The 281,934-nt window shown below is 47.7% G+C and overlaps 8 protein-coding genes, 2 long non-coding RNA genes and 1 pseudogene across 15 annotated transcripts; 7 read left to right on the plus strand and 4 right to left on the minus strand.

Annotated features, from left to right (window-relative positions):
* The first annotated feature begins 6,813 nt into the window (after positions 1-6,813).
* ATP6V0C (ATPase H+ transporting V0 subunit c) lies at positions 6,814-12,653 on the plus strand. Its single transcript, XM_084760964.1, has 3 exons — positions 6,814-7,075; positions 11,630-11,813; positions 11,908-12,653. Exons 1-3 carry the CDS (start codon positions 6,997-6,999, stop codon positions 12,110-12,112), a joined length of 468 nt encoding a protein of 155 aa, XP_084617090.1. The 5' UTR covers positions 6,814-6,996; the 3' UTR covers positions 12,113-12,653.
* Positions 12,654-12,730: 77 nt separating this feature from the next.
* Positions 12,731-21,154, plus strand: AMDHD2 (amidohydrolase domain containing 2). Of its 2 annotated transcripts, none has more exons than XM_084760961.1 (11): positions 12,731-12,945; positions 13,184-13,320; positions 13,400-13,539; positions 17,948-18,002; positions 18,120-18,332; positions 18,410-18,498; positions 18,575-18,719; positions 18,790-18,897; positions 19,045-19,113; positions 19,959-20,060; positions 20,201-20,875. In XM_084760961.1, exons 1-11 carry the CDS (start codon positions 12,863-12,865, stop codon positions 20,251-20,253), a joined length of 1,194 nt encoding a protein of 397 aa, XP_084617087.1. In that variant the 5' UTR covers positions 12,731-12,862; the 3' UTR covers positions 20,254-20,875. The 2 variants fall into 2 exon arrangements, with proteins under 2 accessions (XP_084617087.1, XP_084617086.1); XM_084760960.1 differs by lacking the exon at positions 20,201-20,875 and adding an exon at positions 20,882-21,154 and having other exon boundaries at positions 12,734-12,945.
* Positions 21,155-26,298: 5,144 nt separating this feature from the next.
* PDPK1 (3-phosphoinositide dependent protein kinase 1) lies at positions 26,299-107,657 on the plus strand. Of its 2 annotated transcripts, none has more exons than XM_084760959.1 (15): positions 26,299-26,542; positions 69,199-69,468; positions 73,291-73,333; positions 73,532-73,669; positions 79,485-79,629; positions 80,459-80,556; positions 82,743-82,818; positions 84,733-84,801; positions 85,225-85,321; positions 87,401-87,574; positions 91,021-91,238; positions 100,887-100,944; positions 101,636-101,788; positions 102,133-105,161; positions 105,195-107,657. In XM_084760959.1, the coding sequence occupies exons 2-14, from the start codon at positions 69,256-69,258 to the stop codon at positions 102,247-102,249; spliced, it is 1,599 nt and encodes a 532-aa protein (XP_084617085.1). In that variant the 5' UTR covers positions 26,299-26,542; positions 69,199-69,255; the 3' UTR covers positions 102,250-105,161; positions 105,195-107,657. The 2 variants fall into 2 exon arrangements, with proteins under 2 accessions (XP_084617085.1, XP_084617084.1); XM_084760958.1 differs by lacking the exon at positions 26,299-26,542 and adding an exon at positions 36,251-36,406.
* Positions 107,658-107,858: 201 nt separating this feature from the next.
* On the plus strand, positions 107,859-132,460 carry KCTD5 (potassium channel tetramerization domain containing 5). Its single transcript, XM_084760963.1, has 6 exons — positions 107,859-108,158; positions 119,388-119,496; positions 120,730-120,821; positions 122,215-122,310; positions 124,077-124,202; positions 130,695-132,460. Exons 1-6 carry the CDS (start codon positions 107,907-107,909, stop codon positions 130,722-130,724), a joined length of 705 nt encoding a protein of 234 aa, XP_084617089.1. The 5' UTR covers positions 107,859-107,906; the 3' UTR covers positions 130,725-132,460.
* A 1,862-nt stretch (positions 132,461-134,322) lies between these two features.
* Positions 134,323-142,370, minus strand: PRSS27 (serine protease 27). Its single transcript, XM_084760962.1, has 7 exons — positions 142,237-142,370; positions 141,325-141,457; positions 137,967-137,993; positions 137,227-137,389; positions 135,687-135,958; positions 135,207-135,376; positions 134,323-134,687 (listed from the first exon to the last, which is right to left on the minus strand). Exons 2-7 carry the CDS (start codon positions 141,395-141,397, stop codon positions 134,391-134,393), a joined length of 1,002 nt encoding a protein of 333 aa, XP_084617088.1. The 5' UTR covers positions 141,398-141,457; positions 142,237-142,370; the 3' UTR covers positions 134,323-134,390.
* Positions 142,371-150,401: 8,031 nt separating this feature from the next.
* LOC311587439 lies at positions 150,402-158,721 on the minus strand. The gene is made up of 2 exons (XR_014775863.1): positions 158,453-158,721; positions 150,402-151,010 (listed from the first exon to the last, which is right to left on the minus strand). It is a non-coding gene; the product is annotated as an uncharacterized lncRNA (long non-coding RNA).
* An 11,916-nt stretch (positions 158,722-170,637) lies between these two features.
* On the plus strand, positions 170,638-173,841 carry LOC311585963. Its single transcript, XR_014775406.1, has 2 exons — positions 170,638-170,766; positions 173,377-173,841. It is a non-coding gene; the product is annotated as an uncharacterized lncRNA (long non-coding RNA).
* On the minus strand, positions 172,270-172,902 carry LOC311585962 (small ribosomal subunit protein uS15-like; annotated as a pseudogene). Its single transcript has one exon. The product of its transcript is annotated as a small ribosomal subunit protein uS15-like (transcript).
* A 6,184-nt stretch (positions 173,842-180,025) lies between the features above and the next one.
* Positions 180,026-184,543, plus strand: LOC311587005 (brain-specific serine protease 4). Of its 2 annotated transcripts, none has more exons than XM_084763385.1 (6): positions 180,026-180,233; positions 180,926-180,952; positions 181,416-181,587; positions 181,724-182,001; positions 183,398-183,555; positions 184,080-184,543. In XM_084763385.1, exons 1-6 carry the CDS (start codon positions 180,113-180,115, stop codon positions 184,446-184,448), a joined length of 1,125 nt encoding a protein of 374 aa, XP_084619511.1. In that variant the 5' UTR covers positions 180,026-180,112; the 3' UTR covers positions 184,449-184,543. The 2 variants fall into 2 exon arrangements, with proteins under 2 accessions (XP_084619511.1, XP_084619512.1); XM_084763386.1 differs by lacking the exon at positions 180,026-180,233 and adding an exon at positions 180,263-180,465.
* Positions 184,544-199,389: 14,846 nt separating this feature from the next.
* Positions 199,390-203,240, plus strand: LOC311587010 (serine protease 30-like). Of its 2 annotated transcripts, XM_084763402.1 has the most exons (8): positions 199,390-199,469; positions 199,800-199,900; positions 200,987-201,013; positions 201,134-201,299; positions 201,382-201,463; positions 201,554-201,653; positions 202,014-202,174; positions 202,295-203,240. In XM_084763402.1, exons 2-8 carry the CDS (start codon positions 199,849-199,851, stop codon positions 202,541-202,543), a joined length of 837 nt encoding a protein of 278 aa, XP_084619528.1. In that variant the 5' UTR covers positions 199,390-199,469; positions 199,800-199,848; the 3' UTR covers positions 202,544-203,240. The 2 variants fall into 2 exon arrangements, with proteins under 2 accessions (XP_084619528.1, XP_084619527.1); XM_084763401.1 differs by having other exon boundaries at positions 201,382-201,653.
* Positions 203,241-236,248: 33,008 nt separating this feature from the next.
* Positions 236,249-237,909, minus strand: LOC311587013 (prostatic spermine-binding protein-like). Its single transcript, XM_084763406.1, has 3 exons — positions 237,734-237,909; positions 237,511-237,616; positions 236,249-236,816 (listed from the first exon to the last, which is right to left on the minus strand). The coding sequence occupies exons 1-3, from the start codon at positions 237,786-237,788 to the stop codon at positions 236,495-236,497; spliced, it is 483 nt and encodes a 160-aa protein (XP_084619532.1). The 5' UTR covers positions 237,789-237,909; the 3' UTR covers positions 236,249-236,494.
* Between the last annotated feature and the right edge of the window lie 44,025 nt (positions 237,910-281,934).

Here is a 281,934-nt window from a genome sequence, read left to right on the forward strand (position 1 = left end):
CTAGTTTACATTGTGAGGTGTTATCTTAAAAACAAACAACAGTAAACAGTGTGGTGGTCCCTGACTGACCCTGTGGAACATCTGGACTAGTGTGACAAACATTCTCTAGTGCTTACAAAAGTGGATTTGCAGCAAAATACAACTTTGTGATGTGAAAATAAGTGATTGACGATGTTTGGTTATTGTTAATGTGACTCCTAAATAAAATTAATAACTGATAAAGAGGCATCTTTGTATGTGTGTGTCTGAGAGTACAGGACGGGAAGTGCCTAGCACCTTTCTCGAGGATGTACTGTTTGTCTCTTGGAAAGGGGCATAGGCTAAGGGTCCATTGCCCCTCCTAAAAGTAGAGCTGACGCCTGTACCAGCCACCATAGCACCAGCTGCAGACTCTGCCACATTTGCTATGGTAACCTGCTTCCTGCCCTTTGGTCCTCAGGGTTTGCCATTTGGAGTACATGAAGAATGGAGAACAGCCAGGGTCAGGAATCCTCAGATGCCTCCAGTCATCTTGGCTCCTGTGAGACGTGACACTCAATGCCAAACTCAAATTTCTCATTCAAAAGGAACTGATTTCACTTGGACATTTGCATAAGTTAATAGTAACATCTTTGTTTGTTTGTTTTTGTTTTTGACAGGGTTTCTCTGTGTCAGCCTTGGCTGTCCTGGACTCACTTTGTAGAACTCACAGATATCTGCCTGCCTCTGCCTCCCGAGTGCTGGGATCAAAAGTGTGTGCCACCACGCCTGGCCTAACTGCTTTCCTAAAATCTTAAACCTTTTTTTTTTTTAATGCCTTGAGGTACTGAGAATTTCGTTTGAGGTCTTGCACACATCACTGAGTTGTATCTCCAGTCTTTTCTCCTCACTCTGCTGCTTGAGGCGGAGTGTGCTAAGGTATCCCGCTATCCTTCAGCTCACTCTGCAGCCCAGGCAGGCTTGAGCTTGAGTTCTTCCTTCTCACCCGCCCAAGCCGGTGAGATTACAGATTACAGGCTTGTACCATCAGTAGAACGCCTTTCTCTGAACCCTATACAAATGCCCACTGCCCCGTCTAGTCCCTCCCTGTGAAGTCTCAGGCACCGCGTTTCTCCCTGTGCCTGGAGCTCCTCTGGGATCCTGCTGGCTTCTCCATGAAATAGTGGCTGCCCACTTCTTCCCTAGGTCTCTTCCCCAGGCTGGCTACAAGGATGGATATGGCCTATGGTCTGTTCCATTGCTGCCTCTTAATTCAAGGGCTTCCCTGCTGTGTTGCAGAGGATGCTGGGAGGCCTGGCTCAGTTTGAGAAGTCCTTGTCATCTAGGCCAGGTAGGACTATTGAGCACAGGACTATTGAGCTCTGGTGTTCTGCAGGTCCTCACAGGAATCCAGGACCTCTGTTTCTGGGCTCTACCTATGCTGTTTATTACTGCTCAAGCCCCCTTCCTGGAAGACGGGGCTCTCTGCCTTTGGACTGTCTTGTCCTCCAGGGCAGGACTGCTGAACACTGCAGAATTAACTGCTGCTGCACTGCTGGTTTGGTACAGGGCTGTCCCCAAGTTTTGTCCTGTGCCCCAGCATTCCCTAAAATATTTCTTTCTTCTTATTGTCAGTGTTCAGGACCATCCTGTGTTTGGCATCAAGACATGGACAGAGAGAAAGAGACAGACAGACAGAACTGGATTGTGTCTTTTTCCTGTTTTAAAGCTTTTTTTCTTGCTGGGTGGTGGTAGCGCACGCCTTTAATCCCAGTATTCGGGAGGCAGAGGCAGGTGGCCTCGAACTCACAGCAATCCACCTGCCTCTGCCTCCCTGAGTGCTGGCATCACTACCACACCCGGCTGACCTTTTAAGACTTAATTTAGAGATAAGCTTTTTCTAGGGCCTAGGATGGAGCCCCAGGTATTCCTCGGTATACACACCTACATCTAGCAACCCCATTTTTGGCTTAGTTTTGGAGATTTGTTCAGAGACATGTTTGCTCCCACAATAGGCTCCAGGCTTATCTTTGCTTTCCAGATACTCAGTGTATTCCCCGCCACCAAGTGGGGAGACATAGGGTCTGAGGCCGATTGGGGGTGGGGGTGGGGCAATGTAAGGCTCTCCCTGAAGGTTTATCCAGCACCTGACAAGCAGCTTCCAAAGCCAGCTTCCAGGAAACTGTCCTCTGAGAGCCTTACACTGCCCCCTGGTGGCAGAGCTACCTCTCTTTTTGCCTGTTGCATCTTCAGAGTTAATCAGTCTGTGTAGCCTTGGCTGTCTTGGACTCACTTTGTAGACCAGGTTGGCCTCAAACTCACAGTGATCCACCTGTCTCGGCCTCCTGAGTGCTGGGATTAAAGGCATGGCCCACCACGCCGGGATGCAGCAAGGGTTTTTACTTTGCAGTTTGTTTTTAATTTATGTAGGTGTTTACCTGCATGTATGTATGTGTGTACCATGAGGCCAGAAGATGGCATTGGATTCCCAAGAAGTTAAAGACAGCTATGAGCTGTCACAGGGATACTGGGAATAGAACCCGGGTCCTCTGCAAGAACAGCAAGTGCTCTTAGTCACTGAGCCATCTTTCCAGCCCTGTTTTTATTTCTTTGATCCTTATTCCATAAGCTACTTATTTCTTGTTCTGAGAATTAAATCCAAGACCCCATAATCTACCATCAAGCTATACCCTGCCCCCAGTGGCTAGGTTTGTTTGTTTGTTTTCTAAAGAGCATTTCCAAAATAGTGCAATTATCTATGCTACTTTTATGTTTCCACCAGCCACGTCTGGGCCACCAGAGTAAGAGAGCAAGATGCCGTTGCTATATAGTCTTGTCTGTCCATGTCCCTGTGTTCCTCCCCACCCCTGCCCCCCACCCCCCATGCCTTCGTGGTGGATTGGAAGGAGGCAGTTGGCAAGGCACCTCCTGGGACACACAGTTCTTGATGTCCCTGAAAGGCTGCTGCCTCTCCTTCCCTCTCCTCTCCCTCCCTTCCCCCCTCGCTCTCCACTTGTTCCTATTTTTTTCTCCTTGCTTTCCTTTTCCCCCACCCTTTTTGTTTTGAGACAGTGCTGTGTAGTCCAGGCTGGCCTTGAATTTATGCTTTTTATAGCTTATCATCTGAAGTGCTGAGGTGACAGCTGCACACTACCAAACCTAGTCTTTCCTTCTTTGCAATAGCTTCCCTCTGCCAGCTGGGTGTCTGTCATCCCATCACTCTGGGAGGCAGAAGTAGGCAGATCTCTGAGTTCCAGGCCAGCCTGGTCTACAAAGCGAATCCAGGACAGCCAAGGCTACACAGAGAAACCCTGCCTCAAAAAGCCAAAAATAAATAAATAAATAAAGTAAGTAAGAAAGAAAGAGAAAAGAAAAAGAAAAACCAAGTTAAAAAAATAATAATACAAAATTTTAAAAGAAAGAAAAAAGAAATAGCTTCTCTGGAATAAGTTCATCTTTCCAGCTTGTGGTTATTTGGGATGTTATTCTTGGCGTCTTAGCTTTCTTGCCTCCTTTTGTAGGATCTTTGCAAAGTGCCATTGGCTGTCTCAGGATCTGCCTTGCATCTCTGTTCCTCTCCCCATGGGTCTCTGACATGTGTTTCCAAATCCCCTCCCTCTCGGTGTCTGGAAATTCCCGCTGACAGTGACAGGCTAGAACTCATGACCTGTGATTTCACGCCAAGGAGGAAGTGACACTGAGGGAAGAGGCAGGCATGCACCCCTGTGGTTTCTTTCCTAGCGTCCACTCAAAGTGAGGTCCTGCACAGTGCCAGGGAGATCCAGGAGGGAGGGAGGAGATGGAATGAAGAGGGATGCTGGCTGAACTGTCTGCTCAGCCCTCATGCCCAGGCCCTGGACCAGAGCTGTAGTCCATCACTTTGCTAGCTGGTGACCAGAGAAAGGCACCTGGTCTTTGTGTCCACTGAGTAGAGGTGGCTGTTATAATTAATAAAAATAAAATAAGATAAGATAATAAGATGCCAGGCAACAGATAGTATATTATATGAGGTTTATTAAGTGAGTATGGGGAGAGAAGGCGAGGGGGGAGGGGTACCCCAGAGAGAGACAGAGGCAGAGGAAGAATAAGAGGGAGAGTAGAGAAAGAGAGGAGAAAGGGGTAGAGGGGTAAAAGAGAGAGACCTCGTGGAGGGTCTGTTCTTTTCTATGGCCCTGGGCAGGGCCAACCCCCCCACCCCCCCACCCCCGTGGCAGGTAAGCTATGACATCACAAGTAGGCAGACTGAAGCAGAATCCTAACTGACAATAGCCACTAATACCTCAGCACAGGGCCTGACACATAGGTAGGTGATCAGCTGTGTCACCCAAATCGGCTGGACCTGGACACCCTACTGGGGGCGGGGTCTGGGGGAAAAAAAAGAATCAATAATAAAAGCAAGAATAGGGCTTGAGGAGGATGTGGGGGGGGAGGGAAATGGGGGTGGGGGGAAGGAGAAACACGGTGGTCGGAGGGCTTCCTGTAGGAAGATGGGTTCTGAGCAGTAAGTAAGGAATTGGTGCCGGGTCATGAGAGACAGCAAAGGGGCCTAGAGAGATGGCTCAGCGGTTAAGAGCACTGACTGCTCTTCCAGAGGTCCTGAGTTCAATTCCCAGCAACCACATGGTGGCTCACAACCATCTATAATGTGTTCTGATGCATACTGTATACATAATAAATAAATCTTAAAAAAAAAAAAAGAGAGAGACAGCAAAGGGAAGCACACAAAAAAGGGTCTAGCATGTGACTAAGCACCAAAGAATTGTGGGATATTAAGTGCTGATTAGAAAAAACGAAAACAAAACAAGCGAGGGCTCAGTGGTTAAGCGCACTTACTGCTCCTGCCGAGGATCAGGGTTTGATTCTCAGCACCTACATGGCAGCTCACAACCATCTGCAGCTCTCTCCGTCCCAGGGAACCCGACACTCTCCTGACTGCCTCAGGCACTAGGCACGGGGGAGAAAGAGCATGGAGGAGGAGGAAGCATTGGAGACAGCAGTCCAGCGAGCCAGTCAGCATAACCAGTGCCTCTCCACGGAGAGAAACAGCAGCTGGTGTGACTTTGGCAAGGGCGAGGAGCTGGAGAAGGAGGGAAGGGGTGACGTGTGGTGGAATCAACGGTGAAGATTCTTTTCAAAAATCAGAACGGAGCAAGGGGAGCAAGAGATGGGAGGAGGAGTAGCGTTCGCTCTCGGCAGCCTCCCCGCAGAAGGCAGAGAGACACGAGCTCGTCCACGGGCACGTTTGTTTAAAGAGCGGTAGACCCAGTTCAGTCAAGGTGGGAGGGAGGGCACAGGGAGTTTTGTGTTGCGAAAAGTGGGGCTAAGAATGTAGCAGGATGGGAAGGGGTTTCCGTTGCCGACATGGAGCTGAGGTACTAGCGCACCGACCACTTGGGAGAGCCCTCCGGTCTTGGAATGTGAGCTTGTGCCTCAAGGGACGTCTAGGCCAGGTAGTAGCGACTCAGGGATACTGCAAGGGAGGGGTAAAGGAAAATAGGCAGCCTGAGTCGACAGGTGGAGGGAAGGCAGGTACCTGGGGTGTGTAGGCTGCTTTAAGGGTGTCAGCAGCTGGGCAGAGGCAGCCTCAGCCACTTCATTGCTAGGGAAACCATCACTGGTCCAGAAAGTTCTACAGGTATGGGCCTTGCATGGGTGCTAGAAAGACAAGCAGGTCTGAGACTTTTAGAAATCTGGGTTAACTTTCTTTTTTAGTCCCCCCGCCCCCCCAGGCAGGGTTTCTTTGTCTAACAGCTTTGGCTGTCCCGGAACTCCCTCTGTAGTCCACGCTGGCCTCGAACTCACAGAGATCCATCTGCCTCTGCCTCCCAAGTGCTGGGATTAAAGAAATACACCACCACCGCCCGGCTGGGTTAACTTTCACAGGTGTCAATGCTGACAGGCCGTCAAGTAGGGTAGTACACGCCCGGTCTACATGACAAGTTCCAGGTTAATCAGAGCTTCACAGTGAGACCCTGTCTCAAAAATAAAATAGAGCCAGGCGTGGTGGCACACACCTGGGGATCTCTGTGAGTTTGAGGCCAGCCTTGTCCACAAGTAAGTACAAAATAGCCAAGGTTACACAAAGACACCCTGTCTCGAAGAAAACAAAAATAAAAAAAACCCCGACCCAAACCAAACCAAACAGTCATGGCTACATCTTGATGGACAGACGACCCTCAGCTGATGTCAGGATCCCTATGCAAGAGGTGAGGTATTCCATTCTTTCTCTCCCCCAGTGGAACTAAAAGGAAGACGGTGGGCCTGGATCTGCAAGAGCCTGGGTTTGGAACGTAAGATGACGAGAGAACACCCTAGGGTTCTTGCACTTTAAAGCCCGCCGGGGTGGGGCATGGCGGTCCTGGGGGCTGGTGGAGAGAGCAAAACCCCACACTAAGGGTATCCTCTGTTCTAGGGCTCTGTAGTGCTGCTAGGTCCCACAGCTTCAACCCAGCTGTCAGGGCAAAAACGGAGAACCTGAGCCCCAGGCACCGGCAGCGCCTGCGGTTCTCCAGCAGGGAACGCAGGTAAAACGAACGCGAGTACTCGAGCACCAGCGGGCGCCGCGCAGCCGCAGAGAAGGCGGGCTAGCATAGGCTCCACCCCGTATGCTAATATGGTGCGCTACGGCCCCGCCCCAGGGGCCGACGAGCCCAATACAGTAGGGTCCGAGAAGACGTCGGAGCGGAGCATTGGACCAGCGAAGACCCGGGCAAAGCCAAGCGCCGGGACCCGGGCCCAGCAGGCTGGTGGCGGGGCTCAGACACTGTCCAGGGGCTGCCGACGAGCCTGGAGCCGCGCTCCCCCACCGGCGCAAAGTGGTACAGCCCGTAGGGGCGGAGCCCGGATCATGTGACGCGACCGCGGCCGCCATTTTGCTCTGCGGAGCTGGTATTTAGAGCGCAGCGCCTGAGTGGCGGGGTCGCCTTCGCGCATCCGCCGCCTCGAGAGTCCTCGCTCCCCTGCTCGCTCGCCCGCTCGCTCTCCTGCCATCCTAGCCCCGCCGCCGCCTGCTGACCTTGCTCTCTCCCGCTTGCAGACATGGCTGACATCAAGAACAACCCCGAATACGCTTCGTTTTTCGCTGTGACAGGCGCGACGTGCGCCATGTCCTTGAGCGGTGAGCATCGCAGCAGGAGGAGCAGGGGCTGCCGAAGCGGTGCGGGAATCTAGCCCGCTGCTCACCGGGGGCTGGGCGTGACGTCACTTTGACGTCATCCCCAGCTATGTGGGTGTCGGGCCTTACGGCGCGGGTAGGGGGTCAGCCCCTGGGCGGCGGGGACAGTTGAATTTATGGAGTTCGGGGCTTTGCGGGCTTGGTCAGGGTGCGGGTCTTATGAGCCTGCCTGTGGTGCCTCGTTTGTGCGGGGGTGGGGCGGCGATGTGGCTGCCATCTTAGCCCCGGGAAGTAGGAATGAAGGTGGGGTGGGGGCGCGGGGGGGGCGCACGATTCAGTGCCGGCTCCTGCGTCTGCTCCGCATCCCGCATTCTGCGGGCAGATGTGACATCACATCTTGAAAGGCGCCAGTCCGTAGGCGTCAGCAGGCCTAGGACGGGAGTCCCCGGCCTCTTGGCCAGAGGTAGCCAGTGTCCCCGCTAAGGTCCACCAGCCCTGCTTTTATGGCGGCTAGGCTGCCGGGGGTCAGGTGGGTCTGTACCCTGGGTGAGGCAGGTGTTTCCGGTTGAGGCTTGTCTCGGTTTCCCAATAGTTCTGTCATCGGTGTGGGTTGGTTGGGAAAGCTGGGCTGAGGGGTTGGTCCTGGGAACCTGCAAGGACTCAGGTTAGCGCCTATGGAAGTGGGTTTGGTTTAATGGATGGTTGAGCAGATAGATGGTCGCTGAGGGTCTGTGCTTTGAGGTGTGGGTTAGAGAGCTAGCATTTACAGGATTAAGTCTTCAGTCTTCAGTCCTGGACCTAATGGATGGATGAGTGAATGAATGACCTTCCTCTTCTGTGGGGGGTGGGTGAGGGGCTGGAACTGGGAGATGCTTCCTTGCTCAGAAAAGGAAAAGCCTGGCAGTGTTCTTGATGGCACCTTGCTTCTGAAGTTGGGCCTTGACAGTTCTACGGTGTCAAATTTAGTGAAAATTGGCCTTCCTGGGAGAAAAGCCTTTGGGCCAGACTCAAGAATGTGGGATTGAGGGAGGTAAGTCACAGCCCCCAGGGACTGGTCTGGCCTCCTCTGGAAGGTCTGGTCTTTGGCTTAAATGACCTCGCCCTGCCCCACCCTACCTGGCAGATGGAGAGGCTGGCCCTCCGTGCAGGTACACGGAGAGTTTGAACTCCAAACAGTGTCTGTTGACTGTAAACACCCACAGGGTGCAGATTGGAGTTGGGGGAGGGTTGTCTGTCTTGGTGACCTCCCCCTGCCTGGGCCTGTCAGATGCTGTTGAGAGAGCCCTGCTGTTCCCACCCCCTTGGAGCAAGGGCTCATTTGTGGTGGGAGATGTGGTCTAGACTGCTTCCTCCCTCCCCCTAAGCCACACCTGTTCTCCCCACAGTTTTTTAGGGCTCCTTAGGGAAGGCTGGTGAGCATTTTCCCTTCTGTTCTTTTGCCCCTAGAATATGTTCATAGATTCCCCTATTTCGGCCACCTGCGATTTCTTTTTGTGGTTGTCACTTACTCATAAATTAATTCAGCAAATCTTTATTGCAGTCTTACTGTGTCCCAGATAGTGGGAGAACTCCAGTGAACAAAACTACATCTCTGACCATGTGGAACTCATGTTCTGGCTGTCACAATGGCTCCTGCAACTCCAAATTTGTCCAGAGTGCTTTTTCTTCACCTAACTTCTTGAGCCTGTCAAGACCCTGCTTGTGCCAAACCTGGCCGACAGGTGTCTCTGTGCTATCTATTGAAGGCTGGGTGTGGGTGGTCTGGGCTTTTCCTGCGCCGCCCTCCTACCAGGATTGAAATCTACATGCTATGGGGCCCGTTCCTTCACACCAGCTTCTCAAGTCCTGTGGGTTAGCCTCTTACTTGGCCAGTTGAGTCACCTTCTGACTTCACTTTTTCCTTCTAAGCGTGCTATTGTGTAGCATGTGTTTGTCCTTCCAGCCTCTGGTGCCGCTGCTGGGAGGACTTGAGGCTTAGTCTCAGTGACTGGCCCGTGCCCTCCAAACTAAGCAAGGTTTTCTTTTTTGTTTTTGTTTTCCTCAAAACAGGGTTTCTCTATGTAACCCTGACTGTTCTGAACTCTGAACTCACTTTGTAGTCTAGGCTGGCCTCAAACTCAAGAGATCCACCTGCCTCTGCCTCCTGAGTGCTGGGATTAAAGTTGTGCGCCATCAATGCCCAGCTAAGTAACCAAGTTTTTTTGCTTTTTTGTTTTTTTTTTCAGGGGTTGGGGGAAGCCAGTTTTTCAAGACAAGATTTTTCTGTGTAGCCCTGGCTGTCCTAGAACTAGCTCTGTGGACAAGGCTGGCCTTGAACTCAGAAATCCAATTGCCTCTGTCTCCTTAGTGCTGGGATCAGAGGCGTGCGCCAGCACTGCCTGGCTGACTAACCAGGTTTTAAGACCATTTTTCTTTAACTGACTGAGGTTTGTGCACATCTGTGAGGCCTCCATTCCCTACTCACATTTTAGCTTCCCTTTTTTTTCTTATGACAAATATCCTGTTGGTCTTTCTTCATCATGTGCTCCATGAAACTGCCAGTTGCTTCTTTTCTGTATTTTCTGTGACTTCCTCCCTGTATTTGCTTGATTTCCTGGAAGTGCCTCCAGGCGCTGCTCTCTGCCCCATTGAATTTGCGGTGTCAGCAGGTCTCCCTTCTGCAGCCTGCCAGGCATAGCCTTCTGAACACCTGCTACTGTCAGGCCTAAGATAATCTTTCCCCCTGTTGCCCTGGTCTCTGATGGCGTCCCTGTTTTTCATCTTCTCTCTTCTTGCCACGGATCCTTCAGCCCCATGATCTACTTACTGTACTTAAGGGAAGGACCAGACTCACTCTTGCCTTTCTCAGAATCCCACCTTTTGGGGTGTAGAGTTCCCGCTGCTCGGTGCTTGTCCTCGGTCCCACATGGCAGCCTGTATTCTCAGTGTTTAGTAGCATGTCCGCAGGAGTGAGCCCTGGAGCACTCAGTTTTTGTACTAGGTGATACAGCTGAGCATGGATTTGGCCTAAGAAATTCACTGACCAGAGGAGTTCCAGGAAATATCTCTTGAAAAGGACCCAGAGCCCAGCATGGTGGCGCACACCTTTAATCCCAGCACTCAGAAGGCAGAGGCAGGTGGATCCCTGTGAGTTCGAGGCCAGCCAAGTCTACAAAGCAAGTCCAGGACAGCCAGGGCTACACAGAGAAACTCTTTCAAAGAAAACAACAACAACAACAACCCAAAAAAGAAAGAAAAGGACCCAAAGCTTGAAGTTAGGCGGTGCCTGTGCATCTGAGGATGGTGTGGAAGAGACAAGCCGTCTCTCCTGGCCCCTGCCTCATCCAGTTAATCTCATCTAGCAGGGTCTTGTTTGGTGTCTGAATGTGCTGGCGAGAATCTTACCCAGCTGGCTGTGGTGGCGCACGCCTCGGAAGGCAGAGGCAGGTGGACCTCTGTGAGTTCAAGGCCAGCCTGGTCTACAAAGTGAGGCCAGGACAGCTGGACTACAAGAGAAATCTTGTCTTTTTTAAAAACAAAACAAAAAAGACTCTTACCCTCTGCCTGGTTTCCCTCTGCCCGGCTGCTTACATTGTCACCGCCTCACTCCCTGCTTCCATGGTCCATGATCCTTTTTCAGACCCTCCTCCCCTTGGTGCGGCCCCCTACTTCCTGCTCTCCTTCCTTGCTGGGTATGCTGCTGTGTCAGGTCACTGTCTTGTCTTCTTGCTGCTCCCTGAGCTCTGGAGAAGTTAGAGCACCCTCTGACCTTTGCCCTCCTCAGTACTGGGCACACAGTAGGCATATTTTTGTGGTCCAGTGAGGTCAATAAATTCTTTAGAGGAGTGGTTGGGGCTGTTGGGGCTCCTTTCACCTCTGGCCTGTGTTTTTGTGTATCAGGGTATACACCATTGGCCCCAGAGTGGCCATGGCCGCCGGCGTCACCTGTGTAAGTGGCTCAATAGTTCTTAGAGGGCCTAGAGAATAAGTGACAGAGAGGAGGAGGAACTGAAGACAGGAGGGGAAACAAAGTCCTGAAAGGAAGGCAGCCTCTCCTGGGGAGGCTGGAGTTGGGGACAGCATCACAGAAGACAGGTGACCCTGCTGTCCTGTCGTGGAAGGTTGGAAGGCCCTCCTGCAGGCGGGACTGACACAGGACAAGGCCTCAAGGCAGCTGAGAGGTAGCCCTCCTCCTGTGCAGGAAGTGCCTGGAACTTATGGTGTGCAGCAGAGGTGCACAGAGTCTAGAGCAAGCCGTTATCCTTGGCCCAGCTGCCTCTTCCCACGTGACTGTTTTGCCAGAGGTCACAAGCTAGGGAAGAGCAGTGTTAGAGAACAAAGTCTGGTTTCCCAGCAGAGCAGGAGCCCCTGTGACTGCAGGACTCCTGCAGGCAGACATGGCCTGGGAGGTTGGGCGATGGTTCTGCTAGTGGAAGGGAAGTGCTGGGCTCCCGAGGCTCCGGCCTGGCTGCCTGTCTTCAGTTCTTCTAGTGGGTGATGAGTTAGGGGGCAGTATGCAAAAGGCTCCCCAGGCAGCTTGCCTGATGCTCTGGGCTCACCTCATGTCTCCTTTCACAGCCATGGGAGCTGCCTATGGCACAGCCAAGAGTGGCACTGGCATCGCTGCCATGTCTGTCATGAGGCCAGAGCTGATCATGAAGTCCATCATCCCCGTGGTTATGGCTGGGATCATTGCCATCTACGGCCTGGTGGTGGCAGTGCTTATCGCCAACTCCCTGACTGATGGCATCACCCTCTACAGGTGAGTGCAGCCCTGTCCTGCCGCCGCCGGTGAAGGGCATCATTTTCCTGTGTACAGACAGATTGCTGACAGCCTGTATCTCTTCTCTCCCCAGGAGTTTTCTTCAGCTGGGTGCTGGCCTGAGTGTGGGGCTGAGTGGCCTGGCTGCTGGCTTTGCCATTGGTATCGTGGGGGATGCTGGTGTTCGGGGCACTGCCCAGCAGCCACGGCTGTTCGTGGGCATGATCCTGATCCTCATCTTCGCGGAGGTGCTCGGCCTCTACGGTCTCATCGTGGCCCTAATCCTCTCCACAAAGTAGTCCCTTTCCACCACCAGTCACAGGATAGGATGTAAAGACCACCCCTCCTCATTCCAGAACGAACAGCCTGACACACATGCACAGGCAGCTGCCCCCTCAGTAGTTGGTCTTGTAAATGCGCAGTGTCCTAGTGCCCATTGTCTGTTGCCCTCGCCTGGTCCCTGCTGCCCTGTGCTGTGGACATCTGGGCCCACTCATCTCCCATCCAGGCCCCTGACCAGTGAGGATGCCAGCTTCTGGCTACCCCACCCATCACCCTAGAGTGCTCTGTGTATAAGGATGAAATAGAGTTGTCATTTTTCTCTTCACTGGATGTTTATTTATAAAAGATTTGACCTATTCATGCGTCTGTGGAGCAGCCCTGGCTCCCAACTATATAGTAATCATTAGTAGAGTGTTGCCTTGTGGGGTTCCTGTTGCTGGGACGCCCTGGATGGAGCCGCCCTCCCCCTCAGCCCTGGACAGCCAGGGTGGCGGGGAGAGTGCTGCTGCTCGCCAGGGCTGGCTCCCAGCTGTGTCCAATAAAAGTTCTCGGATGTGACTGGATTGTGTTCTCGCGCTTCTTGTGGGCGGAGTGGGCTTGCCGGTCGGAACTGCTGCATCATGTGGCTGTGGTCACATGGTCCTGGCAGCCACGTGATAGCCCCTTCAGCTGAGTCACGTGGTGCGGCCTGGCTCTGCTTCCGAATACCGCTGCTCCGGACGCTGCCGGCTTGCGCTCTAAGCTTGCTGGGTTCGGTGCGACTCACGATGCGTGGCGGGCAGTGCGCAGCGTGGGCCCCGGTGCTCCAGTTCACCAACTGCCGCATCCTGCGCGGCGGCACGCTGCTCAGGTCTGGGCTGCATGGGGCAGGGTTGGGCTGGGTATAGAGCTGGTGATAACGCCAGTGTTGGGTGCAGGGATGGGGCTAGTGTAAGTTCTAAGCCCTGAGAGCGGCCGAGTTAGGTTCAGGGATGAGGAGGGAGGACTGTCTTGGGCGTGTGGCAGGGACAAGCTGGGGGTGGGGGGGGGAACTAGGTGTTGGCTCCAGGGCTTGGTGGTGATCCGAATGCCGACTGCTCTGTCCTCAGGGAGGATCTGTGGGTGCAAGGGGGCCGAATCCTGGATCCCGAGAAGCTGTTTTTTGAGGAGAGGCGTGTGGCTGATGAGCAGCGGGACTGCGGAGGCCGGATCCTGGCACCGGGCTTTATCGATGTTCAGATCAACGGTGCGGCCTGGCTTGGGCCAGGGAACCCAGGGGAGGAGCTCTGAGCACTGTGCTACCCGCTTGTTTTCTGTGGCCACAGGTGGATTTGGTGTTGACTTCTCCAAGGCTACGGAGGATGTGGGCTCTGGGGTCGCCCTAGTGGCCCGGAGGCTCCTGTCCCACGGTGTCACTTCCTTCTGTCCCACCCTGGTCACTTCCCCACCAGAGGTTTATCACAAGGTGAGATCAGGCTGCCCTACGCCTGAGCAGAGGGGCCCATCCCGCAGGGGCAGGCGCCTGGATCTGGTCTCCCTCCACTTGGGTCTGAGGGGGTCCTCCTCTTTCTCATTCAGTTGTGTCCTGCCGCAACTGCCAGTGCAGTTGTCCCCACATTTTCTGTCACCATTGTCATCTGCCACACCCTCCCAACGCCCTGTAGGCAGCCTCTGGGCCTCCTGAACTAAAGTTGCCTGGATTGCTGCCACAGCCATTGTCTCTAGTGAGGGCTGTTCCTCCCTAACCTGCCTTCTTGAGTGACTCACATGAAAAAGCCTTTCAGAAAGAGCTGCTCCTCCTCTTCACGGGCTACTGTCCTGCCTCCCTCACCCTTCCACCTTCCAGTTAGAGGGAGGTCTGCTCTCTTTCTTCCAAGTGAAGGCTTTCCCCGTTTTTAACACAAGCTTGCTTAGGCGTCGTTCAAGAGCAGTTGTGTGTAACCTGCAGGTTCATCCCGCAGCCCTGAATTCTTGTTAAAAACGGCGTCTTCTCTTAGGCAATGCAATTGGTGAGTTGAGGAAATGAATGTTGTTAACCATACTTGAGTGGATTCACTCTCTTCCTGTTGCCAGTTGCCTCAGCCGCTTTTTGTCCCAGGATAGAACCCATTGTAGGCTCACGGAGTGTGTGATTGCCCGTGATTTCCTTTCTGGCTGTGCAGAGACAGAATCAGAGCCGTGGGTGCTGAGTGCGGATTGGGCCCTTGCTTCGTAGGCTTCGTTCTGGCCTCTTGGCTTGCTACCCTTGGAAGACTAGAGACAGCCTTACTCACTTCTGAGGCTCAGTTTCACTAAACCTAGAGTGAGGAGAGTGGTAGGTGACTGACACATGTGAAGTGAGCATATTCCTTGAGTGTCACCCAGGGATGTCTTTCTGGAAATCTCCCCACAGCTCTCCCACCCCACTGTCAAAAGCGCAACCTATTGTCCTCCTGCAGATAAGTACTTGGTCCTCTCAGCTGATCTCTGGCAAGACCCAGGGTCATGACAGGTATCCAGATGGACCACACTCCTCTACAAATATTGCCTTCCTACCAGCTAAGCTGTTTCTCTTCCCCCCAGGCACATTCCAGCAGCTCCAGGCTCTCCTCCCAGACTCTTCCCAGAAAGCCTTGCTGGCCTGTTAGCCCTTGCCCACCGTAGGCTTTCCTCTTGCAGCAGGTTTGACTGGGGGGTGCAAGGCTGTGGCTCTCCCTCAGTAGGAGTAATGGCTAATAGTCCTAACGTTTTCTTCCTGGCAGCCCACGTTAGACCAAGTCTACCTCATAGGCTGTCAGAAAACACTTTTAGGATGAAGGTCTTGGGAGACAGGAAGTGATGGCAGAAACTGTGGGCAGCTTTGAGTATAAAAACAATACCCCATTGTATTAGAAACCAGGAGACCCAGCCAGGCAGGTGGTACAGGTCTTTAATCTCGGCACTCCGGAGGCAGAGGCAGGCGCATCTCTGTGAGTCACAAAAGTGAGTCCAGGACAGCCAAAGCTACACAGAGAAACCCTGTCTTGAAAAACAACAAGTGTAGCCTAGATTGGTTGTAGTTGAGGCAGCCTTGACCTGTTGTTGTCTCGGCCTCCCACGTACGGTCTTACTTGACTCTTTTGCTTATTTTTTTAAGCTGCTAAGTCACCTGCAGGTGGTGGCAGCTGCTGCTGCTGCTGCTGCTTCTTTGAAGAGTGATCATTTTTGTTTTGTTTTGTTTTCCGAGACAGGGTTTCTCTGTGTTAGCCTTGGCTGTCCCGGACTCGCTTTGTAGACCAGGCTGGCCTTGAACTCACATCGATCTGCCTGCCTCTGCCTCCCGAGTGCTGGGATGAAAGGCGTGCACCACCACACCCAGCCAGAGTTATCATTTTAAAATCTGTGTAGGTGTGTATGTCTGCATGTGATCGTGCAGGTACTGTGACTTGGCCTGGTCCTCTGCTGCAGAGTCGTACATGCTCCTAAGTGCCGGGCCTATTCTCTAGCTCGGCCTTTCTTCTCTTTTGTTTGTTTGCTTGTTTGTTTTTAAGTCAGGGTCTTTCTGGGTAGGCCCGGCTGTTTTGGAATTCACTATGTAGACCGGGCTGTCCTGGAACCCATAGAGGTTGGCTTGCCCCTGCCTGCTGCGTGCTGGGATTAAAGGCGTGGGCCACCACTCCTAGCTGTTCCTTTGTTCTCCTGATCCATGGTTTGGGTTAGAGGTATAGGTAAGAAAATTTGTGTTTGGGCTTGGCAAACAGCTAAGAACACTTGTTTTTGTAGAGAACTCAGTTTTGGTTCCCAACACCCATATCATGCGGCCTGTAATTACAGTTCCAGGGGATTTGCCACTCCCTTCTGGACACTACAGGTACCAGGCGTGCATGTGGCTCACAAACATACATAGAAGCACTCGTGAAACAGGCATATGTCTGTGTTGCTGAGGATTGAGCCTGGGGCCTGTAGAGGTTAGGCAAGGCACTTTCCCATGGCGATACATCTTCAAGCCCAAAGCTGCCCAGCTGCATTTCACCCTTTCTGTTTGGTTAGAGTGTCTCGCTGTGTTGTATGTGGATCTCCTACTCCTGGGCACAAGTAATCCCCTCGGTATGTGGGGAACAGAGGCACCACTACACCAGTTTCTCCAGAATGTTAAAAGAAGTGCTGTGTCTACTATCTTTTTTGTTTGTTTTGCTTTTAAAGACAGGGTCTCTCTGTAGTCTTGTCTGACCTAGAACTTTCCTTGTAGACCAGGCTGGCCTTGAACTCACAGAGATCCTACCTCTGTCTCCCAAATTGCTGGGATTGAAGGTGTGTGGCACCATGCCTGGCCCTCGTATACTGCCTTTAGACATCTCACGTTGTCGCTAAGAAGTAGGAAGCCGGGGCTGGAGAGATGGCTCAGAGGTTAAGTGGGGAGCCCCACTGAATAGTGTCGGACTTTCTAGGTCTGTTCTCTCTCTTTTTTTTTTTTTCACCTTCTTTCTTCTTGGCCCCATGTTCTAGACGTCTCCTTGGCTTCTATCCTGGAGTTCATCCCACGGGCTTCTTGCATACCTTTGAGTTTTGAAGAGCTCGTGTTGCTCCTTGACACCCCATCTGGCCTCTCATTGCCTGAGGGTATCAGTGTTGGCTTTTTCCTCTGTCTCCTCTTGGCATCTTCTCTCCACTGCCTTGGTCATCTTGTTGGTGTTCCTTCCTCTGTTCCTTGGGGAACTCAGTGTGGGTTCTGCGTAATGGCTGGCATTAGCAGGCCACTAGGAGCACCTAGCCTTTGGGAGGAGCTTCCTGGGCACCTCTAGTTGTGGTGCCACAGCCCTGTCTCTGGGCCTTGTTAAATCCCCTGGGAAGAGTCCTGTTTTGTTCGGAGGGACCTGCTCTAAGAGTCTGAATAGCATAAACGGCTCAACATTTGTAGTCCACTTCACTCACCGCTGCCGAGGCCCCTCCCTGGGCATTGCTCACGGTGCCAGGTTCTGTGAGGTCTGATCTTCCTGAGTTCTCTCCAGCTGAGATGTGTCTGAAGTCCACCTATTTGTTCCCCAAGTCTGATTTGCCCTTCTCTCATTCTTCGTCCTTAGATTTAAGTGTGGGTTTGGTTTTGTTTATTTTGAGGCAGGGTACCATGTAGCCTAGGCTGGCCTTGAACTTATGTAGCCGAGGCTGGCCTGTGCTTGGGCTTTAGGCATGCACAAGTGTACCCAGCCCAAGGATATTTAAGGCCCGTTGCTTTTCTTCTAAGTGGGTCATTTCGAGGAAGGGCATCACTGTTTTGCCTGGGGAACTTCCATAGCTGCGGGGGCTGGGAATCGCCATTCTCCCCTCTCCCCCCAAGGCCTGCTCAGGAGCTGAAGGGTCTGCAGGGAGGGTTGTGGCTATCCTGGGTCTTCTCCAAGACCTAGTAAGTGTTGCTCACTCTTTGCTAAGGCTCTGACCTTTCTGACCAGAATGGGCTGGGCTCTGGTGCTGAGCCCCGTTCCCATCCCATCCCTTCTGCTTCTTCCGCCCTGTCCCCCTCCTGCCACCCCAATCTGTGCTTCCTTGTCCTGCAGCCTAGGGTGACTGCAGTCACTCTTTCAAGGGTTTGGCCACTATAGTCTAGCTGTGTGGCAGAAGCGCTTTGAAGGCGGGAGCAGGTTAGAGCAGCCCTTCGTGCCTGCACTGGTGCATGTGTGGCCTGGGAATACTTCCGTCTCCTGGTCCTCAGGTGGCTCATTGAGTATTCCTTGTTGTCATTTCTTCCTGCACCTAACCGCTTGGGAGGGCCTTCAGCCATCTTCCAGCACCTGTGGGGGAGGACAGTAGGGCTGGGCTGGGCTGGGCTGGGCTAGGGTCTTAAACTCTGACCTAAGAATCTGACCTTGGTTGGGCCGTGGCCTCTGGGGCCAGGGCTTTAACAGCTGGTTCCCCCCCAGGTCCTTCCTCAGATCCCTGTGAAGAGTGGAGGCCCCCATGGGGCAGGGGTCCTCGGTGAGTGCTCAACTCCTTTCAGAATGCCCCGTTGGGAAGGGAGGGCAGGCTTGAGGGACTCGGGTGGGGCTGCTAGGTGGGAGTGCCTGCCAGAAGCACCCATGTCCCTTCCTCCAGGGGTGCACTTGGAGGGCCCGTTCATCAGCCGGGAGAAGCGGGGCGCACACCCTGAGGCCTACCTCCGCTCCTTTGAAGCCAATGCTTTTCATGATGTGCTGGCCACATACGGGTCCCTGGACAACGTCCGCATTGTGACACTTGCCCCCGAACTGGACCGGAGCCATGAAGTGATCCGGGCACTGACAGCCCAGGGCATCTGTGTGTCTCTAGGTGAGGGGCCACTTGTCCTGGTTGCCTGCTCAAGGTCCTTTGCTGCTGCAGAAGCTGATCTCAGGTCCCCCATGCAGGGCACTCAGTGGCCGACCTGCGGGCCGCAGAAGGAGCAGTGCAGAGTGGGGCCACCTTCATCACACACCTCTTCAATGCCATGTTGCCTGTGAGTGTCACCCCTGGGTGGGAGGGGCCTCTCTGGCCACCGCTGTCGCTCAGTTACTCGCTCCTGCCCTGCTCAGTTCCATCACCGCGACCCAGGCATAGTAGGGCTTCTGACCAGCGACCAGCTGCCCCCAGGCCACTGCATCTTCTACGGGATGATCGCCGACGGCATACACACTAACCCTGCAGCGCTGCGCATTGCCCACCGGGCCCATCCCCAGGGTGAGTTGCGGGGAAGGGTAGGGCAGGTAGGATAACAGCCGCCCAGGTCCTGAGCCCCCTTTTCCTCCAGGGCTGGTGCTGGTCACCGATGCTGTCCCTGCCCTGGGCTTGGGCAATGGCCGCCATACGCTGGGACAGCAGGAGGTGGAGGTAGATGGACTAGTAGCCTACATAGCAGGTGAGCGACTCCTGTGCGGACCCGCGTATGTGCAGTCTCTTGGCTTCTCCCTGGCATGGGGCAGAACTCGGCTATGTCCTTCCTGTCCGCCCGGCTGCCCGGCCCCAGCAACTCCCTCCCCGCAATCCTGTCCTCTCTGTTCTCAAGGTACCAAGACACTGAGTGGCAGTATAGCCCCCATGGATGTATGCATCCGGCACTTCCTGCAGGCTACAGGTCAGTGGGCTGGTGTTGCTGAGCGTCTGAGGGCGGAGACTGTATCTGTGGAAAGCTAGAAGGGAGGCGGGAAAATGAGAGCTCTGTCCTGACATCCTCCCGCTACCTGGAAACTGGGAGGTGAGGCGGTGTGACTTCTGCCAGATGGAAGTGGCCGTAGTCATTCCCACACAGAGCTCAGGCTGTAGGAGGACGGTGAGCAGCCAGTCACTGGAGCCAGGATGATGAGCCGTGTGGCGCTGTGAGGTCCTGGCAGAGCAGGGTCACACTGCTTAGAGAGGGGCCAAGGCCTGTGGGGTAGTGGGACTCTGCAGGGGCAGTATCGGTGGAGTGGAGTAAAAGTAGCTTCCTGGGGCTTGGAGCAGCTTCTGCAGGGCCCTCCCAAACATCTGGCAGCATCACAAGGCTGACTGTGGGCGGTGTCAGGGTCCTATTTGGAGAAAATAGGCTAGGGATGGCCCGGGACAATGGAGATAGTTGTATCCTGGCAAGAAGTGATATAGTAAGGTGAATGTAACAGGCCTCGGGTTAGGTTCTTCTCAGAGCTCAGGGTCCTATTTGGCAGCTGGATGGGTGGCCCAGTGGCCCAAGTGTGCCTTTTTGTGCTGGTAGGCAGGAGGGGCTACGCCATACAACTCTGTAACTCCCCATGTCCAGTCCGTTGGAAGGATAGGTCCCCTGCAGGGCTGGAGAAGAGGGGGTGAGCAGAGCTAGGGCAGGGAGGGACCTTCCTGAGCTGCTGCAGAGTCCTGGGCCGTTGCCAAGCCAAGGCCCTAAAGGCCGAAGCTCGAAGCTGCTCCTGGGAAGAAGGCTGCAGGCATTCACCACAGTGTGCTCCCGAGCAGGCTGCAGCGTGGAGTCGGCCCTGGAAGCTGCGTCCCTCCACCCTGCACAGCTGCTGGGGCTGCAGAAGACCAAGGGAAGCCTGGACTTCGGTGCTGATGCAGGTGAGTGCCTATGTGGGAGTTGAGTAAGGGCTTAAAGGGGTGGGTGTTATCTGTCCCTGCACCTCAGGGGCCATTCCCACCACCGACTGACTGATTGACTGTCTGTCTGTCTATCTATCTATCTTGGTTTTTCGAGGCAGGGTTTCTCTGTGTAGCCCTGGCTATCCTGGACTCGCCTTGTAAACCAGGCTGACCTCGAACTCTCAGAGACCCATCTGCCTCTGCCTCCCGAGTGCTGGAATTACAGGCATGTGCGGCCTTACCTTTATTTTTTGTGTGCACCACAGTTCACCTGTGGAGGTCAGAGGCCAACTTGGTATAATTGGTTCTCTCCTTCTACCCTGTGAGTCCGAGGGTTCAGACTAAGTCAGACTGGGGTGGAGGCAAGGGTCTGTACCCACTCAGCTGTCTCCTGGGTGGCCCATGCTTGGTCGGTTGGTTTTGTTTTTGAGGCCCGGTATTACTGTGTAGCCCTGGCTGGCCTGAAGTCCACTGTGCCGTGTATGTAGACCACACTAGCGTCAAATTCGTGGTAATCTTCCCGCGTCAGCCTCCTGAGTTCCAGGATCACAGGCATGTGCTACCACACTGGCTTTTGGCCTGGCTTTCTGGCATCTATGATTAGGCCATGTGAGGGTTACAGGAGTCGCCTGTCCCCAGCTGTGCCAAGTCGATGCCCTTGCTTTCGGCTCCTCTCCCAGTCCAGATCCTGGTCTTGGGCCTCAGTTTCCCCCACGAGGCTCAGTTGTAAGGGATGAGTCCACCGTTGGGGGTATGGGCGGCCCTACCCTGTCTCCTCTCACCCTCTGGTTCTGCCGCAGACTTTGTGGTGCTCGACGACAGCCTCCACGTCCAGGCCACTTACATCTCTGGGGAACTGGTGTGGCAGGCAGAGGAAGCTGGCCATGACTGAGGGTCTTGGCTGAAAAGGACACTTGGCTCTAGCTGGACACTGACAGGCCAGGCAGTCCAGGGAGCTGGTCTCCAGGGAGCAAGCCGGGAGCCCTGCCCCAGGTCTAATGCAGAGCCTCAACCGTCACTCCTGGAGGGGGACAGCGGCTTGGATAAATACAGACCGCAGGACTTGTCTTGTTTGCCTTGTGCTTTTGAGTTTTGCTTATGCTCAGCGGGGCTGCTGGTGTTTTCACTGTTAGCCCTGGGACCTTCTGAAATGGGGTTTAGCCTGCGACCAGCAAGGGCTGGAGGCTGTTGGGGTACTTCTCCGTAGGTCAGATCTGTTTTGAGGTCTGCAGACCTCAGGAAGCTGTTCGGATTGGAAAGGGGTAGAGGGGGGAGGGCAGCTGCTGGGTGAGGCTGGAGGCGGAAGTCATGGATGGCTGACTCTGAACTAGGTAGGCATAGTGGAAGCCATTGCTCCAGGCTCCCTGCTGTGACAGTCGGGAGTGTGTCCATGCTGGCCTTGGGGCCTGGAGTCACTTGGCAGTGAATGCAGGAATGGGTACCTTAAGGGCCTCCAATTAGAGCCTAGGACTCTACCTGCTGCTCCCTGACCAGTCAGACCTGCCTGGCACCTCCTTGGATAACCCGAAGTTCCATTCCCTGTGGTGTCTTCTTTGAAAGACCCTAATGACTTGGACAAGCCCTCCCTCATATCCATATTTGGTGGCTGTGGCAATACCCTGCCTGGTGCTGGTGCGCAGCTCTGGGCCTCGTGGCTCTGTTTGCCCTGTTAGCACCACTTGGGCAGGGTGTACCAGAGGACCCTAGCCTCACTTCCTCCAACTTGGGGAATGTGGTTCGTCAGGCTCCCTGGAAACTTCACTGTCCAAGCTTTGGGGATTCTTTTGACTCTAAGAATGGCTGTGATGTGGGAATATGTGCCAGAGGTTGGAGGTCGGGTCTGCGAGTGCCTCCACTGTGCATTTGACTCCTGGGTTAGGTGACTCTTGCCCTGTCATGTGATGCTTTACACCTTGGGATGGATAGGAGGCTGCAAACACATGTCCCAGGTCACTTACTGTATGTAGGTTCCATTTGAAGGAACTGTTTTCAGGCTCAAGTTGGAAAGCGAAAGTGAAAACCAGGCAAACAAAACACTCCTAGGCCTCCCACAGTTTGAGAGCAACAGCCTGGGGAGAACAGCTGTGGGCAGGGGCATATGGGCCAGCCATAGCCCACCCGTCACTTTCACACTGTCAACTGGAGAAAGCCAGCATGGTGGCAGCCTCGATGGGGAGAGGTAAGTAAGACAGCCTGGATCTGCCCCGTAGCCACGCCCTTCCACATGACTGACCAACCCTTGGAGCTTGCCAAGCACAGAGGACAGGAGAGCATGAGTCACATGGGCTGGTCCATCAGGATTCACCAGCCTGTGGAAACCTGCTGGTGGAAGGCCTCACCCCCAAACTCTTCAACAAGAAATCCAGTGATAGGCCTGCCAGGGTGTCACCTTCCTGTCTCAGATGAGGGGGACAGGCACTGAGCTCTGCAGCTGGACAGCCCTGGACACCAGGACACGGCCTGGAGCGAGGTTAAAGGTGCAATTCCGCAGTGGGAGCTTCCTGACATGCACATAAGGTCCTGGGGTCCATTTCTAGTATAAAGCTGGCCCTGGCCTGCCCAGATCCAGCCTCACCGGGTCCGTGCTGCTGCTCTGGGTGGACAGTCACTCAGATGAGTGAGGAAGCTGTGTGTTGTGGGGCTGCCCAGAAAGGATGGGAAGTGACGTAGGGAAGGCTTTGAGGAGAAGACACCGCCTCAACAGAAGCTGGAGGCAGGCAGACAAGCAGGTTTGCATGTTGGGGGTGGAGTCAGTGGCTTGGAAACTGCTGCAGGAACGTGATTGTTATTGGGGGGGGGAGGGGGCGGGGCTGGAGAGATGGCTGCTTGTCTAAAAGCACTTAATGTTCATCTAGAGGACCTGTGTTCAAGTCCCAGCACCCATGTCAGGAGGCTTGTAACCACTTGTGACTCCTCCAGCCTGTGAGGGCAACTGCACATGCCTACACAGACATGTACACATACCTGTAACTAGAAACCGTAAAAACATCTTTAAAAAGCGTAAGGTTGCTCAGCATGGTGGTGCATGCCTGTAGTTCCCTGGACAGTAGAGGCAGGAGGACCAGGAGTTCAAGGGTCACCTCAGCTCTCTATCAAGTTGGGGGCCAGCCTAGGCTGCACAGTCTCAGCAAATGGGAGGTATCTCATGTAGCCAAGGCTAGCCTCCAAATCTATGTGTAGTTGAGAAACTGATCCTCTTTCTCGCCACCTGAGGGCTGGGTTTCCAGGAGTGCACACAGCCAGTGTGTTTGGTGCTGGAGGCTGAGCCCAGCACCTCATCCATGGTAAGCAGGCACACTCAACTGAGCTACAACCCCAGACCCAGATTTACCAGTACAGCCACTTAAAGAATTTAAAAACAAAACAGAACACACCTTTCATCTCATAACTTGGGAGGCAGAGTCATGTGGAGTGCTGAGTTTGAGGCCAGCCTGCTCTATAGAGTGAGTTCCAGGACAGCCAGGGCTACACAGAGAAGCCCCGTCTCACAAACTAATTTACGTGTGTGCTCATTTATGTGCATCCAAGTGCCTGAGGCGGCCAGAAGACAATGTCGGATGCCCCGGAGCTAGAGTTACAGGGGGTGGGTGCTGAGAACTGAACTCGGGTCCTCTTGACCACTGAGCCATCCCTCTGGTTCCTTGAAGATTTAGAAGATTTATTTTTGTTTATGTATACATGTGTATAGGTATGTGTGCGCATGAGGGTGTGCCAGTGGAGGCCGGAAGTATGGGATCGCCTGGGAGCTGTCGTCAGAGCGTGATGGAGAAGCTGGGAACTGAACTCTGGTCCTTTATTAAGATCTGAGCCAGTTCTCCAACCCACTTCAACCACCATTCTTTTACAGCATTGGTGTTTTGCCTGCATTTATGTCTGTGCACTGTGTAGGTGCTGCAATATCTCTTGGGGAGCAGGAGTTACAGGTGGCTATTAGCTGCCATTGGGGTCTGGGAATTCAACCAGGGTGCTCTGGAAGAGTAGCCAGTGCTCTTAGCCATCTGCAACCCTACTATAACAACTCTTCAAAAAAAATTTTTTGACGTTTTTGAGGCAGATTTTCTCGTATAGCTCTGCCTGCCCTGGAACTCACTTTGTAGACCAGGCTGGCTTCAGACTTGCCTCCTTGAGTGCTGGGGTTGCAGGCGTGGGCACTATAGCCATCTTAAGTGTATAGTTAGCAGTAAGCACATAATCACCCCATCACCTCCGGAACTGTTACTTTCCAGACATACTCTGTCATTGGCATTAAACCTCTACTGCGACCACACTGTGCCCTGTGGATGGCTCAGAGCTCGAGGGCTATTATTCACAGGAAGGTGGGCCGATTACTTCAACCTGGGGCTTCTGGGGCACAAGTGCTGCCCCAGCTGTAGGTGACAGGGCTGCGGTATCAGGCGTGCCTGTGGTGTGGGTGTGGACTCCGGACAGCCACTCCCTGAGCTTAGCTGAGTCACATTAGTGGTAGGTTGGGAAGCAGAGCAAGTGCTCCTGAGACACCTAGCGGACGCTGCCAGTTCTACACAGTGTGCCAGGGAGGCAAACGTTTGGGTACTGCGGAGAGCGTGGGTGCCATCTGGCGGCTAGCACAGGGAAGCCGCAGCTTGCGGGGCTCAGCAGAATTCGGGTTCGAATCCTGAGCCAGACGACCCAACGGGATCCGTTTCCCTCCAGTGTCTCAGCGATATGATGTTCTCAAGGCCGGCTGATGATTCGTGAAGAGGGGTCCAGGTCTTCCGTGACAAAGGTTACCCCCAGCTCGGAGTCGGGTGTGACCGACCCGGGCAGGCACCAGCAGGCTGGAGGGGTGGCGCTGCCTAACTGGTGCGTGCAGCAGGGTGTCGCAGCGGCCACGCCCACCGCTGAGGCTTGTTTTTGCAAGGGCCAATCGCAATGCCCTTCGCTGTCCAAGGCATGGAGCTGTAGGATGCATGAAACCCTTGGACCCAGCAAAACGTACGTACGAACAAGGCAAAGTCCACACATAGGCTCGGTCAGCACGTGTGCAGCACTGAGCACGACCTGCAGCATCTTTCCTCTCCCTCCCTTCAGGGTCCATTGGCCCTTTCCTCTGGAGTGCCCAGGTGGCATTTGTAAGGAGCACAAAGGGCTCCAGGCAGCAGCCTGGGTGTTTTACTAAGCCAGATTGCATTTTACTTTTAGTGCTGTTTGGCAATTCTGTTTTGGGGGGTTTTTTGTTTTTGTTTCTTTTAGTTTTTCGACAGGATTTCTCTGTGTAGCCTTGGCTGTCCTGGACTCACTTTGTAGACCAGGCTGGCCTTGAACTCACAGCAACCCGCCTGCCTCTGCCTCCCGAGTGCTGGGATTAAAGGCGTGCGCCACCATGCCCAGCAAACTGAACACTCTTAAATGGAGTGTTTTCCAAGTGGGAACCCTTGTCTGAGGAGAGGCAGCTGACCAGGCAGGCAGGCAGGCAGGCAGGCAGGCAGACAGCTGCGTAGGGTGGCCCTGCATAAGCTTTCAGACCTCACAACTAAGGCTGCGGAATTTGGGGGAGGGGGAGGGGAGGGAGTGGTAGTCAGACAAAGTCTTACTTAGCTCAATCTAGCCTCAAGGTTGCTGTGTATTGGAGACTGGCTTTGAAGTCCGATTCTCCTGCCTCTATTTCAAAGTGTTGGTTTTAAAGACACAGGCTACCAGCCGGGTGTGGTGGTGCATACCTTTAATCCCAGCACTCAGGAGGCAGAGGCTGGCGGATCGCTGCTGAGAGTTCGAGGCCAGCCTGGTCTACAAAGTGAGTCTAGGACAGCCAAGATAACACAGAGAAACCACCCTGTCTCAAAAAACAAAAAACAAAACTAACAACAATGACACAGGCTACCACGTTAGTTGCAGCTGCATCTTGTTTCAGCCAGGAGAAACCAGAGCCTAACCGTGCATATGGGCTCCTAACTCCAAAACACCATGAGGTGATGTTTTAGGGATAATTTGTTACAGAGCAGAAAGTATTTAAGAGGAGTCAGATGTTAGCCTGTGAACCCCAGTTTCCTCACTCACACCATGAGGGTTGATTAAGAGTGAAATAGCATGAGCCATGCGTAGCTAGCGTTCTGTGCACACCAGACGACACCTCCCAGCCCCTCCCAACATGGCTCCCATCATCCTCTTGCCATTCTGTGACGTCACAATGCCACCCCAAGCCACTGCATACTCGGCTAAAAGATACTTCACACCAGACGACACCTCCCAGCCCCTCCTAACATGGCTCCCATCATCCTCTTGCCATTCTGTGACGTCACAATGCCACCCCATGCCACTGCATACTCGGCTAAAAGATACTTTGGGGACAAGAGATTCTGGGCATAGAAGGGACAAATAGTCCCTTCTCCTTCAACTTGGATACCAATGAACTGTATCAGGCCCAGTAAGACCATTTCCGGACCTGTCCATTGTCCTGAGGTGGGCAGCCAGGCTGCCTACACAGGTGCCCTGTCTTTGCAGAGGTAAGGCCAGTTACGTGGTCGGGTCTGGCTTGGGTCTTGCTGGCTGGCTGCATGAAGTTCCTGGAGACTGAGAACTGTCCTCCAGCTTTCTGCTGTTTCTGTCACCTGCTTGAATGCCTTTAAAACATTTGTGTGTGCGAGCGCGCACATGTGTGAGTGTGCCTATGCCTTTGGGTGTGTATGGGTATGTGCACATGAGTGCAGAGACCCTCACAGGCAGAGGTGTTGGATCTCCCTGGAGCTGGCGTGACAGGCAGTGTGAGCTCCGTGATGGGAGCGCTGGGAACTGAACTTCGGTCTCTACAATAGCAATGGATGCTCCTGACTGCTGAGCCATCTATCTCTCCAGCTCAGCATCTTTTAATGTTTCAGCCAGCACACCGCCTTGCCTGGCTTTTTTGTTTGCTTTTTATTTTGTTTTTTGTTTGTTTGTTTGTTTGTTTGTTTGTTTGTTTTTTGAGACAGGGTTTCTCTGTGTATCCTTGGCTGTCCTGGAACTTGCTTTGTAGACCAGGCTGGCCTTGAACTCACAGCGACCCACCTGCCTCTGCCTCCCGAGTGCTGGGACTAAGGTGTGTGCCACCATGCTTGGCCTGTTTTTTGTTTTGTTTTGTTTTGTTTTAATGGGAATTTAACTTTTTATGTGGAATTAACTTAGGTTCTCATGTTTGCAAGGAAAGCATTTTACCAATAAACCATTTCCTGGGTCCTCTTAGGTTTTTCTTTTAACTTTAATTTTACATCAATTTACTGGAAACTGAACTTATTTTCAGGAGTAGATCATTTGCCTAGTATATTCAAGTTCCTAAGTTTGATTCTCAGCATCATAGCATGCACCGAAAAACTAGATATACTAAAAACAACAAACAAACAAAATGTAGGCCTCACATGGTGGCTCAGGCCTTCAATCCTGGCACTCAGGGAAGGTCTCTATGGATGCAAGCCCAGCCTTATCTACATAATGAGTTAGTTCTAGGCTGACCGGAGCCAGTCAGTCCCTACGTTTAAAAAGTGCCGAAGTGCAGGTGTGGAGGTGACAAGAGAACCAGTAACAGTGGCTCACGTTTGTGTGTGGAATCCAGGTGACGTAAGTCAGGTCATCAGTGATTGGCAGGTGCCTTTATACCAGCTCAGCCATCTTGTTGGCCCTTCATACACTTATAGGAGAAAAAAAGCTCGACTGTATTCACCCACCCACCCCATTTAGCAGGGTTTCCCTGTGACCTAGGCTGGCCTTGACCTTTAGGTCCTCCTACCCTAGCTATCAGTGCTAAAATTAGAGGAGTGTGCCATCATCACAGCTCTCCCTTTGCCTTACTAGAGAATGAACCTCAGCCTTCAGGGCATCAGTCGAGCATCGCCCCTGAGCTGTGTGTCCCAGCAGCACACCTCACTTTCATTGGCTCTTTAAAGAAACCATTTACATGTATGCATGTGTGTGGCAAGTGTGCTGCAGCCTGTATGTGGTGACTAGAGAACAGCTTTTAGGAGTCTGTTCTCTTTTTCCATTGGTCCCAGGGATCAAGTGATCAGGCTTGGCAGCTAGTGCCTTTACCTTCAGAGCTATCTTGCTCGCCATTGTTGGATTTAATTAAAAAAAATTAAAAAAAAAAAATTTTTGGCTTTTCAAGACAGGGTTTCTCTGTGTAGCCTTGGCTGTCCTAGACTCACTTGTAGACCAGGCTGGCCTCGAACTCACAGGGATTTACCTGCCTCTGCCTCCCAAGTGCTGGGATTAAAGCGTGTGCCACCACACCCACCTCTCCTCCTCCCTGTTTTGTCTCATTTTTAGTGGTACTGAGGATTAAAATTAGAGCATCAGAGCTGGGCTAGGTGGCACATTTCTGTAATCTCAGCACTCGGGAGGCAGGGCAGAGGCAGGTGGATCGCTGTGAGCTTGAGGCCACCCTGGCCTACAAAGAGTCCAGGACAGCCAAGACTAACACAGAGAGACCCTGTCTCCAGATAAAAAAAAAAAAACAAAAACCTAAAACTAGGTAAGGAAAAAAAAATTTTTTTTTGTTTTCTTATTCTCTTCTTTCTCCTCCTCTTTCTCCTTCTACTCCTCCTCCTTTTTCCAAGATAGGGTTTTTCTGTATAGCCCTGGCTCTCCTGGAACTCAAGTTGTACACCAGGCTGGCCTTGAACTCAGGGATCTGTCTGCCTCTGCCTCCTGAGTGCTGGGACTAAAGACATGCATTGCTGCCGCCACCATCTGGCTCTATATAATATATATGTGTCTATGATTATAACACAGGTACATCATTTCCCTCTTCTCTCTCCCTGTAAACCTTCCATGAGCCTCACCCCTTTCTCTTTAAATTCATGACCTTTTCCTCTCATCTGTGCTGCCAGGACTAAGAATGCTACCCAATGGTAGATCATTTGCCTGGAAGGATGAGGCTGTGCCCATGATCCTTAGCAGCATAAAACTATAGTGCGTTGGGGTCATAGATATCCTTCCCCAGCTTTATATTTATGAGTGAGAGGTTGTAAAATGTGGCTTGTGATCTTCCTGCCTCGGCTTCCTGAGTACTGGGATTACAGAAGTCAGTCGCCACGCCCACCACCTCCATTTCATCAGTTTTGATTTGCATCAGTAGTTAAAAGTCGAAGTAGTGGGGCTGGAGAGATGGCTCAGAGGGTAAGAGCACTGGCTGTTCTTCCAGAGGTCCTGGGTTCAATTCTCAGCAACCACATGGTGGCTCACAATTACCTACAATGTGATCTGGTGCCCTCTTCTGGCCTGCAGGTGGACATGCAGATAGAGCACTGTATACATAATAATAAAAAAAAATCTTAAAAAAAAAAAAAAAAGAAAGTTCAAGTAGTGGGCCCGGAGAGGTGGCTCAGCAATTAAGAAAACTGTTTGCTCTTCTTGGGGACTAGGTTCAAATCCCCGCACCCACAGGGCAACTTAAAATCATCTTTAACTCTACTCCAAGGAGATCTGATGCTCTCTTCTGGCCTTCCTGGGCACTGCACACACACAGACAGCACTTGGACATACATGCAGGCAAAACACCCAGACACATTTTATAAAATAAAAATAAAAAGACCAAATAGTTTTTTAAAAGCTGTGATAAAATCACTAGCCTCCCTGTCTTCCCTCTCCCTCTCTGGTGTTGCCTTGGCTGTCATGGACTCACTTTGTAGACCAGGCTGGCCTCAAACTCACATTGATCCACCTGCCTCTGCTTCCGAAGTGCTGGGATTAAAGGCATGTGCCACCACACCCCGCCCTCTCCAGTTTTTTGAGACAGGGTTTCTCTGTGTAGCCATGGTTGCCCTGGAACTCACTCTGTAGACCAGGCTGGCCTGGACCTCACAGCGATCTGCCCGCCTCGTGTCTTCCTGCTCCTTATGTCCATCTTTTGAAGTAGTATCTTTATAGCTGGAGTCATCATTTGTGGCTATATATTGCTTTTCTGCTGAATACCCTGCCACAGCTCTTGCCTCATGTCAAGAGAGTCCGATGATTCAGGGTTGAGTCAGTACTTAATCATGTCTCTAAATAGCATGTGCAGCAGAGAGGCATGGAAAAGAGCTCAAACTGTGTTTGTGCAGTCTTTATAGCAGAAATTTTGGGTTTTGTTTTCTTGGACTTTTCTTTTTTCTTTTTTGTTTGTTTTTTTTGAGACAAAGTCTCTCTGTGTAGCCTTGGCTGTCCTGGACTTGCTTTGTAGACCAGGCTGGCTTCAAACTCACAGCGATCCACTTGCCTATGGCTCCCCAGTGCTGGGATTAAAGGAGTGCGCCACCACGCCTGGCTCTTTTTTGGTTTTTTGAGACAGGGTTTTTCTGTGTAGCTCTGGCTGTCCTGGACTACCTTTTAGACCAGGCTGGCCTTGAACTCACAGAGATCTGCCTGTCTCCGTCTCCCAAGTGTTAGGACTAAAGGCTATCCTGGAGTTTTGTCAGCTTCTCAGGTCAACTTTCTTTATCTTTTTTTTTTTTTTAAAGTTTTTCGAGACAGAAGTTTTCTCTATGTAGTCTTGGCTTTCCTGGGCTCTCCGTAGACTAGGCTGGCCTTGAACTCACAGAAATTCACCTGCCTCCACCTCCAGAGTGCTGGGATTAAAGGCGTGCACCACCATGGCCTGGCTAACTTTCTGTATCTTTGAGAATGGATCTTTTTAAGTATTGTTTGTTTTTTTTTTTTTAGAGTACTCTTTAAGCCTGCTTGCTTAGGGTCTGGTTACTTCCTGCCAACAGCTCTTATCTTAGCATTTCTCCATTTTAACTTTTGCCTCCTCCCTGTGCACTCCTGCAACCCCATTGACCTAAATTTCTCTCTTCCTCAAGACTTATCACCTTATAATATGCTACAAAATTTGTTTATTAGGCCAGCTTTCTTCCTGCACTCCTGTATTAGCACTGGACTATCACAGGAAAACTTTGTGTTTTTCACTACGGAACTACCAAGCACAGTGCTTGGTAGCAGGGAAGGCTCAATGACTGCGGACTGGGCACTAGGACCTGGGCCTCCTACGCGCCCTTCCTGTGTATTCTTTCTTCTTTCTTGTTTCCTCTGGCTCTCCTATCTTCCTTCTTGGTTTGTTACTTATTTATTTTTGGTGGAACACATCCTTCAGTAACTCTGAGAAAGGGAGTGTGATATCTCTCTCTGTCTCTCTGTCTCTGTCTCTCTCTGTCTCTCTCTGTCTCTCTCTCTCTCTCTCTCTCTCTCTCTCTCTCTCTCTCTCACACACACACACACACACACACACACACACTTTGTAGTTACTGTAGAGTCTGGCAAATTGTTTCATGTGTGAAATGGTAATGAAAATCCTAGCACTTGGGAGGCAGAGGCGAGCAGATCTCTGGGTTCAAGGACAGCCTGGTTTACAGAGTGAGTTTCAGGACATCCAAAGCTACACAGTGAAACCCTGTCTTGGGGGAAAAAAACCCCAAATAGCGATGAATAGTGGCCACCCATCTTACGAGGCTGTAGGGAGAACTAAGGAAGACAAACCATACAAAATGGTTAGAGTTCTCTCAAGACAAACAAGACCCAAATAAAATAGAAAGGATCAGGAGGCAGTTGACTTGAGTTGGCTAAGAGTTGGGCACCAGAATTGGTGGGTCTAGCTTTGAGATTATCCGGCTTCAGTTTCTTTGTGTGGGTAGTGGGTACCTGCTGCTCATGGGGCTGTGGAGTAGTGAAAGCGGGGGTAAAGGATGCAGAATATTGATGAAAGAGCTTTCAGAAGTGTTGCTGATGAGACTGTCAACCTCAAGCTGGTCTTTGTGTGCTCTAAGGATGAGATGTTCTTTGTGGAACAGGGTAGGCAATTTAGCAGCAATGAGCTGCACCTTGACTCACTAATTTCATATGTTACAAATGTATCTAAGAAAGCAAGTAAGGGTGTGTCTGGATTTTGGTGTAGGACAAAACTGGGAACCATTTTAATGTTTTGCATGATATTATGTTAATAGAGATTTGTCAATATGTGGATCTATAAACATCCCATTTTTAATGTTCCTCCAATTGAGTCCTCTTCACCTGAGGCAGCTGGCATCAGAAGGACCATGCAGGGCACAGGATGATACAGTGTTGGGTGCAGGATGGGTCAAACCAGCAAGGATAGCAGGAGACTTCTGGGTATTAGAAGTTTTAGAAGTTGTTTTAAACCAGCACCCCCCCCCCCAACACCTTGTGAATATGTGTGGAGGAATGTTAATTCAGAACATGGTTGTTCTGGCAAGAGATCACATCCAAAGACCTTCCACGTCCAGGTCTCTGTGATCTGGCTGGAATACAAACACGCCTTTAATTCAGTAGGCAGAGGCAAACAGATCTGAGTTCAAGGCCAGCCTGGTATAGAGCAAGTAAAGAAAAGCTTAGGTCCAGGCCTGGTGGTTCATGCCTTTAATCCCAAATGAAGGTAAAGTTAGTTTGTAGAGGGAAGCACCCATGTTTGAAAGTGATGTCTAATTGAGAGGCAGAAAAGGTGACGAATCAGAGATTTGACAGAATAGGATACACCCAACTCTCACAAGAAGTGGGAAGAAAGGGAGGCTACTTAAGAGACAGTTTTACAGAGAAATAGAGAGGAGGCAGCTTTATCAGGACAGGAATAGAGAGATGGGTTGCAGAGAGAGAAGTCAGGTAAAGATGGAGGGAGCCAGAAAATGAGAAGAAGCCAGAAGAGTAGAGCAGATTGCTGAGTTAGTTAGAGGCCAAGCAGAGCAACACACAGATTCACATGTAAAAAAAAAAACCCACACAAAATAAAAATGAACAAATCTCATAAAAATGTAAGAAACTTACATCGTGTGTGTATGATGGGGGCATGCCTGTACCATGGCACATGACTGGAGGTCACACAACTTTCAGGGGTTGGTTCTCACATATACTTACTCAGGTTGGGGTAAACTCAGGTTGTTAGATTTACAGCAAGTATTTTACCTACTGAGCCATGTTAGGTCTGTTTAGGGTCTAGGATAACTGGCTCCAAGAGGTTCTCTTGTCATAGGAACATTGATTACAGATGAGCTTAGTTGGCTTTACACTTTTGGGGCGGGGCAGGGGGGCGGGTTTTGAGACAGGGTCTCTCTGTGTTAGCCTTGGCTGTCCTGGACTCGCTTTGTAGACCAGGCTGGCTTTGAACTCACAGCGATCCACCTGCCTCTGCCTCCCGAGTGCTGGGATTAAAGGTGTGCACCACCACAGCCCGGCTGGCTTTACACTGTTAATGAGGACCCAAACTCAGGTTTTCATGCCTTTACCCACTGAGCCATCTCCCTGGATGTTTGCTGTGTTTGTTTGTTTAGGATTTTTTTTTTTTTTGAGACAAGGTTTCTCTGTGTAGCCTTGGCTGTCCTGGATTTTCTTGGTAGACCAGGCTGGCTTCAAAACTCAGAGATCTGCCTGCCTCTGCCTCACCAAGTGCTGGGACGACAGGCATGCAACACCGGGCCCAGCTTGTTTGCTGTTTTTAAGGCCTATCAATGTAAAGGAGTCTGGGAGAATGGATAGATATGGGCTGTATCCTTAGGGGTTGATAAAGATGTTCTAGAATGTGGACCCAGTTCTGGCACTGCAGACTGCAGAACTGCCTCTCCTATGCCTCACTTTCCTCATTGGAAAATCTGGTCAGGGATGCTTTAGAATAAATGAGATCCAGGGTGAAAATTCCCCACTTAAAAGCCAATATGAAGGGCTGGAGAGATGGCTCAGAGGTTAAGAACACTGGTTGTTCTTCCAAAGGTTCTGAGTTCAATTTCCAACAACCACATAGTGACTCATAACACTCTACAATGAGATTTGGTGCCCTCTTCTGGCTTGCAGGCATACATACAGGTAGAACACTATATAAGCAATAAATTCTTTTTTTTTTTTTTTTTCGAAACAGGGTTTTTCTGTGTAGCCTTGGCTGTCCTGGACTTGCTTTGTATACCAGGCTGGCCTCGAACTCACAGCGATCCGGCTGCCTCTGCCTCCCGAGTGCTGGGATTAAAGGTGTGCGCCACCATGCCCGGCTCCTTAAAAATTCTTAAAAAAAAATAAGTCAACACGAAGAGCTGGGGACAGAATCTGTAATCCCCAGGCAGAGGCAAGTGGAGCTCTGTGAGTTCAAGGCCAGCCTGGTTTACAAAGTGAGTCAGAACAGCCAAGGCTACGCAGAAAGCCCTATCTGGAAAACAACAACAACAACAACAACAACCAAAACCCAAAACAAAAGAGTCAATATGAGGTCAATATGAAGCTGTTAATGACCACTACTGCTTGGTTATGAATTCATTCTGCCTCTATGGGACTATGAATCTATCCCATGGTTGCTGGCTCCTCTATATTATCTAAAAGGATTCCAGACAAAGGCTTGTTGTATTGCTCAGGTTGGCCTTGAACTCCTAGACTCAAGCTCTACAGCTTCACGCCACCTCATCTGGCTTTGGACTGGTTTTTGAGTGGGGCAGGTAGGGATTAATCTTCTAGTAACCTACTGAGTCTGGTTAGCGCTGTCTGTGCATGTGTGTGGGACTGTCCACTTGAGCATGGACAACCTTCCAGTGGCCATTCCCTCAAAGAAAATGGCTCTCCTCCAGTGGCCATCAGCTGCCATTAGCTACTCAGATAGATGTGGGTCCTCGTGGGGCCCTCTCCTATCTGTGAGGAATTTTCCTGGCTTGCTCTTATGCAGGTAGCCATGCTGCTGTGAGCTCCTGAGTGCCATGGCATCACCTCCCCACCACATCTCTCTCAATGTTCCTTACGTCTTATTTGGAAAGGGAACATATAGATATGCTGTTTATTTAAAATTTAAACTTCTTTATTTACATTTTTTGTTTGGTTTTCGAGACAGGGTTTCTCTGTGTAGCCCTGGCCATGCTAGAACTGACCAGGCTGACCTCAAATTCAGAGATCTGTGTACCTATGCCTTCCCAGTGCTGGGATTAAAGGTGTATACCACCGCCCCAACTGGCTGTAGATACCCCATTTAAGGGCAAACACTCACATTCATTTTGAGAAAATTTTAAATTACTTAAAAAAATGACAGGTACCTGGAAATGGTGGTGAATACCTGCAATCCAAGCACTAGGGAAGCTAAGGCAGAAAGCTCATAAATTTAAAGCAAACCTGCCCTACATAGTGATGCTCAGGCTAGCCAGGGCTACACCACAAAAACAAACTTGGTAACGGCTAGGGGTATATTTAGAGTCTTTAATTTAGAGATAACCTGGTATATGTGAGGTCCTGAGTTCAATTCCCAGCACTGAAAAAAAAATGGGTAAAGTCTGGGGATACAGCTCAGTAAAGTGCCTGATATACAGACATAAAGTTCTGAGTTTGAGTTCTCAGATCTCACATAAAAGCTGGAGGTGGTGGAGCATGTCTTTAGTTTCACCCTGGGAAGGCAGAGACAGGAGGATCACCACATCTCATTGGCTGGCCAGCCAGCCTAGAGAAATCAGCAAGCACTGGGTGCGGGCTGGTTTAAGAAGATATCTGACACCCACACACAAGTGGACATACACGCATACTATATACAAAGCACAAAAAGTTAGAAAAAAAAAAAGCTAAGATTGTCAAATTTGTATGCGTTTCACCACAATTTACAAAAAAAAGGTTGTCACTAGTGACAACTAAAGCAGGGTGTGGTGCTTGTAATTTCGGCAGTTGGGAGGCTGAGACAGGATTGCCTAAAGTATGAGGCCGGCCTGGACTATATAGTGAGATCCTGTTGGGAAAGGGGGAAAAAAAAGAGCAAAAGCAAGCTCACAAAGATAGTCAAAAAGAAAAAGAGACACCCACCAAAATATAGGCAAAAACAGGTTCCTCTGGAATGACAACAGGACGGCTTGTTCTCGGCTTTAAATCACAGCCCACTTTTTCCCCCAGATCACTCGTGAGCTGTGAATCAAATTCAAGTAGTCCAGGCAGCGGGGTTCGAGCTCAGCCCTGCTGCCGCCCCAGGCGTGACCTTGGCGGGCTGGTAGACTAGCCTCAGTTTACCTGACAGGGACCGCGGATGACAGCTCGGCGCTCCCGACTCGGCCCCTCCCCGCCACCTCGGATTGGCTCGCTCGGTCTCCCTCTACAGGAGCGCCGGGCCCCAACCCGGAAATGCGGCTCCCGGGCGGGGGCGGGACCCTCACGGCCCCCGAAGAATGATAGCTACGCTAACCAATGGACGAGAGCAGCGGCGTCGGCGTCGCGGAAGTCCCACCCAGCGTCGCGCGGGGGCGGGGTGGCGCTGGGGGCGGCAGGCAGCGGGGCGGGCGCAGGATGAGGGCGGCCATTGCTGGGGCTCCGCCGCGGGGAGGAGGACGCTGAGGAGGCGCGGAGCAGCGCAACGCTGCGGGGGAGGCGCCCGCGCCGACGCGGGGCTCATGGCCAGGACCACCAGCCAGCTGGTGAGCGCGCGGCGGCCGCAGGGCGCGTCGGTCCGTTACCCGGGAGCGTGGCGGTCGCCCGGGTTCTGCTAGGCGAGGCGGGGCGGCCCGGTGCCGCGGGCCGGACGCCGCCTCACCTGCGGCTGGGTGGCAGGCAGGATTGCTGGCGCCGACCGAGGGTGCCTCTCGGCTGCGGCGGGGAGCGCGGGCCCCGGCTCCGGCTGGCGGCGGCAGCCGGGGGCGCTGACAGGGCGCGGAGGGCGGGGGAGGCCGGGAGGTGTCACCCGGCCGGGCGGGGTGGAAGTGCCTGGAAAGTTTGTTTTCGGCTCGGCGCAGCCTGGAGCTGAGCCTCTGGGCTTACCTTGAGGTCCTCCTGCCTGCGGAGGAGCAGCCTCTGGCCTTTGCCTGGATGAGGGTCCTGGGAAACAGGAGATGTGAGTTCCTGCTTGTAGCACCTGATGCTGGCGGCTCCTTTCCAGACTCTGGGTCAGCGGAGCATTTCGCTGCTCCTCTTGCCTGTGGTTGTACGCTCAGTGAGGTGGGAAGCCCTGCGAGGCCAAGCTTAGAGGCCCTGGTGAGGGCAGCCTAAGTTTTGACAGGGAGGAGGGGCTTGGGGGACGACGGGGACCACAAAACCAACCACTTGTTGAGTGAAATGTTTCTGTTTTCTCTGTGTTGTTAAAAGTATCCATAGTTTCTTGTGTTTTCTGTTAAGTTTTATAGTTTTTAGATCATGGATTCAGTATGTCTACCTTGTGTGCTGTATGAAGTGGCTGATGGGAGGGTGTCAGACGCCTAGCAAAATTTGGTTTGGAAGGTAGATCCCCTCGGGCCAGGGGTGTAGTTCAGTGGTGTTTTGCTTGCCTCGCACGTTCAGAACCCTTGGGTTCGATCCTCACTCCCACCTTCCTTCGTGTGTGTTGGGGGGCGGTTTGCAGGTCTCTTTACTCAAGTGGACCCAAGAAACTCACTTGGTTCAATATGGTCTAGGATGCGGCTGTGGTAGTGGTTTTCAGTGTTTTTGGAGGGTTATGGGCTTCCTTTGAGAAGCATGCCCAGCTGCGCTGAATTTCGTTGCTACCGGAGGCTCTGGAGCCTTCTACCGCTCCTCTGTGGACTTTCAAGCTATAACCTTTCATTGTAGAGATGGGTGATAATTAATCCAAGTTCTAAAAGGAGGAGGACCTATCCAGTTGAGAAAAATGGTGAAAGGCAAAAGGGTGTTGCAACACTGGTGTCTTTACCCCGGGGTTCTTGGGCTAGCACGCAAAAGCATGAATCGTGGAAGTCAGAGCTTTGTGGATGTCTCTGAAGTGAACTTTCACACAGTGCTGCAGCTGCCATGTATAAGGTGTGTATTTGATGGTCTGTTTGGAAGAGAGAAAGGCTTTTCTCACGAGGTCTTGGCATTTCCATGTTGGGCATTTGATGTCTACACTTTTCCTCTCATCAGGCAGCTTTTTTCAGTGTTAAAAGCACTGGAATCTAGTGAGCAGAAGAGAATTACAGAGTAAATGAAAGACTTCTCTGTGAGGAAATGAGAAGTAGGCCTTGCATCTTTGTCCTCTGGAGTCCCCCATATCAGAGAATATGCCTTGTTTCCTGTTGGAATGACAGAGATGGTTCCAGTGATGGACTTTTGTCTGAGGATAGGAAGATTTGCATGGATAAATTGTGTTTGCATTTGAACTTTAACCTGGCATGCTGACACTGTCTCCATTAACTTTCCTCAAAGCCTTTCTTTTTCACTTGTAAAGTCAACAGTGTGACCTGAGGCTGTGGAAATAGGCCTAGTTCAGTCTCTCTTTAAGGTGGCCAGAGGTTTTAAGTATTGGAACTCTTACTTCAAGGCAGGGATTTAGATGTGTACCTCATTCTTACTGTGTTGTGAGGTAGATAGTGTTCCATTTAACAGGTGAGGAAACTAAAGTAAGAGAAGTCAAAGGTTAAGTACATGACTCATAAATAACAGAGGTTTTAAAACACACACACACACACACACACACACACAGTTTCTTTGTAGCCTTGGCTGTCTTGGACTCAATTTGTAGACCAGGCTAGTCTCGAACTCTCTAACAATCTGTCTGCCTCTGCCTCCTGAGTGTTGGGATTATAGGGGTATGACACCACAGCTTATCTCAGATTGAGTTTGGCATAGAACTCAGTGTCACTCTATCATGTGAGGCTCTCCCAAGAGAAGATCTGTCGGCAGCTTAGCCAAACACCTGGTGTGAGGAAATCCTCAGTACCACTGCCTAGGGTGTCTTGGAGCTTGAGCCTCCAAAGTACATTATTTGTGTTGAAGGGGGAGGGATGTTACATTTCTTTGGATAAATGACCACATTCTTTGATGCCTGGGGCCCATTTCAGTTGTGTCCTGTGAGAAAATACCTGCTTGGAAGAAGCTGTGTGTGTTTTACCCTCATTGAGGGCTGGTGCTCTGCCGGGATGAGGCTTGGAGGCCCCCTCCTTTTGAAAAAGATAAGGCTTGGTCAGAGGGAGAAATGGGGAATTGAGAACCACTTCAGGTGCTTTAGATTTTCCATGGGTACTGCCTCTGTCAGGGAAAGTTAGAAAGCATGCAAAAAAAGTGGCCTCAGATTATCTGGAATTTATTTTAAAGATAATGATCTCATTATATAGCCTCTGGTTGGCCTGGAGCTTGCTATGTAGACCAGGCTGGCCTTGAACTTCAATCGACATAGCTGCCTGTTTCCCTAGGGCTAGGATTAATGGTGTGTGCCACAACCAGCCCATGACACATTTCCTTTTCTCTTTTTCCTTTGTTTTATTTATTCTCTCTTGCTCTCTCCTTTTTTTTTTCTTGATTTTTCAAGACAAGCTTTCTTTGTGTAGCCTTGGGTGTCCTAGAACTCACTCTGTAGACCAGGCTGGCCTGGAACTCAGAGATCTGCCTGCCTCTGCCTCCCAAGTGCTGGGATAAAAAGTATGCACCACCATCTCCCAGCTTTTTATTTATTTATTTTATTTTTATGTGCATTGGCATTTTGCCTGTATTGCATTTATGTCTGTGCTAATGTGTCACATCCCCTGGAACTGATAGATACAGACAGTTGTGAGCTACCATTTTGGTGCTGGTAACTGAACTCAGGTCCTCTGAAAGAACAACCAGTGCTCTTAACCACTGAGTCATCTCTCTAGCCATCCTCCCCGTCTCAGAGTTTCTCTATGTAGCTTTGGCTGCCCTGAACTCATCTTTATTTATATACTTTTTAAATAATTAGTTAATTTATTTATTTTTGTTTTTCAACACAGGGTTTCTTTATTTTTATTTTTTAAAGATTTAGTGTTTTTTTTTTTTTTTAACCCAGGCAATGTTGGCGCATGCCTTTAATCCCAGTACTTGGGAGACAGAGGCAGGTGGATCTCTGAATTCCAGGACAGCCTGGTCTACAGAGTGAGTGCCAGGATAGCCAGAGCTACATAGAGAAACCCTGTCTCAAAAAAATAAAATGAAACAAAATTATTTTTATTTTTTGTGTATGGGTGCAGGTGTGTCTGTTGTATACTGTGTGTAGTGCCCTTGGAGGCCAGAAGAGGGCATCATAGTCTCTGGAACTATAGTTATGGATGATTGTTAGCCACCATGTGCATGCTGGGAACCTGACCTCTTCCTCTGGAGAGTAAAAAGTGCTCGTTAACTGCAGAGCCATCTCTTCATCCCACTGTGTTGTATTTCTTAAGTTAGCTTGTATGTGCTCTGCCTGTCATAGAGTAGGATGCGTTTCCATTTCCAGTCATGACGCATCAGGCAAAGCAAGGAAGGTACTCAAGAGAGATGGAAGTGAGGCTTGGTTTATGCTTCTTTTAAAAAAAGGATGTTTATTATTTACTTGTCCGTGTGTATGTATCTGTGAGTAAATCCCATGTGTTCATAGGTGCCTCAAAGGCCAGGAGAGGGTCTCAGATCTCTTGGAGCAGTTATAAAGCCACCTGATAGGTAGGTGCCAGGAACCAAATTTAAGTCCCAAGACAAAGCAGGAAGTGCTTTTTTTGTTTTGTTTTTAAAGAAAAATGTATTTATTTATTTTATGTGCATTGATGTTTTGCCTGGTGTGAGGGTGTCAGATCTTGGAGCTACAGACAATTGTGAGCTGCCATGTGGGTCCTGGGAATTGAACCTGGGCTTGAATACTTTTAAAAAAAGTTTCTGACATGGATTTTATAAGGATAGTGTCTTAGCTAGCAGCTGTCTTCAGAGATACAGGCTGAAGGCGGGTCTTGGCCTCTAGGCTGCTTTCAGTACAGTTTTGGGGAAGAGGAACAGGTGGCTCCTGGGGACATGTGTCTCCCTTTTCAGCCTGTGCCCTCATTTTCTGAGCCACTTGAGCTGGAGTTGAGGTGTTCCTCGGCAGCTGATTAACCCTGGTAGGAGTCAGAGGTGGGCATGTAAGTGATATAGGTGCTGTAGAGATGTGGCGGGCTGAGGGAATGTGTTTGGAGAGTAGCCCTTCATATGTGCTCGCTCTGCCCAAGTAGTGTCTTCTGTGGAGTACACAGGGAATCGCGTGTGGGTTTTCAGTTCTATGAGGAGAGCAAGTCACTGCAGAGGAACACTGGCACAGAAATGACTCTCTTAGCAGGTGCAAGTGTGCAGCAGGCCTGTCTGTGGGACGACAGGTGCCAATGGGGTGTGCGGTGCAGTTGTTTTGAAGGCAGGTTCAGAGGGCAGTACAGAGAAGGGAGGAAGTATTGTGTGGAAACTGTAAGTTTGGGACATATATCGGTCAAATCTTCTCAGCCATGCATTCTTCTGTGACCGGATCATACTGCTCACTTGTTTGGTGTGGTGCCAGGCCTTTGAAAACGTACTTGAGAGTTGTGAACAGGTTGGATGTTCAGTCTCTAGCTGTCAGATCAAAGGCAGTGAGCATTTCTTAGAGCTGTAGGGATGTGTTCTCCCTGGGATGAGAAAGGGCTGTTTGGCATAGTGATGGCTGTTGGGTTCTGCTTGGGTACCTGACCTCTGGTTGCATTTATATAGAGAAGGTCTGTTGTTAATCCAGAACATTTTCTTGTTGTTAAAGTTGATTTTTTTCACTCTAAGAAATTGCAAGTTGTGGGGGAAGAGGGAGGGAGGATGGGACCGGGAGGAGACGAGGGAGGTGGCTACAGTTGGGATATGTAAAGTGAATACATTTTCTTACTTTTGTGTGTGTGTGTGTGAATACATTTTCAAAAATAAAATTAAATAATAAAGAAATTGCAAGTTGTTAAAAATGTGTTAAGAAAGATACTTAAAGAGCTGGAAAGATGGCTCTGCAGTTAAAAACACTGGGGCTTTTTAGAGGATGTGGGTTAGATTTCTAGTACCCATATGGCAGCTCACAATTATCTGCGGGTCCAAAGCCCTGTTCTGGCTTCCTTGGGCACCAGGTACACAAAGTTAGACAGACTAACATTCAGGGAAAATATCCATACACATAAAATTTTTATTTTTTTTTAGATTTTTATTTATTGTGTTTGCAATATTCTGCCCGCATTACACCTGGAGGCCAGAAGAGGGTATCAGATCACATTACAGATGGTTGTGAGACACCATATGGTTGCTGGCAATTGAACTCAGGACCTTTGGAAGAGCAGTCAGTGCTCTTAATCTCTGAGCCATCTTTCCAGCCCATAAAATCACTTTTTAATCTCTTTTTTAAAAAATATTTTATTTAATTTTAATTTATGTGCGTTGGTGTGTGGGTGTCAAATTTTTTGGAGTTACAGACACTTGTGAGCTGCCATGTGGGTGCTGGGAATTGAACCCGGGTCCTTTAGAAGAGCAGGCAGTGCTCTTAACCACTGAGCCATCTCTCCAGCCCCACTTTTTAATCTTAAGAAAGAAAAAGGAAAATACTCAAGTTAGGTTGGAAGGCTTGAGTCAGACAATGCACTGAGCTCATAAGTTTGAGGAATGCCTGGATAGCATGATGAGAGAGCCTGACTTTTATTATGTATACAGTGCTCTGCCTGCATGTACACTGCAGGCCAAAAGAGGGCATCAGATCTCATTACAGATGGTGGTGAGCCACCATGTGGTTGTTGGGAATTGAACTCCTCAGGATCTTTGGAAGAGCAGTCAGTGCTCTTAACCACTGAGCCATCTCTCCAGCCCGAGAGCCTGACTTTTAAGAAACTAAAAGAGACCTGGGCATGGTGGCACATGCCTGTAATCCCAGCACTTGGGAGGCAGAGGCAGGCGGATCGCTGTGAGTTCGAGGTCAGCCTGGTCTACAAATTGAGTCCAGGACAGCCAAGGCTACACAGAGACACCCTGTCTTGAAATACAAACAATAGAAGAAACAGGGCTGGAATTCAATTCCCAGCTATCACATGGTGGCTCATGATCATCTATAATGAGATCTGGTGCCCTCTTTTTTTTTTTTTTTTAAATTAATTTTTTTTGGTTTTTTGAGACAGGGTTTCTCTGTGTAGCCTTGACTGTCCTGGACTCACTTTGTAGACCAGGCTGGCCTCGAAGTGATCCGCCTGCCTCTGCCTCCCGAGTGCTGGGATTAAGGGCGTGCGCCACCATGCCCAGCCTGGTGCCCTCTTCTGGTGTGCAGGTGTACATGCAGGCAAAACACTGTATACACCATAAATAAATAAATCTTGAGGAGGAGGAGGAGGAGGAAGAGGAAGAGGAAGCAGAAGAAAGAAGAAGGAAGAAGAAAAAAAGAAGAAACAAAAAGAAACCGGGTGGTGGCGGCGCACACCTTTAATCCCAGCACTAGGGAGGCAGAGGCAGGAGGATCTCTGAGTTCAAGGCCAGCCTGGTCTATAAGGTGAGTTCTAGGACTGCCAAAGCTATACAGAGAAACCCTGTCTCCAAACACAAAACACAACACAAAACAACAAAAGAAAACAAAAAGAGCTACTTAGTTCATTATAAAGGATTTGGTTTTAAAATATTATTGGGGTGGGGGGGCTGGAGAGATGGCTCAGCGGTTAAGAGTGTTATCTGCTCTTCCAGAGGTCCTGAGTTCAATTCCCAGCAGCCACATGGTGGCTCACAACTACCTATAATGTGATCTCATGCCCTCTTCTGGCATGCAGGGGTACATGCAAACAGAGCACTCATATACATAAAATAAATAAAATATTAAAAAATATTTATCTATTAAGAAAAGGTCTCATTGTACAGTCCTGGCTGTCCTGGAACTCACTATGCAAATCAGGCCGGCCTATAACTCACAGATCCACCTCTTTTTACTTCCTAGGTGCTGAGATTTAAAGGTGTACAACACCACACAAGCCTTTCCCTATCCCTTTCCCCCTTTTCTTTTAAAGATAGGATCTCATAACACAGGCTGGCCTCAACTTAGCATGTAGCTGAAGACAGCCTTGAACTTCTGGTCCTCCTGCCTCCATTTCTAAGTACTGGGGTTATAGCTTTGTGCAGATTTATTTAGGATTGTGATTTTATGTTGCTGGATTATTACAGAGGCCACAGAAGCTAGAACAATAAGTGCTAAAGGTTCAATGTTCACTGCTGAATATGAATACATGATTTCTGCCTGCAGTTTTGTCAAGGGGTCAGATCAAGGTAGGCAAATGTTTTTTGGATGGTCTGGTGATTTCTCTCATTTCACAGACAGATCAGCATTCTTTGTGCCAGTATGTGTCTCAGTCATTTTCATCCTGAAGGGAGTTGGTAAGGTCTGTTTAGATGCTAAAGATGTTCCTTTTGAGGTATGTGTCGTGTGTGCCTTGGGGAACTACAGCTGGTCTTCCCACTTCAGGGGCCTCAGATCTCAGCAGGCTTTGGTCGAAATGCACTCCATCAGAGACATAGCTTTTACAGTGAGATTGTGGCTAAAGCCCCATTCTTCAGTTGTTTTTCTCTTTTGAAACTTGTTTATTGCAGCAGGAAGGAGTTGTAGCTGTAAGTGGCAGCTGTATGTTGGATGCTGTCAGAGAAGGCTGGTAAGATTTTCAGAGAAGATTCCCTGAGAGTCTCACCAAGTGCTTAGACTTGCAATGGAAATGTGAGAAGGAGCTTGAGCTAATTTTTCAGTTTTCCTTAGTGTTTTTGGGAGACCTAAACTGGGCATGGAGGACAGGGCCTACAATGCCATTTTATCTTCTCGATCTTGCTATGGAACCTTAGTCCTAGCAGTGGTACTTGGATTGGAGGGAGACTGCAGTTCATTCAGGGTTGGTGTCCTGTGCATGTTCCCATGCAGATGGCTTCCTGATCCCTTCTTTGTGTTCTTGCTGCCCTTCCCTTCTGGCTTCTCCCTTTCCTGGTTAAAGAGCACTTCAAGGATTTGCTGGTGCTTGTGTCCCTTGCTCTTCCATCCTGGTTTGTCACTGTCTCGCCCAAGCAAATGTCCAGGTCTCTTGTCTTTTTCCATGCTCTTCCTCTTTCCTGAAGAAATTCCCCTCTGTGGAAGGCCCCTCACATTTCCCATGGTTATACAGCCTTGTTGTATAGTCTGCTGGTGGCAGCTGCCCTTCCCCCAAACCTTGGTTCTACATTTCAAGTCTGCTTTTCTAAGGTAATCTCTGTAGCTTTGGCTTTCAGAGTCTACATCTACGTGACCCCTGTTGCTCTGGTCTGTAGACCAGGTTGGCCACAAACACACAGTGATCAGTCAGCCTGTGCTTCCCAAGTGCTTGGATTAAAGGCATGCGCCACCACTGCCCAGTTTCCAATCTCTTTCAAGATAGGATCTTGCTATGTATTTTAGTCTAGCTAGAACTCCAGATTCTCCTGTCTTAGCTTTCCCAGTGCTGGGATTTTGGTATGTGCTGCCACACCTTGTTTATTGTCTATCTCTATCTCAGTTTCTCTGTTGTGTGTTGGTATGCCAGAATTCAACTCCTAGTATCATTTCTCTATAGAGGCACCCACCCTTGAATTTTGAGAGTCTCTTACTGGAACCCAGGGCTCATGAACTAGGCTAGACTGGCTGACAGCAAGCCCATGGATCTACATGTCTGAGATAATAAGGGACTCATCACCACACCCAACTTTTTATGTGAATTTTAGGGATAGAATTTAGGTCCTTTGCATGACAAACACTTTACTGATTTATTCATCTTCAGAGTCTTTTTTTATCTCCCTTTTGCTCCCCCTCCCTTTTCTTCCTCTCTCTTCCCCTCTCCTTACCCCCCCCCCCTTTTTTGCATGTCTCTCTCTCTCTCTCTCCGTCTGTCTTTATGTACCTAAGTCTGGAACTGGAGTTTTGACATGGTCTTCCTCTACCTTACTTTGTGTGGTGTATGCTTGAGTGTGCATGAGTGTGTGTGTAGGCCAGAGCTCAACTTAGTGTGTCTTCCTCTATTGCTCTTCATCTAGTTTTTTGAGGCAGTGTCTCACACTGAACAGAGAGCTAGACCAATGCTGAGATTAAAGGCAAGTACTGCCATGCCTGGCTTTTCACTTGGTTGCCAGGGATCTGAACTTAGGTCTTTATGCTGTCATAGCAAACTGAGCTGCCTCTCCAATTCTACCTTATTATTGAGACTGAGTCTTTTTACTGAAGCTGGAGCTCACCAGTTCAACAAGACTAACTGATATTCTGTCACAAACACCCCACATTTAAAAAAAAAATTATTTATTTATTATTATGTATTCAGTGCTTTATCTGCATGTGCACCTGCCTGCCAGAAGAGGGCATCAGATCCCAGTATACATGGTTGTGAGCCACCATGTGGTTGCTAGGAATTGAACTCAAGACCTTTGGAAGAGCAGACAGTGCTCTTAACCTCTGAGCCATCTTTCTAGACCCCCACACCCCACATTTTACATAGGTGCTGTGGATCTGAACTCAGTACTTTACCAACTGAAGCAATATGCTCAACACCTCACCTCCCTGTTCTTTTTAAAGCATGGTCTTGCTATGTGGCCCAGACTGGGCCTGGAATTTACCATCTGCCTGTTTCAGCCTCCCTACTGTACAGGAATCCCCTAGAATGTCCCTCCTCTGTTTCCAGAGTCTACCTTGGTCACATTGTACTCTGTCCTCGTGCCTCCTTACACTTTTTGGCTGTGACAGTTTCTCATTTATTTTTGATGATGTTAGTTGCTTTTTTGTTGTTATTTGTTTTGTCTTTTGAGACAAGGTCTCTCTGCAGTTTTGGCTGTCCTGGAACTTGTACTATAGACCAGGCTGGCCTTGAACTCAAAAAGATTTGTCTGCCTTTACCTCCTGAGTGCTGGGACTAAAGGTGTGCGGCACCATCACCTGGCTGACCTTAGCAGTTTTGAAGAACATTGATCTGGTATGATCTGATGCCAACTGTTGGTATATGTGCCCTGATTAGACTGGGGTATGGGTCTTAGGGAGGAGACTAGGGGATAAAGTATCATTTTCATCATAATTACACAAGGGGGGCATGCTGTCAAAGTGATGTGTTGTTGCTTGAAGGTAGTGGTGTCTTTAATCCCAGCACTTGGAAGGCAGGGTAGGCACATCTCTGTGAGTTCAATGCCAGCCTGCTCTACAGCCTATCTCAAGAAACAAAACAAGGTGTTTTATTGCTGTCGATGTTGACCATAATCACTTGGCTAAGAATCATTCTTTTTTGTTTGTTTTGTTTTCTTGGTTTTTCGAGACAGGGTTTTTCTGTGTGTAGCCTTGACTATCCTGGACTCACTTTGTAGACCAGGCTGGCCTTGAACTCACAGCGATCCGCCTGCCTCTGCCTCCCAAGTGCTGAGATTAAAGGTGTGTGCCACCACTGCCTGGCCCCTTTTTGTTTGTTTGTTTTTAAAGATGTATTTGTTATATTTATAGTGCTCTGCTTGCAGGTCCACCTGCATGCCAGAAGAGGGCATTAGATCACATTACAAATGGTTGTGAGCCACCATGTGGTTGCTGGGAATTGAACTCAGGACCTCTGGAAGAACAAACAGTGCTCTTAACCATTGAACCATCTCTTTAGCCCAAGAGTCGGTCTTTATCAGCTTTCTCCACTGTGAAGTTCGCCCCGCCCCATGTACAGAACACAGCTAGAGAATATGATGTTGTTACTGTCTTGGTTTGTTATTTTTTTATACTCTGAAAATATTTGCTAATCACAAATAGCTTAGTTTCAGCACAAAGCTGTGGATATGGTGGTGTATGCCTCTAATCCCAGCATTCAGGAGGCTGAGGCAGGAGAACTGCTTTGCCTTCTAGGATTGCCAGACAGCAACAGCAGCAACAACAAAAATCAACTTCAAAGTAGTTCTGGAGCATAGGTTCTTTATAAGTTCAGAGTATTTAAAATGTTTTGTGTACTTTGTGTCTGTTTACATGTGCATGTGTGTGGAGGCTTAAAATTGATGTTTTCCTCAATCATTTATTGAAGAGGCGTCCCTTGCTGAACCTGGAACTTGCTTAATTCCACTTCCCCTATGTAGGCAGCTTGCCCTAGAGGTCCCATCTCTGCCTCCTGAGTGCTGGCAGTACACGTTTTCTACCATACCTGCTCCGCTTTTTTGGGGGGAAGGGGCGCAGCTTTTTATTTTATTTTTGTTTTTTTCGAGACAGGGTTTCTCAAAAAACCCTTGCCTTGCCTGTCCTGGACTCACTTTGTAGACTAGGCTGGCCTCGAACTCATGGAGACTGCCTCTGCCTCCCAAGTGCTGGGATTAAAGGCGTGCACTACCACTGCCCGGTGGGGGCGGGGTGTAGCGGTTTTTAGACAGAGCTTCTCTGTGTGGCCTTGACTGTCCTGGACTCATTTTGTAGACCAGGCTGACTTCGAACTCAGTGACCTGCCTGCCTCTGCCTTCAGAGTGCTGGGATTAAAGGCGTGCACCACCATGCTTGGCCCTGCTCAGCTTTTTTATGTACAGAGTGATACTTTGCACATGTCTACACAGAGGCTTTGGTTTTTGACTCCTTATTTGGGGGAGGAGGTTGGTACTACTGGGTCAGCTGCATCTGAGCAGAGCTTTGGCTACAGTGATATGAGGGTGCATATCCTCATGGACAGTGCTTGACAGCCCAGCTCTGAGACTGAAAGGGATGTATCTTCTGCCTAAAACATCAGTGCAAATTTTGTCCCCATATAGTTATCATGCTGGGCTGCGTTCATACCAGTCTTTGTAGTTTTCTTTCTCAAAATAAGAATCTCCTGGAGCCGAGGAGGGTGGCACACGCCTTTGATCCCAGCACTTGGGAGGCGGAGGCAGGTGGATCGCTGTGAGTTTGAGGCCAACCTGGTCTACAAAGTGAGTCTAGGACAGCCAAGGCTATACAGAAAAACCCTGTCTCGAAAAACTTTTTAAAAAATTTTTTTAGGTGAGCTGAATTAGCTGAGCACCAGCATTGTGAAGCTGCTGCTTTAGTAGGTGAGGTGTGGCTGGATCACTGTCCTCACGGAACTGCACCCTCAGTTCTCTAAAGAGCCTTAGAGATGCCAGCCCAATCTCCCCACTCCCATAGAAAGGCAATTTCCCGTAAGATCCTTAGAATTGGTTTACTCCATGTCCTGAAGCTACCTTCCTTAGTAATATAGTAGTATAGGAAATTGGCTCTAATTTCCAGAATGGGTTCTGTGGCAGCAAGAGGAGTAAGTGCTCTGGAGTGCATGTATTCACCTATAGAACCACAGCTACATTCTCAGGGCACTTGGGCTGTTGGTGGTCCTGGTGGTGGTTGTGTCCTAGCACTTGTTTCAGAGCAGCTCACTTTAGTTCAGGGTTTTCTGCTGTGTGCCGGGTCGTGTGTGTGGAGAGTGGATGCTGAGAGCCGCGTCATCCTAGGTAGAAGGCAGGCTGCGTCAGCTGTCAGAGCTAGCAAGCATCGACACTGGCTGTTGTGCAGTGCATCACATGGACTTTTCCTTTGGATACTGTTGGGAGCAGAACCACTTTGGGAGAATTGCCGGTTCAGCCTTCCTTAGGAAGGCTTGCACTGCAGAGCCACAGCAGCCAGATTCTAGGAAAGTTGGAGTCTTAGAAGCATGATAGCTGCTCCTGCCTGACCTGACTGCTGTTTTTTGACTTCCTCCATTGAATGTGGGCACTTGGCCATCTTACGTCTCCTCCGAGTGAACTTATTCTGGATCCAGATAGAGAAAATGTATTGCTTCTTCTTTATACTGTTGCCCAAATCCACAGAATTTACTGCATGTTTTTCTATTATCAGCTAATTTTTTTTCTTGGTACAGTTTAACATTTTCTTTTATGGATATTCCATTGGTCCAAATTACAGTTTTCTGCTGATTGTATGTATTAAAATGTCTATCTAAATATAGATTTTATTTATGGATTCCTTTTATTCTTAGTTCAGAAAGAAAGAAAGCCAGCCTGCTTGCCTCATGGTCTAAGTGGTGCTGTTTTTTGTTTTAAGGCTTAGCTTATTCTATGCAGATGCTATTGGCAGTGAGTACTATGTCTGGATCAGAGGGGCAGGGGAGGCGTCTGGTGGATAGTTTAGAGAAGTGGTCATGAACAAAATGGACTCCATGTTCCTGGCCTGAAAAAAACTCTTGGGTGAGAAACATTTCTGTTTAGGAGGTAGCTTTCTTGGTGTTTGTTTCCCATGAGGCTAGCTAACCACTGACTGTCCCATGGCCTGAAGGAAAAGGTCAATAGTCTGGCATTTCAGGTGGTTTATGACTGGCAAGAATGTGCTCAGGCAGAAAGGTTCAGCCTTCTTGGAGGTGCCCTAGAGGGTCTGCTGGAAAGACCTAGTCCTCAAGGTGGTCCCAGTGGGTAGACAGGGACAGTCCAAGGAAGAGAGGAGAAGTCAGTCTTTGCCTGAATAGGAACATGGCCAAGAGTGGAGGAAGTTTCTAGGTGTAAGGACTGTTGTGTGTAGGCTGGGAAGACCAGGCAGACCTTGTTACTTAGCTTGTTCGTAGGGAGACTGGGTTTATTTGCAGACTCAGATCTTTTGCAAAGTAAGCCCCAAGAAGTTGGTAATGTTAAGGAATTCATGCTGAGCACCATGGCACATACCTTTGATTCCAGCATTCAGGGGACAGAGAGCCAGCCTGGTCTACAAAGTGAGTCCAGGACAGCCAAGGCTACACAGAGAAACCGTGTCTCGAAAAACCAAAAGGAAACAAAACAACAACAGCAAACAAAAATTAAAAGAAAGAAAGAAAGAAAATTTATATTGGGGCTGGAGGAATGGTTCAGCAGTTAAAAGCACTGGGTGCTTTTCCAGAAGACCCAGGTTTAATTTTCAGCACAGACATACATGCAGGCCAAACACCCATACATATAACATAAAAATAAAACGACGGGCTGGAGAGATGGCTCAGTGGTTAAGAGTACTACTGTCTGCTCTTTCAGAGGTCCTGAGTTCAATTCCCAGCAACCACATGGTGGCTCACAACCATCTATAATGAGATCTGATGCCCTCTTCTGCCCTGCAGGTATATCTGCATGATAGAGCACTCATATACATAAAATAAATAAATACATTTTTTTAAAAAACCGAAAAATTTACACTCAGCCTGGTATAGTGCTGCATGCCTTTAATCCCAGTGCTCTGGAGATAAAGAGGATCATGAGTTGGAGGCTAGCCTGGGTTGCATACATAGAGAGACCCTACAAAAAAGGAAAACTGTTAAACCTTTTTTCCTCTTTCAAATATATTATTTTCCTTGAGTAGTTCTATATTCAAATTAGTTATTGAATAATGACCCAAAGTATTTTCAAGTTCTGTAAGTTTGTGCAAAGCTATCAAGATAGTTATCACACAAACTCATTATAATTTTATATTTATTTATTTTGTGCATTTGTGTTTGATTCTTGGAACATGCAGAGGTGGAAGGAGAAAGCAGACTCCACAAAGTTGTCCTATGATCTCCACAGGTGTTCTGTGGTATATCCCTCCACCCACTGCCAACACCACCTAAAAAAATATAAGAATAAGTAGGGCTGGGCATTGAGGTGCATGCCTTTAATCCCAGTAGGAAAGCAGAGGCAGATAAATTGCTGTAGGTTCAAGGACAGCCTGGTCTATACACATCCATTTCCAGGGCAGTCAGGGCTACAAGGAGACCGTGTCTCAAAACTAAATGAGTAAGCTTTATTTCAAAATACTTGAAGTTACAATAAACACCCCACTCAGCTTACCTAATATGAGCACCTTTCAAAACCACAGCGTTAAGCATTGGCCAGCACTTGTGAGGGAACGTCAGACATTTCAGATCTGTGTGCTTCTCCCTGTCCTGCCTGCCTGTTGCAGATTACCATGTTGATGTGTGTGCTTCTCCCTGTCCTGCCTGCCTGTTGCAGATTACCATGTTGCATTTAGCTGTCATGCCCCTCCCACCTCTCTAACCCTGTGGTTTTCCTTATTTTCACGGCCTTCTATTCTTTTGGGGTAGAATACTGGTCAGCTATTTTATAGAATGACCCACAATTTGGATTTGTCTGATGTTTCTCTTTTTAAAGTGTTTGTTTCTTTTGAGACAGGGTTTCTCTGTGTAGCCTTGTCAGACCTAGACTTTCTTTGTAGACCAGGCTGGCCTCAAACTCACAGTGATCCACCTGCCTCTGCCTCCTGAGTGCTGGGATTAAAGGAATCCACCACCACGTCCAGCTCCCGGCTCGTTCTTTCTTTCTTTCTTTTTATTTATTTTTGGTTTTTCAACACAGGGGTTCTCTGTGTAACAGCTCTGGCTGTCCTGGAACTCGCTCTGTAGACCAGCCTGGCCTCGAACTCACAGAGATCTGCCTGCCTCTGCCTCCTAAGTGCTGGGATTAAAGGCATGAGCCACTACCATCCAGCTGGCTGTCCTTTTTTAAAAGGTTATTTGTGTATATGAGTACTTTGTCTGCATGTATGACTGCATTCCAAAGGAGGGCATCAGATCTGCTATAGATGGCCATAAGCCACGATGTGGTTGTTGGGAACTGAACTCAGGCCCTCCAGAAGAGCAGAGCACCCAGTGGTGTTAAACACTGAGCTATCTCTTCAGCCCCGTGTGTGATGTTTTCTTGTCAGTGGTTATAAGGAACCTTATGAACTTTGATCTCCACATGCAGCCAGCGGTTTATCCACAGAATTGAGATGCCTCCTGCATCCTGTTGTGGTTCCTGATGTCTGTGCGACTGATGTTAGATGAAGTTCGTTGTACTTTACTAAAATTAACCCTGTGGTCCATGATGCTCTCAGTATGTGTCATTTATTATAGATTTTTATTTTGGAAGGGACATTCTTGCTTATCCAGTCAAATCCTTGTAGATGACACAGACACTGGGGATTTGGAGAGTTCCTGACTGGTGAAGGTTGGCGCTGACTTGGAACACAGACTCTCCACACAGTCACTATCTACAGGTCTAGACACCCTAGGAACTATGTAGGAACAGTGACATCCGAATAGTGGAGTCCTCCTTCATAGGGCTGGTTTCTCTTTACAATATTTAAAGTCAGGCATGGTGGCACACACCTTTAGTCTCCACTCTGGAAGCAGAGCAAGGCCTTGAGTTTGTACCCAGCCTGGTCTATGTAGTGAGTTCTAGGACAGCCAGGGCTAAGGAAGAGAGACCCTGCCTGAAAAGATCAAACCCCCCCCCCAATTATTTGTTTCACTTCATGTGGATGTGGGTCTGTGTATGCCGCAGAACATGTGTAGAGGGCAGATCTTTTACAAGATGTGTCCCAGGAATTGAAGTCAGTTGAAAGGAAAAGTTAAAGTGCCTTTACCTGCTGACTCCATCTTACTAGCCTGAGACTTCTTCTGAGACAGGGTTTCTCTGTGTAGCTCTGGCTGTTCTGAACTTTGTAGATCAGGCTGGCCCCAAACCCACAGCCATCCGCCTGCCTCTGCCTCTTGAGTGCGTGTGCCACCATGCCTGGCACTTCTGCATATTCCAACTCTTGCTACGTTCTCAGCTGGTAGTTTGCATTGCATCATGGCTTTTGTGATTTTTTTTGTGGTTAGATTTTATTTATTTATTTATTTATTTATTTATTTATTTATTTTTGTTTTTCGAGACAGGGTCTCTCTATGTAGCCTTGACTGTCCTGGACTCACTTTGTAGACCAGGCTGGCCTCGAACTCACAGGGATCCGCCTGCCTCTGCCTCCCAAGTGCTGGGATTAAAGGCGTGTGCTTAGTTTTAAAACCTCCTCAAATTTGTTTTCAGGTAAAACTGTAGTACCATTTATTGTATGACCTTTGCCTTGAGTCACATACAAATCTGAGGGCTGTTTGAGGTTTTTAATTAAAATTTTTTTTCCTAAAAGACAGCTTTGCTAAGTAGAACAGGTTAACTGAGGCTTACTATTGTAGTCCAAGCTGGCTGTGACCTTAAGACCCCCCTTTCTCAGTTCCTGAATGCATGTACCACTATGTCCAACTTAAATGTTTGTTTTCAGACTTGATCTTTCTATTGTGTCCATGTTAGCCTTAAACTCACAGTTCTGCCGCCTCAACCTTCCAGTAGCTGGAATCACAGACACAGTCACCATGTCCACCTTTTTGTAGCTTTTTAAAGATTGAACCAAGGAGGCCGGGCGTGGTGGCGCATGCCTTTAATCCCAGCACTCTCCCGAGGCAGAGGCAGGTGGATCACTGAGTTTGAGGCCAGCCTGATCTACAAAGCGAGTCCAGGACAGCCAAGGCTAACACAGAGAGACCCTGTCTCTCAAAAAAAAGATTGAGCCAAGGGTGGAATTTCTTCAGGTTCAGACCTTGGGAGACAGGAATGTCAGAAAAGTCAGGGCTTCGGTTTGTTTGCCTCAGTCTGCAGCCGTGGCTCTCAAACTTCCTGATGCTGTGACCCTTTAACAATACAATTATTTCCATTGCTACTTCATAACTAATTTTGCTGCTGTTATGAATTGTAAATATCTGATATGCTGGATATCTAATATGTGACCCCTGTGAAAGGGTCATTTAACCCACAGATTGAAAATCATTCACTGGTCTACAGCATCCTTGCCACATGGCATCAGTAGATGATGGTATGAAGATAGAAATTAGAAGTCAGGGTAATGGTGCAGTCAGGAAAGTGCCACTCCAGCATGAGGACTTGAGTTCTAATCCCTGGCACCCATGTAAAAGCCAGGTGAGCATGTGTGACCCCAGTGCTGGGAAGTTGGAGAAGGCTAATCCCTGTAGCTCAGTGATCAGCCAGCCTAGCCTATTGGTGAGCTCCAGGTTTAGCGAGAGACTGTCTCAAAAAATGCTGTTGAGAAGTGATTGAGGAACACACCTAATGACAACTTTTGGCTTCCATGTATACCCACATGCACACACATGTGCACACCCAACCACACAAAATAAAGGTAGGGCGGATAAGAAGATAGACCAGCACTGCATGTAATGGGGAGGTACTTGGAGGAAAGGGTGACACTGCTTTCTGAGACCTCTACCAACAATGGCTGATAGGCAGAGAGCCAGAGGATCTCTGGCCTGTTGAAACCTGTGGTTAGGTGCTCAAGAATTAGCTGCAAGAATGTGGAATCCAAGGCTGGCGTTTTCTTCCTGTTTCTGGTGACACCAATTCTAATTGGTAGACGTGTGAGTCATGCTTGTACAGAAAGATCTGTCCATCTGTACATGTTGATTTGTACGTGTTGAGAATGTTTTAAAATTCTCCTTTGGACTTAGCCATGCACAGTGGCACAGAGCCTCTGTATTTTGCTTGGTCATTATTGATTTTATTAAGAAGCTCTTTATTCAGAATGTGTAGCTAGGGAGCTCAGCAGGAAGATGGCTAGGGACAAAAACTGAGCTCTTGGGGATTCCTGCCCATCGCTTTACTCACTTGGTGGGCAATATTCTGGGGACTGGTTTTCTCCTATTTCAAGCAGGGAATAGCTTCTAAATAAAAACAAAAGTTTGCCCTAATCCAGCATTTTCCTTTTAGGGTCTCTCAACTGTTATAGTTGTATTACTATGATTGTATATTCATGCATGGGAAATACTTGGTGAACAGAGTATCTTCAGAACTCTGGAACTTTCTGGCAGGTCCCTCTTTAGCTCCCAAGAAATCTTGCACCTTGCCTGGAGAGATGCTGTTGACATGGGTGATGGGTAAGCCATGTCTTGCCAGGATAGAGTTGAAGGGCAGTGGGAGGGGAGAACACAGTGAGCCAGTGTGAGTGACTAGAAGCAGTCTTAACTGCAGCAATGACATGGCCTTGGCTGTCCTGGACTTGCTTTGTAGACCAGGCTGGCCTTAAACTCACAGCGATCCACCTGCCTCTGCCTCTGGAGTGCTAGGATTAAAGGTGTGCGACACCACACCTGGCCAATGTTGTTCCTGTAAGGAGCTGGATGCTGGTTACAAGGTACCAGGGGCAGAGCTCTAGTCTGGAAGGGAAGAACTCAGCCTGTAGGCCCCAACACTTCATTCTGCTTCTCAGACTAGATTGTGAAGCTAAAAGAATGTTTGTTGAATGAATTTAATTCCTAAGGAAAGATTCATGTTCAGGTGATGGATAACAGGATTTCAGATTAGAAACACAAGTAACTTTAAATATGTTAAATTAATTAATTTTAGCAAAGCAGAAGCAAGAACTTATAACTATTATTGTTTTCTTTACTTTCCTTTTGGTTTTTCGAGACAGGGTTTCTCTGTGTAGCCTTGGCTGTCCTGGACTCACTTTGTAGATCAGGCTAGCACTGAACTCACAGTGATCCACCTGCCTCTGCCTCCTGAGTGCTGGGATTAAAGGCGTGCACCACCACGCCTGGCTACCTATTATTATTATTTTCTAGCTAAGACTAGGTTGCACTTAGTAAAGCTTCTAAATAGTTTTTTTGGTTATTGTTGTTGTTTGGTTGTTTGGTAGGATTTTGCTTTTTTGAGACAGGGTTTCTCTATGTAGCCTTAGCTGTCCTGGAGTCACTTTGTAGACCATGCTGGCCTCGAACTCACAGTGATCTGCCTCCCTCCCCCGAGTGCTGGGATTACAGGTGTGAGCCTTTGTGCCAGGCTAAGAGCAAATGCTCTTAAAGATTGATTAATTTATTATTTATACAGTTTTCTGCCCACATATTTGCCTGCATACCAGAAGAGGGCAGCAGATCTCATTATAGATGGTGATGAGCCACCGTGTCGTTGCTAGGAATTGAACTCAGGTCCTTTGGAAGAACAGACAGTTCTCTTAACCTCTGAGCCATCTCTTCAGCTCCAACACTTTCTCCCCCCTCTGAGACAGGATTTCTTTGTGTAGCCTTGGTTGTCCTGGACTCTCTTTGTAGATCAGGCTGGCCTCAAACTCACAGAGATCCCCTTGCTTCTTGAGTGCTGGGATTAAATGCCTGTGCCACCACTTTAGCTGTATCATTCAATTTCTGATACAATTCCCATCGTTACTGATTTCTTCCTGTCCTGTGCACACATCTCATTTGGAAGATACTAGTTCATTTATCTGTTTAGCAAATATCCCTTAGTGTTTACTCATTCTAAAAGAAATTAATGAACAAATGACTGAATGAGTGAATCTGGAAGTCCAAAAGGCTTTAGGGACCTTATGTAGTGTCACTGATAAGGTTCTTCAGAAGCTCATGCCTGCTCCCAATTAAGACTTCCTGCTGAGGTCTGTCCTGATTGCTCTCCTGCTGCTCCTGGACACTTTTGTTCTTTGCCGCTGTCAAGGTTAAGAGTTAACAGTATTCCTTCCCTCAGAAGTCATCACTGTTAACTCATTGGTGGATTCCTATTGTGTACCAGATGTTGTTTTGTTTTATTATTCCTAAAAGTTATACATACATTAAAAATAAAATTCTTATAGTGGCTGCATAAATCATCCACCCTCTCTTTTTCTCTTGAGAAAGGGCCTTATTATGTAGCCCTTGGCTTGACTGGAACTCCCTACTTAGACCAGGCTGGTCTTGAATTCAGAGATCTACCTACCTCTACCTCCTGAGTGCTTGGGATTAAAGGCACGATGGGCCTGATTCTGGTTTTGTCTGTTTTTTGTTTTTTTGTTTTTTTTAAATACCTGAGAACCATCTTGGTCAGGAATATCGCTGTTTAGCTGGCTTCCGTCTTTGGATAGACCAAGCTGTCCCATCACAAGTTGTAGCTCCCCTTGAAAGCTAGGCCAGTTGTATTATCTTTATTATATATACAGTGTTTTGCCTGCATGCATATCTATGCGTCAGAAGAGGGCACCAGATCTCATTATAGATGGTTGTGAGGCACCATGTGGTTGCTGGGATTTGAACTCGGGCTCAACCTCTCAGCCATCTGTCCAGTCTGACCCTCTGTATTCTCATCTCTTTGAGAATTAATATCTTGCCAGGTGTGGTGGTGCATGCCTTTAATCCCAGTGCTTGGGAGGCAAGGGCAGGTGGATCTCTGTGAGTTCCAAGCCAGCCTGGTCTACAAAGTGAGTTCCAGGGATAGCCAGGGGTACACAGAGAAACCCGGTTTCAAAAAACAAAACAAAACAAAAAACCCAAACCAAACAAAAAAGAATATTTCATTAATTTGTTTTTTTTTTTATTTTTTCATGAGAATATCTGTTTGATTTATTTGTTACATTTTGTGTGTGTGTGTGTGTGTGTGTGTGTGTGTGTGTGTGTGTGTGTGTGTGTACATACAAACATGTGCTATGGCATATGGTGTATTTACCACTTTAGTTGGTGGCATGGACCTGGGAGAGCAGGGCCTGAAAATGAGGTAGACTGAAGTCTCATGCAATAGCCAACTTGACAATTTATTAAACTTTAAGAAGAGTCACCTGAGTAAAGTGCACAATCACAAGGATAGGCTGCACGTGGCAAAGTCATGTTTTTCCATAGGGGCATGTGAATAACAACAGCTGGGGTAAACTCTTGCTCCTGTTTGGAGGAGAGCAGAAACTTCCAAGAACAATTCCAGGTTTTTGAAGAAACTGAGGTCATAAGACTTGTTTTCTCTCAGAATTCCCTTCACACACTTCCATTCTTGGACTTTGTTTCGAGAATGGTTGAAGTCAGAGGACAGCTTGTAGGAGTTTGTTCTCTCTCTTCACTCTGCATTCTGGACGCATCAAATTGAGGTCGTCAGGTTTGATCTGCAAGTGCTTTTACCCACTGAGCTATCTACTTCCAAGAGTGAGACTGTTGAACTCAATACTCAGAAAAACCAACCAGCCAAACAAACAAACACCAAAGACAAATTGGAAGTCCTCAGGAAATTTCAAGTTTACAAATAAACTGTATTTTATCCGTTCACTAGAGCCAAGGCCCAGTAAGTAGGAGTCTGTAGGTGTGGAAGTGCCACACTGACTTGGCAGAAGTGTGGCTGTGGATCATCTGAGGTGGTCACTGGTATCAAGGTGCCAGTGAGACGGGCTGAAGCTTCTATTTTGGGTTGGTTTTTTTGTTTTGTTGGGGGTGGGGATAGGGGCTTGGCAGTGTGGTGGCAGGGTAACTCTCTGTAGACCAGGTAGGCCTAGACCTCAGAGATCAGCCTGCCTCTGCCTCCCTTTGTGCTGGGATTAATAGCGTGCACAACCATGTCTGACTCTCAGGCTTCCATTCCCCCCCCCCTTATTTTTTTTTTGGTTTTTGAAGACAGAGTTTCTCTGTGTAACAGAACTCTGTCCTAGACTCACTTTGTAGACCAGGCTGGCCTTGAACTCACAGAGATCCTCCTGCCTCTGCCTCCGAGTGCTGGGATAAAAGGTATGTGCCACCACGCCCACCCTGCATAAGCTTCCATTCTTAAATCACAAGAGTGAGTGACTAGGATTTAGGGTATAGATGAGTGTAGAAAAGGGTAGTGGTCAGTCTGTGACTGGGGGAGAGAATGTGTTTTTTTTGTTTTGTTTTGTTTTTGTTTCTCAGTGTAGCTCTGGTTATCCTGGAACTCATTCTGTAGACCAGGTGGGCCTCAAACTCTGCGGAGTGCTAGAATTAAAGGTATGCATGACTGACATGCCCTGCCACTGCTGAGAATGTTGTTCTGGAAATAACAAGGTGTCTATAGTATATGCATAGAGCTTTTAATGTTCTTTGTGTATACATGTTTGCCTGCATGCATATATGTGCACCATGTGTATGTCTGTTGGGTTCTCTAGAACTGGGGTTACAGAGCCACAATATCAATGCTGGTAATAAAACTGGGGTGCTCTGGAAGAGCAGCCAGTCATCATAACTGTTGAGCCGTCTGTCCAGCCCCAAGGCAGAGGTGGTTTTGTTTGTTTTGTTTGCTTTTGATGAGATCTTGCCTATAGCCTTGGCTGTTCTGGAGCGCTCTATATAGACCAGGCTGGTCCATCTGCCTCTGCCACTGGAATGCTGAGATTAGTCGGAGGTTTTGTTGTTGTTTTTCTTTGAGATGAAGCTTTACCTAGGCTGAACTTACTATGTAGCCCAGGCTGACTTGCTCAAACTGCTGGTGATCCTATTAAATGCTGGTGTCATAGGTGTGTGTCACTATACCCAGCCTCAGTGAACTAAATGAATGAGTTGCTCTGACTTCCAGAGAGAAGAGGCATAGTAGACTGACTTTTTGTTGTTTTAAATTTCTCCACAAATTAAAATTCCAGAATCTGTTGAGTAACCAGAAACATTTGCTTACCATAATTTTGGGTTACCATGTGGGCGGTAAAGTGAAGAGGTTATATCTCAAGAGGATGACTCACCCCTAGAACAGAATCATCTGGGTTCTCTGGCTGTGGGGCCTCTTCAAGGCTGCAGGTTAGAAGAGACAGCAGAGCTCTCCTTGGCATGTGGCCCTCTGGGCAGTGTACATCTTGCAGTGTGTGGTGATAGTCTGAGAGAGCTGTGTTGGAGGAGGTTTTTGTGTACTGTGTATTCAAATGTTGATTTCTGCACCTAGAGATCTGGATGCAGTCTGGACATCGTCTTGGTATGTTATAAACATTGTTTTCCATCATCTTCTGATTGGTTAAATAAAGAGATGAACCGCCAGTAGCTGGGCAGAAGAGGCTAAGATGGGACTTCTGAGAGGGGTCCTAGGCGGCAGAAGTTGCCATGAGGCCATGGATGGAGGAAAGAACTGCCAAGGAGAGACTAAGATGATAGGTAACAGGCTACATGACTGGGAAATAGGCCAGCTAGTTTTGTCACGTTAGAATTGCTGAGTATCTGTCCAGCTTTAGTGCCTGAAGCTATTAATGAATTTAAAAGGTCTTGGGGTCATTATTTAGAGCCAAGGCGGGCATAGAAGGCCCTTATTTTTATACCTGTCTGGTACCCAGGGGCTCTGTCTGGAGTGCCTATGTAGTAGCCATGCCTAGACGGCTGAGTTGAGAGCTTCCTCTGCCTCTAGACCTTTACACTGGGAGGTCCTCTGTTGGAAGACAGACATCTTTTGAGCCTTTATATTCCTTGAATGTTTGGTCAGATGTCACCATCCTAGTAAGAGCTCTTGCTACTTAAAATACACACACACACACACACACACACACACACACACACACACGTTTTATGTCTATGAGTTTTTTCCTGCATGTATGTATGTACACCACATGTGTGTCTGATGCAAATGAAGGGCAGAGGAAGGCATCAGATCTGCTGGAGCTGAAGTTACAGATGGTTATAAACCAAATCCCAGGTCCTCTGCAAGAGCAACAAGTACTCTTTAACTGCTGAATCATTTCTCCATGCCGTAGTAAGAGCTTCTTGGTTGTTTAGTAGTGTACAATTCCCAGCCAAACAGCTCTATCCTTCTGTGTAGCTTCTTAGGGGCCTAGGGTGTGTGTGTATGTGTGTGTGTGTGTGTGTGTGTGTGTGTGTGTGTGTGTGTGTGTGTGTGTGTGTGTGTGTGTGTGTTTTGTTCTAGCAAAGTGCTGCAGCAATGCAGAACCAGATAGCAGGCATATAGCAGATGGAGTTGTTCAGGGGCTTTGGCTCTTTGGTGGCTGAAACTATGTTAGAGTGCTAGACCAGGCTCTGCCGTCTTACACAGTGTTTGTGCTGGGAAGCTGGGGTGTTGAGACCATTATCTACTGAATGTCCATTGTCAGTATTGCTTTGATGTTGATTTGTTTCTTTCTGATATGTGGAGACTGCTTGTTAGATTTCAAACCTTAGAGGAAAGTAAAACTTTACAATATGTGAGATGTGTTTTGTTGGTACATGTTACAATTTGAACATGACCTTTGCAGTACTGTCTAAGTGGCTTTACCCTCGTTGGTCCCTTTTATAACTTTGTCCCAACACTTGTCAAAACATGGTTTGGCCCGGCTCTTCCTGAACTCTCTATATCTTGTTTAGCCACCCCACTACTATAACCGGGTGGTTCTATGTCTGCTAGCATGGCCCCAATGCCTTAATTTATGTTTTTTTTTTAAAGATTTATTTATTTATTATGTATACAGCATTCTGCCTGCAGGCTAGAAGAGAGCACCAGATTTCATGATAGATGGTTGTGAGCCACCATGTGGTTGCTGGGAATTGAACTCATGACCTTTAGAGGAGCAGTCAGTGCTCTTAACCTCTGAGCCATCTCTCCAGCCCCTAATTTCTGTTCTTAGAGAAACTGATGAACAAAACATGAATATGTGTTTGTGAAGTCATAGAAGAGCTTGGGGGAATGTGGCATATTTGGAGAAGTCACTTCTTGTCCTGTGCTGTTTTCAGTGGGGTATGCTAGTGACCCTGGCTCTTAAGTTTCCTGGGGCTGTGGAGTTGATGATGTGCTGTGAGCTGTGCAAATAATGCAGTGCCTCCTAAGAGAGGTGACCTAGGGTGTAGGCTCTAAGGTTGGAAGTAGATGGTGGTGTGTTCTAAAGGTGCTACTCTGTGGTGTGCTTCTATGCAGAGTGCCAGGCCGTTCTAGGGCCACCTATTGTAATTCTGCATCTCATTAATAGACCCTGCCTCTGACTTTCCGGAGCCTCCTATTTCATGCCTGTGAAACTGAAGCCAGGTTGACTTTAGGGCATTTTGTATCTGTCCATGATGTGCTTATGGTTCAGACAGGTGTCAGTAGCAGAGGCATCTAATTTGTGTTGATTTATGTTGAAGTGCTAAATGTACCTTCAAAGAAAAGCGCCCCCCCCTTCCAAGAGAGGGTCTTTCTGTGTAGCCTTGGCTGTCCTGGACTCGCTTTGTAGACCAGGCTGGCCTTGAACTCACAGTGATCCACCTGCCTCTGCCACCCAAGTGCTGAGATTAAAGGCGTGCACCACCACACCTGGCGAAAAGCTTATTTTTACTTTTGAGTATTTTCTATCTTTTTTTTTTTTTTGGTGGTGATGGTGGTAGTGGTGGTGGAGGCATCATTTTACTATTTATCCCTGGCTGACTTGGAAATTGCTATGTAGACCAGGTTGGCCATGAACTCACACAGAGCTTTGCCTTGTTTACTTCTGTCTCCCAAGTAGCTTTAAACTTAAATACATATTAATTAGGGGCCTGAGAGATGGCTCAGTGGTTAAGAGGCTCACTGGCTGCTTTTCCAGAGGACTCAGATTTGGTTCTTAGAACCCATGTACCGTCCACAACAGTTTGTAACTCTACTTCCAGGGGATCTGATACCCTCTTGATCTCCACAGGCACTGAATGCTTGTGGTACACAGGCATATCTACAAACAAAACACCCATACACATAAAAATAAATTTTTAACTTAAAATTTTTTCTATTTTATGTATATAGGTATTTTCCCTGTATATGTTTGTGCACCTCATTGTGTGCCTGATAGCAGTGGAGGCCAGAAGAGGCTGTCAGGTCCCTTGGAACTCCAGGTATAGACTGTTGTAAACTATCAGTGAGTACTGCAGATTGAACCAAGGTCCTGGATGAGCAGCTCATTGTAAGAGCTATCAGGCACAGAACCACATCTAAAGTTCAGTCCTTCAAGAGGGACACAGATGGTACTAACAGCACAAGTTCCATCTGAGAAACCCTGGCAAATATTCTCTCTCAGGGGCTCGCAACTAGGGTAAAAGGATTTTGTTTTATTACCTGGCAAGGACTAGATTAGGGGTTCTCATATGTGGGAGGAAGTTTTACTGGTGCCCAGAGGACAGAGGCAGTGACCCCATTAAACATCCTAGAAAGAAGAAGATAACCCTACATCAAAGAGAACAGCAATTCCTGTTAATTCTTGAGTGGCTTGTGGCTCCTCTGGAGCTTGGAATTGTGTAGCCATCTCTCAGCAGGGTTAGAGATGCTGGAGGCAGAGAAGAAATGCATGGGCATACTAACTTAGGCCGAGATGGTACAGCAGTGGTGGAAACACACTCGGCAGAGATGATACAAGTTCAAATGTCTATACAGGAGCTATCTTCCTGCCAAGTAGCGGGCCTGCCATCTCCTTCTCAGCTGTGACTCTTCCAGCAGTGGATTTAGCAAGAGATCCAGGCTGGTGCCTGAGGAAGTGCCACCTAGGCACCATTCCTCACTTTCTGGTCCAGCTTCTTTTGGACTCCTGGCACAATTTTGGCTGCTTGAAAACGCTGTTTCCAAATGACATTTTATTTGGCATTTCACTTCTGTAAGATTATACCCAATATACCTTTGATTTAAGATTTTATTTATTACTAATGGAGTGGCACAAAACCGTGTAGAAAGAAACACCTAAGAACTTGTATCTAGCTGCTGTGAAAAACACGCTATTTTTCTATGGTACAGCAAGCCACTCCAGAATACAGATGAGACAAGTCAGAAACCTGAATGAAAGAAGTCTGGCCGAGCCCAGTTACAGTCCATATACTTCCCAGAACCTGCCACAGAGAAGAGTTTCAACCCAAGTTTTTGCTAGTTGTGAACACATTACACTTAATGCTGATATTTTCTTTTAAGTTGCTTGGCAGTAGGCCAGGTGTTGGTGGTGCACACCCTTCATTCCAGCACTCGGGTGTTTTGAGGCCTGCTTGGTCTACAAGGCAAGTTTGAGGATAGCCAAGACTATAAGAGAAACTCTGTCTCAAAAAACAAAAAACAAACAAACAAACAAAAAGAACGACAACAAAAAAAGATGCCTGCCAGTATCACTCAAGCCTAAGATAAAATTCCATTGAAATGTTGAAAGTGGGGCTGGCAATAAGGCTTCGCAGTTAAGACCAGCCATTTCCCCCCCCCCCCCCCCCACTGCAAAATACAGCATCTGGTTTCTGCCAGTTGCCGGTGGACTAGACACAAGCAGTTTTCTTGGGAAAGTAGCTTTACTGGCACATCAGAGCTGGCCATGTGGTTTTGGGGTGAGGGGTCCATATCAAGGATACATCAGATGCTATATTCTGCAGTGAAAAATGGCTGCTTAGGAATGTCCTATCTATGGCTTTCTTGATCTGTTTTTTGCTTCACTCTTGACACCGCCCCCCATAAACACTATTAGTTATAAGAAATACACACTTCCTGTTCTTCAGCTCTCAGCTCTCATCCCTCCTAACCTCTCACATACTTGCTTTGGTGACCTGGCTGTTTTCTGTGGCACTTGCTGTCTCATGTGTGGATAGCTGTTACAAAGGAAGTTGCCAGGGTTTGTACCTAGTGATGCTCTGCCTTTTTCTGAGTCCATTCTGCCTGATATTTTTAGAGTCTGCTGGAATAGGTTGAGCTCAGTCAAGTGAGCCCTGTGCTTTCTAATGAGCACCACTCTGGCCAGCAGCTGCCATAGGGACCAAGAGCCATTGGCCACACTGCTCTAGGTAGATGCTTGGATAAGGGTCAGAAGAACCCTTATCTTGGGACACAGTGCTCTTCTCTGAGCTTCTGTTCTGGAGGCTTTTATTGTAACCATGGAAACCACTCAGATAGATAGTAAGGAAGGTTCTGTAGACACATGCCTAAAACCACAGGCCCACATATCTGTTTCCAGTGGTTTGTCTTCCAGTGGACTCTCCAAGAGCCAGAACCGTAAAATTAGCAGTCAGGAAGTATGAGCTGAAGATAGTTTTTCTAAGTTTTTATTGTTTGTGTCCCTCAAAGGATGTTTAATATCTATCCCCAAATAACCAGTTTGATGGGGGACTATCAAGCCTAGTTCTTCTGTGACTTCTTGCCTTATTTCCAGGAAAATAGCTGCAGCCTGTGGTACTGTCTGTGCAACCATTGTGGCCAGCTCTTTGAAACTCTTCCTTCTTGAATGTCACTCAAGACTTGGTGGAACTTGGGTCCTCACTGCTATGAAGAAATACTAGTATGTGTGGGGGCCTGGGCTTGGTCTCAAGCTCCATTGGCTCCTTTCCTGGATTAGTTGGGTCAAGAAGTATGTTGGTGCATAGTTAGGTTTTTCAGATCTGAGTCTGCTTGTCACAATTTCTTTTTGATTTTTCGAGACAGGGTTTCTCTGTGAGGCCTTGGCTGTCCTGGACTCACATTGTAGACCAGGCTGGGCTCGAACTCACAGGGATCCACCTGCCTTTGCCTCCTGAGTGCTAGGATTAAAGGCGTGTGCCACCACGCCCAGCCACAATCTGTTTCTTAAGAATTTATATCTTGGTTCAAGTGTGGTGGCACACATCTTTAATCCCAGCATTTAGGAAGCAGAAGCAGGTGGATCTCAGAGTTTGAAGCCAGATTGGTCTATACAGAGAGTGTCAGGACAGCCAGGGCTACACAGATGGTGTGTCTGAGGGGGAGGGGAAGGGGGGGTGAAGAGAAGGTGGAAGAGAGGAGAGGAGAGAAGAGAGAAGGGAAGGGGAGAGGAGGGAGGGAAGGAAGGGAGGAGAGACAGGGAGAGGGGGAGGAAGGAGGGGGGAAGAGGTGGGGGAGAGACAGGAAGAGGGGGAGAGAGGTGGGCAAAGGGGGGAGAGAGAGGAAGGAGAGAATGAATTATGTCTTGCTTGTGTGGTGGTTCATATCTGTAATCCTCAGTAGGATCAGGAGTTCAAGGCCATCCTGGGCTACATAAAATCCTATCTCAAAACAAGACCAAATGTAGTGGTGGCGCACGCCTTTAATCCCAGTCCTCGAGAGGCAGAGGCAGGAGGATCTCTGTGAGTTCCAGGCCAGCCTGGTCTACAAAGTGAGTCCAGGACAGCCAAGGCTACACAGAGAAACCTTCTTTCGAAAAAACCCAACCAACCAACCAAACCAAACCAAACCAAACCAAACCACCAAAAGTTTTTATTAGAGATTTCCCATAACACGCTGACCTTTTGAGAAAAAAATCTCATTATGTAGACCAGGCTGATCTCAAACTCACAGAAATGTGCCTGTCTCTGCGTCCTGGGTGCTGGGATTAAAGGTGCGTATTGCCATACCTGGCTAACTGTTGTTTCTTGAACATAGGAATTTCACTACAGAAGAACCACTTGCCACCTTTTTCACCAACAAAGCTTGGAACCATTAGTCTCAAGTTATATTTATTTAACTTGGTTTTTGTTGTTCTATTAAAATGTGACAAATAATATTCTGTAATCTAATGTCCTGTTTTGTGTCACCTTCATCATTACTCCTATAGACTTATTTTTATTCAACCAGTTTTGCCTTCTCTTATACATATATTTCACTTACTTACACACACACACGCAATATTCGGGATCCACATGCTAGACAAGCATTCTACTGTCGAATGGCTCTCCCAGTCTTTACTTCATTTAATTAGAAGTTATTTCATATGTGTTTTTTAAAAAATCCCAGAAGGGTAAAGATGGTTATAACCTGAACCAGCTCCTCTAGTTGTATAGCCACGCGTCTATACCTTTTATGTCCATTCCTAAGGGCTGCATTGTGTTCCACCAAGTGTGCGTACCCTGGCTTACCTATCGCCTTTCTCTTGAGCATCTAACCAATTCCTAGCTTTTGCTGTAATATCTAAAGCTACATTAGACTTTTAAGTTTTTTGCCTAGTGGTGGTGGGCATGGGACCAAGGCCTTGTTTATTCTAGGCAAGTGCTTTACCATGAAGCCATACTCCTGGCCCCTATATTTTTCTTTTGTAATAGTTTAAAATATTGTCAGTTGATTTCTTGGGTTGAATTTCTAAGACAGAAAGAGTAATCATATCCAAAATTTTAAAAACTTTGTTTTGATTTTTTGTGTGCACGTGTAGTGTATGTGTAGGGTTCGTGTGTGAGGGTGTGCTTGTGTCATCTACGGGTGTAGCTGAGGTGGTCAGAGGACAGCCTCAAGGATCAGTATTCATTTTCCACCTTGTTTGCTACTGTGCTACATATTCAAGGCTAGCTGCTCTAAAGGTTTCTGCAGAACTCTCCTGTCACTACCTCCCATCCTTCCATAGAAGTGCTGAGGTCACAGACACAATGATATATATACATTTGGTTTTTACGTGGGCTCCAAGAATCTGAACTCAGATAATCAGGCTTGAACAGCACAAGCTTTTACCCACAGAGCCATGCCCCTTGTTTAATGGTTTGTGTATGGGAAAGATTTGGTCAGCATTGTGTACCTTTTTATTCAGCTTACTAAATTTTATATTTGCTGAAGATCTCACTGAGACGATGAACACTGTTCAGCTTATTATTTCCAAGCAGTCTGCTTTTTGAATGGGTCACATTTTGGTCAGTGGCAATCCTGATGTACTGTTTACAGAAAAAGTGAGTGGTTTCAGAGATGTGGTGCTTTCAGGACCCGGCTTCATTGATTTGTGTTCTTCTAAATGTTCTTTTGGGCATGCTGGGAACTGAATCTATGCCTGCATGCATCTTAGGCAAGGTGAAGTTTGCTGAGTTCTTGAGTGAGGACTGTTAGAGACTAGCGCTTAAGTAACGTGGGTATACTGAGTTCATTTTGTTTTTAATAAATTAACTTATTTTGGCTTTTCAAATTTTTTGTTTTGTTTTGTTTGAGAAAGGGTTTCTCTGTGTGCTCTGGCTGTTCTGAAACTTGCTCTGTAGACCAGGTTGGCCCAGAACTCAGAGATCTACCTGCCTCTGCCTCTCCAGTTCTGGGATTAAAGATGTATGCCACCAACACCCAGCCTGAGTTCATTTTATGATGGTGTGTGTGTGTGTGTGTGTGTGTGTGTGTGTGTTGAGGTGTGCTCAGACAGTGTCCAGTCTACCCTTTTTTCCTAGCTTTTAGTTAGTTAGTTAATTTATTAAATAACAGGGTCTTATGGCTTGCGTCTTGATGAGTAGATGTAAGCTGGCTGGCCAGTTAGCACCCAGGAATTGCTTATCTCGGCTTTTCCTATGCTGAGATTATAAAGGTTTCTTTTTGTGGGGAGAGTTGGGTACTAGTTACTGAACCCAGAGCATCTGCTTTACTTACTACTGAGCTGTAGCCCCAGCCCACATTTGTTTGTCTTAAGTCTGCAGATTGAATTAAGTCCTATGCTTGCTTACAAATTAGTTTACTGACTGAGCTATATCTCCCCAGTCTTCTATAGTCAGGACAGTGTCATCACTATGAGAACATGCCAAGAGCAGAGCTGAAAAGCAGGTTTTTATGGATGTGGGTACAAGCTGCTGGCTTATCTGTGAACACTTATTCCTTTCTCAGTGCCCCTTTCTCACCCCCTACCCCCTCCTCCTTTTTTGGCACAGAGTCTTGCTGTGTAGCCCAGGCTGGCCCGTAAGCCATGATTCTTCTGTATGCTAGGGTTACAGGTGTGCACCTGGCTTATGCTTCCAGTTTTAACTGTGTGTTTCCTCTCATCTTTCCTATTTCTATCTCATTGACAATTGTTCTATAATCATTTTGCTCACAGCTGCCAAATTGCTTTCCAAAAGCATTTTAACAGTAACACCAGTTTTGGGTGCCAGTCACAATTGTATGAGTATTCTTGCTTTATTATAAGTCTTGCCAGCACTGGGTGTCTCTGTATAAAATAAACATACTCTAGAATTACAAATGTACAATGTTACGTCTGCTTTCTGTATGGCTTTGGCAAGTGCGTGGAGTAGTGCTAAGGGAGATGTAAGAACATACGCGAAGGACTGTGGCTCCAGTGGACAGTGGTCAGATGTGCTGTCCTACCTTGAGCAGTATCATAGTAAAGTGCTTGTACTTGGTTCATCTGCTCAGGGCAGTTAAGCCACTTGACTCTTACCTCTTTCCTCTGTGTCTGCAGTATGACGCTGTTCCCATTCAGTCCAGTGTGGTGCTATGTTCCTGCCCGTCCCCATCAATGGTGAGGTCCCAGACTGAGTCCAGCTCGGCCCCTGGCATTCCTAGTGGTGTTAGCAGGCAGGGAGCCACCATGGACGGCACTACAGCCGAAGCCCGACCAAGCACCAACCCCTTGCAGCAGCATCCTGCCCAGCTGCCACCACAACCTCGCAAGAAACGGCCTGAAGATTTCAAGTTTGGGAAAATTCTTGGCGAGGGCTCTTTTTCTACAGTGAGTATGTGCATTTGCTGCTGTTGCTTATTGAATACAGGATTCTCTTGGGATCACTGTCTACTGAGAACACCTGACGAGGCATTGTTCTTCCCAGGAGGCAGTTCCATGCCCACATGGGTTGTTTCCTGCTGTGAATGAGGGAGTGGACCTCCCAGCAGACCACCTGAATGGTGGTTAAACTGGACTTTTGTTTCTTTTGGCCCATACCTTTACTCCCTTACTCAGGAGGCTGAGACAGAGGAGTTTGAACCTGGAAGTTTCAAGGCCTACTTGGGAACATACTGAATGCCTGTCTCAAAAAACAAACAAATAAACAAAAGCATCTGTTGATTTATGTTGCTTTAAAACCACAGTTAACCCAAGGGCAGATATACTTTGTGTCTTCTTGTCTTAGTGGACAGGCCACAGGAAGCTTTTAGTTCCTTACACTGAAAGTTAGTGTCTGAGTTAGTATCTCATTGGAGACTTTTGGTAACATTCGGTGACCTTTTTTCTTTCTGTTTTTTGTTTGTTTGTTTGCTTGCTTTAGCACCTAACAATGACACCAAGTATTTGCTGGAGAGTTGGCCTTCAGATTTTTTTGTTCTAGCTCCCAGGCCAAGTGGGTATTGCTACAGAGTGGTCCAGGGGTCACTTTCAATTCCAGATAGCCTCCAATAAAACATTTCTGTGCTCCATCTTCAATCTGAAATAGGCATTCCAAGGTAGTTGCAGAGTTCCTAAACAACCAGCCTTCCTTACACTTGACTTTGAGGAATCCATATGAGGAATTTGCTTTTTCTTGTCTTTATTTTTTTGAGACAAGGTCTCATTACCTAGCCCTAAGTAGCTCAGAGTTTACTATATAGCTCAGGCTGGCCTTGAACTCACAGAGCTCTATCTCCTCAGTACACCCACTAAAGATGAGTGCCACTATGACTGGCTGAAAAAATTTTCTTACTCTTTATATTTATGAAAGATTCTAAAAAACAAAGAATATGAAATAAAGCTTACTTACATTCCTAACATCTCATCTTAAATTAACGTTGGTAAGTTTTAGGTCTTACTTAACAGCTCTGCTGAAGTAACTTTGTTTATAGAAGGATTGTGGCCTTATGAAGGGCCTCCAACCATGAAGATCACTCCCCGTGCCTCTAGTACTCACCACGCCTTGCAGGAAGAGGAAACTGCTTGAGATCCGTGGGTGTTGCACTCAGCTGCAGCTGATAGTCTAGTGAAGTTCTTCTTTTTCTTGGTTTACTCCTTTATGTTTATCTTCACAGGGATGTGAGTTAGGCACCATCCTTCCTGGGTGGCACAGTCATCCTTCGTCTTTACTGCTATTCGCATGCCATGGGCTACCTGGGAAAGCACTGCAAGCTGGAGGCTCCTTCTTGCTCTTTGGAGTCTGTAGCCCTGGATCTCAAATTAGGCGTTACCCTGATTTGTCTCTATTCCTGAAATAGTGAACACTTACATTAGGTTTCTAGGGGAGGAGTAAAGGACACAGTTACCAGATTGAGCAGGATATTCTCTTGGCAGAGCCTGAAACTAGTGCTGGAGAGCAGACAGACTCCCAAGTACACTTTAGCATTCAAGACAGTAATGACATCACCCCTGTGACATGGAGCAACATGTCCCATGCAATTCTCTAGAAGACTCTGTTCTGTGGGAAACTTGCTTATGAAATGCTAAGTTTAGAAATCTGATCATAAGCTGGACATGATGGCACATGCCTTTAATCCTAGCACTCCAGAGGCTAAAAGAGGTGGATCTCTGAGTTCAAGGCCAGTCTAGTCTACATAGTGAGCTCCAGGTCAAGCTTACATAATGAGGCCTTGTCTTTAATTAAAAAAAAAAAATATATATATATATATATGTGTGTGTGTGTGTGTGTGTGTGTGTGTGTGTGTGTGTGTATATATATATATATATATATATATATATATATATATATATAAAATGCAATATATCAATCTACATCCCCCCTCAGGAGGGATTCCAGTAAACTGTAGTACTTTCCAACTACTTTCTTTTTTATACACGGGAAGATGTGCATGCATGCATGCTCATGAAGCAATGTAAATATAATCTTCATCCCAGGAAGAATTCATTACTCCAGCCTGCTCCCTTCACCTTCATGGCTGAGAGTCCTGTATATACAGCTTGTTCCTTAGGAAATTTCTTTGAGTTTTTTCTGCTTAAATACAGTCAGTCGTACATTGTTCCTGTGGCTGTGGGTATCTTAGAGTGCTTTTCCAGGATTGTTTCTAGGGAGTCCTGTCAGGATGTGACTAACAACCAGAAGCTATGTGCCCATGACCTGTGTGTGGCCTTCTAAAGTTTTTTCACCAGGCCCAGTGATTTCTTGGGGACCTGCTTTTTGGTTCTCACTCCATCGTTGGAGGTGTCTAAAAAACCACATCCATTTACATTTATTGGTTGTGTAGGGCAAAGGTTTTGTTTTGTTTGTTTGTTTGTTTGTTTGTTTTTTGAGACAAAGCTGCCCCCTACAGGCTCTGGATAAACCTTAGGCCAGTCAGCTCTTTTCAGTCTGGTCTGGTGCCTCAGGTGTGTCCAGGGTTTGCTAGTTGTCTGTCCCTGAAGTGGATGAAGTCTGAGCACAGGCAGAGCTGGGCTGTATATGGAGAACATTCTGTAATAATGGTTTGTTCTGTGCTGTTTTAGTTCCTGGTACACAGTAGAGCCATAACTGTGTTCATGCTAGCAAATGAAATACACGATAGCAATTATTTGAGAAGCCTAAGTCAAGGGCAGCTCGTTCTTTCTTTCTTTCTTTCTTTCTTTCTTTCTTTCTTTCTTTCTTTCTTTCTTTCTTTCTTATCAGGATCTATATTGGAAAGGCCTTTTCTTTTTTCTTTATTTTTTGTTTTTTTTTTGTTCTCTTTCCCCCGACTCCCAAGATAAGGTTTCTCTGTGTATCCCTGGCTCTTCTAGAACTTGCTCTGTAGACCAGGCTAGCCTCAAACTCAGCAATCCGCCTGCATTATTATTATTATTATTATTATTATTATTATTATTATTATTATTATTATTATTATTATTATTATTTTGAGGCAAGGTTTCTCTGTGTAGCCTTGGCTATCCTAGACTCGCTTTGTAGACCAGGCTGGCCTCGAACTCACAGCGATCTGCCTGCCTCTGCCTTCTGAGTGCTGGGATTAAAGGCGTGCACCACCAAGCCTGGCATAAAGTTATTTTTCTGAGGAAAATTTCTGTACTTGTGGTATTTGGACATGTCAGTCAACAAAATTCCTTTTTGTTTGGGATGGGAATGGGGCTTAGACAGGGTCTCACTGTGTAACCCAGGGTTTCCAGAGCTTGGAATTTTCCTGCCTCTGGCTCCCAAGTGTTAAGATTATAGGTCTGAAGTTGGGTACTGTGGCACGTGCCTGTAATCCCAGCACAAGCCAGTCTTTGAGTCTGGTCTACAAAGTTAGTCTAGGATGGCCAGGGCTACACAGAAAAACCCTATCTCAAAAAACTAAAAAACAAAACAAAGATAGAAAGATGATAGGTGTACACTGCTATGCCTATTGGTTCTTAACTTTATACATTGACTATGGTACTCTCCGGTAGCTAGCTGATTATAAACTTTTGAAAACAATGGCTTAATTACTATTTACCATTTAATGATTGCTATCATGTTGCTATTAACTATTGGAACTATACGCAGTGGCTTTCCTGTATGTTTGTTAGTACAGAATCTAGTGCAACTGTAAGTGTAACTTCAGATTGTGTGTGAGCAGCTATGCAGGGTTGACAGTGACTTACCAGACTGATCTCATTATTACACTGTGTTTTTTCCACCAAAACCAGGTTGTTCTGGCCCGAGAACTGGCTACTTCCAGAGAATATGCTAGTAAGTATTAACTCCAGTGAGCTATGTGGCTGGGCTCAGGGGCAATGCCAGAGTCTGTGACAAGGTTAGTCTTTTAGAGCATGAAAGCTTGAGTGGGTGGATTTGGGAAAACTACAATTTAGGCCAGTTACCTTAATAAATTGAGTATTTCTTTTATATTTTCTAATGTTAGTAAACCCACTTCTCTTTCACTTTAAGTTAAAATTCTGGAGAAACGTCATATTATAAAAGAGAACAAAGTCCCGTATGTAACTAGAGAGAGAGATGTGATGTCACGCCTGGATCACCCCTTCTTTGTGAAACTTTACTTTACATTTCAGGACGACGAAAAGCTGTGTATCCTTTGCATGGTCAATGCTTGTCTGAAAACCACGTTGTATTTTAAGATCAGGGACAAATTGTTCCTAGAAAAGAAAGGGCACCTCATATATCCCTGTGGGCACTGATATCCTTGGAGGCAGTAGACAGTAACAGACAGTACCAGCACATGGCTGAGGGTCACCAATGTGCTGTGCCCTCTCTAAAGGGGAAATCGGCCTACAGTGTTGAGGTGTTTATTGATAAATGTTGTATTTAATGGATTGTTGTTGTTTTAGCTGCATTGATGCAGAAATGTTCCCTCGTTCCTGTAGCAAATGCTCTGGAGTTCTGTTAGGTATTATTGACTCCTGCTTTTGAAAATGGGGGCCTGAGAGAAAAAATGATCTTGCATCTCCTCAGGCTTCTGGAATTAGCATCAGATTCTCCATACCCTCTTTCACCCCGAGTTTCTAAGTTTGGTCAGAAGGACAACTTGATTAGGCATTTGAGAAGCTGGAGTGATCCAAAGGAGCCCAGAGTACTATCTTCCTGAAGCTTTCTGTCCGCTGGGCTTGCTCAGCCCCTACCTCCACATACTCAGGGCTGTTCAGACTGCCTCTCCAGCAGATTCGCCTTGCGTGTATGTTCATTGGTGTTTGTCCACATTCCTCTTTTTTTTTCCACATTCCTCTTCTTTCTCCTACTATTTATTTACTTATTTATTTATTTATTTATAATGTTTCTCTATATAGCCCTCCCTGTCCTGGAACTCACTATGTATACTATATTGGCCTTGAGTTTACCAGGATCCCTCTGTCTCCCAAGTGCTGGGGCTAAAGGTGTGTGCTACCACACCTGTTGTCTGCTTTCACTTTTAATAACAACTCTGCCTTCTGCTAGATGTATCTGTTGTGTCCCCACCCCCCATTTTAAAGTGCTTTTTCATGGGGAGATAGGCAAAATGCTGATAAGGGAAGGCTCTGCCTTCTTCGGAGGGATCAATTATACTTTGGGAAAACTTATGCACTGACTATTAAAAACTATGCCACAGACATCCAGGTAGCAGGATGAGTTGGAGGGACAGATGAGGTTGTGTGAGTCTTTGAGCCCTGTAGATGCATGAGGACAGAAGCATGTGGGGCCCACAGTGGGCCAAGTTTCTGAGCTCTGAGGTCCTCATACCAATTCTGTTTTTTTCTCCTAGTGTGGAAGGGGTTAGCTCTGACTCTGGTGGCTGTGGTCCAGACTGGAGGAAAGCAGAGTTAGGTATCTGTTAGTGTTTGCCTTCAGAGCCTGGTCTACACTGTCATCTGTCACTGAGCCCGCAGAGACTGGGCAGTGACTAGATGGGAGTAGGCTGTCATTCAGTGCATGTGCTGGTGCTTGTTTGCTTTCTGGGCCAGTGGGTGGCTGTTAGCAAAGCCTCTGAGGAGGCAATATGTAGATAAGACTTGTCAGCCAGTTGAAGGGCTACCTTGAAGAAGCTTCTGGGAGCATGGAGATTCAGAGGCTATAGATCACATAGGTTCTGATGAGGGAGGGAGCTGTCCCATTTCCAATCCTGGCCATCTAGTATGTGGACTGTGCCTGGTGAGAGGATTAGCCCATGAGCGAGTGATTTGATGTTGGACAGGCAGTTTCTGGGGGGCAAAGTTCATGACAGAGGTGAGGTAGTAGAGACAAACCAAAGGGGCTCTTTCTGGAGGGCTTGTTCAGATAGCACTGGTGGAAGGACAATAGGTTCCAGGAGAACAGGTGTGTTGATGGTGATGGTCTTCAGAGCAAGTAGAGCTTCCTGGTCCCAGTGTCATCCCTAGTCCACCTCTGCTGTCATTGCTCACGTAGTAGCTACCAGTGGCCTCTTTATATTTCTTTCATTACATGTCTCTCTGAACCTGTAATGACTTGTTTCGTGTCTCCTGTGCTTGAAAGTACTCTTTTTGATGTCATGAAAGGAGGTCCCGACCTACGCCTGAACTTTTCTGCCAGTCCTCAGACCAATGTTTTCTTTTTCGTTTTCTTTCTTAATTAAAAAAAAAAGATTTTATTTATTTATTTTATGTATATGAGTGCTCTATCTGCATACACACTTACACGTCAGAAGAGGGCGTTAGATCACATTATAGATGGTTGTGAGCTACTATGTGGTTGCTGGGAATTGGACTCAGGACCTCTCGAAGAGCAGACAGTGCTCTTAACGGCTGAGCCATCTCTCTATTCCCAGACCAGTGTTTTTTTATTGGCCTGTTACTAGTCAGCTTTGTGGCACTGCTACAAAATGCCTGGAGCAGCTAGCTCTTGGAAGGGAAGAGACTTGTTTAGTTCACAGTTTGTAGGCTGAGTGTCCAGGTGGCATGCATGATGAATGGTGTTATCCCTGAAGTATATATTGGAGAGTGGATCATGTGTGAAAGAAGGATCACATTTCAAGCCAGGAAGTAGAGTGGGTCGGTGTGGTTGGGTTTACTTCTTTCATGGCAATCTTCCTTGAAGAATTTCCAATGACTGGTGAGTCTTAGGAGCCCAGTGACCCACAGGCATGCCTGTGAACCTGCTTCATAAAGATCCCATCGCCTGCTTCATAAAGATCCCATCGCCTCACTTTCCTACCACCTGGAGGCCAAGCCTCCTAGTCACTAGCACCTTTGAGACACCTGGATCATATCAAGACAGAATCACACATGCTTGGCTTCATCTTCTGTCAGGGTCACAGTGGTAGGATCAGAGCTCAGAAGCCAGACCAGAGTGTTCTTGCTATATAATTGCCAAATGGGACTGGTCATGTCACTTCAGGTGGACAGAGCATGGCCTTTTTGGTCTCCAAGACCCAAAAATTGTAATGGCTCCCTGACTTGTGGTGAGAATGAGATCTGGTGGTTTCTGCCCCACTAGTCATCCTCATTATACATTGCATTGAGAAAGGAAACTGGAACTCTTCGCATGAAGAAATGCCCAGTCACAGTTTCAAGTGGAGGAGAGGGACTAGTCCTTTAGTATTCATCTTTCTAATTTTAGTATATGTGCTACCGAAGTGAGCACTTGTATTCATCTTTCACTACCCTCAAGAGACTCAGGGTGAACCCACACCCACTTAGGATGGGGGAGATGAGACAGAGCTGGGGACACCTCTGCCATAGGCTGAAAACGTAGAACTGGATCACACAGGGACTCCTGAGGGTTCCTCATCAGATATACTAGGGGGACCTGGGAGGCTTGGTCAAGCGTAGGTTTTCTCTATCTTGGTTTAGTCCTGGCTTGATCAGAGTTTAAACAGTGGGGACCTTTCTCCTCACACACAGATGAAGACCAAGAAATCTCAGACACAGTAATTTTCAACCTGTTAGCTTAGAACTCCCACCAGACCAACAGGTATCTGCTTGTCCTTGTGATGCCTCATTTGCAGCATAGAGCTGGACTATTGCCTCTGACCATAGGACTGGGTTCTGGTCCTGTCAATTGTTTGCTTTGTGAACTTGAGCCAATTGTTTAATCTCCCAACCAGGTTCTTCCTCTGCAAATTGCACACATTAGGCTCCTAGGCTCCCTGGCTCTGTTAAGGCACTTGGCTTGTGTTTGCCCTCCCAGGAACTCACCCAGTCTGTGACAGCTTTTGCTGCCCTGGAGCACTGACTGGCCAAGGAGGTGGAAGATGTTCTTAGGATGCACATTACAAAGGTTTACAAGAACATCTTGGAATGGGGAAGGACCACCAGCCTGAGGAAGAACGCAGGCACCTGCTATGCTTAAGAGCTATAACCTGCCTCTGCTTCCCTCCAGAGCTGAGACCCATAGGCGTTACTCTCACAGGAATCAGGAACCAGTGAAGGGTCAGATAAAAGGCAAAACCAGGAAGCTGGAAAGAGTGAGAAGTTACTCCCTGTTCCCAAGGCTGTAGCCTTATGCCTGGGCTCCTAACGGGTGAGGCCCTGCTGCCAGCCTCCCTCAGCTCCACTGCTGTGATAAAACACCATGATGATGTCATTTCTCTATCTTGATGAACAACTTGAGGGAGGAAAGGGTTTCTTCCAGCTTAGAGTTCCACATCAGTGTCCATCACTGGGGGATGTCTGGATAGTAAATCAGGGAAGGGACCCTGAGACAGGAGCTGTTGTAGACGCTATGGAGGGATGCTGCTTACTGACTTCCTCACAAGGCTTACTTAGCCTGGATACCCCAGGATCACCTTCCCAAGCATGGTACCACCCACAGTGGACTGGCCTTCCCCCACCAATAACTAACTAAGAAAATGCACTATAGACTTTCCTACAGGCAAATCTTAGGAAGATTCTTTCTCTTTTTACTCTTTTTTTCTTTTGTTTTTTTGAGACAGGTTTCTCTGTGTAGCTTTGGCTGTTCTGGACGTGCTTTTTGTAGACTTAGCTGGCCTTGAACTCATATAAGTCTGACTCATCTCTCACCATCTATGCCTCTCAACTCAGACAAAGTCTGACAGAGGACTGAAACTTCTTTTTTCTTGTTTTTTTTTTTTTTTGAGACAGGGTTTCCTTAATTATAGCAATCCTCCTGTCTCTGCCTCCCGAGTGCTGGGATTAAAGGTGTGTGCCACCACGCCTGGCTAGAGAACTGAAACATTTACTGTGGAGAATGGAGAGAGACTTAGCCAGGCCCAGCTGCATCATCGCTCAAAGCAGAGGCTGATACCATGTCTTGGCTAGTTTTATGTCAACTTGACAGAAGCCAGAGTTATCTGGGAAGAGAGACTTCTCAGTTGAGAAACTACCTTTCACCCGGGTGTGGTGGCGCATGCCTTTAATCCTGGGAGGCAGAGGCAGGTGATCTCTGTGAGTTCGAGGCCAGCCTGGTCTACAAAGTGAGTCCAGGACAGCCAAGACTACACAGAGAAACCCTGTCTCAAAAAACAAAAACAAAATCAACCAAGCAAAAAACCCAAAAAACAAAACAAAACAAAAACAAAACCCCAAAAACAGAGAGAGAGAGAGAGAGAGAGAGAAGAGGAGAGGAGAGGAGAGGAGAGGAGAGGAGAGGAAAGGAGAGGAAAGGAAGGAAAGGGGTGGGTGGGTGGGGTGCGGTAGGGAGAGAAGAAAAGCACAAACAGAACATATATTGCAACACCTGGTACTAAGGAGTGGCTATTTCTTGTCTCCCCAGCAGGTATTTTTAAAATAGTTCAAATTTGGAAAATTAAAGTTCTTTTTTAAAACTTTTTATTATTATGTATGTATACAGTGTTCTGCCTGCAGGCCAGAGGAGGGCACCTGATCTCATTGTAGATGGTTGTGACCCACCATGTGGGGAATTGAACTCAGGACCTTTGGAAGAGCACCCAGTGCTCTTATCCTCTGAGCTATCTCTCCAGCCTGAATTGGAAAATTAAAATTGTTATAGAGCATGTCATTTTTATGCCCAGAAGGACTGTTAGCACAGCCCATGGAATACAGCAAGTTCAAGTTACAGTTACTCAGCGTTCTGTTAGGACTCATGTTTTCAGAACTGTCTTCTCCTGCACTTTAAGGCTGTCCGCATATTGGGTGCCTTGGCCACAGTCTATTGACTGAATAGGCATCTGAAGGCTTCCTGTCATAGACCACAGTGGCCTCTGGGGACATTTGTCTAGAAGGACACCTGGGCTGAGAGGTATTGTGCATGTTTTTTCAGGGACTGTGTGATTATCTTAGAGATTCTGTGCTGGCACCTGGTCTTGGAGCTGGGGCCTGGATCTGACCCCCCCTCCCCCCCCAAAAAAGTGACCATCTTGGAGCACAGGTATCTTCATTTTGCATTTGATGAAAAAGAAGTTCTTATTGAGCTTTTAAGGTTAATTTTTAGAAAAATGTATTTTTTATTTCTTCCTTAACCACAAAATATTCAGATTTTGGCCTTAGTTATGCCAAAAACGGAGAGCTACTTAAATACATCCGCAAAATCGGTTCATTCGATGAGACCTGTACCCGGTTTTACACGGCTGAGATTGTGTCTGCTTTAGAGTACTTGCATGGCAAGGGCATCATTCACAGGTAATGGGCACTGCCCCAGCTGGGTGTACAGCACTGCCCCTGTAATGACTAGTGCAGTGGCTCTGAGGCGCACACATAATTCACATCAGCTCTCAGGGTCAGCATTAACTGGCTTTATACAAGTTATGATGTAGGTGTTTTCAGGTGAGAAAACTGAAAACAAGCTGAAAACCTCATGTCTAAGTCATCAGTTCAACTTGGGTGAGGTGTCTTCCTGTGATACCAACAGCTTAGATATCTGGTGCTTTTTATTTTGCCAGTTGCAACTTTTCATCTATTTAATAATTCTAGTAATATTTTTTGCTTTTTCATTTTGATAAAGGCAAACTAGAATTCCTTTATGAACTAAAAAATAATTTCAATAAAATGTTACTAAAAATGGTAGATAAGTAGTGAGGATGGCCATTGAAAGCAGAGCTGTTAAGTTTGTAATGGGCCGGGTGTGTTGGCGCAGGCCTTTAATCCCAGCACTTGGGAGGCAGACGCAGGCAGATTGCTGTGAGTTTGAGGCCAGCCTGGTCTACAAAGCGACTCCAGGACAGTCAGGATGACACAGAGAGACCCTGTCTCGAAAAAACAAAACATCAACAAAAAGGAAGTTTGTAACAACTCATTTGCTAAAGATAAAGCGATACATAGAGTTATAAAGTGATTTGGGATGCTATATCTTGTGCTGTTGATAATTCTTTGATATGAACTTTGGCCTTGTTGTCTTGGTTTTAGTCTGTAAAGGTAAAATTCATCACTTTATTTTGTTCCCAGCAAAATGTGCAACATGTGATAGTGCTGCTCTTTAAGCATTTCCTCTCAAGGTGAAACTCTTTTACAGAGACCTGAAGCCAGAGAACATCCTGTTAAATGAAGACATGCACATCCAGATCACAGACTTTGGAACAGCAAAAGTGCTGTCCCCCGACAGCAAACAAGGTGTGTGTGCTTAGCTTTCAGCCGAGCTCTGTTCTGGGCTCACAGCTAAGAGCCACGTTGAACAACATGTTCCATTCACTAATTCAGAGATGTTTTGGCTCCCCAAGTGTGTGAACTCTAGGAGTAGGGGAAGGACCAGGTCATTTGTGAACTAGGGGTAGAGTTGGTGGCACCTATATATGCTGCAAGTTGTGTCTTGTGGAGCACATCCCTAAATTTCATTGCCTTCCTCCCTGCCTATCTTCCTGTTTCTCCATCTGATGTGTTCAGCTGCCTGTGATGGCCCAGGCTCTAGGAAAATTAAATGAGCAGGGGCTGATTGTGCCTGCTTATAATTATCAGCTTTCCAAGTTCTGTTCAGAGTTAGCTTAAAGCATTGGGGTCACAGTGTGATGTCTTTTCTATCAGGGGAGTTGCTGCTGAGAGTCCATTTGGTCCAGAAAAGTGGGATGGCTTGTTGCCCCTCTGTCACCAACATCCTCTGTGGATAGAAACTGCTCACTCTGGATATGGACACACAGACACGCAGACACACAGACACACAGACACACACACACAGACACACACACACACACACACGAACAATTAGACTGTGCCACAGCATTGAGTGGAGACAATAACCTATTGATGATGCTGTCTTGAGGGAAAGAAAGTTGGTAGGTTAATTAATGACTTTGCAAAAGATCCTTAATTTTGAGATGCATGTGATTCTTCAGAGCTACCTGGCCTTTCTGCCTATACTTGGGGTCTCAATGAGAGAGAGAAAGGCCATTAAGGAAAGCACTATGGGATAAGGTTTTCCATAGCCTTGGAACACAGTTGTGTTAGCAGAAAGGAAGAGTTGATAAGCACTGTGCAGTATGTGCTTTTATGGTGATTGCTGCTTTTTTGGTAAAGAGCATGCAAGGGCACAGTGCAATAGACTTCTGGCTGTCTCCACAAATAGTAAGCCAGAGAGGATAACAGCTGGGCCTAAAACTGAGAGTTCAGGCAACGAAACAGGCTCTGTTTACATGGTGCTGTAGGGGATGGCCTGCTGGCTTCTGTTCATGGGACCTTGCATGTCCTTCTCCATGGTGTCCTCACGCTTGTTCTTTTTCAGACATTATCTGTTCTTTACTTTTGTACAGTCCTCCTGCGCCAGTAACATATCTACACCACCTTTGGGGATAGCAAGCCTCGCCTTTAAGGAAAGAGGCTTCCTCAGGTGATGTGGTATTGTACCCTTGTTGCCCCTTCTGTCACTGCTGGAATGCCCCAATATCTGACTCTGATTGACTCATTCCTAGTAAGTAGTAGCCATCTTTCTGTCCATCAATGCTAATTTTATAGGCTTGGTGTAACCTTGAGCATTATCCATTATAAAGTTGAACCAAATAGCTACCCCATCTCTTAATTCCTTCTTGTAGGGAGAGTCTGTCTTTTTCCCCATCGTGCTTGTGCTGACTCCTGCCTGAAACCTGGAGCCAGGATGTAGCTGTGATCCTGAATGAGCTGTGCAGTTGGGCTGTGCTTTGGATGTTTCTTTCATTATATAGATTTTCTTAAGAATCTGATAACTCTGCACAGGACTAATACTATGTTTTTTTTTAATATAATGTTTTATAGCTACTCTAAAAAGTATAACAATGTAGCCCTGCTCTATCTGCCACATGTAAGCTGAGTTCTTATGTTCCTCCGGGGCCTGGAGTGAATGAGAAGTGGAGCCCTGATGTGGGTTCAGATCATCTGGTACCTACCATGGAATGTAGAGGGTCCCTGGGCTGGAAGCCCAAGTCTCATTGCCTTAGTACCCTGAATACCCGAGCTATTGGTGACTAAAAAGAGGATGGTCTCTGGTCTGCAGCTCTTTACTTGTACCTGCTATGTGTTCAATGTATATTTAGTTGCCACAGGTCTAGCAATGAGCACCATAGACAGGATCTATGCTCTAGTGACAAGATGATGGATGAATGTGGTGAGTACCTCTTGCAGCTGGGTGTTAGGTAGGAGGTGCCAGGTGGCTAGGGTCCAGTAGGTATCCTTAGGTAGGGTCCTTTGATGGCTTTGTTTATTCTAGGTGACCAGCTGCGCTGACTATAGTTAAATGTGGACACCCTGAAGAATACATAGAGGGACAGTGTGATTGGGGGCCAAGGGTTAGATTTTCAAGTATGACTTTTTTTTTTTCTCTCCCAACTTCCTAGCCAGGGCCAACTCATTTGTAGGAACAGCACAGTATGTTTCTCCGGAGCTGCTCACAGAGAAGTCGGCGTGTAAGAGGTAACTCATATTTAATACAATTGTTCTTCTCTTCTCTTTGATATCTATTAGGCTCAGTCATGAGGAATTACTCTCTGAAACGGAGGCTTTATTTAGTAGTTCTTAAAGTATGAGCCTGGTACAGAAACACATCCCTTATGATCCCACATCTCGGAGGATGAGTTAGAAGGATCATGAATACGAATCCAACCAGGGATACATGGTGAAACCTTGCCTCTAAACAAACAAAAATGGTTGAGCATGATGGTGCGTGGTGTTTCCCCAGTACTCTGAGCCAGAGGCAGGTTTATCTCTGAGTTCAAAGACAGTTAAGTCTATATAGCAAGTTCCAGACCAGCCAGGACTTCATAGTGAGACCTAAAGAATTTAGTCTTCTGCTTTTTTTTTAAAACACATTTTCTGTTTCTTTGATGTGTATTCTATTTACTTTTATAATTTTATAATTCTTGCTGGTTGTTGCTTTTTGGGTAGACAGCTGGTCCTCTTCATTTAAGAAAGGCTTCCAGGCCTGGAGAGATGGCTTAGAGGTTAAGAGCACTGGCTGTTCTTCTGAATGTCCTGAGTTCAATTCCCAGCAACCACATGATGGCTCACAACCATCTACAATGAGATCTGGTGCCCTCTTCTGGCCTGCTGGCTCACAGGCGGGCAGAATAGTACATAAGTAATAAATACATTTTAAAAAAAGATAAAAGAATGCTGTGTGCCATGTGCTTATTATAGTGTCATAGGTTCCTTAGAGGTGGATAGGAGCCCTGGAGAGACAGAAGAAATTTCTAGCCCAGAGCATATAGTCCTGGGGTAGGCCTGGCAGTGGTCACAGCATTGAAATTGTTTGAGAGATGCAACTGGATCTTGGTGGTGGCCTCAGACATGAATATTAGAAGCACACAGTATATAGAGTGATGTAGAGATGGGCACTGGAACAGGTTTGGTCTTGTTTTTATGTGTGTGGGTGTTTTGCATACTTGTATGTGTACCATGTCCGTGGATGATACCCATGGAGACTAGAAGAGGACGTCAGATACTTGGAACTGGAGTTATGGATGGTTACAACCATCCATAGGTTCTGGGAATGGAACCTAGTCTTCTGGAAGAGCAATTAGTGCTCTTCACCACTGAGTAATCTCTCTCCAGCCTCCAAGGGGTAGGGATCCATCTGTCCGTCTGCCTGTCTGTCCGTCCGTCCGTCTGTCCGTCCATCCATCCATCCATCCACTTATTTGTTTAGATATCAGAGGTTAAAGAGTAAAGAAGGGCCATTCTGGAGGCCGCAGTGGCCTGGGGCCATGCAAGTCAAAAGCACTATCTTGTCTAAATGTTTTTAAAAGAGGGCCAAGATTTTCTTGACAGAGCCCAAAAAGGGAAAGACATAGGTCAGAACATGTGTTGTGTATATCCTGGGAGGGTCCTTTTGAGCCCTACATGCATCCAGCTTTTAGATCTCTCCCAAGGTGAGCACAAGTCATGCCCAGAGAGCATTTGAGGTAATCATAGCAGTATCACCCTACCGTGACAAAGCTGTCTCTCTAAACCCCACTCCCTCAGACCAAGTTGTCAACACTGGTTAGCTTCTTCTTCAACTTCCACCTTCCCTGATCTGCAGCAGCCTGGTGTGGCAAGGCGTTAGCAGTGAACTATGCTCTCCTTTCAGAATGAGAAAAGGGCATGTATGAAAGTTGTTAACACACAATAGAAGTAGCATCTGCAGGGGAGCTCAACCACTTGGTAGTTATTCCTGCCAAGTGTGGTGCCATTTTACTCAGGTCAGACTTCCCACATACCTGGTCTTAAGGAGTAGCAGTACTTTGTAGGCTGAAGCTGGGTGGTATGGACAGACATTGTAAAGTGAACCTTATTTGTCATTTAAATTATACCAATACCATTTTTCTTTGTGTTTTCCCTTCCTTAAAGTTCAGACCTTTGGGCTCTTGGATGTATAATCTATCAGCTTGTGGCAGGACTCCCACCGTTCAGAGCCGGGTAAGAGAGATCCTGTACATCTCAAACTTCGGAGTCTTTCACAGCACACCCTACTGCCCACAACCACTTGTGCCCAGTTAGGGAAGAACTTCCACCACAGCTTAAGAATGTGTGGTGGCCGGGCATGGTGGCACCACACGCCTTTAATCCCAGCACTCGGGAGGCAGAGGCAGGTGGATCACTCTGAGTTTGAGGCCAGCCTGGTCTACAAAGTGAGTCCAGGACAGCCAAGGCTACACAGAGAAATCTTGTCTTGAACTCCCCACCCCCCACCAAAAGAAAAAAAAATGTGTGTGGTGCTTGGGGACTTTAGTTAGTAAGATCTGGCCTGGGAGGCGAGGACAACTTTAGCTTGTTCTATAAAAGTACTAAGATTTGAAAAGCCCTTGCCCAAAAACAACAGCTTTTTTTTTTAATCCACAGAAATGAATATCTTATATTTCAGAAGATCATTAAGCTGGAATATGATTTCCCAGAAAAATTCTTCCCTAAAGCAAGGGATCTTGTGGAAAAACTCTTGGTAAGTATTTTAATTTTTTTGTAGTGAAGAACTATCATAGCTACCTCCTCTGACTTCTCTCACACTCATGGGCATCCTTTACAAAGATGTATTTAAGGTAGGCAGTGCTTATAGATAGTCAATTTTTTTAAAAATCTCATCTCCTTATAATCCCTTTCACTTTCCCAGGGTCTACTTCTTGACATTAATAAGACAGTAAATTACTGTTTTATTTTGCATATGTTTATTCACATCAAATCACATTTTAAGTGATTGCCATTGAGTGATTGGGTATATCCCAGTGGCAGATGGCTGTTAATCTCACTTCAGTGACATCTGCCAATGTCAATTTTAGAGTGTAAGCTACATGAAGACTTTAAAAATCTACCTAGGTAACACGGCAGAGAGAAACAGACTTATCTGGAAAGATATGCCATTTTATGTTCAAAAACTGGAATCTCAGCCCTGTTGCTTTGGACCCTGACCTTCCTTCCTAACTCTTTGGGAGTTAGTCCTGTAATCGGGTAGGCCTGCGGTTGGCTCTTCCCAGCCACCCTTCTGGACTCTTTTTCTTCATTTCACTCAGTAGAGAGTTGGCTTAATTCAGCTCTGCAGGCCTAGGAGTGACTGTGCCACAGCCTTTGAGAGGTATGATAGACTGTGTACCCAGTGAAAACGCCATGTTCATTTTCTTTGTTCTTAGAAACATCAGTTAATTTTTTTTCCTTATGTTACAATTTTTACATTTATTTATTTCTGAGACAGAGTCTTGTGGTGTAGTACAAGTTGTCTTAAAATTAATTTTTTTTCCTTTTCTTTCTTTCTTTCTTTTTTCCCTTTTTCAGGACAGGGTTTCTCTGTGTAGTCTGGACTCGCTTTGTAGGCTATCCTTGAATTCACACTGAACCATCCACCTCTGCCTCCCAAGTGCTGGGATTAAAGGTGTGCGCCACCATGCCTGTTGACTATCCTAAAATTCTTGACAGCCCCCTTGCCTTAGCCTGAGTGCTGGGATCACATACCATGCCTGGCTTTTTCATTATATTTTTTTTGTTGCTGTTGTTTGTTTGTTGGGACATAGGTTTTCTCTGTGTAGCCTTGACTGTCCTGGACTCACTTTTTAGACCAGGCTGCTCTTGAACTCACAGAGATTTGTTTTCAGTAGTATTTCTTGCGCTGGAGGGATGGCTCAGAGAGTAAGAGCACCGACTGCTCTTCCAAAGGTCCTGAGTTCAATTGCCAGCAACTACCTGGTGGCTCACAAACATCTATAATGACATCTAGGTATTTTCTTCTGGTGTGCAGGGTACATACAAAATATATATACATATAAAATATATGTAATAAATCTTTAAAACACATAATAAATCTTTAAAAAGTAGTATGTCTCTCTTTCTTAAAATAATATTTTTTCTTTAAGAATTTCAAATGTAAGCCAGGCATGGTGGCACATGCCTTTAATTTCAGCACTTGGAAGCAGAGGCAGGTGGATTACTGTGAGTTCAAGTCCAGCCTGGTTTACAAAGCGAGTCCAGGACAACCAAGAGTATACAGAGAGACTCTGTCTCGGAAAAACAAAGCAAAACAAAAAACAAACAAACAAAGAAAGAATTTCAAATGTATTTTTAACACATGCACTTCCCAACTCCTTTCATTATTACCCTCCTTAACCCTTTCCAGCCTTGGAATTTCTTCCTTACCCCGCTCCACCTCCCACCCCTGCTTTTCCCTATCTAGTCCAGTTTGTGTGACCCAGCTGGTTTTGGGAGAAAGTGGGGCCTACTCTGATGTGTGCTCAGCGTACCAGGGCTCACGTCTTGTAACATTTTTAGCTGGGGGTTTTAAAAGATTCTTGTTGTTGCCCTCTGTATTTTGAGGTTGAGATTTGTTTTTACCTGTAGGAAGAAAAGGGCAGAGCTTTGGGATAAGGCAAGAGTCCTAGTCAATCTTGGCTTTTTCTGTCATGACATGGGCAGCCCTGGGGGTGGATCACTGTCCCTATTCTTTCCAGGAGGTCTCAGGACTTGAAAACACTTCCACAAAATAAACAAATAATTACATTTCAACCCTGACAGTGACATGTCTTGGCTATCATTTAAGGTTTTAGATGCCACAAAGCGTTTAGGCTGTGAAGAGATGGAAGGGTACGGGCCTCTCAAAGCTCATCCGTTCTTTGAATCCATCACGTGGGAGAATCTGCACCAGCAGACACCTCCGAAGCTCACAGCTTACTTGCCAGCCATGTCAGAGGATGATGAAGACTGCTATGGCAACGTAAGCCGGCACCAGGGGGAGTAGCCCAGGCAGAGAGAAAGTTTGCCTGCTATGCTGTATGAATATGTTCACTGGGAACCTTCGTCTGTGTGATTACTGGGTAAAATGGGGGAGTGAACATTGTGGACTTGGTTGTGGTTGAATGCTTTGCTGTAGTAAGTAAATGTCCAACACTCCTTGTGTGGGCTGGTTCCTGTTCTTATTTCCTCAGCTGATGAGCTTTTACCTGTTTGGGGCGTGGGAGGGAAGCAGGATACGGACTGGACCTTTGGATGAGAGACCAGTGCGCTGCTGTAATCCCACATCTCCTGACACTGGGGCTCCTGCAAGTTCATCAGTAGCTTTTAGCTCAGAGCCTTTCTGCTTTTTTTTTTTTTAATTGCTCTGGAATGCTTATTTTTCCTAGAGAACCCAGAATGCTACTGATTTGAGTTTCCAGGGATGTAGTGTGGGAGGGCAGACTCCAGTCCCTGTAGCTTGATGCTCAGTATTAGGTGCCGGGGTGTGTGGGCAGTTGCTGTCACTGGCTTCAAGGCAACTTATCTCTCAAGAATTGACAACAGGCACAAGACTTTATATATAGGTTGTTTTTAAAAGTTTCTTTTTCTTTTTTTTTTTTTTTTTTTTTTTTTGGTTTATCGAGACAGGGTCTCTCTGTGTAGCCTTGGCTGTCCTGGAGTCACTTTGTAGACCAGGCTGGCCTTGAACTCACAGCAATCCGCCTGCCTCTGCCTCCCAAGTGCTGGGATTAAAGGCGTGCGCCACCACTGCCCGGCATGTTTTTAAAAGTTTCTAACTTAAAAAAATGGGAAATACCAGCAAAAGAAAAAGATGAAAGAACCCATAATGTGCCTCCACAATTTCAGTCTTAGCCAGACTCTTCTTCCATTGTGACCTCCATATTTAATTTTTTAAATATATTGTCATGGATTCAAGTCAACTCTTCTCATTCAATTTCTGTCGTCTTGGCTTGTTCTAACCAGATGCCATGCATGGAGTTCTGTTCAATTAACTGAGCAGTTCTGACATTTACCTGAAACCCTTCCAAAGCAGCCAGGGTTGGTGTGTGTGGGGTAATCTCAGCACATAGAAGGCTCAGGCAAGAAGATTAAAAGTTGGGGCTGGGGATGGAGAGATGGTTCAGTGGTTAAGAGAACTTTCTCTCTTTCCAAAGGATATGGGTTCGATTCCCGGCACCTGTATGTTTGCTCACAACTATCCATAATTTCAGTCCTATAGGATCAAACACCTATTCTGACCTCTCAGAGCACTAGGCACACACATGGTACATCAACCTACCTACCTACCTACTTACCAGTTATTCTGGCTTCTGGGATCATTAGGCACACACATGGTGCATGCATCTCTCTCTCTCTCTCTCTCTCTCTCTCTCCCCCTCCCTCCCTCCCTCCCTCCCTCCCCTCCCTCCCTGTGTCTGTCTGTCTATCTGTCTATCTATCTATATCTATCATCAATCCATCTATCTAGTTATCTAGATCTCTCTCTTTTTCTACACTCACACACCCACATGCAAAAGTTGCACATACATAAAGTAGTAAGTACAAAGTTCATGGTCAGTTTAGCTACAAAAGTAGACACTGTCTCAGAACAAAACAAGCAAAAAACCCAAACAAAGAGGATCTTCTAAAGCTAAATTAAAGCCATTGCTGTTTTTGCCTCTTTGAGATCAAGGAATCCTCTATGTCTTTTACTTGCTATTTGGCATATTCCCATTTTCATCTAAAATATTCTTTGTCCTCAGACATGTAAGGACTAAACTCAAAGCATCTATGCTGACATTGGCTAGTTTCTGCATAGTATGGTCACTGCAGAGAACCTCGCCTTGTGCCAGGAGTTCTGCCCTTGCCCCAAAAGCCTTTTAAATGCCTATGAGTGGTGTCTTTTTGGGTCATGTTAGGGGGTGCTGATGGAAGCCTTGGTGTCCTACTAGGACAGTCATCCCTGTGTAAGTTTACCAGGAATGTCAGGCAGTCTTTCAGCCTGTGGCCTCTGTGCCTTCTTCCCGTTCCTCCCAAGGGCAGCTCTTCCTAAGGACTGAATCAGCTCCATTATCTTCCATCGCAGCAGCCAGGAGTGTTTCTTCTTGTATGTTTGTACGTGTATATTATACGCATCAAAGCATCTCTGCAGGCATGCTCTGCACTGCTGAGGACATGGCTTTCTTATTGATAGCTTTGACTTTATCTGTATAACCTGGCTCTGAGTCACAGCTACTTGGTTTTGTTGGGTGGCTGCTCAGCTCTTCCAGTGTGGTTTAAGGGCTTTGTAAGTATCTAGGCAGAGCACTTCCTGTACCAAAGTTCACCTTTAGGCAGTCAGCTAGGCCTGGGGAGTGCTGGGACAGAGGAAGTCTGTTCTGAAGGTACTCTTTTTTTCATGGTTGGAGCAGCTCAGTGATGTGGAGAGGCAGCTTTGTGCTGATTTTAAATTCAGTGTTGGCCAGAGGATTGTGACTCAGAAACTGAAGCCACCTACTGGCTCTGAAAGTTCTTGTGGGGACCACCCTCCTCCAGTAGAAGTATGGCAGTCATCTCTGTAAATTGATACAGACATCATTCATCTCACAGGGGACCCTTCATGAAGGAAGTGGAGACAGTGTTAGGGTGTGAATCTGGAGTCAGCAAGATGGAGATGTGACTCCTGTGGGGCTGTGCAAGCATAAGCTCTGCAGAGGGCCACTGGGCAACAGCAAGGAGGTGGACATAGGACTTAGAGAATCTGCAGAGGGTAAGGGTAGGGGTTGATCTCTGGAGTAGTAGCCAGGGCTCTCTTTCTGGAGACTCAGGGTATAGAAGGATGAGCTTGGGAGTGTGAGGCCCAGGCCAGCATAGCTGGCTGCCCGGGGTGGCCATACCTACCTTCACCTGTGCTCAAAGATCTTTGGCCCTCTCATTGCCTACGAGTTGCTAGAATGTGGGCTGCTCATGTGGCAAGTTAAGAATAGTTCTGCTTTCTGTGTCGACACTGGCTTGTATTTTAAAAAGAATTATTTTTAAAAAATGTTGTAAGCTAAATCGAACTATGCAGTGAGTCTAAAACCTGAAACCCCAGGACTAAAAGAAACATGTACCTGATCACTGAGCTCCATGCCAGGGGCTAGATGCTCTGTTTCTGCCTTGCGGTGCGGGTCCCAGGTTCCTTCCTTCTCCCTGGAGATGAAGGATGTGGTGTAGCCCCTCTCTGTCCTCTGCTTCTATCAGAAGAGGAACTTGTAGCAGAAGGCCCAGCCTTGTCTTGGTTTAGTGGTCTAATGGCCGTCGGAAGAGAATCTGTCTGTATACACCAAAAGGGACAGGTAGTCCACCTGCCTTTGAAATGCATGTAAGCTTACCAGGTTGTGAGTGGCTGTTGGGGCCAGGCAGTGCGGGAGGGGTCTTTGTCCTTAAAGGCAAATTAAGGTACTTCTCTCTTCTCCTTCCCTGCAGTACGACAATCTCCTGAGCCAATTTGGCTGCATGCAGGTGTCATCCTCCTCCTCTTCCCACTCCCTGTCTGCGGTGGATGCCAGCCTGCCCCAGAGGTCGGGCAGCAACATAGAGCAGTACATCCATGATTTGGACACTAACTCTTTTGAACTAGACTTACAGTTTTCAGAAGATGAAAAAAGGTTGTTACTGGAAAAGCAAGCCGGTGGAAACCCTTGGTAAGAACTATAGGCACCAGCAGCCCTGTCTAGAAATGTGGGGGGCAGTGGGGCACAGGCATGGGCTGGGCTGGTTGTCCTTGCCTCTCCTCTCCAGTACTCTTCCAAGAAACAAGTTCCTAGTGAAGGAGAGATAAACCTGTTTTTTAGCATCCCAAGTGTGGGATTGGAACGGTCTTGTGAGAGAACAGGTGATGTTAAATTCACTAGAGCAACCACCTGTGTGGGAGCTTGATTGTTGCCAGCTAAAAAGATCCCATGAACAGACTCTGGGAGGAGATATATAAATGAGCCCAGAACTGGAGGTGGGGCTTTTGGAGACTTGGGATAGTTTTGGCTGTTCATTGCTGTACTTCGAGACTCTCCTAGAGAGAACCGCTTGAGGGAAGGCTTCGGGGCTCCAGCTCCTGCTGAGGTTTCGGGTTCTGGTTACTCCAGGTTCTAACAAAACAAACAAACAAACAAACCTACTGATTACGCCAAAAACAATGGTTCCTCGAAACTAATATCCTTATGGTTTTGTTACTGTGTTCGTTAATCCTCTTTTACTATTGTTTTGGTTAGTTGGGTTATAAGTGACGTACACTCATTTAATAAGTTGTTAATAAAATATATTAGATTAAAAAAAATTGAGCCTACATCCCTGAGACCTCAGGGCTGGGGCTTGAATTAGATTGTATTCTTTGACATTTTTCCTACATGTACTTAACATCTTTATAAATGAGTTGAAGACTCATATATATAAAAAACTATATTTTGCCAACATTTTCTTTAGCTTACTTCATCACTCTATTGATGGATTTTGTTTTACAGCTTTAAGTTTTGTAATGTCAATTAGCCAATTTATGTGCATTGGTGTGAGGGTGTCAGATCATGGAGTTAGAGACAGTTGTGAGCTGCCATGTGGGTGCTGGGAATTAAACCCAGTCCTTTGGCAGAGCAGGCAGTCCTCTTAACCACGGAGCCATCTCTCTAGCCCCCCTGTTTTAATGTTGTTTCCCACCCAAGTCTACTGAAAGGGCTTTAGTATTTTTACCTGGCCCCTCCTTTTTTTCTTTTGTCTTTTTGTTGTTCTATTTTTTTGAGACAAAGTCTTACCTTAGCCTGGGACTTGCACTGGCTTCAAACTGATACAGATGCTCCTGACTCTGCCTCCCAAGTGCTAGGATTAAAGGTGATGCCTGACTTTATTTTCTTGTAGTATTTTTATCCTTTTACCTTTAAAATTTTTTAAATTTATTCTTTGACAATTTTATACATGTATAAAATACCTTGAACATATTTATCTCCATTACATTTAGACTTCTTTTGGGGGGGTAGTGAGGTCCCTTAAGAATATGTAATTAGGTACAATGGGAGGAGGAAAATTAAGGTCTTGTTAAGGAATGAGGGAGAATGCACAAGACTCAGGGGACTTGTGAGGAGGAGGAGGACCTTTAGTAGCTTTTCTTTTTTCTTTTTTTTTTTAAAGGTGTGCACCACCACCGCATGGTGAAACCTAAGCTCTTGTAAAATTCTTTTTATTTATTTATTTATTTATTATCTATACAGTGTTCCAACTGCCTGTGTTTCTGGACACCAGAAGAGGGCACCCGATCTCATTATAGGTGGTTGTGAGCCATCATGTGGTTGCTGGGGATTGAACTCAGGACCCCTGGAAGAGCAGCCAGTGCTCTTAACCTCTGAGCCATCTCTCCAGCCCTTTAGTAGCTTTTCTAATGCCGTGCAGATGGCTAAGACTAGATTGGCTTAACCACCAAAACTTATTTCTCTAGAAAAATTAAAATAGATACTGGTTCCTAGAAATAATCTACAATTCCAGGGAGTTTAAATTTGTCCCTTAACTCCCTCTTTCCTAAGGTATTCTTAGGGATAGGGGAAGACGATTTTTGTTGTACTTTTTTTTTTTTAAAGATTTATTTATTTGGCCAGGCATGGTGGCACACGCCTTTAATTCCAGCACTCAGGCAGAGGCAGGCGGATTGATGTGTTTGAGGCCAGCCTGGCCTACAAAGCCAATCCAGGACAGTCAAGGCTACACAGAGAAACCCTGTCTCGAAAAAACAAAACAACAACAACAACAACAAAAAACCCCAAACAAAAAAAGATTTATTTATTTATTTATTATGTATACAATGTTCTGCCTGTCTGTCCGCCAGAAGAGGGCACCAGATATCCCTCCACACCCCCCTCTCGTTTTTTGTTGTTGTTGTTTGTTTGTTTGTTTGTTTTTTTGAGACAGGGTCTTTCTGTGTAGCCTTGGCTGTCCTGGACTCACTTTGTAGACCAGGCTGGCCCAGAGCTCACAGTGATCGCCTGCCTCTGCCTCCCAAGTGCTGGGATTAAAGGCGTGCGCCACCACCACCCGGTGGTCATTTGTTTTATTCCTCTCTTTCTTTCTTTCTTTCTTTCTTTCTTTCTTTCTTTCTTTCTTTCTTTCTTTTGTTTTTGTTTTTGTTTTTGTTTTCCAAGACAGGGTTTTTCTGTGTAGCCTTGGGTGTCCTGGACTCACTTTATAGACCGGGCTGACCTCGAACTCACAGAGCTCTGCCTGCCTCTGCTTCCCGAGTGCTGGAATTAAAGGTATGCTCCACCATGCCCCGCTTTCATTTGTTTGTTTGTTTGTTTTGATGGTAGCTATCTGACTGGGATGAGATAGGATCGCAAATGGTTTTAATATATATATTCCTAGTGGCTAAGGATGATGAATAAAAACATATATTAGCCATTTATGTTTCTCCTTTTGAAAACTGTCCAGTTTCTTAACTCATTTATTGGTTAGCAGTTTGAGTATACTAAGTGTTTGATTTTATAGTTCTTTATATATTCTAGATATCAATACCCTGTGTGAAGTGTGGCTGGTAAAGAGTGTCTCTTTATGTAACTAAGGATTTTTGATCACAATAATTTGAGCAGTCCTAGGTACAGTTCCAAACAGGAGCTTTATAAAGGCATCCTTGACTTGTGTAAGCTGTTGGTTCTGGTTTCTGTAGTCTCATGCAGAAGTCCTTTTTCTCAGAGCCTGGACGGAAGCACAGTCTCCAGGTGTGTAGGTGTGTGTGTGTGTGTGTGTGTGTGTGTGTGTGTGTGTGTGTGTATGTGTGTGTGTGTGTGTGTGTGTGTGTGTTTTCAGCTCTTTGCCTCTGCCTGAGGCTATGAGTGCTAGATAGAACAGGAAGCCTCTAGTTTCTTGCCTGCTTATTTTTAGGTTTGGGATTCACTATTTTCCCTCAATATCTCAGCTCTTGAGCTGGGTGGTGATAGTCCCAGAACTCAGGAGGCAGAGGCAGGCTGATGTCCTGAGTTTGAGGCCAGCCTAATCTACAGAGTGAGTTCTAGGACAGCCAGGGTTACACAGAGGAACCCTGTTTTGAAACAAACAAACAAACAAACAAACAGAAAGATTTCAGTTTTGTGTGGAAAGTGGTGTCTCTGCAAAGAACTTTAGGGATTTCCTATCTTTCTTGTGATGAAATTAATATGCTAATGCTAAGATATTTACCTTTTATCACTGTTATTTGCTGCTAGTACACAGTGGAATTTTTCAGTGACCACATACTGCAGGGTGGACATTATCTTGACAGTACATAGAATGTATGCACGTTATTTTCTTTGAATTTCTGTAGCAGCATTATGCCTTAAAGGTATATATTTTTGAGATTAGTATATCCTAATATTTTTACAATACTCTTAACTGGCAATCTTCAGTTACACTTGCTGTTATGACTTTGTAATTTTAATCATCTAGTAAGTCATTACTTTAAAATCTTGACTATTCATGTTCCTATATAGAAATACAAGTAAACTTTATTGGCCTGTTTTGCAGTAGTATTAAAATACACCAGGCGATAATGGTGCAGGCCTTTAATCCCAGCATTTGCGGAGACAGAGGCAGGTGGATCTCTTGAGTTTGAGGCCAGCTTGGTCTATAGAGTGAGTTTCAGGACAACTAGGGCTACACAGAGAAACCCTGTCTCAAAAAACCAATAAACAAACAAACAAATAAATAAAAATGCTATTAAATTTCTATAAGTTTTATCTAAAAGAGTTACTTTTGATATTAATACTTTTCTAAAGGAAAAGAACATTTATAATACAAATATGAGCATGGGTCTTTGACTTAAAAGAATTTTGTTTTCTTCTTCAAGATAGGGTTTTTCTTTGTAGCCTTGGCTGTCTTGAACTTGCTTTGTAGACCAGGCTGGCCTCAATAAAAGATTTTTCCCCCCTCAGTTATAGCAGTACCATTTAAGTATGCTGTGCAAGCTTGAGGCCCTGAGTTCAATCCCCAACAGCCACATAGAGGATTATGTGTAGTAGTACGTACGTGCACTCTCAGTGCTGGGGAAGCAGAAGCAGTGTGACCCCCATGGCTTGCTGGCCAGTCAGTCTACCAAATTGGTATTCCAGGGTTAGTGGAGAGAGCCTGGGAAATGGCTCAGGGAGGATGAGACATCATTGTTCTGCAGAACTCAGGCTCAATTCCCAGTACCACATGACGGCTCACACCACCAATAACTCTAGTTCTAGGGCATTCAGTACCTTTTTCTGGCCTTCTCAGGCACCAGGCACATGATGTACATATATACATGTAGGCTCATATCCATAAAATAAATACATCTAAAAAAGATAAGGTGGTATCTTAGTCATTGTTCTCTTACTGTGAAGAGCTTCTATGATTAAGGCAACTTTTAAAAAAGAAAGCATTTAATTAAGGGTACAGTCCATTATCATGGTGGGGAGCATGGCCCAGGTGCAGGCCAGTGTTAGAGCAATAGCTAGGAGCTTAAGAGAGAGGAGAGGAAGGGAAAGAGAGGGGGGCTAGGGAGGGAGGGAGGAGAGAGGGAGAGAGAGAGAGAGAGGAAGGGAAAGAGAGGGGCTAGGGAGGGAGGGAAGAGGGAGGGAGAGAGAGAGAGGAGAAAGGCTGGGGCTGGCATGGGCTTTTGAAACCTCAAAGCCCACCTCTAGTGACACACTTCCTCCAAGGCAAGGGTATAGTCCTCATAATCCTTTTAATCCTTTCAAATAGTTCCACTCTCTGGTGATTAAACATTCAAATATATGAGTCTATGGGGGCTATTCTCATTCAAACTACCACAGATACAGAACTCATACACATAAAATCTTAAAAAAAAGAAAAAAAAAAGAAATGGAGATCAGTGGAGGGAGATACTTGACATTGACCTCTGGCCTCTTCATGTACATATGTGTGCACATACACAGAAGATTTGAGTTTTCAGAAGACATGGTTTGTAGGAACTACAGAGCTGTGTCGTTCTTTCTGGTTCATGCTGTCTACCCTCACAAAGGAACAAATTGGTAAGGAGGTTGTGGCATAGCCATAGCCTCTAAAGATAGCAGAAGAACACCATAAAACCAGCATGGTAATTCACTGGACTAGAATTAGCCTACCTGGTCCAGCATAGGATCACTGTAGAGAGTGTGCTCCCTATGACATGCAAAGGAGGCACCTCACAGTGAAGAGAACAGTTCTGAAAATCACTGTAAGAAAATACATTGGGGCCGGGCGTGGTGGCGCACGCCTTTAATCCCAGCACTTGGGAGGCAGAGGCTGGCGGGTCGCTGTGAGTTCGAGGCCAGCCTGGTCTACAAAGTGAGTCCAGGACAGCCAAGGCTACACAGAGAGACCCTGTCTCAAAAAACCAAAAAAAAAAAAAAAAAAAAAAAAAATACATTGGGGTCAAAGGTCTAGGAGATAGGAAGATTCACAAGACTGACACTATTATAATGCCTAGGTCAACTATTTGAACAAATTATCAGTTTAAAAAAACAGGAAGGAGGCACTTGGGATATGGTTCAGTATAGAGTAGATCAGTTGTAGATTGTGTGTGTGTGTGTGTGTGTGTGTGTGTGTGTGTGTGTGTGTGTGTGTGTATGCATGCATGTGCACACCACAGAGCATGTGTGAAAGTCAAGCCTAGTGGCAAGGGCCTTAACCACTGAATCATCTTGCTGGTTCAAGTTTATTTGTTTGTTTTAGTTTAGTTTGTTTTATGACATAGGGTGTCTCTGTGTAGCCTTGCTTGTCTTGGAACTCACTCTATAGACCAGACTGGCCTTGAACTCAGAAATCAACCGTGCCTCTGCACCATCAGTGCTGGGATTAATGTGCATTATTAAAGTTGTGCGCCATCACTGCCTCTCAGGTTTATTGTTTTTAATTAAATAAATAATTGAAGCTGAGAATGGTGATATATGTATGTAATCCCAGTACATAGATAGCAGAGGCAAGAGGGTTGAGACCAGCCAAGTCTATGAAGGTTCTAGGTAAATCAAAACAATAAAACAAAGGTGAATAAGCACTTGAAAGCATGTGTTGACGTTCCCCTGCCTATTGGTAGTTATAGTCTAGAGAGTAGTACTGCTGATGGGGCTTCCTTGAGTGTTGAAGTCAGTGAGGTCATGAGGCCCGGGCTGGAGGGAGGCGCCAACAGTGGTTCACAGCCATCCACAATTCTAATTCCAGGGGATCCGATGCCTCTTCTGTCATTCCTTGGCACTAAGCACACACACCATGTGCATATATACAAAAAGATAAATTAGAAAAAAGTAAAGTGATAACAGTTTAGGTTCTTGACATTTGAAACAGCTTAGTGCCTGCTGGTCAGCATCACAGGTTTCCTTCCCCAAGTACAACTAGCTCTGTAGAGATGTCTGGGATGTCAGGAGCCACTCCAGGTTCTACAGATGTCCTGTGTTCTCCAGGACACCGGACTGAAAATGGTGAGGCTGTGCTTGCCAGGCGCAGGTCCTTGGAGATTGTCTTCACAGGGTCTGGGTGGGTAACAGAGGAGAGGACCAGGCTTTGGAGTTTTGTGTTGCCATAATTGTGAGCTGGCTGTGGGTGAGACATGAATTCCTTAGCTTCTGTCTTCATTTTGCATCAATGACAGAGTTTGCCTGTATCAGGAGAACCACATTGCTGTTTAGGAAAGTTGAAAGCTGCTCATGACCTGAATAGTTATCTGTGGTTCTTGTTCAAGTGTAGTTCTTGCTATGAATCGTCAAATAATAGTCAGTGTGCCAGGAAGAAAGGTGCTTAAGGTGCTCCTGGGGCTTCTCCAGGAGGGGAAACTGACTGGAAAAAAAAATCAACATGGCTAGAGAGGTGGCTCAGCTGTTAAGAGGACCAGGATTTGATTACCCTTATCCACAAGACAGCTCACAACTATCTGTAGCTCTAGTTGCAGGGGATCCGTCATCCTCTTCTGGCTTCCACCCGGTGCTGCATGCACATGATACACAGACATAGATGCAGGCAAAATAGTCATACACAGAAAAAGTCCAGATGAGTCTTTGAAATAATCTTTTCAAATAAGATAAGTAGAGCTGAGGCTATGGCTTGGTGATAGAAAGAAGAAGAAAGAAAAAAGGAAAAAAGAAAGAAAAGAAGAGAGGAAGGAAGGAAAGAAAGAAAGAGAAGAAGCAAGCAGGCAGGCAGATAAATAATGTTGCAAGCTGGCTGGTTAGGAACTGGATTGTGGTGTTGCTACAGCTAGTGGAGCTTCCTTGGCCTGAATCCTGGGCTCCAGGAAGTGCCCCGTCCTGCACACACTCCCACCTTAAGACTTACAGGACATGGGCACTGAATGCATTCTTTGCAGAGCAAGCAAGTGGCAGGTCTGGTGCTCGTCTGTGGGGGCATGTTTGCTTCGCTGGCTGCTAACATCCTGTGCTGTTTGCTCTCCTCCAGTAGTTTAACTAGTAAGTGTTTCCTTTGTTTACTTGTAAGTCTTTGCTTATGTTAGGATATTACAGGGCCTGTTTGTTAGGTGGGAGTTCTGCAGGCCCTGCAGTGTCATGTTCACATCCTTGTACTTTGTACCTCCTGTTACCAGTAGGCCTTCCTCACTAATGTTCTTTCCAGAACCAGCTCTCCCTCACCTCCGCCCCCATGTTTCAAGTTGTGTGTGTGGCTAGTAAATACCTCCCAGAGAGTTTGTATTTCATTCTCCTTCATGGGTCACTGTTCCTGTCTTTGTTCAAAATCTTAGTTGTTCTCAAAGTCTACACAGTACTATCTATAGTGCATGTGACTTGAGATCAAGAGACCAAGGAGCTTCCTTGGCCTGTATCCTGTGTCTTTGAATGCTGCCTTGGAAAGGCACTCTAGTTGGTTCTGTGTGGGTCAGGTAGAGGGTCCTAGAAGGTTGTTCTTGTAAGTGCTCTGGCTCTTCAGGGTGTCTACTGCTTGACTTAAAATGGCCTATTTTCAGATAGAGAATGTGATGTTTCTGTAGTAGAACCACAGATCAGGAACTTCAGTGGCACCAGACAGAACATAGAGCTGAGCTGTAGTTCAGGGGTGCATTCTTGCCAGGCCACACAAGGCCATGGCTTCTGTCCTAGTAGCTCAAAGAAGTACAATGAGCAAGTACTTTTAGTGGTAGCTTTAACCCAATAAAGCAATCTTAGATGTTAGGGCACCTCTGACTCTTGAGGAGACAAAAGTGAAGTACACATGCTGCTCATGGGTAGGAAATCAAACCAAATTGTTTTTTAAAATGTTAACATTATTTATTGCTTGTGCATGTGGAAGTCAGAGGACAACTTGGAGGAGTTAGTTTTCTCCTTCCATGTGTGCATGCCACAGTCCGTGTAAAAGTCATAAGAAAACTTATGGAAATTTGGTTTTTCCTTCTACCATGTGGTTCCCAGGGATTGACATTGGAGATCAGGTCCCTTTACCAGCAGCATCTCACATATTGGACAAGACATTATCATGGGAAGTGAAACTCCAGGGTCTCAGTGCCTGGTGCATGTTAAACACACCCAATGTCACCAAGCAATACCCCTCAGCTCAGAAAAGATATTCTGAAGCGTGCATTTGCACTCGCTCTCTCTCTCTCTCTGATCACAGTTTTCCCTCTCTCTTCTGCTCCAAGTCTTTACTGCCTCAACCCATCCATTCCTTCTCCGTTTCTTTTCAGAAAAGCAGAGGCAGGCCTCCCATAGACATCAGCCAGCCCTGGCATATCAGGTGCAGGAAGACTAGGCACATCGGAAGCTGTCTTTTAAGGATCTGTGAGTCTATGAACTCTGGATTCTAGGCACTCTTAGGTGCCTTGGCTTGAGAAGAGCGTTACAGATTCTAATATTAATTTAAGGTGGCATCCAAACCTCTGAGATTTTTCACCTTGTAGATTTTGTTTTGGCTTTTTGTTTTCTGAGACAGTGTCCCAGGCTGGCCTAGAACTTGATTTATGTGCAGGAATGACCTTAAACTCCTGATTTTCCTACCTCTGCCTCCCAAGTGCTGGTATTAAAGTTGTTGCCACCACACCCAGCCCCACTGCAGCTTTTTTGACACTATGATGATGCTAATTGTGTTGCTGTTATCTTGTTTCTGTAGATGACCTGCCAGTCTTCCTCTTCTATGCAGTCATCTTCCACTGGAAGATGACCTCAGGAATGTAGACTCTGGCCCATATGTACAGATAAAGTCCACACACATTACATCACTACATCTGGGGTTTCTCCTGGACCTGGAGCAAGGCTGTGTCTGTTGGGTGGGTGGGATGGTGGACAGGACTTGACGGATAGAAGTTCTGTAGAGGCCTTGTGGAGTTTGTTCAGAGGGCAGTGTTTGGAGAACTGCAGTCTCATTTTTCTTTCTTCCTTTTTTAGGCACCAGTTTGTAGAAAATAATCTAATATTAAAAATGGGCCCAGTGGATAAGCGAAAGGTGAGTCAGATCACTGACCCTCTTCATCCTATGACTTCCCACTGCCTCTGTCTAGCTCAGCTCAGCTCTTCATCCTGGGATCCTGCTATGATTTGTTGGATGTGGCATTTTTTCATCTTGGCATGATCTTTGGAGATCATCTCTGGATCTTATAACTGGGAACAATCCAAGCGACTGGAAAGCCAGCTGTATGCTCTGACCACAGGGCATTCTTTCTCATGGTTGCACAAGGCTCAGCTCACTATGCTAAGGTTTCTTTCACATTGAAGAGAATATATCATTTCTCAGAGCCTTTCATTAGAAGATTTGAAAATACAGGAGTTGCTGTTCATTACGTTTCATGGACAACAGATAGTATAGAATATATCAGACTCTGTTAACAGGGGCGTCCTGAACACCCTTCCTGCCTGTGTATCCTCTGGAAGTGAGAATCTCCATGAAGGTGGGCTGAGGCCTGACCTGCCAAGACCAGGACTCAGTGCCTTAGAGGAGCTGAGAGGCCAGGGACTATAGGATATAATCCATGGGCATATTGTGAGCAGAGACTGGTGTTTATGTTTTTCCTGATGTAAGATGTGGGGCCTAGGTTGAGGAGAAGTGTGTCAGGTGAATGGATAGGTGGCCCTGAGCTACTTACAAGTTATCTCATCTGTGTCTTTATCAGTTTGTTTCTTTTATTTATTTGTATCAGGGTTTATTTGCAAGACGACGACAATTATTACTCACAGAAGGGCCACATTTATATTATGTTGATCCTGTCAACAAAGTCTTGAAAGGTGAAATTCCATGGTCACAAGAACTCCGACCAGAGGCCAAGAATTTTAAAACTTTTTTTGTCCACACGGTAAGTCTATCCCTATCAAGCCTCTGATTGTAGTGTTGTCATGGGCTTCTGCATCTCTGTTGGAAGTGTCCCTTGCCTTGGCCAAAGAAGCATCTAGGGTCAGGTCAGCTTCCTGTGTCTCAGAGACCTGTATGAACAATTTGGGCCTGAATTGAGCCAGGAAATACTCTGCTTGGTGTATGCTTTCAGTGGGTCCCCTGCCCACATACTTAGTTTCTGCACTTGCAGAATGAAAAAGCCCACTGTGCCCACAGGCTTTGAAAAAGAGCTGGCAGCATCGTCAGCAAGATAGGCTGGGTGGGCATGGGACTCCCTGAAGGACATCAGATGCTCTGTCTTTGCAGCCTAACAGAACATATTACCTGATGGATCCAAGCGGGAATGCTCACAAGTGGTGCAGAAAGATCCAGGAGGTTTGGAGGCAGCGGTACCAGAGCCATCCAGATGCTGCTGTGCAGTGACATGGCCTGCGGCCGGGCTGCCTATCGCTGCCAGGACACCTGCCCCAGCGCGGCTCGGCCGCCACCCAGGACGCTTCCAGACCACCTGCCAGCCATCTCAAGGAGAACATAGATGGCAGAAACCTTGCAGCTTTTTTATTTAAAAGAAAAGAAGAAAAAAAGAGCCCAACCACACAAAGAACAAAAGAAATAACCAACAAACAGGAATTCAGGGTCGCTTTGCTTGTTCTCTGTGCTCTGTGGTGGCTTCCATGTGCTGCTGTGGCCATGGAGACCCAGCTCCTTGCACGGTAGCCCAGCTTCTGCCCAGACCAGTGGCCAGATTTGGCATCACCAGCCCCTCCTAGCATCCACAGGAACCGCATGCCTGCTTCTGCCCTTCCCCACCTGGTAAACACAGCTCCTGCTGTGACTGAGGGACCGGGTGTATCTGGCTCTTTCTGCCTACCCTATTTGTTGCAGAATCCATCACTGGGAGCCTCTTCACTCCTCTGTTAGAGTAGTCACCAGCTTAGTGTGGGTATAGGGCCCCTGGCTTGTGTGTGTGTCCTCCCTTCCTTGAGTCCCTTGTCTGGCCCTAGAGATGTGGTCAGGTGTGAGTCTGGTGGCAGATTTCTGTGGTTCCTGCCTTACAGTGGGCAGGCTGCGTGGTGAGAAGTGGTGAGAAGTATGCAGGCCGCTGTAGGTACAGGGCTCTCACTGGGCTCCGGCGTCCCACTTCTAGCAGTTTATCCAGTGAGATGGACACCCGGCCAAGCAAGTGTCTTGGAGGAGTGCTGTCACACCAGCACCTAGCTAACACCAAGTACATATTACCACATACACAGTCCTGGCTTGTACCTGGGCAAGGCTAGAGCTACCATAGGGCATCCAGCCTGGGCCACAGCTTCCATGTGGAAATGTGGGGCAGCAGGCCTTCCTGGGAGTGTCTGCACAGGTTTAAATGTTCTGGCTACATGCCCCATGAGACAGGGGCTGAAAAAGTCACAGGATGTGTGCCAGTCTCCCTCCCAGCCTGACATACACCTGTTGATGCTATGGATAACTCAGCTAGCTTGGTTTTTACAACTGTTAAAAATCTAAGAGCCTCATGTTGCATGGTCACCTGCTATCACAAGGTGTCTGGAAAGAAGGTCACCGCTGTCTTGGCTCACAGGGATAGCCCACTTAACCTGAGCCTGCATGTGCTGGCATCCATGTCAGTATTGGGATACTTCTCTGATGCTAAGTGGCAGCACTTTCCTCTGTAATACAGATGGCCCGGGATATTTTGACACTTCTTGCAGAATGCTTCCAAGGAAGGGACTTGGCTGTACCTCTCTGTGACTAGGATGTCCCTGAAGGGTGGTAGCCCTTGGTATCTAGTGGAGAAAAGTAGATACCTTCACAGCCTGCTCACACCAACACCTCTGACTCCCATGTCCCAAAGGCAACAACAATTTTGTCATTTCTGTTGACTTTCACAAGGTGCCCCCAATGCCCACACAGAGATCACCCCAGTTCTGTCCACAGTGACTGCCTGTGGGTCTGGCCACCCAAACTGAGAGGGGAAAGATTCTATTCTCAAACATTTAACAATAAGAGTGGTTCTCTTAAGCTGGGGTGTAGATGAAAAGCCTGCCATCATGCCATGGCAGGGGTGCTGGATGGGAACAGAGGTTTTCTTTAGACTCAGGAACAGGACCTCAACCTGCCTGTAGGATCCAGGGAATAGGTATGGCCTGGCATGCTGTCAGCCTGTGAGTGAAAGTGGGCACTCTTTCTCCTGGTTTGTAAGAGCCTGTATTAGCTCAGTACATTTGGCTGTTTCTTCCTTGAGTCCTGTTCTTGTTCACGCCTTGTGGCTATTTAGCCCTCAGAAGTGTCCTTTATCCTGTGTCTGCACATGTAAAGAGTGGCTTCCTGCCTCTCACATCATGCAAACACAGGGAAGGCATTTCTGAGGGCACTTAACTACAGGGGACCACTTGGGACTGAGGCTTGGCTTGAATTAGACCATCTGGCTGGCTGTGTGGAAGAGTCCTCTCTTGTGTCCTTCCCTGGAGAGCAATGCTACCTCCTGGGCTTTACCATCCTAACCTCCAAAATCAGGGTTCAGCTGAACTGGTAGTGTGTGGCCACCATGACTGCCCCATGCTACACCAGCTAAACTCTTCCCAGGTCACCTTTGTCCTTATTGTCCTCTTTTTCTTAAAATTTTTTTTCTTTGAAGAACCATGTACGTTCTTTTCTTGCCCTGACTTAGATCACTTTCAGTTTTTCCAGTCATCCTTAGAGCCGTCACCCAGTGTGCAGGTGCCTTACATTGTAGGACAGGATGTGGGTGTTAGTTTGTGCAGCGTGTGTGTGTGTGTGTGTGTGTGTGTGTGTGTGTGTGTGTGTAAAACGGTATATGCAGGATATTTCTAAGGAAAGAAATGCTCTGTTAGTAGTTGCAGAAGTCCTGTCTTTGCCCTAAGAATGGCAAGGATAGGTAGCAAGTTAAATGCTGCTTCTGGCTTCTCCTTCCTAGGTACAATGGACTGAGCCCAGTGAGCTGAGCCCAGTGAGCCCTGCCTTTTCTTGGTGTCACAGATGAAGCTTAGCTGGAAAGGGTCATTTGCACTTGTTCTGCACTCCAGCGGGGCAGTGGGCATCCCCGTGTAGAGCTGAGTCTCTCCACTCCAGGGAATGTCATCATGGCTCAGCTGTCATTCTGAGCTATTACCTGGTAGATGCAGCAAAACCACTTTGAGAAGGATGGCCTGTGTTAGGCTGGAATTAGTAGAAGCTTCCTTCTTGGGCCACCCTCGTGTTTGTGATCCAAGCTTGAAATAACCTTGCAGATAGTTGTGTGGCACAGACTCCCAGTGCCAGCAAGAGGGGCGTAGGTAATTGTGTGCTTTCTTTAAAGTAATGTCTGTTTTCTGAAAGTTAAAGAAAAAAGAAAGGCCCGTCATTCAGAGACCACTGTGAGCATTTTGGTATAGATCCTGTTCTTCCCACCTTTCTTCTTCTTCTTGTTCCAGTGCTGGGAACTGAGTTGGGGGACTCAGGAGTGCTACACAAGTGCTCTACCACTGAGCTGCATCCTTAGTCCTTGTTTGCTTTTTAAACCAAACTGGGAACACATGCAACATTCGTCATTTTGCATCCAGCCTTTTCACTTGACTTAAGCATTTCTCCATGCCATGAGTAGTTCTTCAAAAGCACGTTTTTAATAATTACAGAGTCAAATGGTTGTAAATTTATAAGTTATCCAATTGTTTCCCTGTTGTAAAACATTCAGGTGGTTTTTAAGTTTCCTTTGTGTGTATGTGTGTGGGTGTGTGTTTGTTTGCTATTTAAATAATGCTGTGGTGAATATACTTATAAATCTTTGATTTTTATTCTGAATTTTCCCCCTCCCTCATGTACCTGCAAGTGGTATTTTGGGGGTCAAAGAATTTGTTCATTTTACAGCTATTCCTCCTCCTCAGTCTGACATTTAGATGCTCTGAGTTCCAGTTACAAACCCTCCTTCCTCTTGTCCTACAGATTTTGAACACATCAGTTGTTGCTAAGCAGTGTGTTCCCAATAAACTTTTAACTATGACTGCTCTTTTTTTTTTTTAATGCTAAAATGTCATTATTGCAGATTCTTTTGTGACAGAGTTTTTCCAAAAGCCAGTTTCTTTATTTTCATTGCAAGAATCTGGTCATGCATGTTACTTCTCTTCCATCCTTGCTGCTATGGCTTCCAAGTGCTTGGTGATGTTTTCAGAATCTTGTATTTTGTGTCCACAATGGTACTGAATCTGCTTCTACACAGCTAGCAGAGATAAAGTGTTGAGCTGACCTTGCCACATGCCTAATGGGTAATTCATAATTAAGTTTATAAACTCAAAGTGCATTTGGGCCATTTGGGGATCAGTAGCAAAGCAAAGTAATAAAGCTCTTCTTGGAAAAGAAACCACGTAGATGATTGGGTTTTACCAAAAGTACAGTTGTATTCTTGCTCCACCCCTCCTCAGGTCTTGAGTGGTTCAGGACAGCACAGTAGCCAGGCTTTTTCATTGCTGAGGTTGGGTTTTCCAGCTGATGCTTATGTAAACGTCCTCCCTGTGTGCTGCAGTACTGCAGGTAACTATGATATTTGAGTTGGGTTGTATCTTTATCTTTGTTGGGTGGGGCCTGTTGATTCAATTTTGAAACATGTAGCAGAGATTTTTCTGGGCACCATACTCAGTGTTACTTGACTCTACCAGAACCTAGGGCTCAAGATGTGCAGAAATCAGCTCCCTGCCCTCCTCTGATGCCTCAAGGCTCCCCACTGCTCCGTAGATCCAGGGTGTTCATAGCTGAGACTTGGGGGGCTGCAGCAATTCTTGCGTATGGTGAAGATGCTGCCATGCACTTTTTCCATTTGTTTTAATGCAGAAGCCAACATTAGCTGACAGTGACGCCAATGGGTGTAGCACCTCTTAAGTAGAATGTATGACATGGGCCCTGACAAGATTAGACAGGGCTGGGACCACTCTCGGAGCCTCTGAAGATAACTGGCTTCTGGCTTAATATTTCAGGGTTATAAAATCAGGATTGTCTGTGGAAAAGTGGCCTAGGAAGGAAGCTGTTTCTGTCAACGCACTTTTGCAGTGGTGAGCAAATGAATTAGCCAATGTGAATACCTGAAAATTCCCTGTAACTCCATTTCTTCCAAACAAAGAATCCAAACTGTACAGAAGTTTTTAAAAGTCCTTTCCCTCCCCATGTAGTACACCCTAGTTTAATCATCTGGGTTAAATGACTACACGTGGGTTGTTGTGCAGGTGAAAGCCTCCATTAAGACCATAGTGTGATTGGACATTGACAAATTAAACTGTTACAAGTATTTAGAGCTGCTGCGGCTGTTCCATAGCCACGTACAGTAGGATGAATCAATAGTCTATTGCTGTCGTTCAGGTTGGTGGCAGTCAGTTAGAACATGTGTAATATTCTCTACCTGGTCTGTAGCTGTAACTGTGATGTACAGGCAAAGCAAAAATTAAAAATACTTATGAAAACAGATAATGCAATGATACTAGGATATACACTTTTGTATTTTTATTCTTATATAAGGTTATTTGCTGGCTTTTGTCGGCCTCTAGTTCAGTCTGTGTTATTTAAATTCTAATATATGAATTATTTGGATTGAATTCATGTTTGGGGCCACGTTGTTGTATGTATTGATGTACAGCCTTGAATGTGAATAATTATTGTAAACTATATTTTACAACTTTTTTCCTGGCTTTATTATATAAATTTTCTATTTGGTCATGGTTTAATCATATAATTTAATGAAACAATTTTTTCCTTTTTTTTCCAAATATCAGTGCTTTAGATGTAATTACAGGATGATGGATTTCCCTTGTATGCTCGGTAGTCTTGTAATAAAAAGCATGTAGAGTGTACACGTTCGCGGTTCTGGATCCTTTTTGGGCGGGGGCGGAGCCAGAGGCGGCGAACCCTGTGAGAACCCGAGGCTTGCTTTGGCCGGAAGCGGCTATCTCCGGCCTGCTTCTCGAGCCGGAACTTCCGCTTTGCACATGAGGACTGGGCGGGCACTTTACTAGGGAGGACCTATGGGCGGGACAACTCAGGGGACTGTATTAAAGGACGGACACTTCCGGCGAAGGGGCGCTGTGGCGGTGCTTGGGATCATGGCGGAGAATCACTGCGAGCTGCTGCCGCCGGCTCCGAGCGGCCTCGGGGCGGGGCTGGGGGGCGGCCTGTGCCGTCGCTGCAGCGCTGGGCTCGGCGCCCTGGCACACCGCCCGAGCGGTGTGTCCAAGTGGGTCCGGCTCAATGTCGGCGGCACCTACTTCCTCACCACCCGGCAGACGCTGTGCCGGGACCCGAAGTCTTTCCTGTACCGCTTGTGCCAGGCGGACCCCGACCTAGATTCGGACAAGGTGAGGGCCTCACGGGTCAGCGGGGGGCTGGCTGGCCCGGTCGCCGTCCGTGGCACGCACCTCTCCACACCGAGGGCGCTCAGCGGAGCGGGCACTGCGAGGCCAGCGTCCTGGGCCGGAGGGAGGATGGCACCCTCGTACCCATCTGCCTCGGCCTCTGATTAACAGTGTCGCTCGCTCGCTTTCCACGCTCTTCGGTCGAGGGGAAGGACCCGGGCTTTGCTATGGCCCTACTTTCTTTCTTCTCTCCAGATTCTTTTGCCCAGGGTCTGCGAACACTACCGCCCCAGCTATTTGCTGGCCTTGGAACCTGAGAACCCATTGCGTTCATGTGGTCTTTTCACATTCCAGACGTTTAAGTTACCGTAGGCCGTGGGGGTTGAGACAGTGGCAACCTTATTTCCAGTGACTTGCAGAGTTTGTACTCCATCCTTCTCATCCGTAACATGAACAAGGCCCCGCAGCTCTTAGAAGATACCTCCTGAGTAAAAATGTTCAAAAGTCTCATTTTACTTCTAATATATGAATTATTTGTATTGAATTCTGTTCTGGGCCAGGTGTGGAAAAATCTTAGGGTTGTCAAAGAGAGACCAGGTAGAGAATCCTTTCTGATGTGCTTTTCAAGCTTAGTTTCCCCACTGCCTTTGCAGAAGTGTAGGGATTTCCAGGTTAGTTTGTAGTTTGTTTACCTTTCATTTAATTAAATGATTGTTACACCAGTGGTAATAGAGTGTGTGGTATATAGTGCATAGCTGATAACTCGGGTATTGTGCGGGATTGAAACTTAGGGGAAAAAAATAGTTCTCGCCCATTTTCCCCCTAGGCAGTTTAGCAGCCTTATACTAACTTTGTGAGTTTTCTAGTTGAGCTTATATGATGGCACTTGACTTTGTGCCTTGCCACACTGGAAGTTGCTGCTCAGGAGGTTTCCCAGGAAGATTGGGAGCTCAGTTCACTTCAAAAGGCCTGACAGAGCACCTTCTCAGTGTGGCCTGCCATTTTGATCAGGAAATAATTCTTGAGTTACTGCAAAATAATCAAGAAATTAGGGTTTGAGACACTAGTGTGTTAGTCCTTCACAACTCTCCGCCCAGCTGTTCCCGTTCTGAGTTGACCAAAGCTCTTTACTCTGAGAGAATTGACCTTCCAGAAAATAACAAAAGTCTCCAGGATGGAAATAGGCTTTTGTCAGCTGTGTTTTCTTTTTATAGTGAGGTGTGTGTTTTATTGCTGGCTTTTCAAACAGCGTTTATAAACATTCTTTCTACTCAAGCATCCCTGTCTTGTGTATTAAATCAGATTTTTAAATCAGCCTTGGCCATTGGCTTCTGGTATCTTTTGCCTGTTTAGCTCTGGAACAATGGATTTAGAACTGTGATTTAAGCATAGTTAAAGTCAAATACATTTCTTCATTTTACTGTCTCAAGATTACTTTATAAATTATCCTCTATTGGGTTGGTGAGATGGCACTTGCTGCTGCCAGCCAAGCCTAACAGCTTGAGTCTCTGGGACCCACATGGTGGAAGGAAGAAAACTTGACTCTTGAAAGTTGTAGTCTGAGCTGGGCAGTGGTGGTGCACACCTTTAGTCCCAGCACTTGGGAGGCAGGGACAGGCAGAGCTCTTGGGTTTGAGGTAGGCCTGGTCTACAGAGCAAGTTCCAGGACACCCAAGAACTACACAGAGAAACCTTGTCTCAAAAAAACAAAGTAAACTGGGCGTGGTAGCACAGTCCTTTAATCCCAGCACTGTGGGAGGCAGAGGCACGTAGATTTCTGTGAGTTCAAGGCCAGCCTAGTCTACAAAGTGAATCCAGGACAGCTAAGGCTACACAGAGAAACCCTGTCTTCAAAACCAAACCAAACCAAAAGAGAGTGGGCTGGAGAGATGTCTCAGTGGTTGGAAGCATTGGCTGCTCTTCCAGAAACCTGGGTTCAATTCCCAGCACCAACGTGGCAGCTCACAACTGTCTGTAACTTCAGTTTCAAAGAATCTAACCCCATGCAGACATATATGCATGCAGAATACCAATGACATAAAATAAGTCATTAAACTTATTATTTTTTTTAGCTGGGAGTGGTGGCACAAGCCTTTAATCTCAGCGCTCAGGAGGCTCACTGAGTTTGAAGCCAGCCCAGTATACAAAGTCTAGGACAGTCAAGGCTACCCTGTCTTGAAAAACAAAAGAAAAAAGAAAAAGTTGTACTTTGACTTCCAGGTGCACATTATGGGATTGTATGCCCACACACATACATAAATAAATGAATGTGTGTATATGTATATGTGCATGTTGCCTTTACTGCAATGGAAGATTATCAGAATGTTTTAGTTGATTTTTTTAAAAAAATTTTATTTTTTAGGAACTAGAGAGTTGACCCAGTGGTTAAGAACACTCGTTGCTTTTACAGAGGACCTGCATTGGGTTCCCAGAACCCCTCATAGTAGCTCAGGGCCATCTGTAACTGCAGTTCTAGGGAGTCTTAACGCCCTCTTTTGACCCTTTGGGCATCAGGCATGTCTGTGGTGCACATACCTATGTGCATACAAAACACTCAAATATAATGTAAAATAAGCCTAGAGTGTGTTAAAATGACATCCAATTTGATCATAGAATCACAGTTCAGAACATAAAAATAACACAGCAGCACCAGGCATGAGGGAAAGCACCTGTGATCCCAGCATTTGGGTAGGGCAAGGCAGAAGGATGGGGAGTTTTAGGCTAGCCTAGGCTACATGGAACCTAGCTCCAGAAAAGTATAGTAGATGCCAGTCTTGGTCTCATGGTTGAAGTGGATAGTGTTTGTTTTAGTCACATACGGGTTGCTGGAAAGAGTAATTCTAAGTCACATTAGTTGTGTTACAAGAGTCTTCAAATAAAATTTACAAACGTTCTGTGTTTGTAATGCCACTGCCCCCACAACCATGTTCTGATGAAAGAGTGTCCCAAGCGATTCCACCTTAATAATTAAATCCTAAGGAGGAGGTGAGGAGGGAAGGGCTGTTAACATTGGGAGGCCATTAATTACATGATGGAAGATAAACAGGATGTTGATTCACGTGGAAAGATGTCAAAACTCTGACCTCATAGCTAAGATCAAGGAAGGGATACCTGGCAGATACTCCCACAAGTTGAACTTTAACAGGGACCTGGTGGAAGGTTCCCTTTCTGGCACTTGGTGGTTATTAAGTGATTAGCCTTGCAGAATGTGATGCTAAGAATGGGACCAGAGTGAGGAGACTTAAAGGAAGAAGTTCCTAAGAAACCTTTAGAACTTTCTGGGTTTCACAGTGATAGGAGAGCACTAAAGGCAGGCCGGTGCCAGGCCCTGAGTTACTATGGGGAAGTACATTTCTGGAAGACACTTTGCAAAGATGTGAACAGACAGATTGCTAGGCATAGTAGAGAATGCAGATATATTCCGGGCTTATGTGACTGACCTTTCAGCCTCGTAGCCAATCCTCTGTCCCCCATGTCCCCAGAGCCCAGTGTGGGACTTCCTACATACCATGCTTTGTATCCCTAGATCTCTGACTTCCTGTTTCAGGGGCCAGCTCTGAGCCCACTGCTGTGTTCTTTTTCTAGACAGCCTGAGTGAATTCTCACCCTTGGGACATCCTCCAATGGGACTATGGCTGTGTTGTGCATTTGAGCATCTGCCGTTGCGTGTCATTCTCTCTCCAGTGTTGTCCTTGGGGGCAGGCCAGGTGTGATACTTTTAAGCTTCCCGTGGAAAGCGCTTTGGGAAGGCTTGATGTTTGATCCATTTGGGTTGTCTTGCTGCATCCAATCGTGTGTTGAAAACAGAGTTGCTCTTTGTAGTTCCACTGGCCCGTGTTTAGTATGGTGATGCTTCGGGAGGGAAAGGGAAACAGCAAATACTGTGTGATAGCCTGTGGAAGCTATCCTGAACTAGGTAGAGTGCTGTGTCTCTGACCGAGCCAGATCGAGAGAAAATGCCAGTTGCATATGAACTCCTGTCCTTGGAGTAGGGCCACTGTCCCCGCTTTAGAGCTTGTAGACATAATTACAAGGGTCTTTGGGTACAGTGTTTACTACACCCAGGTCCCTACAGTCCTCTCTATCTGCCTTGGGTACAGTTGGTGTGGTGATTTTTAAGGGTTAGAAAGATATTAAAGGAATATTACAGGGCTGAGGGGTGGGTGTAGGTGGTAGACCACCTTTGAATTAGTGCCTTGGGAAGGGAAATGGGGATTACTTAGAGTATAGATGGCAGGTTTTGTTCTGTGTAACTAAGTCACAGAAACCAACCAGCAGAACCCCATAGGCATCCTGTGCACTGGACAGAGCTGCACTGGCACAGGCTGTGAGGGGGTGCCTAAGCACAGGTGTGTTTTACTTCTGTGGCATGTTAAGGATGTGGCTGAGTTTATTCCTTGCCCTAGTGCCGCATCTTGTACCCTCGCCCCTTTTGCAATGAGTGCTTGTCCTCGCTGTGTCTGGTCACTTCTGTCAGTGTTCTCATTTGGAAGCCCCTTGGTCCTGAGCAGGCCAAGGAGTTGCATCTTTCTGAGGAGAACTTGCCTCAGGCTATCCGCTGAGGTGGCAGGGAGGTGGCTGGCAGGTGCAAAGGTGTTCTTTCTGTCTGCTACTAGTGTAGTTCAGTTGTGCTTGTCCAGCACAGCAGTCAGGGGATCAGAAAACTCTGGCCACCTGCCAGCTTTCCTACATCACATGTTCTTGGAGCCTGGAGCTTTTCGTTCCCCTGCAGATGGGGTAGGGGTGCTTTGGCTCTGGAAGTTCACAATTGAAGAAAACAATAGGACCAAGGTACTTACCAACCAGCCCTGCTCAGAGAGTACATGCCTCCTGGTCCCAGGGGCAGAGGCTTCAGGGTGGGAGGGGCCTGCTGTTTCCCAGGCATCAATGCAGGCTTACAGTGGTTCCTTTCCAGAGCCCTGTCTGCACTTTGCTTATTCTGTGATTTTGTCCTCTGCATACTCTGGGCTACTGGCCAATGGGAGGGTCTATACAGCTGAATGCCAGTAGGCTGCCCCTGTATAGATGCAAGCTAACTCTCATTAGGCCTTATTTAGGGGCAGCTTGCGCTCAGCTTGCTGTGGGAAGGAGCAGAGCTGCCTGGTATGGCACTGTCTTTTGAGATGCTTGATGCCTTCAAGCTTAGGAAATAGAGCTCTGGAGCTTTGGTGCAGCACCCAATGCCCATGGGGATGGCCTTAGTTAGGGGAGATGTGCCCCCAGCCCTTGTTCTGGTGGGTTCTTGCTTGGCAGTTGAGCTCTACACTTTTTGGCCTAGTTTTGCAAATCAGACCTGGTGGTCAGCTCCTCACCGTGGGCCAGGGAGGTTTTTCCAAGCAGATGAGGAAAGGTTAAGTGCCACTGAATGCTGGGCAGTCTTTACTGAGGGGGAGGAAGAGGAGAAGCAGAAGCAAGAGACCTACTCTTTGAGCCTGGCAAAAAGGAAAGGAAGATTTCAGTGCTTAGTTTACCCATGTGCCATGTGTGAGGAGGGGAGAGGCCATCTCAACGTTGATGGGATGGCAGCCTTGGAGGTAGCTGAGGGGACTTCACAGGTGAGGTGTGGACCTCTGGTTTGGCCATCCCGCCCAAATGCCCTGGATTGCTGACCTATTAGCTAGAGTGGAGGGGCTAGTGCTGGGGCTTGAAGACTGTGGAGCCAGGAAAGGTGTCCCCTTAGGCCTTCTAATGATCACATTTCCTTTTCTCTTCTCTACTGTCTGGCTGATGGCGGCAGTAGCCTGTTAAATACGCATACTCCTTGCCAGAAAGGAGCAGTGTGGGGTCTTCTGTGTACCTAGGGAGGAAACCACCCAAGAAACCTGCAGAGTGGATGAGCGCTGGTGATGGAGATGTTCATGACAGCTTTATTTGCACAGGTGCTGGGCTCAGGTACAGTGTAGAGTCTCTTCCCATGAGGGCTCCTGTCTAGTAAGTCTGCAGGACACGACAGCAGACCTCAGCTTCCCAACCTGCCCCGAGTAAATTCCAAGCATTCTGGCTCCATGAGATCTCCCATCTCACCAGCTTTACCAGTGTCCTCAAGTCTAGTTTCCAACTAGGGGCAGGAGTAATTTGCTGTGCCGTCTGGGGCAGGGATACATTCCTCCAGTCATGACTCTGAGCTCTGAGCTCCCAGAGGGAGGGGGCCAAAGTCACACCAAAGGTCACCAAGGGTCAGAGCCCTAATGCATCCCTTGCTTCCCCAGTCTCACTCAGGTCTGGCCTCTGTGGTCCTCTTGTTCCAGGGTGGTTTTGGTAGTCAGGTGAGCTCAGGGCAGCGTGGGTTCCACAAGAAAAGGGAAGTGAGTGCCGAGCTCTCCTTAGCTTCCAGTGCACTAGGAGTAAAAGCTGAGGCATGGGGAGAGGGGCACTGGGTGCAGGCGGTGGCCTGGGAAGCAAGACTCTGGAGTTCTGGCCTCACGCTACAAATCTGAACGTCTCTTACAAGCCTCCTGGGTCTCTGAGCCTCAGTTTCCTCATTTGCAATTGGTGATGTCTAAGACTTTTTGTGAATCAAAGATGTGGCAAATATTTATAAAGCAGAGCAAGAGAGTAGAAATAAAGGTTTGTATGTAGATGTGTCGCTTGAAATGGATAATTTCAGAGTAAAATCTAGGTGTGTATAATTAGGTTGATTGTGCATGCTGTTAGCACACACAGTTCAATGCATTTGTCTTTAGTGGGACAGTTGATGGATATTCTTCCAGATTTAGTTCACAACACCCTACTCTTAATTTTAATTCTCTGCTAGTGGCTGTGCCTTGTCCCTTCCGTTGGGATGGGTACAGATGCACCTGAGCCTTGAGAGCGATTCAGGGAACTACTGCAGACTTTCTGTGACACTCTCCACCTGCATCTTCAACTTAGAGTTTTACCTGAGGCACAGTGACATCAACTCTATTCTGCATGCTGTTTCCAGACTCATGGATTGTGTTAGGGTCATGGCCTGGAGGATGGTAGTAGCACGGGGCTGTGTTCCGATTGGATGACTAATGACTAGCCTCTCACTACTAGGCCTTTCCCCACCCTGAGACACAGGCTTGAGGCAGGTTTGTTTCTGGAGCTCGTCTCCAGATCCTTTAGAAATTGGTTTGTGGAGTTAAGCCCTCTGGGAGCACATTTGATGTGCACCTAGCCTGGCCATTGCCCATCTGCTACTCTGGGGAAGGTGTTCATAGGTAGCTACTCTGGCTAGGCCAGGGGAACCACCTCGGAGGCCTGGAAACTGCCCTGCCCGGCTCAGTGGCCAGTAGCTCAGGCTTGGTGTTCAGCCTCCGTGTTGTGCCCGCTCAGCACCAACCTGGGCATCAGCAACCCATCTCACATATGTGGACTGGTTGCATATGTGTGTGTTGGGGGGGGGGGGAGTTGGTTCTCGCGCAGTGCTCAGCTAAGCCCGGTGATCCCTTTTTTATGCCGGGGGGGGGGGGGGGGGATGTACATATTTCTAGCCAGTACTGCACAAGTAGGTCAGACACAGATCCACTGAGAAATGGGGAAGTGGGGTTGGTAGAGGTGAATGACTGTGGAGAAAGCAGCCTTAATTCTGGTGCTTTTATGGAAAAACAAGACCTTCCCACCATGCTAACACAGCAGAGGCTTTCCCCTAAATCATGATAGGACCGAAGAGAAAACAAAGACCCAGTGGTGTGTCTTGGCTGCTTCCTGGCTACTCTTTGAATCTGCTGGGTTTTAGAAGTGGTTTCCTTCCACATCTTGTGTGTTCTTGGCATAGGTGACAGTGGCGGCCCTGCCTCGAGTGGCCGAGTTGCTGTAGTTAACATCTAGGTCGTCCCCCTTGGACATGGAGGAGCACACTTTAATTCCAGCACCCAGCAGGCAGAGACAGGTGGGTCTCAGGGAATTCAAGGCCAGCTAAGGCTACCTAGTGAGACGATACCTGTCTGAAAAAAAGAAATAAGAAAGAGAGAAAGAATGAATCTTACTGATTCTCTGTGAGTGGACGGAAGGCTTGGGTTTGGGCCTGTGCTGTCTGTTTCTGTGTTAGGATGGAGACCCTGAACTGCGTTACCGACACTGGTACGTGGAGTGCTGGAGGGCCGCCTGTCAGTCTCTCCGCACAGCCTTGTGAACATGAATACCACCTGGAACGCCCCCACAGGGGACCCCAAGCAGCACTGCCATGTGTATCATGGTGGACATCTGTGGGATATAGGCAGCTGCCAGGTTTCTTGTCCGGCTTGAGTGTCTCTCTGGCCGCTTCAGTGGCGGCTGTGGTGTGGAACTGAAGCTGAGTGAGGCCCTCTCCTCCCCAGGCTGCTTTTGATGATGGTGTTTCATCACAGCACTAGAAACCCAGCCAAGACATAGGTGTTCATGCCTTTATACATAGCCCCGTGAGGGCCACTGCCTTGCTTGGTGCTGCGGCTCTGCTTTCCAGCCTGTGACCATGACTCCTTGTGGGCTTCTGTGGAAGACTTCTTGCCTGTTGCCTTCCCTGGCTGGCCAGGAGGCCTGGGGCCTCACAATCACATGGGGCTGTGTTTGCGCTCAGGTTCCTGTTACTCATCCTGCCCTCTAGCTTAGCTCCGCAAAAATTTTAAATTACTTTGGTCTTATTTTTCTGGAAGTCTCCACATCTAAAGTGCTTCTTTACTGGATGCAAATGGAGGTTCCCACACCCACAAAGTATCTGGTTTGCCCTTCCTTTGTGCCTGGGTTTTAGGCAAACAGGGCACTAGGCTCCAAGCACAGGATATTGCCTAGGAGAGTCTGAAGGTTTAAGACGTTTCCTTGGGTTGCTGTTCCCATGTGGCCAGTTCTGAAGCTTATACCTAAGTCGATCGTTCATGGTGGTAAGCCCTCAGCCCTAAGACAGGGAGAGATGCTGGGCAGATGCAGCCTTCTGCTGTTAGACACCACGGCTAGGTTCTCACTCCAAGCACTCCCAGAAGCCGCTGCCATCCTAACTGATCATTTGCCTGAAAGGTGTTCAGGTGTGTCCTTTTCTAGGCCAGAGGGGCTTTGGGCTAGAGCGGGGTTCTTTCAAAGCATTTGTCAGAAAGCTGCCTCCTGTAGGGCATGTTCAATGAGAGCCAGCCGCACCCAGCACATGACCTGGCCAGGCTTTGCAAACCCCTTCATGGTTTTCAGGCCAAGTGCCAGTGCCAGCTTATGCGGTGCTAATGGCTCCTCTGATCTGCCACAGTGTCCCATGCCATCATCCTTCAGGGCTTGGGAGGCCTAGGTCACTTTCATGTAGTCTTGTGCCGCTTGTTCTGGAAATCTCCGGGAGGCAGCTGAGTGAGGGCACTCAATGGACAACTTCCTCCTGCTTCTCCCTTTACTGACTTCCCCTTAGTACTCTGAAGGCCTTTTGGCTTCTTGTTGTCAGGAGAGACAAGACTCCCCTTGTTGCCATGGCCAGCACAAGAGAGGCCCCAAGAGTATCCTGGGTAGGGATGAGCCCATCCCCCTCTGAGCTTTTTTTTTCTTGACCTACCAGTGGTCTGTCAAGAGGGCATTGAGCCGTGAATATTTCTGAGCATGGTGATGTGGAAATGTCACACTGCAGGGGGCTCTTCCACGTGAACACAGGAGTGCTCTTATGGTAGTGCCGTTCCCTTTTCCAGCCTGGTTGTGGCCGTCTGTAAATGTGGGAACAACTGCCGCTGGCCTTTGAAAGCTGCCCTCCTTAATTTGGCTTTGCTTCAGTGACTGGGGTCATGAAGACCGAGAGAGCCTGGAAGGCAGGGCCTCAGGTGGCTGGAAGGAATAAAGGCCGCCTGGCAGAATGGAGAGCCCTGGGGTGTGGGACCTGGTGTCCTTGGAGGAGGGGGATGAGGATGAGGTTGGGCGGGTCAGGGAGTAAGGACAGTCACATTGGGTGGAACAGAGCCTACACAGGAAGAGAAGAGAGCTTAGGGTAAGCACCTGGCTTCTACCATCCCTGCCTCCCAGGCCTCAGTGATTGACACCAGCCACAGCTCAGGTTTCTCCCTTTGAGCTGAGAAAAACCAGTTTTTATCATTCTGTGCCTGTGGAATTAGGAAAGAACCATTGAAACCACTAGTTTGTATTGCTTCATACACAGAAATGGATGTGTGTGAAGACAGAGCCTCTGAAGGCTCCTTGCTTTGTGGCTGAGGCCTCTTATGAGCTCCGCAACCTATGGACAGCTACATCCAAGGGGTTCCGGGACACTTCCCGCCCCCACATAATCCCTATACTGTCCTTTGGGCCTAGGCTAGCCAGTGAGTAGAGCATTTTTCCATGGTCTGCGCCTACAGGAGCCCCATGGGAAGTGTTCTGCTCAGGGAAGCCACTGTGCTGTATTGACTATAGAGTCGTTTTCTCTCCCTGGTACTTGGTATGGCCTTGCTGATGGGAAAACTGGGGTGGTGGCTTTGGCTGAGCAGAGATCTTGGAACCCACCATGTGCCTTGGGCTGCTGTCTCTGGCTATGTGTAGAGGCAGATGTCAGGCTGCACCAGGGAGGAAGCCTCACCCTTTATCGGCTTATGTGGCTCCATGCCAGAAGGTCTACATCCCTGTTGGATTTGGCAGCCCCCAAATAACATGCAGCCAGTCCATGGCTGGTCACACTGACAGAAACTCACTAGCCCACACCCTGGGCGGGGATGTGTTCTTGTAGCTTCTGTGCATCACCCTCTCTGGTCCCCAGTACTACACCTCCTCTGCCCCTAGCCAGGCCTGTGGCTCTCATACTGGACATGAGTTTCCAGCAGGTCTGCATGGCATGTGATGTCACATGGGGCTGAGTGTGCCCCATGCTGTAGGAGGCTGTCCTCCATGGAGACAGCTATGGTGAGCATGTGAGGGTATCTGTCAGTCCTCGAGCAGAGCTACTGCCCTGTCAGAGCGAGCAGGCAAGTACGTAGGTTGTCCTCCAGGTGGCTCAGATTCCACAAACCGCTGACCACGGTGTACAGGTTTCCTTAGAGATCTTAGTCACTGGCAAAGCCCAAGGACTGTGGTTCAGCCGGAGGGTAACCCTGTGTGGTCACTTTAACATGCCACTGACACAGGCTTCACTTCTCGCTGTAGGAGGCCTCCACAGTAGGCTTCAGGGCTCAGCAGCAGAGGTGCCTTCTCCAGTGTACTGCTGCTTGGACTCCCAGTCTTAGATTTGTGCATGTGCAGTTGTGGAACCGACAGAGCAAGTGCTGTTGAGTGTGCTCTGGTCTTACTCTGACTGCAGAACCTCTGGCCTCCACATAAGAACTGACAGCATTCTGTTCTCTGTAGGATGAAACGGGTGCCTATTTAATCGACAGAGATCCCACTTACTTTGGACCTGTACTGAACTACTTGAGACATGGAAAGCTGGTTATTAACAAAGACCTCGCAGAGGAAGGTAAGTTATCCATTTCAACAGGCACATGAACTCTGCAGTGGTACCTGGTAGAAGCTGGTTGGTTTCTTGAAGGTGCCTCAGGGCAGAGCCTCTGTGAGGACTGCATTGTTGAAGGACCTAAGATGTGCGTCGAGTGTCCAAAAGCCATGTTGTAGGCAGTGTTGGGTGTCTTGTGGTACAGCGTAGGTGGCCCTTCGAAGGTCTGGGCTGCTTCAGTTTCTGCAGTGTGGGGCTGTGTCGCGGATACTCTTACAGCAAGTCCTGGGGAGTGGTGTGCGGAGCCCGCTCTCCTTCCAGATCAACTCAGGGATCCTGGACATTTTGCGGTCTCCTCACTGGCCACCATTGTGTCCTGCTGGTCACAGAGCACAGGATGCACAGCACCAGGCTAGCTTGTCTTGACTCAGAAAATCTTGGGCCATTTTAAAAAGGCCTTAGTAGGTTCTGGCACCTTCCCTGAATCAGTGGGTCTGGGTAGAATTATGGCAGCTCTCTTCGTAGCTCCTACCATGGCTCTTCCTCCTTCAGTGTCTCGTTAAGTGTCTGATCACCGCGTTACGTGTGGACTGTCACATGGAGAGCTAGTTCTGCTCTGGGGCCGTGAGAGCCGTGTTTATTGCCTGGCAGCCTTTCATACTTCATTCCCCAAGTTTCCCTGTTGCCATGCTGTGTGTTACCCTGAGCTGTCCCGGTCTAGCTGTGGCTTCCCTTTAGGAGTGGGAAAGCTAAAGAAAGGAAGAAGGCCTGTACAGACGAGGAAGCCCAAAAGCAGGCCTCTTGCAGATCTAGTTTAGCTTTCTGGGAAGTTGGAGTCCTGAGTGTGGGACGTTTGCTAGCAGGCTGTAGGGAAGGCCGCTTCAGTAAGTGTGGTGTGTGTGACTGGGACACGTGCAGCAGTCCAAGGCGTCCACACTTTTCTGGCATCTTCAGGTTCCCAACAGGAAGAGCCAGGCTGTGGAGAAGCAAACAAACCAAACATCAGTTGTCTGTGGGCTGAGAGCGGGTACTCTGCCTCCACATGTACCTGTAGTGACTGACAGTGCTGTACATATGCCTAGTAAATTGACCTTCCTTTTCAGTCCTGTGCTGGGTGCTGAGACCCGGAAGAGCTCTGTGTGGCTGTTGGGAGAGGCTGCACACAGGACTTCGGGCTAGGGATGGGGTGCGGGGAGGAAACGTGTGCTTGCTTTGGCCTGATCTAGTAGAAATCACAGTTATTTACCTCTATTTCAGGAGTGTTGGAGGAAGCGGAATTTTACAATATCACCTCACTAATAAAACTTGTAAAGGACAAAATTAGAGAACGAGACAGCAAAACATCACAGGTGAGACGGGTGACTAATCTGCCGGCAGTTCCTGGGCCTTGGTGTGTGAGCAGATTTGGCTTCCCTGTTTGTGGCCTTGGACCAGAGCTGTCCTGTCCCAATCCTGGTGCCCCAGGCCTTGCTCTCTTTTTCCTCATCAGTCATGAAGGAGCCATGCACCTTAGCTTGGCCTATTGCCACGGAGCCACTGCAGTCAGTGGAGACGGGAGTGAAAGTTGTGTGGTGAGTGCATGGAGGAGAAGGAAGAGATGCTAGAGAGCAGAGCCCCTCTAATGGAGACTATCAAGATCTGGCCTGCAAACGCAAAGGCCTGTGGTCAGCATGGCAGAGAGGAGAGCAGTGGTGACCTGGGAGGGAGGTGGTCCTGATACTAGGGAGAGGAGTTGGGCTTCCTGGGTCCTCTGCTGCTCCTTAGGTGTGTGTGTTGTGAGTGCTGTGTGAGGTCGGCAGTGGCCCCACCTCTGAGGAAGGTCTCCTCTTAGTGTTGGTCTCATCAGCAAGCTAGCTCTGCCCTTGAGAATGGTTGTGCCCACATCAGCTCAGGAAGTGAGTGCTGGCAACACCCAGGCTTGGCCCACTTAAAACCCTCTCACTGCCTCTGCCCTGTGGTCAGCCTTACTGCCGTGCTGCTCAGGGACTCTCCAGTGCACACCATTAGCCTGTGCCTCTGACTCACTGATGGCTGGAGTGGAACCTAATGCACGCCTGACCAAGCCTCTGCCCTACACTGAGTCCACTCAGTGCCCGGGAGGGGTCTAGGGCGGAGGCTCCTCTTCCTCATGGTGTTAGAAAGGTCCTGAAGGTTCCCAGTCCTGCTCCAGACCCTGTGGCCTGGACGACTTGAGTCTCTGTCTACATTGTGGAGGTAAAAGAGATCCTCCCGGCAGGGCCAGGCCTCACAGAAACGTCGCAGATGTTGCCATTTGATGCATTTGGGTGACAGCAAAGACAGTGTTGTAGCTGTTACCATTTGCCACTAGCATGTAATGCCCCCTAAGCAACAGCGTCATGGGACACTTGCTTGTCCTGTACATAGAGGCTCTAGAAGGACACACTTGTCTCTTGACTGTCCCCCATCCCACATCCAAGACCAAAGTCTCCCTGAGCTGCCCAGGGAGGGTAAGCAGAAGGCTGTACAGTCCTGCGTGGAGCATACAAATGCTTCAGTGCGCTCCTGTCCAGCCACAGGTGCAAGGAGGAGGACTCAGGTCAGGACTCATTTCGAAGTCGTTTTGAAAGTGAGCAGGGAAGCCGTAACAGCAGCTGTTGGGGCTGCAAGTTGGTTGTATTGATGCGTTCAGGGTTGCTATGGTCACTGACCTCTGATGGTCTGAGCTTAGGGTTGCTTGAGTGCATGGTGGGGCCTGACCTCTTGGGGCATTTGTCCTTGTAGATGCCAGTGAAGCACGTGTACCGTGTGCTGCAGTGCCAGGAGGAGGAGCTCACACAGATGGTGTCCACCATGTCAGACGGCTGGAAGTTTGAGCAGGTGATGAGTGGGGGCACATGGGAGTCTTCAGACCCCGGGGACCATTACCTAGTCCCATCCTCTCAGACACTTACCTAGTCCCATCCTCTCAGACACTTTGTGGTGGTTTCCCAGTGGGAGCCCTCCATCGAGGCTGCTCCCGCCATGTCCAGCACTTCCTCCTGTGTGGAGCTGAGCGGTAATGCTTCCTGGTTAACACACACCAGCTACCTTGTCTCTGGCCTCCCGGGGGGCCCAGCAGGTCTTACAGGCTGAGTATGTGTGTGTCTTGTGCCCAGACCCTGTCAGAGTCACTCAGAGGCTTGGGCAGGAGCCTGCCCCTCATGTCCCTGGCACGTAGCCCAAGAAAGACTGTACACTGCGAAGTGGCTGTCACCCTTTCTGGATCTGTGAACTGGGTCGCCTCATTTGGAGCCAAGCGCCTTTTGCTCTGCTGTCTTGTGATTTCTGTCTGGAAGAGAGTCTCCTCCCATAACAACCTTCAAGAGGTCGTCCTTAGCTGTCCTAGATGATGTTGGACCAGCACAGGCACTCCTCTTTCCCCTGGATTCTGACCTTTGTGCAGTCACCCTGGGGGACCTCTATGCTATCAGCTCTTTCTGGTGAAACCCAAAGAGCCTGAGTCATGCTGGCTCATCAGGTACACTATGCTTCCCCACTAGTATTGAATTGACAAGCTTTCAGAGAACTAGGGTGAAATGCAGCCCCTTTGTGGTGGCCAGTCCAACCTAGGGTCACTCAGGGGTCAGTGATTAGGTCAGATGGAGCTGCTTTGTGACGATACACAGTCTCTGGGAAATAAACCCAGAGCCTCTGGGTTCATGTGTTCCCATCAATGGGACCTTCCACAACTATCTACCTGATCCAGGCCAGCACCCCTGTAGTTAGTCTTACATGTTGGGGTCCACCCCTTCCAACCACTTTGTCCTTCATTGCTGAGAGGAGTAGCTTGCCCCTGTGGTAGCTTTCTCTCCTGTCCTCTGTTTCTGACGTGTCGACACATGAGCAGGGAGCACAGTGGCTAGTGTTCTTTGACCCATTTATTGCTTACTCACTGTGCTGTAGATATCTTTGCTCTGGCCATGGTGGTTTCCCTTGAGTTACTTTGTGTTTAAAAGAACAAAAGTGTTTGATGTCTCGAACCCAGGGCTGGAGTAATGAGCATAGCATACTTGGTGATCTGGAGGCTTGTGAGGCATGTTAGAGCAGGAGAGAGTATACAGAAATGCAAGGCATCGCCTTCAGTGCCTGTCAGAGTCAAGCCAGGCTCCCATTTAGTGCTTCGGACTTTTAGTGCCATTGGCTTCCGTTCCTAACACAGCCCTGGGCTTCTCTGCCCTGAGTGGGGACTAGAGTTAGTCTGAGAGGTCCTTCTTACTCCAGAGACAAGGCCGGCCTGCAGTAGTGGTGCTTGGACATGTGCTACATCCGCAGCTGTCACTCACCTGCCTTAACCTGTGTGCTACCCCACTCCTCCCTGCCCAGGGTGGCCAATCATCATCCCCTAGGGCCCAGCCGGGAGCACCAAGAGAAGCTCAGCGCCTGCAGAGAGAGCCTGTTGCAGCATGTTGTGCAATTATGTGGGGTACAGGTGTGGGCTCCTACAGTGCACTGGGGGTTTGCTTCCCGATAGTTCTATGGAAAATCCTGGCCAAAGCTAGCTCTCATTTCCCTGAGCTTCCACAGTTTGTGCCATGGTCTTACTCCTGGGGGGCCAGGTACACCTGAGCCACTGCACGTTGTCACAGACTCTGTCTCCCTTCCAGCTGGTCAGCATTGGCTCCTCTTACAACTATGGAAATGAAGACCAGGCTGAGTTCCTCTGTGTGGTTTCCAAGGAGCTGCACAACACCCCATATGGCACAACCAGTGAGCCAAGCGAGAAAGCCAAGGTGAGTGCCAGGAGGGTGGTCCTGGTTGGTCCTTGAGGCAGACACTGGGAGCTAGCCTTTTCTCTTATTTTTGCCTCACTGGTTTTTTCCTGTACCCTTTAAACTCACAGTTGTTGAGTATCTTGGTGGCTGCAGGTCCTCACATGAGGCCACCTGTTATGTCAGAACTGGAGGTGCTTTTTGTAGCAAATATTTCCACAATCACAAGACAGAGTTGCTCCTAGAAGTGTCTTAAGCTTCAGGTCCGATCAGGACAGCCACTGTGGCTGCTTTCTCTGGGGACGTCGTGGGACACAGTTAGAGGACAGCTCCCCTGAGCTCGGGTTTTTAGCACAGCAGCTGCCTCAGCTGCACACTGTGGGTCTTTCTCATTTGGCTTAGTGTATAAAAGGGATTGTCCTTCAGTCCTGCCCTACAGGGCACTGGGCTTTTCTGTCTCCTGTAGAGAGACGTGTTAGCCAAGGGTGCGAGTGCAGCCAGCCTCGTTTACTTTTAGATTACTCTCAAGTGACCAGCTTTGGTTACCTTTCCCCGGAATGCCTTATGGCTGGGACGTGGACAGACAGATGCACATGTCCTTACAGTGAACATTGTTGGCCTGGTCTGGATGATTCCTGGGCCTTGGGGCCATTTGGTGGTGGCTTGCAGAGCCTTGCCATCAGCTCTGGGGGAAGTCAGGGATCTAAGGGCCTTGCTTAGGTGGAATTCAAGGTCACATGACCACAGCATTGCCCAGGCATTGACAGAGAGCCTTATGAGATTGAGAGAGGATAGGCCACATAGGCTCTAGTCAGGGACTTGATGGCAGCCCCACAGTCAGTGGCTCTAGGTGACTCCTGTCTTTCTAGGGCTTTCCATTTAGCCTTTCCTGGTCTTTAGGGTGAGGACTTAAGAACTGAGGGGCAAAGTTCCCCAGAGGATCTGCAGGAAGCTGTACCAGCTGGATCTTTCTCATCGGTGCTTCCACATTACTCTCCATTGTGATGTGACAGGGGTCTGTGCCACTGACTGATGTGTTACACCTTCAGAACTCCCTGGGCTCCTGGGGCTCCTGTCCTTAGCCTCTGTGTGATCATAAGAGGTGAGGTGGGGTGGCCATGCCCTCCACCACTGCTTCCCCAAGCACAGGATGACAGGACAGGAGTCATGCAAGGGTTCAGATCCAGCAACAGGTTGGGGAAAGCCAGAGGCCTCAGCCCCCGGCCCGGGGCAAGCTTCCATTTGGGTCTTAGATCTAGCAGGCATTCCCTAAACTAATCACAGAAGGACATCTAGACTCTTTCATACATTTATTTTGTTATTTTTTTGGATTTTTCGAGACAGGGTTTCTCTGTGTAGCCTTGGCTGTCCTGGACTCACTTTGTAGACCAGGCTGGCCTCGAACTCACAGCAATCTGCCTGCCTCTGCCTCCGGAGTGCTGGGATTAAAGGCATTGTGGCACATGCCTGGCTTCTTTTCTTTTTTTAAGCCTAACAATATAACTCTATGGGCTAAATAGACTAGTTTATGTAAACAAGGCAGTATGCCCGGCTCAGATCTTTATTTTTATAAGCTTTTTTTCTTCCTACACTTATAGCTTTCATAATGAAGCTCATCAGAGTTATCTTTCTCTGTCAAAACTCATCCTCCACCCTGGCTTTACAGCTGCCAAAAAGACTGACTCTGCTGGGAGGAGGAGGCTTTGGGTGTGGCTCCAAGTCTCTGATATTGGAAACATGTTTCTCACTTCAAAAATACCTGACTTTGGGTGAGAGGTGGCTCAGATGCTAAAGGCACTGCCTGCTCTTCCAAAGGTACTGAGTTCAGTTTCCAGCAACTACATGGTGGCTTACAACCATCTGTGACGAGATCTGGTGCCCTTTTCTGGCCTGTAGGCAAACATGTGAGCAGAATACTGTATAAATAATAAATTAATAAATCTAAAAGTAACCCAAAAAACAAGAGACCACACGCCAAAAATCCCTGACTTTGAGCCAGGTATGGTGGCACACACCTTTAATCCTAGCACTCGGGAGGCAGAGGCTAGCGGATCTCTTGTGAAAGTTTGAGGCCACTCTGATCTACAAAGTGTGTCTATGACAGCCCAGGCCACACAGAGAGACCCTGTCTCAAAAAACAAACAAAAAACCTGACTCTGAAGTAGAGCAGTCAGTACAGCTTCTGCATACACTTGACAGCAGTAGCTTTCAGGGTCCCGAAAGCTATGGGCAGCCACAGGAGCCAGGTCTAGAGGAAGGGAGCTTGGAGACACCATCCAGACCTTCTTTAGCTACTCGGACCTGTGATCTAGCCCTGACTCAGAGTACAGTGAGTGTGGGTAAGCTTAGGACTTCCTGTTACCTCAGAGAAATACAGCTGCTAGAGGAAATTCCTGAGGCCAAGAGCAAGAGACCCTCTCTGTAATCAGGTACAGTCCTTCCCTGTGTGACACAGAGTATCTCACCTGTGAGGGAACTCCTCTGGATCCTTGGGTCCAGAGTGATTCTGAGACTCCCTCCTACAGGCATAATTTATTGATGGGCTGATCAACTTCTCCCCACATGGCTGATGTTCAGTCTCAGCACCCTTGACCAAGGTCTGCTCTCTTACCATGCAGTGGGCCTTTGATGGAGCCAGGTCCATGGTCCTCTAAGTCATGTCCCAGGAGCCAGGGCTACAACAAAAGTCCCCTTAGGCAGGCTTGGCCTGCCTGGGAGCTGTGAAGGCAGGTGCGCCTGCGGCAGGTGGAGGACTACACAGTCCAGCCAAACCTAGGCTTCCCCCAGGCTTTCCACCCGCAGGCCTGCGCTACTCAGGCTGGGCTGACAGATGTCTTCTTCCTTACTTGCTGCTGTTCACACCAGAGTGATGAAGAGGAGACCAGGCACCAAGGCAGTGACTCAGATTAAGTGTAAATGTCACGGTGAGCTCTGCAGCCCATTAGGTAGACCCAACACTATAGTCTCCCTGCCCCATGACCCCTGGTTGCTTTTGCCTCCACCCTTCCTCTGTGCTTCTGCACATCCTGTAGTTGACAGAAACTTTGATAGTTGTGCTTAGGTACCTGCACTAGAGCTCCCTGTAGGAGGGGTTGGGGGCGGGGCTATTGCTTGACTGCTGGGTGCTGCTCTGTCATAGTATCCATCCTCCGACACCAAGGCCAAGATTGGGGCTTTCGGTCATGTGAGGCTGTGGGGTGAACACAGGAGTGTTCCTGTGGCTGAGTAGTGAATGCTCACTCAGACCCACCTGCAGCCTCTAGATGGCCTTCTTGTCAGTCACAAGATCATAGCCTCACTTAAGTTGCTGAGTCTTGATACAACAGACATCCAAACCCCATGGAGTCTGTTCTCTCATCTCAGGTACTCAGGTTTGCACCCATCTCCACTAGGACTGGACAGGCCCTCAGCCGTCACATCCTCCTCCATCCAGGCCCTCTCAGCCTCCTCCTGCCATCTACATCTTAAAGGTCAGGCCTATGGTTGACCCTGAGCGCCTTGTCACCTCAACAGGGCTTACCTGTTGGTTCCTGTGCAGGGAACATTGCCACTGTGTAGAGAGCAGAGCTAGCCTTAGCAACATGGCCTTGACAATGAGCTGCAGGCTGGGAACCCCTCACTGCTGCCCTGAGTGCTCAGTGCACAGGGAGGGTGAGGAGGCAGGCACAGGGCCAGCCAAAACAAAGAATGTCCTTTTCCATTTGGAATTTGGAATTGTGCCTTTTTTTTTTTTTTTTTTTTTTTTTTTTTTTTGAGACACTATGTGTAGTCTGGCTTGCCCCGAACTTACTATGGAGACCAGGCTGGCCTCGGACTTAGAGATCCGCCTGCCTCTGCCTCTTGAGTGCTGAGCTTAAAGGCGTGCGCCACTACTGCCCAGCTTGGAGTTGTACTTTGAAATCATTGTGTAAGTATATATGAACAGCTGCAACTTTTGTGTCTTGATACTCAATCGATTGATAATCTAAGTAAACCCTTTAAGAGAGTTGACCATGAAGCCATCATGGTCACGTGCACCTGTAATCCTGATACTTAGGAGGCTGCAGCAAGAGATTCTGAGTTCCAGACTGGCCTAAGCTATGTAGTGAAATTCTTTCTTAAAACAAAACAAAGCAGGGCCAGTGGAGTGGCTCAGTGGATAAAGTTACTTACCTTGCAAGCCTAGTGACCTAACTGTGACTCCCAGAACCCATGTAAGGCTAGAACTAACTTCTGAAAGTTGTTATCTGACCTACACACATATACAGTAATACTAATAATAAGATAAATGTTTAGACTTTTTTTTAAGAGTAAGAAGACAGGTGTGGTGACACACATTTAATCCTAGTATTTAGAGGCAGAGGCAAGTAGATCTATGTGAGTTTCAGGCCAGCCAGGTCTACACAGTGAGACCCTGTCTATAAATAAATGCATTTAGAAGGTAAAAGGAAAGGCTAGGAAGATGGCTCAGAGCTTAAGAGCCTTAGCTGTTCTTCCAAAGGCCCTGAGTTCAGTTCCCAACAACCACGTGGGGGCTCATAACCATTTATAATGAGATCTGGTGTCCTCTTCTGATGTGCTGGCACACTTGTGGGCAAAACACTGTATAAATAATAAATAAAAGGTAGCCGGGCGTGGTGACGCATGCCTTTAATCCTAGCACTCGGGAGGCAGAGACAGGCGGATTGATGTGAATTTGAGGCCAGCCTGGTCTACAAGGGGGAGTCCAGGATAGCCAAGGCTACACAGAGAAACCCTGTCTTCAAAAACAAACAAACAAACAAACATAAATAAAAGGTAAAAGGAAACATGAAATTTAAGAGATAGGGTCTGGCTTTACTGCCCAGGCTAGTTGGTCCCAAATTCCCAGGGCCAGCAATCCTCCTGTGGTAGCCTCCTCAGTAGCTGGCTCTAACTATGTGTCATCGTACCTGGCTGAAAGGATGATAATTTGATGTAAGCCATACTCTTCCCTTTTTCATTTTTTGGTGTCTGAAATCAGGTATATGGTTTATGTTTCAGCACCTCAGTTGTAACATCCCTTTGGAGAGGGGTTTGCAGCCACCTGGGTAACAGACTCTCAGCTGTGCCTGCCTTAGGTATGACTTGTGACAGGCACTCAACCTAAGGCATGATGGGAATGACAGATGCTCAAGAAAGTCATACCTGCCATCAGGTTGGCTGAAGAATAAGGTCACCAGGAGATGCCCAAACTTTGGAGGCTTTGAAATTACCCTGGAGGGAGCGGAGGCGTCTTTCCAAGCCCCAGGTGTTTAGGGACTGACTTTGGTGGCTCTAGCTCTAGGGCTGTGGGCTTGTGGGAATGAAATAGTGGTTGCTCACAAGGCAAACCTGGAGCAGGCCCCAGCTCCCAAAGTTCACAGGATGGAACCACATGCCCTGGCCTCCCTGTGGAGACAGAAGGGCAGGAGCATTTGTAAGGTAACCTTGCCCTATCCAGGGCAGACAGCACTGTCTCGCCCCAGCATGTGGGATGGTAGGCTTACTGTTATAGGTCCTGATGGAGCTCAGCCTCCTCAGGATTTCCCACTCTCACTCCCATTACCACTTCTGCCAGCGTGCATCCTCACCTGTGCTGCCTCTGCTCTCCTCAGGGCTGGTGGTGGCTGAGATCTTGGCTCCTCAGTAAGAGGGTTGCACCTAGAGTCACTTAGCGATGTCCTGGAGAATTCAGAAATTGCTCATCATGTGGAGCTTGCCACTGTCAGACTAGGGACCAGCACTATCTCATAGACCTGTGAAGCTCCTTGAGGCCCTCGAGTGGCGGTTCCACGCTCCACAGCCTAGTTGGGCTGACTATTGGTAGGCATGATGTTTGGGGTGCTGGTGGCTTTGTAGGAGCAGCTTGAGAACTAGGTCTTCTCTTGAGCCCTTCCACATAGCCCCCAAGAGCCAGCTCTCCCCACTGCCCCAGACTTAGGTAAGCTTGCCCACAGTTGTGACTCTCACTACCGAATTGCTACCTGTGAGGTTTCCTCAGCTGTGAGGCATTCTGCTTGGAGTCATATCCTATTCCAGCCCTAGAGGCTCGTTTTACGGGTTTTGGTTCAGCAGCAGGTGCCTAGCCCCAGCATGTTCTGAAGGCCTCCGGAGACTTCACCCCAACTTGATATATACAGCTGGCCGTGGCATGCTAGTGAAGGGGGCCAGGACCATGCCCTGTTTTCTAGCCAGTGGGACCAGGGGTGGGGAGGCAACGGATGCTGCAGGCTAGCGGACAGAATGTGGAGGGTCTCCACAGCATGGCCTTTTTGAGGTTTTCTGAGGTCAGCAGAGGGCTGAGATCAGTGAAAGGGTGCAGGCCTTCCAATGGATGGGGTGTGGGGTTGATCTATTGCATGTGAAGGGGACCTGGTGCCTCATGTCGGCTACCCACTGTCACTGTACAGGTCCCCCTCTTAGCTAGCTGAGGTCCTGGCCTACAGTTGCAGGTTCCGCAAGACTGGCCTCTGCTTTCTGAAAAGGACACTTGGTCAAAGCCTACATCCTCACAATACATTTTATACTTTTCAGATTTTGCAAGAACGAGGCTCAAGGATGTGAAGAGTACTGACAGCTGAAGAGATGATTTCCTTTTCCCCAAGATGAAGTGAACCGCCATGTGCAGAAAACATGGCTGTGAGAAGAAACCTGCTTTTGATCATTTCTCTAGAGATCTGGGTGTGGATCCTTTTTTGCCTCAGATGTGGGTGGCGAGAGACAGCCCAGCTGTCAAGCCAGTCGTCCCCACAGGGAGGCAGCTAGGGCTGGCTTGGCAGTCTCTGTGGCCTCGCTCTGTTCTTTCTGAGTGCTATGTGGGACTGAGGCAGGATGCTGCTGACCAGGCCGTGCATTCCTGAAGATGATTTGAAGGACAGGGTCCTTGGTGCTACACACAGTCTGCGACAAGCAGCCTGGGCCTTGCCAGGAGGGAGGGGCAGCAGTTGCAACTCCTGTCCAATGCACTGTGGCTTAGGGCGTGAGTGCCTGCTCAAAACTGGTTGAGCACCAGGCCCTCATCCTTGGGTCAAGGAGGCCGCTCTGCCTCCAGGCATGATTGGTTGATTTCTCTCGACCTCGGCTGAGGCTCCTGACTAAGGCAGCCTCCACATTATCACTACTTCTGGGCACCTCCCCTGGACTACACCCCTTCAGAGCCAGGCTCTTGTTCTGGCCTGTCAGCTTGGCCCAGGACCATCAAGGCTTCTCAATTTGTATTTTCCAGGCAGGAGGACTTTGTATCCCTTTTTTAAAAGTGTGGATAGACCACCCGGTGTTTATACTCTTTAGAAATGCCTAAAAGTGTTGCTACATTTTGGATTGATCTGTTAAATCATTTAAGGGAGATAGAGGTTTTGCCTCCTATGTCCCACCTGTGGGCTCATGGGGGAGCTGGCGCCTACCAGTGCCTTTGTTGTGCCTGGGATGGAGGCTGGGGCGGGAGGCCTGTCCACCTGGCTTCTGGAGCTGACACTCCAGGTCATGTTGAACATTCAGGATGTTTACAGCGCAAACATGTCTCCTTCTCACTGGCTCTCATTTCCTTGTATAACTATGCAGTTCTTCTCTTGTATTTCTGGAGTGTTTGGGACTTTGCACAAGCTGCATGGGCTCTGTTCATCTGACACGGCATTGGAGCTGCTAAGGTTCCTGCAGGGGCTGCGCCTGCTGGCTTCAAACAGACCTTTCTCAGCTGGGTGGGGGATGTAGCAGGCCACAAACTTGGCCTAAGCAAGCAAGCTCTGTGCTTCTTGACCTCTGGCTTCCCAAGGGAGCTGTGCAAACTGACCGCCATGGCTGCCCATGTCCAGGTCAGAGCCTCGAACACTGTTTCAAATGCTTCCGGAAACTTCTTGCCTAGGCCCTCTTCCTTCTCCTCTGCCAGTAACTGATTAGTCCAGTTCTCCAACATCGAGGACTGACCTCCTCCTTTCCTGAGGTCTGTTGTTTGTTGTTAACTGTTTGGCTTGTATGATTCATAAAAACCTTTCTATGGGATTGATTGCGCCTTGGCTGCCCTGCCCTCCCCAGCACACTCTGGGGCAGTGCTCTGCTGTCGGCCGTGGGGAATACTCTGGGGAGTTGCTGGACACTTAGCATTGTTTGATTTATGACTTTGACAATAGATAGGCTTGTGGGGTTTTTTGTTTTTTAATTTAATGATATTAAAACTTAATTCACTAAAATTCTAAGGGGATATTTATACTTTTATACTTTTTTAGGTATCCGTATTTTATCAGCTTACCGTTTAATGCCTAAGTTTCCCCTGAAAATAGTAAATAAAATTGTGTATTTATGAATACGTTCAGCAACTGTTAATGTCTTGAAGTATGTGGAGAAGTGCTGTCCGTCCCGAAGTGCATGCTGGTAGGTAGGAGGCGTCCATGCTGGAGAGCAGGGTCTTCCAGGTCCCCTGAGGACTTCCCACCGTCAGCGGGGATGTCTCTGCTGCCCACACCCTGAGCCTTGTCCTGTGTCCTATTGTGCAGCCAACCCAGCCAGGTGAGCGGCCCACTGGCCCAAGGGTTCCAACGTGGGCTACCCTGTGGCCCAAGCTGAGATATGGACACAGCTCCTGTTCAGTGCTCGAGTATGTGGGTCATGAGGTACTCTGAATAGCCTGTGAACAGGGGTCGGGTAAGGGTCTGGATTCTGCTCTGAGAGGTCTCCTGATGCTGACCTACCTCACAGCCTACAACATGGCATCTGAGCAGAAGACTAGCCAGGAGGCAGGCAATCAGTTCTCAGCCTTAGACAGCCTGCCAGCTATGGTGGTATCTAGAGAGGGGCTAGTGCCTGCCTCAGGCAGTTCTCCTGATTCTGGGAAGCCAGCAAGGACAGGAGAAACCGTGTATATGGCGTTCCTGAGTGGGTCCACAGCTGCTGGACTCTGCAGAGTACGTACCTGGACTTCTGCCAAGGTGCTGCTTGGGACAGGACCACACCTCTGGTTGGCTACTGCCCTTGAGCCCAAAGGAACAGAGGGCCAGAGCCCAGATAGCAGCTTTCCACATTGTGAGTGGGCACAGTGCCAGCCAGCACCTTTGGACAGAGCCATGCATCCTACGGCAAGTCGCAATGGCAGTCTCCAAGCCTGTGAGCCTCAGGCCAGCACTTAGCAATGGAGATGGCTCAGAGCTTGCCCTTGGGGTGTCTTTAGAGTCAAAACAACCTGCCCTGTGCCTTTGTCTGGGCTCCAGTGTACCAGGCCTCCTCTCTAGAGTAGAAGAGTACCCAGCCTCTCTTAGACCAGACACTCAGTCTGGTCTGTAGACGGCACTCAACAAACAGCCTCTCCGCAGAGGCCGCTGATCGGCCTGAGGGGATTCCCCGTGCTTATTCGCTGGTATATAGCAAGTGCTAAGTGATCCATTCTAGCTTTTAGTTTGTTTTTTAGTTTGTTTGTTTGTTTGTTTTCTCTGTGACAGGGTCTCACTGTGTAGCCTTGGCTGGCCTGGAACTCAAAATGTTAACTAGGCTAGCCTTGCACTCCGAGATGTGCCTGCCTCTGTCTCCTGAATGCTAGGAGTAAAGGCATCGTCACACCCACAACAGTTACCCATTCAGGAAATAACAGTGCCTGCTCCGCTTGAGGCCTCTGTGAGCACTTGGGTGGATGTGTATATGAACCCGCACGTCTCACTGGGTGTGAAGGGAGCAGGGTTTGTGTGTGCCTACTCCCTTCCACACCCCACCCCTGTGTTACCAGAGTGGGAAATTTGAGGTTAAGGAATGGCCTTGGATCAAGGGAAGAACAAAAATTCAGGTTGGCCAGTGTTATGAGAATGCCCAGGGCCTAAGTTGCCCTCGGAGTTGCATGATGGTGCTTGAGGAGTTGGGTGGGATTGGGGAGCGTGCCTCCACCCACCTGCATGGTTCCTACTGAAGACCCAACGCTTTGTGACCTGCCTCCCACCCGTATCTGTCACTGGCCATGGTTCAGGAATGGGACAACCATTGGTCTTCGGAGTGGTGAGGCAGTCATGGGCTGGCAACAGGGCAACTGGGTCAGGAACATCCTAGCCTGGGTGTGCCCGCAAGGGTGCCAGTTCACAGCTTCTAGGGCTTCTAGAGCCCTGCAGACCACCCCACCCCACCCCCAACCCCCGCCATGGGTCATGATGCTTTTTCCTGACAGAACATAAGTCAAGGTAACCAGCAGTTAAGGTGCAAGGACAGCTATTTACAAATGTACAGTGGGTGGGGTTCCAACCTGTGAGCTGGGCAGGCTCAGGTGACAGTGAGCAGTGCGGCCAGGACCAGTATGACTGCATGGGCAGCCAGGCAGGGGGCGGAGTTCCCCACCAGGCGCTGCCAACCGCGGGGGTCTCTTTGCTGCTGCTGGCTGCTGGCCCTCCCCTGGAACTGCAGTTCTGGGATGATTTGGTGGATCCATTTGTAATGGGAAGTGATGCGGATGTAGACACCAGGGCGGTTCCGGCGGGCACAGCCCTCTCCCCAGCTGATCACTCCAGCCTGCACCCATGACTGGCCCACAAGGCACACCAGCGGGCCTCCAGAGTCACCCTGTGGGGAAGGAAGCAGAGACCCATCAGAACCTACGCGGGGCTCACAAAGGCCCTGTGTACACATGTACTCATGACAAAGCTCCTTCCCAGGGTCCTCCCCACTGGTCTTCTCATGGACAAGCCTGCACACTGCCGTGATGCCCTGGGCTGCCTATCAGTGGCATACCCAGTGTGGTGTTTGATAAGGATGCAGTAGTTGAGTCCCCATCTCAGATCCAAGACTTGTTCATCTCATGGCGGGTAATGGAACCACAGTGCACCCTCAACCTGGGCTAAGCTCCCTCTAGCCCGTGTTCTCAACCTTCCTAATGCTGTGACCCTTTAATACAGTTCCCTCATGTGGTGATTCCCCCACCACCATAAAATTATTTGTATTCTTATTTCATAACTAATTTTGCTACTATTAATGAATCTTAAATATCTGATCTGCAACCACCTTCAAAGAGTCAACCCCCAAAGGGGTCACAACCCCCAGGTTGAGAACCACTGCTCTAATGCCTTCTTTAGAACATCCTACCTTACAGGCATCCTTCTTGCCCTCTGCAAAGCCTGCACAGAGCATGTCATCCTTGATGGTTTTGAGCTGGATGTCAGACTCAGCATCTTTGCTGTACAGCAAGTTGCACTTGGGCGTGTCGATGATAGGCACAGCCAGTTTCTGCAGGATCCGTGGATTGGGTAGTCGGTCTGTGGAGGGAAAGGCAGCCTGCAGCTCAGTGGACAGTCTTAACCAAGATCCTGAGGCTCTGGGTTCTCAAGGACCACAACTCACTCCGTCCCTCCCTGAGCTTCCTCATAAATCCACGGGACTGTGTCTTCCCTCATCAGCACCAGGCCTGCATGTCTCCCTCTCCCATCTCCTGTATGCACAACTGTTCCTCCTACAGCACCTGCTCCATAACACCGGCCCCATTCATGTATGCCAGTATCAACAAGAAAGCTGTCCTGGCTCCTCTTAAGCCGTATTTCCCTCCCTCCCCTACCTCAGTCCCCTCACCTTGTTCACTGGGGCTGCCCCAGCCAGTGACCCAGCAGTTCATGCCTGACGCAAAGATGATGGAGGGGTCAGGCACACACACAGGAAGGATGTACTTGGTGAAGGTCACAGGCACCTGCAGCTCTACGAGAGCCACGTCGGCACTGGAGGCCATGCCTCGGTACTCGGGATTGCTTTTCACCCTCTTCACAGGGACATACAGGGCGTGTGGTCCTGGCTGCTGCAGCTGCAGTGCCCCCAGCAGGACTTGGTATATGGATATGTCTGAAGTGCTGGTGGAAAGAGCAGAGCGGGCGTGAGTCGCATCCTCCGTGAGGAAAGAGACCCACGGGGAGGAGGAGGAGGAGGAGGAGGAGGAGGAGGTTCTGGTCCACTGCGGTGTCTGACACCTCTCTTTGCACTACCTTTAATTCCCATCTTTTCCTGCCTATCAGGTGACCATGGGTAACTGACCTAACAAGCTCTCTGTGACTCCGTTTCTTCATTTGTAAGATGAGGACATTAAGAGTCCTGTCTGCAAAGCCTGCTGTAATGCGCGCACGCGCACGCGCGCGCACACGCACACACACACCTATGGGGTACAGTGAGGCCAAGGCCTGCTGCTGAGCCCCAGGTAAAGCCACTCCTGAGCTTTTTGAAATTGCAGGGGCAAGATGGCTCAGCAGGTAAAGGTGCTTTCTGTGCAAGTCTAAATACCTGCCTTTTATCAACAAAACCTGTGGTGAAAGGAGAAAACCTAATCCCAAAAGTTACCGTCTGACCTCCACGTGTACACCAAAACACATGTGCTCTTCCCCCAAAACACACAATAGTAAATAAAGGGAAAAGCAATTGCAGATCCATGAGGAAAGAGGTACAGTGGGAACCCTGAAAATCTGGGGGTTGCAGAGACCACTCTTAGGTGGTCTCAGATGCGGGGAGGAAGAGGGACATTCTGTTCCAAATCTTGGGCTTATATGAAACCCAAGATCCAGAGAGAGAGAGAGAGAGTTCTAAATTTGAAGTAGGGAAGTGTGGGGGGTGGGGGGAAGATGGGGGGCCAGGGGTTGTCCTGCAGCATTGGTAAGGGCAGGGCCCCAGGTGTCACTAGCAGAACAGCTGGTGGAGCAAGAGCTGGGGCAGCAGTTGCAGCTTCCAGGCCTAGGGTTGGACTTAAAGGAAAGTTTTAATTATTTATGTGTATGAATGCTTTGCCTGCACATGCGTCAATGCACCACCTGTGCCCCCTGGAGCCCACTGAAGCCAGGAGCTGCTGATATCCTGGGATGAGGTGTAAATAGTTGTGAGCCACCGTGTGGGTATGGAGACTTGAGCCTTGGTACTCTGCAAGAACAGCCAGTACTCTTTAACTACTGGGCTATCTCCCTGGCTCCCTAAAGGAAAATTGTGGAAGACAGTGGGTGTTACTGGCCAAGGCTTGGGGGTGGGAGTGGGGGGGTGGGGTTGTTGGCCTGGTGCCAGTGCTGGCTGTGGTGCTGAAAGTTGTGTACAGACTCTGCCTTATCCCAGCCACTGGTGAGAAACTGGTAGGGCCACTTACTTGGAGAAGCAGTGTGCAGCGGTGAGGACCCACGTTGGTGCGATGAGACTGCCCCCACAGAAGTGGACCCCGTTGCGCTGGATGCTGACCTGCCAGGGCCACTCGCCTTCTAAGGCGTCCTCCCCGCCCACCATCCGGTTGAACATCCTTGGGCGCCCACAGGCTGGAGGAACATGAAATCACTCTTTGAGGGAGGGATCTGGCTCCGTGCCTCTGACTCCATTCCCAACCACACACACCAGTTCTCACGTTGTCAATTTTCTAGCCTTTCTGGCCTCTGAGCCAGAGGCTTTTGACACAGGCTAACGCTTTCGAGTTCTGCCTTCTATGAACCTCAGTCCTCTCATTTATGACAAGGTGACAAGACCCAACTCAGGGTCAGGAAGGTTGACATAACATGGAAATTTTGCATACTAGGGCTGGACATGGGTCCCAGAAGGACAGCTGTATGTCATGTCTTCCACGGGCTTGGTGGGCCGGAGGGACAGTCATGGCCCAGCAGGGAAGGTGTCACTGGCACTTGTCCCTGATGCCTGTTATGTCCTATTTTGCTGATCACACAAGAATCTTTTCTTCCATTGCCTTCTGAACTCTAGTTCTGCTCAGCCACCTCTGGCTGGCTTTTCTGCTGCCCTGTGCATCTCTCCTCTTCTTGTCCCTCCCTCTGCTGCCTTGTGGGGGGCGTGCGCATGGGTGAATGGGTGTACAGCCACGCCCACAGCTCAGCTGATCCCACTTACCTCTCAGAGCCTTGGCCCCTTCGGTCCCTGCAGATGAGAAAAGGGAGTCATGAGCCAACTTAACCAAGCCAAGGTCTGTCCCTTCCTGGTCCTGCCTCATCAGAGAGTCCCTGTGCACCGAGGACAGGGAGAGACAACCAGAAAAGCTAGTGCCATAGCCATGGGGGTTGTTTTCCCTGCTTGGGGAACGTTGGCACTCATGCCAACACAGGGAATCTTCTTCCACCCTGCACCCCTGTTCTTGTCTTGAGGTGTGGAGGTGGCGGGAATACATGTGCCTTAAGTCCTAGAAACGTGGAGTCTATCTCCTCCTCCCACAAATGGTTCCGCTCTGGATGACAGAGGAAACCCTGGAGGCCACTTCCACACAAGGCCCATCAGGGCCTCCTCTCAGTCTTTCAGAATGATCAAGTCTCCTCTAATTTCTCCCAAAGTCCAACTGAGCTTAAGACACCCGGGGCCACTCTGTGCTCTCAAGGGAGTGAATTGGCTTAGTAACTACAGAAGGTCAGCTTCCCAAGACTCTGCATTCTGAGGACTGGGCCCTCTTGCCAACTGTATCTATCACTGCTGGACCACCATCAAAGGGAGGGGACAAGTAGAGAGGAGGCTAAGGCAGCCCTGATGACACCTGGAATGGGGTCCGTTTCCTAGGGTTCGTTACCCCACACCTACTGACTGCTCATCCTTTTACCCAAGCTCCATAAGCTTATTCTGTCCTCAAATTCACGCCCAGGTGTGTACACACACACACACACACACACACACACACACACACACACACACACTTCTTTAGCTGTGCTCTCTTAGTTACTGTTCTCTTGGGTAGGTCTGTCCAAACTGGGTGGGTTTTCAGCATTATCAAGTCTCTCTCTCCACTGGTGGTCACATTTTCTCTAAGCCCCAAAACTTGAGGAGCCCAGAGGGAGGGCTAAGAAGAAAACCATTCTGGGATGCCAAGAGCCCTTAAGGATGTTACAGGACTCTCCTCTTCCCTGTGGATATCCCAGTTGTGCAATTCTCAGTGGGGGTGACAAAATACAGACTGCAGGCTTGAGGATGGGGTAGGCTGCAGCTGTGGACAGGGTGTGGCAGTTACCTTGGTACAAGCTAGACTCACCTGGGAACAAAGAGGCTCAATAAAGGATTGTCTATATTGGTTTGGCCTGTGGGTATACCAGTGGGGGATTGTCTTAAGTTAACTGATGTGAAAAGATGCAGCCCACTGTGAGTGTCACTATTCCCTAGGCATGGGGGGTGGGGGGGTGTTGGTTCTGAACTGAGCTAAACACAACCAAGCGAACATGCAGGCATTCATTTCCCCCTACGCTTGACTCTGGACGTGAGCAGCTGTTTCAGGTTCCTGTTGCCCTGAAATGATGGGTTGTCACCTGGAATAGTGAGCTAAAATAGACCCTTTCTCCCCTAAGTTACTTACTGTCATAATATCCTATCACAGTGCCAGAAGTGTAACCAGAACATAGAGGAACAGGAAGTAGCTAGTGCTGAGGACAGCACCAGATGTTTCTCAAAGCCGGATGCCAAGCAGACAGGGACAAGTGTTTTCATCATGGGAGCCAGGAGCTCCTGGCTTCTGTACTTGTGTTCACTGACCTTTACAATGCAATGCGTAGGACACGGAGAGCCATAGCTGCTGTCGTAGCACTCTCCCCTCAAGGGTCTGAGGCAGGAGGATTGCCTGGGCTTTAAGGCTACCCAGTGAGTACCTGGCCGGTCGAAGCACTGTTGTAAGACTGTCTCAAAATAAATCAAGCGTCTCAGCAGTTGAGAGCACTTAGTATTCTTGCAGAGGACTTGGATTCAGTTCCTAGCACCCATGTGGTTACCCACACTTGTCTGTAACCCCAGTTCCAGCAAATTTGATCGCCTTTTCTGGCCTCAATGGCTCCTTCATGCTCATGGCGCACATGGCACAATGCAGATAAAGCGTTCATGCACGTGAAAAAATAAAGGCTGGGAAGACGGCTTGTTGGTTAAGAGCATTTCTTGCTTTTACAGAGGATCCCAGTTCAGTTTCCAGCACCCAGAGGATGCAACGGTCCCTTCTGGTCTACACATATGCATGCACGAGCTTCACACACACACACACACACACACACACACACACACACACACACAGGCAGGGCATTTGTTCTCACCCAGAGTACTTAGGCCTAGGAGGTCTGTGAAGGCAGAGCCTGACTCTAGGGACCTGGGCACAGAAACTGTGTGGAGGGACAGACTGGGTGTGAGGAACCCTGCTCTTTAGGGCAAACACTTCCCGTCAGTGGGAGATGGCAAGCCGGGGTGTCAAACTATGCCCATCTTGGACCCCAGGCCCCTGATGCTGGTGGGAGTGGCTGAGGTCTAAGAAACTAGACGAGACCAGCTGCAGGACTACTGGGTTGCTGGCCACTCTGGGCTGAAGTGAGCATGTCACCCAGGGGTCCAGCCTCAGGTTACAGCAGTTTGTGAGCCAAAGGCAGGCTGCTGTTTCTACTTCGGCAGTGACCTCGATTGATCCACCCACGGGAGACATCACAATGTCACACCCAATGGAAATAGGTTTTCAATGCTATTATTCTCGCTGCTAGAGGCCGTGGGCAAAAACATTCCATAACCCTGGGGAGGCAGAGGCATCCCCACAGAGATGCCCGCATGTCGTCCGACCCCCAGAACCCCAGTTGAGACATGGTCTAGGGTAACTTGGCCTATCCCAGAGAGGTGAGCTGAGGCCAGGGAAGTGTGGCCGCTGCTGAGCTGGCCCAGCTGGCCCAGGAATGTGGGAGAGTTTCCCTGGTAGAGAGGAGCCCAGCCCACAGAGAAGGACCTAGCAGGCGGAGCTCCGGCTAGAACCTGCTGACCCCTGCTCAGGATGGGCAGCGACCGCTTCTCCCCCTGTAGACAGGAGCCGGGACCCTCTGCAGCCTGCAGCTTTTGTCCCCAGCTCTCTGTTGAGCCTCAGCCAGACTCTGAAGGCTCCTAGCCTCAGATGGCATCTACAGTTCACATAAGCCCAGGGATTTGAAAGCCTGCGGGCCTGGGTTCAAATCCTATAGGCGTGGAGGCTCTCTCATCTGCCAAGCTAGGAGCATGGCACACCGTGAGAGCCTCAGGAAGATGGGGCCATAGGCACTGTCAGAGCTTCCCACGGCCCCTCAACCAGGTCCCCCAGGTGGAATATTTGGAACCTGAACACACTCTCTGGGAATCCCTTCACTGAGAAGAAGAGGTTCCTTTCAGACTCAGGCAGACCCAGGTATTGGGGGGGGGGAGGGTTAGGTGGAGCTCAGAGCAGAACAGAGGGGCCCCTACAGAGAGATGGCAGAGAGACTGCCTGCCCTTGACTGCAACTCACCAGATGTCAGCAGTAGTGGCGGCAGTAGCAGCAGCAGCAGCAGCAGCAGGCCAGGGATGCGGAGCTGCCTCATGGTCTCTGGCTTGGTGGTTAGTTGAGCTCTGGTGAGCGGTGGCAGGCACTCTCCCTAGTGCTACGGAGGTACAGGCTCCATGAAGTGAGGTTTTATGCTGGAGGTGAGTGTCAGCTTGGCTATGCCACCCAACCTGTCAGCCCTGCCTACCCGGATCCTTTTCAGAAGGAAGGAGGTGCCCCGAACACCAACTCCATGACCCGGCCCTGAACCCCAGAAGCCAGACCCCTTTCTCTATATGCTTCGGGATTCTGGCAGCAAGGTGTTCCTCCTGATAGGAGCTGACCACAGAGGCCCGACTGTTGGCTGCCTTCCTCAACTGACCACAAGCCTCATCTAAGCTGGCAGAGTCTACTTCATCCAAGATGCCTTCCATTTTCATTCATTCACTCATTTGCTCACTCACTCATTCATTCATTTGTTCATGTAATGCTTATCGAACACTTTGTTTTGTTTTGTTTGTTGTTTATTTGTTTGTTTGTTTGTTTGTTTTTGAGTCAAGGTTTCTCTGTGTAACAGCTCTAGCTGTCTTAGAACTTGCTCTGTAGACCAGGCTGTCCTCGAACTCACAGAGATCCACCTACTTCTGCCTCCCAAGTGCTGGGATTAAAGGTGTGCGCCACCACCGGTCAGCTTTTTATCTGACATCAGTGACCTAAGCTTGGTTTATAGCTTGACTACGAGTAGGCATTGATGAACCAAGGCCAGGGTGCTTGTGCAACCGAGAAAGGGGGACCCTGGCTGTCCTCCCTTCCTGAAACACACACACACACACACACACACACACACACACACACACACACACACACACACACACACACACACACACAGACACACACCTGTGGATTGGCTCAAGGAATAGGGACCATGCTGCCCGTTTGGGGCTGCGCTTTCTGGGCGTGGCAAGAGCTGTTCTGGGAAGGCATCCTGGTGACCCGCAAGGTGGCCCTGGGTGCGCCCGCTGGGCTCCCGGACGTGAGGCCGCAGCGGAAGTGTCCCTGGGAGGAAGTTATTTGGGGCACGAGACTGACATCAGACAGCTGGACTCGAGGTTCGGGAGGCCACTCCCTCCGGGCCGAGGAGTCTGGGTGCAGGACCAGATCCTGGATGTCTCACCAGATCCCGCGCCAGGGCAGGGAGCTGCGCTGGACAGAGGGCTGAGCCCTGCCTCAGTTTCCCTGCTGGTGCAGAGGGTGCAGCGTTGCACCCTGTTGGTGTAAGCCAGGGGTGGTCCAACGCCCAACAGGGTAGCGCATGTTCACTCAGAGTGTCGTGGCCTCGGTCTCCCGGGTTTGCTGTGCAGTGGGGCCCTCTGGTGGCCGTCACCACTCGGTGTGGTCCCTTGTCCCCTGTGTCTGTCCCTGCACCACAAGTGTCTCTGCTCTTCTGGAACCCCTGTCGCCTGGAGGCGGTGGCATCCACATCCAAGACTTTCCCAGTGGCTGCCACCTTCTCTGCTGCTCTTACACAGCCAGACCCTCGCATTCCCAGGGTTGGGTGCTCAGGCCGGCGGCTCCTCTCATGAAAGAAGATCAAGCAGTGGGAAGAAAGAGGGTTCCGCACTCAAACACTCGTTCGTTCTTTCATTCATTCTTTGTTTTTTTGGGAGTGGTGGTGGTGGTATGCTTGTTTTGTTTTTCTTTTTTCTTTTTGTTGTTGGTTTATTTTGGTGTTTCGGTTTGGTTTGGTTTGGTTTTTTGAGACAGGGTTTCTCTTGTAGTCCTGGACTCACTTTGTAGACCAGGCTCATTCTTTTTTTTTTTTTTTTCTTTCCCATTTGCTTTGTTTTGTTTTTGTGACAGGCTGGGGTGGAACGCATTGTGTAGCTACCCAGGCTGGCCTCAAACTCATAGAGATCCACCCGCCTCTGCTTCCCGAGAGCTACGATTAAAGACACGGGTCACTATTTATTTGTCCGTTCTTTCCAGCGTGCTGATGAGGCACTTTAGGTGCATGATAGTTTTAGGAAGAGGGTGCAAAGGTGAATAAAACCCCGCTCCTCCCCTCACCCCCACCTCCCCACTCTCTTTCCCCCCTCCCCTCCCCCCTCCCCCCACAGCAGGGCCATAGCAGGAAGACACTGAAGTGTGAGGGGAAAGCCTAATTATTCACTGTGTGAAGTGTCTCAAAGCAACAGGATGATCACACTTTCGCCTGACATCCAGTGATCAATTCGCCCTACCTTTGAGATGGTATCCGACCCTTTGAAGCTAAGGGCCTCCTCTTGGAGCCCTTCCTAGTTTTCTTTGCTCTTGTAAAAGCAATTTACTCTACGTACAACTCTGCCTTGAAGTCAGGTGAGCCACCGAAGTGAGTGTGTGGGTCCAGAGGAAGCTGGGCTCTTGAGAAGCCATGTGGGTCCCTCCCATTATCAGTGAGGGAGACCCAGGCAGCGCCTGGAGTACAGAGCAGGTGAGGTGGGCGACAGCAAAAAGCTATGTGCCTGCTGTACACTGACCACCACACAGAGGAAGCCAAGGAGCCCAGTCAAACAGCTCCTAACAAAAAGGTCTCTCTGGAACATTTTGTCTTTAAAAAAATGTCATTATGTTTATTAACTTAGTGTGTGTTCATGAAGGGTGTGTGTGTGTGTGTGTGTGTGTGTGTGTGTGTGTTGGTACCAGAAGACAACTTGCAGTAATCAAGTCCTTCCACCATGTGGATTCTGGGTGGAACTCGGGTCCACAGGCTTGGCAGGAAGCAGAGCTATCTCACTGGTCCTCTAGAGCATTTTCAAGGTTAGAAGTCAGAGTAGCTACCACAAAAGAAAAGAGCTATAGGCTACAAGTAAAAAACGCAAACACTGGGGGCCGGGAGAGATGGCTCAGTGGTTAAGAGCATTAGCTGCTCTTCCAGAGGACCCAGGTTCAATTCCCAGCATCCACACGGCAGCTGACAACTGTCTGCAGCTCCGGTTCCAAGAGCTCCAACACCCTCACATGGACACACATGCAGGCAAAACACCAATGCACAGACAATAAAAATAATTAAATCTTTAAAAAAAAAACCCACATTGATTACAAATAGAAAGGCAAGCAATAGGAAAAATCAATGCAGGAAATACAGCTGGATAATGACAACATTGTTACTCAAAGTGCTCAAAGAAATTAGTCAGAAGACAAACAAAACATGACAAGACCCACAAAACCCACTGAATGAATCCTGAAGGTGAAACAGGTGAAGGACCAAGACAAAGTGACGAAGAGGAAACTAATTTGGCTACCACACGTGCTGGGAAATGCTCGCCTTAGTAATCAAATGAATGCAAATCAAAGCCGCAGCAAAGAGACCTCAGTTGTCACTTGCAGGTTAGCAAAGCCTGGAGGAATGCTGTCAGGTAAGGCCACAGGGAAGTGGGTCAGAGGGTGAGCGTGGATGGCTCTGACCTTGGGGAATTGTGGTTTATTGCGAGAAAGGGTCATGTTATGTAGCCCAGGCTAGCATTGAACTCACTCTGTGTCCCAGGCTGTGAAAATATATTTTGACTAAAGATGTTACATTTGCAAAACGAAACCCGCCTGTAATTTTAGAATTTGAGCAGCCAGGCGGCTGAGGCAGAAGAGTCAGAGAATCCAAGGTTAGCCTGAGCTAACCAGAGACTTTCCCCATCTCAAACAAAACTAAAATTGTTTTTTTTTTCTTTTTAAACAAATTTGTTTTGTTTTAATTACAACCTTTGAATTAGATTTTTTAAAATGACATTTTCATAAAGAGTGCATACATATGGAAAATGTATGTGACGCAAGAAAAAAATGGAAGTCAGAGGCTCGGAGCATGGCTGGTTGGTAGTTCTTAGAAGATCAGCGTGTAGAAAGTCCTGGCATAAAGCAGGTGTGATGCTGCAAGCCTGCAACCCTAGCCCTGGGGTGTAGAAGCAGGAGGGTTAGATTTTCAAGATCACAGGGAGCTCAAGGCTAGCCTGGTCTATGTGGTGAATTTCAGGACAGCCAGGACTATGTAGGTGAGAAAGACCCTGTCTCAAAAGCTAAAAAGTTAAGGCAGGGAGGGGAGAGAAAGAACAAAAAAGGAAAGCAAGGTTTACAGAAAGGTACAATTATAAAAAGATTAGATTTATTTTATGAGTGTCTGGCCTCTGTGTCTCTGTGTATGTCTGCCACATGTGTGCAAGCGCTCTGGCCAGAAAAGGGAGCTGGATTCCCCAAAGAGCTGCAGGCAGTTACCTTAGGTGGGGGAGCTGGGAACCACACTTGGTCCTCTGGACAAGCAGGGTTTTTTTCTCTTAATTTTTTTTCTTTCTTCCTTTGTTTGTTAGTTTGTTTTCTGAGACAGATACCTCTTGGAATGCTGGAGGCTATCGTTTATGGGAGTAACAAGCCACATGTTTTCAATTCCCTAAGCAAGTTTGTTTGATCCAACCACACCAGATGTGCTTGTTCACACCAGGGCAAGGGACACGTAGGCAGGAAAATGTGGGCAGAAAATACTTCAGAAGGTATGCTTGCCTAGCATTGGACCTTATGGGAAGTGTGGTGAATTGTGGGCTTTGCCTTTTTTAAGCCCCTGAAAAATAAGACTGGGGCCATTTTCCTAAGAACCTAGGTCTGGACCTGGCCAGTATTTAATTAAAGCTTGCTTCACATTTGTAAAGACTAATTGGAGCAGTGATCTTATTCTCCTCCAGTGGGGTTAAGACTTTCTTTCTTCCTCCCTGTCACTGTAGGGGCCCAAGAATCGCTGAAGGAAGACCCCAGACTCAAATAGCATGCAGAAGCAAAGAGTGTTTACTCTGCAGGTGCAGCAGCCAGGAGGCCAAAGGTACAAAAAGAGGCAGTAAACAAAATGGCTGGATTACATAGGGAAGGGCAGCCCAACCCCTGGGCTGGAGCGTTCACACCCTGTACCAGGTAAGGGACTGAGGGATGCTGGGAGAACCTAGAAGCCAGGTCCCCTTGGATATGTTAACTAGGCACCTCAGCTGTTTGTCCTGGGTTTGAAACTTAACAGCCTCTCCATCCTCCCTTTCCTCCCTCTCCCACTTCCTCCTCTTCCTCCTCCTCCTCCTCTGTCTTTGTTGTTGTTTTTCCCTGACAGGGTTTCTCTGTGTAGCCTTGGCTGTCCTAGACTCGCTTTGCAGACCAGGCTGGCCTCGAACTCACAGAGATCCCCATGCCTCCCGAATACAGGGATTAAAGGCGTGCGCCACCACTGCCTGGCTAACAGTGTCTTAATATGTAGACCTAACTTGGTACACATTATGTAGCCCAGAATGGTCTCAAACTTGTGGCAACCCTCCCTGCCTCAGTTTTCTGAGTACTGGGATTACAATGGGTCATCACCATACCTAATAAAAAGAAATTCAGGGGCTGGAGAAGTGGCTCAGTGGTTAAGAGTGCTGCCTGCTCTTCCAGAGGTCCTGAGTTCAATTCCCAGCAACCACATAGTGGCTCACAACCATCTGTAATGCGATCTGATGCCCTTTTCTGCAGATAAAGTATTCATATACAATAAATAAATTAATTAAAAAAAATTAGTTTGCTAACAGTGGCAGCAATAGCACCTCAAAAGAAAGGCTACACTGTTTCTGGCCATCCATGCCTGGCCCGGTTGTGAAATCACGAGATTCCCTTTCAAGAGCTCGTGACAGGAATCCACCCTAGACTGGTGGTTATGGTGGGCAGTCCTGGTGCGGGGTCCCGGGGCTTCGTAACTGAAGAAGAGCTGCAAGACAGAGTGATGCTGACCATCTACCTCTACCCCAAGGTCTCTGGTGTGGCTGCAAGCACAGCACTCTGAGATGACTCTCTGAGTTAGGTACCTGCTGCTGGCTGACCTCAGTACGTGGAAGAGGGAGGCTATAAAAAGCATACTTTAAAAACCAGAGGAGCAGAGGGGTTCCCACATGACGGCCAAGCAAGTGCTGGACACTGGAGGGCAGGTGGTCAGGGTTGGGACACTGACTTAGGGGTTCCTGGCCTGCAAGGCCCCGGCATTGTCTTTTTAACCTGACGAGACTGCCGGGGGATGTGCTGTAGCGCGAGGCTTCAGCTGAGGAAGACCTGAGGCGCAAGGCAAGGGATCCAAACCAGGGCAGAAGTCAACGGGGCTCCAAAGGCGACAGCAGCAAAGCCCTGGGGGAGCTCAAAGAGGAATGTAGTGCAGCACAGTGAAAAGGGAAGGAAAATGGAATTAATTACTCGATTAAAATTAATTAATACTGGTTTTTAATACGGAATTTATTCTCTTTTTGGTCTTTCAAGACAGGGTTTCTCTGTGTAGTCTTGGCTGTCCTGACTAACCCTGTAGACCAGGCTGGCCTCGAACTCACAACAATCTGCCTGCCTCTGCCCCCCGAGTGCTGGGATTGAGGGCGTGGACCACCATGCCAAGCTAAAGAGTTTATTCTTGAACCTGCTCTTTTAGAAATAAATGTGCCCAGAGACCTGTTAGAGTTATGATAAGCCTTAAAACACTAGGGCTGGGCAGATACAACCCTCTAAGCTTTCTTGTCCATTTCCCATCCACAGTCTCCATAAATACGCACACACGTTCTGCTTAGGCTGCTTCCACTCCGTCTGGCCAGTCCTCAGAGCGAGCTGCTCTCGGCCACATGCTTCTGGTTCACGCCAACCCAGTGAGCTGCTTCTTCCTTCCTCCCTTCCTCTTGGCACCTCATGCTCCGCCTGAGACCCCAGAAACCCAGAAACCTTAGCTCCGCCCCCCTCTCTCCTGCCCAGCCCAGCCTGTGGGTTTGGCAACTTTATTAGCCAATCAGGAATAATTTGGGAGGCAAGGTTCACACGACGTCTTTTTTGGCTATGTGAGAATCTGCCTGAGGGACAGTAAGGGTCTTGGGGGACAAGCAGTTAACATTTGACAACATAGTAGCTCCGGATCAACCCAGCAAGGGGTGGAATTCCCTAGGTGCTCAGGGTTCCCAGGCTCAGGGTGCCTGGAATATGTTCTTCCTTCTCTTTGCTTCCATTCTCTCTTCTATGTGTTGGGTGGGCACATGTTCGTGTGTGTGTGTGTGTGTGTGTGTGTGTGTGTGTGTGTGTGTGTTCAGGTGCATACATGCCTATGGAGGTCAAATGGTTGATACTGGATGTCTTCTTTGATCTCTCTCTCTCTCTCTCTCTCTGTCTCTCTGTCTCTCTCTCTCTCTCTCTCTCTTTCTCTCTGTCTCTCTGTCTCTCTCTTTCTCTGTCTCTGTCTCTTGTGAAACAAGCTCTCACTATGTAGCTCTGGCTAGCCTGGAATTCTCTGAGTAGACCAGGCTGGCCTGGAACTCACAGAGATCCCCATGCCTCTGCCTCCCAAGCACTGGGATTAAAGGTGTGAGCCACTACCCTCAGCTCTTTGCCTTAGGGTTTGAGGCAGAGTCTCTCACTGACCTTGGAGTTTGTTGAGGGGGCTGGGATGGCTGGCCAATGGGCTTCCAGAGGTCCCCGTCTCTGCCCCAACCCATCACTGAGATTATACACGCGTGCCATGGTGCGCCCGGGTTTGACACGAGACCCCGGTGCTGGGGATTTACATTCACACACTCGCATCGTGTTTGGAGAGTAGGCGCTTTGCTGACTGAGCCATCTCCTCAGCCCCATTACAAATGCTCACTGTTCTGCAGAGGCAGTCTCACCCAAGCCCTCCTCAGGTCTCCTCCACAGGAACTGCTCAGGTTCCAGGCCTAGCGAGGGTGCAGCCTGGAGGTGGGGGTGAGCAGCTCTGCCCTCAGGTCCCCCATGACGTCACATGGTGGAGATGCTTCTGGTTCCCATCCCACTCCCTGCACTCCTACCCCAGAGATGCCAGTCCTCTTTGGGTGGCATCTCCCTTCCCTCCCCTCTGAAGTCATACCAAACCAAATCCTTATACACGGCTCCCACTCCAGACTGCTTTCCTGTTCGGACCCTGACAGACAGATCTCCCAGAGATGTCCTTTGCTGATCTAATTTTACATTGGAGAAGGGTTTCTTACCTGTCAGGGCAGGCTTCCCTTATACAGTGTAGACTGGCTTCAAACTCTGGCTCCTTCTGCCCTGGTCTCTCTAATGTGTACTCTACCATTGCCTGTCTGTCTGTCTGTCTGTCTGTCTGTCTATCATGTGTGTCAAGGTAGAGCCAGAGACCTCCAGCCCTGGCGGAGACTCAGGTTGCTTTCCTGGCCACAGCACCGATGAAGGTGGGAGAAACAGGCCACGGAGCTTCCGCATGCTGGTCTACTAAGGACCCAGCCCTGCAGCTTGGCCGTTCTTGCTCAGGCTTTTCCGGTGTCACCTCCCCTCAGCTTCCTCAGGGAGTTTCCAAGCCAGGGTTCCACAGACTCAGATCTTGACCTTCACAGCTGGGGCTGCAGCCTCCTCTTCCCCCCTCTTCCTTCTGCTCCCCTCTCATTGCCTTCATTATTCCTATTCTGTGATGCTGGGGTAGAGCCCAGGGCCTTGGACATGGCTGCCAAGCACTCTACCACTGAGGCACACCTGGCCTCCTCTACTTATTTATTATTTATTTCTTTTCACCCCTACTGCAGTTTCCCCTCCCTCCTCTCAGAAGGAGGGCCACTCAGCTCACTCCTCTGCCAGTTAGATTCTCAGCTTTTGCCCCATTAGTTTTATGTCAACGTGACACAAGCTAGAGCCATTTGAGAAGAGGAATTCTAAAAAAAAAAAAAAAAAAAAAAAAGTCTCCATAAGATTTGTCTATAGGCAGTTGGGTGCTGGTGGCGCATGCCTTTAATCCCAGCACTCGGGAGGTAGAGGCAGGTAGATCATTGTGAGTTTGAGGCCAGCCTGGTCTACAAAGTTAGTCCAGGATAGCCAATGCTACACAGAGACACCCTGTCTCAAAAAAACAAAACCAGCCGGGTATGGTGGCGCACGCCTTTAATCCCAGCACTAGGGAGGCAGAGGCAGGCAGATCCCTGTGAGTTCGAGGCCAGCCTGGTCTACAAAGTGAGTCCAGGACAGCCAAGGCTACACAGAGAGACCCTGTCTCGAAAAACCAAAACCAACCAAACAAACAAAAAAACCAAAACCAAAAAAAAAAATTTGTCTATTGGTAAGTCTGTATTGCATTTTCTTAATTACTGATGGATGTTGGAGGGTCCAGCCCATGTGGGTGGGGCCATTCCTGGGCAGGTGGTCCTGAGTGCTGTAGAAGGCAAGTTGAGTGAGCAAGAGGTGGGGTAAGCCAGTGGGCAGCGCTCCTCCTTGGCCTCTGCATCAGTTCCTGCCTCCAGGTTTCAGCCCCTTGAATTCTGTCCAGAGCCCAGTGGACTATTCTGTGGGAGCCTTGGAAGAAAAGAGTATTGAGGGCACAGTGCGCCATGGGAGTGCCGTCCCCACCACTCCTCTGCCATGAGGTGGCCCTGGTCCCGCCTCTCAGCAGCTGCAGCACTTGGGAGAGTACCATGGCCGGGCAGCACAGTGGAGCTGGCTCTGGAGGTGTGGGTGCAGGTGAGCTGGTCCGGAGGGCATGAGAGCAGGAGAGCTGACCCTGCCTCCTGCTGGTAGTGGCACTGGGTGTGCTAGCCAGAGCAGTGCTGAAGAGCTAGCTGGTGGGCTGACCAGATCAGCTACCATCCAGGCCGAGATCCAGGGCTTTGAATTGGCCCACACCAAAACCTCATCATCTGTGAACTGTTGGCACCAACATTCTGTAGTGATGCAAATAAGATGGGGTGGCAGGTTATAAGTCAGACAAAATAAGCAAAGAGGTCAAAAGTTCATATACCTCAGCTCAAAAATCAGAACTATATGCAATTGTTATGATGCTGTTAGATTTTCCTGAATCTCTTAATATCATTACTGATTTTTTTATATGCAGAAATGGTTTCTTTGGATTTAGAGACTGCTGAATTTATTCTGGATAACTCAGAATTAGCTTTATTATTTATGCAATTGCAACAGGCCATCAGAAGTAGAAACTACCCATTATATTTTTACTCATATTTGGTCTCATACAGGTTTTCCAGGCCGACTGGCACAAAGAAATGAGGAAACTGACCAAGTATTAATAGGAAATGTGTTAGAAGCCTTTAATTTTCTTTTCTTTTCTTTAAGATTTATTTATTAGGCTGGCCAGTGGAGGGGCACACCTTTAATCCCAGCACTCGGAGGCAGAGGTAGACAGACCACTGTGAGTTTGAGGCCAGCCTGGTCTACAAATCGAGTCCAGGGCAGCCAAGCCTAACACAGAGAGACCCTGTCTTGAAAAACCAAAAACCAAAACCAAACCAAAACAAAAGATTCATTTATTATGTATACAATGTATACCTACATATGTACACCAGAAGAGGGCATCATATCTCATTATAGATGGTTGTGAGCCACCATGTGGTTGCTGGGAATTGAACTCAGGACCTTTGGAAGAACAGACAGTGCTCTTAACCTCTGAGCCATCTCTCCAGCCAAAGCCTTTAATTTTCACTGGGCAACAAGGGGGGAAAAAGAAAAAGAAAAAGAAAAAAGTCCTGCATGTTCACTATCCAACCAAACTCCATTACCTGTTGATAGGAACCCTAGGGGTACGAAAAGAAATGACGTCTGGCAGATGGATGTTTCTCATTTTTCAGAATTTGGAAAGCAAAGGTGTATATACACCATACCATTGATACATATTCACAGTTTCAATGGGCAACCCCTTTGAGTTCTGAAAAGGTGATTGTATAGTTACTCACTTATTAGAAACAATGGTAATTATGGGAATACCTACACAAATTAAGACTAATAATGATCCCTCATGTATAGCCAATAAGATGAAGCAATTCTTTGCATATTACAATATAAAGAATATTACTGGTATACCACACAATCCCACAGGACAAGGAGTTGTAAAAAGAGCCAGTCGTACCTTAAAAGAGATGCCTACTAGGCCGGGTGTGGTGGCGCACTCCTTTAATCCCAGCACTCGGGAGGCAGAGGCAAGCGGATCGCTGTGAGTTCAAGGCCAGCCTGGTCTACAAAGTGAGTCCAGGATGGCCAAGGCTACACAGAGAAACCCTGTCTCAAAAAACCAAAAAAAAAAAAAAAAAAAAAAAAAAGAGAGATGCCTACTAAACAAAAAGGAAGAGTTTAAAACAAACAAACAAACAAACAAAAAACCCAGGGATAGACTAAATAATACTGTTAACTCTAAATTTTCTTAATGTTGGTGAAAAAGGAACAACAGCAGCTGAGAGATGCTGGGTTATCAAAAAACAAACAACAAAACAAAAACAAAAAAAACAAAAAACCAAAACTGAGGCACTAGGCCAACCATAAAAGGATGTGTTGACAATTAATGGAAACCTGCAATAGTTTTCAGATGGAGACATGGTTAAGCTTATGCTACCTACAGGGAATGAAAAAAAAATATGGTCATCAACAAAACTTATAATGATTAGATCTGACCAGGGAGGGAGAACCTTTTATCAGCTGAGACACGGATGGCTTCACAAAGCAAATATCCCAGGTGATTCACTCTCACAGATGGTCTCAGTTACTGACTTCTCCAAAATATGCATGCAAATCAACTTCAGAAGGGCTGGCCCAAATGGTCTATCACACAGAGACTGGACCACAGACCACAAGAGACTGGACAACCCAGAGACTGGGAAGGTAACACAAACTGGACAACAGACAACACAGAGCCTAGACAGAAAAGGACACAGCTAGCTTTCTTGAGATTTGGCCAGTATCCCAATTTTCATAGGGTACCTAAAAGATATCTTTGCCTCCAAAGAAGTAATTTTAAGAACGTGACTTCCCCCATTCCCAAAATGTGAGTGGATATTTTTGGTCATTTAATGTGTTATGGTTGTTTGGTATTGTCTAGGGTGGTTGATTGTTATTGGTTATGGTCAGGGAATAAACAAAATAAAGTTTAAATCAGGGATCTCTCTCCTCTATCTTTCTTTTTCTCTTTTCTCTCTTACCTAATGATGGGTACAAGGAGGGAAAAATAATAATAATAATAATAATAATAATAATAATAATAATAATAATAATAATAATAATAAATGAATAAAAAGTCAAATATTTCATAAAAAGTAGAGTCTACTAGTCTTAAATATTTTACTTTGGTGTGGATTAATGTATATTGACAGAAATTTAAGGTCATTTTGTTTAATTATTGTATATTGATAGAAATGTAAAGTTATTTTCTTTAACTATTATATATTGATAGAAATGTAAGGTTGTTTTGTTTGACTGTTGTTTGATATATTGTATATAAGCAGCTTATTTAAAATATGATGTAAAGTTCTAGGTTTATGGTTCTCATAATTATATATATTATGTGTAGATTGTTAATGTTAGAGAAAAAGACAATTTTTTAAAAACAGAAAGGGGGATATGAAGTGGATGTTTCTGGTTTTTTGTTTTTTGTTTTTTTTGAAGACTCAGTTGTGTCATGTGATGTTTTTCTGTGGGTTGTCTTGTGAGAGGGCATGTGACATTGTCTTGTGTGAAAGGGCACGTGATGTCGTCTTGAGTGAGAGGGCACGTGATGTCATCTTATGTGAGAGGGCACGTGATGTCGTCTTGTGTGAGAGGGCACGTGATGTCATCTTATGTGAGAGGGCACCTGATGTCGTCGTCTTGTGTGAGAGGGCACGTGATGTCATCTTATGTGAGAGGGCATGTGATGTTGTCTTGAGTGAGAGGGCGGGTGGGTTAAAAGTGAGTTTAAAGTGTTTAAGAACCCCAAATAAAGTAGGTTTTGAAAATTTTAAACCTACAGTGTAAGACTGATTAGGAGAGTCTATTCCAGGCAGGTCCACCTGCACCTAAGGTAGAGGCGACCCCAGTAACAAAAGCACTGAGTTTTTATACTGTTTCAAAGTCAGATTTGTAACAATCCTATTGGCTACTTACCATGACCATTAGTTCTATTGGATGGTTCTAAAACCATGTCTCAGCACAGAGGTAACTGTCTTGGGGGTGGGGGCGAGTGGGGTAAGTTCTTGTGTGTGCAAGCTAAAGCCGTCAGCTCTGCAGGGTGGAATTCCTCAGGGCCTGTCCTCTTTCTGACCCTGCTTCAAAACAGAGTTAGACTGGATCTCTCAACAGGACTCTCAAATGCCTCTATAAGATTTATCTGTTGCCTGTGCCCCCTCGAGGCGTTGGAGGTGTGGCTGCTGGGCCACGTGTACCACAGTAGGTGGCAGAGAGGAGAGAGGCCAAGTCTATGCTCAGTGTTCTGACCTGTGAACATCTGAAAAAAGCGAGCCTGAGTTGGCCACCAGTCAGGTGCCTCGCGTGTCTGGATCGGCTCCCAGGGCAGGGAGCTAGCCGGAGATGAGACGAAGCCCACTTGGGGGCCCAGCAGTCGGGAGTCTAGAAGAACCCCACCTGGGACCACAGGCTCTGGGCAGGAATGAGCCTGAGACAGATGACCCCTGCATGGGGACACAAGAGTGACCTGGGTGAAAAGTGAGCACAAGAGGACCACCAGTCCAGCATCATGGTGTCTGGACAGGGAGCTGGCCTGAGATGACCACCAGTCTGGTGCCATGCAGGCCCCAGATGACCTCTGCCTGGGGCCCTAGCACTCCAGAGACTACTCTTGAGGTGACCCCAGTGTAGGCTCAATTTTCTTTTTTTTTTTAATTCTTTTTTTTTTTATTAATTCATTCATGTTACATCTCAATTGTTAGCCCATCACCTTGTATCCTCCCATTTCTCCCTCCCTCCTTCCCTCCCTCCTTCCTTCCCTCCCTTCCTCTCACTTACCCCCTACTCCTCTCCCCTATGACTGCGACTGAGGGGGACCTCTTCCTCCTGTATATGCTCATAGGGTATCAAGTCTCTTCTTGGTAGCCTGCTGTCCTTCCTCTGAGTGCCACCAGGCCTCCCCATCAAGAGGGCGTGGTCAAATATGGGGCACCAGAGTTTGTGAAAGTCAGACCCCACTCTCCACTCAACTGTGGGGAACGTCCTGTCCATTGGTTAGACCTGTTTACTGCATGTATTGTTCTTGGATGGTGCCATAGTTTGAGCAGGACCCCTGGGTCCAAATCTGCCCGTCATAATGTTCTTCTTGTAGGTTTCTAGGACCCTCCGGATCCTTTGATTTCCCCATTCTCCCATGCTTCTCTCACCAAGAGGCTCAATTTTTTGTTTTGTTTTGTTTTTGTTTTTCGAGACAGGGTCTCTCTGTGTAGCCCTGGGCGTCCTGGACTTGCTTTGTAGACCAGGCTGGCCTCGAACTCACAGGGATCCGCCTGCCTCTGCCTCTGCCTCCCGAGTGCTGGGATTACAGACATGTGACACCATGCCCGGCTAAGGCTCAATTTTCTTAATAATTTATTCTTTATTATGAACTCACTAACAGAGCATACCTCACTTACAACCCAACTAACCCAAACAATAGGAAAAAAGGAGATTAAAGAACACAATAATGGAACCTTAAGGATATTAGTTCCGAGGAACGATCTCCTGGCGCAGTCAGCAGGACCTCAGCAAAGCAGCAATCCCACCAAAGTTGCTCCTGGAACTAGGAGCAACTGGAACCGGGAGCCTCAGTTGGAGCCCAAAGCCTTGAAGCTTTCCCTGGAGCAGTTCTCTCTAGGAGCGTCTCTCAAAGTGTTGATGAACAGCCAAAACAATCCCAAGTCCTCTCTCTCAGTCTCCTGCTTTGGGCGTGTGTGTGTGTGTGTGTGTGTGTGTGTGTGTGTGTGTGTATCCTCTCAGAGTCTCTAATAGGATGTTTTCAGCTGGCAACATCCAAGCTCCCCCACGAAGTGGTTGGACTTCTAAGGGGGTATAAACATCCTGCTCTCTCACTAGTCTGCTTCCCATCCCACACTTGGGATCAACACAAAAACATGCTTCTCTCTCCTACACCCCAAGCACCACTAAGAGGAGCAAGTAAGTAGTGGAGAGAGATGGGAGAGAAAGAGAAACAGAAGGATGTGTGCACAGTGAGGAGAGGCAGAACTGGAGACTGGCTGAGGAACAGCCAGATGTGAGTAGCCGGTGATGCCACCTGGGACCGTAGCCGGGCCCTGGCCTGTGCAGCCGCCGGGATCCTTGTCTGGGTCTGTGGCCCTGCAAGATCACGGAGTTTGTTACCACCGAAGGCCAGACAAATGTCCATGGTCTAGGCTGTTGCTAGGGGACATGTCAACATGAGGGCTGTGCAGGACTGGCCCCACCCTTGCCTGGGTATCATGGGAGAGTTAGTGGCCCTGGAAACTTGTGAGGAGGAAAGCCCACGCTTAGCCAGCTGCAGTGCTCTGAGTGCCCCCACCCCCATCGTCCAGGAAGTACTGTAGAGCTGGCCTTGGTTGCAGGGGTTGTGGGTGAGGGTAAGAGGGCCGGCCCTGCCCCGGGAAGAGGGAAAGCCACCCGCCTCCCCCAGCTCCTCGCCGCCACCTACACCACTTGTAACCAGCGTTTGCTACTTTGTGGGCTCTTCTTTCTTCCACTCTTCTCCGCCCCTTTTCTTCCACTCTTTCAACTCCCTAATGTTGACACTTGCTTAAAACTCTAATTTATTTGGGGTACTAAAGCCTCTACCTCCCTTCCACCAACCCCATGACCCTGGGTATAAGAAAGAAGGTTAGTGGGGAGATTATTTTTTTCTCTGTTGAGGGGCGGTTGGCGAGGGCGGAGGGTGAGTATGAGGGGAGGGGGATGTGAGTGGTATTAGGGTGCGTGATGTGAAATTCACAAAGAACCAATGAAAAGTTTTGTTTATTGCTTTTAAAAAAAGATTTGCCTGAGTCTATAGTGCATTCTCTTAATTACCAATTGGGGTGGGAGGACCAGCCTCCTGGGGGTGGTGCCCTTCCTAAGCAGGTGGCCTGGGATGTGTTACAGTAAAAATGTATCGGTTCAGCCTAAGATGCTAAATAAAGACACAGAGTCTGAAGTGTACTTTAAAGCTGCTAGCACAACCTGGGCAGAATGTCCCACAACGCTGGGAAGAATCTAAACTAATACAAATCAACTCCTAAACTATGATAAACAAACTACTCTAAGCTGATATATAATACACATACCCCAGGGATTTGCACTAACACGTTTCTCCAGCCATTTCTCCCCTTCCTCTTCTTCCCCAGGCAACCACTCTCTCTCCTCAACGACCAAACTTGCTCTTCCTCCCCCCCAGCAAGCCCCGCCTTCCACTTCCTGTCCTTCCGCCCAGCTGATTGGCTAAACAGTGCTTTATTGACAGTTGATACATCCACTCAGCATGCCTCCACAGAGAAAGCTGGCTGAATGAGGCAAGGGGGGAGGAGCAAGCCGGCAATCAGAGCCTCTCCTTGGCCTCTGCATCAGCTCCTGCCTCCAGGTTTCCGGCCTTCTTGAGTTCCTGCCCTGATTTTCTTAGAAGATGCACCGCGATGTAGAGCTACTGTTGAGGCCTAGTCTTTGACATAGTTGCCACCCTTTCTGTACTCAGCTTACAAGGTGAAATTAAGTTCAAAAAGTTTAAACTTTTCAACTCTTGCTTCCTAGAAGTAGTTACTCATAGCTGACACTAACACCACTGCCTGCCAGAGCGTCAAGTTCACCTACACTAGATGACTCAATGGTCTACACACTTTGCTACCTTCTGGCTGCACTCTGGCTGCCCTTCTGTTACCTACACGCTTTGGATGTACTCTGAAAGACCCTAACCATCGCCTCACCTACCTCACTTAGGACCAATCAGCTTAAAGGTTAGCTGGTAATACTTTGTCTTTAGACAAAAATGTAATACTGTTTTGTATGGTTGGCCAAAGCGCATAACTGGCCGCCCCCGCCTCCCCCACCTCCCAGTCTTCTGCTCCTGGTTTTCCTATAAAAGACTGCCCTAAGAACAGGTCCTGATTGATCAGCTTGGGAAAGGCGGTTCAGATAATCTATCAGTCTCTCACCGCGATTGGTGCTCGAGTGGTTTGTGTGGTAATTCCTGTATTATAACACTATAAGCTGATTTAAGACCCTCCCTCCCTCCCTTGGTTGATTTTGCTCATGACGGTTTATTGCAGCAAAAGACTCAGACAGCCTTCTTAGACTTTGCTGGGCGTCCGCCTCGCTAGAAAGCCTCTGTGGTTTGCAAGCCAATGCTGGTGTCCTCCCGTGGGCTCTCCTGGAGCTCCTCCGTGTCTGTCTGCCCATAGCTTACAAGCTGGACGCTCTGTGAGGCCATTGTGTTCCCGCTTTCCGCTCTTGCTGCGCAGAAAGCCTTGGTGACAGACCTGGCACGTCCTTCGCTGGCGTTTCCCATGTAAGACCGTGGGAAGCGTTTGTTGGACCGAGTCAGCACTTTTCCGTTTGCCAAACCGAGTCCTTGTATATGCTGCTCTGAAATGAGCAGATTTAAAAATAGAAGAAAACCAGATGCTTCGGTAAGTTTGAGTTTCAGATCTGAAACGGAGTCCACCTGTGCTGTGTTTACACTTACTGAGTTCCTTGTTTATGTAACCCCACGCCTACCCAGGCTTTCGGGGTTACTATGTGCTAGCTCAGCGAGCCCGTCCTGACCCTCACGGTTGAAAGCTGGACTTAGATAAAGAACTTTCTGCAGAATCCTTCTTACCTGCAATTCCCAGTAAAGCTGAAGGTCCGATATTTTTCCATTTCACCAGTCAGTTCCTCCCCGCCCCCCTGAGGGTACAGCGCACGGACTCTCCAAACACCCACAGACAAGCTGGTGGTATCTTAGTAGGAAAGGCATGCAGGAGAGGGAACAAGAGAGGAAAGGCAGAGGGAGGTACACGCGGGGCCTTTTCCTTCCTCGCTACCCCTGATCTGCACACGATGTTCAGCGCAGCCACTGAAAACCGCTGTCTCTCATTGACCAGCGCGTGGTAGGCGGTGCAGGTCTCAGTGTTCACGGCTCACAGAAAGTCCGCGCTGCCTCACTGCAAATGCAGTGTCCCTGGATTCTCGGATGTCGGAGGAAGAAGACCAGGCCTTCAGCCCAAGCCTGCAGCACAGGACAAGTACAGCCTGATCCTGCTACCCACTTATGGTCCTCTCCCCTGGAGAAGTGTCTTGGCACAGATCTTGATGGGACTGGTCTCCTCACCACCTCGTACCCCAAGCACACTCCCTGCCTTTGCTCTCCCTTCTCAAGTTTCCAGACATGTCAAAACATTCCTCTCTTGCCGTCTGCTTGAAAGCATCAATGTCCTCCCAAACTCACTCCCTGTTTTGTTGTTCTTGATGGTTTTTCTTTCTTCTTTTTTCTTTTTCTTTTTTTGAGATAGGGTCTCTCTGTGTAGCCTTGGCTGTCCTGGACTCACTTTGTAGACCAGGCTGGCCTCGAACTCATAGCGATCCGCCTGCCTCTGCCTCCCAAGTGCTGGGATTAAGGCGTGCGCCACCACTGCCCAGCTGTTGATGGTTTTTCAAGACAGGATTTCTCTGTATAGTCTTGGCTGTCCTAGAACTTGCTCTGTTGAGCAAGGCTGGCCTTGAATTTACAGAGATCCACCTGTCTCTGCCTCATGGATGCTGGGACTAAAGGCATGTGCTTGGCTCCTCTTTTTTTTTTTAAGACAATGTCTCACTCTGTACCTCAGGTTGGCCTAGAACACAGATTGCCTCAAACTCACAGCAGTAATCCTGCCTCAGCTTCCCAAGGGATTAGGGGCATGAAGCCCCCATGCCTGGCTTCAAATTTAATGTAAACTTTGAGATAATTATTTATGTGTATAAGTATTTTGCCCTGTATATATGTCTACACACCACTTGCATGCCTGGTGCACAAGGAGGCTGGAAGTGGGCATCAGATCGCCTGGCACGTCTCTCTGGCACCCAAATTCAATATTTAATAAACACACACACAAATATATTTGCAGTAGTGAGGACGGATTCTAGGACTTTCTGAAAATGTTTAGGCAAGTGTTCTACTTGTGAGCTAAATGTCCAGCCTTCCAAATGTGTAGGTGTGTATGTGCTGGGAATTAAACCCAGAGCTTTAGGCATACTAGGCTAATGCACTCAAAATGTTTTTAATATCCATTTTGCAAAAATTCACGAGAATTTAACCATCAGCTCTATAGGCTCCACTATGCATAAGAATTCAGCTGTCGAGCCGAGTGTGATGGCGCACGCCTTTAATCCCAGCACTAGGGAGACAGAGGCAGGTGGATCGCTGTGAGTTCTAGGCCAGCCTGGTCTACAAAGCGGGTCCAGGACAGCCAAGGCTACACAGAGAAACCCTGTCTCGAAAAACCAAACCAAACCAAACCAAAACAAACCAAAACAAAACAACAAAAAAAACCCCCCAAAAACCAAACCAAACAAAAACAAAAACCAGCTGTTGGAGCAGCGAGGCCGGAGGCGCTGCACCTGGCCGCTAGGTGGCAACAGACACAGATTCTCAGCTGGAAACCCGAGACCCGGTAGCCAGCTGGGTCTTGGCTCCTGTTTGGCATCTCGATTCTTTTTTGGGGTCATGCACAGGCTGGGAAGGGGTCTGGGGACGTCCAAAGGCTGTCGGGCTTTTTCCGCAGTCCGATCACCAGGCTCCTTCTGAGCATTTCGCTAAGCACCCCTGGCATTGGAGTAAACCCCAACAGTTACTCCTTAACTATTACCCACTCGGCTGCCTCTATTGCTGGAAGCCGGCCTACCAACCTTCCTGGCATCCGGTGAGTGGTGACCACACTTCAACCTGTCTGGGCATCCGCACAAGTCCAGACGCTAATTGGCTGGAGTTAATTAGCCACTGGTCTCTCTAGTTTATATTTTTGCCCAGCTGGATTACTTAGGAGGCCCTGGGAGGAGCACTTCCCCTGAGTCACCCTGACAGAAAGACAGCACCTGGTCCGCACAGGACAGGGCTGCTCAGCGGTGGAGTGGTCCGTGGCTTAGAGGAGGAAGCCTGAGCCCTCCCAGAGCACCCATTGGCTTGGGCAGAGCATGTAGCTTGCTGGGCCAAAGTTTCATCAGGGCCCTGTCAGATAATGTAGCTTCCAGAAAGCACTACTGACAGCCAGCTGGTACAACAGTAGAGTTTGTTGTGCACTGGGCTAAGGAAAAGCTCTATCTTGTTTGTTTGTTTGTTTGTTTGTTTGTTTTTGTCTTTTCAAGACAGAGTTTCTCTGTATAACAGCCCTGGCTATCCTGGAACTCGATGTGTAGACCAGGCTGGCCTCGAACTCACAGTGATCGCCTCTGCCTCACGAGTGCTGGGGTTAAAGGCGTGCGCCACCACCGCTCTGTCTTGTTATGTAGTCCAGTGTGGCGGTTTGAATGAGTATGGGTCCCATAGACGTATATATTTGCATACTTGGTCTCCAGTTGGTGGAACTGTTTTGGGAGACGGATTGGGAGGTGTGACCTTGCTGGAGGAGGTATGTCACTGGGGGGTAGCTTTGAGGTTTCAAAAGCCAATGCCATTCCTGGCTAGCTCTCTCAGCCCAAGGTCTGTATCTTAAGGTGTGAGCTCTCAGCTCCTGCTCCAGTGCCATGCCTGCTGCCATGCTCCCTGCCATGACAGTCATGGACTCTCACCTTCTGAAACCGTAAGCCCCAAATAAATAATTCTTTTTGTAAGTTGCTTTGGCCATGGGGGTCTTATCACAGCAATAGAAAAGTGACTAAGGCAGCCAGTTTAACCGTGAACTCCCAGTTCTCCTTGATCTCCCTAGTGCAGAGATAGGGGCGTGTGCCACCATACTCAGCCATTTTATTTATTTATTGCAGTTATGGGGAGTAATGTGGAGTGGACTCTGGCTGGACCACGGGCATCCTGCTGCAGTTATCCCTGTTTGATGTGGGCTCATATTGCAGGCGGAGGAGGAATAAGGGCACGAATGGAGGCTGCTAAGGCTTTGGCACATCTTTTTGATGATGAGAACAAAGAAGGGCGGATGTAAGGGTCTGAGACTTGAAAACTTGTTTCTGTGTGGAAGTCATGAATATGTTGTAGTTAATGCCGTCCAAACACAGTGTGTCCGCTTGTGAACTGCAACTCCAGGCCTACAGCTGCTAGTTCACCGTTCCCTATATGACCCTACTTGGTGGGTACTTCCAAACTCGGACGCTGCAAGCTTGTCAAGATCTTAAAATGGCCCCGCGACATTTGAGTCCTGACCTTCCTACTAGGAAGCCATGTGAGCTGGTTCTTCTCCTGGGCTCATGCCCTCATGTGTATGGTGGGGAAGGCGGACAGAGTGGTGAAATGGGGAGCCATGTTAAGCGCAGCTGCCACAGTTGTTTTGAACAGAGTTCCAGAAGATTCTGGGGGACACTTCAATCCTGCAAACTGTGGATCTGGGACAGCAAGCCTTGTGAGAGACCATGGGTCCACAGGAGGCAACTTTGGAGAGACTTGGGGTTCTCGAGACTCAGAGGAAGCAGGGGAAATTAGAAAAACTAACCTCCAGGGCAGCCCTGGATGTCTGGACTCCTTTGAGTCACTTCTTATTCTCAATATTTAGCGAGTAGTTCTTTACAAGCCAGGAACTATCAGAAGAGGTCTGCAGGAGACCCTGGAAGTCTGAGCAGCCATCAACTTCTTATTTATTTATCTACTTATTACTTGGTTAGTTTGAGACTAGGTCTCACTCTGTAACCCTGGGTGGGACAGAACTCACAGAACTGTGTATCCACCTGTCTCTGCCTCCCAAGTGCTGAGGTTTGAGACTGGCAGCACAATGCCCCAGCTGCACCCACCCTGTTGGCAGATCTGAGCAAAGCCTAGTGTGGAAACTAAAGCAACGGAGCCCTGAGGAGTATTTGGGAGGCTCAGGGAAGGGAAATGGCTTTAAAAAAATGTTTTAAAGACTTTTTATTTCATTTTTTTGTGTGCAAGTATTTTGCCTGCCTGTGCATATGCAAACCACATGTGTGCCCAGTGCCCACAGAATCAGAAGAAGGCATCCCCCGGAAATGGGGAACACATCAGCTGGATGATTGTGAACCGCCCTGTCGGGGCTGGGAACTGAACCTGTGTCTTCTCCTCTTAACTGCCGAGCCACCTCCCTCAGGCCCTGGAAGTGGCTATTGACCAGTTCACACTTGGCATCCAGTTTGGTCCTTTCAGATGCCTGGACATTGCTGTGCTTAGGAGACACGGGGCTGCAGGAGTGGAGCAAACTCAGGTTGCTGGGACGGCCTGTGCCGTGCAGGCATGAGCGAGGGAGGACTGCTCAGAGGAGACCTGTGTGGGCAGTCCCGGGCCCCGGTACCCGAGGGCTGGGATCTGTCCATAGGACATCAGCCCCAGAGACTCCTGCGTGTTTGAGTCCCTTTTGGCGTTCCAGACCCTTTATTTTGGAGTTGAGGAAATTCTGCCCTTTCTGTTTACTCCATCCTCAAACCAATGCTTGCCTTGTGACCCCCACTGGCCACTAGCCACCGAAGAATGCCTTCTTGTCTCAAGGACAAGAAAGACAGACTTTTCAAACCTCACCAGGATATTTCTATTTCTTCCCCCAAGACAGGGTTTCTCTCTGTAACACCCCTGGCTGTCCTGGACTCACCTTGTAGACCAGGCATGTCTCAACTCAAAGAGACAAAGAGGTCTGCCTGCCTCTGTCTCCTGAGTGCTGGCATTAAAGGCATGCCCTATTTATTATCACTATTACTATGATGATGATGATGATGATGGTTTTTTGAGACAGGGTCTCTCTGTGTAGCCTTGGCTGTCCTGTACTCACTTTGTAGACCAGGCTGGTCTCGAACTCACAGAGATCTACCTGCATCTGTCTCCCAAAGTGCTGGGATTAAAGGCATGCGCCACCATGCCCGGCTTATTTTATTTTTTTGTGGTAAAGAAAAGGAAGAGGTATAGTGACACACACCTGTAATTCTAGAACTTGTGAGGTAGAGACAGAAAGGTCCTGAATTTATTGCCAGCCTGGGACACATAATGATGTCTTGTCAAAAAAGGGTAAGTGTGTGTGTGTGTGTGTGTGTGTGTGTGTGTGTGTGTGTGTGTGAGAGAGAGAGAGAGAGAGAGAGAGAGAGAGAGAGAGAGAGAGAGGAATTGCTATTCTTTTTCAAGCATGATCTGATAAAATACATTATTGACAGCTGTAAATAAATTTATAACCTCTGACCTAGCTATTTCCCTTCTAGGAACCTAACTTGAGGAAGTAATTAGAGATGCTTTCAAATATTTTGAACAGGTTTTATTGAGACATTATGTGTAACAGTTAAAAGGAATGAGTGTCCAGTCTGAGAAGACAAAAGCTTAAGTAAACGCTGTTGCATTTTACAATGGAAAATTATATAGACATTAATAACCACTTTGTGAATGGCTTCCTGGCATGAGAGAGTGACAGGCTCTATTACAATTTAAAATCCAATTAGTGCAGTGATATGAGTTCAATAATATTAAAAGAAAAATACATAGTCTATAGCTTGTTTAACTAAGTAAAAATTTTGACATTTTCTTTTAATTGATCGGTAATTTAAATGTTTTAGATTTATTTTTTTTATGTGCATCAGTGTTTTGTCTGTCTTAGTTACTGTTCTATTGCTGTGAAGAGACACCATAACCAATGAAACTCAGAAAAGAAAGCATTTAATTGGGAGCTAGCTTACATCTTCAGGGCGTGAGTCTGTGACCATCATGGCAGGGAACATGGCAGCAGATGAGCAGGCACGTGCTGGGGCAGGAGCTGAGACACACGTCTGGTTCACAGGCAGCAGCAACAGCAGCAGCAGCAGCAGCAGCAGCAGCAGCAGCGAGACAGCAAGACAGAGACAGAGACAGAGAGACAGAGAGAGACAGAGACAGAGACGGGAGAGAGAGACTGGGCTTGGCAAGGACTTGATTAAGGATGCTTGCTGCTCTTCCAGAAGACTCAAGTTCAGTCTTCAGCTTCAATATTCTTCAGACCTCCTTGGGTACCCACACAGACATTGGATATGTGCACATAGACACACACACATACACATAAATAAGAAAAGAAAAGAAAAAAGCCGGGCTTGGTAGCACACACCTTTAATCCCAGCACTTGGGAAGCAGAGGCAGGTGGATCTCTGAGTTCGAGGCCAGCCTGGTCTACAGAGGGAGTTCTGGGATGCTGGGGACCAGCTCCAGCAGAGAGGTCAGGGCTTGAGAAGGGTGGATGTAGCAGGCGACTTAAAGAGATTGCACTGGACAGCAGTTTGAATCTTTTTCTGAGCCTCTGAGAATGTATCATCTGTTGCTGCACTGGGAGGTAGGTTACAGATGAGACTGACTTCCCAGGGCCACAGGGCTTATTTTTATATCTTACAACAGTGACTACATCGATCTATACTTGTGTTTCAAAGAACGTCTAGTATGTGACCAGTCACCCAACATGAATCAGAACATCACGATCATGAAGTTCAGTGATCACACATCCTGGGCCAAGTAGACAAAGTTGGGTAGGAGAGAAATTCAGAATCCAAAAAAAGGCTGATTCCTAACTAACAATTAGCAAAATAAAAAATTGTTAACAAGCTACACTATAATCTATTTTCAAGCCTTTCTTGCAAAATGCAATAAGGCTTCTAATGATTAACGTATAATTTCTAATATAAGAAATCATATTCTTTCCCCTTGATTCTTAACTCTAAAATTTGCATTTTATTCCTTTCTATAGACACATGAATGTTTTAATTTTATAATAAGCAAAACATGTCCCAGGCTTACTCTCACAGTCTTGGCCTCCGTCCTAATCTCCGGGGACATAGGGCATCCTGCTCAGCAGTTTCATCATTATTGGTATCTTTTAACTTTCAATAAATAAGCCTTGGATTACTTCTTTTAACAAGAGTTTCCATCTCATTTCCCTCTCCCAGACCGTCTCAGACCACCAACGTTTTGAGGGCAAAAGGAGACAAGTCAGTGTATCCAAAAGCCATTATATGAATGATTGGATCAACTAATAAAGCTAGGAGAAGCTGGGGCTGAAGCCACTCAGCCAGGAGCCGGAACTTTGTCACGTAGTCTCCTTAGCTAAACAATGGCAACCGTTCAGACCAAGAACTGAAATTTTGTCCTGCAGTTCCAAGCAATGAGAGTGGAAGCCTTGTCACACAGCCTCTTTAGCTAAGCAGCGAGTGGTGCCACCGCCAGGACAGCCAAGGCTACACAGAGAAACCTGTGTATCTAAGTAAATAAATAAATAAATAAAAGTAGACTAAATCTTAAAAATGGTTGCTATCTTACAGAGCAATCAAAGACAGTATTTGGAATAATTAGAATCTCTCTCTCTCTCCCTCCCTCCCTCCCTCCCTCCCTCCCTCTCTCTCTCTCTCTCTCTCTCTCTCTCTCTGTGTGTGCATGTGTGTGTGTGTGTGTGTGTGTGTTTGCGCGCGCATCACAGTGCACACGTGGAGGTCAGAGGACAACTTGGCGGAGTTTGTTCTTCCTCCCTGCGTTTATGTGTTCTAGGGATCAAAGTCAGATAGCAAGGCTTGTGTGGCAAGCACCTATGCCTGCTAAGCCATCTTGCTGGTCCCTGAAATAATTTTTATTGTCAAGTGGAGGGGACAAATAGCTGAGCAGAAGACAAAGCACACACAACCGCACACATCAGATTACTCCAAAGGGTCTACCAGATGATGCCCAGCATTCCTGTGCCCATTTCAAAATGTTTCAAGGTCAGTGCTTGTACTCACGTCACTGAGATCATAATTAGAGTAAGTTTGTCATATTATATTATATATGTTATATCGTGTCATATGATATTGAATATATTACTGTGGGCCTGTTATTTTCCACCTATAATTCCAGCACTCAGGAGGCTGAGGCAGGATGATTGCCACAAGCTCCAGGCTAGCTTGGGGTTCACAGAAAGTAAGATATAGGCAAGCCTTTACTACTGTATAAGACCCTTTCTCAACAACAAATAATACTTTTAAGAATACCTTAATAAGCTGGGCATGGTGGCATACGCCTTTAATCCTAGCACTTGGGAGGCAGAGGCAGGCAGATGTGAGCTCGAGGCCAGGCTGGACTACAAAGCGAGTCCAGGACAGCCAAGGTTACACAGAGAAACCCTGTCTTGAAAAACCAAAAAAAAAAAAAAAAAGACCCCCTTCCGAAAGCAACTGTTAGAGGAGGCTTTTACTGGAAAATTAGACTTAATGTTTGTCTAAGTTTGTTATTTGAGACAGAGTCTTGAGTAGCTTGGGTCTTGCTATACATCTGGATGACCTTGAAATTTTGCTATTATTACATTGTCTGTGTGTGTGTATGTCTGTGTGTTTGTGTGTTCATGCATGTGCATAAACACTAACCCTGGCAGACCACAGCAAATATGTAGAAGCCAGAGGACAAGTCACAGGAGTTGGTTTTCTCCTGCCATGTGAGTCCTGGGGTAGAACCCAGGTCGGCAGGCTTGACAGCTGTCACCATTCTTCCCCCGCTGTACCACTGCACTGGCTCTGATGCAATCTGTTCCTTTTTATTTATCCTTCTTTCATTCAATACATCCTCTCCTCCTAGTCACCTCTCCCCTCCCTTCCCCTCCCCCCAGATCCACTGCGCCCCATTTCTCTTAAAATAAATAATAAAGGCAGGCTTCACAGGGTTAGACCTAAACATGACACCATAAAATGCAACAAGACTAGGCACAAACCCTTATACCAAGGCTGGACGACGTAACCCAGTAGGAGGAAAAGGATCCCAAGAGCAGGCAAAAGAGTCAGAGACGCGCTCCCCCCCCCCCAACTTCCACTGTTAGGAGTCCCACAAAACCCCCAAGCTAAACAATCACAGCGTGTGGTGTATACACACATGCAGGCTTAGTGACTGCGGCTTCAGTCTCTGTGAGCCCCCTGCTTAGCTGATTCTGTGGGCCATGTTCTCTCCTGGGGTCCTCCACCCCTCTGGCTCCTAAAACTCTTCCCAGGTCTGCCTACTGTTTGGTTGTGGGTCTCTGCTTCTATTCTGTCTCTTGAAACTAAACATCAGAACAGCTGGGGTGTGAGGCTGCTGCTCTGTCCGGGTTCACCTGGGTGGGGTGGGGTGGGGTGCAGTGGTGGTGGGGGAGCTGTGCCCATGGAGAAAAGTGACTGGAGTCACTGGCATCTTCTGGGCCTTCATAGAGTTCGCGCAATGTGGAAGACAGGTGCAGCTGGGGAGGAAGAAATGAATCAAGGACGGTTCTCCAACCCAAGTCTTGAGCAACTTGGGGACTCATGGGGCCAGTTCCTGAGCATCTAGAGTCCCGTCCAAAGTCCAGGGCCCAGCACCCAGGTCGTGGCTTGAAGAGACATGTATGAAGGCAGGACGTTGGGGTCAGTGACCCACCAGCATACAGAGTGACCACTTGCGGCCGCGCCTGCTGTCTTCACACACCTGCAGCTCCCACCCTCCCCCTCCCTGTCAGCCTCCTGGCTGCAGAAACAGCCACACTGACTGGCCCCACGTTGCTCATTAGCAGCAATTAGCAGAACCACTCATCTCCCTGGAGGGAAGAGGGGGAGGAGGAACAGGTTGGGAAGTGGCTCCCACCCTGCGTGGGCGGCCCAAGCTGGTTTCTCCATGTTTCCTCCGTGGCAGGCATGACGTGGCTGCCCAGGTCACGCCTGGGGTGGGGGACAGCTAGGCCACGGCTTAGAGGCACTCCCCACCCCCACCCCTGTGCCAGAGACCCGAAGTTCTCAGCTATGTATACAGCTTTCCTTGCAACTGAAGTGGGACCACGGCCTTGAGGCTTCCTTCAAGGCAGGCTAAAACCTCCCCTGTGAATCTCAGGCACTGGCTGGGCGATAGCCCGGGTCATGACCTCTATCTCGGAACTCACATGTTCTATCTCTTGTCCTGTGAGTCAGGCTGAGTCAGCAGAAGTGTGAGGAACAGTTCGGCACGGCCAAGGGCACCCCTGTGTGTTCTGTATCCAGTTCTCTGGGCCGTTTCCCCAGCAGGACTCTGCGCCTGGCCCCCTCCGGACCTTCCGGCCCTGTCCAGGGAATTATCTGTTTTGTGGTACTTGCTGATATGCCTTAACAAGATGCTAATGTGATGTCAACCACTTGAAGTTTGCAAATCCGTTTAGAAACTTAGCGGTCAGTTGCTGCCAACAAGTAGAGCTGATGTTAGCCAACCCACCACCAGCTACTGAGGCATAGGCCTTGACTGGCCTGATTCCATATAGCCCAGAGTGCCTCAGACCCCCTTCCTGCCCTGGTCTCTTGTGTGTCTGAACCCTCGCGTTCTGTCTATTTTTAAATTTAATCTGGTTGCGGAACTGAGCACTGCTCCGGTGCTCTCCACACAGCGGGCAAGTTATCTGCCTCTGTGCTCGACCCTCGGGCTGATGTGTTCCTTGAATTAACCTGTAATTCGAGGGACAAACAAAATAAAAAGGGAACTCCAAGTTCTCCTGCGATCATGTGACTCATCCACAAAGAAGTGGTGGCAAAAAGTTCACTCTCTCAAGTTAGAGGGAGCAAGCTGGGATCAAGGAGCAGGGCGGGGGGAGGTCCTGGAGTCCAGAGTGGACATCCCATAATATTCCTGTGAGAGGTTACTTTCTCCTCCAGAGCCCCTTCCCAGACTGTTGGGTATTGTCCATGAGAACCACAGAGTCATTGTGGAAAAGGTGATTTACGTCTCAGAACCCCGGCAGCCAAGCTTCCCTTTTATAAAGCTTTTATTTGAACATCCTAGCTTTTTTTTTTTCTCATGATAGTGTTTGGCTCAGGATAGGCTGGGGCTCCTTACCGTCCGCCTCAGCCTCCCAAGAGTGGGGACAGCAGGCGTATCATGGCGCTAGACTTCAGCCAGCGCCTCAGACACACAAAGACGCCTGCACACCAGAAGGAGAGAACTCTGAGGGACGCTGCCTAGGAAAAACAGAGAAAGTAAGGCTCAAAGGGGATAAGCGCAGCTGAGAAAAAACCAAAATGCCTGAAGGTCTTGGTGGACCGCAGGAAGACACTCTCAGCCTGATGCTCTGGGGGTCACATGGTTAGCCAGAGTCAGATAGCTAGAGCTAGTGTTTAGAAGGTGTGGGCTGGTAGACGTTGGAGTTCAGGCTGAGCGGGGGCAGAGGTGCTGACCCTCCACCTGTAGGAAATGCTAAGAAGGTTATGTTAGAGGCCAGTGGACGCTTTATTCTCAGAGGTCAGGAGGGGTAAGGTCCCAGAGCACACAGTCCAGCACTGGACAGTAGGCGATGGAAGAAAGGATTCCACGGGTGGGTACTGTGCACCCCCATCCTGGCACACCCCCACCCCTCAGGAGAGCTGTGGCGCAGCTCATCCCCCGTAGGAACAGGAATGCTCCGTGTGTGGTGGTTTAGTGAGACGTCTCCAGCATTTGAATAGTTGGTGCTTGTTTGAAGACGATTAGGGGGTGTGGCTCTGCTGGAGGAAGTGCGTCACTGGGGGGCGGGCTTTAGGTTTCAAAAGAAGCCGCCTACAGTTTCAAGTGAGCTCTCTCTGCTCTCTGTTCGTGCATTGAGATGTGTGTGGGTTATCGGCGCTGCTGCTCCTACCGCCTTTTGCCTGCTGCCTCCACTCTGCCATCATGGACCCTAACCCTCTTGAAGTGTAAGCGCTAAACAAACTCTTGTATAAGTTGTCATGATGTCTCATTATAGCAGCAGTAAAGTAACTAATACAGTTGGATTCTCGTGGAAGGGGAGGAGGGACGGAGCTTTGGGGGGGTCTAGAGGAGCCTGAGCGAAGGTAAAGAAACTGTGTGGCCAAGGGCATTGGAACTGTGTGGGGAACCACAACCCAAGGCTGAGGCTGAGAAGCCCAAGTGCCATGCAGGTGCCAAGGGAACAGGTAACGGGAACAGCCCAGAATGTGATCAAGTAGGATGCAGGGGTTCTCATGGGAGGATGGTGAAAGGCCACCGGAGAGCAGTGTCACCTCAGTGGTAACCCAGTACCTCCAGGGTCCACCAGACCAGGCCCCTCAAAACCAGTCATGCCCCAGTTGATCGGTGAACACCCAGCGTGTGCGTTACTTGGCTAATCATAGTGACAAAAATATCTGACAAAAATAACTTAAGGAAGCTGGGCAGTGGTGGCGCACGCTTTTAATCCCAGCACTAGGGAGGCAGAGGCAGGCAGATCGCTGTGAGTTCAAGGCCAGTCTGGTCTACAAAGTGAGTCCAGGCAAGGCTACACAGAGAAACCCTGTCTTGAAAACCCAAGGGGAAAATAAAAGGTAACTTAAGGAGGGCTGGAGAGATGGCTCAGAGGTTAAGAGCACTCACTGACTGCTCTTCCATAGGTCCTGAGTTCAGTTCCCAGCAACCCCACGGTGGCTCACAGCCATCTATCATGAGATCTGGTGCCCTCTTCAGGTCTGCAGGTATAAATGCAGGCAGGGCACTGTATACATAATAATAAATAAATCTTAAAAAAGAAAAAGTAACTTGAGGAAGGCTCACAGTGTGAGGGGATACGGTTTAGAGCCCAGAGCGGCTCCCAGCCGTGGCTATGTGAGGAGGCTGGTTGCATCAAGTTGCCAGTCAGGAGGCAGAGAGAAGAGAATGAAGGCGCCCGTCAGGCTTTCTCCTGTTTCCTTTCTTATTCAGTCTGGGCCCCAGGTCATGGACAGCACTGCCCACATTCAGCCTGCCTCCAGTTAAGCCTCTCTGGAAATACCCTTGGTGGACCACTAGGCGTGCCTCCTAGGTAATTCCAAGTCTGATCAAGTTGACAATGGCGATTGACGATCACAAATCACAAGCCCACTCTCTTCCTCAATTTGAGGCCCTTTAGCCAGGCCTTTGGCTACTTTTCAGGTTCTTTTTCCTACCTCCCCACACCCTCCCATCTCTTCCAATCCCCAAACACTAGGTAGGAGAGAAAGGAGGATAAAGAGAAAAAGAGTACAGATCTCTGTAGACTACTTCCTGCTGATTAGGGGGTGTTGAGATCTTCAGGGCAAGTCCAGTCTTCGTTGTCAGGATATCTCCAACCAGCAAACAGCAACACCATCAGTCAGCAACCAGCAAAAGCAGTAGCAGCAGCATCAGGGGCAGTAGCAGCGCCTGAGGCCCTCTGGGGCACTAGTATTCTATACCCTCTGGAGGAGCCCCCAGAGTTCCAAATGTAAACTATCTTCAGCTGGCAAAACCACGCCCCTGCTAGAGCACGGGCAAACCGTAGTCAGCTGCTGTGGGCAATCTGAAGCAGCCCTGTATTCCACACTTAGGATTGAAACAAAAACATATTCCAAACATACCTGGGTTTATTTATTTATTTATTCAAAGTGATTTTATTGCTGCGTACACAAGAAAATTTATGCCAGTAGAGCAGAGGCTGTGGACGACTCGTATTTCCAATTGGGTGGGAGCACCTGCTTAGATGAATCCTGCTCTCTATCAGAGTCAGGTGGAATTTAGCATCCGTATCCTTTCTGTTTCTCTCAAGGTGCTCACGGACAGCAACTGCTTTCTTAGTCAAGTGGTAGAGGTCCTCCAGGAGATCAGGGGCAAGGCCTTTGGACTTAAGGATTCTCAGGATTTTATTACCAGTCACAAAACGGACCTGTGCCACACCACGTGAGTCCCTCAGGGCCACACCTGTCTGGGAGGGGGTCAGGCCTTTCTTGGCTAGCTTCTAAATCTTTCCTTCACGTCATAAGACGTCAACTTCAGTCATGTGGAGATGCTACGGTGGTAGGGTAAAGGGAAAGGCCCTTCCCGGGAGTGTGCATGTGACCCATGATGGCAGAGGTCGGGCAGCAAAGCAAGAACGAGGGAGGAAACCCATAACTGGGTTTTGTTTTTTTAAAAAAAAGAAACTCAAAATTCTCACTACAACACCCAAACCTATAATTTTTATCTGTAACACTTTTACCCCTTTTCTCTCAAAGGCTCACATTTAGTTCAGTTCCCAGAATTTTTTTTTTTTTTTTGAGACAGGGTTTCTCTGTGTAGCCCTGGCTGTCCTGGAACTCACTCTCTAAACCAGGCTGGCCTCGAACTCAGAGATTCACCTGCCTCTGCCTCCCGAGTGCTGGGATGAGAGGCTTGTGTCATCATGCCTGGGTGAGTCCCCAAAATCTTAATAGTCCTAATATTGTTGAAAAGCTGAGATCTCTTCAGAGGCTTGCAGCAATCTCTGTGAGCCCCTTGTAAATAAACATATGTAAGTTATGTATTTCCAACATAAAATGGCAGAGTGTTTTCTCCCTCAGTGCTGCTGCAAGGTGGCTGCCCTCCAGCCTCTGGTGAAACCCAGGATCATCAAAAAGAGGTCCAAGAAGTTCACCTGGCAGACGGACGCGCCAGATTTAAGCACAACAGGAAGTGTCAGCAGCCGGGCATGGAGAAGACTCAAGGGCAAGATTCTGATGCCCTAAATCAGTTATGGGAGCAACGAGAAGACCAGGCACACAGTACCCATTGGCTCCAGGAAGTTCCCGGTCCACACCAGGAGCTGGAAGTGCTGCTGGGGTAGCAGATCTCTTACCGTGCTGAGTCACTCACGATGCTTCCTCCAAGGACAGCAAAGCCCTCACAGAAAAGAGCAGCAGAGCCAGCCATCAGAGTCACTAAGCCAACGTCAGGCTGCGCGGTGAAGAAAATGAACAGATAGGTTCACATGCATGTATTATTTGTGCTTCTGTCTATCTGCAAAAAAACGAATGGCATAGAGCAAATAGTTCCATTCCATAAGGGAAGGATGTGGGCATAGCAGGGTCGGCGGAGGGGGGCGGCGGAGGGGGGCGGCGGAGGGGGGCGGCGGAGGGGGGCGGCGGAGGGGGGCGGCGGAGGGGGGCGGCGGAGGGGGGCGGCGGAGGGGGGCGGCGGAGGGGGGCGGCGGAGGGGGGCGGCGGAGGGGGGCGGCGGAGGGGGGCGGCGGAGGGGGGCGGCGGAGGGGAATGGACTGAAATAATATCAAGATTTTTGAGGGAAAACCCTGCAGTGCCATGGCTGGCATCTAGGGCTTGTGGTAGCGTTATCTGGGTTCCAATAGGCTTGAATGGTCCACCGCTGAAATCCTACAGCCTGCAGTACTTAGAGCCTCTCAGGCCAGCTCTGTTCTGTGCCTGAAGTTTCCCTTAGTGGGTATCCTAGCCTTGATATAGTCAACAACCTGGCGCAGTGGTTCGCAACCTTCCTAAAGCTCCGACCCTTTTATACAGTTCCTCATGTTGTGGTGATGCCCCCAGCCATAAATTATATTTGTTGCTACTTCATAACTGTAATTTTGCTACTGCTATGACTCATAATGCAGATATCTGATATGCAGAATGTCTGATATGTGACCCCTGTGAAAGGGTCATTGGTCCCCAAGGGAGTCGCAACCCACAGGGTGAGAACCAGTGTCCTAGGGCTCTCCTACAATTTCGGGTTCATTTTCATAGCTTTACCCAGTAGCTTCCTTGCAGGGGAGCCAACTTTGCCACACATTACCTGGTGTCAGTGATTTTCCTGGCACCCTGATGTGGGCATTAAGCAGATGCCACTGCAAAGTTCTGCTCCCAGCTCAGGAATGTGGTCTGGTCTCCGGGAGCCTTGTCAGCTGAACTTGCCCATACAGTTTTCTAGCAGGGAACCCAGCAGTGGAGTTCTCAATCCAGGCCCCTTCCTTTCACATGACTTTTTATTTTTATAAGTGGCAGCCTGTGCTGTGACAGGGTCTTGTCTCTAGGGCAGAGGTCAGTGTTCTAATGGTATTAATGTCTCTACAATCGCAGCTGTTTCCTGCATTCATCTTTTCTGCATCTTTATTTTTTTTTAAAGATTCATTCATTATGATGTATACAGTGCTCTGCCTGCATGTACACCTGCCGGCCAGAAGAGGGCATCAGATCACATTATAGATGGTTGTGAGCCACCATGTGGTTGTTGGGGATTGAACTCAGGACCTCTGGAAGAGCAGTCCGTGTGCTCTTAACCACTGAGCCATCTCTCCAGTCCTTTCTGCATCTCACACTCCTGTCCTTATCAAACTGCACAGTTTTCTCGTATTTAGAACTGTCTCGTGGAAGAACTGATTAAAAGCAGTGAGCAGTAACCACGCTGCAGCTTGGGTGCTATGCTGTCTTGACAGCCTACTAACCACCTTAGTCCATTGCTTTTGAACTTAAGTCATGGGCAGGAAGCAGGCACTCTCTGCCAGAAGATAACCAAATGGCCAGTGGGCCACTTCTGAATAGAGTCCTACTCTCCTCTGAAATCTAAAGAGCCCTGCTTTTACTATTCACGTTTCTTCTTGGCTGTCTGGTCATCCAGGCTCCCACCAGAATGACCCATCAAACTGATCACCACATTCTAAGGCTTACCAAAGTCTTCCACAGTCCCTCTCACAAACCAGTCTAAAGGCCTGCAGGTTCATCACCGCAACGACCCCCTCTCACCGGTACCAATTTTCTACGTTAGTTACTTTTCTCATTTTGTGACAAAATACCCGTGCTGTAGAACGCTACTTTCTGCGGAATGATGCCACCACTACATCGGCACAGCTGTGACTATTTGCAAGAGACTCTGAAGTCAGCATGATGGTTTCTGATGGTCCCTTATAGGGAGGGGGTGGACAGAGTCATGAGCTGCTCCCTCCTGCACTGCTGCCATGTGAGTGCAATTCTTCCCTAGTGGTATGTGGCCTTGGGTGCTAGAGTATGCACACTGGGAAGGTTGGCTAAGGGAGAGGGAGGGCAGCAACAAGGTAGTCATCATCCATGCAGGGGTGAGGTCTTCCAGTGGTGTGGGGCCATCTGTGCTTCTGTAAAGTAACCCCTCATCCGTGAGCTGTAAACCCAGTAAACTTACTGGTTCCACAAACATGGGCTGTAGTGGACTTGTGCTTCGGTTTGTCACTGGAACCCTGTAAAGAGGGGACAGACATCTGTTAACATCTCCCCAGAAAAAAGAGTCCTTGCAACAACCCAACAGATTGGCTTAAGGGAGAGGTTTGTCTGGGCCTATAGTTTGAGAAAAAAGCCCCGTCCATTATAGCTGGGAAGGCATGGAGCAGGAGCAGGAGGCAGCTGCTTGTAATGTTTCATAATTGGGAAGCAGAAAGGGGGAGAGAGAGAGATGAATGCTGAGGCGCAGCTGACTTCCTTTCCCGCCTTTAATTCAGTCTGTGTTGTCTGTCTGTCAGGGTAGATCACTTGGGAGCTGGGCCTCTGAGCATGCTTTGGGGGCAATTTTCCTGATTACACTAATGGGTGTGGGAAGCCTCATCTTAATCCTGCTCCTTGGTCAGGAGATCCTGGACCATATACCATGGAGAGAGCTAGCTCAACAGTAGCTTGAGTCCTGTCCCTTGGCTTCCAGACTGTGGATGTCACGTGACCTCCTCCCTCTCCTGCCGCCTTGATGGACTGTACCTCCAATTGTCAGAGCTTTATCACATCAGTGAGGAGGTAACAGGACACTCCAGGACTGCAGCCCATGGGATGATGCCTTCCACATGTAGGGCGACCAGCTTCCCTTCTCAGGGAACAGTTCCCTCTCTGGAAACATCTCACAGACTTACCCAGAGGTGTGTCTCCCAGGTGATTCCAAGTCCAGCCATTGAAGACTAACGGTCCCAGCCTGCAAGGCCTGCAGCCCTTCCCAACCCTGCAGCCTCGTCTCCTGAGGCTGTGAGGCTGCTGACTGATTCTTTCCAGAGGTGGATGGACTGAGGCCCGGGTTGGTGGTACAGCGAAGCTGAAATCAACTGGGAAGTGCTTAACATCTACTAGAACAAATGACTTTCCTTCTGTGTGTGTGGGTTTTTTTTTTTTTTTGGTCAGGGTCTCACGTAGCCCAGGATGGGTCTTGAACTTCACTGTGTAGCCAAGGGTCACCCTGAGCCTCTGATCCTCCACCCATGCTGGATGCTGGGAGCTGACCAGGGTTTTATGCATGCTAAACATCCTGCTAACTGAGCTGCATCTCTGCCACCCTGGGCCCCCCCCCCTCCCCCTCCCCTCACCTCCATTTTGGAGACAGGCTCCCACATTGTTGCCCAGGCTTGTCTAGAACTCACCATGGTAGCCTAGGCTGGACTCAATTATGCAGAGATGTTCCCGGCTTTAGCCTCCCCCGCGCTGGGATTAACAGGCATGAGACACCACCCCTGGGAGATTCACTTACTTTTCAGTTCCATTTCAGCCATCAGAGCAGGTATTGCTTTGGTTTATCACTAAGGTCAGCACCTCTTACCGCCCCCCCCAATGCTCCCAGGCACCCCCTTCAGCGTCCCCCCACTTCCCACCCCCGTGCTGGGTAATTCCTGCTGACTGACTTATTTGATGACCCCAGGACTTTGTACAAGGTCGAGCGGGACTAGGCAGTGCCCTGTAGCCTTTAGTTGCATAAAGAATGGATAACCTTGTTCACTTCCCCTGACTCCGGGCCCCACGTCGGTCGGAACCACTCCCGCCCACCCGCGGGTGAGTCACTGTTTTTGCTTTGAGCACTGCCAGCTCCAGCTGTTCCTAGCATATAAATGCTCCCGCAGCCCTATCAGTCATCAACACCTCAGTGTGAATTGGCTGGTAACCCTGAGCAGGCTGGCAGGGACCGGCGGTGTGGGTGGCAGGGCTGGGCACCTCATCCATCTCTTGCCCAGCTGGGATGTGGGGCGTGAGTCTGGCACATGGTAGGCATGCCGTAAATATTGTGCTGAGTGTTGAATCATGCCAGGGCCTCCATCCCTTTCTCTGGCTCTTCCTATTCTAGGGATTGGGAGGGAGGGGGTCTCTCTCAGAGCTTGTGTCACGACTCCATCCAGCTTTGTGGGGTTCCTCCCACAGAGCTCTCACGTTGGGGCTTCTTCCTGGTCACCCATCTCAAAAGAAGGCAACATCCTGGGGACATGCCTGCCACTTAGGTCCTCAGGACAATGAGTCAGGAAACTGGGGAGGGAATGTACAGGCAGGAGGCTGCGGCTATTGGCCTGGAATCTCGTATCTTCCACAATCACTTATTTATCTGATAAACGTCTCCCGAGACCCAGTGTGCAGTAGGCAACAGGCTCCGGCCGAGAGGCCTCTCCCCTCAGGGAGTCTCAGCACACTTCAAGGTCCCCGCTACTGCCCACCTCCGAGGTGCCTCACTGTTACTACTCATCCGTCAGCCTCCCGCTCCTGGGAAATGCGAGTTTCCTGTGTGGAGGGTGTCCCAGTGACCCTAGCACAGGGCTTGCCAAATAGCAGGGGCCCAAGAAATGTTTGTGCTATGAGTTGGGGTGGCCAAGGCCCTCCATGTCACAAGGGAGTGGATCAGGGAAGTCTGGGAGCAGCTGGAGGTGCAGATGTGGCCCCCCAGGGGAACACGTGAGGAGACGTGTGTTCCCCCACATTTGCTCTATAGCCTTAGAAGAAGCTGGCCTCATCTTGGCTGCTCCTGTAGTGACACCCACAATCACAGGAGGGAGAAGAATGCGCCACTGGGGTTCCCGAGGCCACACATTTTGCATGTTTGATGTGGGGTGGGGCAGGGGCTCTCTGTCTCATCTTGCCTGCAGGGTAACCGTGACCCGCCTCCTGCTTCCTTCCCCACACAGTGGCCCACAGAGCACATCCCGGTGTGTCTGCAGCCCGTGATACCTGGACAAGGTTATGCAGAGAAGGGGGGTGGAGTCCATGTGCTAACTGGGCAGCACAGGGCCCTGCAGGGCCAGCTCTGGACAGCATGGAGACAAAGGACAGAGAGAACTCCCAAGGGAGCAGTGGCTGGCCCAGAGGTAGAGGAGATCAACTTCTCTTTCTTTCCCTCGGAGCAGAATTACTGTCCCTGTGCTGTTGCCACACTAATTCTTGGGAGGCTAAGTACATGTTTGGTTTTGTTCTTCAGAGCAAAGACTGTGACCAGGAGGGTCAAGCACTGGGGGCCCTGAGCTCCCAAGTTGACCCAGTGGCCACTCTGCTAACTTCTCTGAGGGGACTTGGGGACAGCACGAAGTGAGGTACCGAGCCTCAGACTGCAGTATTGTTTTTGTTCAGCCTTGTTTCCTCCCAGGCTGAGTCTGATACCAGAAACTCACCCTGGGCAACCAGACATGTTTTTGGGAGGATGTTACTGGTCCCTGCTTGAGGTGAGGGTGTCATGCGTGTGGGACACTGAGCCAAGAACAATCCACACTAAGGCACAGCACCCCAGCATCCCAAGGCCCAGCTCCTTGGCCCTTTGTGGGGGTCCCAGGAGTGTAACCATGAGGCTAGCTCGTCTCATGAGGGGCGGGGGAGGGGCAGAGTCATGGCTCTGGCTCTGTGGTTGGCCTGCTCCCTGGAGTTCAGGTGAGAAGTGAATCACCTGAGGTTCACCTGCAGTGACAACTGGGAGGAAGTACCAAGGGCAGCTTGGCCAAATGGCCAAGAGGCCATCATGCCCGTCCCCCTTGGGGCCTGAGTCATAGCTTTCGGGGAAGTGGGCTAACGGGATTCCAGGGCCCCAAGTGTCTGGGTTGAGTCATGGAAGGGACCAGGGTGCCGGACATGGGCCGTTAAGGAACAAGGTCCCCTTGGCAACCCGAGAAAAAGGCCACAGGGGCTCCCCACACTCTCTACCCCAAAAGCAGCCACTCCAGGCTGAGCTCCTTTCCACCCTCAAGGCTCTGCAAGCTACCAGGGTCTTCCTCTGCTTTGCCTAGATAGTCAGAGGTAAAGCCTGGACAATCATCAAGTCCCTGCCTGCCCCTCTGCAGGGTACACCCTGGGCACATCTGAACCTGAGTCGTTCTCCACCCCCACCCCCCACATCCAGTCTCTTGGTGGCGCCCCTAGCCCCAGTCACTGGTGGCTTCCTCCTGGCAGCCCCACCTCCTCTCTGACCCACAGTCTGGGTGGCCCAGTCTCCGCCACCTGGGGGACTGGTCCAACAGCATTCCTCCTCACAGGATAAAACCTGGGGCGACCTGTAGGGAACCCTACACACTACAGCCACCTGCTCTGCCAGTCAAAAACCAGCACAGCCCGTAGGTCCTTTGGGATGGCCAGCAGCCCTGCTGACTCTCCACCCCTGACGGCGGTGGTGATGTCCAGACCTCCCCTAGCACTGGGTGGGGACCGATTCAGGATCTTAATCTTTCTGGTGCTGCTGACTTCCACAGGTGAGCCCCAAGGGCCTGCTGCTCCTCCCTGCCTCCTCTCTTCCTCCTCCTTCCTACCCACAGTCACTTCTCCTTGCCAGCTCAGCTCAGCACCTTACCTTGAGTTTCTTCTTTCCTCTTTCATGTGCCTCTGTCTCTGTCCCTAAAGCTTTGAGGCCTGAATGTGGGTGTATGCTCTGGTCTCAGAACTCACTCAGGAGCTTGTCTGTCATCCTTGTGGGCCATCATGCCTGTCAGTATTGTATTGCTTCCCTTTTGTGTGTGTGTGTGTGTGTGTGTGTGTGTGTGTGTGTGTGTCCCCGTCTCTTGGTTATTCCTCCATCTGGGCTTTCCTCCTTCTGTTCTGGAATAGGAGGACAACTGCCTGGGCTTTCATGGGAGCTTGGGGGGGGGGCGTGGGCGGGCAGAAAACCCGTGTGTGTGTGTGTGTGTGTGTGTGTGTGTGTATGTGTGTGTGTGCGTGTGTGTGTGTGTGTGTGTGTCCCAAACTCTCTTTCTACTCTTAGGATGATGGGACAAAAACTGCCGGCCCGGGAGGCAGGGGGGTCTAAAGAGGTTTGTCCCAAGAAAGGCTTGGAGGTGCCTGTGGTGTGTGTTGATGTGTGTGTGGAGGGGTAACTGTGCCAGGAAAAGATGGGGGGTTGTTCTCCAGGCACGACCGGGCCTGACCCTCTTTACTCTCTTGCCCTCAGCTGCCTTCAGTGTTGCCAACACCCCTGGTGAGTGTGTGCAGGTTGGGGGGCGGGGCATGGGTGGTCTCTATGTCTTACTCTGTGGCGTTGGCGGGAAGGGGGGACAGCAGTCTGAGGGAAGCATGAAGTTGAGGAGGAAATACAGGGAAGGAGAGTTTGGGTCGGGCATAGAACCGATGATGGATCTAGAGGAGAAAAGTCTGGAAGGACAGATGGGAGGGAGGCTGAAAGAACCAAGAAATGGAGGTTAGAGGAAGCGGGAGGGAAGGACAGCTAAAGGACTGGAGAAAGGGGGAAGGGCAGCCCTCCTCCCATAGCTAAAGGGAACAGAGGAAGGGCAAGGACTCACCAGCAGAAAACCCTATGCTGGGCACACGCTGGTCTGGGACACAGGCTTGAGGCATAGGAGAGCTTGGAGGTGGGTTGACAGGCAAAGTCAGAAGACAGCTGTGTCTACTGAGATGACAGAAAACTCCATCCCTTCTGCCAGTGTCCCCAGACTGTGGGAAGCCTCAGCAGCTGAACCGGGTCGTGGGTGGTGAGGACAGCATGGATGCCCAGTGGCCTTGGATTGTTAGCATCCTCAAGAATGGTACCCACCACTGTGCAGGCTCCTTGCTCACCAACCGTTGGGTGGTCACAGCTGCACACTGCTTCAGGAGGTATGTGAAATCAGGCTTGCTCCTGACTCCTCAGGAGCCATGATTTCTGCCTTGGGCTCTGGGCTGTCTAGGGCTCCATTGTGTACCCCCCTGCACCCCCCCCCCCGACATCTCCCTCTTTTCTTTTTCCTTCCAGCAATGTGGACACACCATCTCTCTTCTCAATATTGTTAGGGGCCTGGCAGCTGGGGAACCCAGGCCCTAGGTCCCAGAAAGTAGGTGTTGCTTCGGTGCTGCCCCACCCCAGGTATTCTGTGAAGGAGGGAACCCATGCAGACATTGCCCTGGTGCGGCTGGAACACTCCGTTCGGTTCTCTGAGCGGATCCTACCCATCTGCCTTCCTGACTCCACTGTCCGGCTCCTTCCCAACACCGACTGCTGGATTGCAGGCTGGGGAAGCATTCGTGATGGAGGTGTGGGTCGCTTCTAACTCCAGAGAGGTCGGGGACAAGAGGGTGGGTGCCACTCAGATCCAGATAGCAGGGGTAGTAGGAGAGGAGAGAGGCCATATGGACATCAGAGAGACAAGAAAAGATGGCTTGGGGACAAGAGAAGTGAAGTCACAGGAAACCAACTGCTGTTTTTTTTAAGGTCACCTTTAGTTGAAAGGAGTCTTTGGCTGTCTTTTAAAGCAACAGTAGAGATTTGTAACAGGAATGAGGAAGAAGAGGAAGAGGAGGGAAGGAAGGAAGGAAGGAAGGAAGGAAGGAAGGAAGGAAGGAAAAGCCAGGGGCAGTGGCACATGCCTTTAGTCCCAGCACTTGGGAGGCAGAGGCAGGCGGGTCTCTTGTGAGTTAGAAGCCAGCCTGGTCTACAAAGTGAGTCCAGGACAGTCAGGATTACATAGAAAGACCCCAGTGAGAGGGAAAGGAGAGAGAGAGAGAGGGAGGAGAGAGAGAGAGAGAGAGAGAGAGAGAGAGAGAGAGAGAGAGAGAGAGAAGTATTTGCAAAGCTACTGACACAAGAGTGGGTAGAAGTGGAGGGAGGGGCAGCAAGACAGAAATGTGGCCCCAGCACGAGTGGGAATAGTCACTCCGGGTACCAGAGTCTCTGAACTGCAAGCAAAATTCCCAGGAGGAAATGCAGTCTATGGCTATAAAGGACAATTCTCAAACCAAGTCCAGAGGTTTGGAAAATACCATCTCCAATCACAAACCAGATGAAATATAGAGGTAGCCAAGAAGCATCGGGCAGGCAGATGGTAGCTGGACAGATAGAGCTGGGAGAAGCCGGGACAAACAGAAACCATCTTCGGTTTTTGTTTTTTTGTTTTGTTTTGTTTTTTGTTTTTGAGACAGGGTTTCTCTGTGTAGCCTTGGCTGTCCTGGACCTGCTTTGTAGACCAGGCTGGCCTCGAACTCAGTGATCCACCTGCCTCTGCCTCCCGAGTGCTGGGATTAAAGTTGTGTGCCACCACGCCCGGCCTAGAAACCATCTTTGGAAGATAGCAGCAGAGACCTAGAAGACCGAGTTTGAAGGAGAAACTGGGTATAGACCATAGGGAAGAAAGACAAGAGACCTAACCTGGGTCCAGAAGAGTTGCAGCCTTTTCTTGGGGTCCACAGACTAACCCGCGGAGGCGGGTGGGGGCTGGGGGGGGAGATCAGGGAGCTTCTTGAAGACAGAGAATCTAGGGCCTCACATCCGTGTTTGAATTCACTGGGTCAAGAGGTGGAGGAGACCCTGGGATTGGGATTTCCTGAAAACACCCTGGGAAAAGCAGACACCTTTGAGAAACGCCGCTGCGTGCACAGAGGGGACCAGGTGAGCAGAGGGGACACAGGCCTGACGCTCTCCTTCTGTTCCCAGTGCCCCTGCCCCACCCTCAGACCCTTCAGAAGTTGAAGGTGCCCATCATCGACTCGGAAGTCTGCAAACGTTTGTACTGGCGGGGCGCGGGGCAGGAAGCCATCGCTGAGGACATGCTGTGTGCCGGTTACCTGGAAGGGGAGCGGGATGCTTGCTTGGTGAGTGCCCACCCTTTGTCCGCCCCAGCTGGGAGACCCGAACGCTCCATCACCTCCCTCAGAATCTCCCGAGGGTCATCCTCTCCCACCTCCATCTGGGCCCCCTTTAGCCTGGCTGAGTCGCTCATTTTCTTGTTTACGCACGGGTTGTGCACAGAGCATCTCAGCAGTAATTGGTATTCTGAGGGGGATCCGGTGCTTTAGAACCCTGAAGGGCCACCAATCCCATGACTGGATGAGAATGGTAGGATGGGGGGGGGGGGCACTTAACCCCGAGGTGGCCAGCGTATGGCCTGGCTGCAGTGCTCACATTACCAATTGGCATAAGGAGTTTCTAAACCTGCAAAACAGAAGCGGTCTCATCTCCTGTTCCTTGTGGTTGTGGGGAGGAATGCCACCAGAAGGAGTTCGGCTTGGAAGGTCTGCTCTTCTAGGGCCTCCTCAGACTGGTTGGCTCCAAGGACACTTGGCCTCTGTACATTGCCTGCCGGTGTGGGTTCCTAGACCTCCCTTCTTCTCTGCAGGGCGACTCTGGGGGTCCCCTAATGTGTCAGGTGGACGACGCCTGGTTACTGACTGGCATTATCAGCTGGGGAGAGGGCTGCGCTGAACGCAACCGGCCCGGCGTGTACACCAGCCTCATCGCTCACCGCTCCTGGGTGCAGAGGATCGTGCAAGGGGTGCAGCTGCGCGGGCACTTGGTGGACCGTGGGAACACTGGGAGCTCTCCTAAGCTGGCAGCCTCCGGAGCTCTCTCGGCTGTAAATACGTTTTCTACCGCCGGGAGGCGCCCACGGCCTGCACAGGAGAGCAAGGACGTCTTGGCCCCGCCCACAGTGAGGCCCCGCCCCTCAACTGAGAAAACACACACTCCTCTCCCTCTCTCTCAATGATTTTTTTAGTTGTTTGTAAATAACTTGTAAATACATATTTGTAAAACCATGCCCACATATTTATTCAAGTTTCAATAAATTATTGATTCTCAGTTCTTGTTCGCCCTCGCGCCCATGTATGGGGACACTGAGACAAGAATCCAGTTGGGACAAAAATGCTGGGATACTATTGGTGTGAAGTTGCACATGGGCCTGACTACAGCTCTAGCTCGGCCCGCTGGATGGGGCTATCCTTGATCTTGCTAGCTTTTTCTCTGAGGCAGCAGGTAGGAAGGAGGAAGGAGACGGTGATGGCCCGAGGAAATGGCTGTGCTATACTGAAGAGGGCCAAGTTGGGGTCCCCGCCAAAGCAGGGCTGGCTACGAGAGGCCTATGGTCTTTGAGAACAGGGATCAGCTCCTCTCGAGGCCAGATCCGGGTGTCTCTCCACTGCAGGACTCAGAGTCAGTCGCTCTTGAAGCAAATTGTTCAGGGCAGCCCTCTGCCAGTCTTTGTCTCCTTGATTGGGTGAGCAGCTACACCCTGCTGGCCACTGATTCAGAAGATGACTCTCCACTGAGTCCATAAATTCCTCTCCGCCGTGGTGGTGCAAACCACGGAGGCACCAGGCTTGAATCACCTCTCCTGTCCCCTTGGAGGAGGGAAGAGTATGGGTTTCCGGGCAGTAGGAAGGTCTGTGGCTTCCACGAAGTCTGCACTAAAGTCTGATGTTCCTCAGTCCGCGCATCCCAGGCCCTGGAGTCCTCCACCTAGTGGTGCTCCCTGCCTAGGCTAGGCCTGTGGACTTCTCATAGCTCCTGTGTGAGGAGTGGTGCTCCCTGCCTAGGCTAGGCCTGAGGACTTCTCATAGCTCCTGCGTGAGGAGGGGCTGGACCACTCAAGCTCGGTGAGTGTGCACTTCATAGTGGTTGATACCTGGAGGTTCACCTAAAAAAAAAAAAAGCCAGGTCCAACAGGCGGTGAAGGGACTCTTTGCTAAACAGTGTTTCCTATCAGGGATGACAGAGGCGGCTCGTGAGTGATGTCCAGGTTTGTGTGTGCTGTATGCTTTGAGGAGAGTCCAATCCCCAGACAGCTGATCCCATTGTTCCATCCCACGTACATTAGAGGTGGAACCTGGGGCCTTTCACACGTGAGGCAAATCCCCCCCCCCTCCACCACCAACGAGCCGCACCTGCTCTGTGTTGTTTTGATTTCTTTTCTTTTATTGTTAGAAAGCCATAAATATTGTTTAAAAACAAACAGCGCACCCCGGCAGGCACCTGCTTGTAAGGGATGCAGCCTGGGAGCACTTGGTGACTCAGGTGTCCCGAGGCCTAGCGCATGCCTGGCTGAGTCCCCATAGCCTCTCCCCCCTGGGACCTAATGCCTTGTTTGCTGTTGTCCCCGTCCCCCAGCTTAAACCCCGCCCCCCTCCCCCACTCCTTCCCTTAGTCCCCTCTCCCTCTGTGGCTGTGTCCTGCTCAGTCTGTCCTCAGGTCTGACTCCCCGTCCCCCCCCCCCCGTCCCCCCCCCCCCCACCTTGGTTCTGGGCCTCTTCTGTTTCTATCTTTCTTACCTTTACTCTGGCCCCATTTTCCCCAGGCCCGTGTGTCCACCCTTCCCTCCAACATCACCCTTACTGAAGTGCCTTCAATAGCTACCTGAGGTCCCCAGCAAATGCCTAGGGTGGGTAGTATGCTGGGCGTGTTCGTCAGTGGGAAGTCAGTCTTCAACTATTTGCAAAGCATGTTATCAGAGTCATGAGGACCATAGCCTGGGCTGGAGGCGGCGGCGGTGGCGGGTCAAGTAAACAAACAAGAGAAAGGGATTTTTCTCCCCCAATGTGGCCACACTGAGAATAATTCCAGGACTAGAATGACAAATAATGAGATCTGGTACCCCTAAAAACATCTTTGGGGCACTGACATAAATTTTAGATTTAAATAGAGGTATGATATCTTGGTCAAAATGTGGTCCTGCCAGTGGTTGAGGGGACATTGACACAACTCTATACTGGCCTCTTCCGCAGCCTGAGGAGGAGTTCCTCTATTCTTTCTTAAAATGAAATGCAATGGTTTTCTATCTCTATCAGTCACTTTCCTCCACCGGCTCACCTCACTGAGTTGCCTTAATCTCTTAGGGCCCTTGATGCCAACCCAGGCTTCATGGTTTCAATGCTGAAAATAATTCCAGGACTACACAGTATTAGTGAAACAGAGCTGGAGATTTCATTAAATATATTTATTTGATGTGTATAGTGTTTGCGTGTATGCTTGTGTGCCACATGCATGCGGTGCCCACAGAGGCCAGAAGAGGGCCTTGAAGCCTCTGGAACTGGAGGTAGACACGACAGACAGATGGCTCTTAACCAGTGAGCCATTTCTCCAGCCCCAGTGGTTTTATTAAAGGCATTTTAATATAGACCTTAAATATATGTGTTGAGAGAGAGAGAGAGAGAAAGAGAGTTCCTCAGAAGAGAGTAAGGCACACACTTGAAAGTAAGAGTGTAGAATAATTCCACTCTTCTTGGAGAAGAGTCACAGGAAAACATCACACACTCAAGAGTGTGCGCAGGCTCCAGAGTGAACAGTGGCAACTGGCTGTCTTACTGTTGGCCACATATTCAGTTTTGGGGGGGGGTTCAACTTATATCTCAAAAAGTTGCTAAGACTCCCTCCCCATCCCCCCATCTCCATGCACACATGTGCTCTTAATCTCTTTAGGTATTTGAGATGATGGGGGTTCTGGCAACGCCTCAGGTGGAATTATAATCTAATAAAGGAAGGAAAACAATAAGCCCTGGGGTGCTAGGACTTGGCCTTCGAGAACTGCAGGTTTACAAGGTGGGGGGGGGAGGGGCCAGAGAAGGACTCAAGCAGCGAGTTCCTGCGTTCTTATGTTCCAGCTGACAAAAGGCCTCAGCTTGGCTCCAGGGTGTGGGGCTCCCCTTCCTTCTCAGCCCAGAATTTCTGTGCCTTCTGTCCCGCCCACCATCGGCCTAACTCTAGTCTTCCAAGCAAGATGGCTTGACCATCTGTCAGAACTGTGAATCCTCTTTTCCAGAGACAAGCCCTTTCCTGGCTGGCGCCAGGCCCTTTGTGTCTCCCAGCATGAGAGCTCTGGTGAAATCCTCATTTTGAGGTCCGTTGCTTCAGTTGCTGTGGCTCCAGCTCCCAGGTGCATGCTCAGCTCAGAGGGCTAGGCCGTGTCTCCAGGCCTCACTGTGTGCACGCTCAAGAAAGGCGTTCCCGTTGGCCGGGCCTGGTGGCGCACGCCTTTAATCCCAGCACTCAGGAGGCAGAGGCAGGCGGATCGCTGTGAGTTCAAGGCCAACCTGGTCTACAAAGTGAGTCCAAGACAGCCAAGGCTACACAGAGAAACCCTGTCTCAAAAAAAAAAAAAAAAAAAAAAAAAAAAAAAAAAAGAAAGAAAGAAAGGTGTTCCCTGCACATGTCCTGCTTTGTATAAGAGGCCATAAAACTTGCTGGGGCCTGCAGATGGAGACCTTGGACTGCTGGACAGTCTCGGAGGATTGACCCCCTGACTGGCAAATGTGCCTTTCCTGGGCACCGTCAGCCTTCTACAGCTCTTACAGAGCTCTGACACTGTCTCCAGAGTTAGGTGGGGACCTAATGACTTGTGACAAAAGTCATCACAGCAAGAATACTGCCTGCAGCGTCCCTGAGGTGCTCCCCTCCTCTGCTCCTGGGTGCTCCCTCCCACTCTGTTCCTGGGTGCTCCTCCCCCACCCTGCTCCTGGGTGCTTCTCCCACTCTGCTCCTGGGTGCTCCCCTCTCACTCTGTTCCTGGGTGCTCCCTCCCACTCTGTTCCTGGGTGCTCCCTCCCACTCTGCTCCTGGGTGCCAGGCTTTTGTCTCAGCTCAGGAGGGTGAAGAAGAAGCCAGCCATCTTGAAGTTCACTATCTTGATTGTTTAGCCACAACCCCTTTCCCTACCTGTCTGACAGCGGGGGAGTCTGCCTGTCGCCTAGTCTCTCCTCACTCCCCAGAGAAGAAGGGTTTTATTTTCTTTTCTCCTCCTCCTCCTCCTCCTCCTCCTCCTCCTTCTTCTCTTGCGATCTGCCTGCCTCTGCCTCCTGAGTACTAGGCTTAAAGGCGTGCGCCACCACGCCCAGGTAGAACAAGGGTTTTAAAACACGCACTTAGCCACAGGTCTTGTCCACTGGTTGGCCAGCACCTCTCCCTTGCTTCTTCCACCTCAGACACTACAATTTCCCAAATTTCTCTCGTGGTCACTAAGTCACATGTTCTATGGGACTGCCGACCAATGAGATGAGTGGTATCAGTAAGACTTTGTTTTTCTCTGATACAAGGGCCACACTGAGCTGGGGAACGAACCTTCCTATCAGCTTACCTTCAGCCAAGGATGCAGATGCAATGGCTACACGTCCTCAGTCATCTTAGGACCAGGAGGCCACAGGTTGGCATCTGGGACAGTTCATCTCAGTTGTGAGTTTTGATGAGCTCTTGAGTCTCTTGGGAGATGGCTCTCTGCGCATGTCTGGGGCACTGTCTTGGGTTAACTGAGGTGGGAGGTCCTGTTTGTTTCGGGTGGCACTAATCCTTGGGCTGCGCTACTGGGCACTATAAATGGAGCAAATGAGCCGAGCACTTAACATTTGTCGCCTTCTGCTTCTGTACTGCGTGAGCGTGAGCGGCTGCTTCAAGCGCTTGCCGTTGTGACCCCCTCCACCAAGATGGACTAGAACCTCAAACCAGCAGGGAAAATAAGCCGCTTCTACCTTCAATTTCTTAGGTCAGGTAGTTTGCCACAAAGAGGAATGTGACTAACAACCCAATGGCAGTGAGCAAAGACTCCAAAGCCGAGGTTGAGATGATGCAGTTGGATGCCACCTGCACCCTAGGGTGTTCCCTCCTATCTGGCTTCATTTTCTTTCTTTCTTCCTTCCTTCCTTTCTTTCTTTCAGGTTTTTTTTTTTTTTTGAGATAAGGTTTCTCTGTGTAGCCCTGGCTGTCCTAGAACTCTCTTTGTAGACCAGCAGGCTGGCCTCAAAATCAGAGATATGCCTGCCTCTGCCTCCCAAGTGCTGGGATTAAAGACATGGGCCTGGCTTCCTATTCTTAAGCTACCCCCCTCCCCGTGGTTGGTGTATAAGTTGATGGCATGGACACTACTCCATGGTATGGTTAAGAGGAAGAAGAGAGAGAACAGCTAGAAGCATCTGGAAGAGTCCATAGCGGAGAGAAACAGCAGTAGACGGAACATGAGCAGACTGGGCCTGGCCAGCAGAGAAGCAGGAGCAGAGCAGAGAGAGAAAGGATCCCAGGGGAAGGAGCATGAACGGGCAGAGTGAGAGTGAGAGAGAAGACAGAGTGAGCGCAGCCAAAATAGCCGGGTTGTAAGGAGACCAGGCAGCTGGGGAGAGGGAAGCTGGGGGAGCTGAGGGTGGGGGGAGCTGAGGGTGGTGGGGAGCTGAGGGTGGTGGGAAGCTGAGGGTGTGGGGGAGCTGAGGGTGTGGGGGGGGAGCTGAGGGTGTGGGGGAGCTGAGGGTGTGGGGGAGCTGAGGGTGTGGGGGAGCTGAGGGTGTGGGGGAGCTGAGGGTGGGGGGGGAGCTGAGGGTGGGGGGGAGCTGAGGGTGGGGGGAGCTGAGGGTGGGGGGAGCTGAGGGTGTGGGGGAGCTGAGGGTGGGGGGAGCTGAGGGTGGGGGGGGAGCTGAGGGTGGGAGGGAGCTGAGACGGGCTGGGATGCTAGCCTGGACTCTGAAATATGTAACAGGCACATGGGACACTGAGGGAGCCTGGAGGCCAGCATGAACTTCAGTGTGTTAATAGGTAGTAATTTGTCCCTTCCGCCAGTGATAAGGGAAATTGGCTTTTTCTTTTTTTGGTAGAGGGGAGCTCACTTCACAAGTTCCAGAATCCCCAGAATTTGGGGAAATGGAATTTCCTTTGAGCCTGAGAGTGGGTGGAATTATCCTTTATTTAAAGCAAAGTGTGTGCCTAATGACACACCTGCTTCAAACATTCTATTTCATAGCAGTTTTGAACTTGCAGGAAGATTTTTAAGAGAAAGCTGCATAACGGCTGGTCTACTTGTTATGGTAGAGGGTACAGTTAGATGTCATCTGCATACTCAAACCACAATAAATTGCCCAGATGATGAAGGATTTGGGCTCTAACCTGCTCACAAGAATTTTGGACTCGCAAACCATCCACCACTTGTTTCCAGGTGGCCTTGGGTTTCATCTCATACTAATTCAAGAGCATATCTTTGCTTTCTCCCTCCTCCCGCAGGCATCTCAGTGCACGGAGCACCATGGGGAAGAGCCTGGCTGCTGTCCTTGGGGAACGCTGTGTCTTCAAGCTCCTTGAACTGGCTGGGCTGTGTGGGCCCCACATGGAGCTAGAAGAACAGCCTGTCCTTCTCAAGTCACTCTTTGAACCTTATGTCCATGGTCCATCCATCCAGGGGACCAAGGACCAGGTCCTGTGAGCATCTGAAAATAGCCTCAGATAGCACAAGACAGACAACAGTCCCCAGGACACCATGGCCTCTGCCCATGTGGAGGGCTGTACTGGCCTTCAAAGGACAGACTTCGCTGCAACTTGTCAAGACCTCTTCTTTCTAGTCTCTAGTGACAGCCCGCTCAGCCCTCGGGCTTCTGTCCTGCTTCATTGAGTTACAGTCACTCCTTGGGTGGAACCTTCTGGTTTCCCAGGGTCATATACTGTCCATAGACGGGTGACTTTGAAGAGAAAGCTCTCCCCGTGTGTCCATCAGCCACTCGACCCCTGTATGCAGAGGATAAATAAAACTCAACCCCAACACAATCAGACCTAAGCCATACCATCCCCCCGCACCCCCCCCACAAGCCTGTCCACTCCAGCATGTTTCTCATCTTAGCAAAAGAAAGAGTCCATCCTTGCAGCTGTTCTGTTGCTGGGCATCGGATGTGTAATGACAGGGACTTACGCTGCTAATGGGCGGCTGATCTTCACTGCCAGCTTGGCCAGATTTTGAGTCACCTAGGAGGCTGGTAAGCACACCCCTGGATGAGAGAATCTTCCAGAGAGGAGTGACTAAGTGAGGAAGATGCCCCAAGCATGGGAAGAACCAAACGAAGCAAAACAAACAAACTCCATTTTATGCTGGGCATCCATCTTAGTATCCACTATCTGTTTGACTGACCTTCAGTTCCTGGAAGACAAGTTCCCAGGACCCCCTGACTCAGTAACCCCGACCCAGAAACGTACAGCTGTGACCACCTTTGGGCTTCTGTAACCTGCTTGTGCAGACATTTAAGGACTATTTGGAGGTCACCTTGGCTACCTAATTAGGTAGAGTAGACCAGCTCTTGCCTTGCTAGTGCAGACACTCAAGGTCTCATGGTTTTGCCTTTAAAAATCCTCCCCTTGAGCTGCTCCCACCCCTAGAGGGAGAGCTGGCCCTGCCCCTCCCCAGTCATCCCAGGGCTCTCCTCCTTCTGGCATGCATGAAGGCGAGAAAGACTCATCTTCTCCTGAGGGAGGGGGCGGGCATGGCCACTACGGACTTGACCATGCTCCAGTGCTGTGTACACGGACAGCACAAAATGAATTTGCTTTTTCCTTTTCATGAGGGAGGGGGACAAACATGGGAAGAATGGGAAGTGAGCTTGATCAGGGTTACGTGGTGTGAGATTCCCCAATAATTAAAAAAAAAAAAAAATCCTTCTCTCGTCCCACTTCATGTAGCAATTTCAAGTTTGGGTCAGAGATTCTTCTCCCACTATCATCTAATTAATAAATCTTCTTTTTAAAAAGAAATATTTATTTATTTATTATGTATACAGTGTTTTTTGCCTGCTTGAATACCTGCACACCACAAAAGGGCACCACCAGATCACATTATAGATGGTTGTGAGCCAGCATGTAGTGGCGGGGAATTGAACTCTGGACCTTTGGAAGAACAGCCAGGGCTCTTAACCTCTGAGCCATCTCTCCAGCCCGTAATAAACCTTTTAATTACAACTAGATTGAGTTTATGGTCTTTTCCCAGGGGCCAGGAACTCCATAACACCACGATGCTATGCCCACATATAAGGTCAAGTGACCATGGTTCAAATGCTCAGAGATCAAGAACCAAAATCAAGCCTTCCTCTTTTAACTTGTCAACAGGTATTTTGTCACAGCGACACAAAAGTCACACACAGTGAGAGCCAGGAGTCCCTTGGGCTTTTCCTGTAATGTTTTACCTGAATGAAGCAACCCTACTCTGAGATTTAGCCCCAAGAAAAGAAAACAGATTCACACAAAAAGTCATAGGCAAATATTCATGGCAACTTTATTTATAGCCAACAAAAAATTCAGAACAGTCCAAATGTCTTTTAACTGTTGAGGGGACAATCAAAAATGGGAAAAAAAAAAAAAAAAGGAACAAGCAACATTAAGTGAAATAGTGTTACTCTCCTACTCAAACCCTGTGGTGATGACTTCCCCTTTAGCCCAGAGACAATGACATCCTCTAGGGCTTCTTCCTGCCTCCCTGGATCACCTCACAGCAGCCAGTGGCTTCCTGGAACACCCACAGGCAAGCCATTACCTCTGACCTTTGCCCCTGCAACTTCTTCCTCCCTCCTGTCCTGTGGTCTACTTCACCACTTCCTGTTGCTCTCTGACCACAAGTCTATTTATAGCAGTGTGGCTCCCTGGCCCACCACCTCACCTCTCCCCTGCTCTCTCTTTCTCTCAGAACATTTTTTTAATTACTGTTTAACGTGTTCTAGATTCCTTGTTTTGTTTGTTTGATGGTGGTAGTGGTGGTGGTGTGGTGATTTTTGTTTGTTTTGTTTTAAGATAGCCTTGGATGGCCTGGGACTTGGTCTTGTGGACCAGGCTGGCCTGGAACTCTCAGAGAGAACTGCCTGCTTCTGCTTTTCGGAGTGCTGGGATTAAAGATGTGTGCCACCATGCCTGCTCTGTTTACATTTTTTTTTTAAATTCACAATCATTTGTTTATTTTTGTGTGATGGGGTATTGCTGCATGAGCCGTGGCAGACAGGAAGTCAGAGGACAACCCCAGCAGTATGTTCTGTGAGTCCTGATGTGGCTCATCTTTCTAGCTTGGCAGCAAGCATCCTTTCCTGCCCAGGTATCACCAGCCCTGATCATCTTTCTTAGGAAACTCACTAGTTTATGGGGGTTCAAGTTGGTATCAGCAAAAATGCTCTTGTACGGTGGTCATAAATGCTAGTAATGGATTGTCAGCTGACGGCGCGGGCTGCTATGGAGTGCCTGAGCGTCCGGCACACCACGTGGACCGCTCTCCTTTTCTTCTCATTTCTCACTTGGTCATTAGCAGAAATCTATTCTCTATGGGGACCTCTTTACCGTGTCCCAGGGATTAGCCAAGTGTCCTAGGGGGATGACCAGGTCCAGAGACCCGGTGAGAACCAGGAAACCCATGTGCATCCGCCACCTCTCTTGTCACCGTGACAAGGTATCTGACAGGAAACCCTTTAAGGGAGGAGGGAGGCTTTAATTTGGTTCAGTTTTTAAGTTTCATGGTGGCAGAGGCATGTGGCTGAGACCCCTCATGGAAGCTGAGAGAGCTTGGCTGGAAGGAGCCAAGGATAGTGAACCCCCAGTGACCCACCCCGCTGACCCACCCCCGCTGACCCACCCCCACTGACCCACCCCCACAGACCCACCCCCGCTGACCCACCCCCGCTGACCCACCCCCGCTGACCCACCCCCACAGACCCACCCCCGCTGACCCACCCCCGCTGACCCACCCCCGCTGACCCACCCCCGCAGACCCACCCCCGCTGACCCACCCCCACAGACCCACCCCCGCTGACCCACCCCCACAGACCCACGCCCGCTGACCCACCCCCGCTGACCCACCCCCGCAGACCCACCCCCGCTGACCCACCCCCACAGACCCACCCCCGCAGACCCACCCCCGCAGACCCACCCCCACAGACCCACCCCCGCAGACCCACGCCCGCTGACCCACCCCCGCAGACCCACCCCCGCTGACCCACCCCCGCTGACCCACCCCCCGCAGACCCACGTCCTCAACTAAACCCTACTTCTAGGGATTCTACCTTGGGGTGCTGAGCCAGCTCATCAGCCAAAGGCATCTACTGACAAGCCAGGCAGTCTGAGTCAGATCCCAGGACCCAGTGCAAGGACAGACTGAACTGACACAGGATGTTCTCTGTCCTCCCCTTGTACACTGTGGCATAAGTGTGCTCAGGGAACACACCACACACACACACGTGCACACACACACACACACACACACACACACACACACAGAGCTAGTGAAACACGAGCCTCTGAGTCCATTTATATTTATGTTCAGTGCGCAAAGCTTTTCTTTCTTTAGTTCAGCTCCATTATTTTGGTCAACATCTGCTCCCTATATGTTGGCAACGAAAAAAAAAAAACCACAAACAACAATCCACCCTGTAAAAGCTCCCCTCCCATCAGAAACACAACTCAGATGTTAGTTACTAAGGGAAAAATTAACCCAAAACCCATTAGCTTTACTTGTCATTCATCAACCAAAAAAAAAAAAAAAAAAAAAAAGACAACCCCCCCCCCACAAAAACCCTCTTCCCATTCCCAGCCAAGCGTGGAGGTGTATGCTTGTGACCCCTGAACTCAGGATGTGGGAGGCGGAAGGTCCAGAAGTTCAAGGCCAGCCTTAGCTACATAGCAAGTTTGAGGTTATCTTGGGTTACATGAGTCCTTGTCTCTAACCTTATTTTTAAAAAGTGACTGATTTTGAAAGACACACAGCTGGGAAGCACGTTACTAACGTCCCACTAGCTTTGCTGTGGAGACCCTCCTGTGACAGATGGGTTACAGTAATCCTTGCCCTGGTTCCTTCTCATTGACCTGAAGCCTTTTCCTGAGAGCACTGACTGACTTCACTTTGGTTTTCTGAAGGCTGACGGGCGACACCTTGGCCTCCACATCGTATCTTTTCCCTTCCTAGCCTAAGCCTTTGGGTCCGGATGTGGACATGTGGATCACTGGGGGAGTATTTTGTCCAGGGCTGTGACACACCGTGCGTGTACTTGGCCTGCTGCATGTTGGAGCTAGCGAGGTTCTTCTGCCCCGCCCTTGTGCGCAATCTTTCAGCAAACCACAGGGCCAGGATGTTTGTACAGGACAATGGCCCAGTAGCAAGGGGAACTCAGCAACTTCTAGAATGAGCTGACCATTCATCCACTTGACCAGTGTCTCACACAAGAAGGGAAACATCTTTTGACATTGTGCCTTGGCTAGCAGAAAAATCACAAGAAGCTACTATCTGTCCTCAAATCAGTAAAAACAATAAAAGCTTGCCCCTCGGTTTGTTCAAAGCAGCCCCCGCAGCTCCCGCTAACCTGGATGTTGATAGCTTTTGACCGGATGTTCTTCTCCTGGTCAACTCATGCATGGCTAGATCTGCCCACTGCCTCTCTCTGTAGCCCTGGCTGCCCTGGACTCACTTTGTAGACCAGGCTGGCTCTGAACTCACAGAGATCCGCCTGCCTCTGCCTCCCAAGTGCTGGGATTACAGGAGTGCCCCACCATGCCTGGCTTGGGAGTGGCTTTTTTTGTTTGTTTGTTTGTTATTGTTGTTTTGTGTTTTTAAAAAATTGATTGGTTTAAACTCATGCCAGAGCCCGCTCTGGACAATATCGAAAAGATCCTAGACCAGGGAGTGAGGCTGAGAAATAAAAGGAGAGAAATAAGAAACTGAGGCAAGAAATAGTCGGAAGCACAGGATAGACTCAGGAGGGCCTGCAGTCAACAGCTCATGACACCTCAGCTTTATTCACCAGTTCAATTTGTACACATCTCAGGCATGGGAAAGCAAAGCAGAAGCTCGCTCTCAGGAGATAATTCGGACAGTCTCACAGGAAAAGCAGAGTAATCTCAAGCGACTCTCGGCCTTGGGACCACAGTGTGCTTTTTCTGACAGTCTGAAGACCTTGAGTGAGCGCTTGGCAGGACATCTTGCTTAATCACGGTCTCAGCAGTCTGTGTGACTCTTATGGTGGAGCAGAGAGCAGGAGAGCAAGGCCTATGGACAGAGAGCCTTTGCGAACGGCTCCCGACAAACTCAGAAACCGTTGGAGTAAAAACAACATACCTTAGAGTCTGAAGAAAAGCAACCTAGGAGCCTGGTCTGTGTGTGTGTGGGGTGGGGCGAGGGTGGGGTGGGGGTGGGGCAGCTGTGATTGAGTGCTCCTGGGGAGACAGGGAAGGTGTGAGGTCACATGGGCTGTCCACTGCTAGGAAGGAACTGGGGCTGTCCCTTCCCTAGGGACAAAGGTCTCCACTTGCAAACTTAGTGGGAGCTGGCTTTGTCCCTATCTCACTCTAGTTGCGAAACGAACACCTGGCCGCTTCTTGCGCCTTAACTCACATCTCCCTTTAACTACGTGACTCAGAGATTGGGTATTTCCACTCCGATGATTTTGTTTGGTTTAAGTCACACTTTATTTGCTATTTAGGCGGGCCTCGAATTCTCTGTGTAGCAAGTGACACTGAACTTCTGATCCTCCTGCTCTTTCCTCCCAGATGCTGGGATTCCAGGCTTGCCCCACCACGGCCAGTTTGTGTGGTGCAGGACTAGAACCCAGGCCCCCACGTCCGCCTGGCACTCTACCAAGTGAGCTACATCCCCAGTCTTTTCCTTGCTCTGGATTTTTTGAGAGCTTGGTTTTCATCTTTATCTATAAAATGGATGAATGAAATGAAAAAGGTCCATAGCCTTTTTTTTTTTTAAAGGAGAAGGCAAATGTGTGCACAGGTAAAACAGAGTTTCTCAGTAAACCTAGGGCTAGGCTGGCAGAAAGCCATAAATTTTCTTTTACCTGCATTCCCCAGATGCCAACTTTGCAGGCATGTGTGGCCATGCTTGGTGAGGGCGCGCGCGCGTGTTTGTGTGTGTGTGTGTGTGTGTGTGTGTGTGAGAGAGAGAGAGAGAGAGAGAGAGAGAGAGAGAGAGTTTATATATATATATATGTGTGTGTGTGTGTGTGTGTGTGTGTGTGTGTGTGTAAATTTGTTGTGGGGTATATAGGCACATGTTATAAGCACATGTTATACATGTGTGCCACCATGGCACTCATGCTGAGATCAGAGGTCAATCTTTGTGGGCGGGTTCTTGCTTTCCTGGTCTGAGATGGTCTCTTCCCATCGGGTGAGCTAGGTGTTTATGCTTCTGAAGAGTCCCCTGTCTCCACCTCCTCTGGCCTAGTCAGGGTGCCCTGCGATGGTAGACATTTGCATGAGACCCAGCTAAGGGCGTCATGCTTGCACAGCAGATGCAATAGTTCACCGAGAGCAGCACAGCACATGCTCTAATTTACTGAGAGAGGATTGTTTCGGCCACGTCCTTCTATCAGGACACTGTCTGCACTGGCCAATTGCAACGGAACCAATTCCAGAAAGCCCCAAATTTAGTGTGTGTGTGTGTGTGTGTGTGTGTGTGTGTGTGTGTGTCTGTGGCCTTCAGAGACCCTGCAGAGAGATGGTCCACGGAGGCCAGAAAGAAGTCATTTTGATTCAGTATAGCTCAGTAGCTACTGTTGGTTCAGACTTTAAGAGTCTGAGCCCAGTGTATACAGAAATCTCCTTGAAGAACAAAGTGAGCTAAATACAGATCGGTCATGTCTACTGTGAGGGCCAAAGTCATGTTTTAGGTTTAAATTACTGTGCGTAAGAGATTTATATAACAGCCAGCTGATGGTGGTGCGTGTTTTTAATCCCAGCATGCAAGAGGCAGAGGTAGGTCCTCAGAGAGGAGAGAGAGAGAGAGAGAGAGAGAGAGAGAGAGAGAGAGAGAGGGAGAGAGAGAGAGAGAGTTGTAGAACACCCAGGGCTACACAGAAAAATCCTGTTTTGTTTTGTTTTGTTTTTTTTGAAGAGGGGCTGATGCAGTTAAGAGCACTGGCTGCTCTTGCAGAGGATCCAGGTTCAATTCCCAGCACCCACATGGCAGCTCACAACGGTCTGGAACTCAAGTTTCAGTGAGTCTGACTCCCTCACACAGACATTCATGTAGGCTAAACACCAAATGCATATTTAAAAATAAATAAATAAAATTGAGAGAGAGAGACAGAGACAAAGAGAGACAGAGATGTATGTAACAAGAATGCTCTGCCCTATAAGGTCCACTTGGCCCAAGGACAGATAACTCCTGGGAATGTTGGGGGATGTTCATGTAAGATAACAAGCCACGTGACTTCAAGTCTATAAGCAAGGTTGATTGCCTCAGTTGCACAGGATGTTCTTGGTCTCACCTAGGCAGGAAATATGTAGGCAGGAAGCACGTCAGGCTGTATGCTTGCTCCTGACTGAACAAAAGCAGGAAGCATGTAGCCTTGTGGGTTTTGATTTTATAAGCACCTGACTAGCGTAATTTGGCACCATTGTCTGGGAATTCTGGGTATGGACGTGGCCATGTCCATTGTCCTGGCTGGTATTTAATAAATTATTGGCTCAAATAAATTTAATAAAAATTTAATTTAACTTAATAAAAAAAATTGGCTCAAAAATCGTGGTAGTGGTCTTATTCTAGGCCAATGAGATTAATACTACATCGAAAGTCTTTGTAAGCTCCGGCATGGTGGCATACATCTTTAATCCCAGTGCTTAGAAGGCAGAGGCAGGCAGATTTCTGTGAGTTTGAGCCCAGTCTGGTCTACATGGTGAGTTCCAGAACAGCCAGAGCCATATAGTGAGACCCTGTCTCAAAACAACAGCAACATCAGCAACAACAACCCCCGCCCCCAAATCACCCAACCAAAACAAAAAACCATCTCTTTGTAAAATCCATAAAGAGAGGTTCTATAAATTGCAAAAAAACAAATTTGCAATAAGGGTCTGGGGAGGATCCAGTGCCAGAAAAGCCTCTACCCACCCAGAAGAGCGAAGGTCACCGGGCTGGAGAGCATGTCCACTCCCAGCCTTCTTAAATAGGGTTGACCAAGAGCGGGCCATGAGTCACAGTAGTGAGACTGGAATCAGGCGTTCGGTGGTCCTGACTCATCTCTGAGTTTGGTGTGAGGTCAGAGAGGGCTGGGATCTTCTGGTTGCCATAGTCAGAGCCCTGGGTCTCCTAGACAAAGTGGGTAAAGCAATGGGGGTCCCCACCTTCCTGAAGGATGTGAGGGCGGGGGAAGGAACTTCCCTGTGTTAACCTCACAAGTGGAGTGGCAGAAGGCTATCACCTCCAGCTCCTGATGGGCTGAGAGAGCACCGTGGCCTGGCTGGCACTGAGCTACATGCCCGGAACCGCAGGGCAGGAGCCTGGGGGTTGGGGTTGGGGGCAGGTCCTGTCAGGTTATTGGGTTCCAGTTTGATTGCCTCTAAACACTGAAATGCAACCCTCCCCTAGCGCAATTCAAGGACTCTGACCCGGCTGTGCTGCGGGCCGGAGAGGATCCATGGAGCCCTGGGCAAGGTGCGTCTTTCTCCTCTTCCTGCAGTTACTTCCAGGTAAGGGGGGGTTCATTCGCCAGTCACCCTCAATTCCTCCCCCCCCCATGATGGCCTCAGCTTCTCTGTGACCCTCAGCCACTCTCCCTAGATAACCAGGAGAGGGCTGGGGCGCGAAGCCAAACACCATGTGTGCGTTGATCCTCTGAGGAGGAGTGGAAGAGAAGGTTGGCGGCTCTTCCTGAGTTGGGCATGTCCCTGAGTCAGGTCCCAGGCAGTAAGAACTGTGGATGGAGTGGGGACACCAGGCCCCTTCTCTTGTTTTCCTTTTTTAAAAAGTCTAGGAGAATTTCGTGTGTATACAATTGATTAAGGGTTAGGTTTAGGGTTAGGGTTAGGGTTAGGGTTGTCTTAGGGTTAGGGTTAGGTTTAGGGTTAGGGTTAGGGTTAAAGTTAGGGTTAGGGTTAGGGTTGTCTTAGGGTTAGGGTTAAGGTTAAGGTTAGGGTTAGGGATTTTGATGACATCCATCTTTTATTCTCTCTCTTCAACTCCCCTGGGCCTTCCCTAATATGTAACTCTTCCAACTTCATCGTCTCTTCCCCCTCTCCTCCCCTCCTCTTCCTCCTCCTTCTTCCTTTTCTTCTCTTCTTCCTCCTCCTCCTTCAGTTGTAACTCACTATGCCCAGCTACTGTTATCCACATGCACATGGGGGTGGGGTCATCCAGTGGGGCATGGGCAACCTACCAGTGGCCACCCCCGCCAAAAGTTACTCTCCATCACTTACCAGCCATCAGCTCCCAATAGGTCCTCAGCTAGGGGTGGTCCCTGGGAGTCACTCTCCATGCACAGTGGAATCTTGAGCACCTGATCTTATGCAGGCAACTACAGCTGCCTCGAGTAGCAGCTTAAGTTCAGTAGCTGTGCCATGTCCAGAAGACAGCACCTCACAGTGTCCCTCCGCATCCCAAGGCTTGTTTTCTTTCTGCCTCCTTTTCTGTGTTGTGCTGGAGCTTGGGAGGGTGTGGCGAAGATTTGGAGGTCCCATTTAGGGCTGAGCACTCAGTTGCTTATTCTTAGTATTTTGGGCTGTTATGCGTGCCTGCATTAATTAGAGCCCACTGAGAAACCTCTTCTTGTTTTCTAGGGGGACGTGGGGATGTGTTGCCATCAGGTAATGACCAGCCCAGAGTTTCCCAGGGAAAAGCCCAGGAAGGGGGCTGGAAGGAGTTGTCGCAGGTGGAGGGACCCGGGACCCAGGAGGGCCTGGCCTTCTGAGAAGGTCCCTCTGCAGTGTGCGGCCACTCCAGAGATGCTGGGAAGATTGTGGGTGGCCAAGATGCTCCGGAAGGACAGTGGCCTTGGCAGGTCAGCCTGTGGACAGCTGAAGAGGGCCACATATGCGGGGGCTCCCTCATCCACCAGAGGTGGGTGCTCACGGCTGCCCACTGCTTCCGCAGGTAAGTGGAGAGTGGCTGCCATTCTCCTTGCCCTGCCGCTCTTCGGCAGATGCCTCCACAGCCTGGGCCTGTCCCTTCCTAGGTCTCTGAACCCTGGCTTCTACCATGTGAAGGTTGGAGGATTGACACTCTCCCTTCTGGAGCCCCACTCAAGTTTGGTGGCGGTGAGGAGCATCTTTGTCCACCCCACCTACCTCTGGGAGGACACGTCTAGTGGAGACATTGCCCTGATCCAGCTGCGCACTTCTCTGCAGCCCTCTCAGTTCACTCCCGTCTGCCTCCCAGAAGCCCATGCTCCTCTCACCCCTGGAACTGTGTGCTGGGTAACAGGCTGGGGGTCCACCCAGGAAAGAGGTAAGGGGTGTGTTCACAGCCAGTCCCTGTGCTGTCTAGGGGGTGGGCTGCCAAACTGTGGGCTTTGCATTGGCCAAGGAGCCCGCTGCTGGTGGATTTGGGGAACCCTCCCTGGTGTCCAGGATTCTGCCTATTGCAGAAGTGGGTAAGCTGAGTTACAGCAACCATGGGATTATGGAAGCTTCTGGCACAGCTCACAGGGGGCAGGCTGGATGTGAACCCTGCTCTCTGATGCTGTTTTCTGGTTTGGGGACATGGGATGGAATAGAACAGAGAAATGGCAGGAGGTCTAGGCTGTCTGCACTGTGCAAGGGTTCCAGTGGGTCAGCAGTACTGAGGCCAAGCTTCTCTCTGGTCCAGTCCTGGCCAGTGTCCTCCAGGAGTTGGCTGTGCCCCTGTTGGACTCAGAGGAGTGCGAGAAGATGTACCACATCCCTGAGATCAGCCAGTCCAGGAGGCGAATCATCCAGGCAGACATGCTCTGTGCAGGCTTTGTAGAGGGCCAGAAAGACTCCTGTCAGGTGACAGCAGCCCTCTGGGTCTCCCTGGCATCCCTACCTGTATTCCACACCCCAATATCCCTTAGCAGAGGGTGTTTTAGAAAAGTTTTTCTTGACCGGGCTCTCTTGCTTCTCCCTCAGGGTGACTCAGGGGGACCATTGGTCTGTGCCATCAATGGTTCCTGGACCCAGGTCGGGATCACCAGCTGGGGTTTTGGCTGTGCTCGGCCATACAAGCCTGGTGTCTACACTCGGGTGCCTGCCTATGTAGACTGGATTCAGAAAACCCTGGCAGTGAACAGCTCTGATGCCTGCCATTCCAGAGGCTCTGGGGCACACCAAATGCTGCTCCTAGCGCTGTTGGCCTTTGCCTTGCCATGGGTTCTGTGAACCCCAAACTCTAGAGTCTCGAATCCTCTTCTCGTGGGATTGGAGACGCGGAGGCTTAAAGTAGATGCTGAGAAAATGAACCTCAAATGGTGGGTTTGAGGGTGACAGCCTGGGAGCTGTTGGAGGCTGCAGTGACTTGAAGAGTTTGAGGCCACATCTGGAACACGGGGACACGACCTACCAAACACAGGCAGCCACCCAGGTGTCACCTACTATAGGCCTGGTCCTGTTTCAGCTCTACTTGTGTCAACTCTTTTTAGTTGCACAGCAGTGCTGCTGTGGGGGAAGTAGGGACGCTCAGAGAGGGTGTGTGAGCTTCCTAAGGTCACACAGCTAGCCAGCTGGAACAGAGTCTCCATCAGTCAGGTGTGGTTCAGACCCTGTGCTTTCACCTAGAAGGCAGTCTCACTATGTACCCCAAGCTGGCTTCAGCGTCATGCTCCACTACACTTGGGTCTTATTCTTTGTGCATAACGTATCTTTGTTCTGGGAGAAAAAAATCCTTTGACCTGGATCTGGAAAGGTGGCCTAGCAGTTAAAAGACCCTTCCAGAGGACACAGTTTGATTTCCAGCACCCACATCGTGCAGCTTGTAAGTGCAGGAGGCCCTGACCTCTGGGGACATACACATGATACTCAAACACACACAACTGAAAATAAAATTAACAATTAAAAAAAAAAGGATCTGTTTATTTTATGTGAATGGGTGTTTTGTCTGCATGTGCAGTGCTAGTTTCAAGGTCTAGTTTCAAGATCTCTTGAAACCAGGGTTATATTAGAGTTACAGCCTGCTGTGAGCTGCCATGTAGGTGCTGGGACTTGAACCTGGGTCTCTGGAAGAGCAGCCAGTGCTCTTAACCACTGAGCCATCTCTCCAGTGCCCCAAATATGATACATTTTTCCCCCATTTTTTGAGACAAAGTTTCTCTGTGTAGCCTTGGCTGTCCTAGACTCCCTTTGTTGACCAGGCTGGCCTCGAACTCACAGCAATGCACCTGCCTCTTCCTCCCTAGTGCTGGGATTAAAGGCATGTGCATCATGCCTGGCTAAGATACATATCTTTAAGAAATCCATTGATATGACAGAGGAACTTTACCCCTGTTGAGTCTGGTCATGAGACTACCTTTCACATTTTTCTAGCGATCTACTTGCATTGTATTTTCCAAAAGTATCTGGACCATGTGTAGCGTGCATCATACTGGTAAGCTGTCATGTGCTGTTTGAGCCTTCTGAGAAGCTGGCTCTTAGAATGGGGCTGTCCCCCAACCCACTTCAGTCCTAAGCACGTTGGTCTCGAAGTGTCCTTCAAGATCCCTTGTCTAGGAATGGGCTTGCTCTGTGACAGGGCGGATAACACAGCAGGCAGTCCCAGAGTGAAAACCTCGTGCCCTGAGAGCAGTTAGAAGTTGGAGCAATTCCAACAGGGCTTAGCTTCTCCTGCTTAGCCCGTGCTATAAAAGAGCCTGCCGGGGGGAGAGGTGGGAGGAAGTTCGGCCAACGGAAGGAAAGCTCATTTAGGAATCCGGCTGATGCCTTAACCTTCGCAGTTCCCATGCGATGCTATGAAGACCTAGTTCATGACGTCATCTCTATCTGTTCCTATCTGTTCTTTCACTTGGAGGCCTCGCCCTAGGGCACACTCTGCTCTGCCAGGACTCACTCTGCCCTGAACCCCGGCCCCCAATAGCGCTCCCCGAGTCAAGACGTGGGATGTGCTGAGTACCCAATGCGATGATGCTTTGCTTTCTATCATTTGCTACTCATTCTTTTACTTTTGTTTGCTATATATTTAATAATCTCACCCACTTAAAACTAAAAACATGGCTGCCACAGATCATTCTCCAAATTATAGTGCACTACAGAGATTTAAAAATAGTCCTTCATGGGCTGGAGAGCGGTTTAAAGGACTGGCTGCTCTTCCAGAGGCCCAGGGTTCCCTTCCCAGCACCCACAGGGCAGCTCTCAGGGATCTGTAATTACAGTTTCAGAGGATCTGACGCCCCCTTCTGGCTTCCATGAGCACTACATGTACGTATATACATGCAGGCAAAACACCAGTATTCATAAAAATAAAAATAAATAGAGTCTTTAAAAAATAAAAAAGAAGAAAAGAGTTCTTCATCCCAGGAGGCGTTTGAAGTCTAGCCCTGGGCACATTGCCTGTTTTTCTGCTGAGTCTTCACATTTAGAGTCCGTTAGAATCCCTGTTGTGGACTCTTCTGTGTGGTTATTAGCAAAACTCCTCTGTTGAACACTTTTGGTGCCAGACTCAGTACATAGTTGTCATGGCCACTAAGTGTCCAATAAGAGTCTTTATTCTGCCAGCTCTGGGCAGAGGGACATCTACCACACACTTCTAACTCACTGGGGACTGTAGGTGCTGTGGATACAGCTGTGGGTGGTGAGCGCCCCCTGCCTGGGCTTTAGCAGAAGCACAAAAGGGCACCAGACAGAACAGGTAATATAGAGACCTTTGCAAAACATACTCAACCCTTGGAAGTTTAAGAAACCCCCACTATCTGTGTGAGATGAGCTGGTTGGGCTGCAAAGGCCATGGAGGGGATGACTGCCTTCTTGTGAGAAGGTCTGCTCTTCTAGTGGGCCAGGGTTCGATTCCAAGCACCCATGGAGCAGCTCACAATGGTCTGTAATTAGTTTCATAGGCCCCACATGGTCAACCCTCTCTTTCCTGAAACATTGCCTACTCTAGAGTGGCTGTCTGGACCACTCCACAGAGAGAACTGTCAGGCCAGTCCATGCTCACAGTCACATGCGAGGCTGGAGAATGGCTTAGTGGGTAAAGTGTGGGCTGCACAAGCATCGGACCCCGGCTTGAACCCCAGCACCCATGTGAAGGTGCTAGGTATAGCAGCAGGCATGGGCACTCTGAGTGTAGGGGAGGAGGAGATGAGGGCCCCTGGAGCTTCCTGACCAGCGGAGCCTAAGAGGGGAACTCCAGGGCTTGGAGAGATGGCTCAGTGGTTAAGAGCACTGACTGCTCTTCCAGAGGTCCTGAGTTCAATTCCCAGTAAACCACACGGGGACTCACAACCATCTATAATGTGATCTGGTGTGCAGGTGTACATGTACGCAGAACACTGCATATGTAAATAAATAAATCAATATTAAAAATTAAAAAAATCATAAAATAAGCTTGCTAGGACCTGGAGTCTAACACTCACAGTTGATTTCACTCAAGGTTGATTTCCAGCCTACACGCACGCACACACACACACACACACACACACACACACAGCTATTGATGGCTACCTCTCTTGCACCCTCCTCTGCCCTCTCAGAACTCAAGTTTGGTAAAGGATTTAGCCTTTCAGAGTCCACCTTGCCTCCTATTTTCTCTTGATGTCAAGGGTCAAGTATTTTGTTAATTAATTCTCTGTCTCCTTGCAACTAAAGCCAGAATCCAGAAACAACAGTGGAGTCGAACCGAAGAAAAAGCCCTAGTTTTGCCTTCCAGATTATGGTTCACAGTTTATTTTCTTATGTCGCTCATCCTGGTCCTGGCTTGCTGTGTAGCTGATGTGACACTGAACACCAGAGTGCCCCACTTTCACCTTTGGGGTGCTGGGATTACAGGGATCAGCCACTAAGCCTGGTTTCCACATGCGTTCCTGCTGAACCATGACAACTGGTAAACCTCCCTGACACCAGTCAACCCCTGGGAAGTCTCCACAGAGGAGCCCTCCATAGACAGGAGCCCTTAGCTCTTCTTCAGGTGATCACAAAGCCAGGTTCCAAAACCCCTTCTACCCAGGCTAAGTGCGTGTCTCTCCTTGCATGTGCATGTGCCCATGTGTGTCTCCATGTGTATGAGGTCTATAGACCAACCTTCATTTCCAGTGCCATATTCCACCCCACCCTCCAAGGGCTACCCCATCCACATTCTCTCCTGCCTACCTCATCCCCACCCATGGCCAACAACAGGTTACAGGAGGGAGGCAAAAGCGACCCAGAGCATCCCAGTTTCTGCAGCCTGGTACTGACTTTGTGCAAACACTGGGCCCCTTTGTCTTCTCTTAGTCTGGCTTCCTACCCTAATGATATCACCAGAGGATTTTAATGGGCATTTCTGCTTACAGAGAGCCCCTCACCTGGCTCTCAGCTTATGGTAGCAGGCAGGGAGGTGCTGGAGTTGGGGTGGGGGTCAAGGATATAATAGCTGGGGGAAGCTGGGAGCCCAGGGAGTAAGTTGGGCTTGTGTGGCGTTGTGGCTACCAAGTAACTGTACTCACCTGTCTACACAGGGACACATAGCAGGCACCCCCTGCTGGCTCACTGTCTATATAATCTTTGTGGTCTCTTTGGGATGCTGATCCAGTGACAGGTTTATTCAAGGGCAGGTTACAACAGAACTGTCCAGTTCCGTGTTGTGCAAGAGGAGGCAGCTCATGGCCAGCACAGACAACACACAGACGCTCCCTCCAGGGTCAAGCCAGAACAAGGATAAGGAAGTCGTTACAATTTCCTCAAATGTTCAGGAAAGCAAGAGCTGCTTTCTGTCCAAAGGCCAAATCTGGGAACGACTGGCTGAAATGAGGAACTGAGCCAGGGGACAAGTGTAAGGCAGCAGGGCCTTCCCCAGCCGTAGCCCAGGGCTGAGCTTGCATGGGCTCCTCCTGAAGTTGGAGTGAGTGGGTGAGAAGTGATTCTCAGGGACAGGTGGCTGAGCCTGTGGCACCACATGTGCTGGCTCCAGGTTTCCAAAGCAAGACAACTCCATGAAGTGGATGCTGAGGTCACTGTACACGGAGTGCGGGAGGCTTCAGGATCCATTCCCCTCCTGATGGTGGGCTGGGCTGGTACCTGCACAGGAGGTGACAGGGGGACAGGATTTGGGTTTCTATGTCATACCTCTTGACAAAAATGACTTCCACTCTGTTGGCCTTGGCTTCCTCACCTGTAGAAATGGGATCAACCTCCCCACAGGGTGTTTAAGATCACTAAATGAGCAACAGCAGTGAAAACATGCACATCAGCAGTGTTTGGAAACTGACACGCAGTGAATGCTGGTCTGTTCTTGCATCCTTCCTTTCTTCCATCCACCCATCATCCAGCCGTCTGTCCATCTGTTCACTCATGTCCACCCTCCCACCTGTTTGTACGTCCATCGATGGATGCATCTGTCCATCCGTGCATGTCGCCCACTCACCTATCAACCTGTAAGTCTGCAGTCATCTGTCCATTTATTCCTCCTCCCATTCATTTGTTTGTCCATCCATCTGTCCATCCACCTACCCATCCATCTACCCACGTCACTTACTCACCCACCCATCCATCACCTCATTAAAAACAAACAAACAAACAAACAAACAAACACTGAACCAGCTCATAGGATCCTGACGTGCACTGATCCCCAGACCCTCCAGCAGGAGTCAGCCGCCCTCAGCTGCACCGGGAAAGCATTTCTGTCACCACAGATGTCCTCACCATTGTCTCAGCCTCCTTCCTCCTCACACCTCTTAGTGCTCCTGGCTCGTCTGTGGGTTCTCTAATGCAAATAGAGATAAAATCACAAAAAGGCCAACAGTAGCACAGGACGGAGGCGTCACTGAGCAGGAGACAGGTCATGGGACACAGTCTGGGACTGTCCTCCAGGAAGCGTCTGCTGTGTGTCAGGTGGCTTGAGCCAGTGGTTGTGACTGTGCAATGAATGGCAGCAGGACAATGCACGGCAGGGTGGCCTGCTCCTGCTCACAGTCTGTTTGTCTGTCTGTGCTCAGTCTGTGTGTCTGTCTGTGCTCCTGCTCACAGTCTGTGTGTCTGTCCCTGCTCAGTCTGTGTGTCTGTCTGTGCTCCTGCTCACAGTCTGTGTGTCTGTCCCTGCTCAGTCTGTGTGTCTGTCTGTGCTCCTGCTCACAGTCTGTGTGTCTGTCCCTGCTCAGTCTGTGTGTCTGTCTGTGCTCCTGCTCAGTCTGTGTGTCTGTCCCTGCTCAGTCTGTGTGTCTGTCTGTGCTCCTGCTCACAGTCTGTGTGTCTGTCCCTGCTCAGTCTGTGTGTCTGTCTGTGCTCCTGCTCAGTCTGTGTGTCTGTCTGTGCTCAGTTTGTGTGTCTGTTTGTGCTCCTGCTCACAGTCTGTGTGTCTGTCCCTGCTCAGTCTGTCTGTCTGTCTGTGCTCCTGCTCACAATCTGTGTGTCTGTCCCTGCTCAGTCTGTCTGTCTGTCTGTGCTCCTGCTCACAGTCTGTGTGTCTGTCCCTGCTCAGTCTGTGTGTCTGTCTGTGCTCCTGCTCAGTCTGTGTGTCTGTCCCTGCTCAGTCTGTGTGTCTGTCTGTGCTCCTGCTCACAGTCTGTGTGTCTGTCCCTGCTCAGTCTGTGTGTCTGTCTGTGCTCCTGCTCACAGTTTGTGTGTCTGTCTGTGCTCAGTTTGTGTGTCTGTCTGTGCTCCTGCTCACAGTCTGTGTGTCTGTCTGTGCTCAGTTTATGTGTCTGTCTGTGCTCCTGCTCACAGTCTGTGTGTCTGTCTGTGCTCCTGCTCACTGTCTATTTGTCTGTCTTTGCTCATTCTGTCTGTGTGTGCTCCTGCTCACTGTCTGTCTGTCCCTGCTTAGTCTGTGTGTCTTTCTATGCTCTTTCACAGATTATCTGTGTTCCTGCTCACTGCCTGTCTGCACTGTGCTTAATGTAATTAGTGTTGGCACCTCGATGTCCTATCAGGAAGGTCAGGTGACAGTCTTAGCTATGCGTTCTGAGCACAAGGCTGCAGGAAAGCCCCTTTGCAGGCTTTCAGGGAAGCAGGTGACATAAATCCCGCCAGCATATGATGCAGAGCCTGCTTCCTTATTAATGATGGGAAACATGTTTGCGGAGTCTGGCCCTCCTGTCCCCGTCCCAGCCACAAGTGACACAGGTCTTGGCTTCTCTTGCGTCTTTCAAGTTCCACCAGTATCAGAGCTGAGACCTGTAACCCCAGCACTCAGGAGATCGAGGCAGGATGATTGTTTTATGTACAAGGCCTGACTGAAAACAAAATGGGTTTCAGGGAGATAGCTCAGTCAATAAAGTTCTTGCCTTGCATACACAAGGACCTGAGGTCCATCCCCAACATCCATGTTTTAAAAGGACAAAACATTATGTGAGTTCAAGGCCAGCTTGATCTACAAAGCAGGTCCAGGACAGCCAGGGCTATGCAGAGAAACCCTGTCTCAACAAAACAAAACAAAACAAAACAAAACAAAACAAAACAAAACAATACAAAACCAAACCCCCAACACAACAAACAGACAGACAGCCAGCCAGCCAGCCATGGCCTGCACTTGAAATCCTAACTCAGGGAAGGCAGAAGCAGGAGGATCCTAGCAAGCCTAGCGGAACTGGCAAGTTCCAGACCAATGAGAAACAGATTCGAAGAGCAAGAGAAACAGTTCTACAAGCCTTTATGGACACCGCATAAACACGCACTAACACACACACACACACACACACAAACACACACACACACACACACACACACACACACACACCTGTGATTATTTGGCTAATAGTACTAATTCATTAATTAATTTTGAGACAGTTCCCCACTCAGTTGTAGACCACTCAGGCTTTAAACTTATGGCAATCCTCCTGTTGCAGCCTCCTGTTGCAATCCTGTAATACTGGGATCACAGGTATGAACTAGTAGTTCCTGTTGAATTTGTGGCTATCTATCTGTCTGTGTGTCTATTTTTGATGAGATTGGGTCTTGTCTGTCTCACACAGGCCTTGAACTTGCCATTAGCAAAGCATGATCTTGTACTTCTGGACCCCCTGCCTCTACCTTCCAATCGCTGTGACTACAGGTGTTTATAACCACAGCTCCAGGGGCACAGTCAGTCAGTGCACAGAACTTAGACACTGTTTATAACCAGATCTGATTCGTGTAGGGTTAGAATTGGGACCCAAGGCTTCTTGCACGGGAGGCAAACCTTCCACCGACTGCACCACATCCGCAGCCTTGACTGTCATAGAAGCTGATGCCCCAATTTCAATCCCTGTTCGCTCATTGCCAGAATGTATTTTTCTATTTTTAAACATTTTCCTTTTGTTATGTATTTGTATATATATGTTATATATTTGTGTGTATATTATATATTTGTGTGTATAAATATGTTATTTATTTATTTCTCACTATATAGCCCTGACTGTTCTTGAACGCACTATGTAGACCAGGTTGGCCTCAAATTCATAAAAATCCACCTGCCTCTGCCTCCTGAGCACTGGGATCAAAGGTGTGTTCACCATGTCTGATTCTGATATGCATATTTCTATGTGTGCACATGTGTGTGCATGTGTATAGAGGCAGGTGATTTTGGGTGTCTTTCCCAGTCACTGTCCACATCATTTTGTGTGAGAGAGTCTCTCACTGAATCCAGAACTCTCTGATTTGGCTATTGGCTAACCCTCAAGCTCCAGGAATCTGTCTCTGCCTCCCAGCTCTTCAACTACAGGTATACCCTGCCATGCCTGGCTTTGTTTTTTGTTTTTTTGTTTTTAAACATAGGCACGTGTTTTATGGCATTAAGCTCAAGGAATAGTTTTAATTTTCATTTGAAAAAGTGAAGCTCTTGAGTAAGGCAGGCTATCACTGCACCGGCCCATCCCTGCCATCCCTGTAAGAGCGCTGGGTAGAGGAAAGCAGAGCCTGGGAGGGAGAGGTCCTCCTTTTGTTCCCTCCTTTTTTCAGTATTCAAAATTCCTTATTCCTTATGTGTGTGTGCATGGGTGTGTTTGCTCACAAGTGCCCCACTGTGCATGGATGGAAGTCAGAGGAAGAGTTTTGGGAGCGGATTCTTTTCTTCTGACACTTGGGTCTGCAGATCTTTCCAGGCATCAGGCTTGGGGGAAAACGCTTTTTACCAGCTGAGCCATCTTGGTGGCCTGGGGCCCCTCATTTGTTCATGTTGCACGAGGCTCTCAGACTTCTCCTCATGTCACACTCCAAGACAGGGCTTTACTATTAAACAAACAAAACCATCAAACATCTGGGCAGAGGCTGGGAAAGCTCCAGGAAGGAAGCTCCTCCAGTGGACAACACGCACCAGGAAGTGGCTCCCATCGTTGTCGTCAGTGGTCCAGGCTGTGTTTCCATCTGAGAGGCCCCACAGGTACTCGGTCCACGCTGGTAACATACACTGTGCTTAGAGTTCTGGAACTGTTAGGGGTGGGAGGAAGTGGGTCACTGTCGTAGTTCATTTCCGTTTCTATGACAACACACCCCAATGAAAAGACCTTAAGGGAGAAAGGGCTTTTTGACTTCTCTCCTCAATTAATGTTTAAAGAAAATACCCGATAGGCATGCTCAGAGGACCATCTCCCAGGTGACTTTAGATTGTGTCATGTTGACAATTAAAATGAACCCTCATGTCACTGAGGGTGCCTCTCCCGGCTCCCTTTCTCCATGTGCTCTGGCTGCCGTGATGCTCCTCTCACACCTGTGGGACTATGCAACCAGGCACCAGGTGTTCCTGAACTGTGAGCCAAAGAAACGCTCTCCTTGAAGATATTCTCTCACGTGATTTTTTTTCTTTGTTTGTGACAGGGTTTTCTGTGTAGCCCTTGCTGTTCTGGAACTCACTCTGTAGACCAGGCTCACTTCTAACTCACAGAGATCCATCTGCTTCTGCCTCCCAAGTCTACCATCACCTGGGCCCTCTCATGATTTTTAAAGATTTATTTAAAATATTTTTAAAAATTAAATTATGTGTATGTGCATGTGGTGGGGGAGCACTGTGCAGCTGCCTGCAGAAGCTAGAAGAGGATGTTGGATTTATTTATGTCAATTAATATGTGGGAGTGTGCCTGAGCCACACCCATGACTGCAGGTCAGAGTGAGCGGTGGCTCTCTCTTCCCCTGTAGGTTGCAGGGATTGAACTTGGGTCATTCAGGCTTGCTAGCAGATGCCTTTACCTGCTGAGCCACCTTGCTGGCCCCTCTATCAGATGTTTCAGCCACAACTGTTTGAAACTGACTGGAAAGTCCATTTGAAAGAGATAAACACCATCAACTGTTAGCAAGGAGGGCGAGTGGGAAACTGCAGAGGTACTGCCACTGTGAGAGCTGGTTGGCAGCTTCTCTCCTCCGTTTGTTTTGGGGCTAGGGTGGGGTTTGAGACATGCTGTACCCACACTGACCCATGCAGTTGAGGTTGACCTATAACCTCTACCTCCAAAGTGCTGGGATTATAGGTATGCGTCATCACGCCCAGCTGGCAGTTTGTTCTAAACGTTTTCATGTACATTAGGAGGCATCAATTCCACTTCCAGAAGAATAAAAAACTTCTTCCCAACTTAACAACACCAACATATAGCCCAAATGTTTATCACTTCGTAAGTGAATTAAAAATTAAAAATTAAAAAGACAAAGACTTCCCATGACAATTCATCTCTATCAACAACTTGAGGATTCTGACATCACCAGAGATGGTCTTCATCATGTTAATTGATACAAGAAGTCCTTCCCACTGTGGGCGGCACCATTCTCTGGGCAGGGGGTTTCCAGACTATAACGTAGAGACAGTCACTGAGAAGCAGCTTATATTCATAGCTGTCTGCTTCCTTGTGATGGGTGGGATGTGACCAGCTGCTTCAAACACCAGTGGCCTAGCCTTCCCCATAACAGAGGGCACCTTGATCTGTAAGCTAAAATAAACCATTTCTTTCTTAGGTTGTTTCTTTTAGAGTATTTTGTCACAGCAGCTGGAGAGGTAGGTAGGACCCAGCTGAACTACAAACCCAGAAGAATCACATTATCCCGTCATAGAAAACAGGTTGGTGGCTGCCTGGAACTCAGGATGAGGCACACTGAAAGTCAGGGGAAACATTGGAGCAGAGGATGTGGGGGTGTGAAGGTTTGCTAAAGGTTGTCCAGCTGCAGTGGTCTCATAGGGGTGTGTGTGTGTGTGTGTGTGTGTGTGTGTGTGTGTGTGTGTGAGAGAGAGAGAGAGAGAGAGAGAGAGAGAGAGAGAGAGAGAGAGAGAGAGAGGCATATGATCTGATTCTGTATTCCAGGCTAGTCTTGAGCTAGGATTCTCCCTCTTTGGCCCACTGCATGCTGGGATTACAGGTGTGCTGACCACACCTGGCTCACACTTGCTTTTTATTTCGGGTAAGTTATAACCTCCATAAAGTTGATTAACCCTGAACAGCAAATCACAACTGAATAATGAAGTCTAAAGAAGACAGGACGATTAAGCCACAGAAAGCTAGACAAAGCCAGGAAGCAAGCAGAAACAGCACTGTGCCAGAAGGCAGAAGGCATCTTCGTGAAAAGGTCGGGTAGATAAGACAGCAAACACACGTAAAACAAAATTACCTCGTTAAAGAACTGTGAGGAAGTTGTTGAGGGTGGCTTCTGTGCTCCGCATGGGCTGTGAGGAGTCCCACAGTCTGTTGAAGGCAACGGCATGCCATTGAACACTGGAATACGGCTTAAACCATCTGGACATGGTGCCCCACACCTATAATCCCAGGACTTGGAACCTGAGGCAGAAGGATTGCCATGAGTTTCAGGCCAGCCTGGGCTACAAAGTGATGTTGCTTCAAAAAGAGCTGTGACCTGTTGCTCTTGTAGAGAACTGGGTTCAATTCCCAGCATCCACATGGTGCTTCCAACCCTCTGTCACTCCAGCTCCAGGGCTTCTGATGCCCTTTCTGACCTCTGAGGTCACCAGGCATGCATATATATATATATATATGTATATATATGCAAAACACTTATACATATAAGATAAAAATAATTAAATACAAAAGAAAATAGGTTAAGTAGTCAAGTTTCTTTTTTTTTTTAAAATAATGAATTCACTGGTATGTTTACTATAATAAAAGCATATTTACTGAACTATCACAAATTATAAGTGGATCTCAATGACCCCAGAGAGACTGTGGGCCAGGGTCATAAGTTTTGGAGCCCTAGGCAACAGACTGTGCTCTGACAACCCACTAGATCCCCTAGGAATCTAGTGAGCAGGGTAGGAGAGGAGTTGGGCAGGTTGAAGAGCCCCAGGTATGCTTCTCAGAGACATATTTTAGCTAGCCTCAGTCCTGCCATGGCTCTGTGGCTGCCTCCGTCCTAGCCTAGTCCTCTAGTCCTTGCATTCTAGTCCTTGGCTTACTGAAGATCAAAGCAGAAAGTTCTTTTTTTTTTTTTTTTTTTCAAAGCTTTATTTTATATACTTTCAGACATGCCTGTGTTTCTTTTTTCTTTTTTTTTAATTAATTTATTCATATTACATCTTGATTGTTAGCCCTTCCCCTGTTTCCTCCCATTCCTCCCTCCCTCCCACTTCCCCCCTTCTCCCCTCCCCTATGTCTGTGATTGAGGGGGACTTCTTCCCCCTATGTATGCTCTAAGATTATTGAGTCTCTTCTTGGTAACTTGCTATCCTTCTTCTGAGTGCCACCAGGCCTCCCCATCCAGGGGACATGGTCAGAAAAAAGGCACCAGAGTTCACGTGAGAATCAGATCTCACTCTCCACTCAACAGTGGAGAATATCGTGTTCGTCGGCTAGGTCTTGGTAGGGGTTCGAAGTTTACTGCCTATTTCTCCTTGGCTGGTGCCTTAGTTTGAGGAGGACCCCAGGACCCAGATCTGCCTGTCATAAAGTTCTTCTTGTAGGTTTCCAGGACCCTGTGGGTCCTGTTATTTCCCCATTCTTCCATGCTACTCTCGCCTAAAGTCTCAATAGGATGTCCTCTCCTCTGACCCACTTTCTTGGTAAGTAAGATTTTTCATGGGACGTATCCCTTGGACTAGTGTTTTGATATAAGTGAGTATATACCGTTTGTCTCTTTTTGCTTCTGGGTGAACTCACTCATTATGATAATTTCTAGGTCAATCCATTTGTCCACAACAAATGGTGCTGGTCTAACTGGATGTCTACATGTAGAAAAATGCAATTAGACCCTTATTTGTCACCATGCACAAAACTCAAGTCCAAGTGGATTAAAGACCTCAACTTAAAACCAGAGACATTAACTCAGTTAGAGGAAAAAGTGGGGAAGAGCCTGGGACACATAGGCGCAGGAAACAACTTCCTGAACAGTACACCCACAGCCCAGGCCTTAATGTCAACAATTAATAAATGGGACCTTATGAGGCTGAGAAGCTTCTGTAAGGCAGCAGACACTGTCAAGAGAACAAAGCGACAGCCTACTGACTGGGAAAAGATCTTCACCAACCCTTCATCTGACAAAGGTTTAATATCCAAAATATATAAAGAACTCAAGAAATTAAACACCACAAAACCAAACAACCCAATTGCAAAATGGGGCTTAGAACTAAACAGAGAATTCTCAACAGAGGAATATCAAATGGCTGAGAAACACTTAAAGAAATGCTCATCCTCGTTAGGCATCAGAGAAATGCAAATCAAAACGACACTGAGATTCCATCTTACACCCATCAGAATGGCTAAGATCAAAAACTCAAATGACACCACATGTTGGCGAGGATGTGGAGAGAGAGGAACACTCCTTCACTGCTGGTGGGAATGCAAACTAGTACAACCACTCTGGAAAGCTATCTGGCGTTTTCTCAGAAAAATGGGAATAGGGCTTCCTCAAGACCCAGCTATCCCACTCCTTGGAATATACCCAGAAAATGCTCGAACACACAACAGGGACATATGCTCAACCATGTTCATAGCTGCTTTATACACAATAGCCAGAACATGGAAACAGCCTAAGTGTCCCTCAGTAGAAGAATGGACTAAGAAACTATGGTACATTTACACTATGGAGTATTACTCAGCTATCAAAGCAGAAAGTTCTTAAGAGCAGAGATTGGGCCTGAGCCCGGCTTTGCCTAGCTTGTAGCTGCACCTGAATTTCTCCACTAGAGGGCAGTAACACCCTAGAGCATCTTGGCCCCAACTTGCTCTGGGTGATTGCTCCCAGGACAAAGGCCCAATGCTCTGGGAAATCTCCAATTCCCTGCACAAGGCTATGTTCAGATTTTCTCCTCCGCATGGATCCTGCCAGGGTCAGAGGTCTGCATATGCCCCCCCCCCCTTGCAGGAGCTGGTCTTTTCTTAAAGGGGGCCGCAATCGTTCTTAGCTCACCTGCGGTTTTCGGAGAATTCCAGGGTGCACATCAGCAGCCCTCCCTGCAGAGCAGTCCTTGGAAACATAACAGAGCCCTTTGATGGGGGCAGTGGCCCAGCCAGCCAGGTGTCCATGGAGGACCTGAGCCCTTTGTCTTCAACTCTGTGATGGTCAGATAATGCTGTCTTCCCCCTTGACCCACCCAAGTCTGCTTTCTGTAGCCCCAACCTCTCGTTCCTAGGAAGCTGCCCTGGCCAATCAGAGAGAACAGGATGCAGGTGCTGTACCCTGGAGGCTAGTGAGGCCTCCTCACCTGTGCTCCTGGGCTCCTTGTCCACTGCCCCCTAAGGCTTTTCCATGGAGCAACTCCCCACCCCATGCATCATAGTACTCCATGAAGACTCTCAAGGCTGACCGAGCTGGGCCATCATGACCACTACCAGTGTCTAAACCATTTGACATCTCAGTGTTATCTGTAAACAGTTACCATGGCAATGCCAGTCTCAGAGTTTCCTGGAGGACTGACAATAGCCCAATAGAGGAAAGAGAGGGTTGTAGGGGTCCTTCATGCATAGTCTCCAAAGGCGACCATCTCTCTGCTTTTGGTGAGATCATCACAGACAGGGCATGTGCCTATGACACTGCACATCTCATGTGTTTGGGACAAACATGAGACCCTTGGCTTTGGATCCTTGCTTTCCCTGGGTTTGTGGAAATCACCAAGTGTGACCACATCTCTACTTCTTCGGCTCTCAGGTCTTCCTATGCCCTAGCCTGGGGTCTCTATGGAAGAGCATGGCACGGAATACAGGGCTCATTTATTCAGGGACTGTGGGAGGGACTGTGAAAGAGAAATGCAGTGTCCCTAATGTCCTGGATACATCCTCACACTCTTCCCAAGGTGAAAGCAAAGTTGCATAAGACATAAATGTGGCTGGTGGCACCAAGACATAAAGGGACAAGCCAAGGGGCTCAGACCACACAGCACAGGTAAGGAAAGAGCAGACACCCAGCCTGGTGCAGGAGGAGAGGCCAGAGGGGAAAAAGGAGGAAGGCTTGAGCCAGCTGAGCCTGAAGGATGGAGGATGGAGGGAGGAATTTGTAGTAGGGGTTTCTCCAGGCGCACCCTTGGACTTTGGAGAGCCCAGTAAAATATAACAACATGAGGTGTCTTGCTCAGAGCTTAGTCAGAAAGCTAGCACACTGACTTGGGGGTCATCGCAGTGTTAGGGTGTGGGTTCCTGGATGTTCCCTTGTCTCCATCTAGGGCCTCTGACATCCCATGTCTCTTCCTCAGAGCCTCTTTGAAGTCTATCTCCTCCCTCTGGCTCCTGAATCCTCAGGACCTATGCTGCTGCTGCTGCTGACCTTCCTTGGCTGTTCTTGCTGATGTCATCTGCAGGGCCCAGAGGGAACTCCCACCCTCAGGTACAACCCTCATCTCCCATGTCCTGACCTAGGCAAAAGGACCTCTGGTGGCTGAGAACTGTCTCTGAGCACTCTCCTAATGCCTTCCCTTCAGAGATGCAGGAAAATCAGAGGTGAAGGAGAGGTGGAAGTCCAGGACATCCATGTCTTTCTGGGTTACGAGGATGTCATCAGGGGTGAGCAGGGCTGTGGTCCCTGGGCTTCTCTGCAGCATGCGCGGGTGGTGCCCACCTCCTGTGGCTCATCACTGATCTCACACTCCCAAATTTACCCAGTGTTCTCTAGGCCTTTGCTGTTCCAGCCTGACCTGAGCTAACCCACTCAGGACTTGCATGCCCAGGCTTGGGAAAGAGTGAAGCCTGGCTGCAGGGAGGCAGGTGGGGAGGGACTTCTGGTTCAGAAAGGCTCACAAAGGCTTGGAGGTCACTCTTCCAGATAGTTCTAGTGGCCTTAGGGCCTCTTGGTAGTGATTGAAACTGCTGACTCGAGCTGAGAGATCTGCAGACCCCGTGCACGCAGTCTCCATCTCTAGCGTCCTCTGTCACTCTGCACCTTCACTCCACACAGGACAGGACAGCCAGTTCCTCAGGACGGGCCAGATCTGCACTGTCCTCACCAGTGCCTGCGTCCTGGCTCTGTCTTTCTCCTACAGCACCCTAAGGCTCTTGAGTGTGAAGAGAATGCGATCTTGCCTTAGTCTGAGCCCAAGGTGAAAACCGTCTTGGCATGCCACCCCACTGAGACTCTGTCTCTACAGACGGATAAACATATGAGATAGACTTAGAGGAGGTAGTATCAGCCCGAGACAAAAGATGGAGGCCAGCGGCTCAGGCCAGGCTATTGTACTGGAAAACTGCAGAGAGACACACACGGGAGATTCCCGTCCCAGGGTGCAGGAGGTCGGAGAATTGGCGACGGTGGCACGGCAGTCTCAGGGAATACCTCTGTGTTAGGCTCTGGAAGGTGCAGATCCTTCTGCAGGATAGATGATCTGATAGACTCCCGAGAATTATGCCAGAGGATTTGCACCATGAAACTGACACCCAGAAGGTTTCATTTTTGTTCTCCTTAATCTCCTGTCCCTCCTATTTAGGGTACTCGGGTTGTAAGGGAGGGACACGCCTTTAATAAATCCCTAATAAAGTAGAATTGTTAAGGAATCTGAGCCAACACTTGGGTGACTATAGGCAAGTTTGGCAAACACAAGCACAGTCCTCCTAGATTAACCAAACTGCAGATAAACAATGAACACTCTTTAAAGGCGTCTCAGCCTGTTCAATATTTAATGTGTCCATATCCTTTAAAAACTGAATATTACGGTACCAAGGAGATAATTCACTGGGTAAAAGATGCTTGCTGTGTAAGTGTGAGGCCCTAAGTGTGGATTCCCAGCACCTACATAAGAGATGGGTGCAGAGGTATGCTCTGAACCCCAGCACTGTGGGAGCAGAGACAGGTAGGTCATATGATTTTGAGGGTTAAGTTCTAGGCCAAGAAGAAGGCTCCAGGATCAGTTGTAAGAGTCCAGGTGGCCTGAATTTAGCCATCATAACAGTAACATTGTTAGCTAAGCAATGTAAGATTCCACGTGGCTTGGACTTAGCCATCATATTAATAGTGTTGTTAGCTGAGCAAAGCAAGTTAAGAATTGCAGGCCGATCACAAGGGCTAACAGTAAAGCACCAGTAAACTGAGTAGGACAAGTTAAAAATTCTCCACTAGCCTCCACAAGCCTGCCCTTGGAATTTACTGCCCCTATCTTACCCTACTTAGAATTTACTACCTCAGACCCCCATTCACCTAAAAGGTCATCTATTGTTAGCCTATCACTCGTTAACTAACCATTGTAGCTAAGTTCTGCTTCTATATATGGTATATTAATGCCCGACTCTTGCAGAAATGGGTCTTCCATCTCCTTGGAGCTTGGTGGACCCCAGTGCATCAGCTTAATACAATTCCTTTGCTTTTGCATCCACTCTGGACTCTGAGTCTCAGTTGGGCTTCCAGGAATAGACTCTGATGATCTGAGTCTAGCAAAGTGAGCCTACCTCAAAAAATAAGGCGGGGAGCAGGTGTGATGGCCTTGTGAGTGATAGCATTTGCTGCAGGAACCTGGGGGACTCTGTTGGGATACCCAGCACCCAGGTTAAAAAAAATCCTGACTGGCTGTGAGTAACTGTAACCTCAGTATGGGGCAAGGCAGGCAGATGCCAGAACACCTGCCTGGCCAGCCCTGACCAAGAACTGAAAGCTCAGTGAGAGACACATCTCTAGGCAATGAGGTGGTCAGAGATAAAAAGGAGTCACTCAGTGTCCTGCTCTGACCACTGCATGCTTACATACATGCTTAGGTAACATACACAGAGACATATACACACACACATGCACAAGTGTAGGCACACACACACTTCAGTGATGTGACGGCAACAGAGATGCATTTTACTTTGTCTGTGCCTACAACCTTTGGTTTTGTGAGACAGGGCCTTACTAGGTCACTCAGGCTGGCCGTAAGCTTGGAATTGTTCTGTCTCATCCTCTCAGTTGCTGGAGCACAGGCAGGTAGTACCACACTCAGCCATAGTTACACTTTAAATATAAAATGCTTGGAGACTGGCTTGTAATCCCTGTAGTCCCGTAGTCTCAGGAGGCCAGGGCAAGAGGATCACAGAACACTACCAATTGGGCTGCAAAGTCACTTTCCAGGTCAACCTGGACAACATAGTGGAACTCTGTCTCAACATAAAAAGTAAAAAGAGATCAGACCCTGGCTTGGTGGCTCATGCCCATCATGGCAGCATGAAGGAGGCTGACTTAGGATGCATCTTAGTGAACAAGATCAAAACACCTGGGTTAAGAGTAATCTAGGAGGGCTGGAGAGATGGCTCAGAGGTTAAGAACACTGGCTGTTCTTCTAAAGGTCCTGAGTTCAATTCCCAGCAACCACACGGTGACTCACAACCATCTATAATGAGATCTGGAACCCTCTCCTGGCCTGTTGTATCACATGCATGTTGAATGCTGTAGAAGTAATAAATAAACAGATCTTAAAAAAAATAGGAGTCTGGGAGAAGGGATTTCTTCTTGGTGCGTGGTAGAGCAGATGCCAGGGCTCTCTGATTCCACCTGACACCGCCAGGCTGAGTGGATCTGTCTTGCTGGTCCCAGAGATTGGCTTGTCTGTTTAGGTCAAAGTCTGTGTCTGGTCTACCAGCCTTAGCAGAGGGTTCTCAGTGTGGCCACGGCCTTATTTTGGGCACATAAGGCATGAGGCTCCTGTCAGATCCTGCAAAGGATTCAAGGTCAGGATGGTGCCATGGCAGAGTTGGCCATCCTGGCTCAACTGCCAAGCCTGGGGCCAGACATTCTGGGGACCCATGGGGGAGGAGGCATGCGTCCTAGAGATGGAGGAGACAGGGCCAGTCTGTGCGTCCCAAGGCCACATCAGGGATAAGGCACTAGGTATCTCATTGTCTTTGGCTATAAAACGGGTACTGGACCAATGCCAGCCTCAGAGCTGCCTGGAAAACTAAGGTGTATTGAGAATTCTAGCAGCTCAGTTGATGGGGGCTGCTATGAGCAGTGATTGGACCGGGCAAGGACAAAGCACGTGCTTTACCTGAAGACTCTGAAGAGGTCTGAGGTGACAAGAAATGAAAGGAAGGGAGTGGGGACTGCGCCAGCATGTTCTTCAGGTCGGGAACTGGCTCATTATTCTGTGTAAAGCCGTGGCCAGCTGCATTTTCTCGCCTCTCACAGGTGCTCATGACACTGCACACTTCATTTGCTCGAGACAAACACATTTCATGGCTTTTGGCATCTGCTTTGCCTGGATTTATGGAAATCATCAAGTGTGACCACATTTTCCTTTTGAGCTCGGAAAACTTCCTGCATCCTGGTGGGATTCAACAGGCTATTCCCTGCATTTGCAGAGGACAGCATAGACTGTTGGGTTCATTTGTTCAAAGGCCGTGGAGAGGAACGCAAATAGGGTCCCAGGATGTCCTGGATACATCCCTGCATTCTTGCAGGAAACTCTGCCAACAGTGGGAACACAGAGTCCCCACAGTGGCTATGGCTGAGTGACATCATAGTATAAAGAGACAAGCCAAGGTGCTCAGGCCACACAGCACAGGTAAGGAAGGAGCAGACACCCAGCCTGGTACAGGAGGAGAGGCCAGTGGGGGCCAGGGGCTGGGGAGGAAGAAAGTCTTGAGCCGGCTGGAGACCGAACCATGGAGGATGGATGGAGGGGATTGGAAATGGGGTTTCTCTAGGAGTATATTTAAACTTTGGGGAGCCCAGTATAACATGACAACATGGGGTGTCATGCTCAGAGCTTAGTCAGAAGGCTAGCACACTGACATTTGTGGGTCACAGTGTGGGCATGTGTGTTAAACCATCCCAGGGCTCTTCTGAAGCCTTTTGAGCCTGGGGAGAAAGAGAGTTCCTGGATGTTCCCTTGTCTCATCTGGCCATGGGGATCCCTTACACCTGATGTCTTTCCCTCAGAGCCTTGTTGAAGCCTTGACATCTCCCCGTGGCTCCCTCTAAGCTCCAGACTTGTGCCCCAAACCCTCAGGAGCCATGGTGCTGTTGATGACATTGGCTGTCCTTGCCAGTTCCATCTGCAGAGCCCAGGATGAGCACCAGAGCCTCCTTTGTGGCCTCCACCTCTCTCTTGTGTCCTGTCTTTGGCATAAGTGAGGGAGTGGTCTTGAACACTCTCCTTCTCCCTCCCTTTCCCAGATATCCTGGACTTTTATCCTGCCCACTATTTCTATGTTGTGAGGATCAGGGAGAACTCAAAGGCATCCGGGTCTTTTTAGGATGTCTAGACTATATCATAGGGCGAGTAGAACTCTCTTTTCTCAGCTTCCTTGCTCATGCCCAAGTGATATCCAAGTCCTCGACTTATGGACTGGAGCCCTTAGAGGATTCTCTGGCTTCAACCTCCAATATTACCCAGCATCCTCTTGGCCTCTCTTACTCCAGCTTGATCTAAGCTAGTCTACTCAGGGTTAGATTGCCCAGGCTTGGGTAAGACTGGACAGTCCTCAGGGAGGCAGGTGGAGAGGGACATTTGACTTTCTAGTTCAGGAAGCATCACTGAGGCTTGAAGGTCCTCCTCCAGATAGATCTGGAAGGCTTAGTGCCCCTTCATAGTGACAGAAACTGCTCACAGGGTCTGAGACATGTCCCTGTCTTCACAGGATATGAAATGTGCAGTTCACTCTGCCACTCTGGACCTTTGCTCTGCCTCAGAACGGCCTGCAATTTTTTCGGGACAGGTAGCTAGTGACTGTCCACACCAGTATCTGCCTCTTGAAACCTGTTGCTCTCCTAGGGTACCACAGAGACCTTGTGTTGACGTTGCCAGGCTTGGCAAAGGCAGGCACAGCCCCCAAGGTTAAACAGAATTTCAGATGAACAATGAAAATTATTTTAGTGTGTGTCCTGTGCAATACTGAGGTTTTATTTGTTCCTAAACTTTTGATGTTGGGTAACTGGGGAGGAGGCCTGGAGGATAGTGTGTCAGCTGAGTAAGCATGAGGTCCTTAGTTTGGGCCCCAGCACGCATGTGAAATCTCAGAGCAGCAGCACAGGTCTCTGTTCCTACAGCTGTAGGAGCAACCACAGGGGGATTCTGCCAGGCCTGAAGCCAGAGTCTTACTCAAAGGGCCAGTTCCAGGTTCACTTGGAGACTCTGAGAAAACGAGATGGAGTGCCTGGGAAAATGGCAGGGGAAGTAAGAAAGAGCATTAGCTGTGCAAACATGAAGACCTGAGTTCAGAGTCCCTGATGCCATATAAAAGGAAAAATAGCCTGGGAGAATAGGAGCATCTGTTAGTTAAGACTGGAGGCAGCGACAGGTAGAACCCAGGAGCTCCTTGGGCCAGATGGTCTAGCTGCAACCCTGAGCTTCCATTCAGTGAGAGACTCTGTCTCCAGGAAGTAAGACAGACAGTCAGTGCCCAGCTCTACCCTCTACATAACCCACACACAGACAGATTGTTTGCAGTTTCAGAATATTATGAATAAAGCTGCTATGAACATACTTGAGCAAGTGTCCTTGTGGTAAGATGGAGCACCCTTTAGGTATCACATAATTATCTTAAATAATGTCCTTTATAAGTGAGTACATACCATGTTTGCCTTTCTGGGTCTGGGTTACCTCACTCAAGATGATTTTTTACTAGTTCCATCCATTTGTCTGTAAATTTTATTATGACACTTTTAAAAAAGAGTTGAGTAGTACTCCTTTGTAGATGTATCACATTTTCTATAACCATTGGTCTGTTAAGGGACATCTAGGTTGTTTCCAGTTTCAGAATATTATGAATAAATCTGCTACCAATGTACTTGGGCAAGTGTCCTTTGTGGTAAGATGGAGCACCCTTTAGGTATATATATGCTCCGGAGTGGTAGAGCTAAGTTGTGAGGCAGATCAATTTCCAATTTTCTGAGGAACTGCCTTATTGATTTTGATAATGATGGCAAAGTCGCACTTCTACCATCAACGGAGGAGTGTTCCCCTTGTTCCACATCCTCACCAGCATGAGCCCTCACTTGTGTTTTTGATCTTAGCCATTCTGATGGGTGTAATAGAGACTCTCAAAGTAGTTTTGAGTTGTGTTTCCCTGATGGCTAAGGATGATGAACATTTCTTTATGTGTTCCTCAAGCTTTTGAGATTCCTCTGTTTGAGAACCCTGCGGAAGAGGGAGAGGGAGAACAGTAGGAGCCAGAGGGGTCAAGGTCAAGAACATGGCCCACCCAATCACTGAGCAGTGTCACAGGGGCTCACAGAGACCAGTGACAATCAGAGAGCCTGCATGGATCTGCGCTAGGTCCTCTACACATACGTTACGGTTGTGTAAGCTTGGTGTTCCTGTGGGTCTCCTAACAGTGGGAGGAGGTGTGTCCGTGACCCTGTTGCCTATTCTTGAGATCCTTTTTCTCCTCCTTGTGCAGCCTTGATACGAGGGTTTGTACCTAGTCTTATTGCAACTTGCTATGCCCAGCTTGTCTGATAACCCTGGGAGGCCTGCTCCTTTCTTGAAGGGAAACAGGGAGGAGTGGATCTGGGGTAGAGGGTAGATGGTGGGGGAATGAAGGGAGAAGCTGCTGTCAGGACGTCATGTATGAGAGAAGAATAAAAAATAAAAACCAAAAGCCCATCGTCCTGTGCCAAGTCCCTTTTTGCAGCACGGTATATTTAAAACTGCTCTCTTCTCACTAGTCTCTTGAACTCCTTATACAGAGTAAGGATCTTATTTCCCACAATCTTGAAATTTTGTGTCCAGGAAGGCTCTGGAGACTCTGGAGAGGGGGAGACGCAAGGCCTGCTGGTTCTTTGGGTGGCCAATCTGTACAGATTCACGGAGAACTCCTTGAGGGAATGGGGAAATTTTACCAGTGGCAACCATGAAACCTTGTTGGAACCAAAGTATGAGAAATTTGGTAAGGGAACTAAGTGAGCCTTGGTGGTTGGAGGTTACCAGAGGTCACTAGAAACTCCCAGTGTTCGGGCATGCATGCTGAGTGACCCCAGGGAAGGCAGTGTCTATCTGTGGTTCATCTCTGTCAAAAGAGGGCAGCTGGGGACCAAATACATGAGTCTATGGGTTTACAGGTAACTCCAGGTTGGGGGCCAGACAAGCTCCAGGAAGGACTGTGTGTGAGAGAGGATATTTTATGGAGACAACAGCAAAAAGAGAGGAGAGAGGTCAATGTCAATGTGTCACTTAATATTTGTGCTGTGGCTGTGTCTCTTCTGCGTTACTGAATCTAAGATGTGCATGGAAATGTTTGGACATGTTCAAGGCTGTTATTCAACAAAGGAGGACAAGCTGCATCTGCAAAGGAGAGCGCAGCCAGGGTCTTTTTTATTTGCTTCCTAGGGAAGCCTGCAGTGAGTTAAGTCACCCCAGCAGGAGCCTGTGAGTTCCAGGAGGACGGACCTGGTTTTCTCCTTTTCCTGGGTAAACTCTGGACTTAATGGAACTGTCTCAGGGTTTAACTGATGTGTTAAACTTCAGTCTTCTGTGTTAGTGATAAAAACAGCTACCTCTTCAGAGGAGACAAAGTACAGGAAAGGGAAACAAACCCTGTTGGGGGTTGGTCTGGTGCTCTGTACTCTAATGCTGGTTACTGTCCCTCAAGATCTGGTTCCTGCCCTCATGTGCACCAAATGATGTTGTGTAGACATTGCTTACCAGTTGTCTCTAAATGGTTAATAATGTTGCTGACAACCTATAGCTGGGCAGAAGAGAAGCAAGCAGAGCTTAGTTTCCAGGGCTTGGGCTCTCAGAGGGACCATGCAGCCAGGAGGAAGGAAAAGGAAGACCATGAAGCCAGCGAGAAGGAAGTTGCCACAGGGCCGTATGGACCATGACCTCATGGCTGTGAGAGCTGTCCTAATGGTACAGGAGCAGTTTATAAAGGTCTACCCAGAGTGACAAAAGCAGACTTAACATGTTTCTCCAACTACTTATGTATCATGGATTCAGTCCATAGGGAGACGGACTAGCAAGTTACTGGCCATCTTACAGAGCACCATTGTAGAATATTGCAGCTTTTTGTATGGCTTGGTTTATGCAAATAGCTAAAGCCTAACGTGAGCAAAGACAAAGAAGCACTATCAATATTACTGTGAGCCTGAATAGATCTTAGGAATTAATTTTTTGTTATAATTTATTCATATTACATTCTGATTGTTATTCCATGGCTCCTATTTTCCCATTCCTACCTTCTGTCCCTCTTCTGCCTGTTCCTCTCCCCTAGACCTCTTATGGGGTGGCCCTTCTTACCTCAATTGTCTGTCCACAGTCTATCAGGTCTCATCAGGATAGCCTGCATCTCCCTCTTCTTTGTGCCTACTAGGCCATCCTGCTAATGGGCAGGGACCATTCATGGGCACCAGAGTGCATGTCAGAGGCTCAGCAGCAGTCCTCTCTCCCCCCAGCGTGGAGCATCAGCAGTCCATCAGTTGCAACTGAATACGGGGCCTTGGTCCTCTGCATGCATTGCCTTTGGTTGGTGCATCAGTTTGTGCAGACCTCCTCATGTCTAGATCTGCTAGGCTTTGATGGTCTCCCTGTGGACTTCCTGCTCCCTCCTGGACCTTCCATCCCCCCACTCTTCCCTACCCACAACTCTCACTGCTCCAAGCACAGTCCAGCTTTGAGTCCCAGTAACTGTCTCAATGCCCCACAGGGGGGGAGTCTCTCAGAGGACATTTATTTTGGGCTAATATCCACTTATACATGAGTAAATGCTGTGTGTATCTTTCTGGGTCTGGGCTATCTCAATTAGGATGATTGCTTCTTATTCATCAAATATATGTTATTTATCAAACATATGTATCTTATCTAAATTTTCTAGCTGCTTGGTGTTGAGCAATTAGCAGACATAAGTACCTAGACATACATCGTAAGTCAGCTTTTGTTACTCTGAGAAGACCTTTAACAACCTTACATTTTAATCATCATACACAGTATATTTGAAACCAGAGTTGAATCAGATATAGAGTATGTTGTAGCAAACATAACCTTAAACTTTTATCATCATTCAAAATTCCATCCCAACCCAAAATAAATGAGACTTGTAGTTGCTTCCTTAGTCTGAAAAGAGATGCAATGACAAATGGAGGGCTCATAAGATCTAAGAGGTTCTGCAGCTGTTGTTCTAAGCCATGCGGTGGTGGCTGAAGTCACGTGTCGTGTGCTCTTTAACATTAGTAAAGATGGCTGCCAGCCATGTGGCTGCTATATCCTGGTGAGGTATCATCTAAGATGGAGGAGTGTGCCACGCAGCTCCTATGTAAAACCATGTTGTCCTTTATTATTTCCTATTATTTTTTGCAAATAAATGAGAGTTGAATTCAAGTTATATACACAACTACACATACATATATCCAAAACAAGAGTTGAATCATACACACACACACACACACACACACACACACATATATATAAACATTTTGTTATAACTTTAAAGCCAATTTTTGTTGCAGACCATAGATTTAAAACCATATTGTTGTAGAATATTGCGTTACATTGTGACCCCCCAAGGTTATTTACTGGAAAAACCTATACTTAGCTGTGATGTAACTCAGCCTTAGCACACACCAGCAGCTTTCTGCTTGAATATTGTTAACAAGGTTAAATAAAGCCAACCATAGGCAGAACAACCAACCAGCTGAGAAAGTGAGCAGAGGATTATTAGGAAAATTCCATGAGAGTAAGAGGGAGTCAGGAGGATGAGCAGAGAGGCACACAGGAAGTAGAAGGTTGGGACATGCGGTTTGAAGGAGGTTGTTTGAGGTAGCAGGGTGTTAGAGAGAGGCATTCCTTCCGGGACATGAGCTGAAGGGGGGGGGGGGTCAGGTGGTGCTTTCTCTGCCTCTCTGAGCTAGCCGACTTTCACCCTAGCATCTGGCCCCTGACTCTTTACTGGAAAAAAAATGAAATAATTGAGGTTTTCTTAAAAAAAAAAAAACAAACAACTATACCCAAATGAACTTGCAAATCTTGAGATAGAGTTTACAACATAGTCTTAAGGGATTTTTTTTATTCTTAGAAAAGTACAGAAAACGTTGAGATAAAAGATTTTTTTTTTATGCGAGGGAAGGAAAACTTTAGAGATAAGTGACTTTGGGGTCGTTCGTGTGGAGGCAGAAGTTGTCATAATATGTGAGAAGTGGGAGACCAAGTGTGCCAGTTATTTGTCTATTGAAATGTTGTGAGGCCAAGCTGGAGTAATAAAACCCTAGTGCATGGAGGGAGAGAGAAGAGAGTCGTAAAGCTGAACATCACGGGATGCTCTCATAGGGCCCAGGAGGGGGCTGCAAGCAGAAGCTGAGAGACAGCAGGCTGGGGTGAGGAACAGCCAGGAGAGTGCAGGGGACAAGGGAGCAAATCAGAGTCCTTAGAAGAGACCCAGAAGGATGTAGCAGGCCAGAGCTGAGAGAGAAAGTTGTCCACGTGGTGGGTCCCCCAAGGGCTTAACATGTTCCAGGAGCCAGAGAGACACTTTCGGCATAGGACAGGGAGACGAAGGCTTAAAGACAAGGCAGGAACCAGGAACTCCACCTGAGAGAGGGCTCCATCATTATAGAGGCAGGAGGATGTGGAGGAGCCTCGGGGTTAGCAGGTAGCTCCTAGGAGGAGGCAGGACATTTGCGAAGTATAGACCCAGGAAGGCACAAAATTGCCGGGAATTGAACTCAGGATCTCTGGAAGAGTAGCAGGTGCTCTTAACCACTGAGCCATCTCTCCAGCCCATTTTTTGGATTTTTTGATACAGGTTTTTTTTTCTGTGTAGCCGTGGCTGTCCTGGACTCAGTCTTAGACCAGACTGTCCTTGACCTCATGGAGATCCAATTCCCTCTGCCTCCTGTGCGCTGGGACAAAAGATGTGTGCCACCATGCCGGCAAGCAGCCCAATCTTTTTTTTTCTTTCTTCTTTTTTTTAAACATATTTTTATTGAAAAATAAAATAATTCATATTACATCTCATTTTCTATCCAATCCCATGCATCCTCCGATTGCTCCCTCCCTCTCAATTTCACCCCAATCCCCCTTCCCTTTGACTGTGACTGAGGGGGACCTCCTCCCCATGATATGGTGTTAGAGTATCAAGTTTCTTTTTGGTAGTCTGCTATCCTTCCTCCGAGTGCCATTGGGCCTCTCCAACAAAGGGACATGGCCAAATATGGGGCACCAGAGATCTTGTGAAAGTCAGTCCCCAGTCTCCACTTAACTGTGAAGAATGTTCTGTCCCTTGGCTAGATTTTGGGTAGGGGTTTGATGATGACTGCATGTATTGTCCTTGGTTGGTGCCTTAGATCAAGCAGAACCCCTGGGCTCAGATCCACCCATCATAATGTTCCTCTTGTAGATTTCTAGGACCCTCTGGATCCACCTACTTCCCTATACCCTATATTTCTCTCACCTAGAGTCCCAATAGGATGTCCTCACTTCTACCCCACTTTCCTGGTAAGTGAAGACTTTCATGGAACATGCCCCTTGGGCTAGTGTCCAGTTATAAGTGCGTATATACCATTTGAGTCTCTCTGCTTCTGGGTTAGCTCACTCATTATGATCATTTCTAGTTCAATCCATTTGTTCACAAATTTCGGGAATTCCTTGTTTTTAATAACTGAGTAGTATTCCATAGTGTAAATGTACCACAGATTCTTTATCCATTCTTCTACTGAGAGACACTTAGGCTGTTTCCATGTTCTGGCTATTATTAATAAGGCTGTTATGAACATGGTTGAACAAATTTTCTTGTTGTGTGCTGGAGCATCTTCTGGGTATATTCCAAGGAGTGGAATAGCTGGGTCTTGAGGAAGCCCTATTCCCAGTTTTCTGAGATAGCACCAGATAGATTTCCAAAGTGGCTGTACTAGTTTGCATTCTCACCAGCAATGAAGGAGTGTTCATTTCTCTCCACATCCTCGCCAGCATGTGTTGTCACTTGAATGTTTGATTTTAGCCATTCTGATGGGTGTAAGATGGAATCTCAGAGTTGTTTTGATTTGCATTTCTCTGATGACTAGAGATGTTGAGCATTTCTTTAAGTGTTTCTCAGCCATTTGATATTCCTCTGTTGAGAATTCTCTGTTTAATTCTGAGCCCCATTTCTCAATTGGGTTATTTGGTTTGGTGGTGTTTAATTTCTTGAGTTTTTTTTATAAAGTTTGGATATTAGACCTTTTTCAGATGCAGGGTTGGTGAAGATCATTTCCCAGTCTGTAGGCTGTTGCTTTGTTCTTTTGACAGTGTCTCCTGCCTTACAGAAGCTTCTCAGCCTCATGAGGTCCCATTTATTAATTGTTGACCTTAAGGCCTGGAAGCAGCCCAATCTTAAGAGGGACATCTCTCAACTTCCAAGCTGCTTGAATTGAATGATGAGGCCATTTCTCTTACCCAGTGTGAACAGAGGCAATACAGAGAGAAGCAAACAGTAAGAGGATGTGACAAAGGAAAGTGTCACCCTAGTATCTAGTTTGCCTTTCCAGCTGATTGAGAGTCAAGAAACCTTTAACATAACTGATAAAGCCAAAGTGGCTTATGGAGATAATAATGTGTGCTTTCCACACATCTCAAACAAGGATGCTTAAGCAACAAATGAACTGTGATCATCTAGGGCCAGAACGCTGGTAACATTGGGTGCGGCCATATCGACACTGTGGTAGTGTAAGCATAACCGCACAAACCACTCAGACTCCAGTCTTAGTCAGACAGGGATAGTTTATTGAGTGAACGCACACCCCACGGCGAGGCTGACTGCAATCAGGGCCACAGAAAAGACTCGGGAGCCTAACTGTGATGCCAGCCTGTTTCTAAGGCAGGCCTTTTATAAGAAAAACCATAACCAGGTAACAGCCAGGTAACCAGGTGAGAAGCGAGGGGGAGGGCAGCATTACATCATTAGCTAAACAGAAGAAGAATCTAGTTTGCTTGAGTACATGGTATTAAGATAGCTAGACCATGCATTTTAAGCTGATTGACTAGGATATAGGCCTGGGTAATTCCCAGCACCCCACTGTTCCGGGAGAAGGGAACATAGTAGGGTATTGTGGTTTTGTTTAAGTAGAACACATATCGTTAATTCCAGCAGAATGCTCAGCAAGTATTGAATTGTAAGTAAAAAGCTCTTCAGGCTGCCAGGCAGGTAGAGCCTGAGAACCTGAACTTAATTTCACCTTAATAATCAAAATGAAGACTGAAAAACAAAATGACCTCTGTTATGCTAAAGACGAGCAGGCGTTAACAGAGGGGCCACAGTTTTGAGCATGTCATAACAAACGCTCCTCTCTTCTAAGTGCTCTACAGCCCACTGATTATGTCACCTCACAGTTTCACTTACATAAGGAAGTTCTTAAGAAAAGTAAAGTAGCTTTTACACTTTTACCTTTAAATTTCAAATATTAAGCTATCCTCAATCTTTACACTTTGTTGTAAAGTATAGCCTTTGAAATGTACATGTAATCAGGCTGCTGGGAGCAGTGCTGGGCTGAGTTTCCCTTCTGGCACTGTCAGGATCAGACCTCCTGAGACAGCCTCATCCCACTGAGAGACAACTGAAAACTATAACCACAAGGCAGCTAATGAGTGACGTCTTCAGAGAAAGTTATTCAGGGGAAAGTGATCTGGAATGAAATGGAAGCATGCCGCTCATCATGGCAAATGCCTACAATCTTGGGGGCTTAGTAGACTGAAGCAGGAAGATTTGGAGTCTGAGACCTGAGATCCTGCCTTAAGAACAACACTTTAGCTGAGTGTAGTGGTGCACACCTTAAATCCCAGCACTTGGGAGGCAGAGAGGGTGGATCTCTGTGACCTCAAGGTCATCCTGATCTACACAGCCAGATCCAGACCAGCCAGAGCTACATAGCAAGACCCTTTGCTCATGTCTGCTGCTGTGGTGAACACAGTCTCCCATGGAGACATGGAGGGAAGAGGTTTCCTTCTCATCTTAAGGTTACTCTCCATCACCAAGAGAAGCCAAGACAGAAGCTCTTAAAACAGAGATGAAACTAGAACATACCTTGGCCCGCAATGGGCTACAGAGTTGTAATGACCCTCACCATATTGCGTCTGAGAATTTTAGAAGTGTTTGGAACTTTTGACCTGTAAAAGTCATTGAGTGCTCAGGGTTGAATAGGGCTGTTGGTGGGGGCCTTGGAAGATAAGAATACTGAGAGAAATACAGACAACGGAGGCCTGGCTTATAAGTTTCAGAGAGAAGTTTGAGAGCTCCTTAAACACTCTCCTGAGGACAATGTATCTCAATTTGGAATCTGTGGAAGCAAAACCTTTGCTTCACTCTGACAGTGAGTTCAGACTTCCTGAAGACAGGCCAAGCGAGGCCACTGGTGAAGGTGCAACCTGATGTACAGTGCAAACCCTGGATACTGAAGATGACAGGGTCATGGGACATCTGCTGAACACAGCAACAGGTGTGGAGTGGAGCTGGCCTGGGCAAACAGACAAGCTGTGTCTTCTGTGGATGGCAGAGCAGAAGAAGCAGGAAGGCACAGGCTCTTTGGAGCCCAGCAGACCATGAGTGAGTTCCAGATGTTGGACACCAAGCTACAGAATTTGGATTTACATTACTGGATTTTGAATTTTCTCTTAGTATGACTGTTCCTATGAAGTGGTTCTTCTGTTTTGAAATAAAAAGTATATAGATTTTTAGTTTTATTTTTAGACTTATTTAATATGTATGTATATATGAGTGCTTCACCAGCATGTATGTATGTACACCACGTGCATTCCTGGTGCTGGAAAAACACAGAGGCTGTGTCAGTTGCCTTAGACCTGGAGTTACAGATGGTTAGGAACCATCATGTGAGTTCTGGGAACCAAATCTGTGTCCTCTGCAAGAGCAGCAAGTGTTCTTCACTCCTGAAGCATTTATCCATCAATACTTAAATTGTTTTTTTTTTTATTTCCCAGGAGACAATTGTTAAGAGTCTTTGAGCTTTTAAAGAGACATTAAAGTTGTAAAATATTGAAATGTTTTAAGACTGTGGGACTGAAAAACTGGTTTGTGCTAATCTATATTGTGATAATAGCATGGAATCCAGTGAATGAGAAATGAAAGGTTATGGCTTAAAGTGATGTGTTCTGTTTCAAGTGGACTAGGGATGGAATGTCCCTGTTAGTTAGCTTTAACTGTCAACCTCACATGGTCCAGAGTCCTGTGAAGGAGCCTCAGTTGAGAAGTTGTCTAGAGCAGATTGGTCTATAGGCACATCTGTGAAGCATTGTCTTGATAATAGATTGATATGGGAGGGCCCAGCACACTGTGGGTGGAACTGCTCCTCAGGAAGGTAGTCCTGGATGTTATTTTTAAAATCTATCTATATGTCAGATGTGGTGGCCAATTGCCTTAAATCCCAGCAACCTGGAGACAGAGGCAAGTGGACCTCTGGGTTGCAGTCATCCTGGTATACACAGCAAGTCCCAGGACAGCCAGAGCTCACAGAAGATTCTCAATCTGTGGACCAGGCTGGCCTCAAACTCAGAGACCAACCTGCCTCTGCTTGTCAAGTGCTGGGACTTAATATGCCCACCACATCCTCCAGGAGACAATTCCTATCTTGAAACAATTAAAAAAAAAAGCTAGCTAGGAGTAAAGCAGAGAGCAAGCCATAAGTAGAGTTCTTCCTTGGTTCCTTCCCTGGACCCTCAGGTTGAGCTTTTAATCTGAAAATGGAAGGTGATCTGATGGCTAACCTTGGCTGTCATTGACTACATATGGAATCAACTAAGGCCCTAGCAGCAGGGCAACTCTGTGAGAGGTTCTTGATTATATAACTTGATGTGGGAGACCCAGCCTGAATCTGGGCCACACCCTTCTGGTAGCAGCCCACACAATAGGACCAGGAGAAAAGAAGCTTTTGCTTTTTGCCTGTTTGCCTTCACTCTTGCTGGTAAGTTCATCTGTCCTGCAGCTGAGGAATGACTTCACTGGTAGTAGAACTTATTTCTTTGGGATTCCAACATAGACTGAAGACCAGCAGCCTCTATGAACCCTCTGTGACTCCTGCCACAGATTGAGACTGGGAGGCTTTCAGTTTTTAAAATAAAAGATGTATTTATTTGTTATGTACACTGTGTTCTGCCTGCATATATGCTTACACAACAGAAGAGGGCACCAGATCTCATTATAGATGGGTGTGAGCCACCATGTGGTTGCAGGGAATTCAACTCAGGACATTTGGAAGAGCACCCAGTGCACTTAACCTCTCAGCTATTTCTTCATCCTGAGGTTTTCAATTTTATGGACTGAACAACTCCCAGATTATCGACCTTATTATCAGGAGATAGCCATTATTGTAGGACTACTCAGACCACAACCTGTAACCATCCTAACACACACACACACACACACACACACACACACACACACACACACACACACGAGAGAGAGAGAGAGAGAGAGAGAGAGAGAGAGAGAGAGAGAGAGAGAGAGAGAGAAGAGAGGCTCACACTGTTTCTTTAAAATATCCTGAAAATATAATGAAATAAACAATTTTTATCCCAAGTACCTTCTGGTTACATCACAGCAACAGGAAAGCAAACTAGACCAGCTAAGGCTATTTGAGACTCTATCTCATGAATGGATAGATAGATAGATAGATAGATAGATAGACAGACAGACAGATAAGTGCCAGCTAAGAATGTGGCTAGTGGTGGAATCCTTATCTATCATGCATGAGGCCCTAGGTTTAATCTGCAATTGGATGAGTATGAAGAGAATGTAACCTTTAGTCGGGCTAGAGGTGAAAGCAATCTTGGAATGCTTGGCCCCATTGAGACTTTGTCCCTACAAACTGATAAACATCTTAGTATAGATTCAGAGGAAGGAAGTATTAGCCCAAAACAAAAGACAGGGGCCTACAATTCCCCACCAGGGTATGGTATTGCAAAAATGACCATTGATTTGGAGGAAGAATCAGGGGAGAGAGAGAAGAGGAAGATTGAAGAACCAGAGAGGGAGATCAGAGGTCCCTACCCATGGTGCCTGGAGTTTCAAGATTGGTGACAGTGATCTCTGTGGATACCTCCAAGTTTGGTCCAGGGATAGTGAGTCCTGCTCCTTTTGTCAGATGGATGATCTGCTAGACTCCTGAGAAATACTCCAGGGGAAATGCCCCACGGAACTGATACACAGAACGTTATATTCTTGTTCCCCTTAATCTCCTTTGCCTCCTAATTAGGGTAGTCGGGTTGTAAGTAGGTACATGCCTTTAATGAATCCCTAGTAAAGTGGAATCGTTAAGAAATCAGAGCCAAGGGATGGGAGAGGCACTCCAGACAGCCCCTCTTAGTAAGGTTAGATAGTGACCAGGACAGGAGAAGGGAGAGGATGAGGACACTGGACATCAGAAGGATCTGGAGAGGAACAGGAGGCAGTGACACCTGCTCAAATATAGCTAAACGGGACCACTGCAGAGCCAGTCCCTGCCAGCTTGGTCAGCACACACTGAGCTCTCCTTCCAGGCCCATGCTACTTTAAGACAGGAAGTGGCTGGATGCTGCCCTCATGTTGGGCACCTCGGTCCTGATGACTTGACCAGGTTCCTTCTGTGTAAACCCTGACTCACAGCACAGGTGTGGGTCCAAAAGTGGGCAGGTAAAGGAGGTTCTTGGGGTGTCCCCAGCCCATTCCATTTGGTGACAAGGACCACACAGGCTCACATAGACGCACATAGTTTATTGGACACAGAGATACAGGCTATTTGGGTTTTGCCTCCCCGAGCCCAGGGTCACCTGGGATATTGGTCCCTCCAGGTGGGTGCTCCTGTCTGAGAGGAGATGCTGCAGTGTGGGGATGCAGGGCTGAGCTCTGAGCGTGGTACTCTTCTTACTAATTTTCTTCCTTGGCAACATTGTCATCATCATTTCTGCCTTTATTTTTCTCACTGTCTTTGCTTTCTTCTGACACATCATCCTCCTCTTTGTAAAAATTAAGAGCTCTCCATGGTCTCTGGGAGATTTTTCCATATGAAGCCCATCCCTTTGATGCAAAAGCCTGGCGAGTTTATACCATGGACAGTTGCTAGATACTGGTTTTTACCTCCCGTATCGCTAAAGGTGGGACTGCTCTTTCTAAGACCATATGAAACACTATGATCCTTGTCAGTGATGAAGGTCAGGGTAGTCAGGCAGACACCTGTGCCGCCATCCACCTGTATCACATGCTCTCCATCTTCCAGAAGAAACTCTTGACTGTTTGGTGTCCAGGTTCCATAGACATCACTCCACGTGGTGCCGAACAGCAGCTGGATGCTTGGGAGACATCAAGTCAGTACAACCTCAGGAATGCTGGTTATTTCTCACATCTGCACCGTGCCCCAGTGTCCTGGTAACAGTTCAGTCTCCAGAAGTGCCCTGCCTGTAGCACTTTCTGCCCTGTCCTTCCTCTTTCTGCCTCTTCCAGACCCTTCCCTCCTCATAGGACCTCAGAGAAGCTGGCGCAGGTCAGGCGTCTCTACCTGGTCAGCTAGCCCCTCAGTTCTCCCTGTCCCACAAATTTAGGGTACAAACCTGTGCTGATGCTCTCAGATTTCACATGGGTGCTGGGGTCCAAACTGAGGGCCTCACACTTGCACAGCTGACACTCTACCCTCCAGGCTTCCTTCCCAGTCACCCAACATAGAATTTTTAGGGGCTAAGATAACATCCATATTGCACAGGACACATACTAAAGCAATATTCATTGTTCATCTGTAATTCTGTTAACCTTGGGAACTGTGCCTGTGTTTACCAAGCTGGTGTATATGGCGCTCTAGGAGAGCAACAGATTCCAAGAGGCAGACGCTAGTGAGGACAGTGAAGACCTGCCTGTCTCCAGGGAATAGCTGGCCTTTCTGGGGCAGAGCAAAGGTCCTGAGCTTTCTAGGCCTGAGGAGGCCAGCTCAGGTTAGGGCTCTAGATAAGCTACAGGGAGTGGGCACAATGGGGAGTGGTGTAGGGAACTCACCCCTTGATGTCATATATTATTGACAAGTAGACCCGGATGCCCTTGAGTTCTCCCTGGTCCTCACCGTGAATGTAAAAATAGATGCCAGTAGGGTTGCCATGTATTTCTGGGAAAGGAGGGAAGTAGGAGAGTGATCAGGACCACTCCCTCGCTCTGGGGCCCTTATGCCAAGGACAGGACACTGGAGGGAAGTGGAGGCCACAAAGGAGGCTCAGGTACTCACCCTGGGCTCTGCAGGTGGAAACGGCTAGGACAGCCAATGTCATCAACAGCAGCATGGCTCCTGAGGGTTTGGGGCACAAGTCTGCAGTTTAGAGGGAGCCACAGGGAGATGTCAAGGCTTCGAGAAGGCTCTGAGGAAAGGACATTAGGTGTTAGGGATCCCCATGGCCCAGATGAGACAAGGGAACATCCGGGAACTCTCTTTCTCCACAGGCTCAAAAGGCTTTAGAAGAGCCCTGGCATGGTTTCACCCACACTCCCACTGTGCGATTCCTAATGTCACCGTGCTAAGCCTTCTGAGTAAGCTCTGACCAAGACACCCCTACATTCTCATATTACACGGGGCTCCTCAAAGCCTAAAGGTGCTCCTGGAGAAAGCCCATATTCCAATGCCCTCCATCCATCCTCCGTGTTCAGTCTCTATCAGGGTCAAACCCAGATTTGGACATTATACAAAAAAAAAAAAACAACTTTTATCCTGCAGAGATTACCAGCATGCAAGGGTTACCATCTTCACAAAATGGCAACACTGAAGTGAGCACACTGGTTCAATTTATAGATAGAGTGTCTTGTGATGACTATTAAACTGATTGGTTAGAAGTCAGTAAGAGTCTACGGAGGAATTCACGTTGGTTACTTGTTTGGCAACTCTTCCTAGTTACTGGGGATTATGTTGAGTCATTGACATTTGGCTTCTACTCAGGAGATGACCTTTAATTTGATTGGTTAGGGTGGCATTTAAACTGATCAGTTAGAAGTGAGGCAGAGTCTACGACGGGATTCAGGGTTGGCTACTTGTTTGAGGACTCTTCCTAGTGACTTGGGATTTTGTTGTCATTGAGGTTTGGCTTCTACACAGAAGGTGACCTTTAATTTGATTGGTTAGGGCCATCTGTGTTCTCTCCTTGAGACAGCAAGACCATAAAGGAAGATAAACATAGTTTCTGGTCATCTCACCCATAGCTGATTGACTGCTCTTAAGCTGTGGCTACTCCAGGAAGTGGTTTCCTGAATTTTGAGAAACAAACTCAGGTACAGTGGAGAATTGAAGCTTACCATGGATTCAGGTTGGAGAATGAAAATTTGTGCTCCTCACCAGGAGCTGGCATGTCTCTCAGCACAAAGAGTTTTTTTTTATTATTTTTTTTTATTAATCATTTAATGCCGTATTCAGCAGCTTTCTGAGGAGATTAAGGACCATAATCTATTAAGTATATATAAACTAAACAAGCTTTGCTTGTTTTCTAGTCGCTTGGTTTAGGCTTAACTGTGAAAACATATACAGGAGGCTAAGTAAAGCTACCCCTGTAATTAATTACATCAGTACTTAGCATGATTATGAGTGTAGTTCTGATCACATTAAAGAACTGGTCATTTATAAGGTGACTATTAGCTTACATGTCTTGTTTTGTGTGTGTGTGTGTAGTGTTGTTGTTTTGTATTGTTTTTTCAGAGAGGGTTTCTTTGTTGCAAAGAGCCCTGACTGCCCTGTCTTCTCTTTGCAGAGGAGGCTTGACTAGAACTCAAGAGATTATAGCCTGACTCTGCCTCCTGAGTGTTGGGATTAAAGGTGTGCACTACCACGCTTGGCTTTAAAAATTATCAATAAGTTAGTAGCTTTTATAAAATTAGGATTTTATATTTTGGTATTTATTTTATAGGAGCCCAAGCTTAAGAGATTTTGAGCTTTTAAAGGAGACATTGATCCTGTTAAATATTGAAAAATTTGAAAGTTGGCTGTACTTTAAAACCTGGGTTGTGCTAATCTATATTGTGGTAGTAACATGAAATCAAGTGAATGAGAAATAGATGGTTATGGCTTAAAGTGACGTGTTTGTGTATCAAGTGGACTGGGGATGGAATGTCCCTGTTAGTTAGCTTCAGCTGTCAACTTCACACAGTGCAGAGTCTTGTGAGTGAGCCTCAATTGAGAAGTAGTCTAGAGCAGATTGGTCTATAGGCACATCTGTGAAGCATTGTCTTGATAATAGATTGATGTGGGAGGGCCTAGCCCACTGTGGGTGGAACTACTCCTCAGGCAGGTAGTCCATGACTTTATTTTTTAAATCTATTTATATGTCGGGTGTGGTGGCACTTGCCTCAAATCCCAGCAACCTGGAGACAGAGGCAAGTGGACCTCTGGCTTGCAGTCATCCTGGTGTACACAGCAAGTCCCAGGACAGCCAGAGCTCACAGAATATTCTCCATCTGTAGACCAGGTTGGCCTCAAACTCTGAGATCCACTTGCCTCTGCCTGCCAAGTGCTGTGATTAAATATGTGCACCACATCCTCCAGGAAACAATTACTGTCTTGAAACAATAAAAAAGCTAGCTAGGAGTAAAGCAGAGAGCAATCCATAAGCAGAGTTCCTCCTTGGTTCCTGCCTTGGTCCCTCAGGTATGAGCTTTTAATCTGGAAATGGAAGGTGATCTGATGGCTAAGCTTGGTTGTCATTAACTACATATGGATTCAACTAAGACCCTAGCAGCAGGGCACCTCTGTGAGAGGTTCTTGATTATATAACTTGAGGTGGGAGACCCAGCCTGAATCTGGGCCACACCCTTCCGGTAGCAGCCCACACAATAGGACTTAGAAGAAGGAAGCTTTTGCTTCCTGCCTGTTCGTCTTCACTCTTGCCACACAGAATTGCATAATTCCAAAAGATTGGTGACATTTGATGACAGCTATACTAGAACCAGGTTCCCAATTACATGGCTGGCATGGTAGAAAGATGAGGCCTCAGTTATGCAGCAACAAAATGGGACTAGAGGCATTGATATTGTTAAGGACCAGTTACTAGGTGAAGATCCATATTCCACATTAATAGGACAGATTAGGCTTGATGGTGCTGGGTCAACAGCTTTGAATGTTTGGCACAAAGCTGACCAAGAGTTTGACAAACTGAATCCTTTACAAAAGTAACCCAAGGTTTGAATGAATCTTTTACTAAGTTTTTACAGAGACCAACTAATGTTCTAAATAGAGCTATAGCAGATACAAATGCTAGAGAAATTCTACTTCCGTTTCTGGCTTTGGAAAATGCTAACGCTGAATGCAAAGGGGATACTAGACCCTTGAGGGCACAATCTGCATCTCTTCATCAATGGATTAAAATTCCTGAAGACATAGAAATAAGTGCTCATGATTCAGTTGTAGTTGGACAAACACCTACAGGAGACATCAAAACACAAAATGCTCACTGCTGTGTCTATGAGAATTCATGTCATTCCCTAAAGGATGGCGAACAAACTGTTTCTAAAGAGAAATTCTTCTACAATGATAATAATTCAGGGAAAAGATTTCCTATGAAATGCAGAAGATGTGGAAGGAATAGTCATGTGGCTTATGAGTATAGGTCATCCGACGATATCCAAGGCAATTCCTTAATTTCAGAAAACTGACAAAGGCCCCGGGAAAAAGCATGAACCATTAATTTCTTGTTCATCAAAAAAGGACTATTCTAAAGGACAAGAAAACAATTCAAAGTCTGATAAGACAAACAGGGCTACTGAAGACTTAGAAAACCTATTCAATAAAGATGCTCCAAATATTTTGACAAACTACTCTAAATGATTAGAGGCTGAAGTAAAATTACAGTTAGATGACATTGAGATCGAGGAGTTACTGGAGACTAGGGCCGATGTTACGAAAGTTTCCCAAGATTCCTGCCATCCAGTGTGGCCACTTCAAAAGGAATCTACACAGTTCCTAGGGAATGGAACATCGAGTCAAATAAATCAAAGTATCAGACAGCTTAAGTATACAGGACCAGAAAGTCAAATAGGAAAATTAAGACCATTTGTGGCTGATACAGCCATAAAGTTATGGGGAAGAGATCTGTTACAACAATGGAATACCCATTAACATCCCTCCAGTTTCAGAGACAAGGCAGAAACAGGTGATACTCCTGATAAAAAATTAATATTATGAAAAGGGGTTATCAAAGACAGTTACAATCTGTCCACACTGTCCGTAAACAAGATACAGCAGGAGTCGACTCTTTTACTTTATGTTTGGGAACCATGGCTGAAAAAACACCTACAGCCCTGCAACTAAAGTGGTTGACTGACTGACATTTTTGGATTGACAATGGTCTGTGACTAAAGAAAAATTACAGGCACTAGAACAGCTAGTTTAAAAACAGCTGGATGCTCAACATATAGAGGAATCTGACAGCCCTTGGAATTTCCTGTATTTGTCATCAAAAGAAATCTGGCAAATGGAAGATGTTAACAGTTCTTAGAGCAATTAATATAATTATTCATCCAAAGGGAATTTTACAGTCTGGAATCCCATTGCCTTCCATGTTACCAAAGGAATGGCCTAATGTAGTGACTGATCTAAAGGATTGATTTTTCACAATTCTTTTACATGAACATGATAGAGAGAAGTTTGCCTTCTTGGTACCTACTTTTAATACTGCCCAATACAGAGATAACACAGGAAAGTTTTATCACAAAGAATATTAAACAGTTTTGCCTTGTTTTGGTATTTTGTGCAACATCCGTTGGTGATAATTTATATGAAATTTCCTCAATCTATAACTTACCATTATAGCGATGATATCTTATTGGCTGATTCAGATAGGAGTAGATTAGAAAAGATTTCTGATGAAATAAATAGAACTTCACCTTGTTGGGTATTACAGAGTGCTCCCTCCCAAAAGAAATACAAAGAGGAGATTCTGTTAATTATCTAGGATAAAAAATAGGCCTACACTCAGTCATAGTCTTAGGGGAGGGGAGTAAGGGGAAAATGGGAGGGAAGGAGGAAAGGATCGGATAACAATTGAGATGTAATATGAATAAATTAATAAAAATATTTAAAAAATAGGCCTACAGAAAACTAGACCACTAAAAGTACAAATCAGAAGAAACCAATTAAGGACTCAATGATTTTCAGAAATTGCTAGGAGATATTAGCTGGCTGCAGCCTACAAATGGTTGGACTACCCAAGAGCCAGGTAATTTATTCAAACCTTACAAAGTGATAAGGACTTAAATAACCCAGGAAAGCTATCAGCTGAAGCTGAAATTGAATTTGCTCTGTTAGAAAGGAAATTACAAGATTCATAAACAGAGCACCTTGGTCCAAAGAAGGCCTGTGCTTTGGTTATCTTGCCTTCTACTCACTCTGCCCCAGGAATTCTTGTGCAGAGGGAAGATTGTATCTTAGAATGGATTTTTTTTTACCACACAAATAAAGCAAAAAATTAAAATCCTACATAGAAAGGGTTTCTGAATTGAAGAGGAAAAATGAGACTTCAGTGTTGCAGTTATTTTTACCAATTTGGCCTAATAATGTTTATTATTTGGCCTATAGTTATTAATATGACAGTATTTTCTAACCTGCTAGCAATCAATTAAGATACAGACACCTGATATATTTTAAAAGTCTTAATTAACTTTAGGTAGGGCAGATATCAATCCCCTAAACTACTTCCCATATCGGGGCAGGTATCCCATATCTGTTTCTGCTACCATGCCATCTGCTTCTGAATAATTTCTATCAAGCTACCTCCCATCCATAATCCCAAACACTTGCTAATTTATCATCATCTGGGCCAAGTCTCCATCCAAGCCGGCCATGTGTTTCTCCCCCACCTACCCCATCAGGCAGCCTCCTTCTTCTCTCCTCACCTCTGGTCTGGTATCCTCCCAGGATTCTCTCTGTTTCACCTAGCCCTGGAACCTGAGCCACGCCTATCCATTCATCTGCCCTGCCAAGGTGTGATGGCCTTTTATTGGTCAAACGGGTTAGTCTCATAGGCAAGGTACAGGTAGGTAGCAGAGACAGCAAGAAGTAATTAGCATCAAATACACCAGACCAACCTCCACCACTTCATCAATTAGCTGGAATAGATCCATCTATCTTAGTTTGTGGTACCTTTTACTAATGCTGAGATTGCCTCATTATGGGCAGACAATGACCATTGGCAGAGAACTTTTTTCAAAGAAATTAACAACAGATACCCCACAGCAAGCAACTTCATAAAAAGATCTAGTTGGATTCTTCTTCATATAGTTAAGAGGATTCCAATTTCTGATGCACCTACATTTTACACTGAAGCCAACAAATGAAAAAGGTCAGGTTGTAAATCAGAAAATATAAGTAAGGTTGTTGAGAGTCCTCATGATTCAGTTCAAAAAATCAGAATTATATGCAATTCTGATCATGTTATCAGATTTTCAAGAATCTCTTAATGTAATAATTAGCTGCTGAAAGAGTTGTTTTGCTTATAGAAACTGGTGATCTAATTCAGGATGAATTCCAATTTAACTTCACCATTGATTCAATTATAACAAGTTTGCAGAGATAGAAAACACCCATTATATATAACACATAGAAGATCTCATACAGGTCTACCAGGCCCTCTAGCACAAGATAATGATGAAATTGATCAGATATTGATAGGTGCAAACATGGTTTTGTTTTGATCCTGGAGGGTCCAGGAAGCAGTATCAATATTGAATCAAGGTACCAATATCAAATCAGTGATCACTGTGTGTCTGGGACACAAGGGAAAGTTACTTGGACCCCTGTGGAGTCCAGCTTGTCCCAAGGACAGCTAGCTTATGTTTAAAGAGAATAAAAAGTCCAACTTGACTCAAGGTCTCAGTCTGTGCCCAGGGTCCAGCTTGACTCAAGGACAATCAGCTGTGTCTAAAAATATTCCACTACCCTTGAAAGGTACTAACCCCTCACTGCTAGCCTGATAAATTCTGCTTTTCCAAAAAGGTATAAAAAGGCACTTGCTCCTGCTTTTTGAGGTCTGCAGCTTGAAAGAGCTAGACCTTGATGCATGGGCTCAATAAAATTCCTGTGTGTATTGCATCGACATCAGACTCCATTTCTTTCTGGGGACTCTGGGTGTAGACTAGAGATCTCTTTGAAGGTCTAAGTATTACAATTCCAAATGTAGGATATGGAACAGATTTGTCTGATGTTGTGGTGTGTGGTATTTTTCTTCTGGAAACAGTTGTGAGAGATCAGGTGATGTTTTCTACTAAAATGGGAACTGACGTATGCAGGGGCATGGTCTTTGCCAACTGATAAACATCCTAGTCCTGACTCTAAGAGGATATACATGCACCCCAAAGCAAGAGGCTTGTTTTGTGTGTGTGTGTGTGTGTGTGTTTTGGTTCTTTGGTTTTGCCATTGCCTCTTATTGTTTGGTTATTCATTGCTCCACTTTGGGATGCTCCTAGAGAGAACAGCTCTACAGAATGCATCAAGGTTCCCGCTGCTGCTCTGGCTTTCACCTGTTGCTCCAGGTTCCAGGTGCTGAGGTTGCAGACAATTTGTTGAGTTGTTGGTTTGCTATATGGGGTCTGCAAAATCCTAACTATAAAGATTTGAAATGCTCCAAGGATTTAAAACGGTCTATGTGTGCTGGTCTCATTCACCTCTTTTCTTACCTATCTAGATTAGGTGGGTTAGAAGGGAGGTTTAAACATTAAATAACCCTAAAGAAAGTACTACTCAGCTATTAAAAACAAGGAATTCCCGAAATTTGTGGACAAATGGATTGAACTAGAAGTGGTCATAATGAGTGAGTTAATCCAGAAGCAGAAAGAGTCAAATGGTATATACTTACTTATATCTGGACACTAGGCCAAGGGATATGTCTCATGAAAGTCTTCACTTACCAGGAAAGTGAGACAGAGGGGAGGACATCCTATTGGGACTCTAGGTGAGAGAAGCATGGGAGAACGGGGAAATAGAAGGATCCAGAGGGTCTTAGAAACCTACAAGAAGAACATTATGATGGGCAGATCTGGGCCCAGGGGTTCTTCTCAAACTATGGCACCAGCCAAGGACAATACATGCAGTAAGCTTCGAACCCCTACCCAGATCTAGCCAACGGACAGCACATTCTCCACAATTGAGTGGAGAATGGGGTCTGACTTTCACACGACCCCATATTTGTGCCCCATATTTGACCACGTCCCCTGGATGGGGAGGCCTGGTGGCACTCAGAGGAAGGATAGCAGGCTACCAAGACGAGACTTGATACCCTATGAGCATGTATAGGGAGAGAAGGTCCCCTCAGTCACAGTCTGAGGAGGGGAGTAAGGGGAAAATGGGAGGGAGGGAGGAATGGGAGGATACAAGGAATGGGATAACCATTGAGATGTAATATGAATAAATTAATAAAACATATAAAAAAAGAAAGTAGGTTTAAAAAGTTAAAGCCTATGGTAGCTTTAGAGTTTAAAAACAAAACAAAACAAACAAAACATGTAAAGAACAAAGGTTTAAAGAAGGAATTTTCTATCACCTGGCAACAGGTCAAGGAAATTGTGGGGGGAAATCCAACTATCCTTTTTCTAACAAACTCCATTACCTGCAGATGAGGGGGACAAAATTTTATAAGACATGCTGACTTGATGACAGGCTTCAGTTTTCCACTTTTCTGACTTGGCCTCAGTTTCTATTTCTCAGAATTCAGGAAAACAATCTGTGAAAAAGCCATAGCTCACAAGCAGCCAATCAACTCACAGGTCAGGTTGACCAAAGACTATGTTTATTTACTTTAGGGCCTTGCTGTCCCCAGGAGAAAACACAGATGGACCTAACCAATCAATTTAAAGGTCAAATCTGAGTAGTAGCCAAACCTCAATGACTCACCAAAATCTCCAGTAACTAGGAAGAGTCCCCAAACAAGTAGCCAATCCTGAATCCCCTTGTAGACTCTGACTCACTTCTAAACAATCAGTTTAAGAGCCATCACAAGACCCTCGGACTGTTGATTAATTGAGTCTGCATGCTTACTTCGGGATCGCCGTTTTGAAAATGGTAACAATCCTTGTACACTAAAATCTCCGCAGAATAACCTCTCTTTGATTTTGCATGCTGTCTGAGTCTGGGATCTTTCTTCAGCAGCTCACAGAGACCTTAACACAGGAAGTAACCATAAAGGTAGTCAAAGAAATGAAATTTGGCAAATGGGTGTATTTCATTTTAGAGTTTGGTAAACTGTAACATGTGCACCATACTATAGACACATATTTAGGATTTCAATGGGCAGCAGGCTTAAGTTCTGAAAAAGGCTGATTCTGTTATTAAGTATTTATTAGAAGTTATGCCAATTATGAGTGTACCTATACAAATGAAGACTGGCAGTGTTCCATCATAAGCGCTAATAAAATGAAACAGTTTTTACATATTATAACATAAAACATGTTACAGTTATACCACATAATCCTACAGGACAAGTGGTCATTGAAAGATCCAATCATACTTTAAAAGAAATGTTTATCAAACAGAGAGGGGTATCAAAGACCCCCAGAGACAGATTACATAAGGCCTCACTGACTTTGAATTTCTTGAATGCTAATGAACAAAAACAACGTCTGCTGAGAAACACTGGATTATAGAAAAAGCGACTGTGTTAGATCAGCCTGGCTATTTATAGGACATCCTAACCTCAGAATGGAGCTCAAGAAATGTGCTAAGCTGGGGTAGAGGCTTTGTGTATGTTCTTGCAGGAAAAGGGAACTGATGGGTTCCATCAAAACCGATAAAAATCAGATATGACAGAGGAAAAACCCCTGAAGATCTTGTTCACACACACACACAAAAAGAGAGAAATCAAGAAGACCAAACAACTCTTCCCAATGGAGAATGGTAAGTTGACAGCAGTAGGAGCTCAAGCTCTCCCGCTACAAGATGCTTGTCAGCTCTTTCTGGACAGGGCCCACCCACACAACTTAGTAATGAGTAACCTCCAAGAAATGATGGGCGAGGCTTCACTTGCTGGAGCCTAAAATGGAACAATGGACCAAAGACTTAGAATTTTCTCGTCTCTTTGCTTGATTTTTGCTTGAAAGCTTTTTATTGTTGCCAACAGTGGGAAATAAATAGAACACTTTTGTTGTTTGAAATTGCTAAAACATGACATTTTTGGAGATTATGACTGGAATTGAGATGAAATATTTCAACAGGATGGTGGTGGCATATGTCCTTAATCCCAACACAATGGACACAGAGACTGGCTGATCTCTGTAAATTCTAGACCAGCTTAGTCTACACAGTAAGTCAGGGTGTGACCCCCTGTTGATAAGATAAACTACTTACAAAGACAATCTAGGATTCAAAGTGACAAAATTTTCCTAAAAATTACTATGTAAGTTCCTTTTTCTTAATACTGGGTGATATGTCCTTACTGATCTCAAGGATGGATGCCCATCAATCTTAGGCTTATGTAAGGAGAAATTATGTCACACTGCTCTAAAAAGGCCAGCCAATCTCCCTGAAAGTGGGGCTTCAACAGGAGAACTGTGCCAAAGGGCAACTTTATTTAAGAGATCTATTCTGTTGGTCAATGCAAGGACACAAAATGGGTGTGGAGACAACCATGCAAGCCGCATGTCTCTCACATCAAAAAGCCTTTGTATGCTGACTGAGTTGAGGTGTCCCTGCACTGACAGCTGGCTTATCCCTCTGAACACAAGACATTTTCATGGAGGAAAGATGGCAGTCATGTCTGATGCAAAGAGACACAGGGGACTGACAGGTAACAAAGTACATGCCAGTCTCGTTAGATCCCAGAAACTCAAAGGCTACAATTCATATGTTTTAAAGACAAGAGCATCCATCCCATATGGAGGGAAAAGGTGAGACAAAAATTGCTGCAACAAATGTAAAAACGTAGGTACAAGATTCCTAGGCTATGCTTAAACTCTAAAATAAATGGGAGTTTGAATAAAGATTTTATTTTTAAAAAATGTAATGCCTTTTCAGTTGCTCAGGGCAACTGGCCTTTCTCTAAAATGGGAAGCTTTCTCTCCAGAGATGGGTAGCAGCCTGGCCTACACAGCCAGTGCCATAGATCCTAGAGAAGGAAACTTAGATTTATACAATTTGTTTTGATTTCAATTAGATAATGATGTATCTTCTTTGGTAATGGTAATATTATACATCCTCTTTGAGAAGGGTCAAAATAAAACAGACCCATATGAAAAGGTTGCTCTGTTCTCACAAAGAGCAGAAAACCATCTTTAACTGATCTGTACATCCTGCACCACTCATATACTTATAATTTAAGGACTGTGCAATGCTTGTGAGAAAGTATATATTTACAGAACAAAATTACCTGACACTGGTGACACTGGATCAGAGCTGACAGAGTTCATCTCCAGCATGCTGAGTGCTGACACAGCTGTTCCAGCATCCTGCATGTTCCAGCCTCACTCATCAAAGCCTGGTCCCAGGGGAGCACTGAAGAAAGCTGGGTAGAAGGACAGGAAAGGGAAGGCGGGACTTCCTAGTGGAAAGGGAGGTGTGTTCAGGGACTCTAAGAGGATGGCAGGACACATGGCTGGAGAAACAGACTGATGGAGTTGGAGCTGCCCTGAGAGTCATCAGATTGGCAAGTGGTTGGCTTTTTAAATTTATTTTTTATTTTTAAATTTTATTTTATTAATTTATTCATATTACATCTCAATTGTTATCCCCTCCCTTGTATCCTCCTATTCCTCCCTCCCTCTTGCTTCCCCCCTACTCCCATCCCCTACGTCTGTGACTGAGGGGGACCTCCTCCCCCTATATATGCTCTTAGGGTATTGAGTCTCTTCTTGGTAACCTGCTATCCTTCCTCTGAGTGCCACCAGACCTCCCCATCCAGGGGACATGGTCAGAAATGGGGCACTAGAGTTCTTGTGAAAGTCAGTCCCCACTCTCCACTCAACTGTGGAGAATTTCCTGCCCATTGGCTAGATCTGGGTAGGGGTTTGAAGTTTACTGCCTATATTTTCCTTGGCTGGTGCCATAGTTTGAGCAGTACCCCAGAACCCAGATCTGCCCATCATAATGTTCTTCTTGTAGGTTTCCAGGACCCTCTGGATCCTTCTATTTGCCCATTCTCCCACGCTTCTCTCACCTAAAGTCTCAATAGAATGTCCTCCCCTCTGACCCACTGTCTTGGTAAGTAAAGTTTTTCATGGGATGTGTCCCTTCGAATAGTGTCTCTATATAAGTGAGTATATATCATTTGTCTCTTTTTGCTTCTGGGTGAACTCACTCATTATAATAACTTCTAGTTCAATCCATTTGTCCACAAATTTTGGGAATTCCTTGTTTTTAAAACATTTCTATTTCAGTATCTGATTTCCACTCAGAGTGCTTACAATGTAAAGTTGATCTTGCTAGGCATGGCCAACAAAACTATCCTAATCTTGTTCAACCAACTGTTTAAGTGCATTTCCTATAGCTCCCAGTTTTGATACTCATAAATACTATTCCCACAGTCATCTTTGACCACTCTTGACTAGTATGAAGACTTAAGTAGCTGTTTGTGCTGTGTCTCTAGTGTGGTTTCTGCCTATCTATAAATGCCTCAAAAGATAACTACACCATTGCAAAATTCCAACCTCACAAAATCTCAACTGTAACAAACAGCAAAAAGTGGTTGGCTTTTGAGTGGGGTTTAAAGGTGCTAGGATTAGAGTAGCTCATATTCTGCCCAGCATAGTGCTTACAGCTTACAAATAAACCATTCTCTCTTGTCTGTCACTGGGGAACTAGCTGGTTAAAGTACTACTGCCTTAACATTTTACTTTGTCTTTTAATAAAGAAAGAATATTTTTTCATTCAACACAAGAACCTTATGTTTACTTCCAATAGTAAGTAGAGCCAAGCAGTAATGGAGAAACATCCCTCCCTCCCTCCCTCCCTCTCTCCCTTCCTTCCTTCCTTCCTTCTTCTCCCTCTCCCTCCCTATGTCTGTCCCTCTCTCTGTCTCTCTCTCCCCCATCTCTTTGTCTCATGTTAAAAAACATTGAAATTTGAAACTGACAGATACACATGCAAGGAACACTCACATGCCCATAAAAATAAAAATTAAAAATTGTTTAACTGTACAAGGTGACAAATATGGGTCCAGTTGCATTTTTTTACACATAGACATCCAGTTAGACCAGCACCATTTGTTGAAGATGCTATCCCTTTTCCATCGAATGGATTTGGCTTCTTTGTGGAAAATCAAGTGACCATATGTGTGTGGATTCATATCTGGGTCTTCGATTAGATTCCACTGATCAACCAGCCTGTTGCTGTGCCAGTACCATGCTGTTTTAATTACTATTGCTTTATAGTACAGTTTGAGATCAGATATGGAGACTCCTCTGGAGCACCTTTTATTGTACAAGATTGTTTTAGCTATTCTGGGTTTTTTGTTTTTCCATATGAAGTTCAGAATTGAACTTTCAATGTCTTTAAAAAATTGTGTAGGTATTTTGATAGGGATTGCATTGAATCTGTAGATTGCTTTTGGTAGGATGGCCATTTTTATTATGTTAATTCTCCCGATCCATGAGCAAGGAAGATCATTCCATCTTCTCATGTCATCTTCAATCTCTTTCTTTAGAGTTTTGAAATTTTTTTTCAAACAAGTCTTTCACTTGCTTCGTTAGAGTAACTCCTAAGTACTTTATATTGCTTGTGGCTAATGTGAAGGGTGTAGTTTTCCTAATTTCTTCCTCTGCAAGCTTGTCATTTGTGTATAGGAAGGCTACAGACTTTTTTGAGTTAATTTTGTATCCAGCCAATTTGCTACCAACCCTACATCTGACAAAGGTCTAATATCCAAAATATATAAAGAACTCAAGAAATTAAACACCACCAAACCAAATAACCCAATTGAGAAATGGGGCTTGGAACTAAACAGAGAATTCTCAACAGAGGAATATCAAATGGCTGAGAAACACTTAAAGAAATGCTCAACCTCCTTAATCATCAGGGAAATGCAAATCAAAACAACTCTGAGATTCCATCTTACACCCATCAGAATGGCTAAGATCAAAAATTCAAGCGACACCACATGCTGGTGAGGATGTGGGGAGAGAGGAACACTCCTTCATTGCTGGTGGGAATGCAAACTAGTACAACCACTTTGGAAATCTATCTCAGAAAACTGGGAATAGGGCTTCCTCAAGACCCAGCTATTCCACTCCTTGGAATATACCCAGAAGATGCTCCAGCACACAACAAGAAAATTTGCTCAACATTGTTCATAGCAGCCTTATTCATAATAGCCAGAACATGGAAACAGCCTAAGTGTCCCTCAATAGAAGAATGGATAAAGAAACTGTGGTACATATACACTATGGAATACTATTCAGCTATTAAAAACAAGGAATTCCTGAAATTTGTGGATAAATGGATTGAGCTAGAAATGATCATAATGAGTGAGTTAACCCAGAAGCAGAAAGACTCAAATGGTATATACTCAATCTGCATATTAGCCCAAGGGGCATGTCCCATGAAAGCCTTCACTTACCAGGAAACCGAGACAGAGGGGAGGACATTCTAGTGGGACTCTAGATGAGAGAATCATGGGAGAATGGCAAAGTAGAAGGACCCAGAGGGTCCTAGAAGCCTACAAGTAGAACATTATGATAGGCAGATTTGGGCCCAGGGGTCCCGCTCAAACTAAGGCACCAGCCAAGGACAATACAAGTGGTAAACCTTAAACCCCTACCCAGATCTAGACAATGGACAGAACAGTAGAGTGGAGAGTGGGATATTACTTTCTCACATACTCTGGTGCCTCACCTTTGACCATGTCCCCTGGAGGGGGAGACCTGGTGGCACTCAGAGGAAGGACAGCAGGTTACCAAGAAGAGACTTGATACCCTATGAACATATACAGGGGGAGGTAATCCCCCTCAGGAACAGTCATAGGGGAGGGGAATAAGGGGAAAATGGGAGGGAGGGAAGAATGAGAGGATACAAGGGATGGGATAACCATTGAGATGTAACAAGAATAAATTAATAAAGTAAAAAAATTGTTTAACTGCCAAAAATAAAAACATTTTTGAAATAATATTTAAGGCATGGCCTCACTATGTTTTTTATCCAAGTTATGAACTCTTAATCTACCTTCCTCAGTCTCCCAAGTACCTTGGATTACAGGCCTGTGCCATGTAGCCCAGTTTATTTAACTCTAAATGCTTATTCGAGGTTTCAGTACTCTGCAGTCTGGACAAAACTCAGGGAATACACTTAACAGGGATGGAGAAAAACATTCTCGCATTGGCATTACCCTGTTCTGCAAGCTTCCCTTGATAGTAGCATCATAGTACACATCTCACAAAGGTTGCCACATCTGTCACAAGCTGCATGGGCATCTTGAAGCATACATTTATTGACTCAAAATATATGGTTGCCATTATCTTGCCATGAGAGATAATATAACCAAAATGGAAGGATCTATGAGTCTAAAATTCTGCAGTGGGTACTTGCTGCTGTGCAGGGAGAAGGGAAGCCATGAAAATTGGCTGAAGACTCTCCTGCCCATTGAAGTCCACTGAGCTCCTGACTAGCTCTGTTTTTGATCATTGTTAGAGCCTAGTGAGATGAAACTTATTTTCTATGCTAAGCAGGCTTGGCATTCTTCCTTGAAGACCACCAATGGCCATGTGAGACTCTGGATAATGAATAAGTAGATAGATAGATGGATAGATAGATAGACTGACAGACAGAAGATAAATGGATGATAGGTATATAAATAGATGATAGACAGATTGAAAATAGATGACAGAGAAATAAATAGATTGAAAGATAGACACACAGACAGACAGACAGACATACAGACAGATACCTGCCAGCTAAGAATGGGGCTCAGTGCTGGAGTACTTGTCTAGCATGCATTATGCCCTAGGTTTAATCCACAATTGGATGGGAGAGGCCTTCAAGGCAGCCCCACTTTGTAAGAGAAGATGGTGACCAGGACAGGAGAAGGGAGAAGATGAGGATGCTGCATAATACAAGGATCTGGAGAGGAACAGGAGGCAGTGACACCTGCTCAAATATAGCTAAACGGGACCACTGCAGAGCCAGTCCCTGCCAGCTTGGTCAGCACACACTGAGCTCTCCTTCCAGGCCCATGATGCTTTGAGACAGGAAGTGGCTAGATGCTGTCCTCATCCTAGGGACCTCCGTCCTGATGACATGACCAGGTTCCTTCTGTGCAAACCTTAACTCACAGCACAAGTGTGGGCCCCAAATTGTGCAAGTGAAGGAGGTCCTTGGGGGAATCTCAAGCTCTTTCCATTTGGTGAGAAGGACCACACAGGCTCACATAGATGCACATAGTTTATTGGATACAGAGATACAGGCTATTTGGGCTTTGCCTCCCCAAGCCCAGGGTCACCTGGGATATTGATCCCTGCAGGTGGGTATTCTCGGCTTAGAGGAGATGCTACAGTGTGGGGATGCACCACTGAGCCCTGACCATGCTCCTCCTCTTACTCATTTTCTTACTTGGCATCATCATCATCATCGTCATCATCGTCATCGTCGTCGTCGTCGTCATCGTCATCATCATCATCGTCATCATCGTCATCATCATCTTTGTCTTTATCTTTATCAGTGTCTCTGCCTCCTTCTGACTCCTCTTCCTTCTCTTTGGGATTGTCAGAGCTCTCCATGGGCTTTGGGACAGGTCCCCATTTGAAGCCCATCCCTTTGATGCAGAGGCCTGGTGAGTGCACACCATTAACAGTCACTAGGGACTTGTTTGAACCTCCAGTGTCAGTAAAGGTAAGGCCCTTTCTAATACCAAAGGAAGCCACACGCCCCTTGTCAGTAGTGAAGTTCAGGGAAGTCAGGCAGAGCCTTACGCTGCCATTCACCTGTATCACATGCTCTCCATTCTCCAGAAGAAACTCTTTGTTCTTTAGTGACCGGGTTCCATAGACATCACTCGACGTGTTGCCAAATATCAGCTGGATGCTGGAGGGAAATCAAGTCAGTACAACCTCAGGAATGGCAGTTATTTCTCACATCTGCACAGTGCACAAGTGTCCTGGTCACAGTTCAGTCTCCAGAAGTGCCCTGCCCAGAGTCCTTCCTCTTTCTGCCTCTTCCAGACTCTTCCCTCCTCATAGGACCTCAGAGAGGCTGGCGCAGGTCAGGCGTCTGCACCTGGTCAGCTAGATCTGTCAGTGCCATCCATTCCTGAGCCTGAATCTTTTGCAGGGTCTACCCAACTCATAGCTTCCCCTCTGGAGCCTCCTCCCCTATCAGCCCCAAACCAGGCAGCAGCCACACTGCTAAGGTCTGGAGACCTCATGGGCTGAGACCAGAGACACAAGGTCTACTCTCACTGTATTCTCAGTTGGGAACACAAGAGCCCTGGAAGCTGTTCTCCTGAGGAAAGAAGCGAGATGACCAGTCCAAGTCTTCTAGACCATTCCTATAGCCAACTTCTTTCTTTGCTTGCTAGGTAAAATGTGTAGTACCAAATCAGACCCCATAGAAAATGCAGGAAGGATGTCCAATATAATTAGAATCTCAGATCCTCGTGAGTAATTTTCAGTACAAGTATATGTCCCATGTTACATGTTTTATTGGCTTGTTTTTGACAGTGATTCATTCTTTATTGTGTGCACATGTGTGCATTTATATATTTGTGCATGTCTATTCATGTGCCAAGGCCTTAGTGGAGGTGTGAGGAGAAGCATTAGATTTCCTTCTCTCTTTCCACTAGTGGGTCCATGGATCAAATGCGGGTGGTCAGTTTGGCTAGCAAGCCACTTTCCTGCCAGAGCCATCTTGACCGACCTTACAGCTTTAGTGGTGCTGAAAGTGAACCTATGTTCCTGCATGTTCTAGACAAGTCACTAGGCTACATCATCACCATCACCCCCACCGTCATCGTCGTCGTCATCATCATCATCATCATCATCATCATCATCATCATCATCATTATCATTCTCTCTCTCTCTCTCTGTCCTTTTGTCTTTCTTTTTAATTTGTTTGAGACAGGGTCTCACTCTGTAGCCAGGATTTCTTTGAACTCTTGATGGTGGGCATCCTCCTGCCTCAGTATCCTGGGTTCTAATATATTGGCATAGGCCACCATGCTGGGCTCGACCCCCTCTTTGCTTTCTATTCTGAGACAGGGCTTTGCTAAGTTGTCCAGGTTGACCTTGAAGTGACTCAGTAGCACAAACTGGCCTTAAATTTGCTATTCTCTGGCATCGTCCATGTGGGTGGCAGAGATCACAGGATGGGGACACCGGACAATGCTCCAATATGGAAAGTTTAGCTATGCTCTCTCCAGGAGTTCTTAGGATGAGGTGGGAAGATTCCAAGCATGAGGCCAGCCTACAGTGCATAATGAGATCCTGTAGGACAAAGCTGAAGGCTGAAGGTTATAGACAAAACACAGTGGGATGCCTTCTCTTAAACCCTGAGCACCCTAAAATGGAAAAACCAGCATATCTATGCTGTAAATATTGAATTGTGTGTGTAGGTGATGTGTGCATGTGTGCTTGCCATTGTGTGTGTTTTCCTCAATCACACACCAACTGACTATATAGATATGATGTGTGTGTGTGTGTGTGTGTGTGTGTGTGTGTGTGTGTGTGTGTGTGCTAGCTATACATGTTTCTATCCACCGGTCTGTGCATGAGTATGTAAAGGCTGGAGCTGGGTGCTGACTGTCCTTCTCTAAGGCTGTATGTCGTACTGACTTATAGAAGATAAATGTTGCAGCTAGTCTAGGTGGCAAAGGCGCTCCTGGGTTCTCCCTATCCCAAAGCCTTAAGACCACAGACCTGTGCTGATGTTCTCAGATTTCACATGGGTGCTGGGGTCCAAACTGAGGGCCTCACACTTGCACAGCTGACACTCTATCCTCCAGGCTTTCTCCTTAGTCACTCAACATTGAATTTTAAGGACTCAGACAACCTCAGTATTGCACAGGACACACACTAAAACCATATTGATTGTTCATCTGAAGTTCAGTTAACCTTGGGACTGTGCCTGCATTTACCAAGCTTGGCAACAGCAACACAAGGTCTCTGTGGCACTCTAGGAGAGCAAAAATTCTGAAGAGACAGACACTGGTGAGGACAGTCAAGATCTGCCTGTCTAGAGGGATAGGCTGGCCTTTCTGGGGCAGAGTAAAAGTCTAGAGTGGAAGAGTGAAGTTCACGTTTCATGTCCTGTGAGCAGTTTCTGTTATTTCCAAGAGGCACTAAGGCCTCTAGATCTACCTGGAAGAGCGGCTGTCAAGCCCCAGTGATGCTTTGTGAAGTAGAAATTCAGATGTCCCTCTCCCCGCTGCCTCCCAGTCTTGCCCTAGCCCAGGCATTCCAGGCCTGAGGAGGCTAGCTCAGGTGAGGGCTCTAGATAAGCCACAGAGAATGGGCCCAATGAGGAGAGGTGCAGGGGAGCCTGGGAGTCAGTGTCCTACTCACCCATTGATGTTGTTTACTGGTGACAAGTGGACTCGGATGCCCTTGAGTTCTCCCTGATCCTCACCATGAACGTAGAAATAGGTGCCGATGTGTTTGCCCTGTATTTCTGGGAAAGGGAGGCAGTAGGAGAGTTTTTGGGACCACTCCCTCGCTCTGAGGCCCTTATGCCAAGACAGGACATGGGTGGGAGGTGGAGGCCACAGAGGAGGCTCAGGTACTCACCCTGGGCTCTGCAGGTGGAACTGGCAAGGACAGCCAATGTCATCAACAGCAGCATGGCTCCTGAGGGTTTGGGGCACAAGTCTGGAGCTTAGAGGGAGCCACAGGGAGATGTCAAGGCTTCACCAAGGCTCTGAGGAAAGGACATCAGGTGTAAGGGATCCCCATGCCAGACGAGACAAGGAAATATCCCAGAACTCTCTTTCTCCACAGGCTCAAAAGGCTTCAGAGGAGCCCTGGGATGCTTTAACACACAAACCCACACTGTGACACCCCTATGTCACTGCGCTAGCCTTCTGACTAAGCTGTGAGCATGATGCCTCATGTTGTCACATTACACTGGGCTCCCTAAAGTCTGAAGGTGCTCCTGGAGAAACCCTATATTCCAAACCCCTCCATCCATCCTCCGTGGTCAGACTGTAGCTGGCTCTAGCCTTTCTCCCTTTCCCCTTCTGGCCTCTCCTCCTGCACCAGGCTAGGTCTGTGCTCCATGCTCCATCCTTACCTGTGCTGTGTGGCCTGAGCCCCTTCCATTGTTTTTTTATACCCTGGTGCCACTCAGCCCTTGCTGCGGTGGGCGTGATTTCTGGAAAATTCCTCGTCAGCTGGCCTTCAGAACCTGAAAGTGTGCCCAACCTTGGAAGCAATGTGTGTATTTTCTTAGAGACCATTCAAAACTATGTACTCCACCTGTTTCCCTACTGTGTACTCATCTTGTTTGAGCTTATCTTGCCTGTAAGAGAACAATGGATCCAGCCTTACTATTCCTTGGACTTCCATGTTATCAGGTTTTACAAGCTGTACTGAACAAGTAGTTTTCATCTTGAACTTTGTTCCCTCTTCCTCCCTCAGGACCCTTTCATCCCCTGACCCAGAATGATGTACATGTGTTTGCCTGTAGCGCTGACTTCGTCTGCAGAGAGTAGCAGATTGAAGACAGCCTTGTAGATGACAGTGCCTATCACAGATGTTGGAAGCAACATCCAGATCCAGGTTGGTAACATCCGCTAGCTGAGCTTTTTGTTTGATTGCTTGTTTATTTGTTTGTGTGTCTTTTTCCAATGCTCTACTGGGTCAGTAGGGAACAGTAAAGAAATTTCTTCCCTTATGAAAATAAAAGTCTGGTAAAATATTCTTAAGACAGAAATTGTACATTTTTTCACCCCCTTGATCAATAAGCAGTGGAGGTGACCTTCTGTTGATCAGGAAGTGGCCAGATGAGATCTGGTTTGCTCTCATTTTAAATGACTGTGTTAGAAATAAGTTCAGAGTTTCAAAGGGCTCCAAAGCATGGCAAAACCTTCCTTCCGGTACAAAGCAGGTGCCACAGACAACAGCAGATCAAGCAGGAAGTTCAATAGGTTGTTATTTTACTGCTGTCTTTTATTAGCTGGGGGGAAAGACCTCGCCGTTTCATTCATTTGTTTTTTGATTGGTTAGTTTTAAAAGAATCCGGTGCATAGAAATGAAGGAAAGCAGGAAGGGTTGGGCTGCTCAAGTTCTGGGAATGTAGCAGCCTTCCTAGGTTTTGCATAAAGGCTGGAGAGGTGCAGAAAGGTGAACAGCAAGTGTTACTCTCAAAGAGGTCCAGGGTTCAGTTCCCAGGCCCATGTGATGACTCAACCATCTGTAACTCCTGTTCCCTTATCTCCAGTGCCTGCTTCTGATCTCTGTGGGGATCAGTCACAGGCGTGGTACACATACTTTTTTTTCTTGCCATTTCCATGTTGACCATCCAGATACAATGAGTATTGTATGAAAGAGATTGCTTCTCATGTGCAATAATCCTGGCTGTCCTGGAACTCTCTGCAGACCAGCCTGGCCTTGAACCCACAGAGATCCAGCAGCCTCTGCCTCCGCATCCTGAGTGCTGAGATTAAAGGCATGCACCACCACTCCCAGCTAAGATTTCTATGCCTTTAAATGAAAAGTGTTATTATACAGCATTTATATAAAGTTTAGGCATATAGCTATATACATCTTAACTTTGTTTATTTATCCTGTGAGGGAGCACATGTGCCACTGTACATGTGTGCACATCAGAGAACAATTGACAGAAGTCAGTTCTCCAGCATCTCCTCCTCCACGTGAGTCCCAGGGACTGAACGCAGGGCATCAGGCTTAGCAGCAGTCACCTTTACTTGCTAAGCCACCCTGTTGGCCCTACACACATTTTAAACCTATTTATAGTTTATTATTATTTTTTTAGATGTGTGCATTCATTTTCAGTCACATCTATCCTGGGTGTTAAATGTACTTGGATCACTTTGAATTTATAATTATTTATAAATGGTCCTTTAAAAGACTTCAACATAAACAGATACTTAAATGAACCTCTTCTGAGGACCCTCACAAAAACTTCAGAAAACAGAAGCAATTGTCCCTTTTTTAAAGATTTATTTTATTTTTAATTATGTAGAAATATGTGGAGGGAGCAGGTGTCCTCAGAGTCCTAAATGGCATGTTATATCCTTGAAGCTGTAGCCACAGCTGTGTGAGCTTCCAGACGCAGGTGCTGAGAACTAAATCCGGTTCCTCTGGAAGAGCAGGAAGCTCCCTGAACCACTGTGTGGCTTCTCCAGCTCTATAAGCAGTTATCTTAACAAAACATACGATCTTGATAATTTGGCGATGTCGTGCATGCCACATTAGATCTTAAAATAGCCAATCACATAGCAATACTTACCACTGCGGCTCCTTAAATGAGAAAGTCCTTCACTGACCTGGGTATTTGCTTCTGTTTAGGGAGGTTTAGGAGCTGTAGCCTTGATGGGAGAAGTTGATCACCTGTGTGGGCTCTCAGAGTTTAAAAATCAAAACATTTCTAGTTTATCCTTTCTGCTGTGAGTTTGCAACTGAATGTGTCAGCTCTGAGCTCGCTGCTGCAGGGGCCAGACTTGCCGCCAGCTACCACACTGTCCCCACCTTTTGACTCCCCACCCAAATAAACCCTTTCTTCTCTAAGTTGCCTTGATCATGGTGCTTTATCATAGGACTTGGACAGCCACAAAAATGCTTTATCTATGAATAGACACCACCATCATCACAATTAAGCCCCTAGCTATCCACTGTGGGGCAGAGGGAGCATAAGCCTTGCCTGCTGGCACTAATGGTACAGCCACTTAGTTTTCTGCCTCCATCAGCCAATTACCATATATGAAAACACAAAAGACTCACTAACAGTAAGATTAGATTGCACGCTCACACCATAAGAAGACAGTTCAGCGCCTGAGGATGTTGCTCAGCCTGCAGAGCACATGCCTAGCATGTACAAGGCACTTGGTTGGGTCCCCATCACCACACAAACTGGACATGATCACTCAACCTGTAATCCTAGCACTTGAGAGATGGAAATAGTTCATTTTGGGCTGGATAGCAAGTCTGAGGCCATCCTACACTACACGTTCATGTGTCAATTAAAAAACAAAGACTATTCAATGACAAATGCTCTAGGGGTGCATGAACATGTGCCTACGGGAGGACCCGAGAGAGGTCTCCGGCCAAACCATTAGAGCTTGTTGAATCAGCTAGGCTAGCTGGCTAATAAGTGAGGAGACTCAAGGCAGCCCAAGCATGGCAAACATGGCTCTGGGAGGCCTTGCCCTTCCCCTCCACTCCCTCTGCCTTGCTAAAAACCATTAGATTACATCCCTAAAGCCAGCCACCAAGGCCCTTATTTGGCCACTTCCTCCTACTTCTCAGTCTGACTACCGAGGTCCAGCTATCAAAGTATTGAAGTCTAGCAATAAAAATCCCCTTTGACCTGGCTAATTAATATTCTCAATTTAAATTAAGCACCTCACAGGGTGTAGTGGTGCATGCCTATAATCCCAGCAGGGGGAGGCAGAGCCAAGGCTACCACAGAGAGCCCCGGTCTCGAAAAACCAAAAAAATAAATGAATAAATTAAATTAAATTAAATACCTCATCCTAATACATGGTTTCCTACTTTCCCTTGATAAACTGCCATTTGCCTATGGGCGACATCTGTCCCATCTTTATCCAGCGTCAGTCCTTTGTTCTCTTTTGTCCAGGACAAATACCCGTCCCTACTTTCCCTTGTTCCCTTCTTCTTCTCCTTCATCTCCTGTCTGCCTTGTCTCTTATTTCCTGCCCTCTGTCCCTCTGGGACAAATAAAATCTCCTTTGTCTTAGAGGTTCTGCACAGATACAGATCCGGTCAAAGGATGCCATAACTTGGATATCAGTCTTAGGACGACCCCATCCCTGACTCTCCTTTAGCCTGGTTCTCACACATTCGGATCTCCAGGCACCTGCCTTCTCCATCCAGCAGAGGCTCACAGGAGAGTCCCCTAACCCCCTGCCCTCCTGCACTTCTGACCAGCACCCTCCTTTCCCCTCCCTGTGCTTGGCAGGCTTTCTCTTCACTTTTGGTAGCTGCACTGCCAGGATCCAGTGTCTGCTCTTGAAGGCTTGGAAACCCTGTCAGGAAGTCTCAGATTTCTTGACCACACTGGGGGCCTTCTCTTGGTGACAGAGTCTGGGTGGTGACCCCCCCCTGTCCCAGTGACATCTGTTCTTAGTCTCTGGAGAGAGATGGGGACCCCTGCTCTCCACCTTGCCTCACTGTCCTCCACTACTGATGGAAACGCTTCCTCCCTCTGAACACTCACGTCAATGCGATGCTTTAGCACCAACAATAACTTTGGTGCCTGAAAGTGTCTCTGCTTTCTCTTCTGTCTGTTCCAAGCCATCTGTGTGACTCTTACACCCTCTGAACCTTTCGACATGCCTTGCAGCCTCTGTGCCATGTCATGCCTATTTAACCCTGGGCAAGCTGCAGGAATACTGACAGCCAGGTACTCTGTGCTCACACCCCCACAAAGCCCAAGTAAGTCTCTACACTGTAACTGATAGCAAAACTTTTAAATTATAGTTCTACTCACATTTACTAATCTGATGACATTGATGGCTACTGTAACTTTAACAACAGCAAACACTCAACTGCCTGATCAGGCCATTTCATGGGACAGGCTTGCTTTGCTGACAGCCTTCATGCTAAGAAAGATCTGGAGTTTCTAAAGGTTATGAGAACCAGACAAGTAAGTTATGTAGGTCAAGAAAAAATAAGTAATACAGGTTCAAGAAAGTAATTTGAAATATATATATAGATCTGAAGTTATGACAATTCAAGAAAATGTGTTAAGGTCTGAAGATATAAAAGGTTAAATAAGTTGTAAGAGTTTGGGAAAGTCATTTAAGGTATATGACAAGTTGTCTCAGATTTCTTTCCTCTCCCCTCCCCCTCCCCTCCTCCCCCCCTTCTACTCCCCTCCCCCTCCCCTCCCCTGCAGGCAGGACACACACTCAGCCCTCCAGTCCTCTCCATTAACCAGCCCCTTTCAGGATTCCTCTCCTCATTTCCTCATGTCCTTGTCCCTTACCAGGAAAGGACATTCTCTCCAGAACTGACTTAAACTTTGCAGAGAGAAAGCAAGAGAGAAAAGAGTCGCCATAAGGCAAGATGGACGATGAGCCCTGAGGACAGACTGACGGAGCAGAAGCCGCTCCACAGCCATCAGATTGATAAGTGATTGGCTTATGTGGGTTTTATGAGTAATAGGATTAGAGTAGCTCAGAATCTGCCCAGCATAGTGCCTACAGCTTAATAATAAATCACAGCCTCTGTGTCAATCATTGGGGAATTAGCTGGTTAAAAAAACCCTGTTGCTTTATTGATTAATGGTCTACAAGTGGGTCTCTTTCTCTTTGTGGGGGAGGGCGGTTTCAAGACTAGTTTTCTCTGTGTAGTCCTGGCTGTCCTGGAACTCACTCTGTAGACCAGATTAGCCACAACTCAGAGATCAACTTGCCTCTGCCTCCAAAATTTGGAATTAAAGGTGTGCTTTTAAATTAAATTAAAGCCACTGCTTGACTTGTGGGTTTCTCTTATGTGAGTTCCTTGGGTTCATCACTATTTCCCCAGCAGAAGGCAAAACACTCAGCTTCACCCTACAACAGTCAATTCTTCACTCACCTCCTTCCTCTGCCACCAGAGAGATTACAGGAAAAGCTGGACATAGCCAAGAATGCTCCAGAAATTTTCCAGCATGGTGCTGACTGTGCATGATATGGCCCCATGTATCTTTTCTTTCTCTCCATCCACCAACACCCTAATGTTATTTGAAGAGGACTGAGAAGATGGAAAGTGGTGCTCATAAAGCCCGTAAGCCCCAGGCTGACTGTGGCAGACAAGAAAGGCTCTCTTGTGCTGGAGTGAGGGTGGACTGGTTAGTAATCAGGGTGACTCTGCTTCTGGGAGATGTGTGTGGCTTTGCATGCAATGGCTGTGGTAGCCAGATGTCTGCACACCCATCCTGTGGGAACAGGCACTGAGAAGTGTTTACTAAGAAGCCTTGCCTCTTCACTTCTGCCCACAAAATGACTGAAAGCAAGATGAAAGTCTGGCATCTCTGTTTGATGTCTGCCACCTTTGCTTCTGCACAGGAACCACTCAGTGAGTTTCTATCTAGAAGCCTGTGGCACCTAGTTTCCCCCGTGGATGCAGGCACAAAAATAATGGGCCTTCCTAAGTTTTGACAGTGTCCAATTCACTGCAGAGCACCTCAAGTCATTGTCATAAATTTGTAATCTCCTTGCCTTCCAGTGAGATCAAAATATCACAGGATAGATCGCTTTTGGATAAGTGCAATGGTCCATGAGGGTGAGCATGTACCCTGTAGCATAATTTCCCCCTGAGAACCATCTTGTTCCTTCAAGCAATAAGAAATTCTTCCCAGCACCTTGCAAGACACAGTGGAGTTAATGACAGGCAAGACTATGGCTAGACCAGGATGGCTTGCTTATGCGTGCCTCAATTCTTTTTTGTGTGTGTGTGTGTGTGTGTGTGTGTGATTTGTCTATGTGTTCTATGCATATGTGTGTGTGATTTGTCTATGTGTTCTATGCATATGTGTGTGTGATTTGTGTGTGTTCTATGCATATGTGTGTGTGTGATTTGTGTATGTGTTCTATGCATATGTGTGTGTGTGATTTGTGTATGTGTTCTATGCATATGTGAGTGTGTGTGTGATTTGTGTATGTGTTCTATGCATATGTGTGTGTGATTTGTCTATGTGTTCTATGCATATGTGTGTGTGTGTGTGTGATTTGTGTATGTGTTCTATGCATATGTGTGTGTGATTTGTGTATGTGTTCTATGCATATGTGAGTGTGTGTGTGTGTGTGTGATTTGTCTATGTGTTCTATGCATATGTGAGTGTGTGTATGTGTGTGTGTGATTTGTGTATGTGTTCTATGCATATGTGTGTGTGTGATTTGTGTATGTGTTCTATGCATATGTGTGTGTGATTTGTGTATGTGTTCTATGCATATGTGAGTGTGTGTGTGTGTGTGTGATTTGTGTATGTGTTCTATGCATATGTGAGTGTGTGTATGTGTGTGTGTGTGATTTGTCTATGTGTTCTATGCATATGTGTGTGTGTGATTTGTCTATGTGTTCTATGCATATGTGCGTGTGTGTATGTGTGTGTGTGATTTGTGTATGTGTTCTATGCATATGTGTGTGTGTGTATGTGTGTGTGATTTGTGTATGTGTTCTATGCATATGTGTGTGTGTGTGTATGTGTTCTATGCATGTGTGTGTTCTATGCATATGTGTGTGTGTGTGTGTGTGTGATTTGTGTGTGTGTTCTATGCATATGTGTGTGTGTGATTTGTGTATGTGTTCTATGCATATGTGTGTGTGTGATTTGTGTATGTGTTCTATGCATATGTGTGTGTGTGTGTATGTGTGTGTGTGATTTGTGTGTGTGTTCTATGCATATGTGTGTGTGTGTGTGTCTATGGAGGGCAGACAAAGTGTCCTCCTCTATCACTCTCCTTCTTAGTCCTTTGATGCAGAGTCCGTCTCCAGACCTGGAGCTCCCAGTTTTCCAGCTAAGCTGACAGCCCCAAAGCTTCAGTGATCCCCCTGTATCCGGCCCCACCCACCCCAGGGTTCACCAACACCTGTGAGACCATGCTCAGCAAGTTGTATGGGTGCCAGGATCTGAACTCATGTCCTCAGGGCTGCATAGCAAGCACTTTGAAGCACTGACCAGTTCCCTGTTTCTTCTCTATTTAACCTAAAAGTCTTCTCAGTACTCTGAAGATGGAATTGGGGTCACTGATGTCACAAGGATGCTAGGTCATAAACATCAAAATATTTGTGTTTCCACATTGTCAGAATTTATTGAATAACAAAAAAATCCACAGTGGCCTCATTGGCAGCAATTTGCCAGGTAGACCCAGCCTGATAATTCTGTGCAAGTCCATAAAGGTGTTGTCTGTTTATTTGTTTTGGGTTTTTGAGACAGAGTTTCTCTGTGTATAGCTTTATCTGTCCTGTAACTCTCTCTGTAGCCTCTTAAATCCCATGTACAGAATGTTCTTGGATTAAAGGTGTGTGGCAGGGCTGGGTAGGCTTAGTTTTTCACAAACCTAATTTACTTAGTTTTCTTAAATGCTTCTACCTCCCTTCAACCCACCGATCAGAAGATATAGAGAAAGAAAGTAGAAAATGTGGGCTGTGGACCTCTTCTGATGTACCTCCTTGGAGAGATTCTTGTCTTTGTCATCAGGATACGAGCAGCCCAGCATACAACAAACAGCAGCAGTGGCAGCACCACTCAGCAGAAACAAGACTCTGTCAAAACCGCACCGTTCAGATGGTGTGTGCCACCACAGTAGCAGGACAGAGCCAGAGAGCCACAAGAAGTTCTTTGCAACATTTTTCTCTGCAAAGGGAAGAGTAGAAAAGTGAAGACCAGCAAAGCGATGTGAACCATTGCAAAGCACAGCAATGCAAAAGAGCCTTCTCTGCCTGTGGTTTTCTATTTATCCATCTCAGAGTCCACACAAGCATGTTTTTCCAGCTACCTTGCATGAGACAGCTTCCAGCAAAATATCACATGCCCTTTAACCAGTCTTTTTTCATCAGTGGAAAAACACTCCAACATCCCACATCTGGGACCAAAACAAAAAGTTGTGTTCATATAACACAACTGAGTAATCAAGAAACCAAAAACTTTGACTTTAGGTGTTTTGGTTTTCTTTGTTTCTTTCTTTGTTTGTTTGAATACAGAGTGTCTCTGTGTAGCTCTATACTAGATCTCACTCTGTAGACCAGGCTGGCCTCAAACTCACAGAGGTGCACCTGTCTCTGCCTCCTGAGGGCTGGACTAAAGCTGTGCACCACCACCTGGCTTAATATAGGTTCTTTTAACCAATTTTAATGACTAATATTACCTCTTACACTAGGTATTAATATGCACCACATGGTAAATATCTATATATATAATACATATCTTCATCCATATATAATATACAATCCAGATAGACAGATTGATTGATTGGTTGATTGATTGATAGATTACCAAATTGCTTCTAAGGACTAAAAGGTTACAAGAGAATTCTCGATGTTTCAGAGGTCTGAATGACAGGTAAACTGTTAACGGATGCAAAGAAAGTCTCTGTAGAAGTGTCATAGTGACCCAAGGGTGTGCTAGATGCAAAGGTGCTACTGTGGAATGCTAGCATGAGGTTATTGTGTAATTCAGATGTTGATTTCCGTGCCCCGCATATCTGGTTACAAGCCTTGTTCTGAGAATATCCTGTCTAAATGTTGTACAAATGCTGCTCCCCAATATGTCAATATTGTCAATAAAGCAGCTTACAGTTAACCTTGAGCAGGGGAGATAATAGGGCTGGATTTCCTGCCATCGAGGATAGGAGGAGTTAGAGGAGGAAGTAGGGGACTGTGCCACAAGCAGAGGTGCAGGTGAGATGAGGAAGATTCAGATGGAGCAGAGAGATAACTAAAAAGAAAGTTATTGGGGATTTTGGCAAAAATGGAGTCAGGATAGCATAGAGAGTTAAGAACAGACTTAAACTTCTCAAGATTGTGTTGTAAATCCTTATAAATAAATATGAGAGTCTCAATTATTTGTGTGATAGTCATCTTAAGCAAGAAACAAACAAACAAACAAAACAAAAACAAAAACCTAAGAGGAAACAGTCATAGTTTTATAAAAATATCTTAATTGTCAAGTCAGGCTGTTGCAGTTCACAGATGTGAGCAGCATTAAAGAGGTGAGACCAGCTGCAGAGGTGAGGCTTGAGATCACGGAGGCTCTAGGAGTAAGGGGCAGGATATGATCCACGTGAACAACTCACAGCGGTGCATAGTGACAAATGAGCTGAGTGGGCACAGCAGCAGCAAGCCCTGGGTTAGTCAGTTCTCTGCGTTCACCTTGGGGGCACAATTCAGGCAGTTAAATGCCCATCTTGTTCTGTGGGGAAGTTGTACCCTTTCTTTGGTCTGGCGAGCCCTCATGAATTCTTGGGAATGATTTTCCCAATATAATCTTAAAACACACATGTGCTTCTTTTGTCCCAGTTACCCTCAATACATGTATAATATGGCATCTTCTCTTCTTGCAGGAAAAAGCCATTTGTAACTCTGTGTTCCAGGTGTGGTGCCAGACAGATGGTGCTTTTCGTGTGTCCATCCAGTTGTAGAGTCATCTCTTATCCTCAGAAGGCTGTCAAAAGCTCGTTGTCACAACTACAAACCAGGCAGGAACCCCTCTGCTGGCTAGCTTTCATAGTTCTGAAAGGTGCTATGTAGCCTTCAGGTAAAGAAAAGACATCAGCGGTCCTACCCAGCAGTGGACACAGCATGGTAAAAAAACGAAAAATAAACAAACAAACAAAAAAACAAACAACAACAACAACAAAACTAAAAAAAAACCTTGGTCTTCCTGTGGGACTCCTAACAGTGGGAGCAGGAACTATCTCTAACTCTGTTGCCTGCTTTCGGGGACCCATTATTCCTACTGGGTTGCCTCTTTCACCTGTAATAGGAGAGAAAGCACCTAGTCTTACCTCAACTAGATGTGCCATGGCTGGTTGGTTTCCATGGGAGGCCTGCCCTTTTCTGGAGAGAAGCTGAGGTGGAGGTGGGGGGAGACGGTAAGTGAGGGGAGGAACTGGAAAATGACAAAGGAGGAGAAACTGCCGCTGGGATGTAAAATAAAATAAAATAGAAATAAATTAATTAGAATGGCCCCCATAAGCTCATATATTTGAGTGCTTAATCATCAGGGATTGAGAAGGATTAGGAGGTTTGCTTTTGTTGCAGTGGCTGTGGCCGTGGTGGAGGAAGTATACTATTGGGTGAGGGCTTTGGTGTTTCAAAAGCAAATCAAACCCAGGACTCCTCTCTTCCTGCTGCCTGTGGATCCAGATGTGGAACTCTCAGGGACTTCTTTTTGTTTTGTTCTTTTTGTTTTTGTTTTCATTTATTTTTTTCAAGACAGGGTCTCTCTGTGATGGGTGCTCACAGCTGCCCACTGCCCCTGCAGGTAAGTCAAGTATGCGTGGAGAGTGGCTGCCATTCTCTTTACCCTGTTACTATTTGGCAAATGCCTCAACGGCCTGGGCCTGTCCCTTCCCAGGTCTCTGAACCCCGGCTTCTACCATGTGAAGGTTGGAGGATTGACACTCTCCCTTCTGGAGCCCCACTGAAGCTTGGTGGCGGTGAGGAGCATCTTTGTCCGCCCCACCTACCTCTGGGAGGACACGTCTAGTGGAGACATTGCCCTGATCCAGCTGCGCACTTCTCTGCAGCCCTCTCAGTTCACTCCCGTCTGCCTCTCAGAAGCCCATGCTCCTCTCACCCCTGGAACTGTGTGCTGGGTAACAGGCTGGGGGTCCACCCAGGAAAGAGGTAAGGGGTGTGTTCACAGCCAGTCCCTGTGCTGTCTAGGGGATGGGCTGTCAAACTGTGGGCTTTGCATTGGCCAAGGAGCCCACTGCTGGTGGATTTGGGGAACCCCACCTGGTGTCGAGGATTCTGTCTATTGCAGAAGTGGGTAAGCTGAGTTACAGCAGCCATGGGATTATGGAAGCTTCTGGCACAGCTCACAGGGGGCAGGCTGGATGTGAACCCTGCTCCCTGATGCTGTTTTCTGGTTTGGGGACATGGGATGGAATAGAACAGAGAAATGGCAGGAGGTCTAGGCTGTCTGCATTGTGCAAGGGTTCCAGTGGGTCAGCAGTACTGAGGCCAAGCTTCATTTCCAGTGCCATATTCCACCCCACCCTCCATGGGCTACCCATCCACATCCTCTCCTGCCTACCTCATCCCCACCCATGCCCAACAACTCCTTACAGGAGGGAGGCAAACGCAGCCCAGAACATCCCAGTTTCTGCAGCCTGGTATGGAACTGCGAAAACTTGGGGCCCCTTTGTCTTCTCTTAGTCTGGCTTCCTACCCTAATGATATCACCAGAGGATTTTTAATGGGCATTTCTGCTTACAGAGAGCCCCCCACCTGGCTCTCAGCTTATGGCAGCAGGCAGGGAGGCGCTGGAGTTGGGCTGGGGGTCAAGGATATAATAGCTGGGAGAAGCTGGGAGCCCAGGGAGTAAGTTGGGCTTGTGTGGCACCACACCCAGTGGTAGTGGCTGCCAAGTAACTGTACTCACCTGTCTACACAGAGACACATAGCAGGCACCCCCTGCTGGCTCACTGTCTATATAATCTTTGTGGTCTCTTTGGGATGCTGATCCAGTGACAGGTTTATTCAAGGGCAGGTTGCGACAGAACTGTCCAGTTCCGTGTTGTGTAAGAGGAGGCAGCTCATGGCCAGCACAGACAACACACAGACGCTCCCATCCAGGGTCAAGCCAGAACAAGGATAAGGAAGTCGTTACAATTTCTTCAAACATTCAGGAAGACCCAAGAGCTGCTTTCTGTCCAAGGCCAAATCTGGGAACGACTGGCTGAAATGAGGAACTGAGCCAGGAGATAAGTGTAAGGCAGCAGGGCCTTCCCCAGCCGTAGCCCAGGGCTGAGCTTGCATGGGCTCCTCCTGAAGTTGGAGTGAGTTGGTGAGAAGTGATTCTCAGGGACAGGTGGCTGAGCCTGTGGCACCACATGTGGCTGGCTCCAGGTTTCCAAAGCAAGACAACTCCATGAAGTGGATGCTGAGGTCACTGCACACGGGTGCGGGAGGCTTCAGGATCCATTCCCCTCCTGATGGTGGGCTGGGCTGGTACCTGCACAGGAGGTGACAGTTGAACAGGATTTGGGTTTCTATGTCATACCTCTTGATAAAAATGACTTCCACTCTGTTGGCCTTGGCTTCCTCACCTGTAGAAATGGGATTACCCTCCCCACAGGGTGCTTAAGATCACTAAATGAGCAACAGTAGTGAAAACATGTACATCAGCAGTGTTTGGAAACTGACACGCAGTGAATGCTGGTCTGTTCTTGCATCCTTCCTTTCTTCCATCCACCCATCATCCAGCCGTCTGTCCATCTGTTCACTCATGTCCACCCTCCCACCTGTTTGTACGTCCATCGATGGAGGCATCTGTCCATCCGTGCATGTCACCCACTCACCTATCAACCTGTAAGTCTGCAGTCATCTGTCCATTTATTCCTCCTCACACTCATTTGTTTGTCCATCCATCTGTCCAGCCACCTACCCATCTATCTACCCACATCACTTACTCACCCACCCATCCATCACCTCATAAAGACAAACAAACAAACAAACAAACACTCAACCAGCTCATAGGATCCTGACGTGCACTGATCCCCAGACCCTTCAGCAGGAATCAGCCGTCCTGTGCTGCACCAGGAAAGCATTTCTGTCACCACAGATGTCCTCACCATTGTCTCAGCCTCCTTCCTCCTCACACCTCTTAGTGCTCCTGGCTCGTCTGTGGGTTCTCTAATGCAAATAGAGATAAAATCACAAAAAGGCCAACAGTAGAATGGGAAGGAGGCGTCACTGAGCAGGAGACAGGTCATGGGACACAGTCTGGGACTGTCCTCCAGGAAGCGTCTGCTGTGTGTCAGGTGGCTTGAGCCAGTGGTTGTGACTGTGCAATGAATGGCAGCAGGACAATGCACCACAGGGTGGCCTGCTCCTGCTCACAGTCTGTGTGTCTGTCCCTGCTCAGTCTGTGTGTCTGTCTGTGCTCACTCTGTGTGTCTGTCCCTGCTCAGTCTGTGTGTCTGTCCCTGCTCAGTCTGTGTGTCTGTCTGTGCTCCTGCTCACCGTCTGTTTGTCTGTCTTTGCTCAGTCTGTCTCTCTGTGCTCCTGCTGTCTGTCTGTCTGTCTGTGCCCCTGCTCACTGTCTGTCTGTGATCCTGCTCACTGTCTGTCTGTGCCCCTGCTCATTGTCTGTGTTTCTGCTCACTGTCTGTCTGTGTTTCTGCTCACTGTCTGTCTGTCTGTGTTTCTGCCCACTGTCTGTCTGTGTTCCTGCTCACTGTCTGTCTGTGTTCCTGCTCACTGTCTGTGTTTCTGCTGTCTGTCTGTCTGTGTTTCTGCTCACTATCTGTCTGACTGGGTTCCTGCTGTCTATCTGTCTGTGTTCCTGCTCACTGTCTGTCTGCACTGTGACTAATGTACTTTGATGTCCTACCAGGAAGGTCAGGTGACAGTCATAGCTATGCATTCTGAGCATGAGGCTGTAGGAAGCCCCTTTGCAGGCTTTGAAGGGAGCAGGTGACATAAATCTGCCAGCATATGATGCAGAGCCTGCTTCCTTATTAATGATGGGAACATGTTTTGAGAAGTCAAGCCTTCTTTTTCCCTCCCAGCCACAAGAGACACAGGTCTTGGCTTCTCCTGTTTCCTTCAAGTTCCAACAGTATCAGAGCTGAGACCTGTAACCTCAGCACTCAGGAGATCGAGGCAGGAGGATTGTCTTGTGTACAAGGCCAGCCTGAGCTACTAAGTGAGAGCCTGACTGAAAACAAAATGGGTGTTATGGAGACGGTTCAGTCAATAAAGTTCTTGCCTTGCAACCACAAGGACCTGAGGTCCATCCCCAACATCCGTGTTTTAAAAGAACAAAACAATACCAGTTCAAGGCCAGCTTGATCTACAAAGCAGGTCCAGGACAGCCAGGGCTATGCAGAGAAACCCTGTCTCAAGGAAACAAAACAAATCAAAACACACAACAAAACAAACAAACAAAAACAGACAGCCATGGCCTGCACTTGAAATCCCAGCTCAGGGAAGTCAGAAGCAGGAGGATCCTAGCAAGCCTAGCGGAACTGGCAAGCTCCGGCCAATGAGAAACAGATTCGAAGAGCAAGAGAGAGAGAGTTCTACAAGCCTTTATGGACATCGCATAAACACTCACTAACACACACACACACACACACACACACACACACACACACACACACACACAGAGGCACTCACACAACAGTGACTATGTGGCTAATGACACTAATTAATTAATTTTGAGACAGTGCCCCATCTGTAGCCCACTCATGCTTTAAACTTACGGCAATCCTCCTGTTGCAGCCTCCTGTTGCAATCCTGTAAACTGGGATTACAGGTATGAACTAGTAGTTCCTGTTGAATTTCTATCTGTCTGTCTGTGTGTCTATTTTTGATGAGATCGGGCCTTGTCTGTCTCACACAGGCCTTGAACTTGCCATTTAGGAAAGCATCTCTTGGACCCCCTGCCTCTACCTTCCAATCGCTGCAACTACAGGTGTTGATAACCACAGCTCCAGGGGCACAGTCAGTCAGTGCACAGAACTTAGACACTGTTTATAACCCGATCTGATTCGTGTAGGGTTAGAATTGGGACCCAAGGCTTCTTGCACGGGAGGCAAACCTGCCACCAACTGCACCTCATCCGCAGCCTTGACTGTCATAGAAGCTGATGCCCCAATTTCAATCCCCATTTACTCAATTCCAGAAAGTGTTTTTCTGTTTTTATGACTTTTCCTTTCGTTATGTCTTTGTTTACATATATACATTTTTTTTCTTTAGACAGAATCTATTTACTTAGACCTGAGTGTTCTGGAATGCACTTTGTAGACCAGGTTAGCCTCAAATTCATAAAAATCCACCTGCCTCTGCCTCCTGAGCACTGGGATCAAAGGTCTGTTCACCATGTCTGATTCTGATATGCATATTTCTATGTGTGCACATGTGTGTGCATGTGTATAGAGGCAGGTGGCTTTGCGTGTCTTTCTCAGTCACTGTCCACATCATTCTGTGTGAGAGAGTCTCTCACTGAATCCAGACTCTCTGATTTGGCTATTGGCTAACCCTCAAGCTCCAGGAATCTGTCTCTGCCTCCCAGCTCTTCAACTACAGGTATACCCTGCCATGCCTGGCTTTGTTTTTCGTTTTAACATAGGTGCATGCTTTGTGGCATTAAGCTCAAGGAATAGTTTTAATTTTCATTTGAAAAAGTGAAGCTCTTGAGTAAGGCAGGCTATCACTGCACCGGCCCATCCCTGCCATCCCTGTAAGAGCGCTGGGTAGAGGAAAGCAGAGCCTGGGAGGGAGAGGTCCTCCTTTTGTTCCCTCCTTTTTTCAGTATTCAAAATTCCTTATTTCTTTACTGTGTGTGTGCATGGGTGTGTTTGCTCACAAGTGGCCCACTGTGCATGGATGGAAGTCAGAGGAAGAGTTTTGGGAGCGGATTCTTTTCTTCTGACACTTGGGTCTGCAGATCTTTCCAGTCATCAGGCTTGGGGGCAAACGCTTTTCACCAGCTGAGCTTCTGAACTGAGAGCCAAAGAAATGCTCTCCTTGAAGATATTCTCTCACGTGATTTTTTTCTTTGTTTGTGACAGGGTTTTCTGTGTAGCCCTTGCTGTTCTGGAACTCACTCTGTAGACCAGGCTCATCTCTAACTCACAGAGATCCACCTGCTTCTGCCTCCCAAGTCTACCGTCACCTGGGCCCTCTCATGATTTTTAAAGATTTATTTAAAAATATTTTTAAAAATTAAATTATGTGTATGTGCATGTGGTGGGGGAGCACTGTGCAGCTGCCTGCAGAAACTAGAAGAGGGTGTTGGATTTATTTATGTCAATGAATATGTGGGAGTGTGCCTGAGCCACACCCATGACTGCAAGTCAGAGTGAGCGGTGGCTCTCTCTTCCCTTGTAGGTCGTAGGGATTGAACTTGGGTCATTCAGGCTTGTTAGCAGATGCCTTTACCTGCTGAGCCACCTTGCTGGCCCCTCTATCAGATGTTTCAACTGCAACTGTTTGAAACTGACTGGAAAGTCCATTTGAAAGGGACAAACACCATCAACTGTTAGCAAGGAGGGCGAGTGGGAAACTGCAGAGGTACTGCCACTGTGAGAGCTGGTTGGCAGCTTCTCTCCTCCGTTTGTTTTGGGGCTAGGGTGGGGTTTGAGACATGCTGTACCCACACTGACCCATGCAGTTGAGGTTGACCTATAACCTCTACCTCCAAAGTGCTGGGATTATAGGTATGCGTCATCACGCCCAGCTGGCAGTTTGTTCTAAACGTTTTCATGTACATTAGGAGGCATCAATTCCACTTCCAGAAGAATAAAAAACTTCTTCCCAACTTAACAGCACCAACATATAGCCCAAATGTTTATCACTTGGTAAATGAAAAAAAAAAAACATGAGTTTTAAATAAAAAGACAAAGACTTCCCGTGACAATTCATCTCTGTCAACAACTTGAGGATTCTGACATCACTAGAGATGGTCTTCATCATGTTAATTGATACAGTAAGTCCTGCCCACTGTGGGCGGGGCCATTTTCTGGGCAGGGGGTTTCCAGAGTATAAAGTATGGTAATAACATCATTTTATTTATTTATTTTTTGCTCTTGGCAAAAAAAGATACCTTTTCTATAAATCAGTTTTCCAACTCTTAAAAATAAAAATTGTCTCTGATTTCTTTTCAACTCTAAAAAAACCCTGTAAGATTGTTTACTGGGTATTCAATTGTTTATTGGGTACGATGTTTAGACTATTTAAAACTTAAACTCTATTTTTTCCTTTTAGATAAAAACAAAAAAACAGAACAAAAAGCAAACAAAACAAAACTAAACAAGAAAAAACCCCAAAAACCGTTTTAATGTACCCTTATTCTAAATGCTTGTTATTTCAAAGTTATAAAGAAAGGTCTATTCAAGTTAAGCAGATAAATGCTGTTCCTCCTGTCATCAGCTAACATGGATTCGACCATTCCTGGCTAATGGGTTTGATACGTTTTTTTAATGATCTACTGTATTAACATTTGTTTGTTTACAATGTTAAAATTTAAATCACTGCCTTAAAACATGTTTAGCCTAAAATTCTAAATGTAATGTTATTATCATACAAAACTTTTCTGCTCCTTTAGGGCTGTACTTGTGTTTTTAACGTTCCAACATAACAAAAATAAAACCTAAAGTCTTATTCTTTAAGTATTAAGATAAACTATGAACAAAGTTGTCTATTTAAATGTTCTTAAGATAGATAAGTCTGTGGTCTCATTGCAGTCTTAATGAAAGGGCTAAGGATGTGTCCTGAGCCCCCATATAGGAACTTATAAAATCTGTAAAACCTGAGAGGCCTTCCCGACAGGCTGAGTTACAACAAACTATTCTCTAGTGTGGAAGGATGCTGGCTTTGTCCCAGGTGAAAGCAGTCTTGGCAGGCTATGCCCCAGGCTTTGGCCCTTAGAGACACCACTGATACCCCACTGAGAAGGACAGTGGGATAGACTGAGAGGAGCCATCCTGGGTCTAGAATTTAGGAAACAGATCAGGGACTCCAGCGAGAGGAGGGAACCAGAAGAGAGACCAGGGATTGAGGACCTACAGAGAGGGAGAGCAGGCCAAGAGGTGAGAGAGAAGGCTGCAGGTTCAGACCACAAGGGTGCAGATCTCTTCTATCTGGGAGAGGATCATTGTGCAGACCCGGAAACGCCTAAGGATTAGTCCCGTGGAACTGATACCTGGAAGGTTAATCTTGTTTCCCTTAACCTCTTTTTCCTCCTGTATAGGATAGTGGGTTGTATAACAAAGTCTGATTGTTAAGAAACAGAGCCAACAAGTGGCACTCGATGTAGGGCACGATGGTTCTGTAATTTCTAATGGTATGAAGGAAGATTCAAATTTCAAAGATATAGAAAGGCTGTTTCAGTGTATCAGCAAAATCACAACTACCATTGCAAAAACTCGTTCCTCCTTTACAATTAGAGGGACTTTTCTGTTTCTTGTTTGTTTTTAAAATTGTATTTCATTCTTAGAAGAATTAGAAGAAAGGCTAGTAAGATAGAAAAACCAGAAGGGTCAGTAAAGTCTATCATTTTGGAAAAGATTGCAGATTTGAGTGAACAGATGGAAAGAATGAGGAAAGAAAATGAAGGGATGGGACAGCAAATAGCATTTTTGGTAAATGAGAATGAGGAAGGACAGAAACTAGAGAAACAGGAAAACAAGAAAAAACCAGAAGAGTCAATTAGTTCTACCCTTTTGGAAAGAATTATTGACTTGACTGAACAGATGGGGAAAATGGACAACAGACTTGCAGGACTGGAAAGGCAGAAAGCACCTTTGGTGGAAAAGGGTGAGGAAGGACAGAAAATAGAGAAACAAGAAGGCAAACAAAACGGTCTTTAGAGGAAAATGTCCCAATGGAGGACAGCTCCAGAGTTACTCAGACACCTTTAGCTGTTCCAGTCACTACAAGACATAGCCCTGGTCAAAATGGTGCTCAGGGTTATGATGAAATGGCATGGCATCCAGTAGACATGATGGATTTAAAATATTTTAAAGAATCTGTCACCAAATATGGTATGCACTCTGCCTTCATTAAACAAATGCTAAACAGCTGGGCCATGCAGAATAGACTTGTTCCCCATTATTGGAAAAATTTAGTTTCAGCGGTATTAGAAGTAGCCCAACAGTTACAGTGATTATCATGGTGGTTAACTGAGGCCATAAGAATAGAACAAGAAAATAGGACAAGGGAAATAAATATTAATAGAGATCAATTGCTTGGTGAAGGACAACCTACTAACTTTAGAGAACAAATTGAATTTGAAAAGACAGTGATTGAACAAGGTCATATTGCAGCCTTGAGACCTTGGGAGCTGGCAGAAGAGCCTGGTAAAACAACCATTCCATTCACTAAAGTATTTCAAGGACCTGGGGAAGCCTTCACAGAATTTTTGCAGAGATTAGGATCTGCCATGGATAGAGTGTTACCAGATTCTGAGATCAGACAGGTATTAGAACTTATGGCTTATGAGGATGCAAATACTGAATGTAAGAGGGTACTCAGACCATTAAAGGAAAGAGTGACGCGACCTCCTGCCTGCAGGAAAGATGCTCGACACCAGGATCCTTCCCAAACATGCTTTATTGGGAGCGCCCTTGAAACTGAAGCGAAGGATCTCAACCCCCCTAGAGCTTGAACTTAAATACCATCTAAAGCAGCCTGTTAACACCTCACAGGTTCAGGCAGAATGCCCAATTAACATATGAATGCAGATAGGTCAACAGCTTAGACAAGCATAATTACAATTAGCATAATCCCCTTACGGGAGGGGGGGACGAGAGATAGCTCTAGCAAACGCATGCGTACTGGCAATTGTTTACAGATAGCAGCACACAGACCAGCGCCATTATTGGGTGTGGCTGGCACAATCGTGGCTGGCTCCTTACAAAAGAGGAGCTCCATTAGATGACTGAGTAAAGGAGATAGTTTGTATTAACGCTCAGGAGTATCAAAGCAATATTGTAGGACAAGCTATAGCCTGAGGGCTCAGATATCATAATACCCAGGGCTTTAATTGTGGTAAAGTTGGTCATGTGCAAAGAAACTGTAGAGATAAAAATCCCAGACCTCAGAATAACCAGTACAATAACATGGAAGAAAACATAACTCATAGGAGAGAACAAGGAGGTTCTGGCCACAATGGTAATGAGATGCCAAAACTTCCATGGTACTGTAGTCACTGTGGGAAAGGAAAACATTGATCTAGGGATTGTCAATCTAAAAGAGATGTGCAAGGCAATATCTTGTCAACAGGAAACTGCAGACAGGGCTCAGTGGCTTGGGCCCTGCCAACAGTGCCAGCCGGATTCCCTTGGCCATTCCAGAAGTGACAGACCCACAGAAAAACAGAAACTGAGTATTAGTGATCTAATGCATGCTACTGAAGGCAGTGTAGCCTTGGATCCGGCTTAAAATATGTCTCTTACCCTATCTCCACAGGTTGAGTGTTACAAATTAAATACTGGTGGTTTCGGTCCTTTGCCTTCAGGCACAGTAGCAATAGTTCTGGGAAGAAGTGGGCTGATTTCTCATGGGGTTATGGTGCACCCCAGTGTTATAGTTGGAGATTGTAAGGAGGAAACAAAAATCATAGCGCGTGTAAAGATGAAAATTAATGCCAGAGATAGAATTGCTCAACTGTTACCCATAAATCTATGGGGAATAGATTTCTTACAACAGTGGGGTACTCAGATTAATATTCCTGCTATTACAGAGATAAACAATATAGAAACTAGGGGTGAAATGGTACACGCTTCTGGGGAAGATATTAATGTAAGTAATCATGAGTGACCACAAGCTATGCCCATTGTCCAATCCGAGACCTTCTCAGGTTTAGAGTATCCAAATTTATAAGTGGGGCCGCTGCTGAGATACCAACAGCCCTGTCCCTAGAATGGATTTCAAGCAGACCTGTATGGCAGGAGCAGTGGCCCTTAACAAGAGAAAAATTACAGGTGCTTCACTGCTTAGTGAAAGAGCAGCTGGAGGCTCAACACCTAGAAGAAGAGTCTTCCAGCCCCTGGAATCCCCCTGTGTGTGTGGGGTAAGAAATAAATCAGGCAGCTGGAGGATGATAATGGATTTGAGGGCAGTGAAACAAAATAATTCAACCAATGGGTCGGCTTCAGCCTGGAATTCCTTTGCCTTCCTTGTTACCTAAGTCTTGGCATATAATTGCAATTGATTTAAAAGATTGTTTTCTCAGACCTCTGCATGAGAAGGACAGGGAGAGGGGTTGTTTTCTCAGGACCTACTCTGAACAGTAATGCTCCAATGGACAGGTGCCATTGGAAGGTACTTCCACAAGGAATGATGAATAGCCCAACCTTATGCCAATATTTTGTGCCACAACCATTGGAAATAATTAGTAGGCAGGTTCCTAAAGCTATCATTTACCATCACATGGATCATATTCTGCTAGCCAATTCTAATCCTAATGTTTTAGAAGAAAAATGTTTACGGAAACACAAAGAATTCTGCCACGCCGGGGATTACAGCTTGCTGTAGAAAAAGCACAAAGAGGAGATTCACTTACTTATTTAGGCTGTAAAATAACTGAACAAAAAATTCGACCTCAAAAGGTACAGATGCATAGCGATCAATTGCAGACTCTTAATGGGAGATATTAACTGGTTGAGGCCTACAACTGGGCTAGCTGCCTGTGAGTTGAGTAACTTGTTTCAAACATTACGAGGGGATTCAGATGTAAACAGTCCAAGGTGTCTAAGAGCTGGTGCAGAAAAAGTGTTAATTCTGGTAGATCAAAAACTGCAAAAAGTATATGTGGATAGAACTGATCCTAAACTTGGTTGCATTCTGGTTATTATGCCTTCAAAACACTGTCTCATGGGCTTCTCATGGAAAGGGAAGAAAGAATCGTAGAATGGATATTCCTGGCAAATAAACAGAGCAAAAAATTGAAAACTTAAGATAGCAAAAATTTCTGAATTGGTTACAAAGGGAAGAATACGATTGCACCACCTAACAGGGATGGACCTGGAAGAAATCTTCACGCCTCTCACTAATTCTGACATTATGTCATTATGGGTAATTAATGAAGATTGGCAAAGAACTTGTAGTAACTATTTGGGAGACATTAATAATAAGTTCCCCAAAAGGAAACATATATAGTTTATAGAAAGAACTAATTGTATCCTTCCAAATACTGTAAAGAGGTCACTGATTCCAGGGGCACCCACCTTCTACTCTGATGCAAATAAGTGGGGTATGGCTGGTTATAAGTCTGATACAACGACCAAGGTGATTAAAAGCCATTTACCTGAGCTCAAAAATCAGAATTATATTCAATCCTTATGATATTTTTAGATTTTCCTGAATCTCTTAATAAAGTTACTGACTCTCCATATGCTGAAAGAGTTGTTTTGCATATAGAAACTGCTGAATTTACTCCCAATAACTCAGAATTAACTACATTATTTATAGAACTGCAACAGGTCATCAGAAGTAGAAACTATTCCTTGCACATTATTCACATTCAGTTCCATACAGGTCTACCTGTTCCATTGGCACAAGGACATGAGGAAATCGACAAATTATTAATAAGAAGTTTATTCGAAGCCTCAAAATTTCATGAAAAACATCGTGTTAATGGTAAAGAAGTGAAGATTCCCTATCACTTGGCAACAAGCCAGAGAAATAATTAATAAGTGTCCTACATGTCCCTTGTATAACCAGATCTCATTACCTGCTGGAATTAACCCTAGAGGTACCAAGAGGAATGAATCTGGCAGATGGATGTGTTTCATTTTGCAGAATTTGCAAAGATGAGGTACGTGCATGGTACCATCGATACACCTTCAGGTTCCTGATAGGCAACTGCCTTAAGTTCCCAAAGTGCCTTAGGCACTGCCCCTGAGGGAAAAAAAATAGAAGTCTGCAATACCCCTTCTCGCCAGGGTCCAGCTTGAGCATGATCCATAGTACTGTTAACCGCATGGATGACTGCAATGCCGTCATAGAAGGGGGGCTGGGGGTGTAACATAGCCAGCAAGACTGAGTCAGATCCGGTCTGGAACTATCAAGGGTGATGAACGTATGCACAACCAGATCCAACAAGGTCTCCTCTGTGGTCTTTTGAGGGGGAACAGCAGCATCCCCCTGACCGGGGAGGGGAGTGCCTGGGGAAGGGACAACCTGAGCTTCTTGTTCCCTACCTGCTGGGACAAGAATCTTATTTGGTCCGAGTCCGACATTGGTTTGGACAGGACTTGCCCTCAGGACAATACTGAAGATGGATATTGGGTCATATTCAATGGGATGATATAGTCTAACACCCCACAATCTCAGAGTAATTGTCCAATCCTCACTTTTAGCATAATTTGTAAAAGAAATCTGTATTTGCGGGTATCTGGGGCAGCGCCCCTTGCATGTGTACCATGTGTTCCAAGGTGCATCTGAGGGCTGATTAATGATGCGAACCTTAATCCAATTGGTAGTGATGGGAGGGTTCCACCAGATATGACCAGTGGATTCACATCCCCATTTAGCACAAAATCTTGCTTCTGTATAACCACAACCTCTCACTGAGCTGCCATGATTAGGACAGATGTAGAAATTAATAGATTTTCCCCCATTGTCTACAATTGAACCAATATTTACCACTGAAAGTTAAATTGGGGAACCAGCTGCCAATGGGGCCTATCCTTGAGAGACTGACTGTGGTGGAGCCCTTACTGTCAGCAATCTGCCAAGTCAGGTTGGAGGGCAGATGTTGGCAGCTGGAGGGCGATCTTCATTTTCAGCATCAGAGTCAGGCTCAGGCAGGTTCTTGTGATGATCTGTAAGAGAGAGAGGGTTTTTCTCAGGGGGAAATTTCTCCCTGGAGCTTTGGTTATCTATCTGCTTAACCAGTCTCTCTGGCAGCCACGTAGCAGCGTCTGCTTCCTGAGAGTAGACGCAAACTGATCCTCTGCCCCATATGAGTACAGGGTCTGGTCCATTCCAGGACCCAGTCAATGGCTCTTTCCAGAGGACCCTGGCAAAATCTCTACGAGTCTCTGGATGGCAGAAGCGGTTGGCTGCTGGTTTTCCATCTTTATCCAATTTTAGAAAAGTTAAAATAAATAATGAATGATGAAGAATATTCTTGGGAGACCCCTTAGTAAGGTACCATTCCCCCTTTTTAATTTTTTTAAATGTGCG

The sequence above is a fragment of the Acomys minous genome, assembly GCF_964271855.1.
Source record: "Acomys minous genome assembly, chromosome: 16".
In the NCBI taxonomy this organism is placed as follows: domain Eukaryota; kingdom Metazoa; phylum Chordata; class Mammalia; order Rodentia; family Muridae; genus Acomys; species Acomys minous.

Excerpts from the sequence above, each read along its gene's own strand:
- ATP6V0C (XM_084760964.1), top strand. The coding sequence starts at position 6,997 with ATGGCTGACATCAAGAACAACCCCGAATACGCTTCGTTTTTCGCTGTG. Across the intron at positions 7,076-11,629 it reads GTGCGCCATGTCCTTGAGCG|CCATGGGAGCTGCCTATGGC; the intron begins GTGAGCATCGCA and ends CTCCTTTCACAG. Across the intron at positions 11,814-11,907 it reads GATGGCATCACCCTCTACAG|GAGTTTTCTTCAGCTGGGTG; the intron begins GTGAGTGCAGCC and ends TTCTCTCCCCAG.
- AMDHD2 (XM_084760960.1), top strand. The coding sequence starts at position 12,863 with ATGCGTGGCGGGCAGTGCGCAGCGTGGGCCCCGGTGCTCCAGTTCACC. Across the intron at positions 13,540-17,947 it reads CACCAGAGGTTTATCACAAG|GTCCTTCCTCAGATCCCTGT; the intron begins GTGAGATCAGGC and ends GTTCCCCCCCAG. Across the intron at positions 18,898-19,044 it reads ACTAGTAGCCTACATAGCAG|GTACCAAGACACTGAGTGGC; the intron begins GTGAGCGACTCC and ends TCTGTTCTCAAG.
- PDPK1 (XM_084760958.1), top strand. The coding sequence starts at position 36,383 with ATGGCCAGGACCACCAGCCAGCTG. Across the intron at positions 79,630-80,458 it reads GGCAAGGGCATCATTCACAG|AGACCTGAAGCCAGAGAACA; the intron begins GTAATGGGCACT and ends ACTCTTTTACAG. Across the intron at positions 100,945-101,635 it reads GCCCAGTGGATAAGCGAAAG|GGTTTATTTGCAAGACGACG; the intron begins GTGAGTCAGATC and ends TATTTGTATCAG.
- KCTD5 (XM_084760963.1), top strand. The coding sequence starts at position 107,907 with ATGGCGGAGAATCACTGCGAGCTGCTGCCGCCGGCTCCGAGCGGCCTC. Across the intron at positions 119,497-120,729 it reads CAAAGACCTCGCAGAGGAAG|GAGTGTTGGAGGAAGCGGAA; the intron begins GTAAGTTATCCA and ends CCTCTATTTCAG. Across the intron at positions 120,822-122,214 it reads GAGACAGCAAAACATCACAG|ATGCCAGTGAAGCACGTGTA; the intron begins GTGAGACGGGTG and ends TTGTCCTTGTAG.
- PRSS27 (XM_084760962.1), bottom strand. The coding sequence starts at position 141,397 with ATGAGGCAGCTCCGCATCCCTGGCCTGCTGCTGCTGCTGCTGCTGCTA. Across the intron at positions 137,994-141,324 it reads GCCACTACTGCTGACATCTG|GGACCGAAGGGGCCAAGGCT; the intron begins GTGAGTTGCAGT and ends TCTCATCTGCAG. Across the intron at positions 135,377-135,686 it reads GGGCAGCCCCAGTGAACAAG|ACCGACTACCCAATCCACGG; the intron begins GTGAGGGGACTG and ends TTCCCTCCACAG.
- LOC311587005 (XM_084763385.1), top strand. The coding sequence starts at position 180,113 with ATGGCCAGCAGCCCTGCTGACTCTCCACCCCTGACGGCGGTGGTGATG. Across the intron at positions 181,588-181,723 it reads GCTGCACACTGCTTCAGGAG|CAATGTGGACACACCATCTC; the intron begins GTATGTGAAATC and ends TTTTCCTTCCAG. Across the intron at positions 183,556-184,079 it reads GGGAGCGGGATGCTTGCTTG|GGCGACTCTGGGGGTCCCCT; the intron begins GTGAGTGCCCAC and ends TCTTCTCTGCAG.
- LOC311587010 (XM_084763401.1), top strand. The coding sequence starts at position 199,849 with ATGGAGCCCTGGGCAAGGTGCGTCTTTCTCCTCTTCCTGCAGTTACTT. Across the intron at positions 201,654-202,013 it reads GGGGTCCACCCAGGAAAGAG|TCCTGGCCAGTGTCCTCCAG; the intron begins GTAAGGGGTGTG and ends TCTCTGGTCCAG. Across the intron at positions 202,175-202,294 it reads GCCAGAAAGACTCCTGTCAG|GGTGACTCAGGGGGACCATT; the intron begins GTGACAGCAGCC and ends CTTCTCCCTCAG.
- LOC311587013 (XM_084763406.1), bottom strand. The coding sequence starts at position 237,788 with ATGCTGCTGTTGATGACATTGGCTGTCCTAGCCGTTTCCACCTGCAGA. Across the intron at positions 237,617-237,733 it reads TTCCACCTGCAGAGCCCAGG|AAATACATGGCAACCCTACT; the intron begins GTGAGTACCTGA and ends CTCCTTTCCCAG. Across the intron at positions 236,817-237,510 it reads ATAATATATGACATCAAGGG|CATCCAGCTGCTGTTCGGCA; the intron begins GTGAGTTCCCTA and ends ATGTCTCCCAAG.